Raw genomic sequence first — 288,358 nt, forward strand, 5'->3', positions numbered from 1 at the left:
TATGTGTATGTCCCACCCTGGCCATGTTACAACTTTCTGAAAATTTATTTCAGGGTCCAGATGGGATGGTGTTAGCTGGACATGTTCATATTTCCCAAAGTTTTGTAAATTTAAATTGATTTACTTATCTTTTTAAAAATAGTTTGTGTTCTTGATTCTCAACTTAGCATACTTTATACATTCTTTTTTCCCATTTTTGGTGCCCTGTAAGCAAACACATACATGCACACTCCAAAACTGAAAAACATTTGAATTCTACCAAATGCTTAAAAGAATTAATGCCAATTACTTAAAAATTCTTGTAAATAATCAAAAGAGGAAGAAACACTCCTAACTCATTTTGGAAGTACAGTAATACTTTGATAACAAAACCAGACTAATATATCATAAGAAAAAAACACTTCAGACTAATATTCTCTATGAATAGAGATGCAAAAATCTTGAACATTCTACTAATAAAGTGGTTCCAACAGCATATTAAAAGAATTATTCCAAATCACCAAGTAGGATTTATTTTAGGAATGCATGGATGGTTCAACACATGACCACAATCAATGGAACACACCACATGAATAGAGTGAAGAGAAAAATAACTTGTGATCATCTCAACCACTCAGAAAAAACATTTGACAAAGCATAACACTCTTTTATGATTTAAAAAAATTTAACAAAGTGTGATTAAAAAGGAACTTTCTAAATATCATGAAGATCAATTATTAAAAGCTCATAGCCAACATCATGCTTAATGGTGGAAGAATAAAAGCTTTCCCTGTAGAATCAGGAATAAGACAAGGATACCCACTCTCACTCTTTCTATTCTATAAGTACTAAAAATTCTAGACAGAGTGAATAGGCAAGAGGAAGAAATAGAACATAACAAGATTGGAAAAAAAAAAGTAATTTCTATAGAAAATGCTGAGAATCCAAGTGTAGGGCCACATGCCAGTAATCCCAACATTGGGTGGCCGAGGCAGGAGGATCACAACTTTAAGCCTAGTGTGGGTAACCTAGTGACTTAGGGAGACCCTATGTGAAAGTTAAAAAGTGAAAGGAGCTGGGGATGTAGCTCAGCTTAAAAGTCCTGAGTTCAATCCCCATTTCCACAAGAAAGAGATAAGGAAAGAGAATATGAGAGAGAGAGAGAGAGAGACCAAAGTGCAATGCAAATTTTATATTCATAATCATTGTGACTTGCATCTTGACTTTTTAAAGATAACTATGTATTATGATGCACTCCATCCTTCTGTATAGAGATGGCTGTTTTATATATAATATAATTTTGATTCAATAAATAAATCAATAATAAAAAGTATTTCTTTTTATTTTTTCTTTTATTTTTTTCCCCTTCCCCTGCCCTCCATTCACCCCCTCCACCCTTCCCTATTTGCAAAGACCTTGATTCCATTTTTTCCCCTCTTCTCATATTTTTTCTTTTCCCTCTTTTTCCCTTCCCCTACCCCTCCCAATTCCCCTGGTCTTTTGGACCTTTTCTTCCTATTACACAATATCAGTTACACATTTTTTAAATTACAATATTAAGATCTGGGAGACATTACCACAGATTTTACAGAATTTAAAAGGATATAGAGGCATATTACAAAAATCTGTTTTGAAATAAAATTGACAACTTCTAAGAAGTACCTTGGAAGACAAATTAATGAAACTAACTCTGGAGGAAATATAAAATTTGAATAGCACCTATTAAAGAAAGTATATTCCTAGCTTGAAAACCTACCTATATGACAACAGCAGGCTTATAAACATTTTAACTGATAAATTATATCCAACAATTAAAGCCAAAAAAAGAAGGAACACTTCTCCCCTCATTTTAGGAACTCAACATTGTGCTAATCCTAAAACTGGATAAAGATAATAGAAGAAAAAAGTATGAACATAGATAGAAATTTGTTTAACAAAACAAACTCTTGGAAGTCAGATCTGGCAGGATGTAGAAAGTGGTTTTGTTATAGGGATGGCAGTGTTGGTTCAAGTATTTCTTTTTAAATATCATCAAAAATAAAATATTTGAATATATTTAACTAAAGATGTGTAGAATTGCCACACTGAAATCTACAATAGTGCTGAAAGAAATTTAAGAAGACCCTAAATAAATGAAACTATATTCTGTTAATAGACTGGAAAACTTAATATTAGCTGGGCATGGTGGCACACATTTGTAATCCCAGCACTCAGGAGGCTGAGGCAGGAGGATCGCTGTGATTTCCATGCCAGCCTGAGCTACACAGTAGTTCAAGGACAGTCTGAATTACATAGTGAGATCCTGTCTCAAAAAACCAAAAAAAAAGATTAAAAAAGAGGAAACCTTAATATTGTTACAGTGGGAATACTTTCCAAATTGATATATAAATATTATTTTCACCGGAAATAGAAAAACTAATCCTAAAACTCATATGGAATTGGAAGAGATTACAAAAACCCCCCAAAACTTAAAAGATAAGAAAGATGGAGGATTCAGCTCCATTTCAAAATTCATAATGAAACAGTAGTAATTAAAAAGAGGAAGCACTTGGGTAAAGGTAAACATGTAGATAAATGGAAAGATTTGAGATTTCTGATATTTGCATACAAACTATACATACATAGCCATATCATATAGTGAAATAAACTATACATACATAGCCATTTGAATTTTGACATATGGGCCAAGAGTATTCAATAGAAAAATAAACAAACCCTCAAAAAATGATATGGGGAAAACGATGTCTACACATTAGAGAATGAATTTAGGTCCTTATTTTATATTATACACAAACATTAATTCACACTAGATTAATGAATTTAATTATAAGGGCTAAGGTTATAAAACTAAAGAAAACATCAGGGGATATCTTCATTGCCTTGAAATTGGGGATTTTTTTAAGATATGATGCTTAAAGCCGAAACAATACAATTAAAAGTAAATTAGTTGGACTTCATCAAGGTTAAAATTCGTTGTACGCCAGATGGTACTCACAAGGAAGTGAAGAGACAGCCAATAGAAAGGCAGAAAATACTTGCAAATACAAAGCTGGTAAAGGTCCCTCATTCACAAAACAGAAAGAGCTGTTACAATTCAACAAGAAAGAAGTGGTCGGGGATTTAGCTCAGTGGTTCCGGCGCCTGCCGCACAAGCACAAGGTCCCAAGTTTGGTTCCTGGTACCAAAAACAAACAAAGAAGTAAATGACCCAATTAAAAATGAGCAATGAGCTTGAATAGACTTTAATCAAGAGATATAAATTGCCGACAAGCATATGAAAACTTGTTAACCATTATTAGTCTTTACAGAAATTCAAATCAAAACCACAAATATCATATCACAGGCCCTAAAATGGCTAATATTAAAAATAAAACCTTGAGAACCATAAGTGTTGTCAGTTATGTGGAGAAATTTGGACCCTCACACATTGTTAGTGGGGATGTAAAATTATGCAGTTGCTGTGGGAAACAGTCTGATGGTTCCTCAAGAATTTCAACATGGAATGAACTTATTACTCAATAATTATCTCCCAGGTATAGATCCAGGAGAATGGAAAATTTATATTCAAATAAAAATATGCACACAAATGTTCATAGTAGCACTCTTCACAATAGTCAAAACATGGAAAAAATATTGAGCATCTATTGAATGGATAAATAAACTATGATATATTCCATGTTTTGGGTACACATTCAACCATAACAAGGAATGCAATACTGATCTATGATACAACATGAATCTGGAAAATGTCTCACTAAGTGAAACAAGATAAATATAAAAACACATATTACATGGTTCTATTTATATGACATATCCTCAGGATGCAAATCTGGAGCTACACAAAACATGCATTAGTGGTTGGCATAGAAGAGGGGAAAATGAAGCGACTAGTTAATGGTTATCAGTTTTCCTTTAGGTATGATGAAAATGTTAATAAACTAGAGTGATGATGGCTACGCAACATTGTGGATGTACAAAAGCCATGTGTTGTATATTTGAAATGATTTAAAAGGTGAAGTTTTTATGGTGTATATATTTATTTTTCTGAGACCAGGTCTCACCACTTTTCCTCGGCTGGCCTCAACCCCCCAGGTAGCAAGGATTATAGGTATGCACCACCACAGCCAGCTATTATGTGAATCTCACTGCAGTTTAAAAAAGTGTAAGTAAAAAATATCATTTATTCTCAAGTGGTTTACAACCTAGCTGGGAGAAAAATGGGACTAACATATGGGAAAGGTCAAATAGAGCCAGTTGGCACTTTGAAGGACAGTGTGGAGCCACGATATATGAGGTCATGGGTAACCAAGCAAAAGGAACCAAGAAAAAGATATTTCTTGGGAAAAATCATTATTGCCATAACTTTAAGAATATTTGTTAAAACACTGAAAATTCCTACATCATTCTTTAGAAATGTGAAAACATTTGTAACACATTACAGATAAGAGGAAAAAAATAGTAAAACAGGTATTTATTTAGTATAGCATAATTTAAAATATAAGAATATTAAGAATTAAAATGTTATGTTTTTATGAAAGAGTATCAAGAATAGTTTGGATAGTAACTGTTCTCTGTGTGATTTGTGCTGTGGAGAACTGATCTTTTCTATGCATTGGTATATTTTCAAGCTCAATTGGTATATTTTCAAGCTCAATTCTCAATTCAGATCAGCTTCTGACATTTTTGCCTTTGCATTTTCAGAGTTATGAGGAACACATGGAGTTCTGGGATGCTGTTTTGTTTGGTTTGCTTGCTTTTGCTAGCATATTCATCCTTTTCATTAAAAACCACTTTCATTTTCTTGGTCGAGTTCACTTCATGAGAGCTCTCTGGTTCTGCACTTAGAATCTCAAGACCGGTAACAGCCTTATCGCTCCCCATCAAGTTTCTTCTTTAGCTTCTTGTCCATCTGATTCTACTTTCTCTTCCAGTGCCACTACTTTTCATTTATTTGCTGCATTTTCGTCTTTGTAGATTAATAGCATTCTTCAATGATCTTGTTTTGTAAAGTGCTACCTGGATTTACTGCTAAAAGAAGCCAACACAGCTACAAGTTTTACCGTCTTTGTACGAACTTACAGAGGCGGAGTGACCAAGAGGCTTTGAAGGAAGTGATACAGTTGATACAGTTGCTCACTGATCACGGTGTGCGTCTTTACCTGAACTTGAATGGAGGAGTTAGCAGCAGAGTTTCACTTCGTGCAGTTACTCACAGTTAATAGACCATGGTAACTGAAATTGGAACCATATTGTCAGGGGAATTGATGTTATTTAACTAAATCATGATAATTGTAACTTGTGCAAATTGGGACCATGCAAAGCAAGGACTCTACTGACTAAAATTATGTGGTATTGAGTAACATTGGGATAGAATTTTAAAGGTTGAATTAACTGGCTTGCAAACAATGAGCTGGATTTATTTAAGAATTAAGGGACTTCTTGTACGGCGATGACGTGAATACAGGCATGCAAGAGGGAAGAAACCAGGGGAAAGTGAGTCTTGAGCAGGATTACCCAAACATAGCAGCAAAAGTATGGGGTTAGTAGTGGGCAGGCAGACAGGGGACAGACTACGGCAGGGCTTGAAATGTAGAATTGAAAATACTTTTTAAATTTTTTCCTGAACTGTAAACTGGGAACAAATTCTACCTAAATGAAAGCTCATGTTTAGTAGAGGCAGAAAAAGCTGGCCTAGACTTTGTTGCCAATTCCTGACCAGTTATGGTATCCTGGAAGATAGGTTTCAAGGAGAAATTATGGCATTTATTATCTGTAGCATGCTCATTAGTACTTCTCAAACTTTAATACAAAGTTTGGAGTCATATAAAAATGCAGATTCTGATTTAATAATTCTTGAAGGGGACCTGAGATTCTATATTTCTGTAACATCTCACAGAGAATGGCCAAGTTGCTAATTTATTGGCTTGGTTGCATTTGAATAGCAAGGTGTATTTTTCAGATGCTTTCAAGTTTAATAACTTCTCAGCTCCAACTGAACTGCTGGAAACAATGTTTGCACTCTTTGTGGGAATCATAATGGAGAGAAAATAATTAATTATATTAATTTTCACCCACTATTTTTCTAAGACTAAATCAGAGGTAAAAAACCTAGTTCCTTAAAATGTTTACACATATCCTGTTCTTCTGTTATTTATGTCTCTTTTTTACAAATGTGAAATAATAATTTCTTGCATCTAGTTGCATAATCAATTGTAAAAAATTGATAATTGCTTTCTACTAGACTATTGACATATTATTCTCTTTGCCTTATAAAACTTGACGAAACATTTGTGGTAGTAAACAAAAAAATAAATTTGAGAAAAAAATTGAGAAAATTTAACTTTACATAGATTAAATAAAAAACAGGACATTATACTTGAAAGTTTTGGTCTTTGATGGCACTGATTCTTACTAGAACTGTTGAGGGTAATAAATGAACTGTATGCCATTTAAAAGAAGCCTTTCATACAGTTCATGTGCAATGTGGATTTGTAAAAGTGATTTCGTGAATGACAGGGCCTTGATATTAACAGATGAATGTAGATTAAGAAAAATAGAATAGTAATAGTAAGAGTGTAATGTTATCAAATTCAAAGAAGAAAGGTAATCTGGTCATTTGAAGAAGTAAAAAAGTGATATATAAATCAGGTTAACATTGGAAATGGACTTTAAAGGATAAGGAACACTTTGCTATGGTATTTAAAAAGATCATTATAAATTCATGAGTTTCTAATGTATTTGATGTGGCAACCCCTAGTAGGAGTTGCCTCTTTGACAAGTTATTCCTGTGCCTATAAAATAAGACCCAATCAACTTCTCATGGCTTCCCTGCTTTCCTAACAAGATGTTTAGGCTCCTGTTAACTATTTCTTGCCCTAGACTTAGAATTATCGTGGCAACATTGTTTTAAATCTGAGGTTGTTGGGGAAAGCTTTGGAAGGTAGAGGAAAGGACTTGAGCAAAGGCGTTTTTAAATGTTGGGAGGTGGTTGAGATGAGGAAACACGTTTGCAGGATAGAGTTGTCGAGGCAGGCCAAGGATAGAGAGGAAGTAGACTGACAGCAGAGCACAGGGCTACGCAGTGAGTCCTAAAAGCTGTAAGCGATAATGAATTAGGGTTATCTCACACTGTTCAGACAATGGATGGTTTGCTTGCAATTGAATTTCAGTCAGACAGACTTAGAGTATAGCAGATGAAAAGACACAGTGGTGAAATCAATTATGGGCTGATGAAAATGAATAAATTAAAGTTGATGAAAGTTGTAGTAGAATTGGGAAGGATTGGATATGTGTAAGAGATATTTTAGAGATAAAATACATAATACTTGACCACTTGGCAACAATTAGGAGTAAAAAATGTTAATGAACTTTGATAAATTTGACTAAAGTAGGCTTTCAATAGACTCTTGGAAGATCAGGAAGACAAACTGGTCTTGTGGGGACACTAACTTCTGGACATAGCAAGGGAAGCAGGCACCCAAATAAAAATGTCTAGAAGCCAACTAGAAATCGAAGTCTGAAGCTGAGGAGTGATAATAAGAAAAACACTTGGAAGTCTTTGATATTGAACTTGCAATAAATCCATAGGAGAGGAAATTAATTTGAGAGATTAAACAGAAACAGAAAAATATATTTTTGATATGGTTTGACCCTCAAAGTTTCATATGCTGGAAGCTTGGTCTCCAGTGTAACAATATAAAAAATTGAGAGATATTTAACAAGTAGGACCTCATGGGGACACTACCCATTGCAAAATTAATGCTGAGTATGTCAGGTCTTACAGAAATGAATGAGTTACTTCCAGAGCAGGGTTTTATAAAAGAGTGAACTTGGCTTCTCCCAGATCACTTGACTATGTTCAATGCATGTTCCTGGCTGCTTTTACACATAATCCTGCCATGATGCCATCCTCCATACTGTGACACAGTAAGTCCTGTCAAACTGTGGCTGTGTGCTGTTTGAATTTTTCTGCTCCCCAATTCATGATATAAATAAATCTCTTGTTTTTATACCTCATCCAGCATCATGTGTTCTGTTAAAGCAACATAAAATGGATGAAAACAGATGGCGTCTTAGAGAATCTTTCATAGTCCTTATCGCTCAAGAGGAAGGAAGACTATGGAGAGCTATTTAAGGGAATTTACTAAGAGTTAAGAGGAATCAAGATAGTTTGGTAGCATGCAAGCTAGCAGAAGAGGCTCTCCAGGAAGAGGCAGTACTGATATGAAAGGCTAAGTGAAAGAGCAAATTGGGGAAAGAAATTTCAGTTTGCTGTTGTGTACTTCGCAACCCAAGGTTGGAGGTGGCACAGTGGAATATCTCCAACACGGAGTTGGTCATGAATGCCATGCCTTGGTTAATAGAGCTAAAAAATTGAAATAAGAAGCTTTTTGATGACAGATCAGAGAGGAGAGATATGGCCTACAAAGGTGTTAAATCTCATAGTCTTCTTCAGCTCCTTCTCCCTTCTCTAAGCCTCTTAGTAAAATGATTTGATCCCCACTTCCCAAAAATGTCCCTGGAGCCAAACAGGATCTGAGAGACAATGCACTTGGGAAGGCTTCTAATAGGAAAGTTAGTAACTCTTATGTATGAGCAGCATCCAAAAACTAGATTCAGGATGTCAACAGATGATTAAGTCCATATACAAGCAGATTCCAGGGCAAAGTGTAGATAGGTGAAATGATTTATTATTTCAAATGACTTAATTGGAAGTTCTTCAGTTGTCATTTAGTGACAATTAATTGAAGCTTTCAATTCTTAACCAAAAGTTTGGAGGTGGTAGAGAGGAATTCTACCAAGTGAGCAAATGAGAAACTAGAATTGACAGAACTGAATACCTCAGAAAGAAATTTTAGTGTTCAGGGAGGGGGAGAGAGTAGCTTCATGATGAAGTAGTGCTACAGTTTGAACTGGAATGTCCCTCCAAGGCTCATGTAGAAAGTCCTTGTCCTGAAGGTGATGCTTTAAGAGTTGAGGCTAGTGGAAAGCCTTAAACCACTGAGCTGTTCCCTTAAAGGGGATTGTGGAACTTTGTCTTTTCCTCTTTTTCTTTGCTTTCCCACCAGGAGGCAAATGTCTCACTCTGTCACACACTGCTGCCATGATGCACTGCCTCACCAAACACATGGCCAACCAACCAGGGGAGAAAACTCCAAAAGCATGAGCCAAAATGAATCTTTTCTCTTTATAAGTTGATTTTCTCAGGTACTTGCTACAGAAATGAAAAGCTGAGCAACACAAGGAGGTTCTAGAAAAGACATTTATTTACATTAGGTTGTAGTAGAATTGTACATGTTTATAGGCAGAGGGAAATAATCTTGGAAAACAGAGTGGGGATATGAGGAAAGAAGCAAGAGGAAACAAGTTCAGAAAGAAATAGAAAGAGAAGAAAAAAACCCCAGAAAAATATAGCCCAAACCAGTAAAATCTTTAAAACAACATTAGGCTCATTTTCTAATTTGGTTTCCAAGCTACTATGTCATTTATTACACTGAAGGACATGATTTGTGAGTATTCTTAAAGTTTACATCAGTACAGTAGACAAACAAGTGGCTCAGAATTCATTTGAAATACAGCAAGGTTTTCATTTGCAGGGATGTCACCAAATGCTCCTTATTTTTGGTGAAATTGCTTTGGGTACCTTTACAGCAGTGATGGTTGGTTTGCATTGAGTCAGCCATACTTTCTTATTCAATTTCTTTTTAAACCATGGGTATGAATTTTTCTTATTATTTCCAGAAAATTTGTGTTCACTCCATTGCCAGGGAAAAGAGAGAAATTTGTGCACAGATATCAGGAGCATGATGTCTCTCCCACCAGAATGTTTTTTATGGGGAAGTGGGAAGTTATGTTTTCAGAATCTCACCTTAACAACTCTTGTATATGTCAACCAGAATCATTATTTATCTGGGCCAAAATTTCCAGTAAAACTAATGCATTAAATGCTCTTCTCATTTTCCCTAATTCAAATATCTTGAAGAAAAGTTCTCAGATCAATCAATAGTCTTGACACTAGATTTTAACTCAACCACATGAGAAATAACTGTCTCTAATCAGGTTGGAATATTTACCTATGTAGTTTGAATGTACCGTTTATTTGATAAGAAAGCAAATGCTATTGGAAAATATTTTCATGAATAGGAAATATATTTTCTCTTAAATTTAACTTCATATACATGAGATGTGATTGAAAAGTACAGTAAATATTTGTTTTAGAAAATTACAATAAGACACACTGCCATTAGTCCCCCTTAAAATACTCTCTCGTGCTTCAAATTCATTTATCCCATCGTTCTTGTGACTGTCTGAAACTGTTGTGGAATTCCTCCTTTGTGTGCACCTTTAGTTGCTCTGTGGCAGCTGCCTCAGTGTTCAAATCAATTCAGAATATTTACCATTTGTGATCATACTGCCTTTGAGGAAGATTCAGTGCCAGATCCCGTGAATCAGGTGGATAAGGGCACACAGTCATGCCTTTCTTTTGGGTGACACTCAGAAGCAGCATTCACCATACTTTTGATCACACCTTACAGAGATACCTACTAAAAGAGGACTTTCAGAACAGTTTCAGAAGATGACAAGACCTGTGTGATAAATGTCCTTGAAGCAAGGGGAAGGGGAGAATTTTGAGGAGATTAATTACAATGTGTCATTTTAAAAATAATTTTTTATTTAAACATACTGAATATTTTGATCATACCTTCTCTATCTAACATTTCTGCTCTGTGCTTACTTGTTTTTACTGGATCAGTCTTTCATATTACAAGAGAATCCCAGTATCCAAAATTGCTTGCTGGAAAAACAGCACCCTACATACATTCTCTCCAGCAAGTACATAAAACACATTGAGAGAAGTGAGGACTGCAGACACCTTTTGAGCTATGTGATGATCTCCAAGAATCACAAAGGATATAAAAGTGAAAGCGTGCAGGAAGAGGTCTTCTTCCTCCACTTACTTTGCTCGTTTCTCTTCAGTCAGTTTGAGCTGAAGTTGCTGGTGGGGTTAATTCCTTGACTGTTCTGTCAAATGTGAGGCTCCAGTACACATACTTGTGTATATATGAACAACTGTTTTTTAATAACCTGCCAAGAAGCTATAATCCTCCCTTGCAGTCCCCTTGGGATTTAATTAGAATGGTTTTCCACAGCCTGACATGTTTATGGGGCATAGGTAAAGAGACAGTTCATAAAACTGTCAATTTTCTGAGAAATTAAAGAAAAATTGGGCTGCTTAGTGCTTTGGCAATTCTGTGCTGCTGATACGAGCATTGCAAGCAATGAAATCAAAGGAAACATAACAAGATACTGATGCATTAGGTATGGGCGGATTAAAAATAATGTACAAGGGCATTTGTCAATTTGAATGCATAAAGAGGCAAGTGGAGAAAGCAAAGTCAAAAGTGGAGTAGCCCGACTTTGTGGTGTTTTGGAACAAGGAGAGGGAACCCTGAACCATAGTTTATTTGCATCAGGAAGATCTATACTTTTGCTTTTTCATAGACAAGATTGAGAGATGGATTCTAAGGAGGATAACAAGTCTCCCCAGGGGAATGGTAATGTGATGAACAGTGCTCTCTTTTGAGGATTCCTCTTTTAGCCTAGTTTTGCTCCTTTTGTAAGGAGAAGTTATCTCACAAAGATTTTGTCTTCAAAGAAGAAGTCTTGTGGAACAAATGAGCCCAAACTGGCGAGTTTCTTTTTGTACCCAGTCTTTCATAATGTGTTCACTATTTCCTGGATCTTCTCTATGCGGCTATTCATGATCATGGCCCTGAACTTGCCCAGGCCTAGTGCTTGGCCCGCCATAAGAACCAGAACAATGGAGCTGCACCACATGATCAGAAGTGTTGGGCACAGAAAGGAGTATTCTTGGGGTAATTTGGGAAATTCTAGGAGGAAAGCTGAATTTATCTCACGGACTATTTTGGGCAATTTCCATGCCTTCCTCTGTAGGATTCTCCCAACTCCTTTCTGAAGTATGTATTATTAATCTCAATTTATGTGGGAGTACAAAGGATACATCTTAGTCTTACTTTCCTGTCACCGAGACACATACCCATCGTCTACAGTTTTAAGGAGAAAAAGTTTTCAGAGGAGTTTGTCTTTTGTGGCCAAGACAGGAAAGCTGCTCACATCATGGACACAGGAAGCAGAGAGTCAAGGGAGGAACCAGGAAGAGAGCTATACAGGGCTCAAGCAAGAGAATAATTATATTCTGTATTTTTTTGGGGGTACTGAGGATCGAACTCGGGTCCTTGCTCTTGCGCAGCAGGCGGTGAAACCACTGAGCTAAATCCCCGGCTCTATATTTTGATATTCATGATATTCATGATATTATACTCATAATATCATCTTGCCTTTTTCTAAAAAGTGTAACTATAAAATGCAAAACATACAAAATAGGTGGGTTTACAAGAAGAGCAAGTTGAAAATATTGAGTGTTGGCAATATAGCATTGGCTTGAGTAATGAAAATCACCCTTCCGTAACCATCAGCCACTGTGACAGATCACTGGAGCGGCCTCCTGGAAGTGAGTGACATCACTGTCCTGTCACACAGGCCAGGAGGGGGCTGGTAAAAAATAAGAGAACTCAGGTGCTAGAGGTCATCATGGTGTTCTCACCTTGCTCCCAAAGTTTTCCATCCATACCATATCTACGTAGTCCAATTCATGTCCTATGAATTTTATTCATCCATAAATATAATATATATTCCTTTCTCAATTTATTTTTTTCTAGATATTAGGCAAAGACTTGAGGTTCAAAATGGACTACAACACAGCCTTCCTTACAGAGTGGAAGGTAATAGGGTTTATGGTCAGCTGGGGCTGAGGTTCCACCTCTGCCACTTAGAACCGATATGACTTTCATTATTACTCAACTTCAGTTTGATCACAGGAGAGAAAGGGAAAATAATACTTCAAAGTTTGATTCTTTGTTTTTTTTTTTGGTACAAGGGATTGAACTTGGGTCCTTGCACTTGGAAGGCAGGTGGCAGAACCACTGAGATAAATCCCTGGACCTTCAAAGTTTGATAGACAGCTAAAATATTAGTTTATCTTCTTTTCTTGTCTTTCTAAGTCTCCTGAATTAATGATACATGTAGAAACAGTAAAAAGAAGAAAAATCAGATTTTAATGTCAATAGTTAACGGAGCTGAAATCTGGACCTTATAGGATGCTACTGTTTGGATCCCAAGTGTTCTCCAAAGACTGTGTGTTAAATCTTTCGTGCCCCGTTTGGTGCTTTCGGGAGGTGGTAGAAGCTGTAACAAGCAGTCACTGACGTTATGGCCTTGAAGCGGTACTCAGATTCCAGCCCTTTCCTATTCCTCTTTCTTTCATTTCCTGGCTGTGAGGTGAGTAGTTTTAGTCTGCCAGACACTCCACCATGATATGCTGCCTCCCCACAAGCTCAAAGCAACAGGGCCAACTGACCATGGACTAAAATCTTCAAATCTGTGAGCCACAATAAACCCTTTCTCTTTATAACATGATTATCTCACATACTTGTTACAGTAATAAAATGCTGACTCACACATAGGGAAGCATAAATAGATTCTTCCTGGGATATTAAGCAAGTCTTTATGACAGAGAACAGCATGGTTGGAGATGGAGACTGAGAAAGGAAGTTTATGGGTAATCAAGGGAACATGGGCCATTTGTATTCTAGAAACAGTGTGTGTGTGTGTGTGTGTGTGTGTGTGTGTGTGTATACACTTGTATGGGTGACATGGGGAAGTGGCAACATGGAAAAGCATCAGAAATTTAAGACAGCATTTGTCTTGAGGATGAAAGCTCTTCTACACTAACACTTTATTCTACTGAAATGAAAATTCATTAAGGGATTTTAATTCATAAATTTAAGAGAAAAGATCAGTAAAACTTAAACTAGTACTTCTTTTTTTTTTGGTACTGGGGATTGAACTCGGGTCCTTTAGCTTGCGAGGCAGGTGACGGAACCACTGGGCTAAATCCCCGGCCCACTAGTACTTCTTAATGACAATAATAATTTTGTTCTAAGCCACGTAACTTAGGTGTTGATGTCATTGACTCCACAGGTAAAGAAAACTGTAGTGGAAGAAACATAATCAGTGCTAGCAAACATGGTAAAAAATGTAATCCATGAATTACTTCTTATAGCAGAACCCCACTGAGTTATTTAGAGAAGAAATTTCAGGGAAAAAAAACGCTTGTTGAATAATGGACCATCTGGTAAAACATGGTCTTTTTTGTTTGTTTTTTTGAGACAGGGTCTTGCTATGCAGTTAAGGCTAGTCTTGAACTCACTATGTAGCCCAAGGTGCCCCTAGCACCATTCCTCCTGACTCATCCTCCCAAGTGTTGGGATTGCATGCCTGTATTGCCCTGCTGGGCATGAACACAGGGCCTTTGGACTAAGATACACACCTAGCCCTTTTATTTTATTTTTTTAAATTTTGAAACAAAGATATTGCTAAGTCATCCAAATGACTCAAACTTTTAGTACTCTTGTCTGTACCTTCCAGAGTTCTGGGGTTATATGTGTGGCCCCCATGCCTGGGCCAGAATATGGTCTTGATTTCCAACAATTTAGGGATGTTTTGCCAAATTAAGCTCACCACAGATTAATAAAAATTCATAACCTAGCATAGTCTAGGAACACAGTTTTGCATATCTTCACCAATCAAGAGGCTTACCAATCCTGGGAATTATCTCTAGAGCTAAATGCCTCATAATTATAGTCTATGTAAAGCCACGATCAACGTAATGTTATATTTATAATTTTGTAGTGATAATAATAATTTAGCACACTTTAACTTCTTTCATCTAAGGGTCTACAAGTGATTCATAGTCATTAACTAATTAAGAATCTTACAGCACACACAGGATAAACTAAATGGGATATTCAAATCTTAACACGATGTATACTGTAAATTTACTCTCCATTGAAAACTTTTGGAAAATAAAGAAATGATGAGAAAAGGAAAAATAAAATATGTTTAACTGAGATTGGTTGAGAGAATTGTTAACTTATTTTTCAAAATGTACTTATATCAAATGTATTGGCCCATATGTGCCATTTCCAGCCTTAGGACTTGTACTGATTCTGGAAGACGAGTGAGCTCATGAAATAGTGACTGGGCTACTAAGTGTTGTTAGGCAGTCACCTCTACATATGACAAACAAATAAGTCCTTGAAGGAAGTCTATTGGTAATGATCCTGAGGAAAGCAGAATTTTATTCTAGATATTTAATTGTATTATATCATGATGTATTATATCAAGTCATATGGAATTTTATTTTTGAACTGCAATATATCACCAAAAATGTACTAGGCTTGTAGAGTTTGTAACTTATTCCAGCACAGACATTGTAGATGAGTTATAAGAATGTTACTGTTTTGAGTTCATTTCAAACAGAAATGATTTTTCCCCTTTAGAAATCTTTTTTAGCTTGTTAGAGTCATTTAAAAATGAAAACCCATTGAAACCTTTAAACATATTTAATCTATTTTGAAGCAAATAGTTTCTAAGCACAGAATTCTCACTTTAATCCATATTTTTGAACTAAGGTGTTATAACCGGATAGTAATGTACTCATCATTGCTTTATATTATTTTTAAACAATTGTTTGCAGAAAATTGATATTAGATGTAACAATAAAATATTTTAAATCTTGAACCCATGGGATGTCAAGTTGTCTATAGAATACAACTGTTAAAGTTGATTTTAGTATATGCAGAATAAATTATATTATTATTCTGCAATCATGATACAGAAATTTGATAAGTACATTTACTATAAAGAACTTAGTAAAATAAACTTTTATGTAATAAAAATATTCCTTTTGAAGGTTTCATATCTTTGCTTAAAGATGAAATACTAGAATCCACCTTATTTGCTTAATTACATCTTTTCTCCTTTCTTTTTTTCTCCTATTTATAACCTTACTGTTTTTCTTTTCCACAGAGTAAGCATTTATTTTCATTATATACTTTCATTTTTTCCTATGTTTGGTCGATCTTTTTCTTCTAATTCTTCAAAATCATTATTTTTACTTCTGGAAAACAATATAAAAAGTCATTAGATACAAGTTTTGTGTATGTTTTGCCTTTTATAAGCCATAAATTCTCAAAGAGAGACTATGTTAGCAGTCCAGGACATTGTGTTTTTATTTCTTTCAAGATTATGTAGATTCTTGTATCTTTAGCATTTTTTAAATTAATAAAACCTTACTAGTTTCTATACAATTATACAATAAAACCAAGTAAACATCGGATCTCTCTCTCTCCTCTCTCTCTCTCTTTCTCTCTCTCTCTCTATATATATACATGATGAAGAAGTAATGTTTATAAGTAGAAATAGAATAAAAGAGGAAAGCATGGAAGTCAAGGAAAGATGTACTAAAGGTCACCAAAGTAATATACAGAATTCATTCAGATCAAAGAAAGTTGGGAATTATTTGACAGCGTTTAATATGAAGCAGCTGCATTGGAAAATCTTCTGTAATAACTTATTCTTCTTTTGACTTGCAGAGTACTGAGCTGTCTCCAGGGAGTTCCGATTATTGGATGGGGCCACCTTTCCCGATTTCCTTTGCAGATACACTTCAGGAGACATGATGCAATGTGAAGGGTCACCGTGCGCGTGATCCAAGTGTCAGTCCCTATAAATGCTCTGCTCGTGATCTCGGGGTGGCGTGGTAAGAAGCACATTTTTGGTGGAAGAGAAATAGCATTCCCTTTCCTGTACTTCCCTCGGCCTGTGAGGCTGGAAAGCAATGAATTGTGAATTCTCAAGTGAGCCAAGCCATCTTCTCCTCAGCCAGCTTTGCCTCAGGCACCCCGGGTGTTGCCACATGAGCTATATTTCATTTCTCCTCAAATCTTTACAGCGAATGGGCCACTCTGAAGACTGAACTCTCTGCCACACAGCCAACCTGACCAGCTTCCACTACCCCTAAAAAATTTATCCATCACAGGGTCCTAGAATTTATCACAAGAACAACCTCTTGTTTCATAAGCTAGCAGTGATATGAAGCCCGGTTTGATCAGCTACCCAAGGAAAGTAATAACTTCAAGTCCTAAGCTAATAGTACACAAACATCCATAATGGGTCAGCCAGAGTTCTCTCCATCACCAGAAAGTGACCCTTGGAGTACATGTGTGAGAGATTTTACTAGATTGTAAGAAATGGGAGGTGCTATAGTTAATGGTGAAAATAATCACTGGACTTTGAATTCGTTAAGGTAAAGTCTGAAATTCAAGAGCTATGGGATCTTTTTCTCTGTCACTGACATCAGAGAGAGAATATAGCAGAACTAGGAGAAAAGATGTGGAAATGATCTGGTTGGTCCCTCCCCTTCATTTATTTTATTTGTTTATTCATTCTTTTTTGTTTATTTATGTTTGGGGTGCTGGAGATCAAACTCAGGGTCTTGGACATTTAGGGAAGTGCTCTACCACTGAGCTACATCCTCAAACCCAAAATGTTTATGGTTTTATTGCATAATAGATTTGTCTCACACTGCTAGACAAGAGCTCAGTGAGCTATGCCCCCTGTACCTTACTTTTCCCCAGAAATAATGTAGTTAAGGGAATTGTTCAAGGCTTTCCTTATTCCTCCTCTTTCCCCAACAAATAGATGTGGCAATATCTTCACACATTCTTCCTTTTTTGTCTCCTATTTCAAGGAAGAAATGTCTTTTCTCAGGTGCAGAGTGTGATGCCAGTTTCCCCACTGGGCCCTGATTCCATCCTTTCCTTCTTTCTCGGGGGCCTTCCTCCAACAATGACCTTTTTTTCATTATTGAATTTATCTTCTGTTTCCCATAAGAGGAAATCAGGTTGGTGTTCAAATCTCCCATCAACTTTATGATCTTTGAAAAATGTTTTTAACATTTTCTTACAGAAATTTTCATGTATATGCAAAGTAGAGAGAATAAAATAAAGAGCCCCCAATTATTCAAAACTTAGCTCTCACAGTCACCAACCCATGGCCAAACGTGTTTCCATTTTATTCCCATATTGTTGCCTTCCCATCAGATTACTTTGAGTAAATCAGACATTATCTTATCCATAGTATTTAACACTAAAATAACAAAACATAACAAAAATCTCATCATCATACATAGACATTAACACTATGCTTTGATACAATTAAATATTCAGTTGAGATTCAGATTTTCTCAGTTTTGTCAGATAATTTTGTTGATTCAAATAAGATCATTGTTTGCAATTAATTGAAACATCTCTTAAGTGGACTCTTTCTGCATTGTATTTGTTGAAAGTTAATATCATCTGTTGTGTGGGCACTCACACAGCATGGAGTTTGCTGGTAGAGAGCACAGCAGGGGTGGCAGTATCAGTATCCTTCATCCTAAGTAGCTTCGGAATGCTGTATGTCCTTTAAAATTGGTGGGTGAATCCAGAGTTTCGAGCAGATTCAAGCTTGTTTCCCGCAAGATAAGTGTTTTAGGCAGTGTCATGTACAGACAGTTGCAACTCACAATGATTCCAATTTGAATTCTTCAAATGTATGATGGCCAAATATAATGGGGCAAGGTGTGCTGGGCCAATGCATGACATGCATTCAGTACAAATGGTGCTTTGTAATTTGACTTTGGATTTCTTCCCCTCGGCAGCAAAAGCAAGCTGCAGCTCCTAGACAGGCTTGAGGCTCGAGGGGAAACAATGGATGCTTTGGTGTGTTGTATTGCTAACCTAGGATGTTTATTAGGTAAGGTGCATGAATGCATTTCTGATTTAAGATATTTTCAGCTTAACGATAGGTTTATTGAGATGTCACCCCATCACAAACCAAAAGACACGTGTGCTTTAGTTGTAGGAGGTTGATCTCGTGTCTCTCTTGTGATGTTGAAGCCAAATGAACAGATCCAGGGACACAATTTTGGGACTGGAGCAATTGAAATGGGCTGTATTGAGGTGCAAGTAAGAAGGGATAATTTTGATTACAGTAATTTGAATCCTAATTAGAATTTAGAAACAATAACAAAACTAATTAAAAGTGAGTATACTTTTTATTATCACCAAGGAGGCCAATTGGAAACAATATCTTTAAAAACTCCCTTTCTTTTCAATTACATTCTAGACAATTGCTGTGGTTGCCATTGAATTTTAATGGTATAATTATCAGATTCAAATTCACACATTCTAATTGTTGTTCCTGTAATAAGCATCCTATTCTTTGGAGAAGTCCAGTTATACAGACACACAGAGGCACTGGGTAAATGTTTTAATTTTAAAAATAATTTCATAAGATTTTGGATTCATTAGAGCTTATATCAGGTACAGTCTGTGTTTCAGTCCTTCAACTGCAAAATGGTTCTCTGTTTAAATCTAAATTTATAATAACATAGTCATCATAAAGAGAACATACAGAAAAGAGGCAGTACTTCAATTCTGTCCTTTTGTAAGACTTCTTGAGATTGTTTTTGTTTTTAATTTATAAGTCTACAACTGTGAATTTCAAGGTAATATAGTTTTATTTGGTAAATACAAATTTCAATTCTTTTTATATTTTACTGTATTTGATTCCTATATTTAAAATGGAATTCCTTCTTTGTACAGTGGTAGTTTTAAAACTAAAGAATAGAATTTTATAGAAGATTGGATGGATACCTAATGATTACTGTATTTACTGATTTTTATAAAAATGCATTGGTTCCCTATCAATATCCTCCAAAGGTAACTAGTTATTAGGAACTCATTGATTTAAATACATCAGCTATATTTAATGTTTAATTTTGTAATATATAAATTACAATATTAAATCATTGCAATGAAATTGTAATTGTCTTTATTGATGCCTCAAATGTCCATTTTTGATTGCTGTAGAAGTCCTTTCAAATAACCTACTGAGTTTCTCCCTTTTTTCTTTTTGACTCTAAAAGTTTTTGATAACTTTCTGGCTTTTTGGGATAAGAGTCCCATTTTGTATGTTCCTTGTCACAAATGTGGTAGCAGTCACTCTCCAAAGAGCACTGCTTTCTGTTAGCATGGAATAGTGTTTAGATACAGTAATCCGGGTACCAGTGGTGCTTATTGTTATTGTGTAGATAATGGTTTCTGGGAATTTTCAGTGGATAATCCTAGGAAAGCAGTTCTAAGGTGAAATACATAGCACGTTCATCCCTATCTTTCCAAATCAAATTCAGGTCTCCAGATTTTTTATTTGCCCTCATTTGATATCATATCTCTTGTAATACAATGAAAATTTCATTTTGGAATAAGGCTAACATAGATACTAATTTGCTTTATTACATAATTCATGTACAACAGTATCAGGATAACAGTACCTGTGCTACTACAATTGCCACTTAATAAAAATATTTTCAATGGTTATTTTTGTCCATGGTGTATCCTCCACTAGAAATGAACAATTACACATTATGTTTTAAACTTCTTGAAAAGTTTTTTATTTTTCTAATTGTATCAACTCAATATTTGTTTAGATTCACTTGCTTTATTTCACTTTAGATGCTAAAGATAATTTTCTAACATTTAATTTTGGTTGACGACTGTGAAAACGATTTCCATGGTTCCAAAATAAATTCTACAGAACAAGGCACAGCCAAGGAAGTCTAGTTTCCACTCCTGTGCCTTTGTTCTTTTCCTTCTATCACCTTTGACCTTTAGGCGTTCTTTATTTAAAGAATTCTTATTTATGCTCCACTTTTGGTTTAAGAAAATACTGGTTTGTGCTTCCATTTTAATATATGCAAATATAAACAGAATAAGAAGCTGTTTTCTGCCCCTTGGGTATGTTTCTTACAGTGTCTCAATGGATCAGGTCATTGCTAATACAATAATAGCAACTTTGAGAATTTCAGTGTATATTAAATGAAACAATCTGCATGAAACACTCACCTCTGTCCCTGGCTCATTGTATGGACACATGGATTGTTGGTTTTCTTTTCTCTCTGAAATCTGTCAATCCAAACATTCCTCACATCTGAAGGACTTCCTCCACAAAGTTAGCCCTGCTTCAAATTTTGGAATGTTTGGAAACTGAATTTTTCAACTTCAATCTTTCTTGCTAATGAAGCCTTTTATAATTAATGAGATACAATCAAATTTTCCACCAAACTTATTCAATAACTTGGAAAAACAAGTATTAAATTCATCTTACTGTATCTGAAAAACTTATTTTAGTTTCCCTGAAAATATGTGTACAAATAAGGGTAAAATATCTCTGAATATCAGAGCCCTGTTTTAAAGTATTCAAAGGAACTGGGATTCCAATTTGGGCTTAATGAACTTCTTAAGGTTTGAAATTTCTTAAGTTAAAAGTTGAAATGGGACTATGAACTATTTTTACTATTGGTGGATTATGGCTCTTTAGGTAGCTTTTATTCTTTTATACAGTTTGGTCCATAAATTCTTCCAAAGCGTGGGGTAAGTGTAACAATAGACATATTCTTTAATGTCTTGGTGCATGTAACTGGGAACCACTGTCTCAGAGTCAGACTCCTTCTCTGAGGCAGGAACAGTGAGACCTTCTCAGCTCCTTTTCACAGCAAAGGGGAAAATGACACCATTCTACTCACAGTGGCTTCACAAAGCAACAGTAGAGTACGACTGGAGGTCGAGGACTGTGTGTCTTTGACAATGACACCTACTCACTCGGCTGGTGCCTCTGATGCTCACAGAATGCGTGGTGTTGTGACATGCACTTATATATATCCAAGCACTGCTTAGCAAGTCATAAATCCAAAACCCATTCGGTACTTAGGGAGGACAGGACGGATATGCGCCCCTCGGCAAGGCCCCGAGCTCTTCTGGGACAAGGCTCAGCTTACTTCCTCTCTTTGACATTTACTTTTCTTGTCTGTAAAATGCAGCTGTAGGACAGGTACATCAGATTTCTCCCAGCCCCTGCATTGTATGACTCCCGGCCTAGCATGAGCCTAACTAACATCAGCTGGTGATTATACTGATGCAAATTGTAACATAATATTTATCTCAGAAGATTACTTTTGTTTCAGATTAATAAGTATTTTTCTGTTTGGAAAGGAACTTTAAGGGTGTGGGCATACTCCTATCCCTATTGTTTTAGTCTAGTGTGTTGAGGAGAAAGAAATATAAAAATTAAGAAATAGGTAAATGTGAGGAAAATAAATTGGATATTTTGGGTTGAACTTTAAATTTGCAAACTCTGGTGCTTTTAAATATTCAGGAGTGTGAAGTTACCCTTTTATAAGAGGATACTGAAATATTCAGCAATCGCATGGAATTTTTTTTTTTTTTTTTTTTTTTTTTTTGGTACTGGGGATTGAACTCAGGATCTTGCGGTTGCAGTGCAGGCACCATGCCATTGAGCTTAATCCCCAGCCCTTGGAAAATATTGTTTTGAAAGTTGGAAATCATAAATATTTACTGATCACTTACATGCTGCTTACCTTCTTCACATTTTAAAATTTTTGATTTACACATATTAATTGCACATATTAATGTTTAGTGTGATATTTTCACACATGCGTACAGAATACCTTGGTCAAAACCAACCTCTATTTATCTGTACTCTTTTTCCCCATGCATTCTCAACCTCTATTAATTCTTTCAGGTCAACGTTTTTCAGCCTGTGCACTGAGAGAGAATATCCAACACTTGGCTTTCTGTGTTTGGGTTATTTCACTTAACGTCCTCCAGTGCCATCCATTTTGCTGCGAATGACAGGATTTCATTCTACTTTATGGCTTAGTAATACTTCACTGTGTATACACACCACATTTTCTTTATCCATTCGACGAACATCTAGGCTGATTGCCTATTTTAGCTATTGTGGACAAACACGTTTACTTTCAAATGAGTTCTCCAAGTTCACCCTTATGCTAACACTGTGCTTATGTGTTATCATCCTTGTTTCTAGTCTGAAGCTCAGATATTAATGTCTTGCCCAAGATCATGCAATTGTAAGAAAATTATACAACGATTGTATGTCCTAGGGTTGTTACAAATTAATGCATTCAAGGATCTTAGGTGAATACTGAATACTGAGAACGCACTATACCTGTGACCTATAATTCTTTCTCATCTTTGTGTTTTCACCTAGTGAAAGACACTATAGTGACCTCAAGTGTGAGACGAGGTTGCCTGTATTTCAAGTCAGACATGGTGTTCTCTAGATATGTGGATGAACCTGCTATCTCTCCACATGCTGTATCTCAATTTCACATCTATAAGATAAAAATAGATGTATATAATATTTTGTGAGTCCATCTATTTAAAAAATCTTAGAACAAAACTTGACATATGCTACATGTACAATAAATATAAACTTGCATTATTGACATATTCCTTCTTCCACACGTTGGATTTGCAATAACAATTCTTTAGAAGCTACCATTTATGGTGTTAATAGTAAGAGAGAGAGTAGAACAGATAATAATTATGAAAGTAGAAGATACTGTTAACAACCACTTTTTTCATGGTCTCCCTTGATATAAAGAACTGCAAAATGACTTCCTGTATTTATCCTTGAAAACATAAAATCAATTTTAGGCCATTCCTTTCTTATTACTTCTGAGAACTAGTTACAATGATGAAGAAAAGGTGTCATTTCTAAAACAAGGTCTACATATTTACTTATTTTAAATGAGAATACACATAGTTCAAATGTAATACCCTTAATTCATTAATCCCTAGATGCTTATCCATCTGATTATTAAATTGTTTTTTATTAGTATTGAGAATTGATGCACACAGAGAAAAAGATAAGCTTCAGAATCACATATTTATATCAAAGTGACATTCTGACTCTTGCTATCTACATGATGTTGGAAAATTTACCTCACTTCTCTGAGCCTCAATACTGAGGAGTGAATAGCCCAATTGATAATATCTTCCTTCAGGTTTTCCAACCAATTCACAAATGTATGAGGGCAGCAAGTTCATTTTCCTCCAGAAATGGTATGAGCACAGTCAAACAAAGTTTTTCTGGATCATATTTTAGCTGCCAATGACTTAGCTCATGATTTGGTCCTGTTGAGAACAGGAGCATCTGAGACTGGAGAACTGAAAATGACAGTAGATATCATCCTGTCCACGTTTCTCACTTAACAGATGAGAAAATTTTGGTCCAGACAGGGTAAAAGACACTTGCCTTAAAATCAAATCTGCTAAAGTATAATGCATTATATTGTTTGTGTCTTGATTTTTCACTTTCTCCTTTCTTTCCTATTTCACAATAAAAATGAGTACCTTCACTTATCTATCTTTAGAAAATTACCTTTCCTTGACATTCAATATTCAAGAAAGGTATATATTTTTCTAATCCACTTTTTTCATAAAACAGCATATCTTGGGATATTGAGAATATCCCATTTTTGCAGATAAATCTATAAATTTAAAGAAATGCCAATTTAAATCTCCAAAATATACTTTATAAGACTTTATAAATCAATTATAAAGATTAAGTGAAGGAAAGAAAGTATAATAATAAATAAGAAATATTTTAAAAGAGGAATGGCACAGAACTTTTTCTACAGATACCAAAATATAAAGCCACAGTAAGTAAAATTATGTGATTTGGTATGGAAATGGAATACTATATCAATAGCATAGACACTGGTTCCAGAAAAAGACTATGATGATAATAAAGATAATATTTTAAACAGTGAGAAATTATTTAACAAATGATATTTTGGTAATTGGATGCAAGCATGGTTAAAAATGTAGAACTCTGACTTAGAATACATATAGTATACATAAAATAATCAATATGCTGTAAAATATAAAACGTGAAAGAAAAATTTGTCCTATATATGTAATGAATCTTACAATTTCATGTGCTTTTAAAATGTGTGTGTGTGTGTGTGTGCACCTGTGTGGGTAAAATTCCAGGAAAGGAAGAGATTGGAGTGAAGAGAAGGGGTTAAGTTTTATTTATTCAGTTTTTAATTTTTATGTGTGCATTTTGAATATTTTTAATTTTTCTAGATTTTATGATTATAAAAAATTGTTCAAGTGAAAAAATTCCTTATTGAATTGCCCATTTTCAAAAACTTTTCAACAAATTGTTTGTACATGCATTTTAAAGCAAATCATATTTTAAATTAAGTAACTAGACTATGACTTATCAAAGTGAGAATGCTTTCTTTAAAAACCATGAGAATCATCCCCTAATCTCATCAGTTCTTAGGTTTAGGATTTGGCACATCTGGTTTTCTTTAATCCTGCTTATTTCTGTTTACTCTTGCAATCCGGGTGCCCTGACATAGATTAACCATGTCATTCTGACTTCTGAAAGATGAGGTTTTCATGGACTCTGTTACCTGCTTCTGCTTAAACTTTTGTCAAGGAAAGGTTTCTTCAAGAGAAATGAAGTTTGAAAATTTGAGGTCTACTGATTTCCCAGGTGACTTAGCACAGAATAAGAAAGTTTTGATGTTCAAAGATATTCCTTCACTGTCGTGAGAGATGAGTATACTGGTAATAACAGGTAGATGCTAAGTACAATTATTACAAATAATACTGAAGATTTCCATGTGGGAGACTTTCAGTAACACTTCAATTGTATGAACTCACTTAATCTTCCCAGGTATAAACACAGAGAAGCTGCCAACTTGCCCAAATCAACAGAGCTCATATTGTTGGTACCAATATTGAGTCTAAGAAACCTCCTTCCTGAATCTATTCTGTAATCAAGGCCAATAATACAATAAACATTTTATCAGGATATTCTCATATCCACAGGCACAAGATTTCTTTAGACAAGGAAATTGGGGCTCTTGGTTACACCAGTCTTCACCTTTACTAGGTGTTGCCCATTTCTTTTATTTCTCCACATCCTTTCTGAAACTTTAAAACAATCATTAATATTGATCAGTCTGATGAATATAAAAACATAGATCATTGTGTTTTAAAATTTGATTTCACTTATAATTGGAGAGTTTGAATGTTCCCATTGTGTTTTTCATACATATATATATATATACACATATTTTTTTCTAAGATTTCTTTCTATATTAAGAGTAGCAGACTATACATTCTATATAAATATTCCTGGGTTGTGTGTTCTGTTCCTCTATTCTGTCTTCTTAGCCCTGCACAAGTGCATGTATGTTGTCATAGTTACATAAATTTTTTTCTTTTTCTCTTTTTCTTGTCTTCCTCCTTCTCTTTGTCCTTCTCTTTCTTCTAACCCTCCTCCTCCTCCTCTTCCTCCTTCTCTTCCTCCTCCTCCTCCAACATTGTGTATGTGATAGGATAAATCCCTACCCACTTTTGCCTTTAAAGTTGGATTAACCATTTATGGGTCATCTTTTAACTTTTTCATAAAAACATTGACAAAGTTATCAAATTCTAGGAAGAAAAAGTCTGTTGCTCTGAGTACGTGGATTAATTTGGGAGAATAGATATGCTAGTTCTACCCACCCTGCATTTTGTGCAAATGTAGGACCCCTGGATTAAATTAGTTGCTAAGTGTTTGTGGTTAGTTCATTTTACAGGCTTTGCAGTAGCTGGTTGCCAAAGGAATTAACATCTAAAGTACCTGCCTAGAAGCATGACCTTTGCCAGGTGTCAAGGGCTATGGCTAATGTTGAGGTCTTCCTATATTGTGTTTTTAACTGGTTGTATTGTTACTATTCCTTGAGATTAATATATATGTTCCAGATGATGTGGCACACTATTTGGACATAGCTGACTATGATTTTATACCCGAGGACAGATGCTTAGCATCCTCTAGGAATTTTCCATTAGATCCTGATCTGTAAACCTGGGCCAAGGCTCTCTGAGTTGGGATCAGGTGTTGGAGTGTGTGTTCCAACCACTTGTTAATGTTGAAGATTCCAATGTAGGATTGAATTTTTGTGTGCACTTTTCCACTTTCTGCAGGTTTAATCTATAGTCCAAAAATTGTGGCAGTTCAGTCAGATATCATTTCAGATGAATAGGCTGAAAAATCAGACAAAAGTCTCTGCAGAAGTTTGTACAGCTTGGTTCTGGTGTCTTCAGAATTCTTGTAGAGAAGCTCAAATTATGGGTTTAATGCTTTTTATTTAGACTGATAAATATCCCTACTTTTGAAAAAACAAAGGTGACCATACATACTTCAATTGCTGATGTCATACATATCACTCCTCTTCTAGCTAACCTTGGGTCATAGCTTTTATAAACAGCTTCTGCCACATGCCATATATTAGGTTTGACCATTTCACATTAATTATCTAACTTGTTTTTCATAGCAGTTTTATGCATTACATATTTATTCCCAATTTATGGACAAGAAACTGAGACTTAGAGAAGTTCCTAAGGTGATATAGGTAGAAGGGTCAAAACTGGGTTTCAAGCACAGTTCTATCAAATTCAAGTGTTTTTTTCCACATTATCCTATTTGTTCTCTAGTATTTAGAATCTGACTGAGAAAAATTAAGTAGGAATAAAATGATAAAACTTACCTGTTGATTCTTGAATTCCCTACTGAGTTCTAAAATTTGAATGAGACTAGTGATTATCCATTTATTTATTATTCTGCTAATTTTATTACTGGAATTGTTGCAAAGCCTAAACATGCTTCTAAAAGCAAGGAGAGTACACAGTTGGTCATTACTGAAGTTAATTGCATTTGGAGGTGATCTTATTTCTAAACATTAATAGTGTGTTTTGAGAACTTTATGAAGTCCTAACTTTTAGCAACTTTACCCTATAGACACTGTTAATAAATTATAAATATATATAGTCAGATTAGCTATGGCCAGGGTTGATACTGGCAAACAGGAATCTTTCCATTTGATTTTTCTCTTTCCACCTTTTTCTGTGACTATTAATCCTGATATATCAACTTGATGAGACTAAGAGATGCCTAACAGATCTGCAAAGTATGCTTTTGGATGTTTCTGAGTGGGTCATGGAGGCCTGGGAAGGGGTACTGTATCTGGACATTAAGGTCACTTATACAGAATTATTACCTAACTTTGTGATTCAATTTGTACTTCACAAGTTTTAACTGACAGAAATCTCAAACTTCTCTAAAACATCTTCCTTAGAGTCAGAACAGAATTGTGCTAGAAACTGGTGTAAGAGTGCTCTCTGTGAGTATCTGGGACTTACCTGGGACACAGGTGTGGCTGTGCCTCGGTTCCCTGGCATTGTTTAAGGTGAAGTGTACCAATGAAATGTTCTTCCATCATAACATCGCAATCTGCATCTTTTCTAAAATTGGCCCTTTCCAAGCCTCTGTGATCCTGAGTCAGACTGAGCACTAACATAAGGGTAGATTTCGGAGGCTGTGTCTCCCAAAGGCTTATGTGGTAAAAATAAAGGTCTGGTCCCCAGCATGGCGCTACTCAGAGATGATGGAAATTTTAAGGCTCAGCGCCTAGGGTGAAGTCTTTAGAGCATTCGGTATCTAACCCCCCCCCCCCCGCCCCAGGAGGCTGTGGGGCCCACGCACCTTCAAGTCACCTCCCTTTTTGCTTCCTCCCTGTGACGTGAGTGACTCTACCTCACCACACATTCCTGCCATTACCATCTGGTGTCCACGTCCACCACGGGCCTGAAAGTAATGAGTCTTCCTGATCATGGACTAGAACCCCGGAAATTGTGAGCCACAATAGAGCCTAAGTTAATCATCTTGGTGTTTGTTATAGCCAGAGACTAACACAAGTAAAGTTAATAAAAATGAATGATACTATCTCCTACTTTCCAATTAGAACACCATAAAACATCTTTTTTAAGTTAATCTGACATGACAGTATGTATCTCACAAAAATGCTATAGTGAATCATTGCCTCTACTTTCCCAGAAATAAAGGGCAGATTTTAATGGGCTAGACAGATTTAGGTGCAAATACCAAATACTAAATATCTTAATTCTGCTTCTCTCACATGCATATTGTATGATGCTGAATGAATCATTTAATGCCTCTAAATTTGTTTTCCAACTGCAAGATGAAAAAATTGTATTGTGTGATTTATATTTTTCAGCATCTAAAAACTTAAAAAAAACTCAGCTATTTTGTATGAAATGATGATAAGTTTTGGGCAGACTATTAGTGGTAGCTGCTAAATAAGAAGGAAGATCTAATTATATTAGAGGATCTAATTATACTGGAGAAAATCAAAAAATACTTAAAGTTAAATGAAAGCAGGTTGTCAGACAATTTACCATATGCTTGGCATAACTTGCCAAGCCCTCCTTAACCTGAAAAAGTATATCTGAAGTTTGCAGGATTATAATAGATATCTATAAAATCAATTTGTTCAAGAGCCTCTCAATTTTATTGTTTAGATTTGCTGAGATTTTTTTGGAAATATACATAGTTCACATGGAAATTATTTAAACATAAGGTAGGCCCTTTTCAGGCTGACATGGTTTATCTATAGCTCTATTTGGAAGCTGGGATGTGAATTATATAACTTCTGTAGGCCCTTGCATGTCCTAGGAATAAATGGGTTATTGGTTTTAGCAGCATTTGAACAGCACCCGGTTTCGGTATAGGGGAGGCAGATTTTGACCTCAGGAAAACAGAAATAATGTTTTTTTTTTTTTTTAAATAAGAGCACTTGAAGAAAGCCAGAAATAAATCCAGAGTTACTATGAACAAGGCAGAGGGAGGCTTACTCATCATGGGGAAAAGAAGTCAGGCTCATTAAAGAAGGTAATTATTACCTCTGACATACAGAGCTGTGTGCTGCTTTAAATTAAGGTTCTTAACGAGGCATTTCATTGCATATCCTTAACCGAGGGATTTAAGGAGGCAGCCTTTCTTCCGCAGTGAATGTGAATGAGAGTTCTATGTTTAAGAGTTCTACTGGAGAATACGTCAGGAATGAATCCCTCAGGAACATGAAATACACAAATGCACATGCAATTTCAGAACAGATTTTTGGGGTGCCCAACACTCTCCATGCCACATGCTTATAAGTGGAAAATTTAAACTTTTCCATACACTAATGACATGCTAATGAATTTTCATGTTAGACAGATGACAAGAGCGTGGTCCTTGTCCTTTCTCTGCTAATATAATGAATGAGCTTGAATAAGGAGTTTCAAAACAACATTGCAAACAAGTTGTAAGTGTGTACTTTCCCCTTCACTTTTATTAGTTTTTATTTCTCTCCTCTTACTCAATTAATTTATTTTTTTCTTTCTGTGTTGTACTGCTTATAGGGCTTAATAATCTTCATTTTTCTTGGGACTTAAACACATTTTCTCACAATATGAGAGTTGTCTTCATCATCCAAAAGAAACTCTTTATACCTGTCTTTGAGCTGTCCCTTTACCATATAATTGATATTGGGCACCAACATCAACTCTTTATGATACTCATATCCAGAAATGGGTTATGAGTTGAGAAAAATAAATTGCTTTTTGGTGAATACATTTATTTAAAAAGATACATTTTGTGGCCTTGGTTTTTCACATTTAAAAATACCTCACCAAACCACAGTGCTATTATAAGAAATGGAACGGGGTGTTGCTCAAATCTAAAGTTTGTATTCCAACTCTTTTCCCAAGCATACAGCTAAACTCTACACAAGCTAGAGCTCATTAACATGATTTCCCCCGAGGATTTTTACCGGTTCCATCTAAGAATAAGTGATAATTTAGCAATTTTGTAGCCTAATTTTCTCTATCTGAAGAGTAGCAATGTCTACTAAGAACCCAAGAGACTCGCAAGTCCAAGAGACAATCTATGATCTCTATCTACCATACAGAAAAAAGGTTAAATCTTTCTAAACTTTAGCATATGTGAGCATTTGAGTGTGACCCATAATATTACTACCGGGTTAAAATCCATTTCCAGTTATATTACAAAGTGCTTTTGGTATTCACATGCACCTCACCAAGGGACTTTCAAGGTTGGTTCATGTCCTTGATAAATGCTCAACGTGTTCTCTAAGGTCAAATGTCCCTTGACATGAATTGTTATGTCAGTGCTTGATGCGGATCTAACCTCAGTCAGTTTTAATCATGATGTCATGCTTCAAATATATGTTTAGTCTGTTTTTAAAATAAATACATCATTTTCTGATTCTGTTACATGCTATCATCCTGATCTTGACAATTGTGCAGTCTTTACTCTTTTCTCTTTCTCTCTCTCTATTATTTATAGATCACAGGAGAGATGTCTTACCATTGGCTATTTCAATAAAAGGTCATCAAATTTTGTTGTTCCTTCAGCTAACTCCCCCAATTTTTCTCCATTTTCCTTCTTTGTTTATTTGATTATATTAGAGCCAAAGTCATAAATGCCTCACATGCAATATATGGGTAAATTAAAAAAAATTATCACCCCTAATCATGCCATCTTAATTACAACCATTTATTTTTTTAATCATCTTCCCAGGAGTCAGTCACATGTCCATACACTCTCATGTGGCAATTTTATTTTTAAATCATGGTAGCCTTATGTTTCTGCATGCTGACTTTTGCTTTATCCTTTCTAAAAATCCAAATAAGAGAGAAAAGAGTAAGGAATAGACGAAAGATGAAATTAAATCCCATCACCCTGAGGAGTCATCTCAACATTTTATTCACTAGGATTTTATATATCTCTTTTTTGCTCGTACACATATATAATTTCATATGGACTGAATTAGTGTTTCGGTATTTTAAAATTATGTTCATACAGCTGAAGCCATTGTAAATCTAAAAATTTGAGGAAATCAAACATATATTAAGTCAAATTTCCTCCCACTTGGTTTCCATCTGAGTCTGATGTGGCTTTTTCTAAGTCTTTTCCAACACGATTGTGTATAGGAGTAAATATCTACATAATTTAACAACATAACTGCGACAGCAGTAAATGAATTTTTTTGTTGTCCACTTTATACAACTTAATATGTTTTGCATACAATATCATGTTGATGTATAGATATTTATTTCATGCAATGTATTCATTTTCAGTTTTTAGCTAAGTATATAGATATACTTTCAAAAGCACTTACTAATATAAGACTTTTAAAAAAATAAGAGTTAATGGCCCCATTCCATTCTAACCTAATCCTCAGAAATTTTTTTGGACATTTCTTTTGGATCAGAAAATCTGTTTTGAAACTAATATATATATATATAATGCTACATGTAGGTTTCCTCATTTTAGACATGGTATACTGATTTCTTACAGCAAAAGAATGCAACGTTCAAAACATAATGGTTAGAATGAATGTAGAAATGTTACTTGGAATTTTGAATTAGGGTCTTCCACCATGCAGGGCAGGAGCAGCCAGCCATAGCTTTCAGTCAGCTCTGAGATCCCCAGGGGAAGAAACCAGTGCTTCACAGTGCTCTGTGTTGTTAAGCTAGGACATTTGATAGACTAGGTATATTAAAGGCAAAATCTTACAATTTTTTCAACTTGTGGATGGGTTTCCTGGGACATCCATCACCCAGTTGTAAGTCAAAAAGTATGTGTAATTTACCTTCAGATTCACAAGACAGGACTTTACCTTTCAATATGGTGAAACTCAATATGGAAACTTTTAAAGTTTCCTTTTGTCCCGGAAGTATAAAATTTTATAGTGATAGGGTTTGGCGAGGTTGTTTTTTATTCATGGAGCTGAGTTTGTTTCATGGACCGTTCAAGCTGACAAAGAACTATTTGGGATTCATTTTAGTTATAAAAAATCATTTGCATTATTTCTTTGAAGAATTTCTTCCTCTGATTTTACTGTTCTGTTGGTAACTTCTAAATGATTCTTCTCATACAAGTTTTCATTTTCATATGTTTTATACCTTTTGAGCATTTTTTTCAATTTTATCTTCTAGTTTTTAAATAAAATTTAAAATTTTTTGTTGTACTAATTATTAGTTTCCGAGAGCCTCTTGTTTTGAATGTGAATTTAGTAGTAATGCCTTTGTTTCATGAATCCTCTCTTCCTTTCTTACTATTTTTTAGGTTTTCAATTCCAGGGTTATTTTGGTATTTGAGTGTTTTTGTTTATAAGGCATTTTTTTGTTTAAATTTTTACTTCCCTTCTGAATGTTCTCATTTTCTCTGAGTTTCTTTTCTCTATCTTATTTGATCATTGTCTTTCATGCTGGAAGTTTTAAAAATGTTTCATGTCTGGCTTCCTGTGCATATTTTGAAACAAGGCATAATCCACTTCACAAAGTTCTGGGTAAAAAATGAGTGAGATGATCAACTGTGTGGAAACTTGCTGTTTTATTTGAGGGCTTCAAAATGCCAGGTGATATAAATATTTTCTCTTAGACAGGAAGATTTTTCCCAGAAGCAAACCCTCAAATTTTTGTCTGAGAGCAGAATGAGGGTGATGTGAATGGAAAGGTTTGTACTTCGCCTGGCTGCTAGGACTCTGAATGCCAGGCAACGGGTGGGTGGATGGTAGGTGTAGGTTTCAGGGAAGAAAATCAAAATGGAGTAATATTGATTTAGGGGAGTTAAAACTATTTTGAGTCTGAAGGCCTTTGTAAGCCAGCTTCAGGCACATCCACAACTGAACTTTCAATGGAGCTGATTGTACATACCCTCCCAGGTACATGCTAACCTTGTGAGCTGGGCCCAAATACAACTTCTGGAGTAAAATTCATCAGCCTCTGTAACAGTGTCAAACTATCTGCCTGGTTTCCTGAATTTGTACCCAATTCCTTTCTTGCAAGACAGTGTGATCTTTAGCACATGAGTATAATTCTTGACAAATAAGAGATGTACGTAACAATTTTGCTTGCAGTTTAAACTACAAAAGTAGCCACCATCTTGCAAAACCTTAGAGCACATTTTTAAGACTATGGGAATCCTGCCTTTCCTGGATTACAATTCTAGTAAGCCTCAAATACAGGTAATTTTCCTTCGTTCTCAACTAGGTTGATTTTATCTTAGTTGACAGGGATTTCTTGGTTTAGTCATTCCACTCACCCTCCTTTTTGTTTGGAGTATTCTTTCTGTTTTTTGGTATTTCACTCTTGTGCTCAACTTTGTCTGTTATCTATAAACCCAGTGTGTCCCTGGTTTACCATTTCTACAATAAAACTCCCATCTCCTTTGTGTTGGTAGTTACCCGGCTGAATCAGAAAGAAGAGGGTAGTGGGGTGTAATTATGACGCATAGAGATATCCAGCCAGTTTCCTCTTTTCCTCAGGTCTGTCTATACCCTTACTTTCATACGTTCCTATGGCCTCCAGTTTCTGAGATGTTTGGGAATTATTTGGTGAAAATTAACTTGCTTCTTGTTGGCTCTTAAGAATGGAGACTAATACTTAAATTTCGTATCGCACAGCTATCAGCTTTTCCTCTTCCTGACTATTCTTCAAATCTTTCATCTGCTATCATGTTTTCTCCAATACTTTTTATTCTGAGGTATTTTTCTTCTTAATCTATCTTTAATCTCTTCCTTTTTAGTAACATTTCATAAGCGAGCAAAGATGAATATCTGTGTTAAATTTGCCATGATTAATCAAATACTTCCATTCCATTTCTTTCTCAAAAGTCAGTGGGGGCTTTTGTCTCCTCAAATCCTTCCTGATTTACCAGCTTAATCCTTGACTATTTTTCCCATGGAACTTCATATTACTCACTACTTGCCTTTGAGTTGTATGGACCTGTATGTTTCCTACTGTCCTTTGTATCTGTTTGTTCTTATTATCTTTTGTCTATTTCTATTCAACTGTCTATTCTCTTAATATGAAAGTTTCCAAAGACTGTTTATATCATCCTCTCTGCCAATGACTAAATTTATGTTAGTCACTCACTGAGCCATGTAGCATAAAACAGGAGCTCAATAAACAACTCGGGGAAATTACTGCATGCAAACTTCTGCTTATCCTTGGGTTGCTTACCACATTGAATTGTGAGTTCTTTGAGGTCTGGATCTAGGTTTAATTTTGTTTTGTGTATAACACCTGAAATCATGTCCCATATATGTGCATGTAAAAACAGACAAAATGGAATGGATGGTTGTAGCAGGAAGAAAAGAAGACAGGAAGACACAAGGGAAGAAAGAAATTGATGTTACTTGAGGTAATTTATAAATTAACTATACAATAGTATTATGATTTCTTTGGTCTAATGAATGACAATGATGAGAGAAATATTACATCTTGAAATCTCTATTTCAGATATAGTAGAGTGTATCATTATATTTTAAAATAATAAATGACCTATAAAAAGAAAGTGAAAGTTTCCTTCAAATTCACAGTTTGCATATTTTGTTGACTTCACTGCCATAATGGGTTTTTCTCTGCTGGAATAACACACACATAACACACACACTCAATATAACTAAAACTTACTGGGAATCATATATTTTCTTCACTAGTGTTTTAGTAAGTAAAATCCACGAAAAATATGAATAATTACATAAGTATAGTTTGTCTTTTTAAAAAATGCTTTGAAATGGCTGGCAAAAAAGAATACCAAAAGATTCTTCCCATTTCCCACCCTCCCCAGAAGGAAGTCCTGGAATTAGTCCTACATAGGAGGCATGGCAAGGCTGGGCCCATCAGTGTGAAGAATGACAGAGAAATTGGCAAATTTATGAGGAAATTCTACTCTTTGATTTAAAAAATGTCAACCAACAAATATAGGGAAACTTTCACTTTCCACCTACATCCACCTAAAGCACTTAGAATTATCATTTAGAATGTTCTTTATATTTTTTCATTATTTATACTTCATACATCTTTTTCTAGGAAGTATCTCTAAACAGCAGATTGCTTTTTAAATGTTAAACTAATACATGAAAATCTAACAAATTAGCCAGCCATTCAGTATCCTTCCTGGTTGCCTGGTAGGGAATAGTTGGAATATCTCTCTCCAGTTTCTGGGATAAAACATCTTAGAAATGGAAGTTCATAGTATCTGTTAAAGCAAGTGAATTGTGTGAAAAGAGCGATTTATAAGAATATCAAAAACTCCTGCAATGGGATTTCTTGTTCTCAGAATCAAGTCAAACCACTGATCTCTCCCAGTAAGCAACTTGCCATGCCCTGATGTTGGTTTCAGGGAGATGACATGGTTGGGATCCTCTAATGGTTCTAGGGCGGATGTGTAGAAAACATTCAGCAGTCTCAAGGGGTTGTCTTGTTTTTCCTGACCTTTTTATTTTACAACTTCTCAATCAAAACCATCTCAACATCTATTGTATTCAGTGTTATTTTTCTTAGCAACATCAAAGTATGGAGGGATTAGGTTTAGGATAGGTCCTGAGCAGGCTTGCATTTTTCTGATTTAAGACTGAAAAGAAGTGCTAAATAGTCTCCTAAAAAATGGAAAGAAGGTCTATTTGCTTTTCTCTGCCCATGACATTTTACAACATCCACAGAATCTAAGTAGGAAGGCAGATGAAAGATGGATGTACCTATTAAAAGAGAGGTCTTACGCTGATTTTCATATCAATTTGCCAGATTTTGTAGGTTGACCAAGAAGCTGTGGATCATATGTAGGCAGCATATTTTGTACCTTGTTGGTCTACAAAGTTCTGCAATTTTGGAGTTGAGTTGATAACAACAGGTTGCAGCCATGTCCACTTTGCCCAAGGTACCATAGAGGACCACATATTTCTGGGGAAGGGGCTCAGCACACATGCTCCTAGGAATTCAACTTCATATCAGTGGAGGGAAAGTGGATAGAAGAAAAATGCTGTGTGTGGAGAGCATTAGGGAAGGTCATATATTTCAAAAAAGAATATTGTTTACAAGGAGTGTTAATAGGTTTCAGGGGAAATGTTAATTTTTTTTTTCCTGGATGAAATAGCTACTGTAAGTTTTTAATGGTTAATCATTCATTCCTGAATTTTTATATTAAGCATTTCATATTACTTTATTGACTTAACTTTTATGCTCTTCTTCATTTTGACAGTAAAGAATGACCAGGCAATACTCCTTGAAAATTGGAGACCATTTGCAGCTGCTCTCTGTTGAGGGGCGTGAATAATAGGGTGCCCTCAAGGAATTTCAAAGGTATCACTCAACAGAAACTTTTGTGTCTGAAGAAAACTAGATCATTTTATCATGGTAGGCATACTGATATGTTTGCTTTAATAAAACGCAGTATTTCTGCCTTTAATCTCTTGTCAACTTGCTATTAAAAAGCCCCACAGTGCATGCGTGCAGCACATGTAAACACTTGTGGTTTTGAGGTTAGCACAGAACACACTAATAAAGCATGTAATTTGTGTTTTGTGCACAGACTGTAATAATTTATTGAGTGGGAGAAAGAAGCTAAGAAAGAATTTTCTCTAACATTAGCCAGCAAGTCACTTTGATTTTAGTGCTCCATGCAGAGGTGCATGTATCCACATGTTCATAGAATGAAATCATGTTTTAAAAGCATCAGGAAGCCTCTATCACAAACACAAAGCAAAATGTAAATTCTTTTCACACACACACACACACAAACACGGAGGGCATTCTATCAAGTATGTTAATGTGGTGACTTTGAGTTAATCAGCTTGGAAATTCTTCCCCACAGGGACTTGAGTGTGTGTCAAACACCAAAAATGCATTAACAAAATGCAGATTAAGTTAATTCAAATAAATAAGACAAATCACTTTTATAAACTTTATGAACATTATCCCTATATCCCCTGGGGAAAGAGGGCAGAAAGCAACGCAGTTCCTCTTTTCATATGGAATAACAAAATTTGGAAATGTTAAATCACTGCGTGGAGTCCTAGGAGAGTGCATGGTCAGAGGACAGCCTGTATCCTGCCCCTCTGAGTAGCCAGTTGGTCTGTTCAGGTAGGAACCCAAGGGTAAGGAGGGTCTGCACTTACTTCATTGTCTTCCTTCTCCAATGAGCACCTTGCACACAACAGTCATCTACACTGGTCATTTTTGTGAAAAGACCTCAAGTCTAAGGAGGAAATGGTATCCTTTGGTATATATGAAAATTTCTGGAAAAAACTTTATGCAATTCTGTAATTTGGGAATGAAATCACATTTTATTTAATCAAACAAAAATATGTTCAGGTAAGAGGAAATGTCTGTGTCCACAGGAAATGGTTTTCACAAACTCTAGATGCAAGATGTCTCTCTCAGAAAACCATGCAATATTCTCAATGCTTCTTTTGTTAAAAAGCCTATGTGTGTCAATTTTCAATGTGCGATAGATCTTTGGTGGTATACAACTTTTACACCAGTGGCTAATGAAAACGAATCCTTGGTACCATCTTTAAGTGACAACTTATTTCTTCATTTTATACATTTCTCTCTCTCTAATCAGCCAGTTCCATATTACTACTAGGGATTCAAGAGTTTCCTGTGGCTAACACATTCTGACAACCTAGAAGTGAGCAACAAGCAAACAACAATGTGTTCCTGAATGTCTTCATATTTGGAGATAAAATCATAGTTATACCAGGCTGATCCAACTTAAAAGGGAATTATGTACAAGGAACTAAACCAGTTGTTCAAGACCTGAGAAGAAATCCATGCATCTTGTGATCCTGCTATCATTTCTGTGGTGGAAATGCTACAGCATTTAATAATTTGCTCCTATAAGGCAGTTACAGAGAGAGAGGAGAGGAGAGGAGAGAAGGTGAAGGAGAAAGACAAAGAAAACAGAAACATAAAGAAAGAAATTATCAGAACGATACATCAGCCAGATATTTATACTTTTATCCATTGGCTGGCAGTATTTTGTAGTATAACTGGAGTCAGTGTTAATAAAAAACCAAGAGAAAAGTATTCTCAGATCAGTAAAAGTTATAATTTTGAGGGCTTTTTGATTGGTACAAAAACTAACAGATATAAAAGTAGAGATTAGCTATTTAAGTAGTTAAGTTAAAACAAATTTACCTGGGGTTCCTTTGTTTATAGACTTTTTGGTATTCATCAGTGGGTTTACCAATCTTACATTGATGTCAAATTTGACAGAGCCAGTTTCTTTACACACACACACACACACATGCTCACACACATGCACGCACATGCACACACACAAGGGGGAGGGGTAAGAAGAAATAGATACAAAAGACTCAGTCAAAACAAAATTAGTTTCCAGGGTCATGTTTGAATTTGTAACTCTGTAAGGCTGCAGAAATTCATACATATCAAGCTTACTTTATTCTATGTTAATGTGGTAATCAAAACAGCTTTTGAAATGTTTGATATATAGACAGGTTTGGAGAATATTAACAAAGGTGAATCTATTTAGAACATCAGGTATAGAATATACTATAAGTTTAAACTATTTAAAAATTAAATAAGCACCCACTATTAGCTTCTCACTAGGCTTTTGTCTTTTCTGAACAAAATGTTATACCTGAAGGCTATAATTTATTTAGTAAAAAAATAATAATGATAGCAATAGAACAATAATTGATATTGAAACACACAGCATGGATATCACATGAAAGAATCCAGGTTGTTAGTCACTAAACTTCCTTGTATTGCCTAAATATAAAACTTCTCTGGTTTCCTTTCCCTTCACCTGGATCAAGCCATGGACACCTTACGGTTAGTATCTGCACAGACATGATCCTAAAGTGGACATGTGCTGCTTCTCCAGTCAGGGCCTTGCTCCTGTTTGCTGTTTTAGGGCTGTATGGACTACGATGTCAGAAAAAAAGAGATTTTTATGGAGCATTAACAGGTTGAAACCTAAGAAGAAAATATTCATCCATTGTTTTCTCCAAGTGTGACTGGAGGTGTCACCCATTTACCATGTGCCCATCTGTGTGTGAATATCGACAGGAGGCACTGAAGGGTCCCGTCTTTGATACCGTATTAGAAAGCTGGCCAATGAGAAATTAGAGACGTTTATAGCTAAATGGATGCACATTGAGGACATGCTCTTAAGTGAGATAAATAGGACACACATGTGTAAATATCAAATAGTTTCTCTAGCATGAGAAACTGAAAGTGTAAATAAGGATTAAAAGGTATAATAGATAATGTGAAATAGGAAGAAAAGGGGGAAAGGGGAAGGGAAGTGGAAGGGGTAAGGGAAAGGAAAGAAAGGAATGGAATTAACATGAGAAAATGTAAAACGCAAACAAAGTCTTTATAAATAAGAGAGGGGTGGAGGGGTTGAAGGGAGAGTAGGGGACTGGGGAAAAATAATAAGACATATATAAAGGTACAGATCTCCAATGATGAATGTCATTATGCTGTATATCTAAAATGCACCAATTTTTAAAAATTTTACATGCACCAATTTTTTAATTTTTCTAAAAGGCTGGCCTTACAGAAAGAGGAGAAACCAAATTTTGTCTGCAGCATCACATTGCTCTTTCTTACATTTTGTGAAATAGGAGAAGCAAGTACACTCTACAAGTACACTTCATGAAATCATATTTGATGTTTCTAATAAGAAAATTTGTTGCTCTAAACCCTGTCAGAGATTTCCCTGACCAGGAGCCTCGTGGAATCATAGCTGAATGGTAGGGAAGGATCTGTGAAAATATAAAAAATAACCAAGAAAGAAAGAAAGAAAGAGAGAAAGAAAGAAAAAAAAAGAAAGAAAGAAAGAAAGAAAGAAAGAAAGAAAGAAAGAAAGAAAGAAAGAGAAAAAAGAAAGAAAGAAAGGTTTCCATCTGGCAAAAAGGCTGGTGCATGGCAGGGAAGCCAGGTCTTAGGGGGTGGTATGGTGGCCTCAGATGTTCCCAGTGGCAGAAAGCTCACCTCACGAGTGGCTCATCTGTGCTTGACTTCTCTCCTCTGAAGCTGTGAACAGATAGTCTGTGGAGGGTTTAAGATTACAGAAAGTTGGCTCTAGAGAATTTTAACAGCTTCAACCCAGGTAAACCGGATTGTCTGCCCCGGGAAGCTGGAGTAGAATATTGACAATCGCAGCCAGTATTTGAGCACTAACTGTGCTTGGAAATGTTTCAACTGCTTTCCTTGATGAACACTTATAATCTCTGAAACAACTGTAGGTTAGATCTTTTTATTCTTCTTCTTTGGTAAACAAAGGAACAGAGGTCCTGAAAGGTTATTCATTTACCTAGTGTCACACAAAAAAAGTGATAGAGCCACAGTTTTAATCAGATAGGAAGAGAAAAATTGATGAGCCACTTTCCTGGCACCCAAGGAGTGTTTGAGGGGTGAGGGGAGAAGGACTTAGCTTTGATGTATGGGGAAGGAATTACTGAAATAGCAGGGAGAAATGTGAAAAGTTTGTTGTTGTTGTTGTTTGATCTTTGGTCAGTGTGGGCTGAAAATACCACTCTGGAAGCAGTGGAATAGCAATTGGCCTGACTCTACTGAAACCCTTTGGGATTGTAACTGAACACAGCTGCTTTGTCCCTCAGTGAATGCAAGGCAATTAACACAACCAAGATGTAAAAGAGCAGAGAAAGATTTATTACTTGTAGAAACAAGGACAGCATAGGGGCTATTTCCCAAAGCTGTGTCTCCAAAGTAAGGGTACACTGTTGGGAAAACAGTGCATACTCATATTCAAAGACTCCTCACTGCATATAGAGAAAGGCCCATCCTTGAGCATGCGCATTTGGAGATCATGCTTCTTTATACATCACTTGTTAAAAAAATCACTGATTGGAACGTCTTCTGGGTGGACAATTTAGCAATATAATGAGATTATAATGAGCAGAGTTCACGCTAGGCCACCAAGAAGAGAGACTCAAAGTGACTCAGCAGTGTTGGCTTGTGGTTTTCTATGGAGGGTCTTGTCTGAAACAGACAATTTGAAGGGCGTTGGGAGCCACTTCAAGGGGTACAACTACTCCCTCCCCACCTTAGCCATAGGAGTTTGCCTTAAAAGTTCCTGCCCAGCAGGTTATGGAACTCACACTCCATTAGTGCCCAGAGGAAAAGGCAAGACAAACCTGTTTGAAATGCCTAAGTCAGACATCGTGTGTGTCATGGGCCATTTTCATGTTTAGTTTATAATTTAGGAAACAGGCTCAGAGAAGCAAAGCCCATTTCTCAAGGTCCTACAGCTACAAAGTTGCAGAAATTGGATGCAAATGTCGGTCTGAGGCATCCTAGAGATCATACTTTTTGCAGAGTACCACGTTGCTTCTTCCCAGAGAAGAGATGCACCAGTGGGGAAAGTGGATTTAACTCGTGCTTTTAAAAATGAAATTACCTACTGCAGATATTAAATTTGTAGACTCACTTGAAATAAATATTGCCAAGGACACAATTGATTCAGATCCATTCATGTATTCACGAATACTAGGAAACAAAATCTTGAGCAGCACCTGAAAGTACTCAACCATTAACCTGGAGGTTTTAACTAAATATATCTGTTCTGCTTTTGATTAGGACAAGGACAGATGTTAAATGAGTTAACTTGCTCAAATTCAGAGGAACCAGTTTGAAAACAGCCCTGTAACTATTTTGTAGAAACTGGTAGAGTTAGTCAAAACTTCTAATGCACAAAGCACAATATGAGATTCACTCACACAGTGATTTTCCTAATTAAATGGCATGCTGCTTCTATAAAATGTTTTTCCTGTAGCCCAAACACCATGCTAAATATCAGGTACAGCAATGCAGAAAGCAACCCTTGATTCTTGTGAATTGTATTCAGAATGGCTCTTAGAAGTCAAATTCATTGTCTCAGAAGATAATTGTTATACATGTGACTAAATTCTAAGATAGTCACCTTGATTTACCTGGAAGATTAAGTGAGCATACCAGGGCACTTTGAGAGAGCAGAGAGAAGGTAAGTTTAGTGTCATGAGAACAAGGTTATGAGTCTTCGAGTGAAGGACTTTACCCTTTCTCCCTAAATCCTATATTCATTTGAGTGTAATGGAAGTACTGGCAACCTCCTCTGGCTCTTCCTACGTGCAAATATGATTCCAAGTAATTCTGTTTATAAATTCTTAAAACAATTCTCTGAGCTAAGCGCTGTTCTTTTACCAAAGAGAAGACACAGAGAGGTTAAATATTTTTCCCATGGTCACATCATCTGGTAAATGGAACCAGAATTTGTAACATGGGAAAAATTGTGTCCATCCTCACAATTTTGAAATTTATTGTCAAAGTTACATGTGCAAATGTTTAATGAATTCGTAAGGGTGATAGAAATTATTGTTTTTAAGTTCTGACTCAAAAGAGTGAGGAGAACAAGGAACATTTTTTTTTCCCTGTTTGGTGCACACAGGAGAAGCCCTACAGACAAAGTGGGCAGGAAGCTTGTCTTTAGAAATCTCACTTCGCCTTCTTGGCATTTATTTCATCTTCAAAACTCTGAGCTTCCCTGCTTCCTCTTTATGATCCTCTCCACCTGGGAGATTCAGTGGGATGCCAACTTGAACTTTCAGGGGGACATATGTAGGCTGGGGGAGGGCTTAGGTTTTCTTGATGCGTTGACATCAGTAAGGACAGGAAGTACTACTCAGTGGCTGATCAGCACAGTCCCTGGCATGGTGTCCACGTCACCCACCACCAGCCTTTATTCTGCAGCAAGGTTTGTGCTTTTCTGGAAACAGTGCCGAGGCGCAGGGGGGTCACTTAGGTCACTTGTAAGTTAAGAAATACAAGTCATATTTCCAGCTAATTTTCATGACTCTTTGTGACTACTTAGAAAGTCAACTATGAAGTGAAGATGATTTGGAGAACATTATTAATACAATTGATCTTGGAGCTTTCACCAGTCTTAGCTCTATGAAAATTTGACACTCATACAGTGAGTGACATTTATAACTCCAGAGACATGGTATTGAGGAAGAAGTAATCCTCTTTGTTCCAACTAAAGTTCAACACATATAAAATATAATAATGATATTTTTTGACCACTAGTAAATTTCGGCTTGCCACTTGTTGATATCAAGATGATCCTACTGGTCAACACAGTGAAAATGTTAGAGTTAGAAATGTTAGAGTTAATTATTGTTACACATGAATGGTGCTTTAAAAAAACGCTGGAATTTATTTTCTTGGGTAATAATTGCCAAAACCAGAAACTCCATTTTTCTTTCTAGATGATACCAATTACAACGTTTTTGGAAAAAAAGCACACTTCTTACAAACCATAATCTCTAATCTTTCCCTAGAGAGAGAAATGGAAAACTATTAAAGATATCTCTGGCCTTTCTTTGAACAAATGACTAAAGGTTAAATACATCAACTCAGTTTTTTCTGAATATCAGATTAGTGGAAAAAAATGTTACCACAGATAAGGTAGGAAATAGGGGCTTTCCCCCTTCCTTTTTATTTTTAATAGTATTGGTACAATTTAGATTTATATAATGATCACATTCATCATAGGGAATTTGTACCTTTACACATTGCATATTGATTCCTTTTTTTCCCCGTACCCCTCCCCTCCCTTTCAAAAACACCTGTTTCTATTTTTCTCTTTTCCCATTTTTTTCTTCTTCCTTCCTTCCTTTCCCCCTCCCTCCTCTCTAGTTCCCTCTTCCTTTTGAACAATTTTTTGCTTATTTCACATTGTCTATATACATTGCGGTCCCTATTTGCATTTTCAGTTTCTTACACCAGAGAGACAATATGATATTTACACATGTGTGTGGGATTTATTTCACTTCTGATTATAGCTTCAAGGTGCATCCATTTCACCATAAAAGCCTCAAGTTTATCCTTCCTTGTGGCTGAGTAGTACTCTATGGCATAGAAAAACCACATCTTCTCTCTCCATTCATCAGCTGATGGGCATTTGTGTTGTTTCCAAATTCAGCTATTACAAACTGTGTTGCTATAAACATGGGTGTGCACATATTGCTGTGGTATGACATTTTTAATCCTTTTGGGAAGGTACCCAGCAGGGGAATAGCTGGGTCAAATGGGACCTCTAAGCCTAGTTTCTTCTCACTTAGCTCAGCCATAAACAAAGAGGAAAAGACAAAAAATAAAATTGGAATAAGCAGAAAATTTTCTTCATTGCAGTAGTGAAAACCTGAGTACCTGCAAAAGGCTCTAAATCAGTTCAGATGTTTACATAAACTCTAATATAAAATGAGTAGCAACAACTGGTACTCGCAGGTGAGTCAGGCAGTTATGAAGGTCTGTAGATGTCTATATGATTTGGTACTGTGCTTCGAAAGAATGATTTATATGAAGGGTTAGTAAACATTTGAAAAAGAATATTTGTCTACTAAAATTTTTTCAGAGATCTGCCACTAGGTGTGGAAAAAGAAGGCTGACTTGAACACAATAACCCAGGGGATTTGGATGGGACTGGACAGAGGAAGGCATCTGAGCTCTTCGCTCACTGCTTGCCACACACAGTGACCACCCTCCATGAAGGGGACACAAGACTGAACTGAGCCCTGAAGGTGGGATGGGTGACTGCCCAATGCTAAGAGCTTCTGAGAGATGCCAGTCACCTAAGGGATGTACAACAAGGCCCAGCTCTACCTGGTGCACATCATTTTGCAAAGATTTCTCACACATTGCTGGGTACAGATTGAATATGGCATAAGGACTTTGTAGTAGCTTTCTCTAAACCTATTTTAAATGTTTCTTTTTTGCTTTTCCCTACTAGAACTTTAAGGCTACCTTTTTCCTATTGCATTTCTAAAAAAACTAAAAGGTAGATTCTTATCTTTCACCAGGGAGCCTTTTGGGCATACAAATAATGGTCACAGCCATGTGTATTTGATTTATTGCTCAGCCCTTCGAAGCATTCCACACAGCCATTGATCCTCAAGGTTTCAGTCTGTCCTGATTCCTAGTGGGACTATTTTATTTTAAGCATCATTCTTATAATTCTTTTTTTCTTCCCCATGTTTAATCTCAGATTATACCATAAAGGTAACCAGCTGCAGAAACGGAAGAAACCCCAAAGTTCTGTGGAGTGGATAACCTGGAAAGACTGATACCATCTTTCCAGTCTCAGCTGAGAAGGCCAGAGGGCAGTGTTTGGTATGGTTTATGCTAACCAAGGTTCTCACTTTTCATTTTGCAACAGTGTCAGTCCTGTGATGTTGAGGACACAGTCTACTAAAACAAGAAAAGCTGTCTTCTTTTAGTTTTTACGTATGAGCAGACCTAGCAGGCTTAATCACAAAAATATGATGATGTCAGAAATCTGATAAATCATTGAGATTGAAAACACAGTTTCAGGCATGTCTATTTCCTCTGATGCCTCCAATTCTGCAGGAGGAACATGGTATAGATAGGTTAATCTGGAGATGCCTCTAGGCAGATTCAATCCTTTTCTTAGTTTCTTCCAAACATCAGGATCATTTTGTACCCATGGATTATTTGTGCAATACTTTCCCTCCATAAGTTAGCTAATGAAAGTAAAACCTCTAGAGAAACTGCACTTACATCTTGTTTCTATATTGACCCATTTAATATCTATTCCCTCTCCTCTTTGGGAACTTAATCCAGTGTATGGTGTTTTTGTCTGTGACAGGATGGCTAAAATACATCTCAGTTTTGGGTGAAGGACAGAAGGTTTCTGGAGACATTAACCCTCACTCATCCTTTCTCTGCTAGTAAAGAACTGTTTAATTTAAAAGAGGTATCACACATTCTGCTCCCATTTGTCTATTCAAAATATAGATCATTCTTGTGGCTTAACTCCTATAAAACACTGTGATGCTTTACACATGGTTGGAGTGCACTTGTTGAATAACCATCTTGCTTGTACCCACACTGATCACTTATCCTTCCCATTTCTTTATTCAATGCATTAATTCATTCTTTCCTCAATTTTTTTTGTATTCCAATTAGGAGCCAAGTTCTGTTCACGCTGGTGGAGAAACACCATTCGTTTTGTCACAGAGCTTTCATAAATGAGGAAACAAAAGTGCCAGGGAGGTTGGGATGATACAGCTAGAAGAAAATGGCCTTTTCCACCACCTTTTTTTCCTACATTGGCTGAAGTTATTTGTGGTTTCTAGCATTCCTTTTGCCAGAGACAGAAGTGGAGAAACCATGGAACAAGGGAAGATACATTTTTTTATCAATGAAGATAATCAAATACATTGATCAAGTAATTGAGCACTAGATGCCTTTACACAAATCATATGGTATGTTAGAAGCACATAGCCAGTCTATATAGTCTAGCAGAGAGGAAGTCTTGGAGAAAGACATTTTAACGGGAGGTGAAAGGTGAGTGAGACACAGAGAGAGGAATACCTCAGGTTGAGGGGTACAGGCTGTGCACATGTGTAGGGTGAGAGCCCACAGTCAGGAAAGCACAACTCTAAAGGAAGCCAGAAAGCCTGGACAGCAGAGTGTAAAAGAGAAGGAGATAAGAGATGGGGTTGGAGATTATCTGAAACGCTATGGTAGTGAGAAGCCTTTGAAGAGTTGAACTAGAAAGTGGAACTGAATCATATGTACAGCTTAGAATGCTACTTCTGGTCACAGTGCAGAAAATGAATTGGACAAGCAGGGAATTTTGGGGGTGCTTAACAAGTATTTGTGGGTGGAAAATCATATTCTTCAAAGCCTAGAGACATCAAAATGCTACTATTCCTCGCAGAAGAGTCATTGAAGATGTATTCTTAGTCCAGTTAATGTTATATCAACTTCTTAGGAAAAGTGTTTTATATGAGTGTTTCTATCTTTTACATGACACCACAAAAAGATGCTCAAATGAGAAGTAAATTTCCCAGAGCACATGTAAGTTTATTAGTTAATTTGTTTACAATCGTCATCATCGTCATAATTACCTACATTGTGTGTTAGTCAATTTTCCATCAATGTACATAAGATAGAAAATGAGGGCTCATGGTTTCAGGAACTTGAGTTCATGGCTACTTGGCTGCATCTGAGGTGCAGCAGAACATCATGAGAGTTCATGAGAGTTGGGAGTTCATGGTGGAGAAGGCTGCTTTCCTCAAGATGGCCAGGAACTAGAGAGGAGAAGGGGCTGAGGTCCAGATATGGCCCTCGAGGGCATGCGCCCAATGTCTCACCTTCCTCCCATTAGCTCTCCCCCTGCCCCATGGATCTCCCACTTCCCAACAACACTGCAAAGGCGACCAAGCCTTTAACACACGGTCCTTCAGGGGACACTTATCCAAACCGTAGTATACGGGCAGCAGGCCTTCCCCTTGGGAAAGATAGGCTTTTGTGACAAACAATGCCTGTTAATTCTCATTATAGTTCCTTTCTTTTTTTCTCCTGCTTATTTAATATGTGGGTCAGGACATTGTACCTGAGAATGGGAGTTTTAGAAGTTCCATGGTAGAGAAATGTTGTGAGCGTTTGGCCAGCTGTCCTCCCTTCTTTTGTGGGATGGTGTTTTCCACCTGCCTTACATAGCCATGCATGTTCACCAGTTTGGGTAATAAGTACATTCCTGCTTTATCAGGTATCCACTGAAATCTGGGTTCCCCATTTGTTTTCCTTTAAGTTAAATCTGGGCCCAGTCATACTATCTATCCCATGTTGTGTGGAGAAGCTGGTTCCTAGAGGGGCAACTCAGGGAATTATTCTCATTCAACCTCTAGAAATAAAGAGACAAAAAGAACTGAAGAAAATGGTTTATTCACTCCATACTTTTGTGTTTTTCCATATCAGCCTGAATTGTTTGTGTCCCATGAAGTTTCTTTTTCCAAAGACGGAATTGTAGGAACCATGGAATATGTCAATGTTTTTAAAAATATAAGTAAAATAGATTTAAGTAGTAATGGAATGAATTGCTCACAGAAAATTAACTTTCTTACAATTCATCAAAAAATAATTTTTTTATTAAAAATATGTTTAGAAACTACAATGTTCAAATTTTATTTAAAAGTAAGTATAGACATATTTTATTTTAGGTCATGCATATACAAATAAGTTTGTAATTGAAAATTATGTGAAATAGAAAATATAATATTAACTGTTTTGATTGCTTCATTTATTTTATTAGCCTGAATAACTATGAATATAAACACACATGTACATATATGCATATTTGAATGTCTTTCCCTTTCTACTTTTCCTACTTCATCTAGTTGAAGATCTCTTAACAGATGACTTATAAAATCCCAGGTTAAAATAAGAAAATTAGAAGTTTCATATATACTGCCAAAAGTATCATCTATTTATAACACAAGGGACTGAAGACTTGTTAAAACAAAGTGAATCCTAAAGGCACTTAGAACATTCAGTTTGCTTGTTTTATATATCAGTTTTCCACATATAGGGTCTCAGATTCAGTATGAAACTTTAAGACTATTTAGTATTCAGCTGTTTTCAACCACTTGGTTTTCTTTCTGCTTTCTAAGAGTTTCAGAAAACAAATCTAACTTCCCTTCTTTCTGTTCTTTAAAATATTTGTAGATGGCGTTAATATCTCTAGTATTCCAATCTCCAAATAAACATCCTCAAAACTTTCTCCTGTAACTGAGATTTTTGATGTTAAAGACTTGTTGCACCCAGACATCCAGACCTGAGAATAGTGATACTTGTGTGGTCAGACAAGGACAGAATGGTGCTGCCATCCTTGTTATTTAAATAATGAAATCAATAACAAAAGCAGTTACCCTATCTTCTCTAACAACTTGCACAAGGTGGACATTGATTGACATGTGTCCCTAAATATTTTTTAGTTCCTTTTCAATCTATTCAGATTCACATTGCAAATGCATAGTACAAACTGGGCACTGTAATGCACACCTGTTAATTCCAGCATTCAGGAGACAGAGGCAGGAGGGTTGTGAGTATAAGGTCAACCTGGACTACAAAATGAGAAGGTGTGAGAGATGAAGAAGAAGAAGGAGAAGGAGGAGGAAGAGGAGGAGGAAAAGGAGGGGGAGGAGGAAGAGAGGGAGTGAGAGGAGAAGAGGAGAAGGAGGGGGAGAGAAGGAGGGGGAAGAGGAAGAGAAGGAGAAGGAGAAGGAGAAGCGGAAGGAGAAAGAGAAGGAGGAGAAGCAGGAGGAGGAGCAGGAGAAGAAGGAGAGGCCCAGGGATTTAGCTCAGTGGTGCTGCCACCTGCCTCACAAGCACAGAGTAGTGAGTTGGATCCCCAGTGCAAAAAAGAAGGAAGGAAGGAGGAAGAGGAGGAGAAGAGGGAGGAGGAGGAGGAGGAGGAGAGGAAGAAGAGAGAAGAGGAAAAGAAAGAAGTGTGGTAAACTGTACAGAAAAGGAAAAGGGAATCAGAAATAACACCATATTTCATATTGAAAAAAGTATAAATTATGACTCAGATTGAATAACATTATCTATTCTTTTAAATTATTAAGTGGGCAATAGGGCAATGTGAAATCATCTGATGTAAGTATTTCAAAACTTTTTCTTTATAACTTTGCTATTCATATTGCACCTCTTTAAACACATTTTGTTTCTGATTTAATTGATAACATGGTAGGCAAATGATTTTTATTCTCTTTTTTCCTCAACCACAATTGAATTATTTTCCAAAGACAAGATATATTCTTAAAATTCCAAGTTGAAGTATTTGTGCCATGCTAACTTGCCTTACTAACTTGAAATGCAGTGAAGTTCTCTTTGCCGTTCCAAAAATATACACGTAAATTCTTTTAAAATTGTCTTTATTTCTTTCTCAATCAACTTTTTGGACAGTCTTTTGCTTTCAGGACTTGTCAATTTCTTGTTTAATGTTTCAAATTACAGTCCAGTACATGCAACACAATTCTACTGTAGGGATGGCATGTAAGTTTTCTACCAGTTTTACCTTTGGAAATGTAATGTCTTGCTCTCCTTTGGTTTATACCTAAATTTCCATGGAAGAAGAAAGGGAAGAGGATCAAATGAGGGCACTATATAAAAAGTAGACTTTTTAAAGACAGAAGGATGTATGCATAGAATGTTGATACATAATAGGTAAATTAGTGAGGAAATGGCTTTAATAAATATTACAGTCATATTTTAAAGGACTTTCACATAGATTGTGTGAAAATAATTATACATAGTCTTGCAAGGAAGAAAGATAAATAGATAAAACCACCTACAATATCTTTAAATGAAAAAAATCATTAGGAGAGCATTGTTATACAAACATACTTAACGAAGACATTTCTATGTCTACTTTTGCCATCTGTTTTATAAGCTCACTACACTTTTGATAGACTGTGTTATTAATGGCCAATACACTCACTCCTATGGAAAGAATGAATTTGAAAGAGCTCTCCCATTCTTTTTTTTTTTTTTTTTTTTTGGTACTGGGTATCAAATTCAGGGCTCCCATTCTTTTTTAATTTCCAGCTTTCTTTTACATACTTGAGTGTTCTTCTTGGAGAGGGAATAAATAATTTTTCTATGCCTTACACTTCTTCATTAATTTTAATTTTTATTGTTAAATCAAAAAACTAACAAAAAATTATTCACATCTAAGCATGGAAAAATCATAGAGCATATAAATCATATTTTTATTAGTATATTGAAGGATAACATCAGAGATAACCAAATAAAGAATATATACTGACTCTACTACATTTGCAACATTTTATTACTCTAAAATTATTTTAAAATGCAATATTTAGAATATTAAGTAAATACATTTGATATAAAGCTAATAAAATAAAATATATACAAAGCTATTTAAATTTATTTTTTTCTGAGTTTTCTATGGAGGAATTCCAGTGCACATTTATTATTTATTTCTCTTATTTTATTTTTATCCTTATTTTACACCTTACTTGTGGTTTGTGCTTATTTCATATTAATAGATAGTTGCATAGAATCCTGACTTTGATGTGTGAGAGAATTTAAATTCATACAGTTTAATCCCTTCATTTTTCTATATGATAAAACTGCCATAGCTTGGCTGTAGAGGGTACCTCACAAGTATATATGGAAGGCTTGGCTGCCAGTGTGTGGTGTTGCTAGGAGGTGGTAGGACTTTTAGGAGAAGAGGCCTTGTAAAAGGAAGTTAGGTCACTAGAGGTGTGTCCTTGAGACGTCCACCCCTCTTGTCTCTTTCTGTTTCTTGGCCATCATGAGGTGAGCAGCTTTACACTACCACACGTTCCCTCCATGAGGCTTCTGCCTCACTACAGTCTAGAGAAAATGGAGTTAACCAACCATGCACTGAAACTTCTGAAATCAAGAGCCACAAAAATGTTTTCCTTCTTTAAGTTGATCTACTCAGGTGTTTTATCACAGTGACAGAAAACTAACTAATATGAAAACTCAGCTGGAAGTAGCTCATATAAATGAGGAAACATTTCACAGATGACTTGGGGAAATAAAGGAGTTTAGTTTGGCACTCGGGAGCCCTAACTCTTAGTGTACTGCTTTTTCATAGCTTTCCAACTCCAGGCTGGGGAGGGGTATTAGGAGAACTTGTGATTTAATTACGTCACAGTAATGAAAGTAATTAAAATCATTTAAGACCTACTTCATACCTATAATCTACTCAGAACCAGTCTGACTTCCTAGAAAACTGGCCCCTAGCCTTGTGTTACCAAATGAAATACATCAGTGACATAAAAACATATTTACCTAGGGCAAATGCCATTTCAATTATTAGTGATCACAGATGGCTCCTAATCAAAGTGTAATCTATTGAATCAGACAAATTGCTTTTTTCTGTTATTTCTTTTCTATTACTTCTTTAAATTATGAAAAAAAATTGTTAACAAAGCCTACTATTACTTCTAATGTATGTATTTACTCACTTATTTTTCTTTTGCTTAAAAATGGCAATGGAACAATTAAAGTAATTTCCAATATTTCTTCAATTTTTGCCTGGATCATTTGACAGATCTGTGGATTGGTTATTTCTTAGGTATATTAATGTGTATGTGTGTTTTAGTATCTCCATCTTGAAAGGAAAACATTTTATCTCTTTTATAAAAATAAAAGCAAAAAATTAAAAATTAAAGATGCTCCTAATGTACTATTGAGTCAGCTGCTAGGCTATTAATTTACAAGAGTACCTGGTTCATAGAAGTTTCACGTGGTATTTAAATAGTCATGTTTTAAAAAATGTAATGTTCTACTAATATTAATGTTATGTGTCTTCGTTCATGAATTGGAGTTGGCAGGGGGCATTGGTTATTTAATAGAAATAGTCATCAATACCATGCAGTGGCATACTTGCTCTCATTGGGCCTTGCTTATTAATTTTACTAAAATATTACTAAACATGGGAAAGAGCTTTTGTGCATTGAGTTTGGTAGGTTTTTCCAACTGGATGAAGCTTGTATGTTTAATGTTAATTGCAGATAATCATGTCTCCCATGGAGGCTGCCTGATATGTAATAAAAGAGAGGTACTCTTTTATAAAAAGCTGGAATGGGGGATGGCTCTTCACATAATGCAGTTATAAGAATACTTTGTTTAAAGATTATAGAAGTTTAAAAGGATCAGTAAAGTCACTATGCCTATATTCAGGTTAAGAAAAAAGTGGAGATGAAACAAATTACTAAAATCACAAATGAGAGATGAAACAACCCTATAGATCACACAAAAATTAAAAGAATAATAAAGGAATGCAATAAGCAAATTTGTGCTTATAAATTTAATAACACATAGAATGAATCAATTCATTATTAGACAAAATCTACCAAAACTGCATAAAAACAAATTAACAACCAAAATAAGATTCTCTATGTTAAAGAAATTGAATCAATAATTAATAACCTCTAAGAGCAGAAAACACCAGGCCCATTTGACTTTACTAGTAAATTGTACTAAACATTTATGGGAGATATTATACTAATTCTCTACAATTTCTTCCAGAAGACCAAATCACAGGGGTATTTCTTAACTCATTCTACAAGGACAGTGGTACCATAATATAAAAACCAGATAAAGACATTGCCAAACAATATCTCTCCTGAACATAAAACTTTTGAGCAAAATATTAGAAAATCAAATCCAACATTCTATAAAATTAATGATTATCATACTAAACTGAGAATTAGTCCAGGTATGCAAAGCTAGTTCAACATTCAATATCAATTCATGTAACCAATCAGAGCTACAATCACATCACAGACTAAAAAAGAAATAAAACTGTCTTTTTTCATGGAAAACATAAACATTTATGCAAAAAATGCAAAAGAATCAAACAAAAACATAAATATAAAGACCTTTCAGGAATAAATAAGTGATTGCAACAATGTTTCAGAAAATAAGGCATAAAAGTCAACCACTTTCCCATATAACAGCAGTGAACATATGGAAATTGAAATTAAAAGTGCAATATTTATATTTGAACTGCTAAAATGAGATACTTAGGCATAAATGGAGAGATATTCCATGTTCATGAATAAGAAGACTCAATATTGTCAAGATGTCAGGTTTTTGCAACTTGATCTATTCAGCCAACACAATTCCAATCAACATCTCATTGCATTTCCTTGTTGGTAGCAATAAAGTGTTTCTAAAGTTTAAAAAGGATTTAAAAACCCAAAAAGGCTAACATGGTAGTAAAAGTAAACCAATTTACAGACAGAAGCCAACTTCAAAACTTAGTACAAAGCTACACTAATCAGGACTGTGTGGTAATAATGAAGGAATAAAAAGATCAATGGAGCAGAATAGAGATCTCATAGAACCACAAAAATACAATCAATAAATCTTCAACAAAATAACTAAAGCAATGGAAAGTCAACAAATTCAATAAATGCAACAGGAACAACTGGACACCTATAAGCAAAAATCTGAATCTAGATGATGCCTTTGCATACTTCACAAAAATAAAGCCAAAAGGGATAATAGGTTGAAATGTAATGTAAAAAATATTTATCAAAAACATCTAATGCAATATACATGAGAAACTCTTATAACTCAGTAATAAAATAAACAACTTCATTTAAAAATAGGCAAAAGATCTGGATAAACACCTCATCAAAGAATAAATACAGATGGCAAATATGCTTATTATGAGGTGCTCTACATCATATGTCCTCAGGTGGACTCCAATTACAACCACAGTGAGATGTCACCACACATCTGTTAGAATGTCCAAAGTCCAAACTGGTGAGAACATGAAATACTAATGAGGATATGAAGCAACAGGAACTCTCACTGACAGTAAAAATGCCAAATGTTGCAGTCACTTTGGAAAACAGTTTGGCAGTTCCTTAAAAATAATAACCATGGGGCCAGGGATTTAGCTCAGTGGTTCTGCTGCTTGCCCCGCAAGCACAAGGACCTGTGTTCGATCCCCATTACCAAAAAAAAAATACTAAGCATAATTTTACCATATAGTCTAACAACCATATTTCTTGGTATTTATCCAAATGAGTTGAAAATTATGTTCCCACAAATGTCTGCATCTAAGTGCTTATAGCTGCTTTATTCACAATTACTGAAATTTGAAAGCAAGCAAGATGTTCTTCAATTGGTGAATGGATAAACTCTTGTAGATTCAGATAATGGACTATTTTTCTGCACTAAAAAATGAGCTATCAATCCATAAAAGACAAAGAGGAGTCTTAAGTGCATATTACTAAGTAAGATAAGCCAATTCAATATAGGCAGAGCATAGAAGATTTGGGGGGGCAATGAAACTACCCTGCATGATAGGATAATGATGATTAAATGTCATTTTACATTTCTTCTAACCCTTGGAATGTATGACAACAAGATCTAACTCTCATGTAAACTAGAGACTTGGATGATAATCGTATGTCAGTGTGAATTCTTTGATTGTGATAAATGCACCACTTGGGCGAGATGTTGGCAATGGGGGAGGCTGTGTATGTGGATGAGGCAGGAGGTACAGGGGAATCCTCTGTACCTTCCACTCAATTTAGCTGTGAACCTAACACTACTGTAAAACATGAAAGCTGTTGAAAAGGAGAAAGAACTGGGAATGAATGACTGATACATTCAACAACCTGGATGTATCTCAAGGGCATTATGCTGAGTGACAAAAAGCAATTTCAAAAGGTCACCTGCTGTAAGATTCCATTTATATGACATTGTACAGCATCTGGGAAATGACAAAATTATAGAGATAGACATTAGTGGTTGTCAGGGCTTAGAGATATTGGAGGGGGAGCAATAAGGACTCACTCAGCAAGGAAGACCTTTGTGGTGATGGAAGAGGACTGCTTCTCATTTTCACACTAAAGTGTGACGGAATGGCATGGAACACACACACACACTCACACACACACACAGAGTACCAATATCAAGGTCCAGTTTTGATACTGCATTATGCTTCAGGACATTACCATTTGCAAGAATAAGGGGCAGCACATATGGAAACTTTCTACATTATCTTGAAATTTCTTTCAATCTATCATCCTTTCAAAATCAAAAATTTATAAAACAGAACAAAGAGGAATACTTAAAGTCATGACTAGATGTGACTTGGTAGGGTTTGAGGCACCACTCAAGGCACTGGGAAAGCTATTCATGAAGCCACCAGTACCCTAATTTCTCTCTCCTGAGCAGTCTGTAAGAGAAGCCCAGCATGCTGCCTATGGGCCTCAGGACAACAGGTCTCTTCTGAGGAACAATGATACAGCAAAGCCCTGCCCAGGGCCCTCAAGGGCTCAGAATGACCTGGATTGTGGATAGACTGATACCTGTAGTGGAAAGTAGGCACAACTATCTGACATATGCTATTAATTTAATGGAATGCTTTTTTGTGTTCACACTTTTACCCTCTTCTTTCTTAATTAAAGAAGCTATGTTTTTCTCTCACTTTCAGAGGTAGTCAGTGATATGGTTTATGTCTAGATATCCCACTAGCCTCAAAGTGGAGATTTTATCATGGGTGTGTGGCACTGTTTCATGGGTGTGAGGTATTGGATTTGTCCAACAATGGATTTATAGCTGGATGTGATGTTGGGAGGTGAACCCTTTGGGAAGAGGTGAGTCACTGTGAGTATGGCCGGGAAGGAAATATATGTGTGTCATTTTATATATCCCTCCTGCTTGATGGCCTATTTCTGCCTCCTGCCTACCCTGCCATGGTCTGTTTCTCCTCTGCCATTCCCCTCTGCCATACTGTCCTGCTTTGGAGCCATCAAACTATGGACTGAAACCTCTACAAATTGTGAGTTAAAATAACTTTTTATCCTTTAACTTGTGGGTGGCAAGTATTTTGCCCCAGCAATGAAAAAGAGCTAAGCCAACCAACTTATGATATTCATCTTACCGGACAATCTGATGAATTTAAAAGTGTAAATTGTTTCTTGATGTGCATTTCCAAGATGGCACAAATACAACTGCCTATTAAAATTTCAAAAAGAAGAAAAAGTTAAATCCCAGCACCCATTACTCAGAAAGCAACGAACGTCTTCTTAAAAACATAATTATTAACTAAACAAAGAAAAGCCAGAGAAGTACTTGAAGATCTCATGTTTGAAGTAGCAAATAATCCTATAATTGCTACTTCTCAGAGAAGTTCTGTAGATATGTGGGAGAAAGCTGTTATTTAAATCATGGATCAGTGTACTTCAAAGCTGCTTCTGTCAAGGATGTTTATTTTCTTCATATGTATTAAAAAAATAAAAGGACATGACTTCGGACAGAGAGTTTAGCTGGAACTATTGAGGAAAGGAAACAGAGAAAATCTCTTCGTATTTGCAAGGTTATTTGTTTCTATCACAAAATAAATTCAGTTTGATGAACAGTGCTCCTTTGTGATGAATTCAGATGAAAAAGATTCATTTCCTTGCAGGAGGCAAGTGTATTTCTTCATCCTCTTCCTGTCTCCTGTGGAGGCTCCCTGACATAGAGCTGCCACTCAGCCAGAGATGTGCATGGGAAGTACACATGCACTAATGCTTTTCTTCTCCTTAAAATTCCCCCCAAAACTCCACATCATGCATTCTTTAATCTTCAAATTTCTTAATACAAAATATGCGCACATATAAGCCAAAATATCTCCTCTAATTTCTTTTTTCTTTCTAACCTGGTACTTGAGTAACTAAATTTTTAAGTTGATCTGAGATTCTCTGTTGTTTCCACACTACTGTGTTCGGGTAGGTTGATCCTTTTCTCTGAATTTCATGCCTTCCAACACAAGAATACACTTACTGTGCTTTGAATTTGCCTCCCTCCCCCAAGTTCAAGGTCCTCAATGTAATGGTATTGAGCTGATGGAACTTTTAAGAGGTGAGCAGAGTGGGAAATAATCAGATCACAGAGACATCATTTTTGGAAAAAGATTGATGTACATCAGCCTCTCCCATCTCTTGGAAATGGCTTATATCTTTTGTGATTAGCTTAGTTCTTCTAAGAATTTTTTTTTTTTTTTTTTTTTTTTTAAAAAGACCACCCCGTGTACTTAGCCATCTTTTCCTTCTCTGCCATGTAGTAATACATCTGGGGACTGAGAGGACAGCAACTTTTCCAGGGACACTTCATATGAACTTTTCATGAGTCAAACACCTTTTTTCTTAAAGTCCAAGTCTCAGGTATTTTGTTATAGCAACATAAAAGAATTAAGGCATCATTACTCTCCTCCCTTTTAACTTGATTAACTTTTACTGATACCTCAGACTTAGTGAGCTATCCTATAACTTCCTGGGTGGGGCAGTGTTCCTGGTGCATTTCTACTGAAGCCTTGATAACTAGGAAGAAGAATTACTTGTTGGTTTACTTTTACCTCTTTGGGCTGAGCCAACCCACATCCCAAGCAAGGACCTCTTGTTATCCTCATTTCTCAACAGCTCAGACACAGTTAACACTTAAATTATGAAATGGCTTCTTCCAATTATGTATCTTTACTTTATTGACTCAAACACCTATTATTGAGACCCAAGGAAATCTCAGAAATTAAAAAATTTATATTTTATTCCTGAATTTCCTATAAACCCTTAAGATATTAGTCATGTGATCTCGATGATGGTATTTGAAGCAGAAATGGGAGTTAGGATCTAATTTATTTGCGATTTATTATATTGTATTTATTTATTACAGCTGCCTTCTCTTACAGTATTAAAGCATCTCCCAAAGTTTTGAGAAATTTATAAAACTCACAAAGTTGCCTTTATGATTTTTGATTATGCACATTTTGGGGGAGAGAACCAATAATATTCTTGAGATCTTTTAACTTGCCTGGAAAGAAAAAAAGAAGTAGAGTTACTGAATGAGAGTGAAATATAAATATTTTGGAAATGCAGGGCAGAAAGAGAAAAGATGGTCAAACAAAGTGAAGTGATATTAAGAAGGCAAAAACTCACAGTGCCTTACACAAATTTCATTTAATCCAACTTTCTCCAGGGCTAACTTAGAGGGAGGATGATATTTAGCTCCTCTTTAGGGAAATATGTATAATATTTCATTGTGAATATATTTATCCCACTAGAGTGAAAAAGGCCAATATAGGGTTTTTAAGAAGTTTAAGGTCTTGGCCAATTAATATTTTTCCTGTATCATAATGTTGATTGGTTATTGCTAAAGTTTGGATCTTGAGTGTTCCCCAAAGACCCATGTCTTAAAGTCTTGATCTCCAGGGTGACTTCATTGTGAGGCGGGGGATGTTAAGACGTGGGCCTAATGGGGTTCACCATGGCACTGTGCGTGTGCCCTCAGTATGAAGAGTGGGACTCTCGCTCTGTTCCATTTCTCTTTTTTGCTCCCTGACCATGAGGTGAGCAACTTTGCTCTGCCGTAAGCTCCCTGCCCTTGCCCTCTGGCATCCCCACCAGAGGCCTAAAGGCAACAGATTTGTTCAGTCATGGATCAGAGCCTCTAAAACCATGAACCAAAATAAGCTTTTCCTTTTATAAGTTGGTTACCTCAGGGATTTATTACAGCAACAGAGGCTGAATAGCATAGTTATGGATGAAGAGACAGACATATTTTACAGTATTTGTCACAATGTCACTTTTCCTCCAAATGAACATAGGAGCATTATCTCAATCAGGAAGATATTTCATTAAGAATGAACTGAATTTGAAATACACAAATCTTTACTATCTTTCTCAGGAGAAATTTTTATGATCATAAAAAAATTTTCTCAGGAAGAATTTTTATGGGGACAAGAATCCCATAGTTTCCCAGTGAACTGATCATGGCTATTTGTGAGCCCATGCAAGTGTGACATTTCAGAATCTTATTTTAGAAAAATTCCTCAGACCTGAAACATTCCAGTGTGATGGAGGTACTGCTTATAGGATTTTTGAATTCTAGAGAAAAACAGAGAAATGAAAAAAATTCTCAGAAATCCATCTTAATTAAATACTATTAATTAGAAAACAAATTGAACTAAATGAACTATCAATTTTAATTCATCTTTGAAAATATCCACAGATTTCCAAGAGTCTGACTTTAAGAAAAAAGATAGTATCTATAAATGAAAGCTCATTCATTTATTCAGCCCCAAAACACATTGCTGAGTTGCTTTGTGCACATTCACTGTGCCTCCTGTTTGGTTGCATGTAGGTCAAAGATTTCTGACCACTAGATTTACTTTACTAGATTTGCATATGTGTCAGTCATCCAAGTCAGGAGGCCATAGAGAAGTATTTTTAGCAAGCATTCCTAGGGTGAGCACCTTAATTTGTTGTCTGTAAAGGATCAAGAATGGCAGCATATGTTCGCAAACATTCAAATTTTACATGCATTTTAATACTGTGTATTTCATCAAAATCAAACAGAGTGGTTACATCTTGTTAGTAATGGTCCTTCATCCCAAATCCCTGGAGGGTTCTTTATTCTGGGGAAAGAGTATCTAGGCACCCCCGGGTACTATTTAGGAGAAATGACTGCCTGATCATCTACTCTCGTGTCAGTTCAAGTTAAAATATTTTATGGCACTGTCAAAATTTGGTCAATAGCAAATAACTTATTGTCATAGTCTATTGCAATAACAAGTAAGTATTTGTCAATAACAATGCAAAGAATGGCTTATCCATCCTCAGTTTCTGTGTGAGTGAAGCTAAATCAAATGTCTACAAAGAGCAGAGAGAAGAGGGTATTCTACGATTAAATCTGGTTATGGGAGGCATTTGATATCTCTGTCAATGGGAAGATTCATGATCCTAAATAACAGAGGAAGGAAGCTTTGAAGAATGAAGAAAAATAAGGATCTGCATGAAGATTTTCTCAAATAGAGTAAAATAAAATTTTTTCAAAAGATCCTTGAGCAGAAATTATCTCTGAATATTTAACAGAACAAGTTAATATTTTTTTCTATATATAAGGTTTATGCTGAGGCTGTCTTTATAGTGATAATTTTAATGAAAATTGGTACATTTTGCATTTGCAGTGGCCAGGGATAGAGGAGCATTTTGTCCAAAGCTCTTACTATCTTCATGCATGCTGCTGCTGCTTTGGCCTTTTCACTTTGAGAGGGTCCAGGAAAAAACCTCTGCACCTGAGCCACAGCAGGGGCTGCAGAACATGAATAGGCTGAGTGCACTTTCCTTGCCTTTGGATGTCAAATCTATTTGGCAGTGCTGTTTTCTGAGATTCAGTGAAGGTCTCAAAGGGATGAATTCCCTAAAACATGATCAGATCATAAAGGCGAGAGTGAGAATGACATTTCGGGCCATTTAATTCCACACCTCTCCTTAAAATAAAACTCTCCACTCAAACCTCTACACTGGCACCATCCAGCCTCCCGGAAAGGGAGCTTTCTTCTCTCTGAGGCAGATGTTTTCACAATGCTGGTACAATAAGTGTTGGGAAGGTGTTCTTTTCCTTGGTGCTGGTTCTGACCATATTTACATTCTCTTTCCTACCCTTTTAAGAGAGCTCTCTCTCCTAGACATTTCCTCCTCATTCTCCTTGTAGTGGCTTTTTATGTCATGTAGCTTCTAGAGCCCTTCCCTCTTGGTGACCACCTTCCGTGCATGATTCACTTTTTCATGGTACCCATTTCATCTGGAGCCTTTTCCTCCAGATGAATTTTGACCATTGATTGTTAAAAGCATCCTCACCTTAATCTGCACACAATAATTGCCTTGATATAATATAAGTTGTACCTTATCTTATTATTACTTATGCATGGAGTGCTGGTAGCGTAGACTGTAGAAATGTAAGCTAGATACCCCCCCCCCACCCTGTTTTTGAAACAAAAATTGGAACACTGGGAATACCACCAATAACAGCAACTATAGAATATAGGTACAGAGCACAAACCCCATTAGAAGTAGCAAAACACATGATACACTGGAACCAAGGAATCATGCACCATCTGTTGTAGAAGAAATGGAATATTGCTTCAGGCTGACTGGTATAAACATTAGTATTATTCACAACACCAATCAATTGCATTTTTAATTCTATGTTAAGAATTTCATGTACTTGATTAATTTAATCCTTATAACTATTTTAAGAGGTAAATATTGTTATCATTATTTAGATAAATAAGAAAAGTAGAGCTCATAGTCACTGAGTACATGGCCAAGGTTAAACAGCTATTCTACAGCAAAACTGGAACTGAGGCTGTAGGTTGGCCTGACTCCAGAACATGTGCTGATATCCAAAGTCACAAAGCCTCTTGTCTACAGCTTCCCGGCTTTGGGATTAGTCCAAGAATGCAGATAGAGCTCAGAGGTCTAGACAGAGTTGCACAGAAGGGGTTGGAATTTACAACTAACCTGAAAAGTAATTTGCTATCATATTAGTCAAGGTGACACACCAGGAGGGAGAGTACAACATAAGTGCTCTGTGTGCGACAGTCTATTAGGCCACCTTTTGCTCCCTATCTGCCCAGTGACAAAGAATGTTAGCTTTAGTAAAATAGATGGACATAAAACATAAAAGTCTTCTTTATCTAACCAAAAATAATTAGAAATTGAAAGACTTTTTGAAAAGTGTCTGAAAACCGACAATTCACTGTTGAAGAATGGCAATGAGATTACTATTATTATTCAGCTGGCAGTTGTTATGTATCTTCAATGGCTCTTTGTGCTTCTCATATATCAATACTTTAACCCTGTGATCATTCTATTTGAAGTTTTGGTAAATGGGGCCACGTGTACTTGAATCTGTCAAAATCAGTTAGTAAGTTGCAGAGCCAACACTGGGATCCAGGTATCTTTCGAGTCCTTTGCCCATTTAAAGCCCTGTATTATAGATTCTTCTATTCTGTGTGATTATGCTTTTTGATCTTGTGCAGGAAATCTCCTTGGAAAACACTCTTGTGGGACACCAAGCTAGACTACTGCCCTGGTGTTTGAGTCTCCGAGTTAAAAGTGAAGGGTTTATCTGTCTTTTGGTGATTTGGGACAACCTACTAATGATTCCTACAGGGAGAGGGAGATCTGGCTTAGGGCTCATTATTTTAGGCCCTGAATGTCATCTAAATTTTCCTCTAATAATATTTTAACAGACATAATAAGTAATAAAACTTTCATCATTTCTTGTAATGGCTTTCACATGAAGAAACAATTAGTGTCTGAATTGTCTTGCTTTTGCCTCAGGAAATTTACTGCACAGTAGTTATGGATGCCCTGGACATTATAGAACTTGTTTCCCCCCTATAACTAATTTACAGCCAGTTTTTAAAATTTCACTAGCTTCAATATCCATTAAACAAAACACTTCCCCTGAAAAATAATTCATCTACTTATTTGGATTGTTATTATTCAAAGAGTATTTTGAGGAATTATTCTGGTAATATAATAATGATATTTTCATCAGAAACTAGTAGGTAAATAGTTTTAACTTTATTTCGTTTGCTATTTTCTTTCTTCCTTGCTTCTTTCTGGACCTATGTTTATTGAACTCCATAGAATGCCAAGACAGCATTTGTAAAGGGGAATTTATTTAACTCTGAGTGAATTGTACAAATGCAATAATGTGGCCGAACTCTTGTTTAATTTTGAAGGCTCTCTCCTAGACAACATTGCTCATAATGGACGGTTCAAGCCAAATTATCCATTATTGTTCCCAAAGTTTACAATTAAACTATCGATCAAATCTGGCAGTGATTTCTCCAGCAGGGTGAGTTTAGAAGCCACTGAATTACATCAGACCCTGAGCAGGCAGGGCCAAAAGAAGTTGGTGCAGACAGACAGATACCAGACAGACAGTCGCTTTCCACCTACTACCCTGGGGTCCAGCCTTTGATAATTTTCCTTGAGCCAAAAAACAGGCTGCCACTGTGGCTATGGAGAGTGGGCGTGTGGTTTTAATAGCCAGAGGTGCCCGCAATTTGTGACCCCTATCCCCGGCTGTAAAAATTGAAGTTTAACAGGTTTGGCTCCATGGGGAACCAACCTCAGCTTTTAGGCTCCTTCAGACACTGCAGAATGCATCTTTTCTGGGGAATTCCACAATAAAATGACTGTTATTTATCATTACAAACCTCTTTATCATTTAGTCAATAAAAGGCCTCTCTCTCTCTCACTTTTTTTCCTGTGGCATGCTCAGAGTCAGAAATCGGTATTAGTCTCTCCTGGCCCGAAGGCAGGAGATGTCAAAAGCTAAATCATGATCTACCCTGGCTTCCTGGCTAAATTGTGTATGAAGGCCTCAGGCAAAAAGGTACACATGCTCATTATTTGAAACCGAGATTTTTTTCACCCCACTTTTAGTTTTTCTTTCCTTTTCGCTTTCTTCTTTTTACATGTTGAGACATACACACCGTATGTGGCAAAAAGACATCAGACATGAAACAAGGTAACAGCAGCTTCCTGTGTCCCTTCATGTATTTTCTGATCAAGAAATAAAAAATGGGTATGTCATTATAAAATAAAACAGGACAGAGGATTTCACCTCTTGAACTTCTTGAGCAGGATGTGATACAAAAAAAAAAAAAAAAGAAGAACACGGTGCCTCAGTAATGAGACCTCAAGAAAGGCAGATTTTAAGTTCATGCAAAGCCAGCTCTCCTGAATAACAACTTCAGATTTCAACAGAAAACAAAATTTGGTGACCATAGGTCTCCTCTTAGTTAAATCGCTGTGGGTGTTTTCTCTCCTGATTTCTACCTGTACTCGGTAAATGCAGTCGTTTTCATTGCTTCAAGGCTTTATTTATCCACTGCATCTTCTGAGCTCAGCCTGTGTGCCAGGTACTCTGCCAGCCAAGGGATGAGAGCTGTGAATTAGTAAGGATGACTGAGCATGAAATGTGCCTGAGAAAAACTGTTATGACTGAAATTATGTATATCAATGTTTATTTTTTTCATTTCTAAGGGGTTAATCTACAAAAGATGAAATAAAATTTCATGGTGTCTCTGTTGCTAAAACCTTGATATTTTCCCTTGTATATGTAATTCCTGGAGGAAATAACATTTAGAAGCATAGAAATCTGTATTTTTGGAGCTGAAAATACTTCAGAGAGAATCTTGCACAAAACTCCTGGAAGGAAATTAAGGATTAAAGAGATAAACAAAACCAGAAATAACGATAATAATAAATTGATGGAACATGTAATAGCATGTGCCATTTCAGTAGGAACTGAAATGTGGATTCCTTTTCATATACTGATCCTCTCTCTATGTAGTATATTCAGTCTTGTCATTTGTGTGTGTGTGTGTGTGTGTGTTTCTGTATCATTTACCAAAGATATGTCTGTGGATTACATGGCAATTACAAGAAGAGAAAACACATTGTCCCAGTGGTATTAAATACTTCAATTTATTGTAATTAATTGCTCATCTGTGATCTTAAATACAGGGAAGACTGTCCTGCGGTCTAGAATGCATCAGCTGGGGAGTTTACTCTGGTTAGAGAACCAAGTGAAGTTGTCCTTTGGTGTTCATGGAGCATCAGTTCCAGGACCCCCGCAGATGTCAAAGATGCTCAAGTGCCTTACATGATACAGTTTTGTGTTTGCATGTAACTTAGTACATCCCATACACTTTAAATCATCTCTAGATTACTTATAGTATCTAATACACAGTACATACTACATAAAGTTGTTATATTGTGCTATTTAGGAAATAATGACATGAAAACGTCTGTCCATGTTCAGTAAAGACAGTATTCATTTTCTAAATAATTTTGATGCAAAGTTAGTGGAATCAATGAATGTGGATCCCATGGACATGGATGGCCGAATACACATAACTGTGTATACAGGTAGATCTAAATATATATAATATTCATTTCTTTGCTATCAGGCTGGCCCCTGAACATGTTGATGCTCACTTATTATCCCTGGCCTTCTAGCTTTCTTTCATGTGTCTCAGATCTGCTGTTCCGTGGAATCTCAAGATGAAGCAATTGTGTAGAGTTTGAATCTGCAAGGTGGAACACCTCAAACTCCTAAAGGAACTAGTCAACAGGGCCCTGTTAAGCAGGGCCCTGCTACACTGTATAAACCCATGTGTGTGTGAAGCAGAGCTTCCACACGGATGCCAGGTTAGCTGAAGAAATGTCTTCTGCTTCTTCCCCAAGCTGCAGAACTGTGCCTAGGAAATCAGCTGCACTTTACAGACTTCCGATCAATATTTATATCCAAAATGGTATGGCATATTTTCATGAGATTCACCAAAAAAAGATTGCTTTGAGACTGGAACCTTATTTCTCATCTCAGAGTAAAATCTTAAGACAGACTAGACTAGGAACCACAGAAAAGAGAAGAAAGTCGATGGTAAGGATACAAATGGAGGCCCTGGTGGCATCTTGTTGACACTTTATGCCACTATAATAAAGAGAACAATGTCACATTTTACATTCTTCAATCCTGAGCTGGATATTTAAAGTAAATCCTACCTGTAAAACACAGGTTTTAATAAAGAAAATTTAAAAGTGTGTATTCCCATTCTCAACATTATTTCATTTGCTTTTTGCTACTACATTAGAAAAGACTCCAATTTAAATCTGCTTTAACTTGCAAGCTATAATAATCTCCAAGCTCAAAATAGCTTAAAATTATTTCCAAGCCTTTTATAATTATGCCTTTTTTATCATTTAATGTTAAGTGCATACCTTCTAGTGATACCTGTAATGGAAGCTCTTCCATACAACTCATAAGAAGAAAAAAGCTATAAGAGCATCCATGTAGCTTATGTGTGTCTCACTTTATATCTCAAGAGTTCATTTCTCCCTATGGTCGAACACTGTTTTTCTTGGCCTCATGGGCTTGGTGTTTACATATAGGGGCCCTATTTCCTACTGAAGTGGGCAACCTCAGGTGTCAGACTGGACAGTGGCCTTCGTGAGCCCTTTATAAAATGGATGAGGTTTTATAGTGGACAAAGGGCAACAGCGCAGTGGTTTTGCATGGCGGGGAGAGACTGCCTGTCTGGCTCCAGAGACTGCAGACTTTGGTGCTCAGCTTTGCCTCACTCAGCACATCTCGATTCTCTTTTGAGAGTGTGAGTTCCTAGAGAGAAAAGTGTTCGACAAGTACATTTTGGAATAAGTCAAATTTGGCATCTTGTGGTGCAAGGGTGGACTATTTGTACTGGTGACATTCTGGCCCCCTGAACACAGATGCTATTCTGAGTATTTTATCTTGGACCATACTTTTGAAATTGATGAGCAAGTTTTTGTGTGTGTGCGAAATTTCCCAAGATGGAAATAAATCTTATATGTTTTTAAAATCCATAGCAAGATTTTAGGCTCTTATTCTGAGTGGGTAGATTTTTACATTACGTACAGATAGAATCTGCACATATATTTTATTTATTTATGTGTAAAAGATTTTACTCTTACTGGAAATTCTCTTAGAATGGAACACACACACTCTTTTATAGATGCTATGATTGCTCCTAATCATTTCTACCTCTTCCAGCAAAGCGGTATGCTCCCATGCAGGCACAGCCCAGGGGACGTTTCTGCCATGTAATTTTTTTCCATGTGACTTGCCATGTGACACGTGTGGGTCCTGAAATTGCACTGGATCATGAGATTGGTTTGCCCATGACAAATGAACAGAAGGTCATAAGACATTTATGGTAGAACACTGATAAGAACTGCATGTTTTCCAATTCCCTTGTACTCTGCAATGAGAATAGCAGATGCCAAATAAGGTCTTTCCTCTTTTAGCCCAGAATATTATGTCACATGGAGAAGAACCCCAAAAATGTTGGTCTCCAGCATTTGATACAACTGTAAGTGAACAGTTGTTAAAGGTCATTAGAATTTTTATGCCACTTTTCTTATAGCAGAAATGACTAATATTTTATCAGTATTTTTTTTTTTTGGTACTGGGGATTGAACTTGGGACCTTGCGTTTGTGTGGCAGGCACCAGAACCAGAGCTAAATCCCCAGCCCTATCAGTATTTATTTTTAAGGGGAGAATTAAATTTGTCAGTAGACAGAGATACAAATAAAAACAATAAATAAAAAGGATATCTTTTAACACAGATGACTTTTGTTAATATGTATATATACTTTAGATAACTCAAACTGAACAGAAGCACTGTATATTTTCCATTATACTGTAAATGTGCTGATATGTACCTTTCTTTTTAGTTTTTTAAAAAATAGATTACTTGATAGTTAGATATCATTTCAAGATTAGCCCTCATGTTTCTATGTATAGATTACCTGACGTTCTTATTGATGGTTAGTATTTCAAAGAGATAAATGACAAATGGATATTTTGCTACATTTCTGATGTTTTCTCATAACTTCTCAGAACTATCCATGCATATATAATCTACATTAGGGAAATATGTTTTTCTACAAAGAAATAGAGAAACTGAGATTATTTGGATATTGTTTTGATTATTTTCCTATAAGGTAAATAAATTTCCACTTTACTATTTTTTGGTTTTGTTTTGGCAAGTAATCATTTGATTGATCTAACAGCTATTCTAAAAGGTGGATATCTACAGAGAAGTCTCTCTACAGTTCCAATCTTAGCCCTACATGCAAATCTAGGTGAGAGGTTTGCAAAGTAAGACCAACAGAAAGTCTTTGCAATGCTTTATTCTTTAATTTCTTGTCATTCTTCATATCTTGTTTGTCAAGACAGATTTAATTATAATGCATTTCATTTGGTACTTGCATGTTCTTTCTGTGGTTCTCTTTCTGCACACTAAAAGGGCAAAATATCAACTTTGAATGTCAGGGAGCACAGCTGATATTATGCCCTTTTACTAATGAAGAAACTAAGAACCATCAGAAGAGAATGAAGCTAAGCCCAGGTGACGGAGATCATGGTAACCCTGTTACTTCACGCAAATCTGGTTCTGGTTCACTTCTGGCTTGCTAGGCTGTCATTTTTAGTTCACTACCACTTGACTCTGACATAATTTCAGAAACTTACTTCCCACAACTTTCTCTGACATATTTGGGTGTATTCAAATTATGTACTGCTCTTCAAAGTGCTTGAATGAGGAGCATTAGTATGGAAGACACGGGCAGCACTTGTCAACTCATGTGCCTCGATATTCAAAGTCCTGTTACTTAAAATCTACCCTTGGCTGGCAGGTGAAACTTAGTGGTAGGCAGTATGCTTTGCATGCAAGAGGCCATGGGTTCAACCACCAGCACGAAAGAAAGAAAAAAGAAGGAAGGAAGGAAAGGAGAGGGGGAGGGAGGGAGGAAGGAAGGAAGGAAGAAAGAAAGAAAGAAAGAAAGAGAGAAGGAAAGAAGGAAAGAAAGAAAGAAAAGAAGAAAAAGAAATCTTTCCTTTACATCTTGTTTGTTGCTAGGAACAGTCTGCTAAATCAAGTAGTACTGTATTGGAATTATGCCACACTTAGATACTACTTGCTTTTAGTAATGGTTGCTTTATTAATAATTGAAAATTATTATGCAAAAAATGTAAGAAAACTTCAGAGCCAAAGTCACAACATCATTTCTATGTTCATCATGAGTTATGCCTAAATCCCAAAAGAGCTGGAACCAAGGACCAGAGTCTAAAGCCAAACTGAATGGTGTGCCTTCATAGCTGAGCAGACTCAGCACGAGAGACTAGATCTTCTAAAGTATTGTAACAAAAGCCAAGAAACTCAAGTTTTGCATCTAGAAGATATTATAAAGTTTCAAAGTCTGAGGTCTAATATAGAAGAGAAAATCTTTCATGCTTGCAAATAATATCTGGGTGTTACTATGTGGAATTTTTATTCATTTTTTGTTGTTTTTGTTGTTGTTCTTAAACTGCATGTGTGGATTTTGATCTACCAGTACCCAATTACAGTATATCAGCCATCTAGGATCATAGTTACTATAATAAAAACTGAAAAAAAGAACAAAGAAAACCCCTTTGTTAAAGCTGTTTGAATGTCTGGTTAAAAATAAGAGTTTATTCTTTAATCCATTGGCTCTTTGTAGTAGGCTTCATGTTCCAATTTGACAGTGATCCAAATATTAATTTCTGTTCCACAGTCACTTGTTCCTCTCTCAAAAGAGCAGAAAACAAAAAAAATTATGTTGTTCAATATATTTCTTTATTTGAGCAAATTTTGAAAAGTTTATTATCATATTCAGATTATAGATTGAAGATAATTTGGAAAACAGAAACTATTAAGAACACATGAAAAATTAATCATCTCAAAAATCACAAATTTCTCCTTTATAAAAATAATCCCTTACTTGAATATAAACTTCTGGTACATCACTGTTAACCATAACATAGTATTTCATCAATATAAGATTTTCAATTTCTTGAACCAATCTATTATTAGTAACCATTTTAAGAATTTAACTCTCTTATAATAACCAGGTTTATAATTTATTTACTAGGATAGGTGACACTCCTGGTAAATAAATAGGTGACTGCCCTAGTAGGTAAATCTCCTTCTAGTAATGTGCTTAAACATTTTAGCATAAATTCTTCAAGTATTGAGATATTTTTATACCACAATGGTTGAGATGTGGGCTTTTAGAGTGAATAGATTTGACCTAAATATGGGAACTACAAAAAAAAATCTCAAAACATTAAGTGAAATCAACTCATCCTTAATATCTCCATGCTTCAACTTCATCATCTATAAAATAAATATAAAATAGATTATACTTTTCTAAGAGGATTATTGGGAGAATAAAATGAGGAACATGTATAGCTATGTGTGTGTGTGTGTGTGTGTGTGTGTGTGTGTGTATATATATATATTTATATATGTTTTTTGATACTACTCTTCCAGTATTGTTTTAATTATATTACAAGGAAAATCTCAATAATACTAATGATCACTTTTAGTGGTACTGCACCTAAGATTATTTCTTTTAATAATCTTTATTTAAAAATAGGAACTTTAAATGTTATGATAGGTATATCATCAAAAAATCCATTACTTCACAAGTCACAAAACTCTTTCTTAAGGTTGTCAAATCCTTTCCTTGCTTCACTCCTGTTTGTAAGTCTGTTCTCTGGTCATGGCTCTCTCGGGTAGCACTGCCAGACTTAGTGAAAGTGAATACAGGTGCTCACTTTAATTTGAATTTCAGGTATCCAGCAACTAGCTACTTTAGCAAAATTATGGCCCGTGAAATATTTCGTAATTATTTTGTACAGGAATATTTTGTTCTGTGTATGAAATTTAAATTTAACTGCTTTATTTTAGCAGATAGCCTAGCTGGGTGCAGATTCCAACTGGAAGTCCTTAGTGTAGGTCTAGGGGCATGCATGGCCCAGATGAGCCATGGGAGTGACAGCTCTGGAGACTTGCAAGGACAGGGCACTTCAGTACAAGATGTGGTTACAAATACAATGAATGCTTCTGTTTTAAAAATTACAGTGAAAGACACATTGCCATTAATCTTCATAATACTTCTCTGCTCTTTGAACAATTTATCCCATTATTTTTGCCACTTCCTGAAGCATTCTGGAAGTCCTCTTTCATAAGTGTCTTCAGTTGCATTGTCCTGGCTGCCTCCATATACAGAATCTATAAATAATATTTACTTTTCAAGGTCATTTTTACTTTAGGGAAGATCCAGAAGTCACATGGTGCCAGATCTGGTGTGAATAAGATGGATCAGGTCACAGTCATGTTTTTACAAGCTTGCCTTTTGTTGAATGGCAAGTGCCAGCAGGAGTCACTGAATTTTTGATCATGTTTCCTAGAGTTACTCATACAAGAGGACTTCCAGAACTGCTTCGGAAATTGTCAAGAATGATAGGATAAATTTAAAGCAAGGAGTATTTTGAAGGAGATTAATGACAATATATCTTTTAGTGTAATTACTTTTTAAAAAATTTAAACATGGACCCGTTCACCATACATTGTGATCTCACCATTTAAAATAGAGTGTGGATAAGATGCATTTCATGCACTTCACCCCTTGAACATTCTAGCTTAGCTTTGACTACTTCTACATGCTCAGAAAACACACTATCTTACAGTTGGGGGAAATCATTGAATGCTTATTTTTTAAATAAAATGTGGGCTATCTCTGGTGATTCATTGAATACCTGTGTCTAGAACTTGCCAGCAACACAGAACATTGTAGAGTGAGATTTGTTTCTTTTCATGTTCCCCCGGCTGAGTGGCCCCTGTGGCTCATTGCTACTTTGTAGAATTGCAAGAGGGGAAAGATGAGAATACAAAATTCAAGGTATGATTTCTATTTAGTGTGCATCATTTTTGCACTGGCATAAAATTTTTATGAAAAAAATCATAAGTCAAACCATGGTCAGTTGGAGACTATATAGAGAAATACACATTGACTTGCTTGGGCACAAAGAGGCAAAAAAGTAGAAAAATATAAAAATATGCATGAAGAAAAATAGAGAATATCTCTGATTCCATCTTGTTAAAAAGTATTAATATTTTCATATTTCTTATAATTTTAATGTATAAATATATGCATGTGATAACATATATAATTTTTGACCCTCTTGTTCCTCTTATTATGGCAGTCTTAATGAAACATAAGATATTTCACATAAGGATACACTGTACAAAAAATTCATTCTGGTTTCATAGTTGAACAGTGTATCTTATTATTAATGTAAATAATAATATACACTAGCTATTTGTAGTTATTATTTGTGAATTACCTCTATGTGTCTGGCTCATTTCCCTTTGGAAATGTTAGTAATTTTCTTCTTAATTTCTCTAAGTTAATTTTATATTAGGGACAGCAACACTTTGTCAAGTTCGTTGCAAGTAAATTTCTTCTTTTGAAATTCTCTCTGCCTTTAGTTCTCCTGCTATGTGTGTGGCCATTTGGTCTGTTCAATTTAGAGTCATATTTCTTGCTAAAAAGATTTGCAAATATACAAATAGTGACTCCTTACTTTGGGAGAAACAAGTTCTCTAAGTCTCCTGGTCTCTTCAGGTATCTGAAAGCCAATGTTCAAGATTAGTTATTTTCATCTTAGAATCTGTAATTCCTAAGTCAAAAGAACAACCACAAAAATAACAAAATTATTATAAACAACAGCCAACCAATCAGACAAACACACAATACTGAGTAAACTTCACCATTACAACTTTGAGTTCTTCTGGGTTTCCGTGTGTGGTGTGTGTGTATATGTGCGTGTTTCCCTTATATCTTTGTTTAATCTAGGTAGGTCTTTTTCATGTTGTTGAGTAGACTAGTAGGTTTCTAAAATTGCTGAGGACCGTACAGAGATAGAGATGAATGTAAACTCTGGGAAGACCGAAATCCTTTCTTGCTTATTTGTGGGTTCCCAGCACCTAGTGCCTCACACATTTTCAGTCTTCAGTGCTACATAAGTTAATGAATTATTAAATGGCACATTGGCCTCAGATTCATAAGGGAAGGCATCTGAGAGAAATGAGAATTTGAAAAGAAGAAAGAAGGACTTAAGAGAGAGGCAGAAAGGTGACAAAGAGAATCTTGACAATTTTGCCTAAAGCCAAGTCTACTCAAGTTTTAACATGATTTTCTTTTACTGCCCAAATTCCTAGGATTCTATTTCTAATATTTTTGTTTTGTGTAAATAGTTTCCACTTGGGAGAGGGATGAAATTCACTTGAATAACAATGAAGAGACTTTAATGGAAGATAGTTTGGCTCCTGCTTTACTCTGTAATTTATTTACTATCCTGTGGGATTGTCCTTATAAATTATTCCATACCTCTTCTCTGTCCTTTTTATAATGTAACTTTTGTCAAAAATACACAGTTTTATAAAGTTTCCTGATTTCCATCTCCATCAATTTATTTTTATAACACCATTGCTGATGCATAGATTCTACACAGAGCTACATGATGGACGTGTGCCATGGGGCGCTGTGCTTGGTAGTGAGGGAAGGAGACAATCCATTTCCCTAAGCATCAGGCAGCTCAGAATCCTTCTTGAAAGAGAATGTCCCCTTTACCCAGGGAAAATGCCTTTTTGGGATTGAGGGTAGTGCCATGGGAGGCAGACTCCGTTTTTCACAGTTCCATCCAAGCTCATCCTGGAAGAGAGAAGTTAAATTGCTGTGGGTTGTAATAGTTTTGGATTGCAGCTAGAAGGAAACTGCTTTTGAAGGACTAGTGGAGGAGATGGGAACTATAGTGAGACCTATGACCTAGTGTTCCGAGAAGACAGAAAACAGAAATGGCATGAGATGATCAGGGTACTCATTTGGCTCATACTGTGTTCCAGACACTTTTTTGAACACTTGGGATGGGCTGTTAATTGAACATAGTATTAATACTATTAGGACATAATATTATCTTTGCCCTACAGATAAGAAAGTGGAGGTACACAGAGCTTAAGAAGTTTATTCAGAAATGCACAGCTCCAAGTAGCATATTATAGATTCACACCCAGTCTGTCTCTGAAACTTGCTTTTCAACCACTATGCTAGACTGCTCTGAGCCATCCACAGTCATCTTGGGTAGAATGTAAATAACCTCATTGTGTGTGGAATGGCAACTCCAGTTATTTTATCATGATTGTAAAAGGATATGTAACTCCAAATGTCTGGAGAGCTTGGGACTAGCCAGAGAGTAAGTAAGAGAATCATTAAATTGTGATGATCATAAATGAGTTCCTTCCCCACTCAGGTTTAAAAAACAAAACACATATCAAATGCAAGCAATTCCATTGAAAAACATTATTAGAAACACTGCTACACTCAAAATGGTTACTAATAATATAACGAGCTCCTGGACTTTGGTTAAAATACATGATCTGGTACGTCCCAGCTAGCTCACTTACACAAATCACAGAGATACCTGATCCTTGTTTTTAGTGAATAGTAATAGAACTTCCCTCTTCTGGAGTGACAGTCTGGTGGCTCCTCACTCTATGCTCCTTGAGAACGAGGCTGGTGATGGTGGTGCTGATAGATTGGGTGATGATGGCCATGGTAAGAAGGAAAAGCGTAGTTTAAGTCACAATTTCAGAAGTTTCAGGCAACATTTGGCTGGCCCTGCGGCATTCAGCCTGCGGTGTCACTGTACATCATGGCAGAGGACACATGCTGGATGAAGCCTGTTCACCTCCTACAGGCTGGGAAGCAGAGAGAGGGTGAAATAAAGGAGTCAGGGTCCCTCTCTCCCCTCAAAGGCACCACCACAATACCTTCCTTCCTCTAGGACTCGCATCACCAAAGATTCCGCAACCTCCCCACAGCCTCAGTGGCTGCTGACTGATCCTTTGGTGCGGCTCTCTGGAGGGATTTAGGGTCCAAACCACAGCAGGGTCAATGGCATTTCATACCTCTGTGTCTGAACACACGGGCCACCGCTATTGAGAGAGCACCCACCTCACCCTCCATCGCCTGCCTGAGTCCTCCTCTGTACTCTCTAGGTCTGTGTTTGCTGCCACTTCTGATGCAGCTTTCTATTTCTTAAACTGAATGAAGTGCTCCTCTTACCATTTCTCTTGGTAAGCTCTGTGTGCCTGTCCTTCATAGCACTTTGTACAAATTTAAAGATCTGTTATTTACAAATGTCACTGTGAACTATCCCTCAACCTGACTGTGATCCAGTGCACACACCTCTTCTTCTTCATCTCCACCATCTAGGGCTGCACCTCACCTAATCCCAAACCCTCAATAAGTATTAATTAATTAAATGAGTAAAATGACAAATATTCCAATTCCTCTCCACCTGACAATAAGGAAATCAACATCTTGCCTGTCGTTGAAAGGGCACCCCCAATAGGAGAGAAATGTTCAATAAGAGTTAGCCAGTTTGGTACAGTAGAGTCCCAGATGAATTCAGGCCATGTATCTAAAAAAGGAAGAAGAATAAAAGGAAACATACTGATAGAGGAGTGCAGAAAATTTAAAAACCAGCTCTCTTAACTGTTCGTTCCCTCTGGCTCCCTGCGGTAGAGGAAGGGACGCTAGAATGAGACCGGTGAGTGGCGGTGGGCGGTGATGGGCACCCGGATGAGGGGCTCGATGCTCTCTTGTCTTAGGCCACGGTTCCTGTGCAGGACAAGAAAGGGCCATAAAGATGACATGTTTGCTTGGCGGCTCCCTCTTGGCGCTCCAATGTATTACCTGGATCTAATTATCTCGTCTCCAGCTGACAGAGGAGTTTCCATGGAACCTGTCCATCATCGCTGCCTCAGCCCTGCTTCCAGGGCTCTGTCTAATAGCTTGATATATTTTTGGATCCCCTGCTCATTGGATGAACAAGCTGAAGCAAATCATGTATTGACCTCAAAGCATTTATAAACTGTAGAACATTATATTCTCATCAGAGCCATAGGGGCAGTAAACTATAGTTTCTCTGCTGTGAAACATGGTTTTGGTTATGCACTGTGTTACCGAGGTTGTACCTAAACAATAATACATCATTTGTGGCACATGTCGCCTTCTTTATTGAAAGGCAAAACAAAGAGTTGAGGACAAAAATCATTACTTCTTTAGCAATTTTTCACAAAATGCTTTTCTTTTGTACTTGACACACAGATGGGACATTGCACTGCGAGGGAAATGATGTATGGCAGCTTGACAAATTTCATTTCCTTTCTAAAACCAGAATCAGAGGGATGCACAAATTTGGGACAGTTTGGTTTCTTTTTAAAAAAGAATAAAATATGCTTTTTAAAAGGAGGAGAGGGGACTCCAGTGAGTCTCCCTGAGAAAGCATTTGTATGCTTTAATTGACTCATCGGGTATTGATCAGAGTGCTTACATGAAAATATGGGTAACAATAAACCAGCTCATGCAGAGCTTTTGTGTCCTCTCGGAAATGGTCAGTCATGACTGAGGCTAGAATTGGCAAGTCGGGCGTGGCCAGGAGGAACTGGACAGAGAGTGCTGACTGGGTCAGCACTTCCGGGCCCAGCACAGTTTCATGCATGAACTGGGTGCAGGTGAGGAGAAACCGCGCAGCTGCACGTGGTTCTTGCCCCTTCCTGTCCTAGTCTTTTTCCTCCACTCCATTCCCAAATGCAGTAACCCTCAAAGCTTATCCAACAACCACTGGCACCTGAGTCACTTGGGTGATTCCTAAAAGCAGGAGAGCTCTGGCTCCATGCAAATGCAGTCTGGACATGAAAATCTGCATACATCACATGGCCACGAGGTCGTTTCTCTGAAATCACCGACTATGCCTCTCATCCAGAATGGGGTGAGGATAAATCCTCATTAGTATCTGCAAAGGACTCAGTTTCTTTTTCTAAGTTTCTCTCTCGGCTCCCTTTCTATTGGGTGACTGTGTAAAGCATTTGCAGCTATGATAATTTAGAATGAATCTCTTTGAGATAACGTATTTGCATGTTTGCATAAGGGGATGAGCATTTCTTTAAAGAAAATAAATAATAGGTTTGGATATTTGAGAAATGATGGGTTAAACTTATTTTTAAGTTTAGTGAAAATCTCTTAAATTTAGTGAAATCTCCTGACTAGAGGACTTATGGGATCTTTAACATATGAATGTATACTGAAATTCTCCAAATAGGAGTTTCTTTGCTGTGCTTGATGGGAAACTCGTGAGATTTATGTTTCAAAGAACAAATCTGGATAATATTGCCTCACTCAGAAGAAATATTACAGACTAAGTGGCAATTCTAGAGGTGCCAGTAGAGGTGGGTCCTAGCAGAAGATGTCTGATGCCTTTTAAACATTACCACACACGTGATTGTTTCCTGTGCTCATAGAAAGTTCTGCTTTTATGGGGGAAAGATTGTTGGATACTGAGAAATGACAGTTAAACATCAGAGAATTTAATATTTATTCACAACACTAGAGAATATTTGCTAGGCCATGTTACATTTATTAAAAAATCAAGTTGGCATCATTTATCTAAATTGAGATCTATAATAATTGAGCCTACTATGATTTTCCATGTATTCTTTAGTTTCTTAGATTATGAAAAAAATCAAGAAACTTTTTCAATGTCAATGTAAAGAGAGGGTGAGTGGGTGTGTTTCTCCTCATCTCTGAGGTGTTTCAGCAGATTACAGGGCTCCCTATAACTTCAGTAGCGCCTAGCTATTTGGGGTCATCACATACTCTTTTGAAACATTCTATATGAGCTAAAAATTTACTTCTCCCTAAACATCTCATGTATAGATGCAAAATAAATTTTTTTCTAAAGTTTCATGAGTCATCTGAAGCCTGTCTCATTACTGTTAGGACCATAGGTGGATGCCTAGGCTAGAATCTCTCTCAGAGTCCTTTCTACCGTGACATCCTGTGAGTCTAAAATCAATTTCCTCCCTTGCCAGAGTCTATAACTCCCTGTACATGTGTCTTCCTTTTGGCAATTTCTGGCCACAGTGGACTTGAATCTATAAATGTCCAGTTGCAATAACTGGTTAAAACTTTAATTCTGATAATCCTTTGCTTTAGAAAATATGTCAGTGTGCTCCCACTTATACAAACTTACTTGCCATTTCTTCTAGGGTAGTTAGTATTCAAAGTTAGAGACTGGCCCACAGAAGTCATAAACCATGAAAATGTTTCACAATAGTTCCTATGGCCAAACTACTTTCCTGACCTGTCAAAAGTGCATGAAATCAGCTATTCACCTTGTAAAATATAAGTCACAGTTCTACTTGTGATATAAAAAATAAAATTGTAAATGTTCCATGAAAATTAATATGACAAGCTGTTATAACCGCCTACAATCATTGCTGCCTCGATCTCTACATTTTTTCATATATTTTATTTTTTAGAGTTTGAACTTCACAGCAAATTGAAAGGAAAGTACAGAGACTCCCCAGACAATACCACTTATCCATACAGGGCACACTCGAAAATGCTGCAACAAAAAAGGTGCATTTGTCAAAATTAATAGTTATTGTACATTCTTTGGGTTTAGACAAATGGACAATGATATGTATCTGCAGTTATAATATCATACAGAGCAGTTTCACTGCCTTTTGTGGGCTTTGTATTTATTTCTTCCACACCCTAACTCTCAGCAACCACTGATTTTTATACTGTCTCCACAGCTTTCAACTCTATGACCTTCCAGAAAAGGCAACACAGTGGAAACAGTATATGGAGAAATATACAAGGCAATGTAAAGATCAGAGTGTATCCTTTTGAGTGTGGCTTACATCACTTAGAGTGCATTTATCTTTCCTGCACAACTTTTCATGGGTTGATAATTTATTTCTTTTAGCACCAACTAACATTGGCTAATTCATTCCTTTGTGTTTTCTGCGGCATATTTACCCATTCACCTATGGAGGCACCTAGGTAATTATGAATAAAGCTGCTGTGAATCTACCTGTGCATTTTTGTGTGGATATGTTTTGAAGTTATTTGGAGTATGATTGCAGTATTATTGAGGTATTATTTAGTGAGAGCATGTTTAGTTTTTAAACTAAAAAAACCCCGGCCTTATCACTTTGCATTCCTAACATTGAATGACAAATCCCATTGCTCCATATCCTTGCTAGTATTTTGTATTGTCAGTGTTTTTCATTTTGGTCTTTTATTTGGTATGTGGTAATCTCTCATTATTGTTCTAATTTGTAATTTCCTAGAATTAATTGTGTTAATTATATGAGAACAAGAGGACATATGGTATTGAGCATCTTTGTATATGCTCACTTGACATCTGTGTATCTTCTTTTGTAAGATGTCTGTTCAGGTCTTTAGCCCAATTTTTTAATTGGGTTGTTCATTTCCTTATTGTTGAATTTAAGAGTTCTTTGTGTATAATGTCTTTTATCAGATGTATTGCTTGCAGATATTTTCTTCCAATCTGTGGCTAGTCCTCTCATTTTCTTGACACCCCTACACAGTTTAATCATGGCATACTTGTGACATTAGACTACTTTAGAGATGTTTTTGCAGTTCCTTTTTTTCCATTACTGGGAATTGAACCAAGGGCCTCACAAATGATAAGCAAGTACTCTACCAATGAACCATGCCGCTCCTCTTTATTTTTATTTTTATTTTGAGATAGGATCTTGATATGTTGCCCAGGCCAGCACTGAATTTTGGATCCTTCCAACTCGACCTCTGGTAGCTGACATCACAGGTCTGTCCCACTACATCTGGCTTTGTTTTGCATTTCTTGACAGAGTTTGTGATACAGAGCAAGTTGTTTTATTTTGGTCCTTTGGTATTATTTTGAAAAGAAAGACACGTATTTTCATAAAGAAGAATAAAAAATATAGTGGTCCTAATTATCTCTAGTGCTTCAGGAAAAAAAGAAATTAAGAAATTGAATAATCTAAAGATTTTACTACAAATAAGGGACTGCCTGTCTTCCCTGGTGAGAAATATGAATGTGCAAAACATATTTACATAATCGTCCCTGTCGTTTGAAATATAGCTTTGTGTTATAGTTATAGAACCCCACAATCCTCCTTAAAGGAGCTAGAATCTTTAGTGTCTTCCTTGAAATCTGAAATCATCTGAATATCAAGGTTTACTGCATTTGGACTGTTGTTACATGCCACCTTTTCTTCTCTTTATTTGTAAACAAAGTAAATACAGTACAGTTGAGGCAGATGAAAAAGATCATGTCAAATTTTGTGAATTATATATTTTTTTCATCTTCAAGATAGACAACTGATAGTATGGAATTCTTAAAGTTAACTTTATGATTTACCCTGATTAGTTGTCTTGACATTGATTTTGCTTTTACTATTTGCCATAAATGTTTTCCATGCAACAAATCTAAACCTGATGTCATTTCATCACACAGAAATGATGAGAATTAACATTATCAGATAGTGAATATTAGCACTTACCTTCTGATGACTGGTGCATGGCCACATAGAGACCTGGCCAAAGCTCACCTAGGGAAATGCTAAACTTCCTATCAGGAAGTTTCTGTAACTTAACAACAGCAACACAGAATAATTCATAGGTTCCTCTCTGATCTGTGTTCCAAAGGACAGTTTCAGAGGAGTGGTAGATAGTTCAGTTTTGGGTAAAGCAATTAAATTTTCACATAAGTAGTTTGCTATGGCTCTAGTGGGGATTCTGATTCTAGGTATCCAACTTTACCTTCCATATCCATTTATTGTGGTGTCATGGACCATTGAGGGGGGCTATCCTACTTCATCTACTCATCATTGCTCTCAAGCTTATATCAGCAAAAGTAGGAATGCATTATTTTTTTTGGCTCAATCAGTTGAAAATGCCTCTAGCATCTGAGTGGTCAGCTGTGCCCCAAACAGCCTCTTTCTAATTCCTGCATGAAGGTGTCCATAGAAAAACTAGAGTGCATGCATGCATGTTCATTTCTTTTTTAAGGTCCCATATCTACTTTCATCTTTGTCACATTTATTCCGGATTTATTAGTCCTGACATTTCTTTTGGTATGCCATCATTGATTAAAATCGAAGGAATATCCTGATTAACAGTACATTTAGAGATGAATCTTTAAAAAATGCATTCAGTGTTATTTTTACCTCAATTAAGCCATTTATATTTGTTACAAAATAAATGGAAATGCTAAAGGGTTGGCCCAGAAACACATGCTGTTTGCACAAAGTAAAAATGTTTCTTCTTCTTAAAAATATTAAAATATGAGCTTTTCTTGCCATATTCATGGTCCAACTAGTGAGCTATTTATGGTTCAGTTAAGATAAACTGTATGCTTATTATTCCTTTATCTATCGGTTAATAAAAATTAAATCCATTAAAATATAGCATTTAGACAAGAGAGAGTGATATTTTTTTAATGTCACACTCAAAACCACATTTCTTTTAATCAACATCTGCTTTGTATTAAGCTGCCTATAAAATCTAGTGCCCTGTTGACAATGGAAAATGAAAACAAACAAACAGGAAAGCTACAAAAGACATGGTATTAACATCAAAGTAGAACAACCCAGTTCTCTGTCTCTGGCATTTGAAAAACATCTTTATTTTGACCCTAAACAACTGGATTTTCTTCCCACCAATCTTGCTTTGGGAGCTTGGATTCAGAAGTCTTGCATGTGAACTGAAACGTGAGAGTACAGGAAACCAAGAATGAGCAAGGAAATGTTTGAACAAATCAAACATTTGCAATTAAAAAACCCTTTTCTTGTTTGGGACGACCTGAAGACAGCACCATATATGTTTTTAGATTAAATTCATGATCTTCAGCTATAATTGCAGGTACCCAACAGAGGACAGCCGACGAACTGACCCGACCATAGTTATGCAACTGCAAATCAAATAATTCAAAAGTTTAAAATCATAGAGACTGAGAGGTCTCTTGATTTTTTTGATGGATACTTGAGTTTGAGAGTATCATTCCTTTTACCTTATTTTTTTTAAGAAATGATCTAGATGTGTCCTAATACTTGTTTTTTAAAAATTTTTCTTTTGGTACTGGAGATCGGACTCGGGCCCTTGCACTTTCGAGGCAGGTGGCGGAACCACTGGGCTAAATCCCCGGCCATGTGTCCTAATACTTTATAATGAGTTCAGTGTCTGCATTTTAAACAAATTTAGTAGGTAAGATATCTCACTTGAGAGCATCACTGATTTCCAATAGGTCTATTCTCCAGAGATTGTGTCTATTACAAAAACTCTAAGTACAGTATTAATGTCTCCCACGGATACATTCGCTACTATGTCTTTATATTAGCTTAACTGAGTCTACTACTTGCCAGGTAATACAATATGCACTGGGGACAAGGGGGATATAGAGATAAACAATCAGTGTCTGAACTTCTACAGCCAGTGGGAGAGAACAACAAAAGAGGAAGAAAGTTAAAAAGGTTTTGCCATCTGGCTTAAGAGGAGGTAGGGACAATGTCCTGCTACCAAGCATGAGATTTCTCAGGAGGTGACACACACGTAAGGATTCATATTAAGAGAGGATAAATTACTCACTGAAGAGAGTGAAATCCAATGACCATTCTACTTTGAAAGATAAATATTTAGAAAATTTTTCATTTTCTTTATTGATAACAGCATTTCAATGTCCACTGGTAGGCTCTCACCACTATACATGAGTAGTATTTATTATTTACAGTTTTGTTCCAAATTTACTATGCTTAGGGTCACTAAATTCTAAGATGATTCTGTTCCTCTTCTTTTTAATTTCTTCAAAAATCTCTTTTGTAAAGACTTCTACAGATTGTCAATTGGAAGGCTATAGAGAACTCAGATGTTTGGAATCTTTTGTGGTTTGAGGAAAAATCTTCCTGGAGGAGGGTTGTGGAACCATGAAAAAATCCAGGCCTAAATGTAGATTTTGAAGGCCCTCGTCTAAGATTTCTCTCCTATCATTCACTCTTTTCCTTCTGGTGCCAAAATCTTACCTATCCATGCATCTCCAGATTTTCTATTACACACATGGGTTTAAGAGAGGGCAGTGGGAGAAAACTTTTGAAGCTTCAAGCTGCGATCAGGAAGAATGGAGAGGATGCAGAAACTGTCCTGATATGTAGAAGAGACAGAGTGAAGAGTTGTGGGTGATCAGAAGGGCAGAGGCTCTCTGTGTTGCTTGCTTCTTGCCTTTGTTGAATTTCACTCTTGAACAACTCTCTAGTGAGCTAGTCATGTGATTATGTTAATTCATGCTTACCACTGTTTGCATTCTCCAGTTTGGAATCATCCTGCTTCAAGTCTGAGTGTTATGGGAAGGAATAGTAGGTAACTGAGCAGGAGGAAGGAGGAGAAGGTTCGCAGACCTGTAACAGTCCTTGGTGTGGGACCTATAAAAGTCACCAGCAGAGCAAGGGCTGTAACTGAACTAACTGTGCCAATCCTTTTGGATTTTCCTACTACTTTTTACAATCACTGACCTCTAAGTTTATTGACTTTGGGTGCATTGGAGTCACACTTCAGCGGCTGCATTTATGTTGCTGAAGGAGGCCGATTCTGAGGAGCTGCCCTGTGACACAAAAGGATGTGTCTTTGTGAGGTGTTTATTTTCTTTGATTGCAGATTTTTCTTGTGGGTGGAAAGCTCCAAGTTTGAAAACAGGCAAAATTATTTGACTCTCATATCTTTTCACTTGTGAAAGGAGAGGAATTTAGCTTTGGTAAGAATGGCTTACAGCTGTGAATAGATAAATCTATAGAGTGAAATAAATATATAAATAGTATCATGTGAACTGTGAAAGATAGCAAATCTGTCTGTTAATCCTTTTCATATAAACACATAGGAAACATATTCGTAGGTCTGTTCAGGGTATGCAATTCCTTATTAGTGAAGGTTCGGAAGTAGTTAAAATCAGGACTAATAACAAAATTCCCTTGGTGAGATAGAAGCCATATAACCTCTAATTTCTCACTCATAAAACCAATGTAACCTTTAAAACAATCTATTTAACTTCCTTTATTTCTTCTCTCGTTTACCTGCCTGGATTCATATTTTTGCTTTTCTTCTCTATATTCTTTCTTCTTTTTTTCTTTGTTCTCATTAATTAGACAACAGCTATGTGGCAGATAAAGAAATCATGAAGTCCAATTCTAGTTTTGCAGCCTGTATTAAGAAGATATAAATGATAGTAATATTTTACAGGTGAATGTTGTAAAGTAAAAGGTTAAATTGCTTCACTATATGTATAGTGAGACAGACTGTAAATTATGTTCTAAGATCTCTTTCTGTCTCTATATAAATATAAATAAATATATATTTGATAAGTCTGTGTGAGCATTCAATGGGTAAAAATACTCAAGAGGTTTTCCCACTTAATGGCACAAGTATAAGCCCCTTTCTAAGATAATCCATTTTCTTCATGCTATTTAGAAATAAAACAGGGTGCATTTTTAAATTGTGCAGGCGAAGGCAATATTCGGCAGCTGCTTAACATTCAGTGGGGATTTCTGTGATCCACCCTGTCATTGCCTTCCCTGCCCTCACTCGGCAAAACGAGGAACCACTGTTATTTACCCTGGGACACAGGTGACTGAACTTATAAAAATCACTACAAGACAAGATGTATTGAGGCCTGGCATGGAATGACAAATTCTGGTGAGGTTCACCAAGAAGAGACATATTGATTCTTAAATGATTAATAAGGAGAATATAATTGTATTTCATTAAGATGGATGGGATTTCATTTAGTCTGTCTTCTCTCTTTCCAGTTCAGATGTGAGAGGAAATCGAGTCATCATCAATGGCACCTCATGTTAGCCTGCCATGGCAACAAGCCCATTGATTGAGTAATAGAACTTTCAGATGCACTTCCTGGTCATTAATGTGCTGCTGAAACACACGGAAGATGGTCAAGGGAGCCGACTGAGTTTCTGTACATGCAGAAAACAAATGATAGTCTCCATCTGACTCTATCGGTTTCTAATAGGACTTGGTCCTTTTATAATTCTATAATGGTGCCTGCATCATTCACTTTTTCAGAGCTGTGCAGGGGGATCGAGTCTGTGTTTTGGTAGAGCACTTTGCAGTAGGAGTTTGCTCTAATCCATCACACTTGTATGACAATATAGCTAACAGTGAAGATTTATAATTTTTTAATCACCTCAAATATTTTTCCAAACAGCTTTTAGTGCTAGGTTCTGTTAATATCACCATTTTACTGCTGAGGAAGCTGAGGTTCAGAGTGACATTTGCCCACAGAGGGCTGATTTCGGCCTTGAACTTCTTACGAAACAGTCCTGCCTCCTCTTCCCAGTGGGTGCAAGAAACCTCAGAGCCCCAAACCAATATATGTTGTATTTTTCTCATATGTACCTATAGCAAAGTTTAACTTAAATTAGGTGCAAAAGATCAACAACACCAACAATAAAATGGAATGATCATAGCAACACAATGTAGTAAAAGTCACTTAAAAGTTATAAATAACTTGGAATTTTCCATTTAAATTTTTGGAACATGGTTCGCTGTGGACAACCTCGGAAAGTACAACTGGAGGGAAAGGGGACAAGAGTACTCTGTTCTCATTTGAAAAGGAGCTTAGGGTTGTCTCTGAAGACCTTTTAGTGATTGGAGAAAACAGTGTAAGTGCAGCAGTGAAGTAGGTAAGTGTTTGGACCTTGGAGCAGATTCTCTGACCAGCCCCATGTGATAGCTACAAAGGAGAGCTAACACCCATGCCTCCCTCTCTGCATCTGTAGCAGGAGCTGGAGTGAATGTTTGTGGGCAGAGTGCTGAGAAGGCACTGTCTTCGTATGTGGGACAACATGGCACATATGAAATAGGGAGAGCTAGGTGTGATATGGTAGTGTGGACCTGTAATTCCAGGGCTCAGGAAAGCTGGGGCAGGACAATCACAAGTTCAAGCCCTGTTTGGGCAACTGTGCAAGGCCCTGGGCTGGGAATGTAGTTCAGCACAAGGGCCCTGGGTTCAATCGCTCGTATTGAAAAAAGAAAGAGAAGAAGAAAGATAGGAAGAAAGAAAAGAAGGAGGGACAGAAGGAGGGAAGGAAGGAAAGAAGGAAGGAAGGAAGGAAGGAAGGAAGGAAGGAAGGAAGGAAGGAAGGGCTGGCACACGGCTGGCTGACACCCAAAGGGACAAGCTCTCACTGCCAGGACTTTCCAAATCCAGCTTCCTCCACCCCATTCCTAGCAAGCTCTAAGGCCCAACCAATTGCCAACAAGCTGGGAAAGCACATGCTGCCCTTTGTAGGTGGAGTAGTGAGAATGTTTGTTGAACAATGATTCAAACCATCCTTTTGCTTCAGTGCGAAGACCCTGAGTTCAAGCTCCACTATTGACAAAAAGAAAACGACAACAACAACAATAACAAAAGCAAAATCCAAACCATCATGTTGCTTAACTGTTATAAGATTAGTTTTGTCATCTGAGAAATTCAAAGAAAGTAAATAACCAATTCACAGCATATTATGAGGCTCACATCAGACGAATCATATAGTACTCAGCTCTGCACTTTGGACATAAAGAGCATCCCACAAACATTAGCTCTTAACATTACTATTGTTATTATTAAGGTAACCCAGTAAATAGTACTAGTAGCAAAGCAGAAACACCTACCTAATCTAAAATTCTACTTGATAAAGCAGAATTTTACATCTAGCCTCTATAGTTTCAAAGTTTCAAAGAATTAGCATATAATAAAATACATTCAGCATTACAACTGTACATAATAATTAGATGATGCCAAAGATACTTGAGATTCCTCAATTATCATTGTACTTTAAGTATTCAAAGGTACAACTGTAAAAATATTCAGTAGATAAAATACTGACTGGGCCAACTTATAGTAGAAATACTATTTTTCAGATTCTCTCAAAGTCCAAATTAATAATAAAAATGGAAGTATTTTAAAAATCATTGAGCAGCATAGAAATAGTACTACTATTATGTTTAATATGTTATAAAATCATTTAAAATGGAATGCAAAGAATAAAGTGGCAGTAATGGTCTTTTACTGAAAGGGAAACTGAAGCAGGGAGGAAAATGATTCCAGTCTGCTTTGAAGCCAAGGAATCCCTATTTTCAGTGTTGGTCTGAACTCCCAATGGCTGTGTCCAATACAATGGACTCTTGACTTACGAACTCCATTGGTTCCTGAGGGCTGGTTGTAATTCAAGTTGGTTGTAGCTCAATACATCTGAGATCTGGAAGTTTATCTGGGTACACACTGTAGATAACAAGAGGCACGTGAATCTTCCATTAACCTAATTAACCAAATTGTATGTCAGGCTGGTTGTAATTTGAGGGTCCATGCATATGCCCTGAATGTCACCATCTTCAGAGGCAGGAAGTGTTGACCACTAGAGTGATAAGATTCTGATTTTTGATTTATTAACCATGAGTTTGGATGGACCAGTGGCTCTTATTAACCCCTTGGGTGGTAGAGGAGGAGCGGAGTTAGAGTTGGCCATGGTGAGGTTCACACCCTGACAAATGGAGGAAAGGGCATCTTGGTGGAGAGCAGAGTGCTTTGGTATCCATGATGGCAATACAGCCCTGCAGGCGTCTTACTGATGTCCTGAGCAGTGTGGTGGCCCCACAAAGGGAGTGAGGAGCATACAGGGTTGATTAGAGAATGGAGGATGCATCTGTGTCCAAACATCTGCCCAAGTGAAAACAAAAGGAGCTCACAGTTGCCTCCTAGTTCCCATGTTTGGAAGAAGCATTTCTTTGTCAGGTGAGAAGAAACCATCCAGGAAGGGAAGTTTGTACTAGCATAAAAAGCAAACCTATTTGGATGGCAGAAGGGGGCTTGTCCTGAACTTCAGGGCATATTTATATTAAGCAACAGAGAAAGCATTTTCTAATAAAAATAAAATGAAGCTTAAATGGCACAGGAGTCTCCTTAGATTTAAAATGGTTCCTGTAAAGTAACATTTTGATGATTTAAATGGAAATGAATCAGAACATATAGATTAAATTTCATTGAAAAACACATTGGCTTGTGTATATTTTTTATTAAATTTTCGTTTCCAATATCCTGAAGTAGGCTCCAGAAAAAATTAAAAAGGAAGGAACAGTAATGAAAACACGTATTCAGCTCTGAGCATGATGTTGTTTTATAATATTTTAAGTAAATAAGAGAAATTTAAAAAAATTAGAATAGCGTGAGTGCTTACTGTGCAACAGATACCGAGGATTTTCTCTTTGAAAACAAGATGGGTTTGGGTTCTAAAAGGAAAAGAATAGCTAAAATATAAATTTTCATATATAGTATTCCAGAAACATATAAATGACCCTACTAATTCAAGATATATGTTTTCAAGATATTCCTGTATAATGGAGAATTTTTATATACTATCTGCATGACAGTTGGAGATACAATTTCAATTTGAAATCAAGTTTTAAGGAGTGAAGTGAAATAGATATAGTGATGATTGTTAGTTTTGTTTTGTTTTGTTTTGTTTTTGGTACCAGGATGGAACTCGGGTCCTTGTGCTTGCGCAGCAGGTGGCGAAACCACTGAGCTAAATCCTCGGCCCAATTATTAGAAAAGAATTTCTAATAAAATAGTCTGACAGCCTTAAAGGAAGGGCTTACTAAAAGAAATAAGACTATAGTAGAATCATCAGTATTCACAGCATATTAACTTTCTGAAAGAGAACTCTGTGCTATCTCATTTCCCAACAGTCACGGGGAACATTGGAAAGGAATGTTACCTATCTCACTTTTGTAGAACAGGAAACCTAGGTTTATGGAGGTATTACAATTGGCCTGTGTTTGTATACAGAGCCAGGGGTACACTGTATAATCCTACTTAATGCCTCTCCTATTCTACCACTCTAACCCCTGTCTCCATGCAGTTCTTTAATTTGGGTAGAGAGGAAGCATGTTAGATTTATCAGAAAGGAAATATAGGAGACAAATTACTGAGTCTTCCAAGTATGAACATAACTTTTACTGTACTGCTTGACAATTTGTGGATAGTTTATCAGGGTATAGAATTCCAGCTTGGAAATTGCTGTCCTTCAGAATTTTGAAAGTACTGTGTTTTCTTGTTTTCTATCTTTCAATACCATTAGAAAATTCCAAGTCCATCCCCTGGTTTCTGAGTATTTTTGTGTGATATTTTAATTGTTTCATCTCTGAAAGTGTTTTAGTATTTTATTTTACCTCAATGCTCCCACAATTCCATGGCAATTCACAAAAATGTTGGCTCTTTTGTATTCTTTGTGCTGAGACCTTTGTAAGCTTTTATAACCTAAAAATTGATGTCACTCACTTCTGAAAAATATTATTTAATTCTTTTGATCATTTTTTGTTCCATTTTTTTCTGTTATATGTATTTTTGAAAGCTTAATTTTGGGGAGTAGTAGATTTCCTATAGTAGATTTAAAAAGACTAGAGCCTTGTCTTTTTAAAATTTTAATTTTTATTAGATCATGTTTGTGATACATAATGATTACATTCATCAGAGGGGGTTGATTCCTATACATAACACATCTTAATTCTTTTTTTGCTTAGCCTCATTTCTAGGCTCCTGTTTTTTACCTCTCTTTTCCCTCCCTCCTTTCCTTTCATCCTTCCTTTCTTCCTTTTTATTTCCTTCCTTCTTCTCTTTTTTTCTACTTTGTTGAAATTATCTTAAAACTTCTTGAGTTTTTTCTTTTCACCAATTTCATATTAACATGTAAAATTTTTGAGAACTCTTTGCATTTCCTCATTTTTCTTTTTGGCTAGTATTCCATTCTTGTTTCCTGGTTGAGAAGATTCTTTTAGAATCTTGCTGAAGATATGAATGATATCTGTTTAGGGAAGATTTCTTCTGTTTGTACCATCTCAATTTCCCTCAGATGCTGTTCAACTTGTTTTCCTGTTTGTATTCATCTCTGTCTTGTCATTGCCTTTTCCTTTATATTTGTTGAAGTTTATTGTTATTGTCTCCAAGCATCATTCTCTGTTGGTTCATATTAGCAGTTGAGACTCTAACCAGGATGAGAAAGGTGTGACTGCTCATTTTTAAGGCTAAGACCTAAAAATCCAGTGCACTAATCATTGAAGTTTTTAGATCACCAAACACATCCTGCTTAAACTTGTATTCCTATCACTACATATACTCCCATTTGGTAAGTGAACAAATTGATGAAATGCATAATTTATCCTCCTAACTCAGTCTTGTCCAATGAAAGCTGGGTGATCTTTTGAAAGGAATTTTGGCTTAGCTCTGTTATAGCAATCCCACTAGAAATCCTCTAGTATAGTGTATTTGAAAAAGGTGAATAAATTAAAAATCCATATTCAAAAACATTATAAAGTGAGTTTAATAATCTTTTCCATAATGACTTTTCCTTGTTTTCTAGGCTTAGGAAAGCCCATAACAATCATATTTGAGGATGTCCTTTATTGAACATAAGTAGGACAAATAACACAGAAATTATAGTAACTCCCCCCATAATGGTGGCTTCTTTTTCTATGATTTCAGTTACCCATATTTACTAAGGTTGAAAATATTAAATAAAAAACTTACAGAAATAAATAATTCCTGAGTTCTAAATAACTTTACTATGGTATAGTCTAATAATTGTTCTATATAATTATTAAGTATTGTTGTTCATCTCTTACTGCATCAAATTTGAGTTAAATTGTATTGTAGGTAGGTAGGTATGTATAGAAAAAGACACTATTGGGGTAGAAATAGTATATAAAATAGTACATGGACGTTTTAGGCATCTACTGAGGGTCTTAGACTATATCCCCTGTGGATAAAGGTTACTACTGCATTGATGCTGTCCATTTTCATTTTCCTTGAAATTTTAGCAATTTTTCTAGTGTATGTATACAATAGAACAGTTGAACTATCTTTATATGTCAATATTTAAAATATACAATATTGTACTTAAAATAACAAACACCTTATATATCCTGGGACATGTTTTCATCACCAAATCTATAGGTGAAAGAAACAGGAAAAACATACAGTGCACCCTGCAAAGGAGAGATTTCACATAGTTTCTTTTTCTGTTTTTCATTATCTTTCACTATAGTTTCACGATGAAATTCAGTTACTTTTCTATGTGTTCCAAAGATGCTTTAAGAGTCATTAAGATGAGGATGCTTTACTGTGAGGAGGGACCTTATTTTTACTAAGAACAGTTAGAATCTTTAAAAATACATTTGCTCTTAAAAGATAGGATTTCATCCTCTTATATTTCTTAACAATGGCAAAAAGGATATCATATGGAGCTCACCCAGGGCAAATCTTCAGTCTTAGAACCCTAAGACAAGTGAGGGGGAGAGACAAAGTCCCCTCCAACCTTGTGTGTCAGTTGCAGAAGGTTTTATTCCAAGTGTGGTGCTGGATAAACCCTACATGACGTCCTACAGGAGTTCTACCACGGCCTCTCTTTGTCTTATATTGGGACTCTGTAATTAATCTGTTTAATTAACCACATCCCAGAGTATCAAGTGTTTATTGAGCTGCAACTCTTATATTGAAGCAACAAAAACAGAAGAGAATTATAGAGTAGAACTTCTTCAGTGGAGGCCATTGGCTTGTTCATGTTCTCATTACTAGAATAAACAAGACACAGAGTAGGTACTCAAAATTAATATATGTTAAGTCAGTGAATGAGTTTTTAGCTTCAAAAATCTTAGAACCTAACTAGGAAGACCAGCAAGAAGTCCTTCAGATGTAAGTGAAGTCAGACTTTCAGGTGGTTTAGGGGAGACTGGGAAAACTGCAGAAGTGACAAGATCTCTGACAATCATTTAAGGAATTCCTGACTTCTTTGGACTTCAAAGGCACTTAAAAATATAGTAGGAAAGATATTTATCAAGCATACAGAGTCTACTCTTTACAAGACAGAAATCACCAAAAAGTCTGATCCTTTAATTTAACTGTCTAAAGGGCATATTCTTAGAATGTGCTGTATCTATGTGGGGAGAAACACAAAATAAAACAAATTAATCAGATAAGTCTTGGTCATCATCATCATCTCAAACAATGATGAAGACCAAACTGACCGAAATATACTCCCCGGAGGTAGGGCTGGTATCTACAATTTTCATGGTGTTATCCACACTTTGAATTTCTAATGTGAATAAAGAAAACCTTTTTGTGCATTCTGAATGAGTGGTATTTTTGGAGATGCAAAACTGTTTTAATGTTTTCTGAGGGTCCAATATGAGGAGGACTCATGGAGAAAGCAGAAAGCTTAACAAGACAAATGCAGTCATGAAGAGTCTTACAAATACAATGAAAATTGCCTCACATAAAGTATATATTTACTAAAGTCTCTTACCCTTGCCATTTTAACAAAACAGAGGTAAACAACCATGATGATAGAAAACAAGGAGATAGCTCTTTTGCAAAAGGGAAAGGGACCAATAGATAGAGAGTGGGGACAGGAAGAAGATGCAAAAAATTAAGATACGTTCTGTACATGCACCAACTCCCCATGATGAGTGTAATCATTATGTACTACAAATATGTACTAATAAAAATGAAGCATGCAGAAGTGCAAAAGAATAGCATGGGCCTTTTGTGGTGTTATCACTTGGACCAGTACTTGCGTTGTTTTGTTGTATATTCCCCAGTGCCAAAGGCTTTTGGTTGGTCATATCTTGTTATCCTTTGGTATATTTATCTTTATGGACTGGACGATCACACAGACATTGGATAACAAATGATCAAATACCATTCAAATGAGCACAAGGATCCTTATCTCTAGAAGTGAAAGTGGAAGAAGTATTGAGCACTCACAAAGGGTCCTGAACAGTGAGTGAATCACAGGATGTCTGCAGGGCAAGAGTGAACTCTTGAAGCTGCAGATTATCCTCTGGGCTGTGACCTGACTTCTCATGCCTTCAAGTAATTTCTAATTGATGGCCATATTTTAATCACCTATGCAGTTATGCAGATACTCTGTACTCTGTCTATGCCTGGGAGATGGGCAATCAGGAGTAATTAGATGCAAACAAAGTTTCTGAATGGGCAGTGGAAATGGGAGTTTCAATTATATTTTAACAACTTGTTTACAAATTCTCTGGTGTTCAGTATTTTTCAGGGTTATGAGGATCCTCACTTACAGCTTCAGGCAAGAAAAGTTGATGGAGGGGATCAAAGATGCTCTGGTCCATAGGCAGTATTCTCTCACTCCTGAGTGTGGTTACAGCCTTCAAGTTTTACAGAGGCTTTAAACACAGGTGCGGGGCTTTCTGCTTGTTCGAGCACAGAAAGTACTCCATTTGATTAAACAAAAATGTGGTTCTCATTTGAATGAAAGTTCTTGGCTTGACATAATCATATGTTTTACCAAAAGTGCAGAAAATGACTATTAAGTCAAAACATAGCCCACTCAATGATGGAAAAACGGTGTTAGTTATGCAAAAGCTTTGCCTATCAGGTTAGACAGGAATGAATTTTATATTTAAATAATACAAACTATTTTGAGTGCTCTAAACAGAAAAAAATGGTACTATTTTTTTTTAAAAAAGAATAATAGTTATTTAATGTAAAAAAGTGGCGTACACATAATCATTCCAAGCAATAATACATATGCTGTTTGAAACATATATCTCATTCCCTTTGAAGAAATTTAAAATATTTTACATACCTCCTTATATTTGTGTTTGCTGCCTTAGTAAATTTGCCTGGTTATTTAGAGGTATTATTATTTCTATTTTATAGATGGCCAAATGGAGGAATTGAGTGAGCATTTTTTTATTATACTACACGTCAAAAGTCATGGCACACATAGGAAATATAATCTGAGTTACTTGATTCCCAAATGAATGTTCATATGAATAAATAAAGCACAGAGAACTAATGTTTTCTTTTGTCAGCATCAATAAGAGTATTTTTCTCTTTGTTAGCACTGAAATGAATATGGTAGTAGGCAAATTTGAGTTCTTAGGTTACCCAGTTCTTAGATCATATGGGCCCTTTCTTTTATTATGGATTTTCTTTACCAGTCACATGGAACACCAGGGTATTTTGTGATGACCAAGCAGGTCCCTAGGGTGGCAGAACCCACTGAAGCTGCATAGTGTGCTAGCAAATCCTCACCCTGCCTATTTCTGATATCTGGCAGGGGAGGTGATCTGTACTGAAAGTGAGCTTGGAGTTGGAAATTAACTCCATAACCCTGGTCGCAGACCTTTTCTACCATTCTGGCTTTTCTAGGCTTCTACTGTCAATCAAGAAGAAAAAACATGACGCGGTTTGTTTCCTAGTACTCTATTCCCTGAGATTAAATGCATCTCTTAATCCTTCGGTGGAACTCCCCTCTCTGCACACACAAGCTTTCTCCTTTAGTCAGTCATTCGTTTTATTGGTTACAGTGCTAGTACACTACTTCAGCCTTTTCCACAGCTGAGCACAGCTGCTCGCGTTGCCTATTGATTCCATATGTTAGCTCAAAATTGTATAATAGTCTCTTCTAATAGTTGCCTTTGGCTTTTCCTCTCCCCACTCGGAAAAACACTCTTTGCCCCTGGCCTGGCATGCCAATAACTAGAAATGGATCCTAATTATATCAACCATTCATCACCAAAAAGCCCAAAGAGCTGTCGTGTGTTTGAACAGCTAAGCATGGTTATGGTTTATGTAGCTTCCTGTGCTCTATGGAAAACACTTTAAGAAGCCAATGTTATATTTGTTGGTAGGAAGAAAATGTTGCCCTTATGGAAGGTTTAGTGACCTCTAACTCCAAGAAAATCCCTTTATTAAATTATTGCAGGAGAACTTAAGTTTCTCTTTTCTTTATGTTGTTTGCATATTCTTCAATTTTCTTCTCTTTTTAAATCATGTTCCTTTATTTATTATGGTGTGCTACATATTTAAGTTGTACATTAAGCATAAAATTTTTCCCAGGGAAGATAACTTGATAAACTTCATCTCTGAAAGCTTTTCAGAAGCTACAAGTGGTTGCACACAGCTGACAAACTAAAAAGTGCCCAGGGTTGCTGCTTTGAAGCTCTGAGCTTCTGAATGATCCAAAGTTGAGAATCTGACAAACAGCCTTAAGGACATCTCCTTATGACACTCCAGGAGCTCATTGTATCATGTCTAGAAATAAAACCAAGCAGCTCTGCCCTTGATCTTGCAACCAAGGTACTGAAAGAACACGGTGTGACCTCTCTCTAGGTAGGGACAGGAGGATGTGCTCATCAGACACATGAGAATTCTGAGTTCCCATAACAGCCTTTCAAAACTTCTGTCAATGCCAAAGAATTCTCACTTTCCTGCTCCCGAGTCAAGCAACTGAAAAAGATGATGCTTCAGTTGAAGAGTTTTGCAAGCGAACATAAATGAAGGAAGAAGTTACCAAGGTTTAAGCAATAAAGCTCCACCTTTCTGAACTGCTTTTAGCTCTCTTGTACCTCTCCCTCCCTCTGGCCTCTGAATCCAAGTCTTGTGGATTCTGCTATGCTTCACACCAGCTTTCTAGTATGTATATACATATCTTGAGACAGTCTAATAACTAAAAACTTTCCAGCACATTCTCTCATTCTAGTCTCATTCTCCTTGTGTTAATCTCAGGGTGGGGGTGGCCTGATTAATATTCCCACAATGTCCCACTGATTTCACCACTACTCTGCCAAAAAAAGAAAAATAAGCAACAACAAAACCAAACATACAAATAAAACATCTTCAAAAGTGTCCACTGATACTTGTACACGTGTAAGATTAAGCAAGTTGCTCTGAGGAACCCGAATCAAGTGTAAAATGTTTTTTAATTCTCCAAATTGATGCCAGTCAGATGTCACTTACATTCTCTTGTTTAAGAAACAGCTCCATGTTTATTCTGGGGCCACACAGACTGTCTTCTCTCCTTTCCTCTCCTTCCCTGCCCACAATGTGTAAACTTCAGTCTTAAAAACCAGATTCTCTCATTTGACCCTCAAGTATCTATATAAATTGGTCCAGCAAATCTCTTGTCCACCCAATAATTTACTTTAAAATCCCTGACTGTTCTATGCAAACCTCTTTATCTTTGCCCAAGTTCAATTCTGCTGCTTAAGTTTTATTTTTACTTCTGCTAACCATTTTAAAATAAAAACTGCCTTAATTATCAAAGGGGATATGCTCTAACCTTTGACATTTATTTTCATAAGAATATTGACCACACCTAAAGTGCTGACCAACTTACACAGGTTCTGGCACATCACAAAAATTTTAAACCATGTTCATGCTCCTACAGTCTCGAAGATTAAGGGGGATTCTGTAATAAAAATACATTGTTCCATGTTTTCATTCCCGTAATCAAGTCCTTATATTGCTCTCCCTTGTGCTGCCACAGCTCCTTTCTAAATTCCTAGCACTCTTTATTTTTCTTTGTCTTCATCATTGAGCATGAGTTGACCAGCTTCGTGTTTAGCAATGATAGGTACTTAATAAATATACCCCAAATACATTAAAGAATAACTATGACCATAGTTGCACGGATGTATTGTAAAAGTTATGGAATGTTTCAAAATTGGAGTATAACTGATAACCATCTACCTGCTTTTAGAATCATGAAATTAGAAATTTTATCCACAAGGAAGATTGGGAGTTCAGTGAGAAGGAAGGCTGTTGTTCATAGGACCAATGCACAGGTTAGATATCTAGCTGACAAAGGTGGTAGGCTTCTAGAAGCAGAAAATAACCAAAAGCCTCTTATAAGATTTTTAGGAGAACCAAACATTGGGGGATCTATCTTCCCAAGTAAATCTTCACTTAAACAGTACGAAGCCTGACTTTCCTAATCCATTGCCCTCACTTCCAAAATACAATTTGATTTGGTTTTATACAGGATTTTCCATAAGCAAGGTAATTAAGGATCCTGCTTTTTCAATTTCGGAGAAATTTGAAATAAGCATTTTATGAGACCATGTGGGTACAGTTTGAATGTACTAAAGAAGGAAATTGAACATTAAGCATCAACACCCTGCTCCTACTCCACTGTACCTTCCACAGGCCCATGTACGGAGAATACTTGTGATCAGGTGCCAACTCTGCACCCCTCTGCATAGCCAACTTACATTTAGGGCTCCTATAACCTGAAAGAGAGTTCCAGGTGCATTCAAGTTCCGCTGAAGAAATGGAAATTTGGAAGCTTTATTATTAGCTTAGACCATTTCAACTCATGTAAATAAGAGATGAAGAAAATTTGTTAGAATTGATTTTTTTTTCTTTTTTTGCTCTAACTGCATTTTTAGGACTGATATAAAACTGAACGTAAATATAGATGCTTAGAAAGAAGTGTAGGGGCTGTTTCTCTTTGTGTGACCAAACAAGGAGGCTTCCCATTTCTTTGTCAGCACAGACCTCAACAAAATTTTTAAAATAAATGTTAACGTAAGTGTGAAGCTTCAGCTATTTTGCTCCAATGTGGCAGGGATCCTTTGGCATTAGGAAATAAAAAACCATTCTAATAAGCAAAATGGAGAATTTTTTGGAAGTATATAGGAATGGCTCACAGAACTTGAGGATAGAAGATGGAACCAAAAAGCACAGGAGTAAAAGGAAGCACACAACCACCGACATTTCTACTTCCTAAATGAACATTCAGCACCTTAATCTGGCTACACTGGTGTCATGGTTTGGGTCTAGATGTTCCCCCAAAGCCTCATGCGGTCATAATTAGGTCGTTTTTTAGAAGTGGCTGAATATAGGGTATGTGATGCTGGGATTAAGGGTGGGCAATTACTAAATCAGTCCACTGATTGGTTTGGCACCACCCTAAGCCTGGTAGCCTAGAAAGAGTATAAAAGTGGCAGAAAGAAGCTGCTAAGCTTCCTTGCTTGCTTGCTTTGCTACCTTCTGCCTGCCATGAACTGTTTCTCTTCTACCAGCCTGTCTCTCATGCTACCCTACCTTGGCCCAGCCGATTATGGACTGAAACCTCTACAAACTGTGTGCTAAATAAACCTTTCCTCTTTTAACCCAACTTGGATGTCAGGTATTTTGTCTCAGTAATGAACAAAGTAACTAAGACAACTGGGAGCTTTTTTCCACAGTGTGTTCACATACATCACTAATAGGGTTGCCATGGCATCAAGTTTACTAGGCCACTTAATTTAAGGAAGTGGAAACACCATCTTCTCTTTCTTTGCCTCTAATTCCATTTTCTTTCTTCCTTCCTTCCCTTCCCCCTCCCTTCCTTCCTTCTTTCCTCTCTTCATCTCACCCTCCCTCTCTTTATTTAGTTGCAAGTGCTTATTCTACCAGGCAACCAGTGCATAATAAATCTGCTCTTTGCAGGATCAGGAATGCTGCAGGCAAGCACTGAGGCCCACTGATGTTTTCAGAAGGTGGTGCTCTGCATTCCCCGAGGACATTTATTTTCTCTTTTGCAGCTTCCAGTATCCCTGTGTGCTGATGACATTATTCTTATTCCTTTTCTCTACTCCTCTCACTGTTGTCTCTCCCTTCTCCCTGTCAAGGGAAATAGTACTGTTACATGCACTAGACCACTGATTCTTAGACCCAATCCCAGATCAGAGGCATAAGGAGGACCAGTGAGAACAGAGTCTCCAATTAGGTAGTTCTGAAGTAGGACCTGATAATTTCATTTCTAACAAATTCTTAGGTATTATATTTTTGCCCTCATTTATATCCTGAAGCCCTACCCTTAATGTGATTATATTTGGAAATGGAGCTTTTAAAGAGGTAATTACAGTGAAATAAGTTCATATGGAAGAGACCCCAACAAATGTGACTGGTGTCTTTATAATTAGAGGGGACTAGGTCACAGACACACACAGACAGAAGACTGTGTAGGACACAGGGAGATGATGGCCGTCTATAAGCCAAGGAGAGAGGCCTGAGAAGGAGCCACCCCTGCCCACACATTCATCTTGGAATTCCAGCCTCCAGAAGTGTGAGAAGTAAGTTTCTGTTGACTAACTCCCGCGCTCTGTGGTATTGTGATACGACAGCCACAGCTGACTAACATCAAGTACTGCTGGTGCTGCTGGTCTGAGTGTTGTACTTGGAGAACCATGAATTAGTGCAATTTAATCTCATTGTCAAACCACTAAGGTTTATCCAGATTTGTTTCCTGCTTTTCAGGTTTATCATCAATAACAACTGTGGTTATCATCAATAACAACTACTGCATTAAAGTCAGCAAATCTGCCTGCAGGAATAAGATAGGAAGTACATAAATGCTTGAGCTGGAGAAGGAGGGCAATAGCTGCCTTAGATGATGGTGGAGTGTAGGTCAGCTATTCCTTTCACTGTCTTGGGCATTGTAAATGAATTATTTTGGCTATAGGCAAGAATGCTAACATCATATGACTTTACTGAGCTACCTTCAGGATTCAGGGAGATGGTCTAATAAGCAAAATGTAATATGTGAAGTTTAAAGTGCCATAAAATATTAGATATCAGAGCTTGCTTTAATGGGCTTGGAGCATTGGTTTTTAGAGTATGGACCACTTATGTCTTCTCTCCAGTCAAGAGTCCATCTTCCTGTTTCCCTGGATGTTGTACACTAGGGGACTTTCTGATACCCCAGAAACATTTTCCAGAGTTGCTGTAGCCCTGGATTTTTACCATATCCATTTCTCTGCCCATTATTGTAGAACTCTGAAGCCTTGGTCTTCTTTGAATTGCTAAATTTCATTCATATTTGCTTATATTCTCTCTTGCTTAAATTATTGTTCTTTTTTCTTTGAACTGCATCCATACAACTTCCAGAACAATCATTTTAGAATACAAGTGAGATCTTATTACTCCCTGATATATCCCTTTCAGTGGCTTCCCCTTCAGGGCCTGCCTGGCCTCCCTAATTTGTCATTTCTCTGAACTCATTCTGTATCCTCTTCTGCTCGCTCCTTGTGAGCCTTCTGTCACTAGACCATGAGCAACCATTTCCAACTCAGCTGTCCTCCTGCCCGGAAAATTCTTTTCCCAGCTGTTACCATAGCTGACTCATTCTCTACCTTCGGGACTCAGTTCAACCGTCACCTCCTCAGATGCTTCCTCTATCATATAGCAGTGTTCATTTCCTTTATGGGCTCATATCATCTGTTTTTATTTGTTTTCTCTGTTTACTTATTTACTTTCCAGCTCCCCTGCTAGACTATGAGCTCCCATGAAAGCTGCTATCAAGTCAGCGGGTTAGGTCACAGGCACATGGCCGGCACTCTGTGTTTGTGTGCACATGAAGGAAGGAAGAATTTCCTCTCAAGATGGGACATCCCATTAGCTGTCTAGACGATCTCCTTTTTTCTGTTTTGTTTCTTCTCTTCTCTAGGAAAACCAGCCTACTATGATCAAATTCACCTCCCCACTTTAAAAAAATGTATGGCTTTTAACAGGTATTACTTTTGTACAAAGGCCTTCTGAAATCTCTCTCTTTTAACTCCCATGTCAAGTCCAACCTCTCACAAATTCTTTTTTTTTTTGGCAGTATGTAGAAAGTGGTTTTATTATAGGGATGGCAGTGTTGGTTCAGCATTGGAAGATCCACCCCCAAAAGTAATCATTTTTTTGGGTTTTTTGGGGGGTACTGGGGATCGAACTTGGGTCCTTGTGCTTGCGCAGCAGGTGATGAAACCACTGAGCTGAATCTCCAGCCCCAAAAGTAATCATTTTAACAGAAGAAAGGAGAGAGCCATATGATCCTGTCACTAGTTGGAGAAAGAGTATTGGACTAAATTCTACAGCTGTTCATGGTAAAAGCTACCAGGAGACTAGAAGTAGAACAGAACCTTCTCAACAGATCAAAGACATGTACTCCATACTTCCAACAAAAACTCCTTCTATGAATGGAGAAGATACAATGCTTTCTCCCTAAAGTGGGGAACAAGGGCATATATCCTTACTCTTCATCTGTCCATTAAACTTTGAAACATAGGTCTAAACCAAAATAGTCTGGCAATAAAATGACACAACTAGGATAGGATTGGCATGGCAGAAGCAAAATCTTTATATGTAGATGAAATGATCACCTACAGAGAAAATTCTAAGAAATCTTTAGGAGCCCCTAGAACTTGTACTTGAATTTAGCAGGATTAGAAAACACAAGGTATATATAAAAATTCAGGTCTATGTATACTTGCTATAAATGAAGAACTGGATATTGAAATTTAAAAGTTATGTAGGAGTACAAAGGACCTAGAAAAGCCAAAAACAAAAACAGTGTTGGAAGATGTTTAGCACCCAATTTTAAGACATCTTCTAAAGCTACAGTAATTAAGGCAGTGTTGGTGTAAGAAAAGACATATAGATCATTTGAGTAAAACAGAGAATCTAGAAATAGAACCACACATATATGGTCCACTGAGTTTTGAAAGATTATTTAACATTAGCATTTTATAGAATATAAACTCGATTCAAGAGCTGAGGAAGAGACAGTGTCTTCAGCAAACGGCACTAGAACACCTGGTATCCATATATAAAAAATTAACCTCAACCTTTTTTTTCCATACATGAAAATAACTTGAAGGGATCTATGAACCTAAATAAGAAAGCCTAAAAGTATAAAACTTTAAGAAGAAATTATAAGGGAAAATATTTATGAATTCAGGGTAGGCAAGAACTACCTAGGATACAAAAACCATGATGTATAAAAGAAAACAAAAGATAAGATTCCATCAAAATTTAGAACTTTAAATGACATCATTAAAATGAAAAGTAGTCCTTAAACAGACCATATTTACAATGCATATAAACTGTCACCAGAATATATACAGAATTCTTAGAGCTCATTAATAGACAACTCAATTAAAATGTAGACATAAGAAGATGATAAATAGCCAGTATAGCACAAGGAAAGGTGTGCAATTCTAGAATCAGAAAAATACTAATCAGTACAATAATAAGATTGAATTATTGACTCATTAGGGAGATGAAGTCAAAAGTTTTAAAAGCCTTGTCATGACTTTTTCTTTTTGTTGGATTCTCTCCCTTTGCGTTTAATTTGTCACACTCAATGGATTCATTCTGCTGGGTTTCTTGGGGTTGTAATCCTCATTGTCTTTTCCTACGGTATTTTCTAAAATTTTTGGAGTGCCAGTTTGGTATTCATGAAGTTCCTGAGGTGCTCTTTATCATGAAAGTATCTCATTTCTCCATCAATTTTGAAAGATAGTTTTGCAGGGTACATCAGTCTGGCTTGGAGGCTGTTTTCCTTTAGGGCTTGAAATACATCCCTCCAAGCTCTTCTTCCCTTGAGGGTTTGCATTGAGAAGTCTGCTGTGGTTCTGATGGGCTTTCCTTTGTATATGATTTGTTTCTTTTCTCTCACTGCTTGTAGAATTTTGTTCTTCTGGTGGATTTCTGGAATCCTAACTATTATATGCCTATGTGTAGATTTTTTTTTATTAAGGTTAGCTGGAGTCCTATATGCCTCACTTATCTGTATGTCAAATTCTTTTCCCTTCCTTGGGAAGATTTCTGCCATCACTTCTGTGAACAGTTTTTTTTATGTCATCTGCACTCTCTCCTCTTTCTTCATTGACTCCAATCAGTCTTATGTTATTCTTCTTTGGATCATCTAGCAGCTGCTGGATTGATTTCTCATGTTCCCTTACAATTTCAAAGCAATTTTTCTTTTCCTCCTCACTAATTGCAATCTTATCTTCTATATGTGAAATTCTATCCTCACATTGGTTCATTCTGCTGTGCAGACTTTTGATGGAGTTTTTAATCTCTTGGAAATCTGTTTGTATCTGTTTTATGGATTCCATTTGTTTCCTATGTTGGGATTCCATCATGTTCCTCAGATCCTCTATTTTTTTATCTGTGTCCTCTCTAGATTTATTAATCATGTCTTGCACCAGTAGCAAAATCTTTGCTGTTATCTGAGTAATTATTTTCTGATTTCATTTTTCCCAGATCCTCTTTTGTTGCCAGTTCAGAGAGTCCAGGCGGTTGAGTATCAGAGTGTTCCTTCTCATTTCCCTTTAGGGTTGGCGTAGGTGATCCAGAAGTCTGTTTTTGAGGCTTGTTTATGCGTCTTCTCATTTCCATGAGGCGGGGGGGGGGGTGCTTCTGGTACCCACATGGCTCACCTTCGGAGCCCTAGGAGCTTGGGATGGCAGCAGGGGAGCTTCCTTCCGGGTGCTGGGACCCAATGAGCTTCACTGCCCTAGGAGCTTGGGATGGCGACGGGGGAGCCTCCTTCCGGGTGCCAGTTTTTTGTTTTGTTTTTTTTGTTTTTTTTTTGGTACTGGGGATTGAACTTGGGTCCTTAGCTTGTGAGGCAGGTGGTGGAACCACTGCTAAATCCCGGCCCCTTAGTCACTTTCTTGTTACTGGGACCATACACCCACAACTTAGAGGAGAGGTTTACTTTTGTTCATGGTTTTTTGGAGGATTCAGTCCATAGTGAGCTTGTTCCAAGACAGGAAGGGCATGGTGGAACGGTCTGGCAGAGAGCTGCTGCTTATGTCATGGTGACCAGGAAGCAGAGGTTTTTTTGTTTTCTTGGTTTTTTTTTTGGTACCGGGGAACAAACTCGGGGGGTCCTTGCGCTTGCGAGGCAGGCAACGGAACCACTGGGCTAAATCCCTGGCTCTCACAAATTCTTGATGGGTGAGAATGAGGGGGAAGTACTGACAGTGAGGTTACTAATTCTTCGACCTCTTGCCAATCATATAACTTCAGTTAATTTCAGTTCCTTTCTTCATAAAGGGTAAATACAGGATATAATGAGGATTGAATGAAGGAGACATTTGTAAAATACTTAGCTTGGTGCTGCCAAGCATAAAGTCAGGGCACAACAGATATGAGCTGTGTACCTAGCACACATATGTACTCAAGTCTTCCCACTGTGCAGGTGTCTCATTGCACTGTCCCTGTAAAACAGACCATGCACTAGATTTCTGCTGCCATGGACCATATTCTTCACCTCCTGCCTGCTTTTCTAACTTCTACCCATCCTTAATCATGCATTCTGAAGCCAACCTAAGGCTATAATGAACATTCACCACAAAGACAAGCAACAAGTCTGGTCAACAGGAAGAGCAGAAAGAGCTTTAAATATGAGCAAGTAGTTTTTCATTTACCTTATCTTGTATATTTCAAGGAAGCTTCCCAGTAATCATATCTAATCATATCTTTTGGGTGCTATTTTCTCTCTTTCCAAATGTGAAAATTATCCCTCAAGAGATAAATTAATGAGTTCCAGCAGATTTTTTAGACCAGATTTCTCTAATAAATATAATAAATGTATCATGTAAAGGTATTGTGATTTAAAACAAATAAACAAAAACCCAGTCTAGCCGAGAGCCAAAAATTCCATGTATTCACTGACTCTTGATCCAGGGGTCTTTTCTCAACCTTCCCACACTGGGCCCTGGGCAGGGGAAGTAAGGGTGGAGAAGGGGTCAGGTAAGGAGATAAAGTAAGGAAACCAGTAGGAAGAACCTTGTGGAGAAGACCAGAAGTCAAAACACTGGGAAGGAGAGAAGCATGTTGAGCCCAAGATGAGGGGAAGTAGGGCTGAGCTCAGAACAACTTTGTAAGAAAGAAAGAGAACAGTATGGAATCATATTTGTGGGTCTCATCTATGGGAGAATTACATAAAATGTGAATTTCTGAACCCGGCAGCAGACAGACACTGGTTGACTTACTTTGGCTTAGAGTCCAGATGTGATATTTTTTTAAAGTTCTCCAGGTGATTCTAATGAAAAGTTGGTGGGAATCTTTGGGTTAGATAGAATCCAGTCCAATGGTTCAAAGACTGATCCTGAGACTAATAGCATTAGTATCATATGAGAATATTTCAGAAATGGAAATTCCTGGCCTCATTCTAAGTCTACCAGTTCCAGAACCTCTAGAGCTCCAGGAGCTGGGTTAAGAAGGTCTATAGGTGATTTGGATCACTTGGAAGCTGGAGCACCATTGCTTTAGTTGATGCCCATGGTGTTTGAACGCCATATTTCTTTTACATTTAATAAAAGTTGCAGTGTTCTTCTCTTCACTCTAAAATTTCATGAAATTCTTCATTAAAATGTTTCAGGTAAGCACAATCTGAACAGATAAGACATATACTACTTCCTTAAACTGCATTCAACTTTCCTGATAACATCTTTAGAGTAGAATGGCACCTGATAATCAGAAGAGAAGCTGATGGTATATGTAGTTAAAAGTAAATTATCTCTACAGTGCCTCCCTGAAAATCTTTAACTTCCTGGTTTTGGCTATCAATATGTGTGACTCTTCTCTCCTATTTAGCAAGGAATTTGTGAGGTGACCATAGATGCCCTGTATTTGAAATCTGCATATTGTTTGTTACACCCTATAGCTGAGAGCTGAACTTCTTTTGACAAAGGTTTTTCTCTGTGTCCTCCTGTCTCTTTACTGACTATAATACTTGATTTTATTTTCACTTAGTGTGTATATAAATATTTCCTCTTTAATTTGACTTTCCTCTTCATTAAAATGGCAATCCTACTAAATTTTTAATGAAGAACATTTCAATCTTATAATTGGAAAGATAACTTTTTAGTATCAAAGCCTACTAAATAATGTATTAATAAATTTTAAAAAAATAAACAGATGATAAAGCTTCAGAGAAATTTAATATCCTGTATTTGAGATCTGCATATTGTCAAATTATCATGATATAATTTATCATGAAAAGTAATAAAATGTGATCACAAAATTAGCCTGAAAATTGAGCCAAATTTTGTGTTGCAAAGGAGTTGGTGGCAACTCTGAATCTAAGACTTGGAGACTGAAGAAGTTGTAGTATATTCATAGGCAGGGAAATATCTTCTTAGACTTTTCTTTCTCTTTTGTACTTCCATTAAACTTCACTACATTACAGGATTAGGCAGATTGCCCTTTTAGATAATAACAAGATTATGTACACAAAAATTCAGAAAATGCTTTTGGCTGCACATTACTTAGGCAATATATGTTTGTTGAATCCGATTTTAACAAACATCATTCTTGACTTTGCAAAACTGAACTATCAAGAAAAGAAAGGGCCATGGTAATCCCATATTTTCCTTACTTGTACTTTCAGTATATTTTAATACTCAAAATATATTAATAGCTACTGTGTTGCAAGATCTATGCTGAGTGCTTGACTTCTGCCCTTAACTAAAGGCTGACATGCATGTGAGGTTGTAATTGAACTGTGATTTTTTTTTTTTTAAGCTGCGCTAGGGCTCTCCTTCCAGTGGAAGACTTTCAAATTGCCAGTGTCTAAAAGTACAAGGAAGCCACATGATAACAAAATATATGGTCATGTTTTTCTTCTACTTCTTTGTTGGTGAAGAAAAGGAAATGGTCAGGTGGTTCATCTTCATAGATACAACATGACTTCCTCTATTTCTGTGGATTAAAAAATACAGCCAAAGATTTCTTCTACTCCAGAATGGAATGTGTATACATAATGTGCCTTTGCTGTTCTTTCATCCAATAGTGAATTTTTGTGCTCCACCTCTTCAATTTCTGGCCTCGTGACAGCTTCGACAGAATGCAGCAGAGGTGTCACAATACAACTTCCAAGTCTCGACTTAGTGCAATGGTTTGAAGGTGTCTCTCAAATTTTGTATGTTGGAAATGTAATCCCCAAAATCTTACATTAATCTATTTGAATAGTGGGAATCTGGGCAGTGATTGATTCATGAAGGTTCTGCCCACAGGGTTGGGTTAATCCATTCATGGATTAATGAATTAACAGATTAATGGGCTCTTGTGGGAATAGATTTGTGATAAAAGGAAGCCTAGTCGGACAAGTTTGTTCACTGTTGCCATAAATGCTCTCTGCCATACAATGGTGCAGCCTGAGGACTTTCACCAGATTCCAAACAGATGGCAGCACCATGATCTTAGATTTTCCAGCCTCCAGAACTGTAAGAAATAGATTTCCTTTGTTTATAAAGTATCTATTCCCACATGCTTTGATTTCCAAGACAGAAAACAGACTAAAACACTGAGAAAGAATTTAGACAATCTGAGAGCTTTTGCCTCTTTAATTCGTAGAATGCTAGTTCAAGTCCACCTAGTCTTCCTCTCCCCGCCCCTCCCCTCCTCTTCCCTCCCCTCTCCGCTTCCTTGTGGAAGGAGCCAAGTTCAGCCTACTGAGAGAAGAGAAGCCATATGGTTGGAAACCAAAACACCACAACCAAAGGCTGGCACCAATCACCATGCATGAGAGTAAGGCAACTGGAACCTCCCATTGCAATTGACCCTCAAGTTACTACGTCTAGCCACACAAGGAAGGCCAAGCAAAGGCAGCAGAGGGATTGACCAGCAAATCCACAGAGTGGTGAGAAAAAAATAATATAAGCTACTACATTTCAGGGTGGATTGTTATAAAACAATAGTTAACTGTTACTGACATTCTCACACTTAAGGCTAGCTGTCATTTTGAAATCAATCTAGCCTGGCACAAAACCCTACATCTCTAGACTATAGCTGGCAATTCCCACTGCTTCTGTAGCACCACCTTGAGTAAGACAGCTGGCAAAACGAATCAAAGCTGACTGGTTGTGTACATACACATCACACCATGGCATGCACTCATGGCCATGTACATGTGCATGAATGTGGCAATGAGTGACCAGCTGCAATTTAGAGAAGCGAGACTTCATAGGTTTAAAAAGCCCAGATAGGTTTTTTGTGGGATGTCAGTGGTTGTGATCTACTTTTCCTCCTCATTTTTGCTTCAGGATTGAAAATAAAAAATGATGTCCATATCACGTGAAATGGACTCTTTGATGAAGACATTGAGAATTCTGACCTATGTCTACATTGCAAGAGTCTAGGCCACATTTATTAAATGCAACAATAGTGGGATATATGAAGACTTGTAAAACACATACCAGGGCATCGTTCACTTTCTGTAAAAGGTTGAAGTCCATTTACACTCGTCATTTAGCTGAATGAGAATGAGTCATTTGCTTAATGGATAATTTTAACTTGATTTCCAATAAGTGGATTAAGTAATTGAATAACTTTAAGACATTGCAGATTATTTGTTGAAGCCTTTGAAAAGAAACAAGAGCCAGGTCTGTCAGCATCTTAAGATGGAAAATTCCTGTTAGTCAACCTATCAGTAAGGCTCCGTTATTAAGCAACATTCTAATGGCTTGGCTTTGGTGCTGACATGTTCTCAAGCTTTGCAGTGTTGCACCAAGGTTGCAGCTACCCTGATAGGCCTCCTGCTGTTAGTCCACTTTGTTAAATAGAAGTTGATTTTATATTTAGCTGTGCATGGAGTGTACAGATGAAACAAATCACTTCTATAAGCTCAACAAGATGAATAGTTGCTGCTGAAAGCTAGCAAAGAGCTGGATGCAAGATTAATATTCAGTCCCAAGTTCCACTTCCCACAATTTTTATTGATTGTGTGAAAAAGTACTAAAATTCATGATTTCTTAGGTGAGTTAGATTGAAACTCTTGCATAGCTATAGTAGATGTAATTTTTCTGAAATGTACCATTTGTCTACCGATATAGCTTTTGGTATGAGATCATGTGCAATGAATTCTATAATGAGAACAAAGCCTTTCTGATGTGACTCTTGCCACAAGTAGTTTCCAGTTAGTTCCCAAACTAGTCTTTGCTCTTTGACCATTGTCGAATTGCCTCCTTTGGAGAATTTTCTAAATGTCCCCTCCTGCTGTGGTCTAAATACCAGGACTTATTTGGTGTTTGTTTTTCCATTCCCACAAACCACAAAAGATTGAATGTTGATGTATCTTAGCAATAAGATCTTTCTAGTAACATCTGAATGGCATTCCAGCTAATTGGACACAGCATTCCATTGTCTTTCAGTAGGTTTCAGGAAGAAAGGAAAGCTATTAAAACATACCCTTCATTTGTTTTCCTTTAATAGTTTGTAACCTAGATTTTGGTAGAATGAGAGGGAGGGTAGGATCAGATTTGGTTCAGAGTATACATTCCATGTCTTTGTTCTTCCCCATGTCATATGGAAAAACATAATCAAAGAGAATTTGGGAGGGACTGTTTTTCCTCACTTATTGAAAAATAATTAGTGTTTGATTCATATTTATCAAAGCATGGCTGCATTACCAAAGGCTCAACCTACTAATATACATTAAGCTTCTTGACTCTTCAGGCCAATCAAGTGTTGCAACCAACTTGGAATACGATCCTTTAAAATGATTGTTCACTTTTACTGTGAAACCTGATGCTCAAGTTACCCTTTCAGCTCGAAGTCCAGCTAACATGTTTACTTTTCCTAAAGTTTCAGCTTTGACAAGGTAACCGTTTTATTGTAAGGTTTTACTTCCAAAAATATTGAGATGTAGGGACTATAGTTACTATATATCATGAACTCTAAGTTCAGTGGTGTCTTCCTTTATGCGGGATGGCCTTTTAAAACCTTTTAATTATACATTTGTGTTTTCTCAAAGGCCTAAAGACCAAAGCAAACTCCAAAGCAAGTGATCACAAAATCTGATAATGGAATAATGTGCTTTGAAATATGAAGAAAAGAAACTACAGTTGTCTCCAGTATTCTTGAGGGGTTGCTTCCAAGATCCCGAAAGATAGTAAAAACTGTGACTCTTCAAGTCCTTTCTATAAAATGGTGCAATGTTAGTATGTAACCCACATATATCATCCCATGAACTTTAAATCATCTATAGCTTAATTTATAATACCTGATACAATGGAAATGCCATGTCAATAGTTGTTATGCTATTGACTATAATGGGGAATAATGACAAGAGAAGAAAGTCTGCACATGTTCAGTAAGGAGGTAAATTTTTTTCAGAATATTTCTGAGTCCCTAAAATTTGAATCCGTGCATGGGGAACCTACAGATATGGAGGGGTTGGATGCATTTAAAGAATCACTGGATGCTCTTTTAGCATCTCTTCTGCACCAGGGTGTTTAGTGTTACCTTGAATGTGATTCAGAAGCCATCCTCCCTCCACTGGAGCAGTGGCAGCTGAAAGGGTTGGCTACCTAGAGCACCATGGCAGGGCTTCGCCGCAGGGCTCTGGCATTCAGCATCAGAGCTGGGCTCTGAGCTCTGAACAAGAAGCAGGCTGAGTTGTGCTGGAAGCTTGATCCACCTCCAGAACAAACAGGGAGCTGGAGCGGGGGTCCACACTGAATCTCCTCTGAAGACTGACCCTCTTCCTCAGGCCTGCAACCATGTATTTGGGGACAGACATTTCTGGTAACTTCTCCCATTCAAAATATCTGTGCTCCTGTGGCTTTTTAGTATTCACATTAACAATTTTAAACATGTCCTATGCATTGTAGCACTCTGATTTCTGAAATTATTAAAGCCTAGTTTCTGACTCCTCTAAATATTTACTTCATTTGATTGGGTTAATGGCCCCATAGTATCCTGTTAGTGATTCTTGTTATTTAACACATACAATAACACAGTATTTCTTGTTATAATTTTTGATGCTGAATGTACAGACATTTCTTTCTTTCTTTTTTTTTTTTGGTACCGGGGATTGAACTTGGGTCCCTGCGCTTTCGAGGCAGGCGATGGAACCACTGGGCTAAGTTCCTGGCCCTTGTACAGGCATTTTATAATAGGATCTTACATGAGGATATAATTCTGATGAAAAACATTGCCTCTTCTCCTTTCTACCCTCCACTTTGAATTCTGTATTAAAATTAAATTCTATTTTGTGAGCATTTCCATTTGGCCATCTAGTTGAAAATCAATGGACAGCATAGAAATCATTTCAAAAGTTGTCTTATTTCACATATTATCCCTACTATGTATTTCTGCTTGGTTCTAAATGATTGTTTAAATAGGGCCCTATTTATATGGCTGTAAGATGAAGCAGATTAGTTTGAGCACACATTTATAGAAACGAACAGGCACTTAAATGCACATCATAGGTGGATTTTTGTTACAGATATACAACACAAACATAAAACACACAAGTTGAATAGGCCCCTGAAGAATTCTAATTGTCTCAAAATACATTTAGGCACAAGTATCACTTTGAATGTTCTCTGTTGACAGTACCATGTTCATGTTCTTCTTAGCAACAAGTTCCTTTGTTATCCCACTAAACTAAGATCAAGCATTTAGTTTTTTATATATTCATATGCTTCTATTAATTGTATGACATAATAGATAAAAACATATTGCAGTCACTTGTTAGGTGTGGAGAACATGCCTATTTAATTGTGGACCTATCATGACAGTGAGAACATAGACAAACATGATTCAGCGGAAAACCTCTTGGGATGTAAGTTCCGTGTATAGCCCGTGAAAGCCGAGCATCCTACAAATGAGACTGCTTTACATCCCTCTCCTTGCCATATTGCTTTTTCCTGAAATGTTGATATTACTACAACTGTCACAAAAATGAAAAATAAATATGGTGGCTTGTAAACACAATTATGTTACCATAAAATTATCATGATCACAAGTGGGTGTCAGAAAAATCTGTCCTACTCTGTGTTCTTTTGGGTTCAAGGACTGTGGTACCAAGAAGGGTGCTATGACTCTCATTTATTTGCTTGATAAGTAAACATTTATACACATACACACATACACAAATGCACAGACACACACGGATCAAGCCTGAGCCCTTCTGCTACATGAAATTTAGCAGCCATTAAACAAATAATTGCTGTATTTTAGAAGCTTGTTCTAATTAAACATTAGTCACACACTCCCCCTTGACCCCTACTTTCCGTGTTGAAAACAATCACCATCCTAAAAAGCTGATTTTATGCATTCCATAATTACTAAAAGTCCCCAGAAGAAAGCAATATTTCACTGTATGTTTGCTTTTTGCAAAATAAAAAAATAAAGATGTATATGTATTTATAGATGCACAAATTTATATGTGTGAAGATCCATGGTTGTATTTCACGAAATTTTTGTAGCTGTAATCCATAAGCATAGGGGAGATGAGAGAATATGGGTGACGGTGGGGAAGCAAAGCTGGGAAAGGGAAAACAATAGGTACAAATTTCTAGCAGTTTCCTCAGGCATCCATAGCAGCTGCTTAATGATACATGTATCATTATATCCTGGAGTAGTTGGAGGGCAGAAACAGACTTGATTACACTACAGACAATTGTTTCACAATAATTCTGGGCCATTTTTCATTAGCTGTCTCCCCTCACAGCAAAACAAGGGGTAATTTTTTTTAAGGAACATAACAAAACAAAACAAAACACCCTTCTACCACAGTAAGGTTGTCCAGCAGTTAAAGATTTTTAATAATTCATCATGTGAAACATTTTAGACTAAACGCTAAATTTCTCAACTATGACAACAAAAGATGAGGAGTGGAAAAAGAAAACAGCTTAACTTGATTTGATAAAAACAATAGGGTAAATAAAAGAAATTACATGCTCACTTTTCATGATTGCACAATACATTTTTTTTTATTACCTTGCTTTGTCTGGCAGGCTTTGTCACTAGGAAGGTGAGTGAAGAGAGGTTGTTCTGAGCAAATTGATTAAGAAGCTGATTTTGTTTTAAAAGATGCACAAAAACTATCTTTTGCTTATCATGTTTGTATTTTCACAAACTGGCTGAGTGATAACACACCCAAGCCCCTTGTAGGTTTTCTCTCCGAGGAAGAGGGAGATGATAAGCATTGGTTTCTGAAGAGCAGCAAGAGGCACATTAGCACTCTGTCCTGCCCTGAAACTGCTAAGAATAGTAAATAATGATTATAAGAAGCTATATCTCTCAAGTCACTGTCCTAAGTACTCTAATAGCTTATTTAATCATCACAATATCTTAAAAAGAAGGTACCACTCTTCGTCCCATACAATAGACTCCAAGTCAGGAGCTTTCAGTCCTTCTTGTGCATACTTCCTGTGGACGGTCACTTGAGGACCCAGGAGCCTGTCTCAAAACTGTTGTTAAATGCATAAAAGAAAAAAGGCCACAAAGAAAATAGCTAAACTATTTAAACATTATTATATAATTAGATGTATATTTCCTCATTCATGCATGCAACAAGCATGTCTATGGCAGAAGTCTAGTGACAAATGTAACTTCAGCATCGTGATGAACATAAGCAATGGCTGACTTTAACTTCAACAACTCTTAACAGTAGAGACTGTGTTTATACTGGTGGCAGAATCACAGTATTGCTAATCTTACTGTGATCTGTTGCCTACCTTTACAATCGATGGGAACCTAAACTTTTAACAGTCAGTGAAAATAAAGACATGCTCTTTTGGTTGCCATGTGAGTTCACAGACACCATAGACCATCATCATCTCATTCCATGGCCTACACTGTAACTGCAGGCTCAGTCCTTCGCATCCTTAATGAAGAACAAGAGAACTGGACATCATATTCATTAGAAAGACATGGCATCCAGAGCACACTTAGAGAATTCAGAGCCCAGTCTCACACCAATGTGGCAACAGCAGAAGCAGTTCTTACTCCTCCAGGAGGTTTCAGATTCTAATCTAAAACATATGATTTTGTTTCCTTCTCTTCTTATATATGCATGAAATCTACATGATTTGGCATTGTAAAAATATGGCAGTGAAGAAAAGAAAAGACAGGTTTGAATGTTGAAGGTCAAAGGGTCAATGTTGATCGAAAGAGTTTCCATCTGCAGCAATGTGGCCCCCGCACATTTCTCTCGGGCTGCTGACTTCCTGGTCAGAGCCCCTCTACTCATTCTCACCCCTGCAGGGGCCATTCCCCTCCGCAAAGGCCTCCCTGACCATCTCTCCTGCCTTCCTGCTCTCCTTTTCTCACATTCTTCCTGTGTGGATGGCATGCTCTGTTTGGTAATATGGTCGTCTGCTTTTTGCCTAATGACTTCAAAACTTTTTGAAGGGATCCATCAGAGGACGTATTTCTTCTACACAGTCAAGGCACAGGGTGTTGCATAACAGGGAGTGCTTGTCAAAAATTGAGTTTATTTGCAAAGAGCAGAGCATTGCAATGGGAACAGATGTGTCATAGTGAACCATGAGCATATTCAAAGAGGCTGAGACAAAGGAAAGCTTTTAAAGATGAAGTGAGGAAGTTTGCATGAGATATATTGAAACATTCATCCCCGGCTATACAGATCCACAGCAAGGGTCCTGTGAGTCCAGGATGAAACAGGCAGTTGTGGGTCAGAAGTCCTTGTGGAAGGACTTGTGCAATGCTGTGGTGGCCTTGGTGCAGTCTTTTGTGAACAGTTCTTATGAGGGATACACACATGTGTAAGATCTACTCCTTCATAATCTTTGAGCTTTATTTATCATCTTTATCATGATTATAATTAGTTAAGGCTTGACAAAAGTGACTCCATTCTGACTCTAACAACTCTCACCCAGGCATATGGAGATTTCTCACTGAACTCTCTCTAGGTCCCTGATATTCACAATGAACAAAATCTTACCCAATTTTTGATTCAGTTGAAGAAAGATACAATCTAGGAGGACAATTTTGTAAATTTTGTGCAACTTGAATGTGTATAAAGATTTCCTCAAATTTCCCATAAAATTTTTAATTTTTGCCATTATTAGATGTGAATATTGTTTCTCCCTATAGCAATATTTTTTAAATACTAAAAAAAAATCCAGGGCTGGGGATTTAGCTCAGTGGTTTTGCCGCCTGCTGTGCAAGCATAAGGACCTGAGTTCTATCCCCAGTGCAAAAAAAAAAAAAAAAAATCCATCTAGGTTATAAAATATCCCACAAGAGTTTTATAAGAGTGTCACATATCTGTTGTTATAGTAATTGAACTTTTATGAAATTTCCTTTTTGAAAATTTAAACTTTAAGATTCAAATTGTACTGCTCTCACTCTTAAAATTAACTATGAAGATGACTCAGTTGCTAAATGGACGTGAGCCTTTCTAAGAGTTTCTAGAGGATAGATAGAGGAGAAACAATGACTGAAAAATAGAGTAGGCTGTACTGAGGCAAACATTCCCAGGAGCCTCCTTGAAGGCTCCTGCAAGATCTCAGATTCATGAAACATTAAGATTCACAATTGATGTTCTAGGTATGAAAGTTTTGCCTGTCTGCTTTTAGATGTACTGCTGGGAATAGGCATGCCGCTAGTTAGAAGGATAAGGGACACTTACCCTCTGCCCTTAAGAGTAATGACTACAAGGGCAACAGATAGAAAAACAGACTATCAGACTATTACGGTCACACTAATGTCAACACAGAAAGCACAAAGATGCATTTGACAATGACAGGGCTTTGAAATCATACACCTCCATGTATTTCTTAATGATAGAGTATGTTCTGAGAAATGAATCATTAGGCTATTTTGTGGTTTTGCAAACCTCATACCATGTGTTATGGCTAATATCTAGATGTCCCTCCAAAGTCTCATGCTATCCTAGGTGGGGCTTTTCGGAGGTGGCTGGATCAAGGCTGTGTGATGCTGGGATTAAGGGTGTGATGCTGGGATTAAGGATGTGATGCTGGGATTGAGTGTGTGTCACTGGAATTAAGGAAGGCCCACCCTGGGTGTGGTTCCCACCACCCAAAAAGTGTCCTGGAAGGGACAAAAGGGAGAGGCAGGCTTCTGCTGCTGTCACTCTATGCTCCTTTCTGCCTTCTGTCTGCCCTGCTTTGCCATGGACATCCTCTGTGGTAACCCTCTGCCATGCCAACCTTTTTTGGATCCAGTAGAATATGAATTGAAACCTCTATAAACTATGAGCCAAAATAAACCTTCCCACCTTTAACTTTGGGTGTTGGGTATTATGTCTCAAAAATGAGAAAAGTAAGACACCATGTGCTTACACAAACTAAGATTGCTGGTGATACATTCTTATGGGACCACTGTCCTATATATGATTTTTTGTTGTTGACAAAAATGCTGTTATTCAGTGCATGTGTATATACAATTTATGTTTCTGAATTACATATATAATTTTCTTAAATGAAATAGCATCTTCAAGTTTAAAAAATGTGGGCCAACCAAAGCTTAACTGGGAAGTGGTTAATTTTGTGGCTATAAAAATGGCACCTGAGGTCATATGGAGTAAGTGGGAACACCCTTCTAGAGAGGGCCCCAGGCCAAACTGTGGAGAACCTTACAGGTCCTGCCAAAGATTTTGGCCTTTCTTCTACAAAAACAAAGTCTGATTACAGATCTTCAAATGGGAGAGTAAAAATCAGATTTGCTTCGTGGGAAGATGCCAGCAACTCTATATTCAAACATTTAGAAAAGGATTTCTCAGGCACATTGTCCCAAAGTTTTCAAAACTAATTTGTTCTGAGGATTTCTGTTTTTATTTTGTTTTTAATTGACACATAATGTTTTCACCTATTTGTGAAGTATCCTGTGATGTTTTGTTACATACATACATACACACACACACACACACACACACACACACACACACATATATATAAAATGTAAGAATTAAAGCAGCTTATTTAGCAAACCCATCCCTTCATATGTTTATTCTTTCTTTGTGGTGAGAACATTGAAAATTCTCTCTCTTGGCTATTTTGAAATGTTCCATACAATATTGTTAACCTTAGTCACTCTAATATGTGATCAGACACCAGCACTTCTTTACCTAACACTCTCTTTTTCCTCTTCCTCTATTCCTGAGGCCAGCAGCAAACTGCATATCACAACAGAGGGGAAGTCATTATCTTCCACAGAAAGGCAATTTTCCATTGTCCCTGCTGTTGAACCCATCACTGTCTTAACCTATGAATTATAGTCCATGATTGGGTCAGCAGCTGTCAGCTGAGCAACCACCTCTATCTATTTTGTGTGGCCTGATACAGTCTGGAAAGGCTTCCAGGCTTGGCTAATGGAATTTGGGCCAAAGGAAGCTTCTTTGTAAATGGAATATGGAGAAACTCAAGGGACAAGCATCCTGAGTTATTTTCAATGTTTCCAGATAAAGTTCTGGGACTAATTCTTCATGAAAGATAACTAAGTGGTAAATCTTTGTTTCAAGGAACTGAACCATAAATACCCTGAAAAAGGCAATTCTTAAAAGCTTTAATGTGAAAAGGCAATTTGTACAGACATGGAAGACTAGCTAGAAGATTTGGAATGTCAGAGATGGTATGATAAGAGAAACATCCTTTCTAACTTTATTCATTAATTTAGGACATCTTTTTTCACATGCTCCAGATGCTAAAAGTCTTATTTCTTTCAAAACAAATTTTAAAAAAATTTAAACTTTTCTAGCTAAACCCAATGACTGTCCAGAATACTTAACTAGATATATTAGATACAGCAGAATAAGAACAAATTAGCTCCAGTTTGTCCTTAATTGACCTCAACATATTGGTACATACCAGCCAACCCATCCATGCAGACTCTTAAAATACACAACAGATAAGAGAGAAGAAAAACGCCTGGGTGGCAAACCTGTGTTCAGCCCACAGAAAGCTTCTGATGCCCATCCTCCTCTGTGAGTGTCTCTTTTCTAGTGGAAGCAGAGTCTTAGCTTTAGTAATATAGGTCACATGGCCAAAGGACCAAAGGAGCCTGGTTCTTTGCAGTGCTACCCCTGTGGAGTAAATGTTAGGGGCTCTGTGTTCATCTGCTTTCTATTACTGTTACAAATACTTAAGACATTCAGATTATAAAGAGGAAAGGTTCATTTGGGCTCATGGTTTCAGGGATCCAGTCCATGATCAATTGGCATTGTTGCTTTAGGTTTGTGGCAAGGCAGGACATCATGGCTGGAGTCTGTGAGAGAGTAAAAGTGCTCACCTTATATCCATGATGCAAAGAGGGGAGAATGGATAGTGTTGGCGTCTCAATGTCCTCTTCAAGGGCATGGCCCCAGTAACTAGAAGACCTCCCTATAAGTCTCCCATCTGAAAGAGTCCACCACCTGACAACAGTGCCTTAAACCAGTGATTAAGCCCTCCACACCCTGGGGATTGGTTAGCAAAACCACAGCAGCCCTAATAGAGTAATTAGGACTCCCTAGGACACCAACACATACTGAATGATCAACAACAGAAGCAATAAAAATACCAATGCCTGAAAGTACCATTGCAATGCTCAGAATGAGGAACAGAGTCTTTGGAAACAAGGTGTGGGACATGAGGGAGAATTCTGAAGAAAACACCATGTTTGGTATTTGCAACCCTACTTCCGCTGTTTATGCTACTCTCTGACCTACATACCACATGTTACCACCCAAAGACCACAAGCATCTGGATTTCTGAAATCCAGCAGTGGGTTGTCTGGATACCCACCCACCATACTCAACATTCTTGATGAGGCTTCTGCAGAAAGGGCAGAGTGTGTTCTGCATGGGGGCTCAGAAAATTCTGAATTCCCTGGAAGAAATATAAATGAATCTTTCATCAGAATGTTCATGTGCCAATGGGGAGATTACTGCAGGCAGACATCATATTGAACTTGACTCAAATCCTGACCTGGGGAAAAATGTTTTAATGGGCAGCTCTAAAGTTTGCCATATTCTTTGCAGCTTTGCATATTAAGTCTCTAAAATTAGAAAAGCAGGAGGAAGTACATGTTACAGAAAGATGCACCAACAGGAAATTTCTTGAAGCCACATGATACAGAGTGAGCTGAAGTTATTCCTGAGCCATCCCAAGAAATCAGCTTCCTCTTTTCTTATTTAATGGATTTACTAATTATGAAGGTTAAACTTTATTATCAACTTGACTGGTGTTACTGTTTATATCCAGATGTCCCTCATGTGCTCATAGGTGGAAATTTTAGGAAGTCCTTGGGTCATGGGGGTGGATTAGTCCATCCCATCAGTGTGGATCAGTCCATGGAGAGTCTATAGCCAAATGTGATGTTGAGGATGGAGACAGGTGAAGGAGGCAGGTCACTGGGAACTTGGCCTGGAAGGATATATCTTCCTCCTCCTTTCCTCTCTTCACTCACTCTGATTCCTGACCTCTGCGCCCTGAGCAACTCTACTGCCCTGTGCCCCTTTGCCATGCTGTCCTGCCTTGGAGCCAACCAGCTATGGACTGGAACCTCTGCATTCTGAGCCAAAGTACACCTCTCCTCCCTTAATTTGTTGGTGTGAGATATGGTGCACCAGTGATGAAGAAAGTAGCTAATACAGCTCAGTTATGAGATTCTTGAACAGTGACTGGATCATAGGCACGCTCTACTCATCAGTGGATGAATCCATTGACGTTCATAGCTGACTGTACTCTTAGGAGCTGAGTCCTAGTTGGAGGGGGTCATTGGGGACAGGCCATTAGAGGGCATAGCTCGTGTTGTCTGAGAAAGAAGATGGACTGGGGACACAGAGGATTTGAATACTGTGTAGTGATGAATGCTAGAAAGTGTAGCTTTGTGTCTCCATTCTGCAGCCTCATAACTCTGGATAAGTGATTTAACTGGAAGCTTATTTTCCTCATCTGCCAAATGGGGACAATTAAATAGGTAACACTTTTTTTGAGCATTTACGAAATAGTAGACACTGTTCTAAAAATCTTTACACGAACTGAATTATTTGTCCTTACAACAGAGCTATGAAGTGGGTGTCTTTTTTGTATTAAATTCATTTTATGTCAGAGAATCTGGGAAAGCAGGCAATTCAGGCAAAAATGGACTACTCAGGGGTGGAGCTGGGATAGAGTCCAATTCAGGACAGAAAATTAATCCTCTGGTGTCATGAAGCAAGGTGTGCACAGCCTAAGGCCTGTGAGATTGTAGTCGGTGCCTACTCTAAGCTGTTCCCAACTGTAGCACAAGAGTAGCTACGCTTGATCCCTGGAAAAGTGAACCAGGGATTGGGGAACCTGGCAGGGTGAGTGGTTAAAATCCCAAAGGGGATCCCTGCGATTGTCACTCCCCATGCTATACCCCTTTCTAGCTGGGACAGAGCAAACCCAAAGAGCTGACACATTCACTCTGCTCTGCTGACTTGAGAAGGATCCAGGGTGCTCTGAGGCAGCTTTAATTGGGATCCCTTTCTTTCCTGTAGACTAATGGGCACACTCCATCAGCATGATGCTTCTAGCTTTTTGCTGTTGCTGCTGTTTACTTGTTCATTCCTTTATTCAAGTGTATCTATTGAGCTTCTTCTATGTTATGTTTGTTGGTCTGTTGGTCTGAGAATACCAGCACCTTAAACACACAGGGGTGGGGAGACAGATTCCTTCCATATATGATCCCATTTCAGGATGATGCAGCAGCAGCAGTGAGAGTGGGTCGGAGTTCTGAGGGATCAAGCCTAGAGGGTCAGGGTAGGTGATGAGATCAGAGGAGACCTCAAGGGTGAGAGGACAATAAGGCTTGAAGGGGGTTATGTAGTAGAGGACATTTATATGCTTTACTATGGAGTAGGGGCAAATCTAAGGATTTTTGTATGTTAAGTCATTTAATGAGGAAGGCACTACTGTAATCCTCACAATGATGGAAAACCAAGTGCAAGTAACTTGCTTAAAGTTACATGGCTATTATGCAGCTGAGATAGGATTTGAATCTAGACACCCAGCATCACAGTCTGTGATTTACAACGCTATGTTTTTCTATTCAAGTAAAGGATTTTCTGACCAGAAAATGAGGAGAAGCATTACAGCCAAGGACTAAACAACACAAATGGTGAAGTGTGGGGAGACAGTTTAAAGGGCAGAGCAAGAAATTGAAGAGGGATGCCGTGTAGATCTCTACTAGCAGGGAGCACTTGGATTTTAATTTGTAAACTGTGAGAAATTCTGGAAGGGCTTGAAGCAAGGCATGAAAGGATCACTTCTACATTTAGAAAGGGAATAGCTAAAACTTGGAAACAGCACAAGTGCCCATCACCTAGAGACTGGATAAAGAAAATGTGTTTTTAAAAAATAAAATGGAGTACTACTCAGCCATAAAGAACGAAAAATTAGAGACATTTATAGCTAAATGGATGCCCATTGAGGGCATATGCTTAAGTGAAATAAATAGGACACATGTGTATAAATACTGAATAGTTTCTCCGGTGTGAAAAACTGAAAGTGTAAATAAGGATCAAAAGGTATAATAGAAAATGTGACATATGAAGAAAAGGTTCAAAGGGGAAGAGGAAGTGGGAGGGGTAGGGGAAAGGAAAGAAGGGAATGGAATTAATATGAGAAAAAGAAAAAATGGAAATAAGTCTTTGTAAATACAGAGGGGTGGAGGGGTTGAAGGGAAGGGAGGGGAATGGGGAAAAATAAGCAAGATAAATTACGTAAAGGTACAAATTTCCAATGATGAATGTCATTATATTGTATATCTAAAATGTATCAATAAAATTAATTTTTAAAAAAGAAAGGGAGCTCTTCAAAATAAGAAGGGTGCAGTGGTGGAGGGTGAACCTGGAATCAGAGAAACCAATTAGGAGATTCTTGCCATGGTCCAATTCAAAAGGGATGGACTCAAATATGCCTGGATAGTTTTCTCGGAGTAGATTGAATAGGGAGAAGTCTTGGTAGGGGTGGATTTTGTTTGAAAGAGATATTAAAATGAATGGAAATCTATGTGAATTTCTTGGCACTTCATTTAAGAATTCTCCCTCCAGGTGTTAATGCAATTAATTTTAAGGCAAGATGATCCAATCGTTGAAAATGAATGCTATGGGATTTTGTCCCAGTAAACTAAAAACCCAATAATCCTTCTTAAGTGTAACTACAAACTTTTGCTTTTCAATAAATATTTAATAATACAGAGCTGCTGAGGGAAGCTTTGCTTCAAAAGTCTTAATTGCACTAATGAAAGTGTCTGCAGACAATTATTGCTACAATATGTTTATCAACTGAGAAGATCAACTGAGATTCAAGCAACGAGGTTTTTAATTTCTGGGTGGGTAGGGACAGAATATAGACTGCTTCATTTTTCTAACTCAGCCTTTTCATATCTTGTCTCACACTTTTTAGATCCTTGTTATCTTTCATCTCTAAGCTGTGTACTCTGAAAACCCGGTTCTTTGCTCCATTAGTAGGTTTTAGAATTTTCCATTTCTGCCTTATATTTCATTTTTATAATTCACTCTCATTTAAAAAACTGTGACTCTTGATGTTTTGTCTCTGCCCATCAATTGTTCTAGGCATTAATTAGTTAATTAACTCAACAAATATATAGTCAGCACCTATTTCAGCCCAAATATTATTCTTTTCCCTCAGAAAACTAAAGAATCAAAGAGATAAGTCCCAACCTTCCATAGATGTAGAAGCTATTCTGGAAGACAAGGGAAACAAATTCAACCCACCAAACCATCAGAGCCAGACTGCTCAAACCATATGAAAGGTTTTTAGTTATTCTAAGCAAAATGTGCACAAAATGAAAGAAACAGTTACCAAAACTAAGATAATCTTCCCTGGACATTCCTCTTGATTTTACTCCATTAGTGAAATGGTGCAAATGGCCTGAGGCAAGAGAAACAAGTTCCAGCCCAGCGTGGGCAACTTAGCAAGACCCTGTCTCACAAAGGCTGGGGACATAGATTAGTATAAAGGCCTGATTTAGGTTAAATCCCAGGAAACAAACAAAAGAAAACAAAACAAAAAGTCTGCAATTGGTAATAGAGAATTGGGAGGAGTATAAAAATGGACAAAAATCAAAAGACTCAGCTTTTTTAAACCAATGATTTCTGGTATTTGAAAATAAATAGTATTTTATTTAAAAGTAAATATTGTTCTAACCTTCTCAGATCCCATCTAAATGACAAATCACACATAAAAAGGATCAAGATGTATGTAATATGTGGATGTACCAATTCCCCACAATGAAGGTATTATTATGTATTGCAAACATATACAAATAAAAAGGGAAAGTGCTTACATTTCTTTCCCATTACTTTCTCTATAAGTAAGCATCTACTACATTAAATTTGTAAAGCTTTGCTTATAAAAAAAAACTTTAAACCTCTGTTAAGACATGAAATGGCAACTAATACGTTCACAGAAACAATCAATTTTTTTTTCAGAGAAACTATCATGATTAAAAGTTAATCTATTCCAAGAAAAGGAACTGGAATTGGTTACTGACAAGCAATCATTCATTTCTTATTTTACCAACAGTAATTAAATTGCCCGGAACTGTTGTCATTTAACAGCCTATTAATTGACTAATGTGCATTACTTGCATTCCGAGTATAGGTAAAATCCAGGGATTAAGCAAGAAGAAAAAGAGATTTGCAAACTCTGTTTGTCATCATGGAAGGGGTAAATTTACCTGATATTGCAAGGCATTTATAAATGCACAAGTGGCTTATGTTTCAGAAGGGGGCAACTTGTCCCCCTGAATTTAGGGGAGGGACAGGGGCCTGCAGCCTCTTAGTGACTGTGGAAGTTGAAATCTTGACCCCTTCCTCATGAGTCCTTCCATATGCAGCATGGCTTCTCCTGTCTTGATGTCTTTCCTCCTGAAAGTTCTTGTTTGCCATTGCAATTCTTTAGAGTGCCTATAAGACAAGGTATTTACACTTCTAGTTGGTGTCATTGCTATTTTCTCTAACAGTCATGTCAAACTTTGTCTTGCACCCATGTTTTGTCTTCTTATCCAACTTTAGCAGTTTAAACATAATGGCTTCTAGGAAGGCTACAGCATGTTTTGAGGGTCTGGACTGCTTTCTCATCAAAGCCAGAGGTTTTCCCGACGCCTTTACATCTTTGAATCTTCAGCATATTGAATAGGTCTGCAACATGAGAGATGTCAAATAATGCTTGGGGCATTGAATTGGAATAGGAAAGAGTTACCATAAATGGGATTAAAAGGACATTTGCTAACATTATTAAGTTGCAGTTCTAGATTCTCATAATCTTAAATTGCCAGCAACCCAAAGACAAGCACGTCCTTTATTCATGGAATTCTCTTCAAAGGATCTTATCCCCAAACTACATGTCCATTAGATCACCTTAGGTGCAATGAGGATTCATGTCTCCTTTCAGAAACCAGAAAACTTTTCCTCTTTTTGCACTTTGGGCGGGAAATCAGTGCCTTTTGTTTTCCATCACTCTGGCCAGGGCATCTTTTTATTTCTAGATCCATTAAAGCACCAATATGCTATGCTCTACATCAGAGTTGCAGGGTTTTCTCTCCTTGCCTAATTTCTCCCTAGAGCCCAGTATTTTTGCTTCCCTTTGCCTCCATTTACTCTCAGTGAACTGGAGATAATAACACCTTTTTAGGTTACTGACACATAATTCAGTCGGAGAATTACCTCGGCAAGGCACTGAGCGTATAAATGAGGTAGAGAAACAAGATGTCATTGTCCTTCTTTTCACATGGACACCTAGATAGCCCATTCTCATTTGCTTTTCTTCCTTTGCGGATGACATTAAACAGTCTCACTTTTTCTCTAGTAGAATTAACTCATAAAACATTCTAGTCTCTCATTTCTAAATATTGGCTCTTGGGTGATAAAATTACTAAAATACCAGTTAAGTTGTATGCCCCCAATCATAAACCAAGAAATAGCTTATTTCCCTTTAGTTAATTATCAACTTTTAGTAAAAAGAGATTGTCCTTATAAGTGAATAATTTGAGTAGAACTAGCTGTATGAATGAATGGAAAGTGAGATTATAAATGTATTTGCATGCACAAAGGCTTTTGGGTGAACTTGGGTAAGTCTGGCCTCAGTTTATTCATCCATGAAGTGGTAGGGTCAGTTGACCTCTAAGGAATTCTACTATGAGTTTAGGTAAATTAAGTAGAGCCAATTATGTAGATGGAAACTGGCTTCAATTAGATGGATACATTTCTCTGAAATCAAGACCAATTGTAACTAAACTTTTCTAAAGGCAAAATACATTTCTAAATTCTATACAAAACATTTTAGTATTTCTTACTTTCACCAAACCAAACTACCCATAAGATTAACTTTAATTAATTCTGCATCTAGGTATGCAATCTGTTAGCATTTCTTTTTAAGGTGAGATCTGCATGGCAAGGTAAAATTCCTAGCAGCCATTTACAAAACAGTTTTTAAAAAGACTCGTAGAAGAGAGAATAATGGCTACTTAGTCCCTATGGATCCTTTCATGTCATATTTTAAGAGAAGTCCTAGCCACATGCCCTAATATGAATAGATTTCCTATGACATTGTCACTGAGTCTGCTTCAGTGACATCTTTCCATTAAACAATATCTTGCAAGCATATACCTCTAACTAGCATAGAGACACCTACTTACAGTCTATCTTCAGTTAATGTAAGAGAACTTTATTCAATGCCTTCCACTGTATGCGTGCAACACTGTATCAAAGTGCATCACAGATATTGTCTCTGCTCAGCATCCAGAGGATGTAGAATTATTGGTTAATATAACATCAAAAATACTATGAAAGCCTCAATTCAATATGTTTTTTCTCTCAGAGGCATTTGATTCTAAGCTTTACTTATATTATAGAGTGCAAAGCCTCATTTCATGGTAAAGAGATAGCTGTCACCCGGAGAGAATCAGGAGTTTGGGACGGGCTAATGTGCTGGGTATTAAGGAGCATAGATTCTTTCCTTTGCCAAAGGCCAAACAGAACCCAACAGAGGGAAGTGCTGCCTGGCACCACGCAATCCCATTAAAAGCAACAAACACATCCAACTAATATCTGGATGATATTCTCCAATCTGAATACAAAGGATAGCACAGTGCATTTTAATAACAATTTGCTGATCTGAGAATTTTTCAGGAGAATCCATTGTGTATCATACGTTGATAGCTCAACTAATGCCTCTATAGACATCTGTAGACAGAACAGCCAGACTAGCTGGCTTACAAATTGCAGCATTATTTTTCCTAAATCCCCAACATTCATGATTTCATTTCAGGAAAGCAATAATTTAAACAATGACTAAATGTGTAAGAAAAAATATATTGAAGGCTACAGAACAATTTATTAATAATGGTAGGACATTTTCTGCAGTACTTTTAATGGATCACTTAGGACTGTATTGATTCAGCATCAAAGTTCTTGGAAACAAGCCTCTTACCAATATCTAAGATCCTGATGTTGTAATTGAACTAGAAAATGTAAGATTTCCACTGTTCCTGCTGAGAGTTCTTCCCAATAAATGTATGTTTTCCACTGGGGCTAAAACCACTGCTACTTGTGTTTTTAATTTTTCCTCCTGTTTCTTTTTCATATTATTCAGTTTTCTTTTTTCTCTCCTTTACCAGAAAAAGAATCAGACATATTAGACACTATTTATTCCTCTAAGACAACTTGTACTTTGGGGGATCATTTGAATGATAAACTTCGTTATAACTTATAGCCAGAAAATCACCAGTGTGCAGTATGAAAGAACTGGAAAATGCATTCATGTTTAACCCTGCGAGGTGGTGGAGTGCAACTCTTAGCAGAGATGAGCTTTCATGATTTCCCCCATTGTTTTACATGTTCCTCGGCAAAACGTTTAAGAAATGCCTCAGTTTAGAGCCTAACTGAGGAAGCAGGACAGAAACCTGGAAACAGAAGCAGTGGTATACTCTAGCCTGGACATAACAACATCATTTGCTGGGAGTACAAAGAACACTCAGATAGGTATAGTACTGATTTCAGGGCTCAGCAGCAGTACAGCTTTGGAGAAGACATTTCTTTTCTTAGGACATCTTAAAGGAAGGGACTGGGCCAGTCCATCTCTGAGGACCTTGTGCTGTGTGTGGAGCACCTTGCTTGCATGTTTTCAGAATCTTAAAGACTAAAGAGCTAGTTAAAGACAGCAGACTAGAATATCTATATGGTATAGATATGGTCTGTCCTCACCAAAACTTGCATTGACGTCTGATTCCCAGTGTCATGAGGCTGAGAGGTGGTAGGGCCTTTAAGGGATAACTAGGTCATGAAGTTCCACCCAGGCTTAGGGCTCAAGGGGGTCTGATCTAATTCAATGATGCAGGACCAAATTAACCCAGGATTAAGGGGCTGGATTAGGGGCAAAGGACTGAACTAATCAAATATTGAGGGACTGGATTAGTTATCATCAAAGTGGGTGCTTATAAAGGAAAATTGGGTAACCCTGGTGTTTGGGTCTCTTCTGCACATGCCTATTTGCCACCTTTGCACAAGTTCCTGCCATATGATGGCATCTGTCATGTGGCCTACACCAGAGGACAGACAGATGCTGTCACTGTGATCTTGGCTCTCCAGAACTGTGAGATAAATATACCTTTGCTCTTTATATATCTCCTAGTAACACAAAATGAATCAAGATGATGCCAACATTAGGAGAAGTAAGTATTTCCCAACTGAATGGAATCGTTCTTATAAAGAGTGCTTAGGAAAGGAAGCATTTTGAGTTTCCCTGGAACTGGCACTGTACATCCCCAAGGTGGATGGATGCCGTGGTGTGTTACTCAGATGCCTCATCCAGGAAAAGGACATTCATTCTCCTAGAAGCTGAGACTGTTGGCTTTTGCTGTCCCACAGCCAAATCCCTTTCCTGGAGTTACTTTTTGCTGAAGGGACCAACTTTGCACTCTCTCCCTGGTGACAGTCTGCTCTTAATGACCAGGTAGCAGAGGGACGGTACAGCCTCACCCCTGGCCTCAGTTCGAGACAATTCCAAGGTCATCTCAGTTCAGACTCGGCCATGGGGTTGTGGGGTCCTCTGAGATCTCCGTTGCAAATGCACCTTAGTTGGTTCATGTTCTCTCTCTGCTCGGTTTTGTTTCCTTTATTCCCTTTTGATGACGATCATGAAAGTTTCCCCAATAAACTTCCTGCACTCAACCTTGGAATCTGTCTTTGGATAACCCACTCAAGGTGCCAGAGGGGGAAATAAAAACTTCTGTATTAAAGACCCTTTGAGAGATGTGTGAGCCTGGCTACAAAGCGGTGGTAGGACAGAGAAGGATAGGGCAAAGGAAAACTGAATAATGATCAGATTCTACCAGGGTTGGGGTACTGCAGATGATATTTTGGAGTAAATTACTTTCTCTGTCAAAGACAGAAATAACCTACTTAGGTAAGTCCATTTTAGGGGGAAGGGAACAGGCTTAGCAGAAGGAAGTAGGTATTTCAATTGAGGAAGTGAGGTAGTAGGTTCTGATGATTGCACATTTTTTTTCACTAATGGTGAAGTAGTCAAGTCACTGGATGAGCCCAGGGTTTCTTCTGGAGAATGAAGCCAATGGAAGCACATGCCATTCTTAAGAGAGAAGATAATCTAAACCAGGGTGAAGACAAGAGATTCTAGAAACCCAACTGCAAACAGTACATCTGGAAAGACCTTGGTTCTGATGGGGAGCTGTCTGTGAATATTGGGTCAAAAGGATGTGTTTCTTAATGCAATACCTCAGGAGACATAATTGGACATTTCCTTCTGCACTTTCCTTTCTGGACAGCTCCTCAGAGAAGTTGGTTGAGAAATCATATTTGAGCAGTAAGCAGCTCAGGGAGAGGAGAGATATTGTGTTGATACACTCAAGGATTATTATTCCAGTCCAATCCCCAATATTTCTGAAAAAATACTACAATTGTCAATAAATCCTGCTCCCTCTCTTCCCACACCTTATCTCCATGCAGCTGCTTTTTGATCATGTGGTGCTTCATATTTACACTTACTGTGTTTCACTTGTACTTGTACTTTGATTGCATCCAATTGTGAATCTTCCATTCCGAGTCAGTCATTTATTGTTGCTCATAATCTACTCTACTCCTGCTTTCTCCTGTATCTGCTTTCTGTTGTTCATTATTGTGTGAAGGATAAACAACTGGTAACCTCTTTCTTTTTTTGGTACCAGGGATCGAACTCGGGGACCTTGAGCTTGAGAGACAGGTGGCAGAACCACTGAGCTAAATCCCTGGCCTGGCAACCTCTTTCTTAGTCTGTTTAGGATGCTCTAGCCAAATGCCATAGAATGGGTGGTTTACACACAACAAAAGATATTTTCCACAGTCCTGAAGCTTGGAGATGCTCAAGATGTCAGATTGGTCAGATTCTGATTAGGGCCATCCTGCAGGTTACAAAGGGCAATTACTCTATCTTAGTATCACTTGTTCAAGCCTTGAATTCTTAATGTGGTATCTAATTGTTCTATACAAGGCAACGTTCCTGTATGTTTGTGCCTAGGGGTGGAGAGCTGTAGACTCTCGTGTCCTTTGCCATCTAGGTGGGAAGGTATGGCTCCTCTTAAACAGACTCTCACAATGGAGATTCCCCTAAATGGAAACAAATTTATGTTCTGGGCAGCCAGATCTGATCATACTCACTCTATGGTCAAATACTCCTATTGAGGAGGGGGTGATAAGCTGTATTACTTTCAAACTGACAATAATAACTACTACATTTTAGTAATGAACCATCAAGTAAGTGCTGTTGAGGTGATTTATCATGTTTACTACAAGTGTGTCCACCTAAGACTAGAGACCAGGTAATATAGGATCCTGAGTCTTCTTTGTGTTTGTTCACCTTGTATCTACGTTAATTGGGCAAGTATTTTTTCAGTTTCACAGGCCCCATGAAGAGGGCTGGAGTCTTAGAGTGCTAATATCTTACTTTCTCTGGGATAATCTTATTTTTCTGGCCAAGTTTGGGCCTGGGTGGCAAGGGACTGTGGAAGGTCTGGCCTCTTGGCCTTGCATATGGCCTCACTGAGTTGAATAGAATAGTATTTTGTAGGGGGACCCAATACACACTGACTCATAAACTGAAGATCTATATCTCAGACAAATGATTTCAACTTGACTTTCCCATCATTCTCCCATGATGCAAGACTGCAGTGGAGCCATGCTTGTGATGAGAGACTAGGGATAATTTATTTAGTTGCAAGCCCTGTCAAGATGGAGGGTAAGGGAAGCTTTGATAGCAAATTCTTAGGGTGGGAAAGAGTAGGTGCCATAAAAATTCAATTTTACCAAAGGCTAAATGAGTGCTTTTTTTTTCTTATTCTGAATTAAGTTTGTTCTGAAATAGAAATCCTTTTCTTTTTCCTTTTACTTCACTTCCATTCTCAGCTCTTGTCTAGGGACCCTATTTAGGATTAAAATAAATGGACCATTTCAGCATAAATGTAGCAGTGCAGGAAAGAGTGTGGAAAGTGCTTACTGCATAAAACACATCCTTTTCTGATTCATTACATCCCTTTTCTGCTGTGTATAAGTGGACACCTTTCACTAACTCACTACAGGGTAGCTGAGCACGTGTATTTTGAAGTAAGGTGGAACCATCTTCCAAGATATGTAGGACTACACTTCTCATCTAATGGACTAATCGAAATAATTTAACAAAATAGGCCTTAAGAACTTGTCCTAACTAGTTATTTTCTGAGAACACATAAGTTTTTATAGAAGACTATCAACTCAAAAGATGCTCTGAAAATAGGAACTAGTTTATGCAGGAAAACCCACTCATTGACAGTAGTTAGGCTATTGAAAGAGAATCAAGTTTTTAAAGCCTGGAAATTGAAGCATGAGGTGAGGCTGAATTAAGTGAGCAGAGGCCTTTTAAAATTTATTATCTGTTATTATCATTTTCAAGCCTATAGATTTTTAAAAAGTCTTTGGGTATAATTAAAAGGACAGATCTTAGTAGATGCATTCATGACCAATTAACACCAAGCTATTTTACTGAAGAATTTGTAATGCACAGTGAAAATGGTATAAATTGATTTTTATTTAAGATGAGAGAGTATTCAAATGTAAAGGCAGGGGCCAAAAATAAACTAACAAGAATGTGTCATGTGCTTCGTAGTTTCCAAGCATAAGCTATCACATTTTATAGTTATTGCTAGTTCTTAGAAATCACGAGTATTATAACAAACCAAAAATTTGCACTTATCCAGGCAGGTAGAAGCAAGAAACCTGAAATGGATGTTTTTAAACTTCCAGCTAGTCAGTGGGCTACATTTAGAAATGTGCTCAGGAATTACTGAAGATTTTCAGTATTGCGAAGTTTACATAAGCCATGGAGGTTTCAGGAAACTGTCATTGATAGTTACTTTCAAAAGCAGATTTCCTCTTTTATCTTTTTAATTTTATTTGACACATAATAATTGTACGTATTTATGGGATACAGTGTAATATTTATGCATAGATACAATATGCATGGATCAAATTAAGGTAATTAACATTTTCATCATCTCACACATCTATCATTTATTTTCACTGAAAACATTGTAGATTCTCTCTTCTAGTTATTTTGAAATACAGAATAACTATAATGCCAACTTACTGAGTTATTGAACACCAGAACTTACAAGAACTCTATTTCTCCTTTCTAACTGTACTTTGGTTCCTATTATCCAACCTCCAGCTATTGCTGCTGTGGTTCCTAGCTCATAATGACCATTATCCTAACTCTCCTATAAGATTAACTTTTAAAACTTCCACATGTGAGTGAGAACATGCAGAATTTGTCCCTGACAGGCTTATTTTACACCATGGCCTCTAGGTGCATCCAAGTTGCCAAAACTGTAAGGATTTAGTTCTTTTTTAGGACTTGAGAATATTCCATTGCTTGTAGGTCCCACATTTTCTTTATCCTTTCAATGCATTATGGACACCCAGGTGAATTCTGTCTTGGCCATTGTGAACAGTGCTGTAACAAACATGAGAGTGCAGATATCTCTTCAGCACACTGACTTTAATTCTTTTGACTAGAAAACCAGTAGTGGGATTGCTGGATCATTTGATAGTTCTATCTTATACTTTTTGAAGAATCTCCATACTGTTTTCTATAATGCTTGTACTAATTTCCATTCCCACCAACTATGCTCAAGAGTTCCCTTTATGCCAAATCCTCAAAAAGATTACTAATTTCCCTTTGGATGAGAGTTTGTTCTACTGCTAGTCCCAAAGTTGAGAAAAATAATTTTAATTTATATGGCTCTTCATCTTTCTAATGGCTCCCACTTCTATACAAATTGGATGTAGTGAGTTACATATCTCTTTTTAATCATAAGCTTCCACGTGGGGAGCATAAAACTCATTCACATGTGCAAATATCCCTCACATCATCTTTCTTTAGAAATTTGAAAGCTTCCTTTATAGGTTAAATATTGTCACCCTCATTAGTTAGAAATTGCAGTTCCTTAATCAATACTATGCTTCACTCCTGATTGTCTACAAATATTATTAGCACTTAAAGAATGGACAGCTATAGAAACATCAAAATATGTTAAATTCAGCTTTTTAAAGTTGATATTGTTTCTTTGTTAACATTTTGTTCCACAAAACTGCATACCATGTATTTATGCCACATTGTGCATCTTTACTTCATCTGTGGTTAAGCATTTCTCAGTGACATCAAAATTGCTAGTTCTGTTTTACTTTAAAAGTCACTGAATACTTGAGCCTAAACAACCTGGAATAATCAACTAATCTCTCATTCTGAACCCACATATTCCAGGCATCTGCCATCCTAAATGTTGGATCACTCTCACTCATATGAGTACTGTGTATGGAACAATGCATCGGCAGCTCTGCTACTTGTCATTTTTATTATCATTTCACACTATGCTTTTCTTTCCTTGCCCTTCTTAAAGTTGATGTTCATTAGCTCCACGTAACTATGTCAAAATACTGTATCTTTTTGTGTTTGTGCACCTGTATGTGAAGTAAGGAATCATGGTGAACACATTAGTCTTATATACAAATTAATTTATACCCATGTGCTTTGGTTGAGTTTTATCCTTAGGAAGATATACTGAAGTGTATTCCATGGTATCTTAAATGTGACTTTGGTTGAAAGTAAGATTTTTGTGGATATAATCAGGTTCAGATGAGGTCATCCTTGACTAGGGTGGCTTTAATCCAAAACGATCAGTGTCTAGAGGAAGAGGACAATGCCCCATGGAGTCAGAGACATATAGCAAGAATGCTGTGTGACAACTAAGACAGATATTGGCTTGGCATATAAATAAACACTAAGGAGTGCTGGCCACTGCCAAGAGCTAGGAAAAGGCAGCGAAGGATAATGTCCAAAGTCTCAGAGGTTGGATGGCCCTCTTCGTACATCAGTGTTGGATTTCTAGACTTCAGCACTATGAGAGAATGTAATTCTGTTGCTAGAAGCCACCAAGTTTGTAGCACTTTGTCACAAGAGACCTAGGAAATCAACATATCATGAAGTCACCATTTGCAATAAAAGGTCAATTAACACTTATTAAATGAATACGTGAGTGAATGGATGCATGAATAAAATGATACAGGGCCTCTATAGGAAAGTTTACAAATATGTACACACCCAAATGAGTTTGCTTATGAGGTGATGTTAAGTTGCTAAATGAGTTTTAAATTCCAGGGCAATTTCCCTGTTGCCTCAAATCAGTTTCTACATTTGTCTTACACGTTTTATATATTCTTTGGCCTCTTAGTCTGATTTTTCAATCTGGATATGTGATAATTAACTTTATAAGCTCTTATAAATAAATGAATCTGATGCTGGAAAAATTAAGGGGAGTAGAGAGAATGGGAAAAAAATAGTTGAAATGTACTATGTAGATGTACCAATTCCCTACAGTGAATGTAATCATTATGTGCTGCAAACATGTACTAGTGAAAGTAAAAAAGAAAAAAAAGGCAGTTCCTGACGTGCTTTCTCTATATCTAAGTAAGAAAAGTAGATTTTAACTTTTGGCTAAGCGAAGTGTAATTATAAAATGAAATAATTGTCAGAACATCGCATAATGTTCTCACTCAAATAGAAATGGAAATATATATGAACTATTTTCCATGGAGAATATGAAAGATATCAGAGACATCTAATTGGTATCAAGGTAGTGAATGGTTTGTCATTATTATTTTACATTTGTCTGTGATGATTTATAAATGTTTCATTATACAAATCATTAAGGAATTCTTTGGAATCCTTATTTCCATCTTACAGGTAGTGTATCTAAGGCACTTTAATTTCTAAATGAGGAACTGAAAATGTTGAAACTAGGTCACATATACCTTCTGACTCTGACTCCTATACCACAGCAAGATGTTTGCTAGGAGGGATACATTAGAATCATTGAATCTCCTTTAAACTACAATTTTAATTGTTGGACAAACAATAAATTTCAGTAAAAAAAAGCTCTGATGACGAGGGGGGGAGAGAGAATTAGAGCAGATAAAGGTAGATATGATGTATATCCTATATTTTATGTTTTATATTTTATGCACATATAAATAAATGAAAATGAGGATATAAAGGTGGAAAAACTGTGTACATACATTTGCTTAAGAAAACAGATTTCTAGAAAGCACAGCCTATGTTGGAATTTGTAGCTCCTAAATTACAATGTGTCAGGGATGTTAAACAGTGAGGTCCACTTAGCAATGGTAACCTGCATATCAGTGTTCATATTTTATTTTATCTCTGCTTTTTCTCTTTGAGTAATACCTGACTTACTGGGGATAGGTCAAAGTCTCTATTCTTGGTGTTATCATATGTCTAGTTTTTCCATTATTGTAATAACCATAAGATGCCCATTTCTTACAAACTGGACCAATTTCCCAATAGGGCCACAGAAATTCTACAACCTGTTTCTTTGCATGATAGCTTTTGAAAGTAAGTTCTCCTAAGAGGCTGCATTGTATTGGCAATGGGTGCCATGTTCTGGAGTAGCGCTGTTAGATCTGAAATTTCCTGAGCAGAAGAGACATTGTTGGTCTTTGGTTACTTTATAGCTGTTAAGAAAAGCTCATTCTTATTAATGTGCAAGTATTTGCAAGTCTATTTTCACTTGGAAATTTACTCTGTGAATTTTAGATATGATAACTAAGTAATCATAGGTATTTAATTAATGATTTTTAAACAGATACCAGTTGAACTTTTCGGAGTACTTAAAAATGTATCACCTGATTGGAATGGTTTCCCCAAAGGTGTCTCCCAAGTATAGAGCCCAGGACTGAGAGAAATTTTGCCTTTGTTAGGCCACAGATGAAAGCCTTTTTTCACGTCTCTTTCTTTCTCCTCGCAAATACTCTATGACATTGTCAGTTCACAGTAATCTCCCTCTTCTTATACTTACATTTTATGAAATATCCACAATTTGTGCACTGTTGTTACTAGTCACTTTTCTCATGTTCTGGTGGTTAGCTTAACTTCACTATGCCTCTGACTAATTTCTAAGTACAAATATTCATGCTTGTTGTGAATCCCTTCAGTTTTTCAGCTGTGTTGTGATGACTGAATATCATCATATAACAAGGTAGTTTGAAAAATGCGAAATAAGTAAGAAGTGTAATGCAGTGGATTACTTCTCACTTTCTCAAATTACATGTTTTATAAGATCTAGCAACAAAGCTATCTATTTATATCTCTCAACATCCATGGGTCCCTTATCTATGGGTTCAACTAATCTCAGAAAATACTCAGGAAAAATTATGTCTCTTCCAAACAGGCTCAGCCCTGTTTCTTATCATCATTCCTAAACAATATAGTGTAACAACTGTTTGCATAACATTTCCGTTGTATTTGGTCCTATAAGAAATAATGCTGATTTGAAGTATATGGGAAGATGTGCATAGGTATATACAAATGCTACATTATTTCCTGTAAAAGACTCAAGGATTCATGGATTTTGGTTTCTGTAAGGAGAAGGGATCCTGAAAACAATCTCCAAAGATATCAAAGAACAACTGTGTACATCACATGCACAAGCACATACACACACAATCCACACATGCACATACACACAGTCATTAACAATTACCATTGTGTTTGTTGTACCTGCCCATACCTACCTACATCTTATCATTCCAACCAGGTTATCAACTCTGTGGCCAATGACTTATAGGTCTCTTATGTCTCTCTACATGTGTAGCACAGTTCTGGCTGGAGTAGATGCTCCATAAATCCTCATTTAACGACCAACAGTAGTAACTATTTCTGATGATATCCACTTTTGTGTCACTGAGGTTTCTGTCTAGAAAGTCACTGTTGTTTTGTGGTAGCTTCAAGCAATTTGTTGTAGCCATTACCGGGGACATTGGTTGGTGCAAAGTGACAGGTCATCATCACTGCAAAACCCTCAGAATTTGAGGACCTTGTGGATTCCAATTGGTTTAAAATTTACCAGCTGGTTTGTCCTCGTTTATGTTTCCATGTGTGGCAGACTAATATTTCTGGGAAGTACGCTTGGAGGCAAGGCAGATTTAGGGACAACATTCCCTATGGTGCTCCATCTGCTGCTCTCCATGACAACAGCAAAAGCAACTGATTCATTATTGAAGGGCATGAATGGGTGACGTGCCTGCTTGCCTGAGTAGAAGCTTGGAACATACAGTACTCTTCAGTCCCTCCAGAGCCCACTCAGCCATGGATCTAAGCTCAGAGCACAAGGGGTTAAAAGCTGTGGCTTCCCCATTCTGAAATGGTTTATCCATTTCAAAGTACACAATGCAAGTCAACCATCATTTAATTTATTTTGCTTTGTTAGATGGTGGTGTTAATTAATTTTGCTGTGCTGCCTCGCTTTCCTCTTGATAACATCATTCTTTTTAATAGCAATGGAACCTTGCAAATGTCAAGCAGCTTGCCCCAATCACAACAGGCTGCAACATAAAAACACATTAGGGTTTGGAGGCACCACAAATAACCACTTTAGGAAAAAAATGTAACAGCTGTAATTATGTTTGTGCCTGCCAGTGAGCTGCCCTCCTCCTTTTTCTCTCTCTTTTCCAGTGTCCTTAATGGACTTTTGTTGTACCAAAAAATCAGTGTCTTTTGTCAAATGATTGGTGGCCTCTGCCTTTCAAACAGTTAGCTGTTTCTATCTGAGCTGACCCACCTGCCATGTGGTTATGCTGTCTGATGCCCTGGATGCTCTGACTTTCCATACTGGATGTGTTTTATTGACCTGCATCTTGGAATAGTATCTGTGGTCTCCATAATTTTTGAATTATGTGTTTTCTTAATGAGGTTAAAGTCTGATCATATCTCCAAACTACGCCTCATAGCCTGAGCTCGGCGTCAGGACTAAGCTGACCTTTCCTCTCAGCCTAAGGGATTCTAATGGGGTCCTGTGTGCCTAGCATGTTCTGAGTGCTCAGGTTGTCCCCTGGAAGTGAAAGAGAAGTATTGTTTGCTTCACACCCCATCTCCAGTGATTTCAAGTCCTTCCCTAGATTTACGCAACCCATTCTAGCCTTGTATACCAGGAGTGCCTAAAAGGTGATAAGAAAATTAAATTAGTAAATGGTATTATGGGTTCCTGAGATGTCCATATGGCACCCCTATGCCAGTGTCCTTCTGTGGACTTTCTGGTCAGTGTTGTGCATTAAAACAGTGCCTGTGATCATAAAGACCTTCAAAGAAGCCTTGTTTTCCATTTTCAGGCATGAAACTTAATGGAGATGCAGAGAAAAAAGAACTCGTGTGTGTCTGTGTGCGTTCAGTGCCAGTGACCTTGTGTGAAGTCTGAGGCTGTCTCCAGATTTCACGTAAAGACAGAGAAGATCATTGCGTGTTAAAATGAAGTGTGCTCGTGCTTCCACAGCTGTTTCCGAAGGGGAACCTGAGAGAGAGAGAAGCAGAGTCCTTCAGTCTGCGGGCAGAGTCGCTTTGGAGCAGCCTAGCTCTCTATTGCCAGTCTGTGTGACTCAGGTACTATGTGCCTCTCGGGTTCTCACCCATACAATGTGGGTAAAAGTCATGCAATTTCCAAGGGTCACTTTGAAGCTTGAAAGATACAATTCATGAACGACTCAAGAAGCATTCCAGAAATATTTAGGAAGGTAGTAGATGACTGTTTCTCTTAGTATTGTTGGTCTTCTTTCAAAATCCAGGCCTAAAATCTTTATCTAAAAGGTTATCTTTGACCAGGACAACTCACAGAATCATCTACACCTTCAAATTCATTGACTTTCACATGAATCATTTGGTATTTATAATACATCTGATGTTACATAGTCAGTCATTCATTGTGTGTGTGTTTCCTCTGTACATGTGTGATTTCTTGATTAGATTCTAAACTATTTCAAGGTGGAAGGCTTTCATAGAATTTTCTACAACTTTTAGGGTATCCAATATATTCATTTCCAAGTACCGTAGTAGGCTCTCGATGGATTATTTGTTGATAAGACATTAAGAAGTGTTCTGAAAAATAGTTTCAGTAGTGTCACAAACTATTTAATTAGGTGTAAGCAAAAATAAAAAAAGTAACTAAACAGGAGACTCTGAGGAGGTTATTCATCAGTCCTTTAAGAGAGATTGTCAATTTACCACATCTGCTTAAGATTTTGGTATTTGAATGAAAGCCTTGGGCAATAGAAATAACATGCTAGAAGGGACAGAGACATGTACTGCTGTTACTTGACAATTGCAGTATCCTCGATCAACTTTTGAGGTCAGCTAGGCCATATCTTTCTCTACTCATCTACTTTTTAATGCCCTAAAGAAATCTATTCTTAATAATCAATTGGAATTAAAGATGAGCACAGACCTTTCAAGCTAAATATCTTAATTAAATATACATCCGAGTACCTTAATTTAACATATTACCTAGAGCTCCATGCTCTCACTTTACATCTTACTTTACAGTGAGTGAAATTGTACCTCTTTCTTCACGCAGAAAATGGAGCAAGTGGCTCTTGTGTTCTTTTTGGAAAATTTTTCTATTATACAACAACACTGAAAATGTAAACAGTTTCCATTTATGTTCAACTCTAAACTCTTTATACAAGGCAAGTCATTAAGACTTTTAAAAAAAGTTTTGAGATGCTCAAACCAAGTCATCATAAACACAAAAAAGCTGAAGAAAAGCATAGATTATGATTTTAGATGCAGGAATAATTGATAATTATTTAGCTTTCTTGGGGCTAAAGTGACCTGAAAAATCCAATAACACTAAAAAATAATCATATTACTCTCTGAGAAATAAAAAGAAAGTCTTTTTCTATTGACTGGGAATGTAGTGAAAGGATATCCCTAGGAAAATAAAGTAAAGCCTGTACTTTCTGTTTTTCTGCAGTTTCTCTGAAGTTAATTTTGCATTATTATGCTGATTTAAAAATCACAAAAATCTTTATATTTAGTATTTTTAAAAGTAGAAAATTTTAATTCTTTTGGTAAAACTTCATTTTCTTCCTCACCTCTCTCCCTTCTTTCCTTCTTTCCTTTCTTTTTAAAAAATTTACTTACATTTCTTTCAATTTTGCACCTAATTCAGTAAGTCATTTGGAATAATTTCTGCTTGGGCAATAGGAAATGTTATTTTATATTACAAGTAGTTGAAAAAATAGAATTGGAAAGCAAGGAAATTAAAGATTATACTCAAGTATGATACAAGAACTTGGGTAATTTGGAAGAACATCCTGAAAACTTGTCACACTGCCTTTATTGGACCAATAATTCTTCAGTGTCTTCTATCAGAACATTAGGAAACAAACAACAAATGATTTTAAACACCCCTCAGGTATTGGCTGCCACAGAGAAATGTGTTAAAATAACAAAAATGTAAAAAAAATTTGGATGTATTTATTCTCACATAATGAATGCCACTTCTAACATCCATGTGGCCGTATTCCATACTTAGTATAAAATGATGACACACACATACAATTTGAGAACTGGACTGTATAAGGTGAAAGCCATAGGGAATAATGATGCTTAAACAAAACAGAGAAAATCATTTTTACCAGTTTAAAATCTCTTCTTCTTTCTCCTCCAATGCCAGGCCATGCAATTCATTTAGATAGACTGACTTACCTCATTTATATGCAGCTGCTGTGTTTATGGGTGATGGGGAATTTTTTTCCTCAGTGTTCCAATGAGCTTTAAAAAAGAAAGCTAAGGATGATGTTTAAACATGGCTTTCTCAACATTTATCTCTCAGTGATTAAATTTGAGTATCTCCTAGGAGTGAAATATTTGATTACAAAACTTCCAGACTGCATTTTAAATGTCACCATATAAACATTTCTCCCAGCCCTTGTGACAGCTAAACTGCTCAAACAGGTACCTGGTGACTTTAGGGGGAATATTTAGCAGCAGTAGCTACAATAACCCCTAATGCAAAAACCTAGAAATGTTACCAGTGAATGGAGGGACATCCTGGACCTCAGATTGACTAATCAAGACTCATTTTGATGCCTGTCTTTGAAGTCCTTCATTTGGTTTCGGCTCCTGAAATATGTGCCACCTTTGTACTCAGTATTTCCCTCAGGAAGGGAGCAGCCCCATGCTTATAGGAAATGGACAGCTAATACTTCTTGAAAATGACCGATGAATGTACGTCTTAATAGGCTGAAAGTAATCAATGGGGCATGAAACGTGTTGGACTGGAACTGCCTGACAATGCCAATACTAAAACAATCCTACGGCAGCGGCCTCAAAGAAGAATATGGCCAAATTGACCATGTCCTCTTTGGTAATCAGTTAAGCGATATTAGTACACATTTCTCAAATAAAAATCATTACCCATCATTTAACAAGTCCCATCGTGAATTGGGTTGTTATTTCTCTAGCACAAACATCACACGGAATAACTGCCCTTTGTCACAAGTGATGAACACTTCCACACAAAAGAACATACAGTCAGTTGTCTCTGGAAATCCTCAAACATTTTCCATTTAAGAGGATACCCCAGACTCATTTGTGGAATGATGAGGTCATTGGTCTTGGGCTTTTACTCACTTTTTATTTCTCTTCTTTAATCTCATTTTCTTCATTTTCTTTATTACTAAGAGGGAGGCGAACTCACAAAAACCTGTTATCTATTATCCTTGTTCCAAATTTTGCTGGTTCTCAGTCCCCAGGGTTTGAAGTCAATATGTTTGGTAATGACTTTTTACAAAGAAAAAGGAAAAGAAACAGAGATTGGATTTCAAGTGTTATGATAAATGTATATCTGAACTTTCAGCTGGATTTGGTTTAAAGAACTCGGCATCAATTGCCTAGAAAGGCTCTCTCTCTCTCTCTCCACTCCCAAACCCATTCTTAACCTGGTAAAAATTGAGAAACCTTTTTACCCATATTGTAAACACAAAGAAATTGATCAAAGTGTTTGTGATCATTTGGAAAAGCCAGAGTTTATATTGCTCATGCCTTTTTTTTTCCTTCAATTGATTTACTAATTGGCTTCAAATTAGCTTTATTCCTCACATTTTGTTGGCTTATCAGGGTGAAATAGATGAAGAACAGTCTTCTGTATTAAAAAATATGCTGAAATGTGTTAAAAATCCCATTGGCAAATGAATTCTAAAATATAATCTGTTTTGGAAACACACATATAATAAAAATACTAAAACACTATGTAGTATGAGGTAGGTGAATAAAGTGGCGGTATTTCCTAAAAAAGAAAAATAAAATTTTAGAAATATCAGTTTCATCAATTCCTATCTGTAAATAAGGCAGCATTTTGCCAAACATAGGAAACTTTGGAAATTAATTTGAAATTTAAATTTGAAATGAACATGTTGTATAGATTGCCTTATACTCCAAAATTTCCTATTTTAATGTTTCCATTCCAGATGATTGTGTGAAAAATATATAGGATGAATGTGAATGTGTGTGTATGTGTGTGTGCATAGTTACAAGCGTCTAAGCCACATGCTGCAGAATTATATTTTCTTCAGCTGTGGACCATGCACATAGAACAGTGGTCCTGTGACATTGTGTCACCTAGTGACGTGATATGCATCTCATTTTATGTGAGTAGACGCTGTGATTCACATGATGACAAAATAGCCTTATCACACATTTCTAAGAGCTTGCCCCATCATTAAGCAGCGTACAACTTGTATGTGTACGTGTATACAATTATGTGCCTTTTTTCCTAGTTGGAAAACAAATTTTGCAATCATTCGAACCAGGCCAGTTCTCAGCATCTTTAAATATCTTTAAATAGGGCTGAAAAGTTTAAGACCATTGTGGAAAATTTCTACACTGATTGTATGGCATGTTTTTCCACTCCAAATCCAAAACCCAGAAGGTTTTCCAAGATGCACGGAGTGGCTGCCTTTGCTTTCAGAGGCGTTATCCTCAGCAACCTGGTTGCTTGGGGCTGCCAGACGCTTTGGGAGAGTTTCGCATGTCCAGAGCTGTTGAGATCACTGGGGCTGTGAAGTGGGGAGTGAGAGGAAAGAGGGTGAGGGGCGGCTATTTTCCCATCCTGGTGCTGATAGTTGTCTTGCTCCTATAGCTGGGAGCTCTGTTCTGCAGCAGAGGTTCTTTCCGCCGAGAGAGCCCGCCCCTGGCAAAGCGCTTCTGGTGCCTGCAAGTTCTCAGCTGTGCAAGTCGGGGGCACCTGTCCTGTCTTCACCAGCTTGTCCCACAGACCGGATGGCTTCTGCTGTAGGTGGGGTGTGTGGAGGCTATCTAAGCACCGCTGGTTGCAGACACTAACAAAGTAGTTCAGATAAGAAAAAAAGTCACCTGAAACTGCTAAACATACTTGAAAAGAGTAAAACCAAACAGCGTTTCAGCCAGGCACTCGCCAGATGTCTCTACTCCGATCCGAAGGCGAAGTGGAACACGGTGGTGACGCTGAAGGCCCTTAAGCTCTTGCCATAGATTTGTTATTAATTAAAAATTCAGCAAGGGAAATCTCAGGTTCTTTAAAGGAATGCTTTATCTATTTCCCCATATGAGAAGGAGCTCTTATAAATTCTATTTTGTGATACTCATAGCAGTGGTTTGGGAGAATGAATTAATTGTTGGGGGAACGAAGTGGGGGAAGTGAACACAGAAGGAAGTCTTATCCAAAGAACAATTAAATGAGATAGGTCATATGATCAGGGTTGAATATATTCCTGCTGATTCTCCAGGTTCCTTTCTTTCTGTAGGAGAGAATTTGAGGAAAGTCTTACTTTCCAAAGGATTATTATTTAAGTTTGTAAGTGTATTGAAGTTTTGAAGGTCTGGAAATCAAAATTTGACTGATATTAGGGAATTCCAGGCTCCTTCAGCTAGCTCTTGTAATTCAAATTGCCTCATGGTTCTACTCCCTGAAATTCTAGCAGTACTCATTTTTCTCCCTATAAATCACATTTTTCAACACTAGAATCTTGGGTGATATAATGAAGGAAATTAAAAGATCCAATATGCCAGGTGTGGTGATGCATGTCTATAATTCCAGCACTTGGGAGGCTGAGGCAGAAGGTTCTCAGAGGGATCTTAGGCCAGCATGGGCTACACAGTGAGTTGGAGGTCAGCCTGAACTACATAGCAAGACTCTGTCTTGGAAAAAAAAGTTATAGCAAAAATAAATAAATCCATAATATTTATAATACAGGTTGCTACTAAAGTAAAATGATGTTTCCTGATATCCATAAAGTGTGAAAAGGTTGTGGTATTTTTTTCTTTGTCCAAATTCGGCACTCTAAGTTTGAATACAATCTCTTACAGACCTACGCATGTGGTTTAAAACCTCGGGATGTCAAATTGTAACGTTTGGATACAAACACACTTTCTTTGGTGACAGCTTAGGTCAGGAATCCTGGCCTGCCAGTGTCCTATATCCAGCGATACCCTAATATTTGCTTGTCTTAAGCTTACAGAGTTGTATCAAAAATAGAATCTTACACACTGATGTATTTATGAGGTATATGTGGAATAGCAATATTTCTCCATGCAGGAATAGAGATGCTCCAAGTCATTAATGTCTAACCTACATCACGGAGAAGACAATTCTTTCCACACTGCACGTAGTGATGGAGAGGAAAATGAAGAAGGCCCACCATATGGAATAATGACACATACCGTTGTGGGGGGCGAGAGATTTCTAAAAGGTCTACACCAGAGTTTAGATATTATAAAACCTTATCCTAGCAAAGAACTAGCAGTGTGCTACAAAGTAGATGAAACTTACACAGAAATACACACACAGTGTAGATATGAAGAAAGCTGGCTGCAAAACAGTGGTTGTTGCATACTATAATTAGTATGAAAAATGGGACAATATATACATAATTGCTTCTTTTAGAATTCCCAGCATGAGGATAGAAAGATATATATTAACTAGCATTCACCTCAAGTCCACTCTAATCACTCTATCTTGAATGATGACCCATAGATGCAAGCAGAGAACACAGGACCATGGCCTAGAATATAAGCTCTTGATGTGGCCAGCCCTGGGTGACCTTGGAAATGAGCTTCTTGGGCTTTCTCCATGGGAACTTGCAGTGATGTGTGCAGCTAGCTGACAGGCTCAGGCTCTGCTGCTTTGGGGATGTGCAGCTCATTTAAGTAGAGGTCATTGTTTCCTGGGCATCACAGTCGAAGTATGAGCATGCCTCCATGATGGAGCCTGGCCATTTTCACCTGAATCTTTGTGCTGCTCCTCACTGAGTGACCTGAGAGCTTCTCCAAACTACACTGAGTCAGAGTCTTCCTACCCAATCCTTTTCACACCTGCTTATCTTTCACAGTTGTCAGGGTGGCTGGTGAGGTTACCTCCTCCTCATATACCCCTTCCTCCTCCTTTCCACTTTGTCTTTTCAGGACATAGCCCAAGTCTCCTTCACTTCTCCTTCATCTGGATACCTGCTTTCTACAAGATCCAGTCCTATACTTGGGGCCGGTATGTGTCCTACTTCTGACCCGGCATGATGATGCAGTCCTGTAATTCCAGTGCTCTGGGAGGCTGAGGCAGAAAGATCATCAGTTTGAGCCCACCCACCATAGGAAGCCTAGTGATTTAGTGAGACCCTATCTCAAATTAAAAATTAAAACAAAAAATGGGCTGGAGTTGTAGCTCGGTGTGAAGACTCTGGGTTCAATCCCCAGTACTGATAACAAACAAATAAACAAGCAAACAAACATATCTGAGTAATGTATATGAGACATTTACTTAATTTCCCTCCCACCATCTATATTTTTAGTTTTTTTTATTTTTCATTGACACATAATAATTAAAAATATTTAAGAGGTACAATGTGATATTGCATATTTTGAGAAATGGTCAAATCAGGTTATTATAGAAGAAATGTATGCCTAAAAAATTTCAAATAATAGGAAAATGTATGCATTTCTCTGGAGAACCTCTTCAATTTCTCTTAAAACAAATGTAGATAAAAATTCTGAGTTCTTACACATTGGAAAAAAATTATTTTGATGTTGCCTTTCATTATTAGTTCTCCTAGCTTCAGAATTATTAAGTACAGATTTATTTTTCCAGTAATTCAGAAACATTGATATCTAGTTTTCGTGTTCTCCAAATCCCTAATGACAATTTGAAACTTAGTCCATTGTAGTAAATTGTATTTACTCCTTAGATGTCTACATTTTTTAATATAATCTTAATTTAAATATGTCCAGACATGGGTTTATATTTGTCTTGCTGAGCACACAGTGAACATATTGACTTTTAAGACTGATACATAGCTATCAGCAGCTCTGGAAAACTTTCTTTTATTATTTCTTTGGTTATTTCCACCACCGCATTGGCTTCTACTCTTTTGAATCTCTATTATAAAACATGTTGGGTTTTATTATTGTTAATTTGTGTGTATTTGCCTCATATTTTTGAACAATTGTTTTGTGATGATTTTACATTTTGTATATTTCCTCAAATTCTTCTGTTGGCTTTTTTAGCAAGTGTAATCCTAAGAATTCTGTCGTTTTCCCCCTTTTGATAGTTTTGTGTTTATAGAAGCTTGTGGTGTTCCATAGATAATTGTCTCTCCAAATGAGTTGTAATTAATTAATTAAGATAATAAGTATGAGGCAAAGAAATATAAATGATTATCAATTGAGTTCTTTCCTATCATTTTTGTTAAACATCTTCTTAACATTTTCCTTCAAATTCATACTTTCCCAGTATCCACTTAGGATAAAATTCTCTGCTCTTATCCAAGGTTTAATAGCTGTAATCATTTAACTTGGGTTTCATTGGCTGCTTAAGTTTATACTTTTCTCCCTCGGGACTATAGCTCCTGTGCATACAAATCTACTTACATTTTAATAACCTAAGATAATATTTCCTCAAAAACTTCACCCACTCTCTGCTCATTTTTCCATGAATGATTAATGATGATAATTTATACAGAATCTTCTACCGAAAAGCACATTAAATAACAACATTGCCAGCACAGCCTCCTCATATCTCATCACACTGAGCAGCAACACTTAGAATAAATGTTGCTACTTTACCCAGTTGCAAATCATCAAAGTTGCATCTGTAAAGAAATGGAATAGGTAAAAAAAAAAGTATTTTAATAAATATGAGTGCTGACTATACTATCCTTTTTCACAAAGATGGCACCATTAAAAGTTCCAATTCTAGGAACAGCAGACTGGGTTCTGATGCCAGCTCAACTGCACCCTATTGGGCAGATCATCCAACTTCTTGGAGTAAGTTTGTTCCCAGGATGGATAAGAGGGCTAATAAATACAACACATAGGAAGTTTTAGTATAGTACCCCGGACACTGTAAACATTCAAAAATAATAGCCATTATAATAGATAATAGATGAAGACATTTCTCAGAGGAAAATTAGTCTGTTTTCTCCTAAAAAGAATTTCATTTTTGCCTTCTTTATGATCTCATTGCCTTTGGTTTAACTAGAATAATCCTGTGACTTGCAGCAAAATGGATGGAACTGAAGAACATCTTGTTAAGTGAAATAAACCAGACACAGCAAAAGAAGCACCGCACGTTCAAGCTAAAACCTTGACTTGAGGGTAGAAGAGTGATTATTAGAGATTGGGCAAGGGGTTTGTGAGGGGGCAGTTTGGAAATAGGTTGAATTTGATGAATGATGCTATACAATGTATGGAGAGAGCACACATGAAGCCCATGTACAGTTGGTACAGTGCTTAGCTAGCATGTACTAGGCCCTGGGTTTGATTCCCCGATCTCTGCTTCCAAAATGGTTATTTTATTTTTTTGGTGCCAGGGATTGAACTTGTGACCTTGAGCTTGCAAGGCAGGTACAGTGCCACTGAGCTAAATCCCCAGCCCACCAAAACGTTTATTTTTTATGTTCTTCCAACTGTAGTGTTAGAATCAAGCCACCTTAGCTTGTCACCACCATCACTCAGCATTACCAACAGGGACTTTGCATGTTGTACACTATCCAATGAGGAAATAGTGGAGGCACACAGGGAAGGGTTTGACTCCTACAGTGTCTAAAAAGTAAATTGTCTTCAAACTGCAAAGTTATTCAAACATTTAAGAGGTAGAATTCGAGATATTTTTCTGTGAATGAAAGGAGAATTGATGTAAGTAGAAGGTGAAACATGACAAGAAGAAGAGGCAAGCATGGAACCATGAGTGGCAGAGTCAAGAGGAAAAGTTCCCATGATATAGATCCAGTGAACGAAGCTATAACGACAAGAGGGAAGCCCTATAACCAGTGTGGTGTATGAATGTGCGGTATGACATTCATTTCTCTGGTTAGTAGAAAAAGAATACAGTGAATGAAGGAGGTTAGAGAATGTGAGAATGAAGATCATGTCCTTGATGGTGTGTACTCCTGGCCACTACGGGATCAGATGGTGGAAACCCTGAAGGAACAATATCCACTTCACCACTGGGAGTATGGATCCATCCAGCTGCTGTGGTCTGAGATGGAGCAGGGATGTGGTGGCCACCAATAATCTTCTTTCATCTCTATGGATAAAATTCTGAGCTTTCACATAAAATAGTGTATAAGAGATAGTGAAACAAATTTAGTCACCAGAGTAATGGAGAAAATCTTAGATTCACCTGGCAGTAACAGGAATGAAAATTCTGCAAATTACTCTGAATTATACCAGATCCACAACTTCTTTCCTGTGAGTTCAGTCCAATTCTAGACTTCTGAGACAGCTAGAATTATTCCTGGTCTTTAATGTGTACAGGATGCAACCCTTTTCAGATTTCCTTATTACCTTCCTCCTGAATTTTCATCAGAGAAACAAACTGGAAAATGAAAACAAACACAGCCCAAGCCAGGCCTGGTGGTGCACATTTGCAATCCCAGTACTCTGGGAGGCTGAGTCAGGAGGATCACCAGCTTGATCTCAGTCGGATCAACTTAGTAATGGAGTGAGATCCTATCTCTAAAAACTAAGAAGGGTGAGGTATGTAGCTCAGTGAGAAGACCCTGGATTTATTCCAGTGCCAGAAAAAACAAACGAACAAACAAACAAAAAACGAGCAAACAAACAGCCTTTACACAACAGTGTTAGTGCACATTTATGGATTTGGCAGAGGGGAAAAGACAAACATGGACTAAAAAGTTTAGCAAGTTTTGAGTGTATGTAAAGATACCTGGTCGGGCTCTCAACCATTAGAAAAGACTACAATTTCCTTTGTAATTTTATTCTAGGGTCAAAGTCTTTGTTATTCTAAACTCTCTGCGATGCCTGCCTTATTTACTAACCTGGATGACAGCTAGGCTGCCTTGAGATTTAGAAATCGCTGCTTCCCAGCGCGATTCCTGCCTGCTGCCTCCAGTGGCGAATTGGCAGAGTGGGTCCCTGTGGCTCTGCGGGGGAGTCTCGGATCTGTCCGTGGGAGGCGGGGAAGGTTGAAGCCGCAGACTCTGAGACCCCAAGTCCAACTCCGCCTGGATGGGAGGGAAGGAGCCCATTCGTGTCTCGCAAAGCTCCATCCTTCTTGGCAGTAGTTGTGGCTGGGAGTCAGCAGGTGCTTAATGCTGTTAAATTTATGAGTAGTGAAAGCCGTTGGATTTCTTCACACCTGGGTAACATAAATTAATCAGAATTTTTTTTTTTTGCCCGACATAGTTGGAAAGTGAGTTTGAAATCCATGGAAAGCCATTAAGTAACCTTTCCTGGAATGTGTTTATTTCTGAACATTTACCTCCGTGGCTGTAGGTTGTAGCTGACAGACGTGGACCCTCAGCAAGAGTCAGGGTTGGAAAAAGCTAGGCCAGAGGAAGGTCCCTCAGAGATCCCCAGAAAGACACAGAGAACCCTTAATTTAAACAGTTGTAGTTTTCAATTTTATAATTTTTTGCTCAGAATTCCCAATAAGTAAGTGTAAAGCTAAAGCATCAGTTTGTAAATGACTTTCATTGGTAATTTTTCCTTTTAAACTAAATGTGATATTGAGATCCGCCCTTTTATTCCCCTTCTTTCCTTTCTCTCCGTTCTTCCATCCCAATAGGTAACTGAGTGTATGACGGCTCAGGAAGAATTTTAAATGTGAATAAAATGGGGAGAAGGGAATTTCTCCTTTCCTGTTCAGTAATTGACTCTCCACGTAAAATTATCCATCCATGTTGCTCTTGTCTGTTTGTCCCTTTCCTGCGAAGTCTGCTATATGTATTTCTAAGACTCTTAGTCACTGGATTTTAAAAGGTGCTATGCATAAAAGTTGTTTTGCTAGTGTTTCCGTTTGCAAAGGGGGGCTGTTCTATCTTGAAATATACTGAGAGATTATTTTACTATCTCTTTTCTTTCTAAAAGGAATGGAAGCAGTTTATAATACTGGCTTGAAATATTGCTCTTTTTCATGCAACTTATATCAATTACATAACAATGATTGGATTTAAAGATTAAAGTGAGAAATAGCACAGTATAAAATATACTGACATGTTTCATAGTATAGCATAGGAAGGGTAATAGACCCTTGAAGATTGTTGGGTGAAATCTCAGCCTTCACTCTGCTTGCGCTGACTCTTAGTAAACTGTATAAAAGTCAGAGTCACTTTACCTTGCTCAGAGTAGAATTTGTTGTGAATATTGTAGATGATAGTCTGGCATCCACTGAGGCCCTAGCCCTACTGGGTAATAATGATGTAGTTTGAGGATTTGATTTTTAAAAAAAAGGGGTGGTGGTGGAATTTGATTCCCCCATACATTACCTTAAAGCCTTTTGCTGGTAATTTTTTATATGCCATATACATCTGTAAAATATAGTCTTAAGACATTAATTATTTTATATCTGTACATTATATGTATTTATACAGATATATCTTAAGGCATTACAAATCACAAACAGATTCATAAAATAGACACACCTGGGCCTTTTATGTAATATTTTGTTGTTCCCAAGAAATAATGCGATTACTCCAAAAATATGTTCAAGCAATGTTTTTACCTTACTGCGAAACTTCGGCTCTTCCAGATGTTCCATATTGACTACTTGGGGGAAATATGCACTTTAAAGGAGGTGTGTTTTTATCACAACACTTGCTCATGTGTGTATGGATGGCTTCTCCAAATGCAAGAATATTTTAGAATGTTTTCACAAGAGGAAAGCAAAACCTAAGGCTTTCAGATAGGATCTGTAATAATGCTTCATAACTGAAGACAGTTTTCTTAGGGTTTTTGCTCCTCGAAAAAAAGAACGATAATGCACCGGAGACCCCAAAGGGAAATATATTGTTAATGGAAAAAATTGCCTTCATTCACTCTTTCTATTTAAGGGAGCTCTTGCTGCCAGGTTATAATGAAAACATAAAGGTCTAATACAAAACTGATTGAGGAAGGAGGCAAGGGAAAGGGACCCAGAAAATGCAACATCTAATTCAGATGTTTGCATTTGTGGAGTGGCTTTTGTGAAAATGGCCAACAAACCTTACCTTCTTCATCATCCCCACATCCCTATTCCATGAGCTAAAGACAAACAATTAAAATCTTATTCAAAGCGCAACATTTTTTACATAATTTTGTTAAATTGTGTTTACGTATAACAGAATCTCAAGTATGAGACAATTTCTTTATAATGATTGATCTCATTGGTAGAAAGTTCTAGAAAAATACAGAAACATGCAACGTCCCAAAACAGTTTTGTTCCCACCAAGAAAAATGACCTAATCATTTTGTTATTTCTTCATCATTAAAATAAACATTTTCTTGATTTGATGAAACTAAGTTAAGGATAAATCATTAGATTTAGATAAAAGGCTTTGGTCCTGCTTAGGAAAAGTTATTTTCCTGGCTCCTGTGAAATAGAGGAAGAAGGATTTCATTTTTGTTTTTTGTAAGGAAAAAATTAGTCTCAGGGAAAAACCCAGACAAACTTAATAATTAAATAAAATAATGCTTAGTGACAAATGTTAAAAGAACACACATATCAGAGAAAGAAGTAAATAATCTTTCAAACCATCTGTCCTAGCCTTTTTCATAACCTTTGGGAACCCATTTTGGGGAAAGCCATCATAGTACTTCAGAGAAGTATAAATTATTCACATGGTAACTGCTTTGTGTATTCTATAACTTGACGTCTTTCTGGGAGATTATGCAGAACTGTGCGATGTGTGTTCTTCCCCTCGGGGCTAGTGAGGCGTTGATCCTATGGGAATTTGTATTTATCCTCTGCTTTTGCTGCCTGGAATGCCTTCCTCTTCCCTGGCTCTGTTTACAATGGCATTTTACCTCATAATTTGTGAGATGGCTTTGAGAAATCTAAGTACTGGACCGAAATCCCACATAAAGTAACATAATCCAGTAGTCCTACATTTGCAACATTCACAAATAGATGAGTACAAATTTATTAACTCTAAAGCTTATTTGGAGTTTAATACAGAAATGCATTATTTTTTGTTTCAGAAATTTTACCTTAGCTTGAATTCCCCCTAAAATGACTCTTAAGTCAAGGATTAGAGTGCAAATCCTTGATTTGAGAATTGCAGGAGTCATCAGTGGGGGTCAAGGGAGTGATACAAGAAATGGACCCATCCAGAGAAGGGTCCACGGCAGACCAGGGCTCATTTGTAGGGGGATCTGGAAATTAATGTGAGACACAAGACATGTACTTTGGAGTCATGCCTCTAGAGCGGTGGAGAGTTTTACATCAACTGATGCTAGCTATCAGCTGAGAGCTGCATTCCGTTGTCTAACTCAGCAGCATCTCAAGTCTATGCACAATGGCAAAACAGCAGCAGAAGGTCTGCATCAGTGACAAGATTATCACATAATTATCAAACAAATATTAATAGTGTTTGAAAACACAGTGTAAATTTAAATACATGAGAGCCAGGGATTTAGCTCAGTGGCACCGTGCCTGCCTTGCAAGCACAAGGTCCTGAGTTTGATCCCCCATACTGCAAAAAAAAAAAAAAAAAATCAAATACATAAGCAGTGCACACAAAGTTAAGAACTACTAATATAAAAACAGCACCAATAGCCATAATATAGGCAAAGGGATTGAACTTTTTGTTATCTTTATGGTTTTGTATATATCATAATACTACACTGTACTTACTACAGAATACTTTATTCTTGTCTGTACATTGTGTTACATTGGCTTCTTAGAGGAATATCTGTAAAGTTGGCTCAACTCAGGCCATGAACAGTTGGAAAGCTTACCTAATTCTCTTGCTTTTCAAAAACTAGACAAAATAAAACAACCTACAGTATATGTTTACCAAATAGTTGAATGAATAGAAATCTCTTACGAGCTTAAATGTGAGTTCCTTCTATTTGAGTCATTTCAATGTTTCATATATTTTGCTTTTGAAATTATAAAATGATCACATCTACTGTAAATGTTTGTGATTTGTATTTTGAATCTCTTATGCAATGACCATAAAGAAGAGAAACTATTTTATCTACAGATAGAAAATATAAAGAATCCAATTGTTGAGAGAAATTTTATCTACTATCATTGTATTTCAGTAGTCTATGATATATTAAATCTCAAAAGAAACATAAGAGAAATATTTTAAAGGTCCACATTGAAGTATGAGAAGATATAATTTAATACATATGCAAAATATATGTAAATATTTGTAATGTTTATATAAATGACTATATATTATTGCTATTTATTATTTATAAAAATATACTATAAAATATATCTATGTAACATCACACATACATGCAAGTGCAAAATATTGTAGTATATGATATATAGTATGGTTTAGAAAGTTAAAATTTTGATATTTGTAGTGAGAAATTTAAATAATTTATTAATATTTAATTTATAATTACAAAATATTATCAGTCTAGGACCAATTTATAGACAAATTTGGAAATTTATTAGGATAAGATGTTTGCCCACTTAACTTTCTTAATCTGGAGTGCAAATCTCACACAATTAAAAATGAATATCAGTTTGTATTACTGTCACAGTCTACAGGGTTCAGAAGCCTTCACAAATATGCAAATAATAAACTTTAAAGCTAACTTAAATGCTTTCCTTTATTTATTCTCTGTTACTGCCACCAAGGCAAAGATAAATGTTTTTATTTTACATTTATAAAATAAATGATTAAGAATAATTCATTTTTTATATCAAGTCCCACTGAATGCATTATTTCTGGAACTACTAAGGGGTTCTATCAAGAATTTGGAAAGAAATAAAAATTATACTAATGGAACACAGTTGTTGCCTACACAAGAGTTTAAAAATGATATTGGCTCTTTCAAATGTTTTAGATAAGATGATAAACTATTAATACTCATTGGTAAAACAGCCAATTAAAATGTTAAATACTAATCTGTACCCCAGGAATTTGTTTATATACTTTTAAAAATTCCATTTTTCAATCACCAGAAGATGAAAATTGACCAAGTCAATTAATGCCAGGGGGAGCTAACCCTTATAATGTTAGAACATAATGTAAAAGTATTGATTTAAAAAAAAAGTATGGATTTAAATTTCAAATTTTGCTTTAACAGGTAGACTAGTATTGTTGATAACCTAGATAATAGATTCTAGTATGGAGAGATACATCTCTGAAATATAATTAATGGAACTTCTGAAATAAATTTAAAATTAAAGTCTACCTTTCAGTTACATTTTGACTATGGCTGCTAATTGCTAGACCAATCTCTATTCTCTAGATTTGTCTAGTAGGAGAATCTCCAACTTTGGTATAAAAATGACCACCCAGAAAATTGATGACATTATTTTGTCTCACAGCTAGTGTGTTTATGTCCGCTTTGGCCGATACCATGTAAAATGATGAAAAGAATCTTTAAAGGCAGAAAGGCACATACTTCCAACTCTTTTCTATCTTCCAGGGTACAAACTCCATGCTTGGGATGGCAGAGATACAAGATAAAAGTAAATGTAGTTTTGCAAGTTTTGAGGTCACCCATTACTCCTCTATCTTCTACTAGTAGACTCCTTTTCCATGAAAGAAGAATAAACGTCCATCTTGTATAAACCACTGGTTTTATTTGTCTGATTTCTGTTTCATGTAGCCAACTTGACCTTAAATGGCCCACAGGTCCATTATTGCCATGTTACTCTTTCTTAGAAATTTTAATGAAAAAGTGTTTTGACCACTATAGCAGATGATATCACAGGGGCAAGGTTTGAAGACATTACAAACTTATCTTTCATAAAGTAAACCTTTTTAATGGCATGGAAGACAGCATTCTTTAAAAACTGTTGGCCAGAGATCATTTTCACTGTTCATCTATATGAATACCATGCATCTTATGCTTTTTGCTTTGATTTTTAATCTGCCAATTAGGAATTCTCTCTTCCAAATTTCTTGACCACGTAATAAGAAAGAAAATTTTGCGGTGACATGACCATCAATGTCAGAAGCTTTGAACTTATAAATACTCCATCAAATACATTTTGAAAAAATCCAATATTTGGAGACTTTTTTATTTTGAAATAATTACATAGTCAAATAAGTATTTATTCATGCCAAAAAGCTCATGTATTACCATTCTTGTCACAGAATATGTTGTTTTCCATTGGTCTTTAGTGTTTCATCTCTTGCAAATAAGAATTCTTTTTCCATATATGTATTATTTCATATTTTTGGTAAGGAACTCTTGGCCCAATAGGAATGTTCACTCAAAAGAGCAGAATAGTCCAGGTGTCCGTTTTTCTCTAATTCACTCTCAGAGTAAAATGCCAGCAAATTTCTGATGACAATATTATATCTGCTAGATAATAAATCTTAGCTTCAGTATGAGTTAAATTAAACTGCCAAAGTCATCATTAGATTTAAGCACCAGGTAGTTATTCCAACATGGGCTTCACAGGACTCAAAGTCTTCTGGTTTGGAACAATGAAGAATTATCTTACAGCCAGCACCATTATGGTGGTAGAGCTGGTCAAGAACATGTTTGCTTTCCACTCTCTGCTCCAGCACTGGAAAGTTGTGTATTCACAATTGCACAGCAACACTGGGGGCAGAGGTGGGAGGAACCTCTCCACTATCCAGTTTTCCCCTTCCCTGTAAGTCCTCTGACCTCGATCTTGGTGGGCTTTTCACACCACAAGCACAGAGGAGGGCAATCTCTTGGATCTGCTTATCGCTACCTTTCCTCTCTGTTTCCTAATCCGTCCTCTTTCCCACTAGGAAATGCTGGGTATTCTCAGGTCCCATTCTAGGCTGTGCCAGCCAATCAATCACACTGCATGGGTGATTTCATGGAATCTCAGTAGAGAACCAGCCCAGACCACAGTGGACCGGCAGAGGAGTCACTCCCAGCAGTTCCTTCTGATCTTCTCCAATAACAAAGCTGCTTCCTTCCATATTCTTTAGAGTTACTATTTTTCTCCACTTCTGTAAACACTCACACTTGCAGTTTTACAACTGTAATATAAATAAATGTGCAAAAACCCCTTGATGAGAGTATGATATGCTTGCATTTATGCTGTACATCAATTCAGGAAGGAATGACATCTATATCTTTACATCACTTTAAGAATAAATGACACATATTCCATATTAAGATTTCAAATCCATGAACATTACTTATTACTCCAACTTGGGATCTTCTTTTATTTCTTTAATTAGTATTTTGCAATTTTCAATATTTTTGAATTATACCTACTTCATTTTAATTGGAACAATAAGTGGTTTCCCTCTTTTATTTGGTTTCTGCTTGATCTTTGTTAATATTTACAAATGCATTGGCTAATGCACCTTGATCTTTCAACCTTATTAAACTCATTTACTTGTTCTAAGAAGTTTTTGTATAATTCTTTGAAATTTGTTTCTTTAAAATCTAGTTGTTTGTAAATGAAAATGGATTTACTTCTTTCTTCCCAATCTGCACTCTTTTTATTTCTTTTTCTTGTCTTATTGTGGTGAGTAGAATTTCCAATCCTCCTTTAAATAAGAATAGCCACAGCAGACATCCTTACTTGTTGCTGGTCTTAGAAGGAAAGCTGTCAAGTCTTAAACCATTAAGTTAACTGGAGGGTGTTTTTTTAGATACTCTTGTGAAGATGTAAAACCTTTCTCTAAGTTCCTAGCTTTTGAGAATTATTATCACAAATGGGTGTTACATTTTGTCAAATTCAGTACTAATAATTGTATGATTATTCTTTAACCTTTTGATGTAGTGCCTTATGCTGATTCATTTTCAAATACTAAGCCAGCTTTGCACACCAAGAATAGATCTTATTTGGTGGAAGAATATTATTCCTTTGGTGTATTACTAGATTCAATATGCAGATTTTTTTGAGAACTTTTGCCTCTCAGTTCACAAGAGATACTCAATTATAGTTATGCTTTTCTTCCTCTCTCCCTCTTATTCTACATTTTTTCCTTTCCTTCCTTCCTTCTTTCTTTCCTTCACTTTCCTTCCTCCCTCCCTTCTCTCTTCCATCTCTTCCTCCTTGTCCCTTCCTCTTTCTCTCTCTTCTCTGATTTCTGGTATAAAGGTAGTGTCAGCCTTATAATCTAAATTCAGAAGCATTCTATCTCATTTTCTGAAAGTGACTGTGTAAAATTGGCATTAATGTTTTAATAAATTTCAAAATTTCTCGTGAAATCATCTGGATGTGTAGATATCTCTTTTGGGAAATTTGAAATTATAAATTGTACTTCTGCAGTAGTTATAAGACTACTCTGGTAATCGCTTTCTTCCTGACTGAATTTAGTAGGTGGAATTTCCCATTGCTTCAAGGTATGGGATTTATGAGCATAAACTTGATGGCAATGTTTTTTATTGTCCTCTTAACAGGTTTCCTATATTATGTCTTGGTTTGCTACTAATAGTAAGGGTTTGAGGCTTCCTCTTTTTTTCAGTATTTCAAGACATTAATTAATTAATCGATTAATTATTAATTATTTGGAGAAGAAAATTTTGTTCTGTTATTTTCATGTGCTAATTTATTTCTGCTCTTATCTGTATACACTTTATTCTATTTAGTCTTCCCTTCCTTTGCTTGTTTCTTAAAGTAGGGATTTGTAGTATTTATTTGAGATATTTCTTTTTTTCTAATAAAAAGTACTTAATGCTATACATTTCTCTCTCGGCACTGCCTTAGCTGTACTCCATGCATATTTAATTTTCTTGTAGTCACATGCATTTTAAATTTTTCTTTGAAGTTTTCTCTTTGAGCCATGTGTTACTTACTCATGTTTTTTTTTACAGTTCTATATTAGAAGACTTTATCTTTCTGTTATTTATTTTAACACTTTTTTCATTATGTTTTGAAAGATACTCATTTTATGAATCATTTCATGGGTTATTTTATGACCCAGAATATGGTATATCTTGGTGAATATTCTATGGACTCATGAGAAAAACATTTTGTTGAGAGATCATATGTTCTATAAATGTCAGTTTGATTCTGTTGGTTGATAGTGATGTGTCTAGTAATTGTGTATCCCAACTAATTTGTCACGCAGGTCTAATGGTTTTGGAATGTTGGAATTCCCAACCAAATGTTTGGGTTTATCTATTTTTCTTTTTAGCTTTATTAATTCAGGTCATGTAATTTCAGGTTCTATGGTTTGGTAATACACATTTAGAATAACCATATCTCTGTATTGGATTGTCCTTTTATGACTATGTAATACTTTAATTTTTCTCTAGTAATTTTCCTTGCTCTGAAGTCTATCTTATATGATGTTAATATAGCCACTCCTGTTATACCTATTTTTAAAATTAATATTTGTATAGTATATCTTTCTCCTCTTTAGTTTCAATCTACTTATGCTTTGAAGTTCAAAGTTTGTTTCTTTTACACAACATATACTTTGTTCTTTTTCTAAAAGTCACTTTGTAAACATCTGTGTTTTAATTGGTGTATTTACATCATGTGTATGTAAAGTAATTATTGGTTCATTATAGTTTAAATTTACCATTCATTTTCTATCTATTTTTTCTGCTGCTCCTTCCTCCATTTATTTGTCCTTACATCTGTGTGGGTTATTTAAACATTTATTTAGAATTTCTCTTCTACTTATAATCTTTTTGAGTATATCTCCTTGACTTCTTATGTTAGAATTTGCTATAATTATCACAATATACACATATAAATTATCACAGGCTATAATGTCATATCTTGCTACTTATCACAACCCACTAGCATCAAACTTTTACCACTTGAAGCAAAGTATAGAAAATTTATTTCCACTTGCATCTGTTTTCCATTTCCACTTTACAAATATAATCTTAAATATTTCCTCTATGGACATAAGATCAAATGAGATTATGATATTTTTGTTTGAAATATAAAATGTATTTGAAAAATGTAGAGTGAAGTATATACTCTATTACATTCGCCTGTCTATTCATCTGTCCCTTTGAAAGCCTCAATTGCCTTCTGTTCTCGTTTTCTGTCTGGAAAGCTTCCTTTAGCAATTTTTGAAGAGCTGGTCTGATGCTGACAAATCCTCTTCATTTTCCTTCATCTGAGAATGTCTTCAGTTTCCCTTCAGATTTGAAGGATACTTTCACTGACTAGAGGGCTCTGAGTTGAATTTTTTCTCTTTTCCCATTTGAAAAATGCACTGGCCTTGCTTCTGGCTTCCATAGCTCCAAATGAGAAACTCAAAGCTATAGGAATTAATGTTCCCCTGTAAGTAATGTGTCACTCCTCTCGGGTGTTTAAAAAATTTGTCATTGTCTTTGGATCTCAGGCTAGTTGGTTCATTTTAATTTCATTGTGACCTGGTGCTTTTAGAAAGTTATTCTTATTTGGTGTTCATTCAGATTCTTGAACCTGCAGGATTCTATCATCCAATGTGAAAATATTCCATCTTAATTTCCTTAAATATATTTTCACCACTCAATCTTCCAATTCTTCTGAGACTCAGGTGTGTATAAACGTGAATACATTTGTTAAATTTTCACAATTGCTTGTGTGTTATTTCTTAGTGTATTTTCTTCTTTGTGTGTATATTGAATAAAGTATTGATGTGTCCTCAAGTTCACCAATTCTGTCCTCTCTCATCTCTATTACTTAGCCCATCTAAGGAGTATTTTATTCCAATTACTCTATTCCAATCCTGTAATTTCTACTTGGTTAACTTTTATAGCTTTTATTTTTTTGCTAAGATTTCCATGGAATTTTTTATTTGCTTAAAAAGAATTGATACTTTTAAATAGAATTGGATAATTCAAAGAAATTAATCATCTCTATTTTGGCTAATTATGTTCTCTTTTCTCCTTTAAATTGTGTTTTTCATGGTCCTTGGCATATTGAATGATTCTGTTTGCATATGAGTTGGACATTTTTAATATAAACGTAAGAGACTTTAAATTTTATTTAAATTTGTTTCAGATGGCAGGACTCAATTTAGAATATAATTCTTGAGTTACTTTTATGAACTGTAGTGGCAATGATAATTTAATTTTTTGAGCCATTGAAACTGTGTTCTTGTCAGGTTTGTTCTTCTGGCTCCACTGGAGTTCCTCTTCTTCTTCTTCCTTCCTCCTCCTCCTCCTCCTCCTCCTCCTTCTGCTTCTTCTGCTTCTTCTGCTTCTGCTTTTTTTTATTAAGTTTATTGATACATTTCAAGTATACAATACAGTTACATTCAACACTGGGATCTTGTACCTGTACATGATTTATCTTGGTTCTTATTTTTTCCCCTTCGCCTGCCCTCCCTTCACTCCCTCCATCCCTCCCTATTTACAAAGACTCTGTTTCCATTTTTTCCTTTTCTCATGTTTTTCCCCCTTCTTTCCTTTCCCCTACCCCGCCCACTTCCCCTATTCCTTTAGACCTTTTCTTCCTAATTCAATTATCAATTATACATTTGGATCCTTATTTACACTTTTAGTTTTTCTCACCAGAGGAACTATTCGGTATTTACATGTTTGTCCTATTTATTTCACTTAAGAGTATTGCCTCAATGTGCATCCACTTCACTATAAATGCCTCCAGTTTCTCTTTCTTTATGGCTGAGTAGTACTCCATTTTATTAAAAAACTACATCTTCTTTATCCAGTCTCCAGTTGATGGCCAATAGGGCTGTTTCCAAGTTTTAGCTATGACAAACTGTTTTGCTACAAACATGGGTGAGCATATATCACTGTGGTACGATTCTTTTCATTCTTTTTGGAAGATACTCAGCAGAGGAATAGCTGGGTCAAATGAGACCTCTAATCCTAGTTGTTTGAGGTATCTCCATATTAACTTCCATAGTGGTTGCACCAGTCTGAACTCCCACCAACAATGGAGAAGAGTTCCTTTCTCCTCAAAACCCTGCCAGCATTTGTTATTGGTTGATTTCTTCATAGCAACCATTCTTTCTGGGGTGAGTGGAATCTCAGTGTTGTTTTCATCAGCATCTCTCGAATGACCAGTGATATTGAACACTTTTTCATATCTTTATTTGCTGCTTTTACTTCTTTGAGAAATGTCTGTACATTTCAGATGTCCATTTCTGAATTGGGTCTTTATATTTGGGGGGTCTGATTTTTTGAGTTCTTTATATATTCTAGATAGTAGACCTTTGTCTGAGGAACAGCTGGTAAAAATTTTTTCCCACATAGTAGGTTGTCTCTTAGCTCTGTTGTTGGTTTCTCTTGCAGTGCAGAAGCTTTTTAATAAGATTAGATGTTGCTGATTCTTTATGCTAGCTAGTTCCCAAGCTACTGAGATTTTGTTCATAAAGTCTTTTCCTATGCCAAAGTCTTCAAGAGTTCTATCTAACTTATCTTCCAGCAAGTTTAGTGTTTCTGTTTTAATATTTAGATCTTTAATCCACTTCAATCTTAGTTTAGTGCATGGTGAAAGATAGGGGTCTAGTTTTAATCTTTGGCAAATTGAAATCCAGTTTTTCCAGCACCATTTATTAAAGAGGCTATCTTTCCTCTAGTGAGGGTATTTGGCTCCTCTGTGGAAGATGAGGTGGCTGAGTGTGTCTGGGGTTGTTTGGGCATCTTCTAATCTATTCCACTGATCCTCGGGTCTGTTTCTTTGCCAGTACCATGCTGTTTTTTTATCACATCCACTGTAGTTCTAGATGGATCCTTGCAAATGACACCCATGTCACTGAATGAGGGGTCCAGGAAATGTTGGTCATCATCACTGATGCTGTTCTGGAGGATGGTGACATTGCTACCCTGGAACAGGTCAGGAACCTTACTGACATTGACACTATGAGGGCTCCCCTATTCAGGGTATGGAACCAAGCACGCTTCTGCTTCTGCTTTGGGTCCTCACAAGAAGGGCCTTCTAACACTGAGTGTCAGGACTTCATGACTCCAACGGGTTCTGCAGGGATGCAGCTCCCTGTTAGGGTATCTGCTGGGCTGTCACTGTCCTAGTCCTTCAGATTCATGGAGCAAACTTTGCTGTCACTGCCTCTGGGAGGTCCAGGTTGCCATACGTGGGAGAAGCACAGAAATTCCAGAAACTCATTGAGATGCCTTTTCTCAAGTCCTGGAAGCTCTGAGTTCTTCTTTCCACCTTTCAGAATTCTTTTATGATCCACTATTGAATCAATTCCAGGGTATGTGTTTATATTTCAGGAAAGGCACAGGGAAAAGTGAGTCTAGAATATCTTCTTCCTTCATGTATTTTCAAAATAGTCATCTATCATTTTTTCTTGTTTTTTCAGCAAAAGTATTGGATGAAGAACTTAGTCTTAATCCTGGAACTGGATTTCTATGTAAGAAATATAAACATTTATTTTGCTATGCATAGATGATTACCATTAAATACTATTTATTAATGATTTTTAAGTCTTCCTCCCACTTCATTCGTACTATTTTCCTCAAACTCTTTACTCTTATGCTTTTAGTATCTACCTAGAAAACACACTAATTTCTACCTTTGAGCTTTTTTCACCATTTCATACCAAGTACAACTGCCCTTTACACCCGATCTCCATCCTTTGTACAAATCCATAACCTGGCTATTGCAAAGGCAAAGATACTGCCCATTATCTCAGGAGATTAATGCAAGTTAGGTACTTTCCTCCAAAATAATCACTATGGTATTTCAGGGAGCTGAAAAGCAATTGGAAAATTTCAAAAGATAAACCAAGGGTCAAATAAAAGCAGAGCTATAAAAGCACTACATAAATGTTAATTGTTATTAAGGCAATATGAGAAGATTTAAATTTACCTGTTTTTTAATTCAATTTTTGAGTGAGCAGATCCAAAAGAACTACTATAGACTATTATGCCAAATATTAAAAATAATCTTTCAAAATCCCCCTGCCATTGTCAAGCTTTTCCGTACAGTATCAGAGGGGTTTCTATATTAAATAATAGCAAATGATTTCAGATAAAATGTTTCTGCAATAGTTAATCATAAAAAATAATTTTTCATGATATGATACATTGGTCATTTAGATAAAGAAAATTTTGGGCTAATATGTCATTATGAAACTTTTATCTGCTTACTATCGACAACAAATATTACTAATATCCTAAACCTTTTTGTTTTAATTTTAAGAAACTCAATTTCCAATAATGGTAGCTTGTTGCATTCATATATCAACCACTATAACCTTTACATCAAGCTGGATTATATTTTATTATATTAACTTATCTATGCCACATCATCTGTTGCCTGAATGGATCATAATTGGTAAATATCCTCAGCTTCATTTTATTACTGATTTTATTCTTGAAATACTCAAGGAAAAAACTATCCTGGCCTGTCAGTAATTCTTTGAGTTTATGTACATATCCAGGTTTGTCTTCCTTGATGTGTGTAAGAAGGCTACTTTATTTTAGCTTTGCCATGTTCTAGCTAATGACAATTTATGGATTTTTAAAACTTCATTAGGTAAACTGAAGGCAGAGAAAATGACTAGACCAACTTCTCAAAATAAAGGGGAAGAAGACAGGGTTTGCATTGTTTGAGTCTTACACTGAGAGAGGTGTACTTTCTCTTACATGTTGTTTATTTCTTCAATTAATTCATCAGCAGATATTATTGAGTGTCACCCTATGTCTAGTAAGATGAATGGAAAAGCACACTTTTGGTAAATAAAGCAAATATGATCCCTAAAACTTGGTGTAAGAAAGTAATAACAAAGTAGGAAATGAACAAATAAATGTATAATGGTATTTTAGAAAACTGCAAATGGTGGGGAGCAGTAAAGCAGAGTGACAGAGACACCTGCAGGGGTGTTGGGGAGTGGAGAAAAAGAGGCATATTTTGTGGCTGTTCCCTGGGATGTCCCACTTTAGTAAAGACCAAAACAACAAGAGAAAGGCCTATTCACTAGAAGGACTCATTGCTTTGACAAAGTCCTCTGGGTCTCCCCTAAATATAGTCCTACAGATAAATATCTAGTGATATCTTTGCCCATGAACTGGGATGTTTTACTATAAATTCAACTCCATCATTTATTCTCACTGTAGGACAGTGCTTAAGATATTAAAGGAATTGCTATTTCCCATGACCCATTTCTACCTAGTCTAATTATAGGTTGCTGAATCACTCAGTGATCAATATGTATTTCAAAAAATGAATTTGAAATTTTTAATCTGCCATAAAACAATCCTTCTATGTCTCAACACATGCATAACCATGTAAACAGCAATGTGGAGCTCGAGGACATTGGGTTGGGATAGAAATGAGGACTTTGCTGCACCTCCACTGGTTTGAGTAAAACTGAGAAGCAGCAGTTGGGAATCTCCCCTTGGTCTGCAAGTGCAAAAAACTCTCATCACAGTATTTTCAAGAGCCCTTTTACTCAGTCATTTCTTCTCAACCTTCCCTTCCCAAATTGTTCCAGTGGTCCAAGAGACGAGAGGAATTATGGAAAGAACAGTAAATGATGGGGAAAAGTCTTTTATTAATTGGTTTTTGCATCAAGCCTTTTTAAAGCCAGTCTTCATTTGGGGCAGAAGAAGTGGGCTTTTTCCCCTTGAGTATTGCAAATTCCTTATGATTGCGGTCCATGATAGACCATCAGATGCTCTACGAGTGATGTTTTCCATGGTTTACACTAATAATTTCAGCATTTGAATTTAATTTTCCATCTTTAAAGTCACTAAAGCCCTTTTGGATCTAAACAGTAGCTACTGTTTATTATTTACTTATTACATGCCAGTGACTAATGTGCACAAAGATGGTGTTACATTCCTTCTGCAGATGAAAAGAGAAAAGTCCGCAGGTGTTCTGCATGTATAATTTTTTAAAGTCATTCCATTTCCTGGCTGTTTGAGCCTGTGGACTTGTGGGTACAGAGGGGCACCTGTACTTTTTGGAGATCAGGGAAAAAGCAGTGCACGGAATTTTGTTGAAAAGTCTCCATCTGGATAAAAATTTCAAACAAATATTCAATTGTCTTTAAAATCAATAGACTATTTCAGAAGATTTTGTTGTTTTGTTTTGTTTGTTGTTGTTGTTATTCAAAACAGAGTCTCTCTATGTAGTTCTGGCTGGCCTAGAACTCGTGGTGATCCTCCTGCCTCAGCCTCTCGAGTGCTGGGATGACAGGTGTGTATAACCACATCCAGCTCAGAGGGGTTTTAGCTTTCTGGAGATCTGAGCAAATAGTACAGAAATTCCTGTACAACCCATCTCTTCTGTACCTTTTCTCCACCAACATCTATTCATGTGGCATAGTTGTTAATACTTACAAACTTACACTGATACATTATGATCACATGTACCTATAGTGTGTAGCTCACACTAGAGCTCATTCTTTGTGTTTTCCAGTATTGCAGATTTTATGAATGCATGATATCATGTATTCACCAGTACAGTGTTACACAGAATAGTTTTTCTGCTCTCAAAGCCCTCTGTGAACCACTTAGTTTGTTGATGTGATGGACACCTTTCCCCTTAGTGTATTTTTCAGAAGGTTAGCTTTCCCCTTCCTGATGGGATTTTTCTCTAATCAGTATTCTCAGAATCTGGTCCTGGATAAAATTCATGATATAGATGGAAGTGTGAGCACCTCTATAAAAATGGATCCCTGCACTTATTTAGCTGTCAACTTGTCTGCATTCTAGCCATTTCTCAATTTCCAGTGTGGTGGTGCTGAGGGTGCACTAAGCATCAAACCCAAGGCCTCTTGCATTCCCGGCAGGCACAGTGCCACCGTGTTACAGTCTGGGGACACAGCTCAGTGAAGGAGTTCTCATCTCAGTAGCCATCTCAGCAATTCTACCAGGTCCTGGATCCACCAGCTTCTAACCCCTATAAACTGTAAGTCTCTGTATTTACTCTTGCTCTAGTTTTCCAGATAGGCGTTTACCCTGATCTCAATTCTGTAATGGGATCAGTAAGAGTTGTTGAATTTAAGTTTGTTCAACATTGTTTTTGTTAGGAGGGTAGAAGAGACAGATACCATGTCAGAGTGGAAATGAAGGTTCAGTGATTTTTTTTTGGAGAAAATTTATCAGGACATAGCACTTACATGTCTATGTGGGCACAACTTAAAGGAATTGAGTCAAGTAGGACTGCCAAGCTTTGCCTACCAGACTACTTCTTCCTGAGATACTTATGGGCTATTGTTGGAGTCCTGCTGTGAGTATGTAAACAGAAGAAAAGTAACCCAGTGTACAAAGTCCATAAATCACAAAAGCTCTGTTCTTTCGCATTACTCTGTATAAACGATGTCTGTGATTCCTTAGCTCTTCTGTATCAGAGAGCAGCTGTCTTCCTCATGTATCAGATCCCACCAGGAAAGAATAAGAGGAGAGACTTAGTTATACTTCCCCTCAGCAATTGTTAGAGTTTGGATCTAGAGCAGCTCCCAGAGCCCCATATGTTAAAGCACTGGTCCTCAGACCACAATGCTAGAGGAAGGTAGTAGCATCTTTGAAAGGTAAGGCCTAATGGGAGGAAGTTAGGTCATTTGGGGATGTGTCTTAAGAGGGGATATTGGCACTCCAGCTCCTTCTAGTCTCCCTTTGCTTTCTTGAAATAACAGGTTTCTCCTGCCACCTGTTCTTACCAAGATGTACCATGTTGCCATAGACCCAAAACAAGGAAAAATGACCCTCAGCTGAAACTTCTAAAATTATGAGCCAAGATAAACATCTCTTCCTTTTAAATTGATTATCTCAGCCACTTTGTCATAGTAATGGAAAGCTAACCCAGCACTGATATGCACTGTTTCCTTCTATCACTTCCCTGATGCATAAGTCCAAGATTGAAGACACATTGACCCCTCAATATCTTTTTTTTAAATTAAATTCTTTTATTGGTACATTGTAGATACACAACACAATTACATTTCTCATTGGGAATTGTACCTTTACATAATGCATCTTGGTTCTTATTTTTTCCCCATTCCTAGCCCTCCCTTCACCCCCTCCACTCTTCCCTATTTACAAAGACTTTATTTCCATTTTTTCCATTTCTCATCATTTTTCCTTTCCCTTCTTTCCTTTCCCCTCCCCCTCCCACTACCCCTACCCCTTTGGACCTTTTCTTCCTATTTTACATTATCGATTATTCATTCTAACCATTGGTACATTTTAGGTATACAATATAATGACATTCATCATTGGAAATTTGCACCTTTACATAGTCTCTCTTGGTTCTTATTTTTCACCCTTGCCCAGCCCTCCCTTCAACCCCTCCAGTCCTCCCTATTTACAAAGATTTTGTTCCTATTTTTCCATTTTCTCATATTAATTCTATTCCCTTCTATCCCTTCCCCTAGCCCTCCCACTTCCTTCCCCTTTGCCCCTTTTCTTCCTATTTCACATGACCTATTAAACATTAGGTCCTTATTTACACTTTCAGTTTCTCACACCAGAGAAACTATTGGGTATTCACACATCTGTGTCCTATTTATTTCACTTAAGAGTATCACCTCAATGTGTATCCACTTAGCTATATATGTCTCTAATTTCTCATTTTTTATGGCTGAGTAGTACTCTATTTTATAAAAAAAACCCCACATTTTCTTTATCCAGTCTCCAGTTTATGGGCATTTGGGCTGTTTCCAAGTTTTAACTATTACAAACTGCACTGCTATGAACACGGGTGCACATATATCACTGTGGTATGATTCTTTTAATTCTTTGGGGAAGATCCCCAGCAGTGGAATATTGGGGTCAAATGGGACTTCCAGTCCTAGTTCTTTGAGGTATCTCCATACTGATTTCCACAGTGGTTGCACCAGTCTACACTCCCACCAGCAGTGGAGCAGGGTTCCTCTTTCCCCACAGCCCCACCAGCATTTGTTATTGGTTGATTTCATGACAGCAGCCATTCTTTCTGGAGTGAAGTGGAATCGCAGCGTTGTTTTCATTTGCATCTCTCCAATGACCAGTGATGTTGAACATTTTTTCATGTATTTATTTGCTATTTCTACTTCTTTTTCTGAGAAATGTCTATTCATTTCAGATGTCCATTTTTCAATTGGGTCTTTAAATTTGGGAGGTCTGATCTTTTTAAGTTCTTTATAGATTCAAGATAGCAGACCTTTGTCTGAGGAAGAGCAGGTGAAGATTTTTTCCCACATTGTGGGTTGTCTTTTCACACTACTGGTGGTTTCTCTTGCTGTGCAGAAGCCTTTTAATAAGAAGAGATCCCATTTGTTGATTGTGCTAGTTCACAGGCAACTGAGGTTTTGTTCATAAAATCTTTTCCTATACCAGTGTCTTCAAGGGTTCTACCTAACCTCTGTTCCAACTGGTACAGAGTTTCTATTTTAATATTGAGATCTTTAATCCATTTTGATTTTAGCTTAGTGCATGGTGAGAGATACAGGTCTAGTTTTAATCTTTGGCAAGTTGAAGCCCAATTTTTCCAGCACCATTTATTAAAGAGGCTATCTTTCCTCCACTGAGGGTGTTTGGCTCCTTTGTCGAAGATGAGATGGCTGAGTGTGTCTGGCGTTGTTTCTGCATCTTCTAATCTGTTCCACTGGTCCTCAAGTCTGTTTCTTTGCCAGTACCATGCTATTTTTATCACAGTAGCTTTGTAGTAGAGTTGCAGGTTGGGGATTGTGATACCCCCAGCTATGTCTCTGTTACCTAGAATTGTTTTTGCTATTCTGGGTCTCTTCTTCTTCCAAATGAATTTTTGGATTGTTTTCTCAAGGTCTATGAAGTATGCTGCTGGGATCTCAATTGGAATTGCCTTAAATCTATATAGCAGTTTTGGAAGTATGGCCATTTTCACTATATTAATCCTTCCTACCCAGGGGCAGGGGATGTCTGTCCATTTTCTGATATCATCTTCAATCTCTCTTTTCAGAGTGCCATAGTTTTCAGAGAAGAGGTCTTTGATTTCTTTCCTTAGGATGATTCCTAGGTATTCCAGTTTTTTGGATGCTCTTGTGAAAGGAATTATTTGCCCTATTTCTCTCTCAGTGAGTCTGTCATTGGTGTAGAGGAAAGCTATTGATTTTTGTGTGTTGACCTTGTAACCAGCTACTTGACTGAATTTGGTTATTAAGTCTAGGAGACTTTTGGTGGAGTTCTTGGGGTCTTCTATATAGAGAATCTGCAAATAATGACAATTTGACTTCTTCATTATCTATCTTTATTCCTTTTATTTCTTTCTCTTGTCTAATTGCCATGGCTAATGTTTCCAGAACTATATTGAACAAGAGTGGTGATAGTGGACATCCTTGTCTTGTTCCTGATTTTAGTGTGAAGGATTTCAGCTTTTGACCATTTAGTATGATATTGGCTGTTGGTTTCTCATAGATGGCTTCTATCAGTTTGAGGTAGAGACCATCTATTCCAATTTTTTGTAGGGTTTTTATCATAAATGCATGTTGGATTTTGTCAAATGCTTTTTCTGCATCTATGGAGATAATCATATGGTTTTTGTCCGTGGCTCTATTGGTATAGTGTATTACATTAATTGATTTGCATATATTGAACCATCCCTGCATCCCTGGGATGAATCCCACTTGATCAGGGTGTATGATCTTCTTGATGATCTTCTGCATTCTGTTTGCCATTATCTTATTAAGGATTTTTGCATCTATGTTCATTAGTGAGATTGGCCTATAGTTCACTTTTTCAGTTGGGTCTTTCCCTGCTTTGGGGATCAAGGTGATGCTTGCTTCCAGGAATGAATTTGGGAGTATTGCTTCCCTTTCAATTTCATTAAAGAGTTTAAACAGTAGTGGCAGCAGTTCCTCTCTAAATGTCTTGTAGAATTCAGCAGTGAAGCCATCAGGGCCCCGGCTTTTCTTAGTTGATAAGTTTTAATTACATTTTTAATTTCATTAGTTGATATTGGGTTGTTCAGAATTTTTAGGTCTTCTTCATTCAACCTTGGTAATTCATATGTATCTAGGAATCTGTCCATTTCTTCTATGTTGTCCATCTTATTGGTGTATAGGTTCTGGAAGTAGGTATTGATGATCCTCTGGATTTCTGCTGGGTCTGTTGTAATTTCACCCTTTTCATTCCTAATTGCATGGATTTGGGCCTTTTCTTTCCTTTTTTTGACAAGGTTGGCCAAAGGTTTGTCAATTTTGTTGATTCTTTCAAAGAACCAACTCTTGGCTTCATTGATTTTTTTGTACCGTTCTCTTAGTCTCCATTGCATTGATTTCTCCTCTTATCTTTATAATTTCCTCCCTTGTATGAGCTTTGGGGCTGTCCTGCTGTTCTTTTTCTAGAAGCTTGAGGTTCAGCATCAGGTTGTTTAATTGGGCTTGTTCTGTTTTCCTAATATGTGTATTCACTGCTATGAATTTCCCTCGTAAGAGTGCTTTCATTGTGCCCCATAGATTCTGATATGTTCTATTGTCATTGTTATTATTTGAAGGAACTATCTGATTTCTTCTTTAATTTCCTCTGTGACCCATTGGTTATTCAGAAGTGTGTTGTTCGATTTCCATGTGTTTATGAAATTTTTTGAGTTTCTTTTGCTATGGATCTCCAATTTCATCACACTATGGTCTGATAATATACAGCGGATAACTTCAATTCCTTTGCACTTACTTAAACATATTCTATGTGTGAGTATGTGGTCTATTTTTGAGAATGACCCATGTGCAGCTGAGGAGAATGTGTATTCTGATTTTGTGGGGTGGAAGACTCTGTAAACATCTGTTAAGTTCATTTGTTCAAGAGTTCGATTGAGTTCTAGTATTTCATTACTTATTTTTAGTCTAGTTGATCTATCTCTTTGTGACAGTGGGGTGTTGAGGTCCCCCACTACAATTGTATTAGTGCATATATGACTTTTCATGTCCATTAGTATTTGTTTTATATAGTTGGGTGCACTAGTGTTTGGTGCATAGATATTTATGACTGTCATCTTTTCCTCTTGGATTCTTCCCTTTACAAGGATGTAATGTCCTTCTTCATCTCTCTTAATCAGTGTTGGTTTGAAATCTACTTGATCTGCCAAGAGGATAGCTACTCCTGCTTTTTTTTTGGGTTCCTGTCACATGGAGTATTGTTTTCCACCCTTTAACTTTCAGTCTATGAGTTTCCTTTTGAATTAAGTGTGATTCTTGTATGCAGCATATTGTTGGATTTTGCTTCTTGACCCATTCTGCCAGTCTATTTCTTTTGATTGGTGAATTGAGACCATTAACATTGATGGTTATAACTGAAATGTATTGACTTGTCATTGCCATGACTTTTTCTTTTTGTTGAGTTCTCCCCCTCTACATTTAATTTCTTGTCATGCCAGATGGGTTCATTCTGCTTTTCTTCCTGGGGTTGTGATCCTCCATGTCTGTTCCTAGGATATTGTGTAAAATTTTTTGGAGTACTAGTTTGGTATTCATGAAGTTCCTAAGGTGCTCTTTGTCATGAAAGTGTCTTATTTCTCCATCAATTTTGAAAGATAGTTTTGCAGGGTACATCAGTCTGGGTTGGAGGCTGTTTTCTTTTAGGGCTTGGAATATGTCACTCCAATCTCTTCTTGCCTTGATGGTTTGTGTTGAGAAGTGTGCTGTGATTCTGATGGGCTTTCCTTTGTATATGATTTGTTTCTTTTCTCTGACTGCTTGTAGAACTTTGTTCTTCTGTTGAGTTTCTGGAATCTTAACAATCATATGCCTATGTGTAGATTTTTTTTGATCAAGGCTATTTGGAGTCCTATGTGCCTCACTTATCTGTATGTCAAGTTCTTTTCCCCTGCTTGGGAAGTTTTCTGCCATTATTTCTGGGAAGAGATTTTTTTATGTTATCTCCATTCTCTCCTGTTTCTTCATTGAGCCCAATCAGTCTTATGTTATTCTTCTTTGCATCATCTAGCAGCTGCTGGATTGATTTCTCATGTTCCCTTATTATTTTGAAGCAATTTTTCTTTTCCTGGTCACTAATTGCAATCTTATCTCCTATATCTGAAATTCTGTCCTCACATTGGCTCATTCTGCTGTGTAGACTTTCAATGGAGTTTTTCATCTCCTGGAAATCTATTTGCATCTGTTTTATGGATTCCATTTGTTTCTTATGTTGGGATTCCATCATATTCCTGAGCTCCTCTCTAGATTTATTAATCATGTCTTGCACTAGGGGCACAATTTCTCCTGTTATCTGAGAAATTATTTCTGATTTCATTTTTTCCAGATCCCCTTTTGTTACCAGTTCAGTGGGTCCAGGTGGTTGAGTATCAGGGCGTTCCATCTCATTTCCCTTTGGGGTTGCTGTAGGTGATCTGAAAGTCTGGTTTTGAGACTTATTTATGTGTTTTCTCATTTCGACTGAGGCAGGGGGCTGTTAGCGCCTGCACGGATTACCTCCTCTGAGCTGGGAGAGGTCGGACAGGGTCCAGGAGCAGCGGTAGGGATGGTGACCCAAAAGCCCTTTCCTATGGGCTGGGAGCAGCAGGAGGGATGGTGACTGGGAAGTCCCTTCCTCTGGACCAGGAGCAGTGGGACAGTGGCTCAGAAGCCCCTGGCTCTGGGCCGGGAGCAGTGGGACTCAGTACCTTGGTCTGGTGGTCTGGTGTCCTCTGTGTCTTTGTAGTGTGGAACCAGGTGGCTGCCTGTCTCCAGCGGTGTGATTTGGCATCTTCCGTGGGACTCAGGACCTCAGTAGGGCGTGCACAGACCTTCCTATGTCCACCGGGCTGATTCTGTGTGTTCTGTGGGACTCAGGACCTCGGTAGGGTGTGGACAGACCTGCCTTTCTGCAGGGGGCTGATTTGGCATCTTCTGCACATCTCAGGACCTCGCTAGGGCGTGGGCAGACCTGCCTGTCTGCAGCTGGGTGATTCGGCGTCTTCCATGCCACTCAAAACCTCAGTAGGGTGTGCATCCTCAATATTTTTTAATTTCAAATTTTCACTACATTGATGGATTTTTGTCAGCCTTACCTTGATACATAAGCAAGTTTCCTGAAGTATCTGGTGTTATTCTGTTTCTGATTGACAACCATTGTTCACCTCTAGCATTTGCACCTGACTTTATTACTGGTCTGTTGCCCAGGACCATGATCCAAATCTGACAATGACCTGAATATGCTGAACCTTTTTAAAAAGAGTATGCAGTCAAAGGGCTGCAACTGTATCTTTACAATTAACTGCATCAAATTATGAATATTTAAATCATGTGGCAAAACAATGTATATGAGAAATGCTGGAATCCAAAGTCAAAATTATAAAATGAAATATCATGAAGATGTATATATATCTTCATTATATATAGTTATATTATATATACTCATTATAATATATATATATATTTATATATTTATATCTGTGATTTGATTGTTTTGGAATTTTTAATTTCATAAAATATATGGTAAGTAGGCAGTATAAAATTTAAAATGCATTTGTTAATTGCTAAACCTAATCAGACTACTGAACAACTACTGAAAAGCTTCGAAAATATTAAATGATGATAATGATGATGATGATGATGATGATGATGATGGTAGTAATGATGATCATGATGATGGCTGTGGTGGAAGTACAATGGACTGCCCAAAGAAAATGATATCTCTTTTCCTCTCAGTTTCTCTTCTTTTCTTTTCTTTTCTTTTCTTTCTTTCTTTCTTTCTTTCTTTCTTTCTTTCTTTCTTTCTTTCTTTCTTTCTTTCCTTTTCTTTCTTTTTCTTTCTCTTCCTTTCTTTCTTTCTTCCTTTTTCCTTCCTTTTATTTTTTTCTTTCATAAAGATTGAGTTGCACTATCAAGGCAAGCCTATATAAATATACAGCTATAAAACTTCTGACCTAGTATTCTTACTAATGTTAAATTTATTTGTTTGCTCATGTGTGTGTCTGTGTGTGTGTGCACATGCACTCACATCTCCCAACATTACAAGAGAAATAGAGAATGTTTTTCTATTTACCATATGTTGAAGACTGAGTCTTACCTCAATAGAACTGATAGGTGCTAGTCTCAATTGTTATGCCACAGCAACATTAATCTATTAAAAAGGCAACTGTATTGGGATCAGGAGAGCCCCAAGATAAAACATGATCTTCAGATCAGCATCTGTTTTCTAATTAGGATTGCTTAGTGACAACTTTTATCCAATAATTTAGTTAAGTTTCATTCCTAAAGTATAAATATCCTCTGAAGGCACATGGGTGAAGTTAAATCAATAACTGCATTGTTGTAAATTACTTCATAATTATATATTGATAAACAGAATAAGGTTACATGACACTCACTTTCTGCATCACTTCATACCTTAGACAACTTAGTGTCAAATTGCATGTTTATATTTTTTAAAGAAAGCTGTTTTATATAAAATATTTCATTATTTTAAAGAAATGTCATTTTTTGCATAACATTTCTTCCATTTTAAGCATATTTACAACATATATATTCAGACTATCTGACTCATCTTTTCTGTTTAAATTTTCTCAGATAATTTTATATGAAATAATTTTTAAGCAGAGCATGGTGGTACACACCTGTGATCCTGGCACTCTGGGAGGCTGAAGAAGGGATCACAAGATCTAGCCCTGCCTGGGCAATGTACTGACTTGGCTAGGATGCTGTCCCTAAATAAAAATAAAAACAAAGTTGGAGATGTAGCTCAGTGAGAAGATCTTGGTGCTATTTCCAGTAAAACACACACACACACACACACACACACACACGCGCGCGCGATTTATAAGAAAAAATGCGCTCTGTTCTGTTTTTAGCTCTGGCTAAAAAACACAGGAATACAAGATGTTAAGATATTTCTAGGAAGTTTGCTTCCCACATCTGCCCTAACACTGGTTGACTATCAGCTAGAATGTTCTCTTTACTGAGCTCCCTTTCATCTGTGGTCCCTCCCTCCCACGTGCTTTTCATCATGTACTTACTTATGGTAGCCGTGTGTCCTAGGATGTTCAGAAGCATCTAATTTAACATGTTTTGTCCCATTTTCAGTAAAAGTAGCCTAATTTGGGAGAGAAAACATTATCACTGATCAGATATCTGCCTACCCATTAATGCACTGTTCCTCTCTCAACCATGGCATATGTTTATGTCTCAGCTATCTCCTTAGCATGAATGTATTCTATGCTGATTGTGTTCTTCTCTAGGAAAAGACATAGCCTTAGCAGTACTCATTCTATGGTAAGAATTATGAATAACAACAATTATTGTAATTGCAGTATATAAATGAAATTGCCCTTTTGTTCATTATCACACTGTTGATCTCACCAGGTGTCTGTCATCTTCAAATATTGCTCATCATTTATGTGACATGAATCTATGTTTAATGATAGTAGTGTCAGCAAAAAACAGAATGTTACAAATACCCATGACCATCCATTAGTTATCTCTTCAAATTCACTGAGCAGAATTCTCAGTGTGACTGTGTTTATAAGCATTCTCTACAGGGATTTGGAATAGAAGCCTGGTTAAGAACTATCAAGCCAAACATCTGAATGGGGGTTGAAAGACTTACATCTAAAGACATTTCCTCCTCAATCATGGTAACTAACAGGGATCTACAAGGAAAGTTGTATTGTCAATTACAGGAAACCTGAATATCAAATGTTTCCCAAGGATCATTTCCAAGCAGCAGACACTATCCATGAATTTGATTTTTGAAATCCAAGCTGATTTTCAAATAATCCTTGTACAAAGGGCCTAAAACCAAATTAAAGAAACACAAAATATGTCTTACAAGCAACTATCAACTTAGAGATAGCCAAGAGGCAGGTTCAAGGGAGAAGCAATCAAACTATCAACAAATAAACTTAGCCCACCTCTCAGATAAGTAGCAAAATTTATCTTTTTGAATTTGTTTTATTTGTTCAGTTAGTTTAATGTTTCTGTTTCACAGATAATGTTATTAAAAATAATCAAGCTTTTAACTATTTTGCATTTATTTAGATGGAGTTCTAGGAAATGTGTAAACATTTTTGAAATGCACAGGAAAATCCAAAGCAAATCTCTATTTTGACCATCACAAGGGGCTAGCTTATGATGATAACTTTGTGCAAGTTATTACCTGTACTATACCATGAAGGATGTCACATTGAACAGATTCAATATATAGCAGCAAAGAAATCTCATGTCAGTGCATGAGTGTGTGCTGTGGCATCAGATGCAGAATAAATTAAAAGAACAATGAATTCATGCTTCAGTATTAAGGATTAATTATTTTTTTCATTGATTTAGTCACTCACACTCTTTGCAAACTTTACTGAAATCCCTTCTATAAGTGAGATTTGTCCTATCTGGAATTCCATGAAGGAAGAAGGCAGAAAACATCTTTTTTTCTCACAAAGCATGCATTTTAGGGATGGAAAGGTGGTTGAAAAGTGCACAAGTAAGAAAGGCATCAGGATCAATTAATCCCACCTAAAGCAGTTATCTTTAAACTGAAATCTTATTATGTTCAAGTGTAACAAGGAGTCACAAAATTATGATTTTTAAAGATAGGTTTTAACAGATTGTCAACATGGTAAAGTTATTCACTTTTTTCTATGTTTATAGAGAAGTCACTTAAACTCATATTATTAAAAAAGAAAAAAAAGTTATTCAATGTCAGAAATGTTGAGAAGATGGGTATTAAATACACTCTGGCAGAAGCAGCTCTTTTGGTGCCTTGCTGATTCAGGCTCCTCCTTGTTGGAAGGCAACTCCTTTCCTCTTTCTCTCTGAGCATCTGTTACCCTTTCATTGCATGCACTTACTGGGGTCACCCAGCTGGTTACCATTCTTTGTTCTGCTTTTGCAAGTGGGCACTTTCTTGTCCCCAGTCACACAAGAGAAGGAAGTGAAGGCAATTAGTCTTAACAACTACTGCAGAGAGAAAAGCACAGATGATGGGAATGCTCAACACTTGGAAATCCTTAGATTCGAAGTTGTGGGTTTTCTGCTTCTACAGACTTCTGGGAATATTGGCCAGTTCATTCATTTAAAATAAATTAGAAACACTGGTCGCATAAATGAATGCCAAAATATTTCTTAGGAAATGGCTTTGGTATGGGCTGGCCAAAATCAGTGAAACTAATATTTGAATTATATATATTCACTTATCATATCAGTGAGTTTTGAAGATCATTTAAATTATGGCCCAAATTTCTTTTCTGTTAATCTGAGCCAAATGTCCAGAACACAATCAGGCCGGATTTCATATCTCTGCAAGTGGTTTACCAACTATCTGCAAATGCAGGAGGGATAATCTGTTTTTGGAACTTGTGGGAACAATTTATATAAAGTGAACAGATTTTTTAAAACATGAACTACTTAATTTTTAGACAGATGATTCTTTCAAAGTATAAGTGATGGTATTAGTACAAGAGAAACTCCCAAAAGTGTATATCTACCATTTAAAGACCATTCTGATAATTGTGGATATTATCTGTGGTTAATAAGCAGTGATGAAAGCTAAGAACTGCCCAACTTGTACTACTTGTGTCCTATAATTAATCTGACACTATCCTGAATCAATTTGGTTCTTTTCTTGGTAGTGAAAGTTGTCTTGATTAAAACATCAACAGACTCCTTGACAGAGGGCAGGCACAATGATGTGCTATCTGACCACAGAATAGTAACAGGGCCCAACTAACTAAGGTGAAAGAAATGAAGACATGGATTATGAAAAGCATGAACTCTTTGGGGAGGTAAAGCATTCTTTAATGTTCCTTCTCTAAGATGTTGCAAAGTGATGCTTCCTGGACTCAGAACTTAATCACTAATGTGTAGTACAGGGTTTGGGCAAAAAAAAAAAAAAAAAAAGAATAAGAAAAGGGAGAAGAAAAGAAAGGAAGAAAGGGTGGGAGGGAGGAAGAACAGATGGAGGGAGAGAGAAAAGCAAATCTTGTCAAACTAAAATGTGACATGAGTTAATTATAACAAATACAGAAACGATCATGTACAATGAGACCTACTTTTTGAGGATAGACAGTGGTATATAGGGACCAATTTTATTATTTACTGTTAAATTAACACAAGCTTATTGGAATATGACAGCATCCTTCATACCTGGATGGGCTCTATTTTCTGGAAAATCAAACACTTGCCTGTGTCAGCTCACCTACCCAAAACTCTACACCAAGCAGGTTTGGTGCAACCACCCTGTTTTGAATCTTAAATTTTTTTTTGATTTTTCCGTGTGTAACTGGCATTCATGAAATTCTGTAAATTTACAAGCAGTAGCTATAGAAAAGTTAAAAACAGAGAGGAGTACTACAAGAAAACACTGACACTTATTAATGTATGAATATTGCTGTTTCACTTTCTATGAAATGAAAAGTATACTCTAATATGATACTTGATAATAGTTTTATCTTCTCTAGGAAGCCTTCCCGGATACTCTACACCAGTGATGGCAAACCTTCTAGAAACCAAGCGTCAAACTGCAAACCAAAACCCACTTATTTATCGCAGAGTTCCAACACTGCAATTAAACCTAAATACTGAGGTTTTAGTTCAGAAAAAAACAACTCTCCATTATCTTAGGAGAAAAACACAATAACACGCACTCCATACCACACATGCTCCTGACTGAACCAGGATGCCCTTGTTTTTTGACATGTTGTGTGTGTCTTTGTCACCTAGAGCAAATTGTACAGGATTGTGTTTGTCTATATTTCTCCCAATTGACCCTAAAAATCTCAAGGGAAAAGGACTATAGCTTATTTATACTTAGATCCTTAGTATTTATGACCATGTGCGGATCAAAATAAGCTCTCAAGAGATTAATGCATTGAACTAAAATGATCCCTACTCCTATTTCTGTAGTAGAATACTCATTACTTATCAAACTTACTCAGGGGATAATGATATGGTTTTATTTTTATTTGTGTCCTAGCTTTGATTTTGGGTACTGTCGATCACCAAGGAGTACAGAAATGTAAACTGTGCTTTGATAAGCCAGATTAGCTGGACCACAGATAGTCTCATCAGCAAAGACCTTAAGCAAGCAAGTCAGTCAGCTGTATGTCACAGTTGTCAAGAGCAATGACTGATGTCAATTTACCTTGCCAAGTACTTCCTTCGATTTGTAAGATATAACAATTACAAAAATGTTGATAATTAAATTTTTAATATTTCAAATGCCTAGATAAGTATAGTTTATGTTTTAATGATCTGAATAATATAAGCACACACTGCTCAATAATATTTCTATTCACTTGTCAAATTTTAAGGAATTTTGACTTACATTTGGCAGAAATCAGGCAATTAGTTGGATTATTCAATCCAAAATTATTTTTTCACCCTAGTTTTCTCTGTCATAAGATTTTGTTGTTTTTAATCCATTTTTACATCCTAAGAAGTAGTCAGGATTTATTGAAAACTTGGTATCATGCTAATTTATACTATAATGTACTACCATGGCTCACAACATTAACTCGCAGAATCTTCACGGTTGTCATTTAAAGTGGGACTATTATTTGATTCTGAAGAAAGCTAAGTAACACATCCAGAGTCACATTAACAACGTGGAATATCTTTTTTAATCATCTGTCTATAAAAACTGTTGACTCAATGACCAAATGCATTTTGATCAAGCATATGCTTATTTTAAATGTATCATTTTAAATTTTATGAGTATTTATTGATCATTTGGGAACATGTAAGAAGAAAATGACATGGAAAAGGTAAGACATTTGCAATCTTATGAATTTAACATGTGATTTATACATTCCAGGATTTATTCTATTTTGTGAATATGCAGGTTTGGCTGTAAAATTGACATCATACTGTACACATTAAGTATCAAATTTTACTTCAGTAATATTTCATTAATAATTAACCTATGTCATTAATAATCTTCTAATATATTATTTTAAAAGATAACATTTTTTCACTTCAAGAAGATTTTATAATTCACATAGTAGTATTCTGACTTTTGGACATTTTAAGCATTTATAACTCTTTTGGTGCTATGATAATGTAGCCATGAACATCACTGCACATAAAATTTTAAGCTCATCTATAATTTGCTTCTTCAGAAAAATTACAGCAAGTTGAATTATTTATTATGTCAAGGGGAAAGATACTGTTTTTATATAAATTCTGTGCTTCTTCCAACAAGTTTTACCCTGTTTATATTTTAGGTCTTAATTCATTCAAGTTTATGCTCAAATTTTTAAAATCTTTTAGAGATACTCTGCTCTTATTGAAGTACATTTTAACACATGTTGTAAGTATATGACACCATAAACATGAGTAATGCTTTGACAGCATCTATTAAATATTTTCTTTTTTATGTCACTACGTAGTTTTTCAGTTTGGTTTTGAAAAACAGACAGAAAGACAGATAAGGACATGGATGGACAGATGGATAGACAGATACAGAGAAAGGGGCAGAGATTATTACTGTTGTCTAACAAGCATAAGATTTTCTTTCAAGTACCTGAATTTAGAAAATTAATGGTATACATTATTGATGATTTGGAGTCAAACTAATGTGGCAATGTTATTTTTTCAGATATTTATGTGTTGCAAAAATATGATCTGAGCATTCTTCAGTGATTCTTTTCCTTTAGAGGTCTTGGTCATGAGAACTTGTCTTAAATCTCTCTGAATATGTAAAAAACAATAAGGGTGAAAAATAGTGGAAATGTGCATTACACTTTGCTTATAATGAATAATTATTGTATAATTTTACTTGTTTACATCTGGGAAATTTGCCTGTACAACATCAAGGAGAGCTAAAATATTCCCATGGTCTTTTCCTCAGCAGTCTAGAAGGTCCAAATGAAATGGAGTCAACTGTAGCAGAGGTAGGAGATACACATTCCCAACAATAATGGAGATTCAATAAATGTGTGCTGAATGCAGTAATGCACAAATGAGTTCCAGTTGCCTCTCATTGAGAAGCTGTCCCTCTGGTTGCACTGGACATAGCAAAGTGCACAGAGAGGGGTTCTGGAATCTTCTTGAGCCAACTTGATGAATTTGTACACCCCTAATGCTCTCAGCTTTTGCTTCCATGGTAAAGTAAGGTCAATAATGTCTGCCATGTTTATCTCATTGGATTTTCTAATGCATATGAATAAAATCTATGAAAGTCATTATGTACTATATGAATGTAGTATATACCTAATTAGTATGGAAATAAAATTAAGATACCATCAAAAACTCTGTGCTTATGAATTGCTAATAAATGAGGTCTCTATTAGGGCAGGGTTATATCTCTTCTAAGAGTACAGATTCAGTGAATAGAAATATCTTCAGGGTTAGCATTTCTTTAATGGATAGCAAGAATTCAGAATGTTAACTAGCTAAGTTTGTCTTGAGTGGCTTTCCCTTTCCTCACAATATTGCCTTGTTTATCCCCTTGATTTATTCTCATGTCCCACTTAAGTGGGCTATGCACTTTAATGCCATCTTGTTTATGGGGACTAATAAAAGAAAATTCTCTGCAATGGGAGATTTGCTTTATTTAAATGCAAATTAAAACTATATTCTTTCAGTTACAGGCCAAAGATTATAAATGCATGCTGCTTAACAATTTCAGGCAAAAGTAAGACTGCTTTCCCTTCCCATAATAATGAAACTGATTTTGTTTTTGTCAACATGGTGCAACTAATTGAGCCATGACATTTATATCATCTTATGTATGTATTGTACTGCTTTATACAAAGAGAAGGTACTATTTATATAAGAGGGAAAAAACGAAATTGCTGTACTAGTAAAGAAAATGACTAACTTGAAATTTCAAGAAAAGAGGAATGCCTTTTTTCTCATTCAACTGCTATAACTGAATAAATATAATCATTCTCTCTTCTTTATTGTATGCAGAAAAGAACAATATTTACCTCGACAAGATACCCTATGAAACCATGCAACAATTTTCCAAATGGATTTAAATTTAGGAAAGAGAGAAGGCCTGGTCATGCTCTGGAACCAGATATAGCCATAATCATCAAGTATCAAGAAAATAATTCAGAAATGGAGGAGGCAAAAGAACAGAACAATTAAATATCTATAGCTTGTCCAGAAGAAAATTGAGGTCTTTGAAAAAGATTAGGATCCTATGTGCCTAAGCCATGCAATTAGAGACATTGAAATGGATCAAAAAATTAGTGAAAAATATCTAAAGTATAATATTTTCCCATACCCTTCTTATGATTCAAAATGAAATATGGTTTCTGGAGGAAGAGAATTGACCTACTCTTACAGCTCCCACTGGTTTTCTGATTATTCCTTCTTTGAGTAGAGACCTATTTACTCCAGGACACGATGACTCACTTTCTTGCACATATTGCAGTGTTCCCAGCTGCCCTACCCTTCACTCTTATCTTTACATGATTGCTCATGACTGACCTAGGGGCCTACAGGCAAACTTCTCCAGACCAGGGCCTCCAGTCTTTTTTTGACTTATATCTTATACTCTATGGAAAACATTTTGCTATTATTTACACAGGGATAGTGATTGAATAGAATGAATTCTCTCCACCCATTTAATGTGAATAAGATCATTTAATGTGAATAAATATACAGATGAGGGGTAAAACTTAGAAGAATACACTCTCAAAATCAAATTTCACAATGTCCTAATGTATTGTAGGTTCCCTACATTTTATTTAAGCTCAATATTTGCTAAGTATTTGCTAAGCTCAATCATATATAGAGCTGATATGATTTTAGAGAAAATGAGGTACTGATTTCAAAAAATAATTCATCAGAATGCTAAAAATAGGAATCAAATTCAGTAATATACTAGTTTTTCAATTTACGTAATCTCTCCAGCCAAAATATTTGCCAAAAAATCTGCTATAATATAGACATGATGTTTAATCTATAGGCTTTTGTGACATTTCCCACAAAAAAATTCCAATTGAGAAATTTTACTTTTTAAAACTTCCATATTATTTATCTCTTTGTCTGAAAGGAAAAAAAAGTGGCCTTCATGATAATAGTACTATATTATATAAGTAGCTAATAAAAAATTCACTTCCAATTATGCTGGGAATAAACAGCTTCATTGAGAAAAAATATTTTCCAAGTGTCACTTTAACACTTAAAGGGACTTAGGGTGGTTTGGGAAAGGTAATTATTATTGATTGAGAGAAATTTCCATTTTAAACTGAAAAAAGAGACAACAAAAAGAATGAAAAGAATGAAATGTGAGTTTATTCTTCGGACAACAGAAAGGAAAAATAAAGAACTAAAGTGTTTATATATGCACAATGTGCTAGACATTTTACTTGGACATTTTCACCTCACTCCCACTGTAACACTGTGAGTTAAGTATTACTTGTCCTGTTTTCCTGAGTCAGAGAAATTAAACATTTTGGCAAATGTTGGCAAGTGACAGAGGCAGGACTGACCACCAACCCTGACTTCAGAGCTGAAGATCTCCGAGGAGAAACCTGTTGGACATCTAGGATGATGTGTAGTTGAGTGTTACATTCCAGAAGCAGTGCTAGCTTTAATTTCCATTTTGATGTGGTAGGTCTGCAATCTTTTCTAAGAGAGTACATAGAACTCAAAATATTACCCTGAATCAAATTGTTAGTTTGGATTTTTCAATATAGGACTGATAATTTTATCTTTGGAAAGCTGTAATTAAGGAAATACCTTGAAATAGACTTTTCCACTTCTTTATGTTGTACAGTATATCAGTTCATAGTATAAACATAGGTTTAGGACACTGTTGCATGGCACATATGCATGGCATGCCCATTTCTTGCCTTGATTATCTTATTATTCTACATGACTGAAGTTTTTCATAGGGAGAATCAAAAACTATTTCCCTCACTGAGGTGAACCTGTAAACTTTGGCAGCTCAAACTGAGCCAGAAACTTCCCTAGAGATGAAGAGAGACCTGGGGCCCCAGGACTTTGCTCCAAATGATGAAGTCAGAAAATTACCAGTAACTAGATTAACAGCCAAAGAGAAAGATGTGGGCACCTGAGTAAGAAGTCACTTTCTACTGACTAAAATTTAGGCCAGTATATCAAAGTTGTACTTATTTAGAATGACCTATGCTTCAAAACAAGCAATAACTAGGGCTGGGGATTTAACTCAGTGATTTCACCACCTGCTGCACAAGCGCAAGGACCTGAGTTCGATCCCCAGTAACAAAAACAAACAAACAAAAGTAATAACTATCTGTAAATATCAGATGAGCTATAATGTAGGCATCTGATTTAAGAAAATTTTGATAAGACAGTAATTGTGAATCTCCATACTATACTACTGGTTTCAAAAGAACTGAATTTACAGAGGTAACTGATAGATGCCTATTCTTTCTGCAAAAAGAAAAGTGAAAATTGCAAAAAATGCCAATTCGAGAATTGTATCAGAAAAATGTAAATGTAATTAACTCACTCAATAAATTAGAATCCATTGAACTAAAAATTCTGCTTGTAAAGCAAGGGAGCATAAAGGTATGAGCAGCAAAGAACACAAATGTGTTATCATTTTAGTTTGAAGATTAGAATTTCTTACATGTTTAAATCTTGCTAAAGAATACATACATATTTCTAAATAAATATTGTAAATGATATATATTATATGTATGTATATGTTATTGTGCATAATATATGTGTTTATATTTTAAATGTAAACATAGTCACAATACTGTTCTATATGTTTGAATCACTTGCTAATATTTGATTTTGGGATAAAGGCATAAGCAGTTATTGATGACATATACAGATATCCTGGAATATCATATACATTTAGTACTAAAACATTAAAAACACATAAAAATAATAAATACATATGTCATATTTATGATGTAGAAATTCCCAATAAGATTATTCTTAATGAATACTGAATTAATCAATCTGATATTTATGGTGAATAAATTTTCAAAATTTGCATTTAATTTACAATAGAACCTATAGATCTTTAACAGATGCTCTATGTGATAGTATGCACCTTATGGAAATATCTATACATTGGTTTAATAGATGTATACATTCCTAATCCAACTGCAAGCATATTTTCCAATTACCCATTTATGAAAAATAATTTGGGATGTTATTTATGAAAAATCAAAATATGAAATTAGAAATGTCTTGATTCCTTTTTAATTGTTTCAAAGGAAAGGAGGAAAAGAATGCAGAGATAATGTGGCTCTTTGATGGTTTCGTTAAGCATTCTAGTATTGCAAATCCTTTTTCCATGATTTTGTCAAATTTTTGCAGTTACAGAATTGTTTTTGATACTCACACAGAAATGATTAAGAGTGGAAAAGAGGATCAATAGGGAAAGATTAAAGGGACTGTCATTTTTCAGCCTAAGGAAGTGAGAGAAGGGTGTACGACTTCAAATATATGAGGCTTAAACATCAGACAATGATTAGTTGCTATTAACTTATGTCAGCAAAGGAGAAGAGTCAATGTGTAAAACTGCATCATGAAGAATTTAGATTAGACACCAAGAAAATATCTATGAAAATGAAGAACCAAGTGACACAATTTGAAGAATTAAAAAAAAATTCCCATTTGAGTGTATAATTTCCTGACGAAAATGCATGATCATTCCATACATAGTGTTTCTCAAAGAAAATTTGCAAGATATATGTTTATTAGGAACAAAGGAAAATGAAAACACAGAAAACACAATGTAAAAATCACATTTATATCCCTCTAAGGGAATTCATGACATTCTTTCAAATACTTTGTGTTTATCTGTGTGTTTAATAGAATAAAATTAAATAAATTAAATTAAAACTGAATAAAATTAAATGTTGAATTGCTGAAATAACAAAAACAAAATAAAAAATAAATGTAAATAATTTCCTTGCAGGGCCAAGGATTTAGCTCAGTGGTGCTGCTGCCTGACTTGCAAGTGCAAGGTCCTGAGTTTGATCCCCAGTACCAAATAATAATAATAATAATAATAATAAAAATAATAATAATTTCTTTGCAGCATATATAATCTTTTTCAATTAATGTTATATCACAGGAATTTTCATCTAATTCTTTCAAAACATCGTAATATTCCATTATATGGAATGGCTGAGATTAGGTCACTTTATTTTTAAACCTTTAGATTATTCTGTTTTGTAATTGTTAAGATAAATGTTATTGGATGTCTTTTGGTATATATTGTAAACACATTTCTAATGATTTCCTTAACCTATACTTTGATAGAATTACTTGAGCAGAAGGTATGAAAAATTTAAAGGCTTTTCAGAAATCCTGACAAATGATTCTACAGGAAAGATGTATCTTATTAACATTGGCATTTTAAAGTAACTAGTGACTAAATATGAAGATATTTGTTTTCTTGTATTTAGTCTGCCTATTATCAGAACCATGATAGACTAAATTTTTTCCTTTGGAATTTTTTTTTCTACTTCTAAAAAGGAACACTTATTAGAAAGGACCTTAAAACCTGGCATCAGCTGAGGCTGACTAAGCCATGTCAAGAAGATCATATCATTCTCAAGAAAAGCGTGTTTCAAATAAAAAGGAAATGTCAGCCCTGAGCGTTTTTATTAAGCAACTCCCCATCTGACTTCAGAGTCAGTCTTAGCTGCCTACTTCCTCTCTCTGGTTTATTTGTATTAGAAATAAGTGGATTCATTAACAGAGCCACTTGCTGGTCCGGCCAGAATTGCCAGTGTCCAGTAACAGGTAATCATTGTATTTTTCATGGGGCTGATGTTTACTTTCCTGATGGCCCCAGGAGCCAATGTAATCTGAGATAGGTCTTTGTTTATCCCTTGTTTTACTGATATGCTGACCCATTGAAGCCAGAGGGAAAGAATAATAAACACTGGAATATGGTACCTGTATTCACTCTTCCTTCAGTGGCTTTTTTGGAATCTCTTCAAAAGCTTTCATTAGGGGACTCTTTTCCCAGTGAAAATCCCTTGTCTTGTCCCCTTCTATAATTAAAACCAAAGCAATCAATCTCATACCAAATATTTTTAAAAAATTAAAAAGTAGAAAGTATTGAAATTACGACTTAAGAGTTTTTATCTGCCATCGAATTGTATGTGTACTCAGATTTTTAAAGACTATTTATTAATGATGTATACAAATAAAAATAATTCGATAAAATTGATACCAAGCCTCTTCATAACAATTCAATGTTTTTAGAGCATGAAGCTAGATTTTCCTCTGCTGCTTCATTTATTTCATTCTTATACATGTGTTAAGATGGTCTTATTGTTGAAGGCTTGAAAGTGAATAAGATATTTTTATCACTTATTCCATAGTTAATGGAACTTTATTATTGTGTCAGAATCCTTATTAAGCTATTTGTTATCTTACTTATAACACGGTAAATATTCATATTTTGTAGGTGAGGGAAATGGGACATAGAAAGTTAAATAACGCCCAGAAGGCAGAAGGCAGGGGACTAGTAGATGTCAGACATGGTTCTATCCTTGAGTCCTCATCCTTAATTGATAAACAACACTGTGCCTGTATTTAGATGCCAAATATGCAGACAGTTGACATAAACCAAATATTTTGGAGTCCGTATTTTAGTGAATGATGTCCACTCCTTATGCCAGTTATGTTCATATATCCAGCATCTAGCTAAAAACTGACTAATATTTCTTTCCATTAAGTTTATTGGTACATTTTAGGGATGAAATACAGTTACATTCATCACTGGGATCTTGTACCATTACATGAGTCTCTTGGTTCTTATTTTTTTTCCCACTCCCCTGCCCTCCCTTCACCCCCTCCACCCTTCCCTATTTGCAAAGATTTTGTTTTATTTTTTTCCTTTTCTCATATTTTTTCTTTTCCCTTTTTTCCTTTCCCCTGCCCCTCCCACTTCCCCTGCTCCTATACACTTTTTCTTCTGATTACACAGTATCAATTATACATTTTTAAATTACAATATCAAGATCTAGGAGACATTACCACAGATTTTACAGAATTTAAAAAGATATAGAAAGCATATTACAAAAATCTTTTTTGAAATAAATTTGACAACTTCTAAGAAGTACCTTGGAAGACAAATTAATGAAACTAACTCTGGAGAAAATATAAAATTTGAATAGCACCTATTAAAGAAAGTATATTCCTAGCTTGAAAAACTACCTATATGACAACAGCAGGCTCATAAACATTTTAACTGATAAATTATATCAAACAATTAAAGCAGAAAAAAGAAGGAACACTTCTCCCCTCATTTTAGGAAATCAAAATTGTGCTAATCCTTAAACTGGATAAAGATAATAGAAGAAAAAAGTATGAATATAGATAGAAATTGGTTCAACAAACCAAAGTATTAGAAGTCAGATCTGGCAGTATGTAGAAAGTGGTTTTGTTATAGAGATGGCAGTGTTGGTTCAGCATTGGAAGATCCACCCCCAAAAGTCATCATTTTAACAGAGGAAAGGAAAATGCCATATGATCCTGTCACTAGTTGGAGAAAAAGTATCAAACTAAATTCTACAGCTGTTCATGGTAAAAGCTATCAGGAGACTAGAAGTAGAACAGAACCTTCTCAACAAATTAAAGACATGTACTCCATACTTCAGTGAGAATGCCTTATATGAATGGAGAAGATACAATGCTTTCTCCTTAAGGTGGGGAACAAGGGCAGATATGCTTACTCTTTATCTATCCACTAAACTTTGAAACCTAGGCCCAAACAAAATAGTCTGGCAATAAAATGACACAATTAGGATAGGATTGGCAAGGTAGGAGCAAAATCTTTATATGTAGATGAAATGATCATCTACAGAGAAAATACTAAGAAATCTCTAGGAGTCCCTAGAACTTGTGTTTGAATTTAGCAGGATTAGAAAACACAAGGTATATATAAAAATTCAGGTCTGTGTATACGTGCTATAAATGAAGAATTGGATATTTAAACATATAATAGGATTCCAGAAGTCCAACAGAAGAACAAAATTCTACAAGCAGTGAGAGAAAAGATACAAATCACATACAAAGGAAAGCCCATCAGAATCACAGCAGACTTCTCAATGCAAACCCTCAAGGCAAGAAGAGCTTGGAGTGATGTATTTCAAGCCCTAAAGGAAAACAACCTCCAACCCAGATTGATGTACCCTGCAAAACTATCTTTCAAAATTGATGGAGAAATAAGATACTTTCATGATAAAGAGCACCTCAGGAACTTCATGAATACCAAAATGGCCCTCCAAAAATTTTTAGACAATACCCTAGGAAAAGACAATGAGGATCACAACCCCAAGAAACCCAGCAGAATGAATCCATTGGGTGTGACAAATTAAACGCATAGAGGGAGAAGCCAACAAAAAGAAAAAGTCATGACAAGGCTTAAAACTTTTGACTTCATCTCCCTAATGAGTGTATAATTCAATCTTATTAGTGTACTGATTAGTATTTTTCTGATTCTAGAGTTGCACACCTTTCCTTGTGTTGTACTGGCTATTTATCATCTTCTTATGTGTACTTTTTAATTGGGTTGTCTATTAACGAGCTGTAAGGATTCTTTATATATTCTGGTCATAGGTTATATGCATTGTAAATATGGTCTGTTTAAGGACTACTTTTCATTTTAATGATGTCATTTAAAGTTGTAAATTTTGATGGAATCTCATTTATCAATTTTTTTCTTTTATACATCATGGTTTTTGTATCCTAGGTAGTTCTTGCCTACCCCGAATTCATAAACATTTTCCCTTATAATTTCTTCTTAATGTTTTATACTTTTAGGCTTTCATATTTAGGTTCATAGATCCCCTCAAGTTATTTTCATGTATGGAAATAAAGGGTTGAGGTTAATTTTTTATATACGGATACCAGGTGTTCTAGTGCCATTTGCTGAAAACACTGTCTCTTCCTCAGCTCTTGAATTGAGTTTATATTCTATAAAATGCTAATGTTAAATAATCTTTCAAAACTCAGTGGACCATATATGTGTGGTTCTATTTCTAGATTCTCTGTTTTATTCCAATGATCTATATGTCTTTCCTTATACCAACACTGCCTTGATTACTGTAGCTTTAGAAGAAGTCTTAAAATTAGGTACTAAACGTCTTCCAACACTGTTTTTTCCTTTTTTTTTCTTTTTTTTAACTTTTCTAGGTCCTTTGTACTCTAATATTTCTTTAAATGTACTAAACAGCTCCCTTGCAAGTCCTGTTTTATTTCTGATCAAACCATTTTTGATATTCCAATTTTGAAACTAGAGTTGTTTTTATTCACATTTGAGTCACAAGAGTTGTTGAAAGTAATTATTTCATCAGTCATGGATTTACTATAAATGAAATTTTTACAGTTATAAACATACACATATTTAAACATTTATACTTCACACTAAAATCTAGTTACTATATTTGTTTCATATATATGAATATATATATTCAAAACATATTTTTAATGTTAAGGAATTACCATTGCTTCCCAGAGAATATTTCAATAGAATTTGAGGAATTGCAAAATTATTAGAAAAATGTAGTCTCTAAGCAACCACCCTGAAGGAATATTCATCCTATTAGGTATGAGCATTAATAAATTTGTGAAAAAGTAGATATCCATGAAAGATAGCTTCCAGGGTTCCCTTACCGATACTGAGTCCCAAGGATGCTCAAGCCCTTTATATGAGATACCATAGTATTCACAGAAAAACTACACACATCCTTTTGTATACTTTAATTTATCTATAGTTTACTCATAAAACTTAATAAAATGTAAATGTTACATAAATAAATAGTATATATCTGTTATATTATTTTGTTTTATTTATTTATATTTTTAAACAGCTTAGTTGAATCTGAGGATGTGGAAAATATGGATCTGAAGGGCTGATTGTACAACTTCAAATAGTTTACATACACTCACATGCATGATGTGGTCTGAAGACTGATAATTATGTCCCAGAAGAAAATTTATTTAAAACATGTAGTCCAAGGAGATAAAATAATAGGTACTTTGTTGGCATCTCAATGGTCTGTACCCTCTTCAGTGGGTACAGATAAGATCCTCTCCTGGTTTATTTGCTTTCAGTGAGTTTGGCAGGTAACCAAACAATATCCCAAGAACCAATTCCATACTTCATAGAAAGAAACTGGGAATAGAAGAGGGTTTTGGAGGGCATTTTGGAAAATAAATGAAATAAGGATGTTGCTGAAAGCTATCTGCTTGAGTCATAAGGCTGACAGACAAGTCAAATTGCAACTCACAAGAAGTCTGACCTAGCCGAATGGTCTGTTCTGTGGTAGAAAGCGAAGACGTTGGCGTGTGATTCAGCTGTGTTCTCAGGACTGGCATTGTTAAAACTCTGGCTAGATCTTCAGATAAGAAACCAGCTTCATGGGAGAAAATCCATTCTAATTATTGCATTCATTTCCAGAAATCCAATCCAAATTAACAGGGAGCATTTGGAAATAGTTCTCATGGGTTGTACATTGTTGTAGAAACTCTGAATACAAGAGCATGAAGGTTGAACATAACCCAAAGAGAAATATGGGGTTATCTACACTGGGCAACAAATATAGTATTCACTCAGTGTAGTTCAATGAAGAGCTTTAATGAGAAAGATCTTTAGGATGGATGAGGTCAGAACCATGTGTCAGATATCAATTCTGCCTCACTGATAAAACAGAAAATGTTCACATAGGTGTGACAAAGTACATTATCACTAATTCCCCTTCAGTGTTAATTTCACTTCTTGAATCTAATTTTACTCTTCCTTTTCTCTAGATTCAAAATTGTTATGTCAGCATGTGTTAGGAGCAGGACTGGTTTATAAGTGGGTACTATGGACGTAATTCTTAAGGCCTATGCACTTTTAATGGGTGTGTGGCTTGGTAAATGAGGATGAAGATATCGTGTATATTGAGTGCTTGCTTTCAAACAAGCATGCTATGAGGGCTTTCCATTAATGACTTCTCCTGATCTCACATCACTCTTGGAGTAGATACTTTAATTATCACAATTTATATGCATAAAATAGAGAAGATAAGTAACTAGCTCTAGGTTAGACAGGCAATAAGTGGCAGAGTTCAGAACTGGTTTGGGAGAGAATGCTTCCTCCCTGCACTGCCTTCTCACACGTGTGTGTGTGTGTGTGTGAGTGTGTGCACGAGTGCTCTGGGAAGTGACCCTCAGTCATTGGCTGTTCTGACTTTGCCTCTCTCTACCCAAACTCCCAGGCAGAGGAGAGAGCTAACATCTCACAGTCCAGGGCAGCCTGGCCCAGGGGAGGGAGCTGACCATGGAATTTATGAATGTAAAACAGAGAGGTGAAGGTAACAGGGGAAGAAGATCAGTCACATAGGGTTTTCCAGGCTAATCCATAGTTTGCTTTTATTTTTGCATAGATGAGAAGCCATTAAAGCATTTAACCAATTTACATTTTGTAAAGTTCACTCTGGGAGCAATTAGAAACTCAATCAGAAAGAGGCTGAGTGGATGCCAGGAGAAGATTAAAGTTGATTCAGTAGCCAAGGGAGAGACAAAGGGTGTCTTAGATGAAGGGGCTGGGAGGGGTGAGTGTACAATGCAGTTCCAATAGCCCAGCTCCTCTGCTGGCCCAAGCAGGAAAGCCAGAGGACAGGTTGTTGGTGAGTGGGATGTGGACAGTGATATGATACTTTACTTTAGGGCAGATATTTTTCTATTCTTATTTTTAATGTAAAATCCTATTCATTTTTTTTTTTTTTGTACCAGGGATTGAACTCTGGTCCTTGTGTTTGCGAGGTGGATGGCAGAACCACTGAGCTAAATCCCTGGCAGAAAATCCTATTAATTTTAAATGAAGTTCCCTATTATTCTTGAATGTGATTTGGGATATTGAGATTGATAAGAAAGCAACTTAGGGAAGAATGCCCATGTTAAATTTGGCATGATAGATAATGAGATTAACAGAATTAGTAGTTTGTTCTCTTGGATCTCTCTGAGGTTAAAAAAAAAAATCTGGTCTGGAACAATCATGAAAAAGTTAAACCAACACAAAATCATTAAGCTGTTTGTTTTTCTTGAGTTCAGCCTGACATATGACTTCAATATTTTTGCAAGGATTAGAATAATTTTCTATATAAGTCTGTATTGCATCATTGGCTTTCAGGTAGTTGAAAATCTCCAGTATAATATAAAATGATTTTGCTTTGATACAGTTCCTAGTTGTATCTAATTTGCTAGTTTAATTATATCTGTACAACAACTCCAAATTGGATATCCAATTTTTCTTAATAGCAAAAATACAACTTGTCAAAACTTCATGTATTCAAAATGTGCAACTTGATTGTAAATTATTTTTATTTATGTCAATTTTTATGGAAATTAAACTATGGGTTTCCCTTGCTACTTAATACTTAATAGCTGTAGCCCATGTTCTGACCTAACAGCCCACCAGATTTCACTTTAAATATACTTAAACACTTGTTGAAAGAAAGTTTATTGAGGTTTCCATTAGGAATGACTGCCACTGGGAAGTATAATTTATTAAACTGTCTGTCACTGGAATAAAGCAACTCAGATTGATCCTGGATTCCCAAGAACATTGTTTTTGTCCTCAATAAGCCAGTCAAATATTTCTAAATTGTCTTATACCTACATTTCCAATGAGCAGTTTTGGAAAGTTCCAAGAGATGTAATTTTTCCGTGCCACCATTGAAATTCAGGTATAACACTGGCACTACTTTTTAAAGGCATTTTTTCTTTCTGAATGATGTAAAAATAGTGCCCAAAATACTTACTAACTGAAATTACTGTATTTGTGGTCCAAGCAAGAGCGCTGGACAAATGAAACAAAAGTAGAAGATTATGATCTCAAATCCTACACATAACTTTGGAAGGAAGAACTGCTGTCTTTTTTTTTTTTTTTTTTTTTTTTTTAGCCTGTAGACTTCTCTAAAAGGCATATATTTATTTTTGGCCTACAGGGAATTTAGTGCCATTCAGTGTTTTTGAAAAGTTACTTCAGTGACTGATTATTATTAATTACCCTCCTGGAAGAATTTTAAGCCAGACAGGACTTGAGTTTCAAAATTAGCTTATGTATTAGCTCTTTCCTTGTGAATAGGATGGTGCTGATGGTGGCTTGTTTGTATCCACAGGCAAGACCAAAAGGACCACACCAGGGCCTGGCTTCTGGGGGCTGTCCACAGAGTTAAGAGAAAGGATTTTGCTTATCTGAAGGGTATTTATTTACTCAGAAACTTGGTTTAAGTGTTGTGAGTTTCTGGATTATTGTATGATCATCAACAAATGTGTGAATTGAAGATGGTGATGTCTAGAATCACAGAAAGTCAATATGCATAAACTTGGATTGTGCTGGGTAAATTAGAAAACATACCAAAGACCAAAAGCCAACTTACAAAGTCTCATGGACGCCTCAGAACAGCAGAAAGAAAGGAACAAATCCCAAGGTCTAGCTTATGATGAGATACTTTTGAATCTGTTCACAATGTGATTTCCCTTATTTTAGATAAAATTTGAAGAAATATTCTTCAACTTTATCTCAAATCCAGGGCCTGCTGATTGTGAAGTTGCAAAATTGAAGAGCAACATGGATTCTTTAAGGAGTAGCTATTGATAACCACTGGGGAAGTTTGAACAGAAAGCATCAAAACAAAAACAAACAAAGAAAGTACAACAAGTATTAATAGAAAACCAAAGTTTCAAAGTTTAGGGTATGTGGTTTATTTCATAAGTGACAATTTAGTGTCAAAATCTTTACCCTCTAGTGTCGGGTCACACTACCCAAAGTAGCAACTCTATTTCTAAGGTTTACACCAGAATATTCCAATCTGAATGGCATTTTATTTATTGTTAGAACAATTTAAATCAGTCCATACATATTTATCTTATTGTAAACTGATCTAGAGGTTGTGTACCTTTCCAAGTATCCTTAACATTTTTCTCTTAAAAATCATCAGGGAGAATTTGATTTATACTTTCAGTATAGACCTGTGATTTTTCTATACTTGGAAAAATCCATTTAAATAGTGTCATATATTCTCTTTTTCTTGAGACTTTCTTTATTTTCCATATATTTTTAAAAAATGCTGCAGGTTATTTGACACTTGATAAAATTTGCAAATAAAATAAATGAGGTATTGGAGTTTTTGTTGCTGTTTCCTTCTGAATCAACTGGATAATTATGAGTATTTTGATTTTATAATTCCCTTTGAGAGAAGAGGATCATGAATTAGTTTTTGGTGTGGTTATATCATGAAAAGGAAATAACCTTGAAAATAAGTGTCCCACAGATGGGAAATGGAATTGTTTTAAAGAGGCTGCTTAGCAAAGCTGACTCTACCTGCAAGAAGGAATGAAAAGGTCCTATTTTGTTATTAAGAATGGGGGGGAGAGGGAGAGAGGGAGAGAGAGAGAGACAGAGAGAGGGAGGGAGAGAGAGAGAGAGAGAGAGAGAGCCCAAGAGACCAGATAATCACTCATTATTACTAATATCCACATAGGTCATCTTAGCAGAAACCCAACATATGAGAATTCATGTTGTGCACCAAACTCCTCCTCTGTACAAACTGTAGTGCTGGTTTCCCAACATGCCATATCTTCTGGTGATGGGAAAAAAGTAGAAGCTAGATATTGGTCAGAGAAAAGAAGGTAATGAGGAGGCATGACAGCAGTAGTGCATTTTTGTGTTTGGGATGCTCTTTGAGGAAGGAACTGGGAGAAAGCTCAACCATCTCTCTGTGAAAGAGGTGGGCTGAGGCTCGTGCCAGAAATACTGCCCAGTGAGCACCACCATGAGGTTACCCAGGGCCTGCGGAATGAATTAATAATGTGCACTCACCTCTGGCCAGTAAACTAAACACAAGATTCTTATAGCACCTTAAAATCAAAGCTATTGTTTGTTTTAGGATCAGAGAGCTAAGATCTGAAAATTAAAACCCCAAATCAAAACATTCAGTAGACATTTTGATACATTTCCAGACACGGAAAAACATCCCCTAGAAATCATCTTCTCCAGATAAAGCAACACATTCAACAAGCATCATTTTGATATTATAAAAAAGGGTAGTTTGCTGAAGCAGACTATAGTCCACTAATTTAATTATGGGGTTTTATTTATTTTCATGCACTTACATATTCAATAATAAATATGGTTTCTCAGAGATCCATGCTTAACCCTTCCAACTGTCCCTCTAGCTTTTAATTCATTCTTTCCTCCTTTAATTTCCAAAAATGTGTTATTCTTACATGATTGGAAGCTGAACTGACTACAGTTTGCAGAAATTCTTTGAATGAGCAAGGCAGCATTGTTAACGCACTATGGATCACAGAAGTATTCCTTCTGAGTTCAGCGGTCCTTTGGAGAACACTTTGGCTTAGGTGAGTAGCTATCAGATGTTGGATGCAAGTCTTTTGTCTTCTGTGGCGCTCTCCTGTGATGCTCTAGACCTGAGATGTCAATGAGAAAACATGGAAATCATAGGTGTTGTTGCTGAAACATAATTACTCAAGTTCATTTGCTAGATATTGTTCTCTGTGGCTGCCACAACAAAGCCAGCACCACAGACTGAGTGGTTTAACTAACAGAAATCAATTTCATCACAGTTACAGAGCCTGGAAGTACAAGATCCAGACGTGGGGAAGGACTGTTTTATTTTGTTTTCTAAGCTCATTTAACCTTGAATACATCTTTCAAAACCATGTCTCCAAGTACAGTCACACTCTGAGATACGTCCTGGGCTTTCAACCTCAACGTGAATTTTGAGGAGACCCAATTCAGGCTGTACAGTCGACATATAACACTTCTAACATTAACCATTGATCTCAATTTAGGCTTACTTGGTAGACTATAAATTAGGCTTCCAAAATTATACATCTTGTACTATTTTACCAACTGTCCCTATCTTAAATCAACTTTGGTGAAACAACACAAAGGAACACCTCTCCTTCACATCCTACCAGGAGCAGACTCTCCGATGATGACAAATCCTGGAGGTCCCCGAGGTTAAAACACTGGTGCCCAGACTACAGAGCACATTAGCGTCCTGACAGCCATTTAACAAGTAATCTATTCCTTCCTTTGTAGGGCGCTGAGCTGTGCACACCAGGCGAACACAGTCCCAGGGTCCCTGTTGCGTTATTTACCTCTACTTTGAGCTGCTAAGTCCACCACAGCCATTTAGTAAATTATCAGTTTTCTTATTGGCCCTAAATCGTGCCTAATTAAAAATCTGACCTCCACAAGCTAGTCCTCTTCCTAAAGAGACAGAACATAAACAGGAAAAATCAACTAATTGCTACAAAAACTGCTTTTGTGGCACTGTAATTGGACCTCAGTGAAACAAATGGAGCCACTGGGGATTTCTTAATGAACGTTTAACTGCGAACGGTAGTCGGGCACTTAAGCAGCTAGGCTGATGGTCCCTAATGAAATCAAATAAAATCAAATCAAAGAATCTGGCATTTTTACTAACCAGATTTCTTGGCACTATGACATGAAGAATAATATATTTCCAAGTAAATAAATATAGGAAAAGTTATAAATGGAGCGGCGAAAACTTAGTTGAAGCCTCTCGGATTGCACTTTAGAAAAACACAACCCACCCCCCCACACAGAAGCCACCTCCAGAAAGTGACGCCTGCTGTTTAATTCCACACATGGATGTCGCAGACTTGAAAGCCACTTGGGGGAAATGCAGCGCTGAGTCGGACTGGTTCCTGTTGACGCTTACAGAGAGTGCAATGGCTTTGCCTGACCTCTCTTTTAAAAATATTTTGCTCCCAAAAGGACATGTTTGAATTGGCAAACGTCAAAGTCACAACTAATGATTTTATCAATGCACTTCCTCAGGGAGTTGATGACTTTCTAATTTATGATTCCCTTGCCTAGAAGATGATAAATGAATTCTAATGGCAGTGAGATAGCCCTACAATTTCATTTCTTGTGATTGTATCAATATGAAAGGAAGCCTTAATAAAGTGTTCTTAACATAAACAATTTAAGCATGTGTACGCACCATTTGTGACGGCCAGTGCACACTCTTTCCCCTTCACTGGCACCTCCTTAGCGGCCATCTTTGCATCTGAACGGGGTCATGTGTTCACTGCTGGTCATTGGGAAAGTGATTACTTCTAAGACTTACTCATGAGCACCCCAAGATCCTGCATGTAGTCTTTGTCTGTTGCTGTTGTTTGATGAAGGGATTTAGGAAAGTACAGGACTGTGGGGGATGGATAACAAGAATGACAACAGAGGATCTGCTATTGTGACCCTCAAATCTCCATCAGCATTGTGGGGCAACTTGACAGAAGTGAAAATTCTCAGGTCTTACCTCAGATCTGTTGAATCAAAGACCCACACTTGCTCTGGGAGAAAGTCGCTCCACAAGCTTTCCAGGTGATTCTGATGTGTGTTGAAGTTTGTGCACCAATGCCCCAATAGTCTCAGTGTGAAGGAACCCAGGTCCTTGAATGAATGTGCAGTGGAGAAACCGATCCATCTCCTCTCCTAAGACCCTTCACAGGAGCCCCAGAAAGAAATTCTCTCAATTATGTGAAAATTTAGGATCAATGTTTAAGGAGTTGGCATCTCTTCCTGCACTAATAGATGAGAAACCCTTCACCTAAATATCTCATTTTAATCCTTACAGGCATCTACATTTAGCATCCGCATTCTGAAAATAAGAAAACTGATGCCATCCAAGTTAAGCAATTTAGCAGAAATTACACCAATACTTGAACAGACAGTAAACCCACAAGTATGTAGAACACAAAGTTGGTTGTCATCATGCAACACTTTGACATTGAATTTTCCACAAGATTCGTCATATCATCTCTTCCTCATGAAAGTCAGTTTTTCTCTCTATGTATTTATTTCATTATGTATTTATATACCAGCTTGGATGCTGTTGCATCATTTGTTATTTCTAATGTTTCATTAAACAATAAAAATTTATTGGGCACCTGTTTTTTTCATGGGTTCTATCCAGCACAAGGTACTATTCCTTGCAAAAGTGTTCAGAATATGCCACCCCAAAATAAGCCTTTTTGGCAGAAGATTATGAACTGAAAACAACTGTATGAGAATAGATGTAGGAAGAATAGTTTTCCCTCCCCTTACCTGTCCCAAATGCAGGGTGCACATTTCTCTTTGTAAAAGTGCCCTACTTGTACTGGGGAGAGAAGAGCACACTTATCCCTGGAGACAGAGAATTGACCCCAGGAGGAGTCTGCAGGAACAAACTTTATAAAAGTAACCCTTTACTCCCATTATATTCTCAGTATATTCCCTAATCACTTCCCATGTAGTGTCATCCCTTAAACTCCAAGATCCTCTCTTGTTAAAATACTATGCAAGCCCCTAAGTCTAACCACATCTCTTAGCTTCACTTCTTATCTGTAAGTTGCAATGCATATACAGTTTGATAAAACTTATATTTCTTTCCTTTGTTCATCTGTCTTTGATTAAGTCAATTCATAGGCTCCCAGGGGCTGAACCTGAGAAGGTGGAGTAAAAGCACTTCTTTTCTGACACTTATATAAGCTTCACTTCTTTACTGCAGTTAAATACTCTGAAGAGAGTGTTATCTCAATCATTATTTGGATACTATTTAACAGATACTTATTATGATTCAGTAAATGATAGTTATGGCAGAGTGTTGCAGAAAAAGTCTGTAATAACTCAACTGGATCTATATTTTTGTGAATCTGGTTCTGCCACAAACCACTTGCATAAATTTTAGTAAGCTGTCTTAGACTTTGGCTCTCAACATCCTTAGATGCAAAATTAAGGTTTGAGTCACTTCCACTTCTGTGATTCTCATCCAAAACCGGGAAATTTAGAAACCAGGTAAGATTAGAGAAGCTGTTTAGTGGTTCCATTTTCCCCTCTCTTTGTAAAAGTGAACAAAACAACTCTTACCTCTGCACACTGCCAGTATGGAGAAGACCTTGGCCACGCCAAGAATCTCAGCAATTCTGAGATCTTCGCTATTGCAAATGGCACTGCACAGGGATCCTAAAAGCTCTAATTATTTGAAGCATAACCAGGCAGTCAGGATCACTAACTGGCTTCCTTCTTCGAATGAGGACCACCTGGAACTGTGCAGTGTGGCAACACTGGAAACAAGGTTGCTGAGAGAATTAGGGTTGTACCTGGAGTCCCAGGCTCAGCCAGCAGCTAGCTCTTCCAACTTAGCCTCTCAGGGCTCATCAACTTCCTTTTCTCAAGAAGCGTAATAATAACATATATTTCGCTGGCCTGAAATCAGGCTCACATTGGGTAGCATACGTTTTCTTTGTTAACTGTAATATCCTATTTGCATATTGGTGTCCAAGATATCTTCATTTTCCTCTCAAAATATTAAATTTGAATAAAAAAGGTAACAAGTCTGCAGTGGCAATCGACTCTCGGACGCGGATTAATTAGATAGATCTGTTGGAAGAGGTAACCTAAGTCACTGAATTAATTTAAACATACAGTTGATTATTTTGTGAGTGTACCTCGTACTTGAAATAACTGCTAGCAAATTGTGTTCAAGTAGAGCTCCTTAGGGACTCCTTAAATAAACAGTTAAGACTCATTTGAAATTAGCAGTCCTCATTTGCATACAAACAAAATAATGTGGTAAAGCCTTTAAAAACTGTTCAGTGGTATGAATTTAAATTCCAGGCCCCGAGGAACAGTATGTACACCTGTAATTCCTGAAGTCTCACTGTTTACCTGTAGCTCGGAGCCACAAACTCATTTCTTTCGCAGTGAACTGGTCCAGGATAATGTGTCTTCCGAGCTGTCACAGCTCAGTGCACTTTTGCTCAGCTTTGTAGTGTCTGGGTGCTCATTTCATCCCCATGCCCTGGTTTTATCTCTGTGTAATGATAAGGTGGAGTCTGGGGTCTGGAACCGAAGAAGAGCGACAGGATTCTCCATGCAGATAAGACACCAGCGGAACCAGTACGTCTTTCCACTAGGCACTGTCATACCTGCCAGCCTCATTCTCTTGTTTTTCTCTTTCATTCATATTTGTAATTTTTTAAAAAAATTGTATGTTTGCAATACATAATAAAAACATTCATTGTGGGGAATTGGTACATAGACATAGGGCTTCTTGGTGCTTTTTACTTCCTCTTCTTCTCCCCTCTCTTTCCCCATCCCTAGAGCCCTTTCCAATCTCCACATAGTCTATCTCCCTGTTTCCTATCGTATTTCTTTTATTTTGCTCTTTAAATTATTTATATTTTCTGTTTCTCTTATTAACTAAAAATTTCTGAATCCCTCCCTATCCTGCACCTTTGGAGACTGAAAAGTAGTTGTTAAAATTGGAGTTTATGATGAAATCTGACAATGGGCTAGGTCTTTTGCTATTCAGTTAATTCCTGTTTACTGAACACCGATTATCAAGACTGCTTGTAGTGCAATGCCATGTAAGTTGCTTTTATTTACCTCAAGCATGACAAGTACCAAGGAATTTTTGGTGAAACACACTAAGGACTACAGTGGGTTATCATGGTAACAAGTAAGGAGCTCTTAATTTGATAAGAAGGAATTCAAAAATATTGCCTGCAAGAGGTTAAGATCAGAAAGATGAGCCTTCTTAGAGACAGAGGTTGGTGTGGCTATAGCCGCTAGCCAAAGACTACTGGCAACACTCAGAAGTAGAAATGGCAGGGCGACAGATTTTCTTCTAGCGCTTCTGGAGGGACTGTGGCCCTGCTGCACCTTGATTTCCATGCAGTGACGCTGATTTTGGATTCTGGCTTTTAGACCTGTGAGAAAATCAGTTGTAAAAAGTTACCAAGTCTTGGGAAGTATTTTATAGTAGCTACAGGACACTGATACAAACCCAAACAAGATGTGATTTTTGTCATAGGAAAACCCATCCTTAAACTACATCAATACTAGAATTAACTTGAATCAAACGTAGCCTAAAATATATATATATATATATATATATATATATATATATGTAAAATTTGACAAAAATACTAGAGGAAATTTATAGAACTACAAATGAAATTCTAATTTCAATTCTATTGAGAAATTCTAATACTACTCCTTCAGAAATTTAAGTAAAATTAGCTATAATTTCAGATCTGAATTTCTATAATAAAAAAGTCCTTAATACAGACTGATTGAAAACACAGACCAAATAAGTTGAAGGAAATTCTAGAAATGATTTCAAATAATAAAATATGACTTCGTAGAAATTATACCAGGAAGTCTAAGATGGTTCAATTTACAAGTCCATTAATGGTTAAAATGTAACAAAAAAAGAGTAATAGTTTCAGTAAACACAGAAACCAAGTAGTCCATAATATACAATATGTTTTCATAAAACACCTTGGCAAAATTATATGAAGAGAGACTTTTCATAATCTGATTATAATTTATTTATTAATCATAAATAAATATGATTTTACTTGATGGCCAAATTTGAGAGTATTTTTACTAAAGGCAGTCATAATTTAAATCCTTCCTACCATTCATCATTATACTGCAAACTCCAGGCAGTGGAGAAAAAGAAGAAAAAGAAATGATGATTGGAAAGGAAAATGAAAAATACACTTTCTTTCTTTCTTTCTTTCTTTCCTTCCTTCCTTCCTTCCTTCCTTCCTTCCTTCCTTCCTTCCTTCCTTCCTTCCTTTCTTTCTTTCTTTCTTTCTTTCTTTCTTTCTTTCTTTCTTTCTTTCTTTCTTTCTTTCTTTCTTTCTTTCTTTCTTTCTTTCTTTCTTTCTTTCTTTTTTGTACCGGAGATCAAACTTGGGTTTTTGTGCTTGTGGGCTGGGCAGCAGAAACACTGAGCTAAATCCCTGGCCCAAAAAATATACTTTAAAGGCTGATAATGATTGTTACATAGGGAATTCATGAGAACTAATGATAAGCCTAGAATTAATGAGCACTCATCAAGATTTCTACATATACAGAAACCCAAAATTCAGTAGCATTAGTAAAATAAACAAATTGTTTTTTCACCTCATTGGTTTTTAATGCTAATGCACTGGGTCAAATAATATTGAATTAGAACTTCCCCTGATTGCAGTGGTAAGTTTTTCATTGTTGTTGATTTATATTTTATTTTTAATTTTTTTACTCTTTGGGATTTGAAAAAGGGTCAAAAATGCACTCTTAAAGAACAAAGCCAAGGACACAGATTATCTTTAAAAAGTTATGGACTTATAAAATTCTAACACTGATTTTTAAGAACTATTTTTGAAAAGGTAACAATAAATACCATTTAAAAAAAACTTCATTGCCTAACTGTTCCTAGTGCTCAATAATTTTTTGAAAGTATAATGCTCATTTCACACAACTGTAGAAAAGTTTACATTGTGGTCAGCTGAGTATCGTGATTGCCTTCAGAAGAGTAAATAGCAATTTGTTTTTGGATACCTCTTTGATCTATTTTAGGAGGTGAATTAATGACTCAAGCATATCTGGCCTTTTTTCTTTAGCAGTGGACCTTTAAACATCTCTGACTTTCTGTGATTAAAATCATCAAAGACTATTATTTACAATATTTTAAAATACAGAGATGGAGATAATCAATTCATGGGAGATCAAGTGTGTTTAATGTGGTGTGTTCTCAAGATGGCCCAGGAATGGCTTTGGAGATACTTTCCTGATGAATTACCTTTTTTTTTAATCAGAAAAAAAATATGGTGAAACAGTGAAAAATATTGAAATGACTGTATATTCTCCATATAAGCAGACATTTTCTGTAATTATTAAGTATTCTTTTCTTGGCTATATAATTGTTAGAGAAAATTTTAATTTTCTCTCCTTCCTTAAAGGAATGGATTGTTTGCCAGAATATATCTGCTTCTGTCTATACTCTAATATCTTAAGATAGTGTTTTTAGTCCAGAATGTGTAGTTATTACCTGCAAGAACTTTGCCCAGTAGAATCTAAGTCTAGCATGTGGAAAAAAGTTCAGGGATTTTTTTTTAAAAATGTAATTTTCTTGCTGTACATGTGAACTTTTTTCTTCTATCATTTCAGTAATTTCCTTCTCTCCCCATTCGTTTATTCCTTATTTCTGGATTTATTATATCCTAGTCTTTCTTTGCTTAATTTTCTATAACTTTTGTCTCAAAATTTCTTTTCTTACTCTTACCATGCATTCCATGTTTTTCCTTGACTTTCCTTTTAGCTGTCATTCCTTTAAATCAGTTTTAAATTTTTATTATTATGCTATTTTTTAAATTCCTTATTCCCTCATTGTTTTTTCTTTTACAACTTGCTGTTTTTTATGAATGAAACATGTTGACTCTTGTTGATCATGCTAGTTAGCATACTTACATCATTTCTCTTTTCTTTATTTTTTAAAATTATCTTTTTAGATTTTTTATGACCTTTTCTATTTATGTTGGCCACTACTTTCTCTTGGTACAAAACATCTTCCTTGATTTTCCATTTTTATTTAAATTGCAGCAGTAAAAGGGCTGATTAGATATATGTAAACATGGACAACCCTTAGCCAGTGCTTATCTGTTACTTGGACAGCAGAGAAGCCAGGGTTAAATATGTTACCACCCTCCATAACTATTACAGTTACATGTAGTTTCCTCAACAATTTCAGAGGAGAGAGAGAGTTTTCTAATTTTGTGCATGAGAGTAAATTTTGATCTTATTTGGATTTAGGACATTGGGATAAAGGGGTTGGTGAGAACTGTTGTGAGACACCACCCCATCTTCTGAAAACCATTAATCCTTCTACTATTTTCATAGATTTGGCCTTTCCAGACTTTCATATAGTTAAAATCATCAAGATGTAGACTTTTCATACAATGGACCCTTGACTTATGAACTCAATCTGTTCACCGAGGGCTGGCTACAACTCAAGTTGGTTTTAAGTCAATACAGCTGAGATCTGGATATTTGTTTACCTGGGTACATGCTATAGATAACAAGAGGCAAATGAATAGTCCATTAATCTAATTAACCCAAGTTGTTCATATATCAGGCTGGTCATAACTTGAGGGTCCACTGTATTTGCATCTTTCTCTTAGTAATATATATTTGTTTCCTCTATAGCCTTTCATGGCTAAATAGCTTATTTCTTTTTGTGCTGAATAGATTTCCACAATCCCACCACTTATTATTTGTCAAATCATCTACTGAAGGGAATTTTTATTGCTTCCAAGTTTGAATAATTATGAATAAGGTGCTATAAATGTCTGTGTACAGGATTTGGTGTGGACATAAAACTTTGCACTTAAGTAAATACCAGTGTATACAATTGCTAGATCATATGGTCAGGATAAATTGGCTTTATAAGAAACTGCTATCTATCTTCTAAAGTGTCTGTTGTACTTTTCATTCCTACCAGCAGGAAATGACAATTCTGTTGCTCTGGGTCCCAACTGCTTTTGGTGTCCTGATTTAGTTATTAAAATAGTCCTCAGTGACTTTCTTTGTTTCTTAATTTGTGAGGGCAAAGGCAAGGAAATGTAGGGCTGGGGATTTAGCTCAGTGGTTCCAGAGCCTGCCTCGCAAGCTCAACTTCCAGAGTTCTATCCCCAGTACCAAAGAAAAAAAAAAGGCAAGGAAATGTCATTCATGTGACTGTTTCAAATCTTACTGTCTTTGGATATTTAGCAATGTATTTATTTCTTCCACATTTTCTTCTTTCTATGAACTAATGAACACAACTTCAAATAAATAATTCTCCTTGAAAAGTTTTAAATCTGTTTTAATAAAAAGCTTGTTGATTGTAATAAGTATTCACATTTTAAGTGTTTACTTAGAAAAGTACTTTATGATGTTTAAAAATAGCAAAAATTACCATTAAGAATTAAATCACTCAACATTTTATCTTCTAAAGACCAATATTATAAAAATAAAACAACATTACAGCCCCCATGTATTTTTAGGATTTACTTTAACATAGAAATATATGTAGGAAAGTCTTCTTTAAGTTTACTAATGTGCAATATGACTAACATAAGGAAAATAAGATCTAACATGATGGGTTTATTCACACATTCAGCAGAATAAATAGGATTGCCCTACAAAGAGGTATATCGGTGACAGGGCAGAAGGAGCACTTTGGCAAATGCTCAAGGAAACTGTGGAAGAATGCCAATTGATACGGGCTTCCTTTGGAAGGTACAGAAATGTAGCTTCCGTACATCCTGTGATATTCCTGTGAGTGTTCTGAAAGCTCACAATCCTGTGAGCATCCTGAAAATCAGTCTTGTGTACCTTAAATAGATGAAGTGAGTGGGGTATGAATTATATCACAATAAAGCTGTTAATATAATGGGCAAAGATCACTGGAAAATATTTAATATCACCATTAGAGAGCTTTGTATATAAATCACAATCACGGTGAAGTAATGTGTCCACAAGATCGGCTAAAGGTAAAGCTATTGAGGAGAATGTGGGGTCACTGGATGTTTTGTATGTTTTGTTGGAAGATAAAATGATATTGCTACAGTGGGAGAAAGTATAACAGTACTTGTGAAGTTAAGTATATATTTCCCATATGACCTAGATGTTCCTTTGCTGGGTTTTCATCCTTGAAAAAGTAAAGCATATTTATACTGAGACTATCTCTATGAATGGTCAAATCATCATTCTTCATAACAGATAGAAACTGGAAACAGCTCAAATAATCACTGAGTGGTGAATGAATGCACAAATTGTGTTTTTTCAAAGCAGGGAATACTATTCAGCAAAAAAGGGAGCACAATAATATTTCACGTAATACTAGGGCTGTTTCACAAACTAGATGCTACAGGAAGGAGGTCAAACACAAAACACTATGTCCTACATGATGACAAATTCATGATTATGAAATTCTAGAAAATAGGAACCATTATTGGAGAAGCAGACCAGTCACTACACTGAGCACAACATGGAAAAAGGAGATGAAGTCCAAAGAGACAGGAGGAAATGTTGGAGATTGAAGGCAGTGTACTATGTCTTGCTTATGGAGGTATAGTTAAGTGATTGTAAAAATTACCAAAATTCATCAAAATGTACACCTAATGTTAAAGAATTTAAATATATAAATAGTACACCAATAAAAATGAATGAATCAAATATACAAAACATATATTTTGCATATATGATATATGATAACAAACTAAAATGATTTTGAATTTTAAAAATGTTATCACAGAAAACATGATGGATCTTACAGGCAGAACTGAAAAAGCAAGAACCCAAGAAATGTAAGTGGTCAGAGGAAGCCCTGATTATAAATACTGTTACTCAAACAAGAGCAAGTTTTCATGGAAGAATTGTTTATAATATGGTACAAAAAGTGAAGATGACTGGCAAAAAGATAATTTCCTAATTAAGACATCTTTGTTCTGGTTAAAGACATAAAGTACACATATGCCAAATAAAATAACCAGGTCATAGATGTATTTTTAAATTACAACTCAACATCCTGTAGAGATGCAACTCCTATCTTTATTCTCATTTCTGACCCTATCAAGTTAGTATTATAGTAACAATCCAGGTGTGGTAGAGATGCCTGGAATCCCAGGGCCCTGGGAGCCTGAGGCAGGAGGGTCGAAAGTTAAATCCAGATGTAGCTCAAAGTTTAAATCCAGATGTAGAACAAATGCTCTGGATCAACCCCCAGTACCATAAAATAAAACAGTGCCCATTTCCTAAAGGCCAGAAATTTTAGACATTCTTTTGTTTCAGCAACACCACCAAGATCAACAATATGATTAGCTTAAACAAAATGAGGAAATTAAAGAAGAAATCAGATAGTTCCTTCAAATAATAACAATGACAATAGAACATATCAGAATCTATGGGGCACAATGAAAGCACTCTTACGAGGGAAATTCATAGCAGTGAATACACATATTAGGAAAACAGAACGAGCCCAATTAAACAACCTGATGCTGAACCTCAAGCTTCTAGAAAAAGAAGAGCAGGACAACTCCAAAGCTCATACAAGGGAGGAAATTATAAAGATAAGAGGAGAAATCAATGCAATGGAGACTAAGAGAACGATACAAAAAAATCAATGAAGCCAAGAGTTGGTTCTTTGAAAGAATCAACAAAATTGACAAACCTTTGGCCAACCTTGTCAAAAAAAGGAAAGAAAAGGCCCAAATCCATGCAATTAGGAATGAAAAGGGTGAAATTACAACAGACCCAGCAGAAATCCAGAGGATCATCAATACCTACTTCCAGAACCTATACACCAATAAGATGGACAACATAGAAGAAATGGACAGATTCCTAGATACATATGAATTACCAAGGTTGAATGAAGAAGACCTAAAAATTCTGAACAACCCTATATCAACCAATGAAATTAAAAATGTAATTAAAAACTTATCAACTAAGAAAAGCCGGGGCCCTGATGGTTTCACTGCTGAATTCTACAAGACATTTAGAGAGGAACTGCTGCCACTACTGTTTAAACTCTTTAATGAAATTGAAGGGGAAGCAATACTCCCAAATTCATTCCTGGAAGCAAGCATCACCTTGATCCCCAAAGCAGAGAAAGACCCAACTGAAAAAGAGAACTATAGGCCAATCTCACTAATGAACATAGATGCAAAAATCCTTAATAAGATAATGGCAAACAGAATGCAAAAGATCATCAAGAAGATCATACACCCTCATCAAGTGGGATTCATCCCAGGGATGCAGGGATGGTTCAATATATGCAAATCAATTAATGTAATACACTATACCAATAGAGCCACGGACAAAAACCATATGATTATCTCCATAGATGCAGAAAAAGCATTTGACAAAATCCAACATGCATTTATGATAAAAACCCTACAAAAAATTGGAATAGATGGTCTCTACCTCAAACTGATAGAAGCCATCTATGAGAAACCAACAGCCAATATCATACTAAATGGTCAAAAGCTGAAATCCTTCACACTAAAATCAGGAACAAGACAAGGATGTCCACTATCACCGCTCTTGTTCAATATAGTTCTGGAAACATTAGCCATGGCAATTAGACAAGAGAAAGAAATAAAAGGAATAAAGATAGATAATGAAGAAGTCAAATTGTCATTATTTGCAGATTCTCTATATAGAAGACCCCAAGAACTCCACCAAAAGTCTCCTAGACTTAATAACCAAATTCAGTCAAGTAGCTGGTTACAAGGTCAACACACAAAAATCAATAGCTTTCCTCTACACCAATGACAGACTCACTGAGAGAGAAATAGGGCAAATAATTCCTTTCACAAGAGCATCCAAAAAACTGGAATACCTAGGAATCATCCTAAGGAAAGAAATCAAAGACCTCTTCTCTGAAAACTATGGCACTCTGAAAAGAGAGATTGAAGATGATATCAGAAAATGGACAGACATCCCCTGCCCCTGGGTAGGAAGGATTAATATAGTGAAAATGGCCATACTTCCAAAACTGCTATATAGATTTAAGGCAATTCCAATTGAGATCCCAGCAGCATACTTCATAGACCTTGAGAAAACAATCCAAAAATTCATTTGGAGCAAGAAGAGACCCAGAATAGCAAAAGCAATTCTAGGTAACAGAGACATGGCAGGGAGTATCACAATCCCCAACCTGCAACTCTACTACAAAGCTACTGTGATAAAAATAGCATGGTACTGGCAAAGAAACAGACTTGAGGACCAGTGGAACAGATTAGAAGATGCAGAAACAATGCCAGACACACTCAGCCATCTCATCTTCGACAAAGGAGCCAAACACCCTCAGTGGAGGAAAGATAGCCTCTTTAATAAATGGTGCTGGAAAAATTGGGCTTCAACTTGCCAAAGATTAAAACTAGACCTGTATCTCTCACCATGCACTAAACTAAAATCAAAATGGATTAAAGATCTAAATATTAAAATAGAAACCCTGAACCAGTTGGAACAGAGGTTAGGTAGAAGACATCGGTGTAGGAAAAGATTTTATGAACAAAACCTCAGTTGCCTATGAACTAGCACAAACAATCAACAAATGGGATCTCTTCTTATTAAAAGGCTTCTGCACAGCAAGAGACACCACCAGCAGTGTGAAGAGACAACCCACAATGTGGGAAAAAATCTTCACCTGCTTTTCCTCAGAGAAAAGTCTATTATCTCGAATCTATAAAGAACTTAAAAAGATCAGATCTCCCAAATTTAAAGACCTAATCCAAAAATGGGCATCTGAAATGAACAGACATTTCTCAGACAAAGAAGTAGAAGTAGCAAATAAATACATGAAAAAATGTTCAACATCACTGTTCATTGGAGAGATGCAAATGAAAACAACGCTGCGATTCCACTTCACTCCAGAAAGAATGGCTGCTATCATGAAATCAACCAATAAGAAATGCTGGTGGGGCTGTGGGGAAAGAGGAACCCTGCTCCACTGCTGGTGGGAGTGTAGACTGGTGCAAGCTCTGTGGAAATCAGTATGGAGATACCTCAAAGAACTAGGACTGGAAGTCCCATTTGACCCCGCTATTCCACTGCTGGGGATCTTCCCCAAAGAACTGAAAGAATCATACCACAGTGATATATGTGTGCCCATGTTCATAGCAGCCCAGTTTGTAACAGCTAAAACTTGGAAACAGCCCAAATGCCCATCAACTGGAGACTGGATAAAGAAAATGTGTTTTTTTTTTTTTTATAAAATGGAGTACTACTCAGCCATAAAATATAAGAAATTAGAGACATTTATAGCTAAGTGGATGCACATTGAGGTAATACTCTTAAGTGAAATAAATAAGACACACATGTGTAAATGTCGAATAGTTTCTCTGGTGTGAGAAACTGAAAGTGTAAATAAGGACTAAATGTATAATAGGTCATGTGAAATAGGAAGAAAAGGGGCAAAGGGGAAGGAAGTGGGAGGGCTAGGGGAAAGGATAGAAAGGAATGGGATTAATATGAGAAAATGGAAAAATAGGAACAAAATCTTTGTAAATAGGGAGGACTGGAGGGGTTGAAGGGAGGGCTGGGCAAGGGTGAAAAATAAGAACCAAGAGAGACTATGTAAAGGTGCAAATTTCCAATGATGAATGTCATTATATTGTATACCTAAAATGTACCAATGAGTAGAATGAATAATCAATAATGTAAAATAGGAAGAAAAGGTACAAAGGGGTAGGGGTAGTGGGAGGGGGAGGGGAAAGGAAAGAAGGGAAAGGAAAAATGCTGAGAAATGGAAAAAATGGAAATAAAGTCTTTGTAAATAGGGAAGGGTGGAGGAGGTGAAGGGAGGGCTAGGAATGGGGAAAAAATAAGAACCAAGATGCATTATGTAAAGGTACAATTCCCAGTGAGAAATGTAATTGTGTTGTACACCTACAATGTACCAATAGAAGAATTTAATACAAAAAAAAAAAAGTTCTATTGACAACATAAAAGTCAACAAAAAGAGGGGGAGAATACCAGAAAAACAAAACAAAAACAATAATGAAAAGCAAATACAATCAAGTTACAAACATGGTAGATATTAATTTATATCAATGAAACTTTATATATTATTTGTTTAAATACATAATTAAAAGAGATTGAAGTGTATTGAAATCTTTATATATTGTTGTTGGAAATGTAAGAGTGCACAGGTGCTTCAGATACTGTGTGTCAGTTTCTCAAAATGATAAGCATAGAGTTACTATATAGCACAGAAATTTTACTTCTAGGTATGTAAACAAGAGATAAAGACATGCCTCCACACAAAACAACATTTATGGTCAATCACAGAACATTATAGGTAATATTCACAGCAATATTATTGTCCAGAGATAAAAACAACTCCTCAAGTATACATCAACTGCTATATGAATAAAAACAAGATGGCAAATCTATATAAAGGAATATTACTCTGCAGTAAAAAGAATGAGGAATTATATATGATCCAACATGGATGAACCTCTGAAGCATTTTAACTAAGGGAAGGAATCATATCACAAATGATCACATAGTAATGCACCTTCACTTACATAACGTGTCCACTAATATTCGGCTCCAGCCTTTTCTCTTCCAGGAAGACATACCTTAGCCAGAAGGCTCTTGCTTTACCTGACTCTCTTGGTTTAGGGGTTTTCCCTTGGGACCTTCATTCTTTGATGGATCCAAGACAAGTTGCTCATTTTCAGTTATTACAGTGCTGTCTTGTAAGGACGTGTGTCATGACTTCCCCACACTTTACCTGGCACAGACTAAACCATAGGTCCTAGTCATGCCTTTTCTCCTTCAACCCTGGAAAGTCCAGTTAATTCCTTGTTAGATGGGTATTATCCCACAGCACTTGGGAATGATGTGCTTTCATTTTATTTTGATGTTTGTATTTTAGCTCATCTTCTTTTTTAAAATCTTATTTTATATTTTTTTTCGATATCAAATTGGATATTCTTTATTGAATTAGTTTTTAAGATCATTGATTCTTTTACTCTCTTTAGTCTACTAGTAACCCTGTAAGTAAAAGAAATTCATTGTCACTAAGTTTTATTTTTCATTTCTTGCATTTCTATTTGACTTTTATTATATAGCTGTCAATGCTCTATGAATAAATTTATATTGTGATATAAAAATTGCTCATTATTTAAGGCTCATGTGAAAGTTAGCTGAAACTAAGGACATTTTCAAACAGGATCTTTATTTTAGGAATGCCTAGTATTTATTAATAATATTTCCTTTTTAAAATAGTATAACCCAGCCACTCGTGGTGACACACACCTGTAAGGCCAGTACCACGGTAGGCTGAGGCAACAAGGACAAAAGTGTAAGCCCAGCCTGAGTAAGTTAGCAATTCAGTGAGACCATGTCTCAAAATAAAGTAATAAGAAATGGTATGGGCTATAGCTCAGTGCAATTCCTGCTACTGGATTCAATTCCCATTATTTGAAAAAGGGAACAAGGAACAAGGAAAGACATAACAGAAGAATTGGTATGTTAATGGTAAATTTACAAGTTATGGTTTTTGAAAGAAGTAAAGAACATTTATTAAAGAGGTCTACATTAGACTAGACTTGCAGAACTAGATTTTTTTTATATGTAAAAGGCTCACTGGATGGACAAAAACTATTAATGTGTTTGCTCTGACATTTTCTAGAGAAAACTTGGTCATTTCTGTTCAGCAGAGAAAGAATTTTAGAGCAAAAGAAATGGTGAAAATACTCTGCCTTTGGGGCAATTGTAAAAATGTTTTAATGTGCCTCAGCTGGAAATTTCTATGTTTTGCCAAATGAAATGATCATTTTCTCCCTGCAAAAAGTATCTTTTACTTTGGAAAGGATCTGAGAATAGAGTATATTTGAAAACTATATAAAACATCTTCCAATTTTCAGTCCTTGATATGAAAATGATTTTTCATCTCTACTTTATCTGCCAGTGTGAGAGTTCCTATGAATGAAAAATAATGCGCCCCAGTTTGTCAGAATGACCTTTCTTCAGATCATACTTTAACTTGTAGTAGAGCACACATGGTTGATTATGTGTCTTACCTGTAAAATATTAAAACAAGTTTCATTTCCTCACCTCTTCCAGTTGAATGAAAACCAGTATTTCTAAAATACAATGTATTAAAAATGTAACATAACTAGATTTTAATAATATCATATATTCTATTAAACTAAATAATAGCAAATTCATTAAGTCCCCAATTCATTTGCATGTAGTGGCATTCTTTGTAGATATTGTTCAGGTGTATCTAAAATTCATAACCCAATATTTTCATACTACAAAACTTATAATAACTTTTTCCAGTACTACTAAAGCTTAAGAGATTTTTACAAATCTTTAAAGATTGGGTCTCATATAAGTAGCTTTCAGTAGCATATCCAGTGTAATCAAAGACGGTCTGTTCCATTCAGTAGAGACAGATTTTAATGATTAAAAGAAAGTTTTAAAGAAGTTGATGTCAGTAAAGAAAACCATTGCATTATCAGGGTCTTAATACCACCTAAAAAGGTATGACAAACATAGAAATTTCATTAATTTTGCACATTTGATATAAGGTGAGCTTTTCAGTATACACAGTTAATTGTGATTAGGTATGGTTTATGCTAAAAAAATTTATGGTAGTGGAAAGAGATATATTAGGGTACTGAGGTGAAGGATTGATTCAAAGCTACACTTGGAAAGTGGTTTTGTCTCCCCTCTGCTTCTCTCCTCTCTTCTCCTCTCCTCTCCTCTTCTCATTTCTTTTGTTTTCTTTTCTTTCTGATGGGGATTGAACCCAGGGCCTGATACATGCTAAAAATGTTCTCTACCATGGAGTTGCATCCTTGACCTTAATAATAGATTATTTCCTCTATACCAGAAAAGGGAATTCAATGATTGCAGAATCTCATTACAAATTAAATTAGGATTTATCATATATTATAACATAAATCATTTTTATATAAATGCAATCTATTGATTATCACAAAGATATTTTTTCAAACCTATGGGTAAGCTAAAAATGTAATTTACAGTTTCATTGTATTTTGACATATTACTCATATTTATATATAATGCACATTTATTTATCATATGGGGGGACATCAAACGAATCAAAATTCACAATTTTTACAAAATATTCACGAAAGTAATGAGATACCTACTTGTGGTTCACAATTAATGAGACCAAATAGCTCTTCCTATGTCTCCACACTCTACTTTGATTTACTAACAACATATCCATTATCTTGAAAACTTTGCTAGTCATTTTTATTTGCTTTACTTATTTGATTTTTCTAGATACAGAAGGAGAGCAAAGAACTGAAAAGAGGCAAAAAGAAGGCAGCTTCTTAGACTTCACTGGAAAATTTTTTCTTAGGACACAACTGCCACAAACAGGGAGTCCGTATCTGACAAGTCCATCCTCAGCTTTACTCAAACCATTCCTATTACTAGCATAGAGGGAAACCTCCAGTCCTCATTTTAGAGGTTTTATTTTAGCTGCTTATATTAATAAGGAATGAGGACCTAGATAGATCAAATTTTTCATGTTAAAAGTTCCATTTCCAAAACCACAAAATAAATATAAAAAATAATTTGTGCAGGAATTTTTAATCAGCTCTTTTGCTTGTGAGTGTCACTGGATTCATCTAGAGTGCATCCTGGGTGTCAGTGTGTGTTACACCATCAACACAAACAACAGTTACTCAATGTGAAAGAGACTATGCAGAGCAGCGAATGCCAAGATTATACGCTTCCAACCAAAGGCAAAATGTTAATTCATTTGACATAACCCTAGCATAATTACTTTTTAGTCATGTGTGTTATAGAGCTAATACAACAGCTTGATTTTATCTAGTCGACATTTCTATCCTTCACATGTATTTGGTAATCAGAGGCAAGAAAGGAAACTATAGTTCCAAAAAATGGCTTTGAGAGTGGTCATACACCTTTTCCGCCTGACTTTCTTTTTTTATTGGTGTATATTATTAATACAGAAAAATGAGATTTATTTTGGTATATTGGTTTATGTATATAATATATTTTGATTATTTTCACTCCATTATCCCTCTCTCCCTTTTTCCCCCTTCCCCAACCCTCTTTCCCATCTTCTGGTTTCTGTCATCTCCTATCATCCATCTATCTATCTATCTATCATCTGTCTTCTATTATTTTTATATGGTCTATATAAGAGAAAACATGCAATACTTTTCTAAAACTAGCTTAGTTTTTTAATGAGATGATCTCCAGCTCTATCCTTTTCCTACAAATTATATGATTTTGTTCTTCTTTATAGCTGAATAATATTCATTTGGGTATATGTACCACATTTTCTTTATCTATTAATGGACACCTACACTCATAGCTTAGCTATTAGGAATTGTGCTTCTATAAAAATGGGTGTGCATGTGTCAGGATAGTGTTCTGTCTTTAATTTTTTGAGGATATACCAAGGAGCAATACAGCTGGATCAAATGATATGTCTATTTTAATTTTTGAGGAATCTTCATATTAATTTCAGAGAGGCTGCACTAATTTGCCTTCCCATCAGCAGTGTAATAGGGTTCCTTTTTCTCCACATCCTCACCAGCATTTGTTGGTTTCTGCATTCAGGGTACAGCAATAATCATTCTGACTGGGGTGAGATGGAATCTCAATGTAGTTTTGATTTACATTTCCTTAATGGGTAAAGATGTTGAATCTTTCTTCATATACTTATTGGCTTTTGCACCTCTTTTGAGAAATCTCTGTCTCTAGTCAATTACTTTGTTCATTTATTGATTGAGTTTTTTTGGTATGAAGTTTTGTGAGCTTTTTATTTTTTCTAGATATCAATCCTCTATCCAGAGAGTAGCTGGGAAAGGTTTTTCCCATTTGTAGGCTGTCTCTTCGCTGCACTGATTGTATCTTTTGCTGTGCAGAAGACATTTATTTGAAGTAGTCCCATGTGTTGATTTTCCTCCTCCTCCTCTTCCTCCCACTTCTTATTCTTCCTCCTCCTCTTCTTTTCTATGGACACTGAGCTACATCCCCAGCCTTTTAAATTATTATTTTTTTTTAGTTTTTCTGGGTCACTAAATTGCCAGGATTGGCTCAAATGTAATTTTGTTGCCTCAACCTGTCAGACGGCTGGAAATACAGATGTGACTCACCACGTCCATCTTGTTAATTCTGATGCTATTAGGGTCTTATTCAGGAAGTCTTTGCCTGTGCTTATGGCACTGGATCATATTGGATCATTGGATCATATTAACCATAAAGGAAGGCGTGGGGCATCAGATTTCCAAAGGCAGTCAGGCATGATCATTACCAGATCTCTGTAAATTATTTGTAGAAAAATGAATTTATCTTCTAAAAATAAGCTAGATAAGCCATGTTTGGGAAGTAATTTGCTTATGATTTAACTTCTGTGTATTTTATTCCATTTATCATAAAAGGTTAATCTTAGATGTTTTCAAGTGAATATAAGAAATATTTATTGAAAAAAATGGGAAATCAGAAAGAGAGTTTCTGAACCTAAAGAAAATAATTTAATAGAAATGTTGATAAGTACAATTTTGTTCCTTGGCAAGCATGTGAGCTTGGTTCCAAGACCCAAATCCTTGGGGTGCTGCAGATACCAAAATCCTTGTTGCTCATGTTTCTTATGTAAAATTATGTAGCATCTGATGTAAGGCAGCATATCTTCCCATATGCTTTGAGTCATCTCTAGGTTACATATAATAAGTAAGATAAAGTAAATGTGAGGTAAATAGTTGTTATACTGTATTCTTTAGGTTATAATGACAAGAGAAAAATGTCAGTACATATTCAGCAAAGATAACAGTATTTTTCAACTACTAACTGATGAGATTCATGGCAGTGGACTCGTGGTAGAACTGTATATGTATCATATATATTCACCCCATATATATGTCAACCAGAAATCTAAATATATATTATATACTTACAGATGTCCATATCACAGAAAATCACATGCTTTCCATATTTTTGCTGCATAATTGATCCTTTTACATTCTTTTATAAATTTATTATCCTGCTTGAAAATTTAATTCTCATCATTTATACCAGTAGTCTTCATTTCCTTTGTTTCATTTTTCTTTTTTTCTATTGTAGTTATCATCTAATGAGCTAATGTCTATGCTTATTTCTGATTATGTCTACTTTTCCCTGCTCTAGCATAAGCTTTACAAGAGATAAGATCTTCATGGTTTTAGAGATACACCCCAATTGTCTACAAGAGAACACAGTATAAATATTGTAGGTGCTTATAAATGAAGGAATATGTTACATATATTATATGTGTGAACAAATTTATGTGTAGTTATATATGTGGGGATGCATGTAGAGATATGAGTATGTCCATGTGTTCACACTTTCAAATTATACTTTTCATGTCATTTTTCTTAATTTTTCTTCTTTGTTAAGTCACCTTTCTCTTTTGTATCATTTAAGTAGGGTACAGATATGTAATGCTTAGAAGTTTCATTCAAAAGGTCCAACTTAGTTGCCTGATATTCTTCTGACTTCAGAAGCCTAAGATTTGTATTTTCTCAAACAAAATTTTTCAACATGATGTTTTGTCTTCATTTTTTCAACTTCACATTGCTTTCACAGCACTCTGAACTTGTTTGACCAGTATTTCCTCCAAATCAAATGAAAGAAAAAGCTACCCCTTACTAAATGAAACAATCTGAATTGATCCACATCTTCCAATGATGTGGTCACCATAGCTCAGCAGGCATTTGGCTGAGTTTGGGTTAAATGCAAACATTACCATCCCATATCAAAACAGGAAATTACTCTACACAATCAAATCATAAGTTGGAAAATATAAGGTCCTGGAAATATTTGAATATGTCACTACTGAGGGCAAACGAATTGGACATAAAACTTACGAGTTATGCAGGTGAATTTAACAGTATTGTGAGTTGTCATGTAAAAAAGTGTAAATTTCTGCTCAAATAATCTACTGAAAATATCCCTCCTCTGTGATATATAAGTAGTCTCCTCTTCAAATTATTTTCTCTGCCTATTATAACTTGCATTCATTTTGCTTATTTGCTTTTTGTGTCTCTTCCTCACTAAAATATAAGCTCTATGAAGGCATGGACTTTGTATTTTTTATTTTTAGAAAAAGTCCTAATGAAGTCTAAGTGTTCATGTCACGGTTGTTAAGCCAATGACCGAATAAAAGTGGGTAAGAGGAAGTGGGGTGTTGTTCTTTTAAGTGGGTATTAATGGAGTCTCCAATCCTCTTCTTTAAACCCATTCTAGGAAAGAATCTAAACGGCACCAGTAAAAAATACCTCTTCCAAAAAGTATTTTATCTTTCCTGGAAACATTTCTAAAGAGAGAGTTCAGAATCTGTTACGTTTTTCACAAGATAAATACTAGAGGATGCAGCACCTGTGATTTTATAACTATATGCTTATTCCTTAGAAAGGAAATTTATTTTTAAGTTATCTTGTGGTTGATACACTATGTTGAGTCTTAATAGTAAAACCAAAAGAGAATTTGAAGAATGAATATGTTTCCCAAAAAATGCACAGGTCAGGAAAACTGCAAAGGACATAGATCTGGATGGTGTAGTGCGAAAAGACGGAAGTGTTAATTTTAGGCATATCAAGTTCAAGGTGTCCCTTGGGTATTCAAGTAGATACAGACTGAGAATGCGGTTAAATCCCTGAGCCTGGAGTTAGGGAATTGTCATCATCTAGATACTTTACGGCATAAGAAAGGACGTGCACGCAAAGATGGAGCAGACATCTGAACAACTAGTCTCTGAGGCACATGAACATTAGACAGCTGGAGTCCTTCAATTTATCAAGTAGGTGTCTGGGAAGGAGTGGTCAAAGAGGTAAGAGAAAAAATAGACAGATGTCCTTGGAATCACAGCCACCAAATAAAGAAGGGGATTTGAAATGTCAGGATGGAAATGATGGAATTCTGCTACATTGTTGGAAATGATCTGGGAAATTATTTTAGATATATCTTATCATAAAAATAAGCACATGACAGAAGTATTGAAAAAGAGAAGGAAAATTAATATACAAGCTTGATGAGACAAGAGATTTATCAGGAGATCTAAAGTTTACTTAAATATTTAGGTTTGAATCCTTCTATCCTTTTCCTTTACAAGCATATTCTTAAATGCTGAATTTATATTGTGTAGAAATTTTTATCAGGCTTATTGATTCTTCACCAATCATGATTATTTTAAACACTGTCTACTGAATATTTTATTAAAGAAATAATATACCATAAGGGGATAAATTTTCTTAACTTCTTCCTGGTCGATATTCAGATTTTCATCTTTCAATCAAAAAAATATTTTTGAGAGTAAATTGTGCTAGGTGCAGTATAGAATAGTGCTCTAGAGGAAAAAGTATAGTACATGCAAACAATTTTTAAAAATACAAAACTTGGAACATATCACAGGCCATTCTGGATGGTTTTCATGTATTATCACATTTCCTTTTTATAGGTCCGTATGTAACAGGTGCTCTGTAGGACTGGAACATGCACAGAGGTATTGAAATACTTAAATAGGTCATGGGTAGAAAGCAGGGGCCACTTTATGAAGAGGTTGCTGTCAGGAGCCTGCCAGAGAGGTGGGCAAGCTTACATGGACAGAAAGACTAAGGCAGATCCACAGTGTCCATGTTATGAGAAACAGATCCTGAAGACAATGCGAGGTCTCCTACAGCCCTTAGAAATTGGAATGATATGAAAGGATTTATGATGTAGAAAAACTACTCTGTACACAAGACTGAAGCCACCCAGGCTAGGAAAGAAGTGTTCCAGGGACAATCATGATGTATAACACAATGCCGAGAGGAGCACTCTTCTTCTGCACTTGAGCATTTCTTAGGGGTGGAAAACTGGGTTAAAAAATGAATACTTGAATAGAATGTGGCTTTTGGAAATTTTTGTCCCAGAAGATCTGGTAAGCTTAGAGTCCATATGAGTGACATTATTTTTATTATTGTTACTTGTGTTTCTACCATTATTGCTGGCCAAATTTCTGTTTCTATTTTTTCTTATGCTTGATTGTAGTAGTTTTTAGTGTATGTGCTGCCAAAGCAAATACTTGATTGTAGTACTTTAATTATGATGTATCTAAGTTTGAGATTTACTTTTAAATTTTCAATTCTAAATAACTTCATGTTTTTAAAAATAATTATTATTTTTAGTATTTTTGTTATCATTATTAATTGTGAAGTCTTTGATTTTTTTCATCTCATGTATAGGGGCATTTATTTGTGTACATATTAATAAAAGCAGGTTTTCTTTTTAAAAAATATATCAGTGTTCATTGCCAATTATCTCAAGTGTTTTTGGTCTTTATTTTTTTAAACATTTTCAGAGTTATTTCTTTGTGAGTTTCAAGTTTCTGTCTGGTGACAGTCTCCTGTCTGAAGAATTTCCAATTAATATTACTTGACTTTCAGGTCTGCTGACCTGAATTCTCAAAGCTTCTGTTTGTCTGAAAAGCCTTTATTCACCTTTATTTTTGAGAGATATTTCACTGGATATGGAATTCCGTTGCCAGTTTCTCTTTTGTTTACTATTCTTAAAACTATCAGTCCATTGATTTCATGGCTTACATTGTTCCTGCTGTAATACACATCTTTATTCCCTTGTATGGGATATTTCTTTTTCTCTGTTTGCCTTCAACATTTTCTCTTCTTTCCCCTCTCCCTGGAACTTCCTGGACCCTGTGCATGCAGATGGCGTCACCTGGAGCTTGAGCAGCAGCCCAGGGATATCAAAGATAATGGCCAAGAACAAATTAAGAGGGCAGAAGTCCAGGAATGTATTTCACATAGCCAGCCAAAAAAACCTTTAAGTTCAAAAACAAAGCAAAACCAGTCAACACTACTCTTAAAAAGATAACAATTGTAAATGATGAAAAAGTTCTTAGAGTGAATAATGCTTTTGTAAACATTCTGAAGAAACTTGCAAATTTCTCAAAAAGACTTACTCTTGAACCACTGGAAAAAGAGCTGAATAATCAGCAGCAGCATGAAAATGAACCAGTTAATGTTGATGAAGCTGCAAGATTAATGGCTCAATTGTAATACTATGGAGATGTATCAAATTCCCCCCAAAACTCAATAAAATAAGTATTTTATAAAAAAGATTTTCTCTTATTTGGTTTCCATAGTTTGACTATTAATGTGATTTAATGCATCCTGGTTTTGTTTATTTTCTTTTGAGGCCTTCTGAGCATTCTGTATGTATGCTTTGATATTTTCAAATGTCAAGAGATGGAAGGAGTAGAACAGGAGAGAAGGAGAAGAGGAAGTGAAAAGAATTAATATGTGTTATGTTCCAACTCCCCACAGTGAATGTCATCACTATGTATTCAAAACATATACTAATAAAAGTTTTTCAATTGAATATAATATATATGTGTGTGTGTGTGTGTATAAAGAAGTCTCCTGGGTTCAGACATGGCACTTTTGGAAGGGTTCTACCTAGTCTCCTGGGTTCAGACATGGCACTTTTGGAAGGGTTCTACCTAGTCTCCTGGGTTCAGACATGGCACTTTTGGAAGGGTTCTACCTTCATCCTCCGAGGCTTGAAGAGCAGTTCATGGTGAACTGAAACCTTTGCACAACAAGTACTATCATGCTCAGTGTAAGATCCTGGGTCTAAGACTGTTTTGTGTCTTTCTTCCACAGGGGGACACTGTTTTACACTTTCCTAGTGGGACAGGACTTTTGTCTGTGCCCTAAAAGTAATCTTGTACTCCCTCAGATTCAGACTTATTTTTCTTCTAGTTTTGAGTCAGGACTTTAGGCATTTGGTTTGGAAGATGGGGTGTGACCGACTGAGCAGGTCTTATGCTATTGACCTGTGACACCTGTGCTCCTGAGAGGGAAATTCTCTAGTCGGCTGCTCAGTTGAGAGTCTTTCTGTCAAGTATATAGTAGAGACAGACAGGTAAAATCTTGGGAGTACAAACTTTCCTTGCATCTCGGGGACTTAGCTATTACAAATTAACACTAAGTTATTCATTAAAAATTTCCAGCCAGGTGTGGTGGCTCATACCTGTAATCTGAGCACTCTTGCAGGCCAAGGCAGGGAGATCACAAGTTTGAGATAGCCAAAGCAATTTAGGGACTTAGTGAGATCCTGTCTCAAAACATATCATAAGTAAAAACTTAAAAAGAGCTGGAAATGGAGGTTGATGTGAAGGCCCTGAGTTCCATTCCCAGTGCTGAAAAAATAATTGCTTCTTTCTTTTGCACCCACTTTTGTGGTGGTCAGTCGTTTTATGTCCCAAGGACATGGTCTGTGTGGCCTCTTTACCCTTAGACATGTTTATTAGTCTTTGGAACTAGGTTTACTTTGTTCTCTTGAAGCAGGTCTTTAATGAGTCTTAGAAACAGTGATCTTGTAGATAAGGACAATCCTCTAAATGTTTGTGTCTTTGAATTAGTGTGTTGGGATCTACTCCTCAGCATAAGATTGGGCTCTTGGCAGGTGATGAGGGCATGAAGATTCTATACTCATTAATGCAGTTAGGGTCTTTATAAACTGCAAAGGGCTGGCAATCCCCTTCTACCATGTAAGTGCAAAAGGAGAAGCAGGCAGTCTTTAACTGGCAGGAGTGTCAGTTCCTCCCCAGAACTGGACCATGTGGGCAGGCCTTGGTCTTTCAGCCTCTAACACCGTGTGACATGAATTTCTGTTCTTCATAAACTACCCAGTTTTGTCTATTTTGTTGCAGCAACCCAGCTGCACTAAGACAATAATCCATCTTTTTCTCCTTATTACATTTGGAAAAATGTTCTCTGCAGCCTTCTACTCATCTAGGAGGCAGGTGTAGAAAAATGGAGTATTGCCTAATGCAATATTCAGATGGAAGATCACCTAGAGAAAAGAACTTGTGTCTAATTTATTCACTTGACAAAGACTTCTTAAGCCCTATCAGGACAGAGCTAAGCCATGTAGTGAGTGCCCAAAAATGTGCAAACCACGTGGAAGAGTCATATTTATCTCATTGTGTAGGTATTGGCTAACAAAGTGTCTGCTTGTTTATGCCATTGGTAGGTGTATTATCCCATGTGAAGTGCAGTTTCCTGGGCTCCAGACTTGATCACTAATAACTCTGTGTTGGTCTTGAGATTCGAGTTCCTTGTTCTGTATCAGGTGAGCAATTTCTACCACCTTATTGTTGTGTCTATTGAAGCCACTCAGTGCTTCCTCTTTGTCCTGTGTTTTCTTACCAGCCAACTATAGGCCTAGATCCAGCTGCAACTGGGTCTCTTAAAATTATGTATCCCTTGGAAGTAAGCAGTAACTATTCTTGGGGCAGTTCAGCTGCTCAAAAGGTTTTTCATAAGCTTAGATCCTTCATATTTATGAGTGTGAATTTAGGAAGCTCAGGATTCTATCCTGATGACAATTTGTGACTTTCTTTTTTTTTGTATCTTCAGCAAGGAATGTGAGTTATCTAATTGAGAGTTGGAAAGGAGTACCATAATATACACTCCTGCCTTTTGTTGTCAATATGAGAAAATTGAGACTAAAGAAATTTAAATGATTTGTCTAAGGCCACACAGAGGTAAATAAAAAACAAAGGACAAGATTTAAGACAATACTGCTTGGACACAGGGAAAGCCCAGGAGATTGCTTAACGGGATGCATTAGATGGATTGTGTTCAAATCCTGTGACTTGCGGACTGATCTGTAAAACTTGGGCCAAGTGACTCTCTTTCTAACCTCCGACTTTCCTTGTGAACTAAGCGTGGTGATGATGGGATTTGTGTCCTGGGTTTACTCCGGTGAGCATGAAATGACAGTAATTATTGTTAAGAGGGTGCTCTCAATACATATATGAAGTCCTTTCAAACAGCGAAGAGAATTTATGGTGCGAATGCATAGACTTTAAGAAGGAGTGGAAGAAAGTGTCAAGTCACTACCTCGGGTCTCAGTTAGGTACAGGAAATTCACTCTTGAGCTCCAAGTTTGGTTTATGTTATTATGTTCAGAACGGGCAATTAAAATATTTAACTAACCAAGCGAACCTATCTGTTTGCAAGTATCGGGAAGATGCTACGTTCTGCCAGCACGGCCACCTTTGGGGCCCAAGTGCTGGTGTAAACGTGGCCCTGCGCGGTTGGGGGAGGGGATCAGATTGGGCTCCCAAGCGGGACAAGGGGTGTTTCCCTGAAGAAACAGCTGTGGGAGCGATCAGTGCCAGACTGGACTTTCTCGCGTTTCACTTCTACCCGATCCTATGATTTTTATTCCTGCTTAGTGATCAAGACCGCTTCGTTTACTGAAACAACCACGTCGTGAACAGCCAGGCAGGCGACCCTGTGGTTTCACAGCACGGGGCGCTGCCGGCAGTGCTCTCTACTTTCCGATAGATGGCGGCATTTCACAAACAACCCGCCACCCTCCTGCAAGGGAAAACCACTCCACAATATGTTGACAGGATTAGGGACCCCCGTTGTTTTACAGGAAGTAAATAAATCCTTATGGCCTTCTAGAAACCTCAGAAGTGTATGAGAGTGGTAAGAAATTGTTTATTCTACGGTAAAGGTATCAAATGAATATTTACCGCACTTAAAACAATTAGATCGGGTTGAAATAGACTAGTGTTAAAATTCAGCCTGTTTGCATTATCCAGTTTTAAATGTTTGTTAAACTCTTGCACAGTAGGTTTACTTTCCAAGTACTGGATTTCTTGCTAGCGTGGGTTGGTAGTGTAAGCGAAGTCTGAGAAGCTGATATTTTCTCTAAATTCAGATGAGGTATGTATAAATTAAAACATTACTGTGTGAAAATCATCGGGTAAAATATAAGCTACATACTGCTTGAACTACAAGGACACAGTAATAAACAGAATAAAGAACACGAATAGAGAATGAACAGTAAGATGCTGTGTATGTTTAAGCAAAGGTTATCTGAACTTCTCAACCTTAAGTAACATTTTAAAAGGTAAACATAGATATACATTCTTCTCAAAAATCTAGAAAATGGATATTTCATTAATAGTTTTCATTAGTATTCTTAAAAATGTTTCTGACATATTGCAATAATGACACAGACAAAAATGCATTCAGTGAGCTTTACCCAGGGGTCAATTAAATGAGTCTATTTCTTAGATTTTCTATTGCCTTAGGGAACACTATATTTTTTTTCTCCCTAATATTTCTGAAACTTCCCTTTCTCTCTATGATTTTTTAAGTACATCTGATTTGTGATCATGAATCATTACTAACTAGATTAATGATTATCACTTTGAGCTACATTTTCATATATTAACATCAAGATCTCCAATTTAAAACATAGTCACATAAGTGAAAATCTCTAATAAAATATCTGGTCCTTAAAAGTGTAACTAATCTGTAAAGACTAAACCAGACATAAAATTCAATATTTCTTTTTAAATTCTTTTAAAATTCTTTTAAAATTTTTAAATATTTAAGTTGTGTCTGCTATTTTAAATGATACTGCGATGAAATGAGATGCAGGCATCTCTTCAAGATTCTAATTTCAATTTTTTGAACAATGCCCAGAAGTGCAGCACTGGATCATATAATATTTCTATTGTAATCTTTTAAGGAATCTCCACTCTGTTTTCCACAATGACTATACCATTTTTCTTTTCTACCAACAGCACACAGATATCTAGAGTCTCCAGAGTCTCATCAACATTTTTTTTATGATGATGGCCATGCCAACATGTGTGAGGTGATATCTCATTCTCATTTCTGTTTTCCTAATGATCACTGATAGGGATGTCTATTCATGCACCTGTTAGAGATTGTCTTTTCTGGAGAAATTATTCAGGTTCTTTGCCATTTTTTAATCTGGTTATTTGCTTTTGCTCTTTTTTTCTTTCTTTTTTTGCTATTTAGTTACAGGAATTCCTTATGCATTTTGGATATTAACCCCTATAAGATACATGGTTTGCCAATATTTCCCCATCTTTTACTCCAAAGTTCTTCTGTTTGATGCAGTTTCACATGTTTACGATCTGTTGCCTATGTTTTCAGTATCATATCCAAGCAATCATTGTGAAGCTCAGTGCCATACAGTGTTTCTCTCATTTTTTCTTCTATAGGTTTTACAATTTCAGGTCTTTCATTTAAGTCTCTAATTCATTTTGAGTTAGTTACTGTGTATGTGGAGCATTGTTTAAAGTTGTCATTTTGTTTTAAATTTTATAAACAATCTTATTTGCAACAAATCTAAATATAGCCTGTTTTAAAGTTATCTTTCTTGACTTACAATAAAAAGTTATTTAAAGAACTCTAATTTCAACTCATTTAAAAGCAGTTTCATCAGCATTTAGAATTGTCTCTTGGAAATCATATGTTTACAAATAAATATGTCATAGGTCAATATTTTTGAATGACTAGTATACTCTCACAAAACAGGAAAAATATATTTACCTAACATGTAGTAAGAATTCTAAAAATACAGTTTTAGTGTATCTTGTAATCTCTGGATGAGGCCAAATAAAACCATTCTAATAAAATGGAATAACAGTACAAACCAGTAACAAACACTTATCTAAATGTGATTTAATTTCTCATCTTTGTATGACTGTTCACACAAGTATTTTAAAAATCAGAAGAAAACAATGTCCCCTTTTGAATTCTGGAAATAAGGTCACCATGGCTGACGGTCTACATTCCTGTGACTCGTGTCTAAATTGGTTAAATTCTGTAACCAGTGTTGCCAAAGCCAGCATCCATGCCTGACATGGGCTTGCTACTCCATTCTCTAACAAGCTTATGTGTCTGCATGTTGGCTTGGAAACAGTTCTGATCTTGTCCTCATTTCTGGAATAAATTAGGCGCTTATTATTTTAGGTACCTAGGTAGATTTCCTCCTAAGTAGCAAACACAATTTGACATCTTATTGTTTTCTTATTTAACATCTCTGGCATCTAGCCCTTCCTTTTACTTCCAACTGTCCCAAAATCATCACCTCACATTAGGATATACTTCATAACTAATGGGGTTCTGTTCCTGGTGTCACTGTGCTTTAATATCACCAGGAAATTCTTCTAAAATCTCACTGTAAGAGCCATCAGTTGTTCATCTTATCAGACCCCTGCCTGACTTCCAAGGCTGTACTGAAACAGCTCCTTGGCTGTGCGATCTGATTGGCCCAGCCTTCCCTGGAAGAACTCTGTAGTCCAGACCAATTCCTCGTACCTTAGACCACAGCATATGATTTGTGATTCAATGTCCCTTTACCTCATATCTGGAATTCTCTCACCTTTGCTGCCAGTGTCCAAATCCCATCCCCCATTTAACTGCACAATCCAGTTAATTTGCTGTTGCATCCCTGGGTGGAGCATAGGAGCGACTCAACGATTTCATCCTTCAGAGATTGAACAAACCCAAAGCCCTCTTCCTCTGTGATGTTTCTTGGATTTGTTTTCAGATCACAGTGGCTCCTTTCTTTCCTGAGATCATTTCATGTACATGGCCTGAATTACACTTTTTATATTTTTATATTCATCAGTAAATGAACACCCAATGTCATTTTGACAGGATTTTATATGCAGTTGGTTAAGCTACATATTGCTTGATAAATACTATGATTAATAATAACTTGCTGGTTCATGCCTGCAACCCTTATATTGAAGCTGTTGTCATGTGGCTTATCATCTGTACTATAAAGTGCACCCCCACAAGAAGGAGGCCTAGCATGGGAGCTAAACAAACCCATATTAAATTCAATCCAATGCAAGTGTGATGGTTAATTTCATATGTGAACTTAACTGGACTAAGGGATGCCCAGAGTGGGGACATGTCTGAGAAAGATTAGCAATTTAATCAGTAGAATCTATAAAGAAGGTCACTCTCTCTGATGTGGATTAATACACAGCACCCACTCCATTTAGAACATAACTAGGACAAAACGCCTGAGGTGAACTTGCTGTCTCTGTGTGAGCAGGCCAGCCATCTTGTCTTCTCATGTCGTCAGACTTGGGCGCTCCACATTCTCAGGCATGAGGACTGAGACATGCGTATCCATTCTGTTTGGCTGGAGAACTTTGACTAAATACAGTGAATTTGTATTCTATTTCTCCCCAGTCTTTTGTATTCTTAAGATTATTATGTTAGATCTTCATTTATGACATGGGGGAAAACAACTCTATATATGGTTAGTATAAATATTAAATGAAATGATGTGTGCAAAAAAGTAGAATGTTATTTACCATGTTGGGGGCAACAGAACATGGTAGACGCTACTGTTTTTGTTATTGTTGGCATTTCATTGATATACAGCTGGGATCAGTGACTTTATTACCAACTAGTGACAATGTGAGTTTCAAAAACGTTTGTGTATTTCAAGACACATCTCAGCCATGTGAGAACAGATTTAGGGAATAAAAAATTCAAAATAATTTAGCTCTATTCTCTTTGAGGGACGTATTACCTCTTTTCTTTTCTTTTCGGTACCGGGGATCGAACTTGGGTCCTTGCGCTTGAGAAGCAGGCGGCAGAACCACTGAGCTAAATCCCTGGCCCCATATTTCCTCTTCTCTGTGTTAGTTTTAGCTTCACTGTTCATGAAATAATTATCCTAATACTTTCATCTAAGGGATAATGTAGAAACCCAATTAGTTTTGATTGAAATTTAAAGTGCTTTGACAGTGCAAAGTACTGTACCCAAGTACTGAATATTTTAATAAAGGCTTAACTTGTATAAAGAGATGGAAATGGTCACTAAGGCAGCATTATTTGAAACTTGAGAGTTATGCATTCCCAACTGAGGCTGTTCTGAGCTCTGGAGTCAGACTGACTTGCATTTAAACTGAGGCTCTGTGTGGTTAACTTGGCTAACTTAGCTATTATGGTCTGCATTGGTTTTTTCCTCTGTGAAATTAGAGTAATCAAACTATTTTGTGCCTTCTTTCCGGGACTGTATGAGAGCAGGCCTGTACATATTAATGTTCAATAAATAATAATGGTGTACCATTCTTTATGTTGCAATTGAGTCAATACATTGAATCCACAATGACTTATAAATCAGTTGGACATTTCCATGAGTTAGGCCTTTATTTAGACACAGTGTTGGAATTTGAAAGCCATTCAACAAACATTTACTGAACGTTATGTATGTCAGTCAGTCTTCTGTTAGTATAACAAATATTTGCGATAGTCAACTTCCAAAGAGAAATACTTGCTTCACTTAGTTTTCAAGGTCTCATCAGTTACATTTGTGCCTGTGGCCAGGCAGCACCTCATCACAAGGAGTGCATGGTGAAATACAACTGCTCAACTCATGCCGTGTTGGAAAAGAGAGAAAGGAAGAGACTGGGCACTCAGCATCTCCTTCAAGGGTGTTCCTCTAGTGATCTGGAGACCTCCCCATAGGCCTCAACTCTTAAAATGTTCACCACTTCTTAGTAGCACCAAGCTGGGTACCAAGCCTTTAACATAAGAGGTTTTGGATGCCAGCCTAGACCCAAACTACAGCATTGTACATCTACCTATCAAGTGAGCTATTCTTTTCCATACCCCAATAGAGTGCTCAAAACACCACTCCTCCCTCTTAGAACTTACATTCCACTGGACGCAAAGTTCCACATGACATGCATAAAACATAGTGTAATTTACTTCAAGAGTCAAGTCACAAAAGCTTAAAGGATCAAGAAAGGATTGAGAATAATAGAAAATTTAAATAAAATTTCAAGGGAGCAATTAGAAAAATGTCCTAAGGGAGTGGATGATTAGTTACCAAGTGAATGGTATAAACATGTGTCCAAGAATTTTAAGGCATAAGCATCACTTTATATATGCTATGTAAATAATAAACATATTTATGGAAGTTTTCCCCAAACTAACTTCACTCTGAATTCAATTTGTGTGCTGAGTAAGCATGGGCTGGATTGTGTCCTTTGTGCACAGAAATGGTGGCTGTCTAGAGTCCAGTGTCAACAATAAGTCTCTTTTGGATCCCTAATAAATATCAGTCATTTCCATTGCTTTATTCTGCTAGCTAACTACAAAAATCATTCAAAACAGACTTTAAAATCAAACTGAAGTTCTATAAAATAAAACAAGATTGATAGGTTTTTCGCCTTTCTTTTGTAGGGAGGACTTCGATCAGATGTCTCACAGGACAGAATGCACAGAGCCAAGAGGGCTTTGTCAACATCAGGAGAAAGAGTCTCTTCTTGTCACTAAGTGAAAACTTATGATCAGGAAGGGGTTTTTTTGTGTGTCTCTGTGGAGGTTCCCATCTCTGCCTTTCATCTGTAATGAAAAGTAGGTGGCGTGTGAGATGAGATCAGAATAGATTCTTTATTGCACCTGCGTGTAGAGCTGCTGCTCCGGTTCACGTTTGCCTTTTATTTTGTTTGACACAATTGTCAAAATGTTTAACTCTTCTTTTTTCCCAGAATGTGTCATTTTTGTAAAGAGAATCATGATCTGAAAAGGAATTCCACCGATATTATTGAACACAGACCTGATTATGCAAGCTCGGAATTATTTTGAGATAAGTAAATTGAGGAGAAATAAACAACCTGACATTTTCCTTCCGTTTCAGAGTGTAGCTCAGACGTAAACCACATGAGTCAGGTCTCTTGAGTTAGAAATATGAAACATGACAAATCGCTGTTTTTTTAAAACTTGAAACCAAAGAAATTGTGTACTTCCTGAAGAATTACACACTTGGGCACTTCTAGGTAACCTCTGCATCTTCAGAACTCATTTTACGGCTTCAAAGGCTGTTAAAACAGAACTCAGTAAGTATTTATTGGGCTAAGGCATACAGCTTGAAGAAAACAACCAAGCAGGCTTGCTTGTGTGATTGTGTGGAATAACATTCAGGCAAAAGTGTGCTAGGGAAACCATTGGAAAGCCAGAGTATCGGTGATGATTGCAAGAGGTAGAAGAGCAAGTACCTTGCAGGTAGAGTGGTGGGGGACAACGGGGTCATTATCCTGTCGTCTTTTTTAAAAATTAATTTTATTGTTGCATGTAAGCTATACAATATGACGTTCATCATTGGAAATTTGCACCTTTACATAATCCATCTTGGTTCTTATTTTTTCCCCTTCCCCTGCCCTCCCTTCAACCCCTCCATCCCTCCCTATCTGCAAAGACTTTGTTTCCATTTTTTCTTTTTCTCATATTAATTCCTTTCCCTTCTTTCCTTTCCCCTACCCCTCCCACTTCCCCTTCCCCTTTGCCCCTTTTCTCCCTATTTCACATTATCTATTATACCTTTTAGTCCTTATTTACACTTTCAGTTTCTCACACCAGAGAAACTATTCGGTATTTACACATGTGTGTCCTATTTATTTCACTTAAGGGTATCACCTCAATGTGCATCCATTTAGCTATAAATGTGTCTAGTCTCTCATTTTTATGGCTGAGTAGTACTCCATTTTATTAACAAAAAACACATTTTCTTTATCCAGTCTCCAGTTGATGGACAATTGTCCTGTTGTCTTTTAAATACAGGAGTGTGGGAAACAAGAATGCTTGTGAATGGTTGGGGAGAATAAATCACGAAGGGTGACTACAAATGCCTTGTCTCTGTGCTTAGGTTCAGCAGAGACAAAGGTGATTCCTTCAGTGACAGAGGAAAATGCTCTCAGAAAAGGGACAAAAGAAGCAAGTAGAGAATGTCTCAGCCATGACCTACTTCTCCAAACGTCATTGAGTATGGAAGCATCCCAATGTTTGGGACCTTTGTGGCAGATAGCATGTGAGGCTGGTTATGAGGATGGATCAAATCTACAATGAGAGTTGAAAATTTTTATATTCATTCTTTTTTTTTTTTTTTTTTTTTTTTGGTACCAGGGATCGAACTCACGACCTTGCGCTTGTGAGGCAGGCAGCGGAACTACTGAGCTAAATCCCCTGCCTGGAAATTTTTAAACATGTAAAAGACAGGCTGTCATTAATTCCCTTCAAAATAGTCCCCCTTGCTTTCAGCACACTTATCCCATCTTCTCGCTACTTCCTGAAGCAGTTCTGGAAGTCCTTTCATGAGGGTCTTCATGAGATGTGACCAAAAAATGGGATGAATGCCACTGCCTAGTGCCACCCAGTGGAAAGACCAGCTTGTCCTCATCTGTTTATTCCCCAGATCTGGCCCCACCATGTGACTTCTGGTTCTATCCTAAAGTCAAAATGACCTTGAAAGGTAGATGTTTTGAATCTGTTGAGGACTAAGGCAGCCAGGAAGACTCTCACAAAAGGAGACTTACAGAACTGTTTCAGAAAAAGGCAAGAATGATGGGATTAATGTGTCTAAAGTGAGGGGGAATATTCTGAGGAGAATTAATGGCACTGTCTACACTTTTTTGTACCAGGGATCGAACTCAGGAGGCATTGTATTTTTTACTGTAACAATTTTAAAAATTTAAACTTTCACCATATTTTTCCACCACAGCTCACATATTATGTGCTTTTTAGCTTCTGCTTGTGAGAAGTGTGACCTGAATAAAGGACAGAGCAGGCTATTTTGGAGAAAGAGTAGCCAAGCCAGATGGTGGCCAGGTCCAGTGAAGGGAAACTTTGAGGACGAGCGCGACTAGAAACCGGACATCGGGCGGCTGTGCCACGGGCCGCTTTGGGTCACACCCTTGGCCTTTCCGTTCTGCCGCCCCTCGTTCTCACTCCCGCCTTCACAGGTCCGCTGTTCTCTCCTTCCTGCCCTTTCCTGCGCATGAGTCTGACATTCCCGGATGCTTTATCTACTGAGTGATTTCTCAGCCTCAGTACTGGTGGCATTTTGGGCCAGAACATTCTTTATTGTGTGAGATTTTCTTGTGAATTGTACGGTGTTCAGCAGCATCCCTGTCCTCTACTGACCGAACTCCCATAACATTTCCCACCCAGGATAAAACGGATATGCCAAACGCATTCAACAGAGGTAAAACTGTAAAACAGGAGTTAATGGTGTTCTAGCTTATCCTGTCCCACTGACCATATATTTCTGCCAGGAAAATTGGTTGTACCTGATTTTATGTCTTTTGATGGTGATACTTTGATGCCTAATTTTTCAGTACTCTCTTTAATTCATTTTCAATAATGATCCAGGCATTTTCCAAAGGGCATTTTCCCTCTTTTTTCAAGCAAATCCTATGTTTCCTGTTTAGTCTTCAAGCAATGCATAAAAATTCACAGATTTTCAATTAAGAATCGTGAAATATCCTAAAAATCCTAATATAGATTTACATTCTTCCTTGCAGAAATAATTAATATTGATTCATTTGAGGCACTTACCTTGATAATAACTGAACCCAATTCACAACAAAAGTAAGTCAATTGTTGTACTTAAAATTTTAATAGTGATCATCTTTTTCTTTTAATGCTATGCCTCACTGACAGTTAACTTTAGATGAAATTCATCTAAAATTTTCAAATTAGACAAAGCTAAAATATTGATGTCAATAAGCTTGAAAGAAATTGAAACTCTAAAATAAATGTAATAAAAATTAGCATAATAGGGGGGAATTATTGAGTATGACTCATTCTTCATAACTTTGAAAATGGCATATCAATTTATAATTTAAGTAATATAGTAAATAATGTTAAATGAAGAAATAGTATGATTTGTACAAAATTAATATGTGAATATCTGAATTAATCAAGAAAACACAAGGTTTCTCTTCATTTAGAGAAAAAATTCATTATATAGCTTCTTAAATTACTTACACTAATTCAGACAATGAACCAAAATTGTCACATAGTCCAATTAAGAAGCACATTTTCATCAATGTCAAATATTCTTTAAAATGTCAACAAAAATTGAGATGTTTAAAATATTCTACAAAATTGATCATTTTGTAGAATGGGGAAAAATAAATACAGTTCTAACTTTACTTATAATATATAGAATTTAGAATCAACTGTTCAGTAATACATATTATTAATAGACTCTAATGTGATTAAGATATGAAATTCTATTTCAAGGTCAACAGGGTTGGAAGGTGACTCATTTTGAAAAGAGTAGAAGTCGAATTGAAATTTCATTATTTTTAGTTGTATAGAATGGGAGAGACAGCACCTTCCCATTCAGAGGTCTCAAAACAGATACTCTGTAGGTTTGGGAACTGGCCAAGGTATTTCAGATTCACCCCAGACATTTCCAAACTCTATGGTCCTTAGCTAGCCACTCAATCATTGTGTGGCCTAGTTCAGATAATATGATGGGGTAATTATTTTTACATCTTTCCCCTTCCACTGCCCAGGATAATAAGAAAGCATGGTTTATACCGAGGAAAGTGGTTGCAGTAGAAGCTCAGGATAAAAATGTCCTATTTTTGACTTCTAAGTTCTAAAGTTACCCTGATAGTCAACTACCCAATACTATTATGAAAAGCCTGCGATAATTGACATAAAAAGAATTTATTTTGGGTCACAATTTTGGAGGTTCTGGTTCATAATAGCCACATTGCTTTAAGCTGTCAGGCAGTAGATTTTGAAAAAAGAAAATAACTGCTCACCTCATGGCTGGGATTCAAAAGAGAAAGACAAAGCAACTAGTGTCTCCCTATCCAAAGGTTCTACCACTCCTAATGGCACCAGGCTAGGGACTAAGACTTTAACATCTGAACCCTTTGGGAGAAATTCAACATCCCAACAATGACAGCTACTATCTTATGTAAGACAGAAAATATTTTTTAAGGGAATTTGCCACTATCTTCTCATTTCCTTAGATTAGAAAAAAAAAGTCTTCTATGGAAGGGGAGTTGAGGGAGTCAAGTCTTTTTGAAGAGGAAATTCAACATGGGACTTCATATAAGACAGTTGCATTATAGACTGAGTTCTAGGTGATACCTTACAATTGGTAAACAGTTTTGTTGTTGTTTTAACTAAACACTTACTGCCATGCTAGTCACTTCAAAAGTCCAGGAGAACGAAAGAAATCAGAACCTCTGCCCTTAAAGGGCTTACAATGGAGGGCTGACAAGAATTGCGTGTCATTTTCTAGGGTGAGAGCATCTCCGTAGATGTCACAGAGAGCAGGTAGGGCCGAGTTGCCTCCATTTTTCATCCAAAGAGCCTTTGCAAGTGCACTGTGAAGAATACAGGGTGTGACGTGTCTGGGCTGAGGTCCAGTCACTGAGGACCACACCAGCAGAGGGGCTAGTATAGACCGTACAGAGTCTACAGCAATACATCGATGGATCTTGAGTAAATGTCTGAATGTTACAGACGGGAATAACTCCTCAGCCCTCACTATCAAACAACCTATGCAAATAAATTCATTATATTGCTGAGATTTCCTGTTACCAGATGAAATGCCCGACACCTGTAACCTAAAGGAAGAGAGTCTAATTTGGCTCACTGTTTCAGAGGTTTCGGTTCATGGTAGTCTGGCTCCAAGGCAGGTATATTATGGTGGAAGGGTGTTGAGGAGCAAAGACATTCCATTCATGGTGGCCAGGAAGCAGAGCACAGAGGAGTAACGCCAGCAAGAGATAGATGCCCTGAGGCACTATCAGTGACCCACTTCCACCTGGGGCCTAACCCATAGCACATTCAGCTATGAATGTCAGTGGATTAATCCACTGATAAATAAAACATCCCCATTATCCAGTCACCTCACCTGAAGTCTCACATTGAAGTTGATAATTAATATTAACTCATCCATTCATCAACCCCCTTGGGAAGGGGAGAAATAGCTCTCAATACTAGACATAAAGGTTAAGTTTTGTACCTCATAAACCTGCCAGAGGAGATGTTATAAGAAATAAAGATAGGGCTGGGGATTTAGCTCAGTGGTTCCACCACCTGCCCTGCAAGTGCAAGGACCCAAGTTCGATCCCTGGTACCAAAAAAAAAAAAAAAAAGAAAAGAAATAAAGATAATGTACATCCACCTTTCACCCAATGGCTTTTATGTGTGCCTGAAAATCTTGTCAGTAAATAAAAATAAAAAAAGGACTTTTCTAAATTTAGTATTTTAACAAGATAAATTATGATGCAGTCCAGTCTAACCTTGGGCTACAAATACTTTGCATAAATTGAAAAATATATGAGTTGAACAAGCAAACAACATGGGGTGAGCAATAAAAACAATTTGAAATTAAATCAAATTTTGCTATAACCTAATAGAATGAAGAATTGTGATATTTGATTTCTTTTTTTTTCAGCTCTTTTTAAAAATCATTTTTTTTCAATTGTTTCAAGGCTTGTGATTACTTTACACTAAAACCGCACTTAAAAACAAAGAGCATAAAAATCACCTTTAGGGCAAAATAAAAGATAAACAAGGGAGCACTTTGAAAGAGATGGAAACAGAGCATGCACACAACACACTAGTGTCACAGAATAGGTGTGCTCCCTTCCTCCCAGGCCAGGAATTTGCCAGTAAAGCTTCCTAGTTTGTCCAAACCTAGTGGACTATTGAAATTTGTTTCATATAAGTTTTCATCCTATGATTAGGAGACACTGTGTAGGGTGAGTTAGAAATGTGTTTTTACCTGAAAGGGAATGTCAAAAATATTTCTTCTTACCGTTTATTTAATGGGAAACACTGTCATTATTCCAGAACGTAGAAAAAGGAAGTCTTAAAATGATAAAACTTTTCCATTAAGGTGGAAATGCTAATTGAAAAGTAAGTCAATATATAATACGCCTGATACATAGTTAGTGTTTGCTAAATGCTCTCTGTTGTCTTCTTTCTTCTGTCATTGAGCATCCCTGACCTCTTTCATTTCGAATCTAATCTCTTTTCCATTTCTGATTGATTCCCTTTACCAATGAGATCACTATCATCTTCAAAACCTAAGATTATCAGCTCTGTTAATGACCAGTTTTCTAGTATTGTAGTATACGGTGCTTCAAATTAAGCAATACCTCAATAATTTCATTATTTTTCATTTCATTGACATTTTCTTTCTTGCTATCAACTGTACTACGATTAAAGGGATCAGAAACATTTCATTGAGAACACAAATCTAGTTATGTTGAAGACATCTTCTACCCCTTTCCTTCCAACTGCCCTGGCCAATGGGATTATTTCACTTCTCCTTGCCTCACTTTCATTTTCTGAAAATCAAGAATGACAACAGTACTTATCTCAGAGGTCTTAAAGATGAATTAATTTATCCATTAAAAATAATAAAAAGGTTAGAGCCAGGGACTTAGCTCAGAGGTGCCACTGCCTGCCTCTCAGAGCAAGGTCCCAAGTTCTATCCCCGGTATCAAAAAAAAATAATAATAATTTTTTTTTTTAAAAAGAGGTTAGATTACAGCTTAGTGGTATAGCTCAGTGACAGAGTGCTTGCCTAGCTTGTGTAAGGTCCTGGATTTGATTCCCAGCACCACAAGACAAAATCAAACAAAACAACAACAACAACAACAAAATGAGCACAAAATCTAGCACAGTATGTAAACAGATAGGCATGAATAACTAATACTGACCCACTATTGATATCTCATAACTTCCTCTCCTTTTCATCTTTATTAAACAGAATTTTATAAAGCAAAATTTTTAGAGGATCTTTTCCAAATCAAGCTTTCAAATCCCAAACTTCTACAAAACCTTCCTACTTATGTCTTTGTCAAAATGGACACATTTTTAACCCCTTCCATTATAATCCACTAATTTTATATACTCTTTTGAAATGCCCTTACTCTGTCAAAATCTTAGTCTTCAGTGACAGAATAAATGCCACCTTTTCCAGAAAATTCCTTTGATATTCTAATCAAGATTAATAATGCTGTCATCAAAAATAAAAGTAAGCTTTGATTACGTTCTTTGTGTTTAATTTTTGTCATTTTACTTTTTACACTTAGTCAAGTAAGTTCTTTATCTATTAAATTGAAGTTGCTTACAGCACCATTAAATATTAGACATAGTATTTCTCCATAACACCCATAAAACTATATCTTGCTTTTCAAGTGGTATTGAGTAGTATTGTATTTTTAATGACTCTAGACAGAGCACAATTTATTTGAACTTCTTGTTTCCATTATAAAAGGAATGTAGTAGAATATCTGCATATTAGAAAAAATAAGAAAATCCAAAAATAATAAAGTATTATATTTATATCGATAGAATATCTCAAGAAGCTTAGTGAAATTTTCAGTTTTAATATTTTCATATATATAAATGCTGCCAATTAACAAACTTTTTTTAAAGTATGATTTTAAAAATTTCTTTTACACTCATTAATTTGGTGAATATAAAATGATAAATTTAAAATGTATTGCTTTAAATCCTTCTAATTGAAGAAGGTAAATGTTAATTGAAGTAAAAAATTTACAATTACAAAATATATTACTTATCCCAATAGCAATGAGTATACCCAGTATTTAGACCTTGGTTGCTAGTAGCATTCTTCAGTTTAAAGAATCAGTGTAGAAGTAGCTGAATCTAAGGCAGGGATAGATAAGGAATAATCAAAACAAGCTTGAAGCATCTCACAATACCAGAAGGCAAAGGAAAGGTGCAAAGAACCCCAAATGGTGAGGGCCAGGTGATTGTCCAATACAAAATAACCAAGTAAAAGCTTGTCCAGTTGGCAAAGTTGAAAAATGTTGAGCAATAATATTAGTAACTTTCTATTGTATTATAACATAAAGTATGAAATAGATATATATGAGTCCATATTAATATAAATAATGGAATAAATGAATAAGTGGAAGAGATACATCTACCTTGCAAAAGAATCCCAAGTGATCTATGTAGACACTCACTGCTTGAGAAGGTGGAGCTACTTCCCATCGCTTAAGTGTGAGCTGTCCATGGTGCCCTCTTCTAAAGAGGGAGATGGGAAGGCAGGTGCAGGGCCTAGTTGGTAACCCAGAGGAAAACCTGACCAGCACCACTATGGTCAGTGACCAAGGTCAACATCAACAGTAATAATTCTTGTTGATGACACGTGTCCTTAGTATGATTGGATCATGGCACTTTAGCTTTCTGGTTTCCTTCCAAATACTCATTGCTGGGTTTAATCATGAGAAAAACATCAAAGATCAAGAATATCCTAATTATCCAACACTCTGAAAATATTTGATCAGTAAAATTCCCTGAAAACAAGCAAAATCTGAGCAACCAACACAGTCAATGGGAGCCAAAGGAGATGTCATGACGAAGTGTAAGGCAGAGTCCAGGATGGGACTCAGAACAGAAGAAGAACTCAGGGGAAAAGCTAAGGAAAGCTCAGTAAGTTAAGGGCTCTAGTTAATAGTAATGTACCAGTATGGCTTCATCAGTTGTGACAAATATGCCACACTACTCTCAGATATTTATAATAAGGGGCACAAGGATTAGGATACATCGAAACTCTCTTATCATATTTATAATTTTTCTGTAAATATGAAACTATTTTACATTTATTTATTTATTTATTTTTGTAGTGGGAGATCAAACTCAGAACCTTGCTCTTGCAAGGCAGGCAGCAGTACCACTGAGTTAAATCTCTGGCTTGACAATTAGTTTTTACAAATAAAGACTGTTACATGGTTTTAATATAAAAGTTAAAATTTAGGTAAAACTAACAATTCCTGGAAAAATGCAAAGATAGCTTACCTCACAAAACCCAAAAAATGTATTATCCAATGTATTTACAAAAGTGAAAATGTGAAATTTTAAGTAATCATTCAAAAATTTTATAAATTGGTAGTAATTAGACTGATTTGGATCTCTAGCCTCGAAAATTGTCAGAGAAAAATTTATGCTGTTTTAAACCACTAGATTTGTGATAATTTGTTACAGAGGTAGCAGAAGGCTGAGATCCCATATCACCGTAGCCAGTTTAGACACCTAGATACAGTAAATATTTTCACAACATGAAGGCAAACATATTTTATAAATTGTTTTATATTTATTTGGTTGCTTGGTTGCAACAAGAATTGAATTTTATTGTATTTTTATTACAAGTTTTCTCTTCCAAGTTCTTTCCCATTTTTACTCAATTGGATTAGGAGAATCTTATTTATATTAATTTATAGTATAACAAGACTACTACCTTTAGTAAGTTTGTTTGCAAATTCCTGCATATAAATTTATCTAGATGTCCATTACATGAAGTTTTAATAGTTCCTTTTTGTCTGCTCATTCTTTTCATGGTGAATTTTTTACTTCTCTTTTGCTTAGAAAAATTCTACTTATCACTTGTTTACGATCCTTTAATTTTGTGTTTTAAATTTTGCTTCTTTGATTTTTTATGGTTTATATTTTTGTAATTATCTTTTTATTCCAGAAATAATGAGGTATAAATTGAAGTTCAAAATTTATTTTTCTGAAGATATTACCAATTAACTCAGACTACTTATATCTTATCATTGTGACTGTCTTTATAAATACTAATTATGTGTAGTAGAATTTCACTTGCTATGTTCTTGTGTTGCACTGTTGCTCTTGCCTCAGTAGTATTTTGAATTTTTAACTCTCTTTGATATAGTAATACCTACGAAAATAAATTTCTTCTCGTCACTCCTTTTTCCTAAAGGTCTAGAGTTTTGTTACCCCTTTATATTTCCAGATCAACTTAGATACTCAAGTTTCTAAAGAAAAATCATCTTAATTACAAATTATCTGGAATAATATTAAATTTATACACAAATAGAAGATTTGACATACAATTCGAGAACATGGAATACTTCAATTTACTCAAATTGGCTTCATTCTGTGCCTATTTATAATTCAGTTATCATGATGCATGAGGGCAAGAAAAGTTAACTAATAAAAAAATAAGCAGGTTTGAAACTTTATGTTTTGGAATGGATACCAAGGGACAAATGACTGTACAATGTCATATTGAGGCTCAATCAACACTCATAATTAGGTACTTAGGGACATTTCTCTTTACCAATTTTTGTCTCATTCCATCTGTCCCTCCGTGTCCTACAGGACTTGGTTCCACAGCCCCCACCAGACACCTAAATCCACATATTTTTGGGTCTCATATAAAATAGTACAGTGTTTGCATATAACCTGTGCATATCCTAACACACACTTTAAATAATCTCTGGATAAGTTATAATATCTAATGAGAGGTAACTACTGTGTAAATACAGCTGTTATACTCCATTGGTTAGGTAATCGTGCAAGAAGAAGTTCTGTGTATGTACAGTACAGATGGAAGTTTTGTCAAAACATTCTCGATTCACAGGTGTTAGAATCTGTGGATGCAGAACCAGAAAACATGAGGGCCGACTATACTAAGAAATGCCGAGTTGGAGGACACTTAGGGTCAATGGTCTCAGGAGCATTTATTAAGGTAAATAAGTAAATAAATGCATCTAATTCAAGTAGAAATGTTGAGACAAAAGGGGAAAAGCAGAAATGGTGGAATGGCATCCCACATCAAGGGTTATTGGCACCTTGGTGTATTGGGAATGAGAGAGTTAGAGGAAGGCCTCTTATTCTAGTTTCCAGGTCCTAAATTAAAGAGAATTTTGCTTTTATAGCCAGTGCACTGTTGAAGGAAAATCACAGTTATGACGATGAACTAAATATATGGTGTATCTGGGCATTTGTTTTGGCTTTTGAAGCTAGAGGAGGACGACTGGTCAGCAGACAAAGAAATGAATGTCAGTGGGATGTAATAAATCTGTGAACATTTTAAAAGTTAGATAGGTGGGAATAGAAAAAAATGACAGCAATAATGGTTAAAAAATTACTTAAGAAAAAATAGAACAGCTAAAACACCATGTTCCTTTCCTAGGAGAGGAAGTAAGGACATAAAGGTCTGAAAGTAGATAATTATAGTAAATCTATCTTAATGATGCAGGATTAAACTTTAGTTTATTTTCTTACACTCCAAGGGGAGTCAAGGTGACTGCTACTCATTTGAAACTGATAGAGTCTTGGCACTTTGTTGACCATTAACTGTCTGTCCTCTCCCTGCTTACAATGCCCTCTGCTCAGGTAGTACTACTGAAGCCGTGCCCACAAGTGCAACATTCATGTTTCTTTTATCCTAATTATGGAGGTGCTTGGCCCATGCCGTGAGGTAATATAATGGATAATAAGGCTCCACAAGAATTCTAATACAGTAAAGTGCAACAAGTCACATGGGCTAATGGAAACGTGGGAGGCTTCATGAGCAAAGTCCTCAAAAGCCAGTATCTAAGGCAATAACGAGGGAGGCAGTGTGATGCTTGGACTTCAAGTAGTAATTTTCAAGGATGAAGTAACTCTGGACTGACTTTCTATGAGAGAAAAGTGTACTGAATTCTTTATGCTGCATGAAAATACCAAAAATGATTTAATATATTAAGGAATATGTTTTTATGACCACTTTATAGGCCCAGATGGAAATATTTAGATGTCCAGGCCCACAGAATAAGCTTCCAGAGACAAGAGAAGGCAGATGAACCTCTCTGATTTATAACTAGGGAATGGTTCAGACCTGGAGATCAAAAAGTACAGTAAGGTAGGAAATTGTATTTATGAGGTCTCCAGCATGAGGCTTCCTGTTGTCACTCGGAGACTAGATGGAAACCTCAGAATACAAATTTTCCACTTAAAATTCACAACTTTGTGTGTTATAAATACCCACTTAATTGTCTCTGTTTGTCATTCACTATCCCAAATACAGGGGAAATGGGTCAAGACATAATCCCTCTTTCCAATGATTTTAGAGTATGTTGTGAAAAAATAGAAGAAATGATTACAATCCAATGAAGATGTTTTACAAGATATAGGAAGATCCTAGAGAAAATAGAGTTCACTCAGCTAGTTGTAGAAGGTCTTGCACATGAGGAGACATCCAAAATGACATGTGTGGTGGTAGTGGGTTTTTAGGTGGCTCAGAGGGAGGAAAACTTTCCTCAGAGAAGGAAGAGAGAAACAATGGCAAAGAACACATGCAAAGAATGGAGAGAAAATATATAGTAATGGACAGGTTTTGATGTGGAGTATGAGCCAGCTAGAAGACAAAAGGGAAGTTTGAATTGTGTCTTGCAGGACCTGGCAGAATATTGGAAAATATTGAGCCTAAAAGTCAGACCTGCATCATACAGACAGGGCTCTGATGGTCCATAGAGGGAAGATAATAAGGTTGCCTGGAAAGAGAGCAATGAGTCTAGAGGGGTGAAGTCACACTAAACTAATTGCTCCAAATTTTCAAACCAAAAATAGAAGGGACCAGAACTAAACACAGGGCATGGAGGTGAGACAAGAGGATGTATAAAATACTTGCAGGAGGCCGTTTTTATGCTATTATTCATTAAAGAAAAAGGCAAGGAAGGCCCTTAGATTCCTAACTTGAGTCATAGGATTGAATGAAAGTGGCTCTTGCCAGTCATCTGGCAAATTTAAGAGTAGGATTTAGATCTGAGGTACTGGGAGGGAAATAATTGTGGTTTTGTAAATTTGAGGTTGAGATGACTGTACAGATGACCAGAAAGACATTTGTTACTTTCTAAGATTGGGGATTTAATTCACTAAAAGATATGTAATTGAATTGTGAGAGTCAAACCCTGCTCAACTTCCTCCTTAAGTTTGTGACTGGTGCACCATTGTTGAGTCAGGTAAGCATGACTTCTAGCTTACTGTCCTATATGGGTATGATAACGTGGAGCGCACAATCATATTTGTTGCATCAAATTTCCCTTTAGTTTTTGTGAAGTGACTAGCTAGACCGGGTATTCAGACAGGAAGCAAGATGAGCTAACTGGTGCTGGTGGAAATAAACATATGACCTTGGTTTCAAAATATCCATTTTCTAATGTAAACACCACTGATAGTGTCACATAAAATGTGGAAAGAGTGATTCACTTGAATGAGAACATGAGACCGGGGTTATGCATTTAAGCTATTTTTAAGGGATGAAGACAGAGCAGACAGGCAACATTTGAGAATTCCTTTGTCTTCAAGCTGAAGAGCACAGAATATCTCAAAGAAGATTAAAACATTATCTCCAATCAAAGAACGTTTTTCCATGAAAACCTTTAGTATTCTGTTTATAAGTGCACATAGTACATTCTTTTGGAGGATATAGTCCTGTCTCACCATGGAGGCTAGTAAAACACTGGATATTCCTGAATGTTACCAGAGGTTTTTCAATTTATTGCAAAAGCTGGATTTGAAATGCTCAGACTTGGATCTCAAAGCATATGTGAAAACGACTGAGTTGAGATGGCTACTGATGCCAATTTGGAACTGCGTTCTCTTCTGGTCTTCTCCCATTCTCTCCACTTTTGACTTGTTTCTTGACCTGCTCCATGAAGGAAAACCCAGAAAGGGACTTCAGGATTTCAGTACAGTCACTTCTGTGTCTCTCATGGGTATCTCACTGAAGAAGTCATTCTTCTTCCCCAGTCTCTTCCTGACATTAAATTTTGTATTGGACAAAAGAAATTTTCTTTTGTAATTAAACAAAACAACATGACCTACATGTAAAGGCTGACTTCAATGACAATGTCTTTTCGTAAGTCTTTCAAACATGAGATTTTTGCTCAACTCCAAAATTCTGTTAGCTTTCTCAATAACACTTTCTGTAATTCATTTCATCTTGGTTTATCTTTCAGAATATAAATTCTGTGAAACCAAAGAAATGAATTTCATTCATTCTTACACACTCTGCAGTCTTTTGCATATTGCGTTTTTGTTACAGGTTTTTGTTTTTGCAGTACGGAGGATGGAACTCAGGATGCTAGCCATGCATGCTAGCAAAATACCGTACCACTGAACTACATTCCCAGGCTCTGCTTACCCTCCCACGGATACTAAACACTAGTCTTTGCTCATTTAAAGCACACCAAATCCCCCTATGATGTAAAGAGAAGAGAAATACGGTAATTATTCATTTAATTTCAGTTTCTTTACCTCCAAAATAGAAACAATCCCCATTTATGCAAGAGTGTTTGAGAAACAGTGAATACATGTGAAAGCCTTTGGTGCAATACAGATTCATGTGTTTCTGAGAAGTTGTTTACTTGTAGCTTTGCTAGTGATATCATCATATGAAAAATAAATGCTGTAGTTTGAATGTTCAGTGTCCTCCATAGGTTCTCATGTCAAAGGTTTAGTCTCCAATTTGGTGTTATTGCAAGGTGGTAGAATTTTAAGAAGTGGAAGCTAGTGGGAGGTTTTCCAGCCACTGGGGACATGATCTCCGAGGAGAAGTGGGAACACCAGCCTTTTCTTGATCTTTTCGCATCCTGGCCTTGAAATGGGTAGCTTTGCTATGTCACATGCTCCCATGATGCTTTCAGGCTTAAAAGCAATAAGTATGCCTGATCATGAACTGAAACTTCCAAAACTGTGAGCCAAAATAATCCTTTTCTCTTTATAAATTGATTTATATCAGGTACTTCTTATAGTGAGAGAAAGCTGAATGGAACAATGAAGTCCAAAGGAAACTTTACTTTTTTTCCTTGATTCTTAATGAGTTCATTTTTATAAGTTTTAAAACCTCAAGTGATTTGTACAATATGCATTTAACAATCACACAAATTTGATCAACAAAATAATAGAGTCAGAAGACTTTGTGTTCAATTATTTATAAGAACATTTCAGTGACCTATAATTTGGAAAACATCAATAAAACCAGGCTTCCATTATTCCTTTAAAGCCAACTTTAATACTTTTATTTATAATTACCTTTTTAAAAAATTAAATACTACTCTTCTTCATATAATTATAATGAATCACTGTTTCAAGGGCTAATCTTTGTTGGGATTAACATCTTTTCTACCTGGTTCTTCCCACTTGGAAATTTGTGCAGTTACTTTAGCACAAGATAATAAAAGATTGTCCTAGAATTCAGAATCCCCACTACCTCTTTGATCATTGTGAATAGGAAATGTCTTAGTAAATTATTTTTTAAATTTTATAATATTTTAAAATGTATCTTGCTATATTACATATATAAAATACATAATCTTGGGAAAATATTTTATTACCTCAGTCATTTTTATTATGTTATTCTCATCTTCAAAATAATAAAATTATATTCTGTAAATAAACATTTTGCATTAAATTAGAAGGTGAAGGAAGCACTACACTGGATGTCAATACATGTTGTTTTGGTTAATCACGTACTTTGAATAATGAGGAAATATTTATATATCATCCTCAAGTAATGAAGTAAACTGCATGGCTGAGATATTGCCCATCAGATATCAACATTTGATTTATGTTAACTGTTTTGATCACAATATTTCCAAAATAGATTACACATACATTTCGTGGGACTCTTTTGGGACAGATGGTAGGCTGGGTCATAGGACACAATGATGACTAAAGTGGAAATTCACCCTCTAGGAACACAGCTTTAGTGTGTTTGTATCTTCTTAGAAGATTATTTTTTATAGTTTTATTTTTCTGAGGCCTAGGTCCACTTTTAAGAATATTGGTTGAACCAAATAGCAGCATGACAGGTCGCTACAGTGAGCCCCACCTGTGAGGAGTTCTGGGCCCTTAGTTCAGCCCTAAGTGACTCAGTTGCAGCCCCCTCAATTGGTGCATACTTTCCTGGCTTTCTGCAGGAACCATTTTAAGCAGTAAGGATTTCCTTTTTCAACTGCAAGCGACTGTGATTTCAACTAACTCAAATGTGGGTATTATTGGCTCAATATCTGAGAAGGCTAGTGCAAACCCTTTGAGAGTTGGCTCCATGGCTTCAGCACAGACCTCAGCCCACTGTACCCTTCTGTGGCTTTGTTTGGCTCCATTCCCCATGTATTTTCTCCCTGTGTGGCAGACAGAACCACCATGCACATACATCTTCCTAGACTGATAACTCCAACAGGAAATGGAAGTCTCACTCTGAAGCCCAGAAATGTATCCCTGCATGAATCACTTGCCTATCCATGGAGCAATCCTTGCAATTGGGCCTACCCTGTGGTAGGGAAATGGAAAGCAGTGTGAACACCTCTACAAAAGTGACATGGAGTTGGACGGGAAGCTTTGAATGAAGCAAGAAAAAAGTGATTCAGGAATCTGGCTGAATAATACAGCATCCAAACTTGTCTTATACTCTGGTTACAAACAAATTAGGTACAGCAGAATTTAACCTTTTTCTTTATTAGACCAAGAGGTTTAGAAATTGGACTTGTGCTTCTTTGTATATTTTCCATTAAGTAGAGCAAAACTCTTTGGAAAATTTGCAACAGAACCCCAGGTCATTTGGAGCAGACTATTGGCCCATTACCCCTCCCTTTTGTGTCTCTGGGAATGCCTACCCTTGTACCTTGTACTGTCGGTCCAACCTTCCATACCCACTGGTTTCTAACAACATTTTCTTCATTAATTCTTATTTTCACTGTTCAGTGGTGTATTGATATTGGGCCATCATTTGATCTAAGATGGACAACTCTGAGGACAAAGATTTGGTTGACTTTTTGAAATAAAACTTGAGAGTCACTTCCTGTCCTTGAATTCAGCTGAAATGGATTGAGGACCATCTCCTATGCTGGGGACACTTTCAAGTTTGGCCTTCAGATGTCCAGCCCTATTTTTCCATTTACTTTCTCCTTCAAACTCAGTTCTTTTGATCCCAGGATCCTTTATAGGCAGTGTGTTATGTGAGTAGATGGGATGATGGGCTTCTCCCCATCTTAGCATAGTGGCAATCCTGGCTGAGGGTTTCCAATGCACTTGCAGACAAACAGCAGTGGTATATTGCTAATGAGAGCAGCAGGATGAAGTCATTTGTAACTAAGAAGTGGAAGGGGTGTGGAAAGATGGGCTAAGTTTTGCTCATGTGGAGTTTGGTTTTCCATTGAGACATCCTAGCCACATATGCTTCCAAATATAAATAATAACGAGTGGGACTTCTACTTTCTTTATATATCACTCTTGGCAGTTTCAGACTTTTCTGACACCTACACAATCTCGGCCAAGCAGATACCACCAAGTTTCTTGTCACTAATACACTCACAGATTCCTCACAGGATGTTTAAATACATCATGTAGTTAACTGTACCCAGTAGCCCTAAAGGAAGACACAAACAGTAGGAAAATATGAACAGATACAGATATAGATAAAGTACTCTGATAGCTGTAGTTACTGCTTTTCTCTAGGCTAGTCAAGTTATAGCAGGGTCTCATAGTATAAACATTTTCCATTTATGTGCATCTCAATTTAGGGCCAGTTTATCCATTTTGTATTTCTAAGTCTTCAGGATTTTGAACTTTTATTTTTGATTTGCAAAAGTGTGTGAAGTAAACTTTGTATGGTTCCTCTTACTTACAATTGATACAAGATGTCTGACAAATCTTATTTGAATTTTTATAACTATAACTTATTACAATATTATTTTATTTCATGCATTTATTTAGTTACTTCAAGAGATTTAGAGAAGATTGAAAAGTATTTATAATAGAACAATTTCACTTTAATTTTACCAGTAGATTATTGATAGATGAGAAGTCTGAGCTAACTCTTAGGAGATGTTATTTTAATATTTAAAATTTTTTTTATCATACCACTGAATTCAAGACAGCTTGATTGGCTATTGCTTTTATACAATCTGACAATTTCTGCCTTTAATGGCAATATCTAAGTAATGCATACTTAACATAGTATACATATAGTTGGATTTAATTTACCATCTTGCCGTTTATTTCCTGTTTGATCTGTTTTGCACCATTTTCTTCATTTTTTTTTCTTTTGGAGCACTGAAGTATTTTTATGACTCTATTTTTATCTCCACTACAGAGTATTTTCTTTATTTAGTTCTTTATTTTCTTTGTGTATGTGTTACAATGCATCTTTGCTGCCATCAAATAGCAGTAAATTCTACATAGTATGAAAATTTGCAACAGTATATTGGCATTTCTCCCCAACCATCATTTTGCTAATGATTTTACAGATTTTTATTCTGCATATGTTTTACACATCACAATGCATGGCTACTATTTTTTTGTTCATTAGACAATAATCTTTCAAACAGATTAAAAATAAGAAAAAATGGTTTCAATTTTTACACTATAGATTCTGGAGCTTATCATCTCCATGTGCAGATGCAACTTTATGTTTTGCATCATTTTCCTTCAATCCAAATAACATCTTTTAAGATTTTTTGTAGTACTGATTATTCAGCTTATATTTGGTAAAAGTTTATTTAACCTTTAAGCTTGCAAAACAACTTTAAAATATATTGACTTTTAGGCAACAATTTTCTTTGACTACATTAAAGATATCTCTCTACAGTCTTCTGGCTTGCATAGTTTCTGATAAGAAATCTCCTTTCACTTTTATCTCTGTTTCTCTGCCTGTCATACACCTTTAGCTCTGGTTGAGGACAAGATTTCTTGTTTATCCTGCATAGATAGCAGTTTACCAGGAAGTGCATCTACCTGTGTTTTTCTTTGTATTCTTCTTGCCTGTGTTTCTGTAAGCTTCTGGCCTCTGTGATACGTTCTTTCATTACAATTGGTTAAATCTTTTATAAAGTTTCAGATGCTTCCCTCAGGTCTACAATATGCATTTTAAATAAGCTAAGTCCACTTTTAAATAACATCATACTCTTGAGGATGATTCAGGCACCTTATAACATTATTTCCAGTTCCTCTCTCTCATTCTTTGTATATTGCTGCCATTCTTTTCATGTCTAGTGTATTATAGTTACATAATATATTGTTAGCTCCTTTTATGGTTTAGATCTTGAATGTACCTCCACAAAGGCACTTGGGAGAAAGGCTTGGTTCCCAGCCTGTGGCACACTTTGAGATTGTAAACTTTAGGTGGGGCCAGGTGGGAGGAAGTGAGGTCATTCAGGGTGTGTCCATGAATGGAATATTCAGACCTCAGCCCCCTTCCTCTCTCCTTTCGCTTCCTATCCTCCATGAGGTGAGCATTTCTTCACTGCCATTCTTTGCACTGTGATGTGCTGCATTGCCACAGGCCCCAAGTCAACAGAGCTAAGCAACCATGGACTAAAACTGAGGCAAAATAAACCTTTTCTCCTTCAAGTTGATTACCTTAGGTGTTTTTTCACAGTGACAGAAAACTGACTACCACACTTCTATTCATTTAAATAGGTTTTATGTAAAGAATATGAAAAATTAAAACTTGTATTTTATTTTCACTTAGTCTTTCTTTGACATTTTTCCATCCAAATTCATGATCTATAACATTTTCCATATTTTTGGATGTACTTTTCTTGACATTTCTTACAGTGCAGGTCTGCTGAGATGTTTCACTTTCTTACTAGTTAACACTTTTGCATTAGAAATTCATCACAACTACTGGTTGTGATGGTTAATTTTATACACGAGCTTGACCATGATATCCAATTGTGTAATCACAGCCTAAATTTCACCGAGAAGGGATTTTTTTAGGTATAGATTTTAGGTATACAATACAGTTAGATTAATTATTGGGATCTTGTACCTTTACATGATGTATCTTGGTTCTTAGTTTTTCCCCATTCTCCTGCCCTCCCTTCACCCCCTCCACCCTTCCCTATATACAAAGACTTTGTATCCATTTTTTTCCTTTTCTCATATTATTTCTTTTCCCTTCTTTCCTTTCCCCTTCCCTACCCACTTCCCCTACTCCTTTAGACCTTTTCTTCCTATTTCACATTATCAATTATACATTCTGATCCTTATTTACACTTTTAGTTTTTCTTTTTTTTTTTGGTACTGGGGATCAAACTCAGGTCCTTCTGCTTGTGAAGCAGGAAGCAAAACCACTAAGCTAAATTCCAGGCCACTTTTAGTTTTTCACACCGGAGAAATTATTCAGTATTTACACATGTGTGTCCTATTTATTTCACTTAAGAGTATGACCTCAATGTGGATACACTTAGCTATAAATGTCTCTAGCTTCTCCTACTATATGGCTGAGTAGTACTCCATTTTATAAAAAAAAAAAACACATCTTCTTTATCCAGTTTCCAGTTGATGGACAATTGGGCTGTTTCTAAGTTTTAGCTATTACAAACTGTGCCGCTATAAACATGGGTGCACATATATCGCTGTGGTATGATTCTTTTAATTCTTTTGGGAAGATGCCCAGCAGGGGAATAGCTGGGTCAAATGGAACCTCTAATCCTAATTGTTTGAGGCATCTCCATACTGATTTCCATTTCCACAGTGGTTGCACCAGTCTACACTCCCACCACCAATGAAGAAGGGTTCCTTTCTCCCCAAAACTCTGCCAGCATTTGTTATTGATTTCTTGATAGCATCTTCCTTTCTTTCTTTCTTTCTTTCTTTCTTTCTTTCTTTCTTTCTTTCTTTCTTTCTTTCTTTCTTTCTCTCTCTCTCTCTCTCTCTCTCTCTCTCTCTCTCTCTCTCTCTCTCTCTCCTTAAATTCTTTTATTGGTACATTTTAGGTATACAATACATTTACATTTATCATTGGGTGCTTGTACCTGTACATGATGGATCTTGGTTCTCATTTTTTCCCCCATTACCTGTGCACCCTTCACCCCCTCCACACTTCCCTATTTACATAGATTTTGTTTCCAATTTTTCTTTTCTCATAATTTTTCCTTTCCCTTCTTTCCTTTCCCCTTCCCCTCACACCACCCCTACACCTTTGGACCTTTTCCTATTTCAAATTATGAATTATTTGTTTTAATCATTTTAATCCTTATTTACACTTTCAGTTTCTCACACTAGAGAAACTATTTGTGTCTTATTTATTTCACTTAAGAGTATGGCCTCAATATGCATCCATTTAGCTATGTCTCTCATTTTTCTTTCTTTATGGCTGAGTAGCACTCCATTTTATAGAAAAACAAACAAACACATCTTCTTTATCCAGTTTCCATTTATGGGCATTTGGGCTGTTTCCAAGCTTTAGCTATTACAAACTGTGCTACTACAAACATAGGTGCACATATATCGCTATGGTATGATTCTTTTAATTCTTTGGGGAAGATACCCAGCAGAGGTATAGCTGGGTCAAATGGAACCTCTAGCCCTAGTTCTTTGAGGTATCTCCATACTGACTTCCACAGTGGTTGCACCAGTCTGCACTCCCACCAGCAATGGAGAAGGGTTCCTTTCTCCCCACACCCCTGTCAGCATTTGTTATTCCTTGATTTCTTGATAGCAGCCACTCTTTCTGGGGTGATGTGGAATCTCAGAGTTGTTTTCATTAGCATCTCTTGAATGACCAGTGATGTTGAACAATAGCTGTCATTATTTCTGGGATGGGGTGGAATGTCAGTGTTGTTTTCATCTGCATCTCTCGAATGACCAGTGATGTTGAACATTTTTTCATATGTTTATTTGCTGATTTTACTTCTTTGTCTGAGAAATGTCTTTTTATTTCAGATGCCCGTTTTTTTGTTTTTTTTGTTTTTTTTTTCAGATGCCCATTTTTGAATTGGGTCTTTATATTTGGGGGGTCTGATTCTTTTGAGTTCCTTATATATTCTAGATAAGAGACCTTTGTCTGAGGAACAGCTGGTTAAAATTTTTTCCCACATTGTAGGTTGTCTCTTAGCTCTGTTGTTAGTTTCTCTTGCAGTGCAGAAGCTTTTTAATAAGATGAGATCCCAGTTGTTGATTCTTTGTGCTAGTTTCCGTGCTACTGAGGATTTGTTTATAAAGCCTTTTCCCATGTCAAGGTCTTCGAGAGTTCTACCTAACTTATCTTCCAGCAAGTTTAGTGTTTCGGTTTTAATATTTAGATCTTTAATCCACTTCAATTTTAGTTTGGTGCATGGTGAAAGATAGGGGACTAGTTTTAATCTTTGGTTGAAATCCAGTTTTTTCATCACCATTTTTTTTTGGATACCAGGGATTGAACTTGGGTTCTTGCTTTTGTGAGGCAGGTGCTGGAACCACTGAGCTAAGTCCCCAGCCCTCCAACACCATTTATTAAAGAGGCTGTCTTTCTTCCAGTGAGGGTGGTTGGCTCCTCTGTCAAAGATGAGGTAACTGAGTATGTATGACATTGTTTCTGCATCTTCTAATCTATTCCACTGATCCTCAGGTCTGTTTCTTTGCCAGTACCATGCTGTTTTTATCACAGGGGCTTTGTAGTATAGTTTCAAGTTGGGGATTGCGATACCCTCAGCTATGTCTCTGTTGTCTAGAATTGCTTTTGCTATTTTGGGTCTCTTCTTGTTCCAAATGAATTTTTGGATAGTTTTCTCTAGTTCTGTGAAATATACTTTTGTGATTTCAATCGGGATTGTATTGAATCTGTATAGCAGTTTTGGAACTATGGCCATTTTCACTATATTTGTTCTTCCTACCCAGGAACAGGGGATGTCTTTCCATTTTCTTAAATCCTCTTTGATCTCTTTTTTCAGAGTACTGTCATTCTTTGTTTTTTTTTTTTTTTGGTACCAGGAATCGAACTCGGGTCCTTCTGCTTTCAAGGCAGGCGGCAGAACCACTGAGCTAAATCCCCAGCCCTGTCTTTCTTAACATAGAGGTCTTTTGCTTCCTTTGTTAGGTTGTTTCCTAAATATTTCATTTTTTGGATGCTATTGTGAAGGGGATTGTTTCCCTAATTTCTTTCTCAGTGAGTCTGTTATTTGTGTACAAGAAGGCTATTGATTTTTGAGTGTTGATCTTGTATCCAGCTACTCTACTGAATCTGTCAATTAAGTCTAGCAGTCCTTTGATGGAGTTTTTTGAGTCTTCTATGTAAAGTATCATATCATCAGCAAATAATGACATTTTAACTTCTTCCTTTCCTATCTTTATTCCTTTTATTTATTTCTCTGGTCTAATTGCTGTGGCTAATGTTTCCAGAACTATATTGAACAGGAGCACTGATGGTGAATATCCTTGTCTTGTTCCTGATTTTAGCATGAAGGTTTTCTGGTTTTGACCATTTAGTATGATGTTGTCTGTTGGGTTTTCATAGATAGCCTTATCAAGTTGAGATAAAGACCATCTATTCCAATTTTCTGCAGGTTTTTTTTTTTCATGAATGGTGTTGAATTTTGTTGCATGCTTGTTCTGCATCTATCGAGATGATCACATGTTTTTTTTTCTTGACTCTGTTAATATAGTGTATTACATTTATTGATTTATGTATGTTGAACCATCCTTGCATCCCTAGGATAAATCCAACTTGGTCAGGGTGTATGATCTTCTTGATGACCCTCTGTATTCTGTTCACCAGTATCTTACTGAGGATTTTTACGTCTATGTTCATTAGTGAGATTGGCCTATAGTTCTCTTTTTTGGTTGGGTCTGGTTTTGGAATCAAAGTAACACTTGCTTCCAGGAATGAATTTGGAAGTATTGCTTTCCTTTCAATTTTATTGAAAATTTTAAGGAGTAGTGAGTGATAATAGTTTTTCTCTAAATGTCTTGTAGAATTCATCAGTGTAGCCATCAAGCTCTGGGCTTTTCTTTGTTGGTAAATTTTTGATTATGTTTTCAATTTCACTGATTGTAATTGGGGTGTTTAGAATTTTTATATCTTCTTCGTCCAACTTTGGTAATTCATATGTATTTAGAAATCTGTCCATTTCCTCTGTGTTTTCCATTTTATTAGAGTACAGGTTCTTGAAGTAGGTATTGATTATCCTCTGGATTTCTGCTGGATCTGTTGTGATGGGATTTTTAAGGTGAGATTAATATTTAAATCAGTGGACTTTCAGTGAAGCCGATTACTATCCTTAATGTGACTGGGCCTCACTCAATCAGTTAAAGTCTTTAAGAGGAAAAAGTCTGGGGTCTCTCAAGAAGGAAAGAATTCTGTTTCCAGATTGTCTTTTGTCTCAGGATTGGTTGACTTGTGCTGGAATTTTGAGCCTCCCAACCTGCTTTGCAGATTTCACATTCACAAACCTCAGTAGTTGTGTGAGCCAACTCCTTACAACCTTTCTATGTATTCATGTATCCATGTAGGTATTACTGTATTTAAAAAGAGCAGCTCACACAGTTGTAGGTATTGGCAAGTGTGGAATCTGTGGAGTGGGACAGCAGGCTTAAAATTCAAGGAAAAGTGGATTTTGCACTCATGAGTCTGAATTCCATAGGACAGGCAGTAAACACAAACCATTTTGCAGTGTTAAGATAGTATTCTTTCTGTACCAGGGGAAAAACATACCTTTGCCCACCCACACTGTGATGGGTGACTCGCCTTAGTTAAAGTCAATTGATTATAAGTATAAATTAAACCCACAAATGTCTTCCCAGAAACATCTGCATTTAGCAAAAAACAATTGCATTTAGCAAATATTTGTCAAACTGAAAGGGAAAGATTTTTTTCTCACAGAAGGGAGGTCATGTAATAAATGAACTACTACATGGAGATGAGAAGAGACGGGCAGATCCAAAGAGCTGCAGCCCCTGATATTTGTTCATCTGGAGTAGAAGCAGCTGAATGCCATAAGTGGCAGGTCACCCACTCCCTGAGCAGGACCACTTTGTTCATCTGTGTATTAGTCAGGGTTATCCAGAGAAATCTGACCACCTATGTATCTTATTGATTCAGTTCCTTTAAATAACTCTAACACAGCACTGTCTACTCTTTCTGCCAGATGCTTTAATATATTACTAGATTGATAGAGTTATTTTAAAGTCTCTATGTGATAATTTTCAGGTGAGTGCCATGTCACGATATGATTTAGTTGACAATTTTGTCTCTTCTTAATGGGTCGTTTTGTTTATTCTCACCTTTTTTGGTGCCTCACAATTTCTGACTGCAGGTCTCCTCATTTCTACGTTGTGGTAGAAGAACAGGAGAGTCCTTATAAGGACAGGTGGAGTATTCATGCCCAGAAATAGGTACAGCTCTTCTGTGTAAGGTAGTTGTTGCACAGGGTCAAGTCAATGTGGTTGGTAGTTGGCTGAGTTTGGGTTTTGCCATTGTTCTGTTCCATGTACCTATGTTTCCAAAATCTCACTGCCACTTACCAAGCTTCTGGTAAGGGCAGGATTGCCCCCAAAGTCCTGTCCTAGATTTCACTTTCTTCAGTCCCCACACAACTGTGCCACAGAAGCAGTCGTGGCACAAATGGTTAACTGCTACTCTGTGTTAGGCAATGAGAGCCCCCCGGTGGGTAGAGGTGTTTCTCAGTCTCCCTGCTCCACTCACAAGCACAGGTAAGCCCTTGTGCTCCAGGCTTCTGCAGCACTCCCACCCTCTTTGTATCTTTGTTCCAGTGGTCCCTAGTTCCCTGCTCATGACCAGTGATGCAGCTGATGGCTTTTTTCAAGTGTCACTGTAGGGTTCTTAGGGTGGACAGGATATTCTCCTTTGGCTTATACTACACTGGAGTGGAACTATCATAAAGCTAAATAAAAGACTTTCAATTTACTGCCAAATGTGACATTCTAGAAATTCTTCAATTTAAGGAAGAAAGACACGGGATATGAAGGAAATAGACAAAATCCTCTCAAATGGCAATGAATTAACTAGTTAGTTAAAATGTCAGTTCACTCACTTTGATTATATAGTGTGAGTCCAGACCTGTAAGGCATTGTGATATGACTTCAGTTTTGCAGTATTACTGAAAAAGCTCTTAAATAAAAATAATGGGAATTATTTTTTGAAGAGTTTGCTTGAATAGTACCTTATAAGTTATAGACATTCTTAGTACATTTTCAATTCTTCCTGTTCAAGTTTGATTTCTAATCTGTGCTGTGCACACTTCTGAACTTTCACTGCTGTGTTGATGTTGGTTCTGTTGCTTCTCTCTTTTGGACATTAAGTTATATTTTAATACCAGAGAAGAACTGGAGAAAAAGAAAAATGAGTAAATCTGGATCACTATTACTTTCCAAACATTTCTTAGTACATTGTCCTGGGAAGACCTTTGAAATTAAACTTGTATTTATTTTATGGAAAATGACAAAACAAATGTCAAGTATTTTTGCATTTATCTATGGATTCTTTTCAGTGAGTACAGTCTTGTGTTTTGTCATTAAAGTAGATACTTTACAGCAGTATAAAACTTACAGTAGAAGATAATAGCTTTCTTTAGAAGGCTCAATAAGCAGGATTATGTCTTAACAGTAGCATAATTTAATGGGAATTATGCTGAACGTGAAGTGTGAACATCTTGGTCCTCTCCTAGGCCTGACATTTTCTGTAAGTGTCATCAAGAAATTTCTTTTCATGGGGTTCCCTAAATTCTTTTTTGTATAATTTTACCAATGCTCTGTGTATACACTACAGAGCACCTGAGATAAACAAATGGACAAGTGTGTTTGTACACAATGCAATTAAACTTCAAGGTGCTTTATTACGTTAGCTTAAATATGTCAGACACAGACAAACACTGCATGTTCTCACTCATATGTAAAAGTTAAATAAATTGATCGCATGAAGTAGAAAGTAGAAAAGTGGTTACCAGGGGCAGAAGAAGGAAAGGAGAGGGGGAGCTCAAGAAAATTTCATTACTGGATACAAAAATACAGTTAGATAAGTACTAGTATTCTATAAGACATTGAGGTGGCTATAGTTAATGATAAGCTACTGTATTTTTTAAATAGCTAGAAGAAAAGATTGTGAGTTGTTCTCAATCAAGAGATGCTAATGTCTGAGGTGGTGGATATGCTAATTACCCTGATTTGCTCATTATATGTTGTATACTTGTAGTGAAATAATACATGGTACTCCCTAAAAACGTAAAATTATTTTGTGTTATTTAAAAATGGAAAATAAAATTAATGTCCTTATTATGGCTGGCACAGGTTTACAGTACACACTTGAAGACACTGACATGCAAAACCCAGAGGACTTGAAGAGAAGTGCATTATGAATTTAATACAACTTCATAGTAGGATTCACTTTAGTGACTGGCCTTTATTCATTACTAACTTATGTTTCTCTATTTAAAAGTTTCAATATTTCAAGTATCCATTGTTTTCCCACTTGCAGTTAGAAAAAGAAGCCATTTTTTCATTATATCTTGCAGGCAATAAATATCTTCATTCTACTTGTGTTGGCTCATGGATGTGGAAATGAAGAAGCTTTTCTAAGAAACCGAGACATTAAATTTTGATTTACCAATCTTCTGCCTTTTAAATTTTTCAATCCACACAATTTCCATGTGAATATAATCTTCCAATTATAATACTATCCTCTGAAAGCTTTTTATATATCAACGCATTCCTCTAATAGACAACACAACAACTGCATTCTTTTAAAAATCTACACGGAGGGCCGGGGGGATTTAGCTCAGTGGCACAGGTGACTGTCTCGCAAGTGCAAGGTGCTGAGTTTGATCTCTTATACAAAAAAGAAAAAAAAGTCTACACAGAGGGTCATATCATTAGGTGTAGAAAAATGTATTTTGTTAAAAATTTAAAAAATCCCTAAAGAGTCTGCTCATAAGCCAAAATAACTTTGAAGATACTTGATGATCCCCAATGCTTGTACTTACTTTGAACAATAATGCAATTAAAAGGAAATATTGTGGCAATTATATATATACACTCAGAGTAGGATGTTAATCGGTCTGTTAAAATATCCTTCCAAAATTTGATGAAAAATATTTCCTTGATGCTTTGGTGAACATGTCACTTGGGATTAGCATTTCTGCACAGTTTGAAGTCATTTGCTTTGAAACCTTTCTGATATTCCAAAGAAATAATGAACCACCGATTCTGATCTTCAGTGTTCCTTCTTCATCTGGTGGTCATTTAAAATCTGATAGATACAGATTTTCCTGAGAGGCATAGTCTGGAATGAATAAAGACAAATACTTAATGTGATTAAGAGGATATGGCTGTTTCTTGTGCTTGCATGAATCCTGTAACTGGCTGTATAACACTTGGTATTTAGAACAAAGGAGAAAATGGTAAGTTTAGCATGTACATCCATCATTACAGCCTTCAAATACTTACCCTGTGGGGAATTGTACCAGCATTTCCATGGTTATAGCTGGTTTCCAACTCAAACAACGCTCCTTGAGGGCTGCTGCTAAATAAAATGTATTCTGCTTAGTATGTTCTTGAAAGGGGGTAAAATGTGATTTTAGAGTCAGAAAGGTGTAGAGTATCTACAGTTCTCAACACTTCCCTTTCACTAAGGAGGACGGTCCATTCTTCCTACTCTGCTATTGTGTGTCTACTGGGAAGTAACATTATGTACTTCCATTATGTTTCATATTTTGGAGATACTAGAAAATAATCTGCCTAAAATACTTAGATATTTTCTGCCTTTTAAAAATAACTTCCTTACTGTCCCATCCAGAAGCTCTCAAATGATCTTTGTGCTGTACATTTTTGGAACCTAAAAGAAAACTTAAAACCCTCATGAATAATTTCTATTTAGCTTTAATTTTTATCAGTGGATCATTGGGAGGCCCGATTTTATCATGTTTTGGGGTGCAGGATCTCAAATGTTTGCAAAAGATATACAATGGTTAGGTTCAATGGTAACCTTATGGGGAAATTTGATTTGGGTCTCATCCAAATCGGTTTGTGACCAGAATCGTGGAGAGAATTGACTTCTTGAACCGAGGCACCACTATAATAATGGCTAATCTCACCTCCTTCAGTGTTGTAAAGTTTCTTAATTAATTGTAATAATATTAAATATAATTTAAATTCAGCTTCTGTGCTCTCATCTCTCTGTAGACATGAAATATTTTTTTTGTCAAGGAATATTCTCTTTAATCTAAATATTTACTTAATTTTCAGCATATTGTCCATGTTCAGCTACAATTTAGTTCAGCCTAGTCATGAGAGACATAAGCATGGAATGATTTAAGTTCAGAATCAAACATTTTCAGGTAGTTACTTAGCTATTATGTGCTTCCATTTTCTTATATGGTGTGTAATAATTAAGGAAATATAACATAGGACAGACAGCCCTTATCCTGTATTATACAGGAAAAGTATTACAGATATTTATGTGTAACCTAAAAATGGTGTTATGTCGGTGGCTAGGACTGTAGAAGTGATAATTTGTGTACTGAAAGGATTAATGTTTGTGTAATTGTCAATAGACCGAAGATTTGTTGGAAAAATGAAGTTACCTATTTGAAGATCTTCATAATATAGCCATAATTCTTTATTTAACATTTGGTTTGGCAAATATAAATATAAATATATGTATCTCTTCATGATAAATTAATTTAAATGTCACTGAAAAAGAAAAATCAATAATTTCATTTGAACCATGTCAGCTAACTAGTTTTTAAACTATTATAGCACAGGTAATGGAAAGAAATGAACTGTAGATGAATAGATTCAATTGTTTATGCAGAGATGAAAAAATTAAATGACATTTGAGAGTGCATTTTTTCTTTTAAAAAGCTATTGTTTACCCTATCTCTTTGAATGATGAAAAAACAAAACCACATTATTTCCTGAGCAGACTTCACATTTCTTTTTTAATTTTTCATGATCAGGGACACAGAAAATTTGGTTGAAAAGATAATAATAAGCAATTTTGGAATGATGGAAATGATAGATGTGATAAATATAGTAAATAATATGTTAAATTTTGTTGTTATATATTAGGCATTGTAGATAATGGTAATTTTATGTTTACTCATTGAAGATGCATTTTTAAAGGACAAACAAAAATTTATTGCAAGTAAAATTTTAAGGAGCAGAATCTATGCAAATTCTTGTAGCCCTCTCAAGCTATACCATTGCACACATTTACTAATTCATCCCCTCAGTGAATCCTATGGAATGTTCTACACATGTTCTAGGCAAACTCTGAGTTGAGAAACTAGGAAGGAATCCAGATTTCACAGATATTATAGATCATAACTGTCAAAATGAATCAGGAAGGGATGCGACCATACCTGTATGTTTAAAATAACTTCGATGGGAATTAATTATAATTAGTTTGTCAAAAAGTAAGACATTAAGTCAAGTTTTAAGTCATTGTCCCAATATTTATTTAACATATGTAGTAGACATGATGATTACATAGAAAGCTAGGAATCTATTCTGTCCATCTCTTCTCTCCCGATGCCTTGCACCCCGAGAGGGGCCTTCTTAGTCTTCAGCATTATTTTGACCTAATAATTTACAAACAGTCACTGAGACAACTGTCCATCTCTCAGAAAAGTTTTCTCTTTGAAGTTTAAAATTTTTCTTCATTTCCACAGAATTTATACTATCACAAACAATACTGTCAAGCAGGCCATAATTCAGCATCTTAACTCCGTGTCAGAAATGATATCATCTAACAGATAATAACTAGTTTAAGGCCATGTTGACTGTTCCCTGATTTGTACTCTCTCCAGGGATCTAGAGCCAAAGAGGACACTTGCTCCAAGCCCTAGATCATTAGCAATGAATCTCATTTTCCCAGAAGGAACATTTTCCAGTCACCAGACTTGAAGCTGGCCATCTTCCCTAGAAATTAGCCAGAATTAACATAGAAAAAGCAATTTTCATCCATTCCCTTCACCAAATTCTCCCTCTAGTGCATTGTTTGAACCCACTGTTTTCCTAGCCAGGGCTACTTACACACAGGCATCAAGACAGTGGCTCACACAAGTGCCTTACTGTGTAAAGCCATGGCCTTAGAGTCATCCTCCCTCAATGCCCAAGGCCATGGCTTTACTTCTGCACTTGGTCATTAAAATTTCCACTGTCTTACAAATCCTGTCATCCAAACATGCAATACCACTTCTTCCTCTTGCTGCCATCTAGAATATTCTATACTCCTTGCTCTGTGGCCATTGTTCTGTCTAAATTCTTGTATCTTCCTGCATCAATTCTGTGTCTAGGTAGATGACCCATCACAAGCCTAACTCCTTGGCATCTAACAGTCTCCTCCTGACCAGTTCTCTGCAGCTGCTTCAGCATCAACCACCACTGCCATTGTCACTTTCTATTTGTTAACTTCAGTGGGTACACTGCTCAGATCTCTACAGCAAACATCCCACTCTCTCACCACACCCATCTACACTTCAGACTCCTAATTTCATTATTTTTACTCATTTCTTCAACTAATTTCTTAATTTCTTCTCTGTGAAGCATATACCAGGCTTCTGTGTGTGTGTGTGTGTGTGTGTGTGTGTGTCTCCAAGTTAGATATCACTGTTCATATTTTTACCACTTGCCTAGCAGTGTTCTTGATTAGCTGCTTATTTTGTCTTCCTACTGAGCACCAGGGGCGTGGGTTGACAAGATCATCTACTTTATTTCCGCTAACACCCACATGGAAAGAGAGACTAAGGAAGAATTCACACCAAAAATCAAGCATAAAGCTTATGAGCTGTGAAGTTCATGAGACTTACACATTTACTTACATTCATACCCAAAAGATAATCTTTGCCTTGAAGCAGTGGAATGTCTCCTCTTATCTAAAAATAATATATTTTTATAAAACTTGCATCCCTTTCTCTTTTGCTCTACTTTTCTATTGCATTAATTACTTACTGTTACAAATTAGCACGATGCTGCATAAATGAAAATACTAAAAACATATTATCTCAGTGTCGAAGGGCCCAAAATCCAGAGGTATCTTAGCTGGTTGGTCTGGGTCTGGGTCTCTTGTGAAGTTACAAGACTGCGATCTGCAGAGATCTAGCTGAGGATCTACTTCCACGTTCACTCACTCAGATCCTTGCAGGCTAAGGACAGAGACCTCAGTTCCTTGCCATAGGGACTCTGCACAGAATCACTGTGCTTCTCGGGAGTGGCAGCCTCCGTATTCAGAGAGAGTGCAAGAAAGAGCAGTGAAACAGTGTTTTGGTCGCCTAATTGCAGTTGTGACATAACCTAACTTTTGTTACATTCCATTTATTATGCAGATCGTCCCGTGTGAAACCGACCACTACATCCAGGTACAAATACCAGGAGGTAGAGATCGCTGGAAATCATGTTGAAGATGGACTACTAAACTGAGGGACTTCAATTTCCTGATCTTCCCCTGCCTCCTTTATATTGTAAATCCCTGTCTTCTATTGGTTCCTAATATATAAACCTGTTTAATTTTTCCCACTGGAAAAAAAACTGTATGTCTTTCCATTGTGGCCTGATGTTGTTGATCATGTGGCTCGGATGAGATTGAGGTTGACAAGGTCACTAGGGGCAACTTTGTGGTTGGTCTTAGGGACGATGCTCAATCACTAGATCTTACTTCATGGCTTAGAAGCCTTGCATATGGGGAACTACCTTCTCCTTTTTGAAAACATTCTCTTATGCACCATCACTCTGGTTTGCAACAACTCTTTTACGGACGGTCTCCTGGTGATTTTATAGTTCTACTCTGGCCCTCCCTTTGTCTCATATTTCACTCTTTTCTTTGGAGATTTCACTTATTTTCATAGCATCTACATACTGGTAATGTTACAAGGAACATCAAACCCATGGTAATAATTGAGTCTAACCCTTAGATCTGCTTTTCTAGGAACAAAACTGTTGAAAACTGGTTAAATACTACTGGATAGATACCCCAGCTATTCCTTCGTGGTTAAATAAAACTGGAATAAAATTTGATCCAGGAAAGATGGAACTGACTGTAATGTGTAAATCTACTTCTATTGCTCATTTTAACTTCAAGGTGTGCATTTATTCTTTTTTTGGTATTCTTTCTTTTGAACTCAGGCCCTTGTGCTTGCAAGGCAGGTGGCAGCACCGCTGAGCTAAATCCCCGGCCCAGTGTACATTTATTCCTTATAGGTTTGGCTACTGCTTTTTGAGGACAGAGGCTATTCAGAGGAGCACAGTCACAGATGGGCCATAACATAAATGGAGCATGATCAGCATCTTCTGTAGATTCACGGGGGATGAGTACATTGTCACCAATATTTTGCATCAAGAGAAAACCTGTATCTCAGCTGTATGATTACATGAGAGCATGCTGGAGTGGTACAGAACTTTAGGGCCTTTATAGGCAGTTAAAATATCTGATGGTAACTGGACCTAATATTGGTATAATAAGCCACGATAGGATGAATTTCTACACAAGCAAAGAAAGTGGCAGGCACTTACATCTGTCATTGAATTCCTACATGATACCATTACTCTGCAGCTGGGAGCACAGCCTACAATAAATTGCCAAAATTTAGCTATTAAGGACCTGTAGGATTAGTCAGTTTTCCGTTTTTGTGGTTTGTTTTTTGTTTTGTTTTGGCAATTAGCCATTTTGTTTTCTTACAAAAAGGATGTGTCACATCAGGAAACTGGCTTATGCCAGGTTGTCCTTCAGGAAACTAATTAACTCTTTCAAGACTTTGGGGTGTCATTTGGTGTAACTTAGTATTGTTCAGCTGTTTCAATTACTTATGTAGGGTTCTAAATACATAATCCTGTTTGGGCCCAGCAGAATTTACATACTTCCTAATTTATCTCCTTGACAGTCAAAGAACATCTTACACAATGAGAGAATATAGACCAGTGCTGGTGACTTATGGCACGTGTGCCTCAGCGGGATGTTTGTATTATTGAAAGTTCTAAAATGTTCACCATCACTAAATAGACCAATGCTGTTCATTGTTGACAGGAAATGCAGTTACTGATGATTAATGTCTGCATCAATTTTACAAATGTTCAGACAGATATTTAAATAATGTTTCCACAAGACAATGGTCAAGGACTGAGAAAAGGAAATGATACCAAAGCCACATTTACTACTTAAATCATATTTTGTGTTCATATATAGCTAGCATATTAAACCAAAGATCAGGTTAGATTTAGACATTCACTGTGTCAAAATGTTCAGTCTTAAAATGAGTTTTTTTTTTTTTTGGTACCAGGGATCGAACTTGGGTCTTCACGCTTGTGAAGAAGGAGGCGAAACCACTGAGCTAAATCCCCGGCCCCAAAATGGGTTTTAAATAATGTAATATGCCAATTAAAATAATAGTGCATTGGGGCCGGGGATTTAGCTCAGTGGTTCCACTGCCTGCCTCGCAAGCACAAGGTCCTGAGTTCAAGCCTCAGTACCAAAAATAAATAAATAAATAAATAGGGCAATAGAGAGGCTTAATCAACAACTTACTTCATTAGAATTAGAATTTGGTTAGTTAAGCAAAATGTCACTCAAGATATGAAATGATGGAAAATAAATATAAACACTCATTAATTTTTATAATTGGCGTGAGGACACTTTTTGATAAGACCTTCTCTGAACATCAGTGAGTATATTGGTGTTTCTTGTATCTCTCTGGGGCCTTTCCATCACAAGTCATGTTGGATCCTCCATAATTTTCATTTTTGTTTTAATTGGAGCAATGAAGAGCATAAATACACTTACACAGCATTTAGATGCCAAATGTTTCTTGGATTCTATATTGTTTCTTCTAAATTTTTAGCTGTGCTTTACCTAAAACTTTTATCTCATGTTTTTAGCAACTCTCAGTTACTGAACTGTGAAGAGTATTTAACTTAGTCTCTATAAAACTTCTTTTGATGCCCATGTTTTATTGTTTTAGTGGTATGTAAATAACCTAATTACAACACAAAGTCCAAATGACAAGCAGCTCAGCAGGAAATCCAGAAGACATTTGATAAATAAAAACTGCACCAGTGAGAGCAGAAGAATTCCAAGCTATACTCCATGTGGTCCAGCTCAAAATAGCCATCAACATAAGACTCAGATAGTGCACAGAACCTGGAGGAATGCACCATGCAAACCTGTGAAGAGATTCTGTAGAGTTGACCTACTAATCGGAATCAACATTTTGAGCTCTAATTATTTTTTTATTTTAATGAATACAAGTAGATATTAATAAAGAAAATATAAAAACAGTTCTATGAAAAAATAATTCTTCATAACAAAATTAATTAGAAAATAATAATGGTAAATACACTGTGTATTATGATCTTAAAAGAATAGCTTTTCAATTGCTAATCTGTCTCTCAACTCATTTCCTACTAACATTACACTCTTTTGGGTAAAACATTTTACTTATTAACAAAATATCTTACACTCAGTTTAATTTTGAACAGTCTCTTCCTATTTCACAGTAACAGTTGTACATTTTGGTCCTTACTTACTCTTTCAGTTTCTCACACCAGAGAAACAATGTGATATTTACACATGGGTGTCCGATGTATTTCACATAAGAGTGTGATTTCAAGGTGCATCCATTTGCCTAGAAATCTCTCAAGCTTATCCTTCTTTATGGCTGAGTAGTACTCCTTTTTCTCAGAAAAATTATTAAATTTCTATCATTGGAAGATAAGTCCTTTGATCCAGACCTGCCTCACTTGTCATGTGGCTTTGCTTTTCATGACCATGAAATGGCTGTCATACTTCCAAATATTGTATCTCCATTTTAGGAAGGAAGAAAAAGTAAGTAACAAAGAGAAAAGTATAGTGATTGTATCGGACAAATTACCTTTTCTGAGAAATCACTCGGTGGGTCTGGGTTCCTTCTCATATCCCCAGTGTGTCATATAGGCTGTTCTAGTTGGTACAAAAACTGACAATTAGTTATCTCACTGAGCAGGCTGATCCTCAAACAAAGCAAAGGATCAGGATTCTGTTGATAAGAAAGAAAGAGACCTCATACAGATACAGGACAATAGCAGTATCTTTGTGCTTCTTTCAAATCTCTGCACAAATCACTCAACAACCGCTTCTTCTGAAGCCTTCCCTACATCTACCCTGGGTTTCCTGTTGCTTCTTCCCACAGATTCTAGTATGTTTGCTTCAAGTGATTTTGCTTTCATTTTTGTGTGAATTTGATTACTCCTTTCTGTATAAGTATTGTGGCAGGGGTCTTCTACTTTTGGTCACTAATTTATTTCTAGCTACCAATAGTTGGCTTACTACATAATATATGTTTGGTATGTTTAGTAAAAGAACAAAGAATAAATGATCACCATTCCAAAGTCTCCACAGAAGAAAAATGGTTACTGGTGCTTTGTATTCTACTCCATTGTAAACACCTTCAAAACAAGGAGATTTTCCCCTAAAAAGATTATTTATCTTGCTCATTAAAATCCATTTCACTCTTCTATTTTTTAATTAAAGGAGAGAACAAATAGTCAATATCTTTGTCATAATGGTTTCATTTTTCCTAGGAATTCCTGAGTTAGATGCTTATATGTTATTATTTTAGGCAAAATATTTATGTTTCTTTTCTTCAGAAACCCTATTTTCACTGTTGCTCCTTCATTTAATTTTACTTAATAACGCTAATTGGAGGGAAGGCAGGACTCATGTCGTCCAATTCCCTTACTTCAGATGTGGAGAAACTGAGGTCCAAAGGGGTTTTACTGTATTTTTAAAAATGATATATAACAAATCCTGGCAGAGACATAATAGAGCCCTGATTTTGCTATTTATTTCCTATTTTCTGTTCCATTATTCTATGTCACATTTCTTTAGAAAAACAAGTAATATACAGCAGTGAAAAAAGTCCTAATCACCACATGCATTTAAAGCAATCGCCTGTGGTCCTTAGTTGTTCCATCTGTATTAGAACTGGCAAAAGAGAAATTTGTTCTCATATGTATAAGTGGGAAATAGATATTCCAAGGTTGACTAATTAGAACCATTTTTATATTTAAAGTTCTTCATAATAATCTTTTTGTTTCATTTATCATCTCTAGGTTTTATTATATCCTTGCCAGTTTGTTAGTAAGAATTTACATATTTTTGAATTTCATAAAAATGTGCATAAAATCCTATGTTAGTTTGCTAGGGTGATCATAACAAAATGTCACACTGGCTGGCTGAATCAGCAGAAATGTGTTTTTACACATAAGGCTGTAGGCTAGAAGCCAAGATTAAGTGTATGCAGGGTTGGTTCCCCTCAAGCCTCCCTCCTGGGATCACAGATGGCCAGGCATCTTCACTCCGTGTTCCCCCAAGGTTTTCCCTCTGTGAGTGTGTTCCTGCCATCCTTCTCTAATCTCCTATTCTTAAAAGGACAACAGTCAGATTGAATCCAGGTCTACTCTCCTGGCCTCACTTTTAACTCAATCACCACTTCAAATATACTATCTCCAAATACTGTCACATTCTTAGGTACAGAGTATTAACTTGGGGTGGAGACATTTCAGCTCATCACCAAAACCCAATTTCTATAAGAGGTCTGCAGAAAGAGTCACCCTCTTAAAATAATTAGACTGTATTCTTTAGTGGAGAAATATTTCTAGGGCCTTAAAACTTTCAGGATGATTTTAAGATTCCCAGTTCAGGACTCAAATTTGAGGCTTTACTATTAAGGAAAACCTGAAAAGTCAATTACAGATTGAAATCCAACTATTGATTCATTGTGACTTTCCAACTTTGTCTGAAGACACATGCTACCCAAATGATATGGACTTTAGCTGTCCATGTGAACAATCTATTCACTGAGGTCTTCAAATTCCATTCTCCTAGCTTTGGGATCTCAGGAAATTTTCTTAATCCCCCTAAGCTTCCCTATCTATAAAATAGATCTAGTAGCTGCCTCATGCATTTCTAGGTGATTTTGATTAAGTGACAGGTGCATTATGACAGGCAAGAAATAAATGGGTATAATCATTATTTTAATAGTAACCTTTATTTCTATTTTTGTCATTGTATTAGTATATCACACTTTTATTGACAAAGCCCATATTCTGGGAAGTTTTGGAATTTAAATATGTAATTTAGTTTTTTAGAATCCTAATGTAAGCATTAATTTAATCCATTTTATATTGTAGCCATTCTTATGCCAAACGATAGCTAGCTAGATAAGATATGCTAAGTGAATTTTACATTCAGCCAAAAGAACAAAGTGAAATTGTTGTTGTTTCCTATGAGCTGGACAGTGGATGGGAAGTCCTGGTTCGTTCTTGACCCTATCTAGAAAGGTTTCTCTGTTGAGAATGGCTTTATCCCAGCTCCCTTGGAAATGGCTAAGGGACTGAAAAATTGTCAGTGTGTTGCTTAATTACCTGCACCTGTCTACATAAGAACAACTTCTGCTGTAATTATGGATCTGGTGCAAACCATCTACATGGGGTTTTATTGTGCTTCAATTTCCCTTCATTTCTCAATCCGGTCCCAGGGCTACCTTTTGGCTTATGAGCACCCCTATTCAACACAAAATAAATTGGTTCCACTCAAGAAGATTAGAAATGGTAGGAAATATAATTTCCTCTTATTTTTGGCAACAATATGCATTATTCCTAACCAGCAGAAAACACACAGGAGAAAAAGGGAAATAGATTATTTTTTCATTCCACAAAGCTGAGGCTCTCATAGTGAACTGTCTTTACATGGACTTCAAAAACCACATCGACGCTTCTCCCAGAATCTGTTCTTCTAGGGCTTAAGAGACCAGATCGGAAGGGCATCTGCAGGAAGCCTTGCAGCTCCTCTCTTGGCAATGAACTCTGTGCTTCCAATTGCAGCAAAGAACAAGCAAGCTCAGAATCTCTTGGGCTGTGTGACAAAGGAGGACAGGGGCTGGTTCCAAGTGGGGCCGAAGCTTCTGCTTCCTAGCTTCCTCACGTAGCTCCATCTGCCTCTTCGGGGACCACCCATCTCCCACTGTGTGCAGCTGAGTTTCAAGCACTCCTGGAGGCATAATGATGGAGACAGAGCTATCTCCTCCACTTGTCAGTAGCACTCCTCTCCTGAAACTCTCCCAGGAACCGCATCCAAGCATTCCGGCTTCCTATCCCTGCTCTTTGTGCACAGAAAGACTTTGCCATGCTTCTCACTGATGCTCATCTTAGTTCGAGGCCGTGTATATCTAAATAGGAAATGATATTTTTGTTATTTGGAAATGTCATGTCCTTGGAAGGTCTGTCTATTGGCGCATAGAACTATTCTTGTAGCCAGAAGAGGAGATCACTACCCAGAGGAAGAGCCAGACTGCTGGGTCTAGATACTTAAAAAGACATTTGGAGGAGGACAGCATCTGCAAACGTTGATGAAAATGGGATTGGAACTTCTCCTTTGATCAGGAAATAGGTGGACTATAACATGTCTGATGCATGATGCTGCCTGCAGCAAAGCCATGTTCTGAAACCCAGACATCCTATTACTCCAGAAAACACTGCTCGAGAAAGGATAAAGGGTGCAAAGACACAGCACTGTCTAATCACTGTTGTTGGCTCAACCAAAAGTTATCTTGTGTTCACTGCTGCAAAATGACTGGTGGTTTGGGTTTTATATGTTAAACCAGCAACTTTTTGCCCAAAGTTTAAAAGTGCACATTACTCTTAAGATATATGACTTTGGCTGGGGGTGTGGCTTTAGTGCTTAGCACGCATGAGGCCCTGGGTTCAATCCCAGAACCCTTCCAAAATACAAGCTTGCTTATTATTCTAGTATAATAGAATGACAATGACAGTAGTGACAAGAGAAGAGACTTTGTCAGAGAGCGCCAAAACTCAGAGGAGCACATTTGTGGATACAGTGTCCACACGGCTCAGAGTCAGGGCCTCGTGTTGTGCTCCTGTCTCAGCCGTGTGTAGACCTGAGGGGTAAAGTGGCTTCAGGCAGAGTCAGCTGGTGATGGGTGGTGACCACATATACGATAAAATGAGTCCTTAGATGCACTCGTTCCCACTAAGCTCATTTCCTGAGGAAATCTAGGATTCTAGTCAACTCATAACTGATTAAAATGAGTTTAATTTCATTTGTATCTCCAGGGAAGATGGTAACTATATAACTATGCCCATCCTAACACATCCAGTGAACATACAACTAATTATATGATGCTTCTGGGTTGGGGAGAAGAGAACGGGGGAGTCATTCTGAAGACTTGTCTTGATGGGAAATAATCCAAAATTCCTACTATATATAGGCTGATTTATAAAATGTTTAAATATCATGAACTTTAGTCTAAGAAACTACAGTGGAAAATTCAGAATGCTTGACTGTTTAGTAAACTGAGAAATATGATTATATGGAGATATCTGTTGCGTATGTACTTATTACTCTCCAAGTTACCTGTACCTTGTTTCCAATGTTTGGTAGCAAGTTTTTCCTACATCAAGAAGTTTGTTAGCTATATCCACCTTCGTTGTATATTTCTTTCTGAACAGACTAAAGTTTTTGAAACAAAATATACCTAATTTGTTCAAAGGATCTACAGTGGTATGTGAAGGCAGCCTTGGTATATCCTGGATTCTGTAGTTGATAATCATGTGAGCCAGGCTGCAGGAGATATAACTGCCACAGATAAAAAGCTTCCAATGGGCCTTGAAAAGAAAATGCATAGTATTTATAGGTGTTCCTTCTTCATCACTTTCCTGTTTAAAAGTGTGCTTAAAATAATAAATGTTACATATAAACATGTATATATATGCACATAAAACATGCATGTAACATATATGCAACTAGGTAATAGAACAGTAAAAAGAGAATGAGAAAATGTATTAAAAACATCTTGAATGAAAGCACAGTTAAGTAATATAAAATAATACAATTTAAATACAATTCATACATGTCTTCATTGGAGACTATAACAAACCACACATCAGGTGTCCCAGCTGGCTGCATCCTTCAGACTAAAGATCATTCCAAGAAGTGTCTCAGGGGACCTTGTGAGTCCTCACTGCAACCATCTAAGTCTTTAAAATGAACAGTGTTCTGCTAATCCACCTAAGCTCTTCTTTCCCCTGGATTTTCCACAATCTTTTAGCAGCCACACCCAAGAGTTTCCTTGGAAGCACTGCATCACACACACCTCTCTGAATAGTGTTACCTAACCATCACTTCTCAAAGTTTTCTCACGTGTAAATTCAGAACATTTGAAGGTAGAGATCCTTTAGTCTTATCCAGATGTAACTGTCAACCATGATACACCCAAGTAAAAATGAAAGAAGTAGAAATAATGGACTCTAATTCTCTTCTTGCAACATTCACACTAGAAATGTATTGTGTCAAAATATATTAGTGATTTATTTTTCTTTTGTTTTTGATTAGTAGGAAAATGTTTTCAAATTTTTATGATAGTGATCACTTGATCTGTTTTCAAATGTTAATCTTCATGTAATTTTGATCACTCATAGAAATATAATAATACAGAAGCTAGTTTGTTACATGGCATAGTCTTTTGAAGAGATAAAAGAAATAAATACATTACTGAGGTCAGGGATATTAGGAGAGACCCATAAAACATTTTATTATCTTTAAGAAAATATAGTCACACATCACTGCATGGTGATGCAGATAAGTTTGACTCTTTAAAAGAATAATTCTGAAGAAATATTACATTACAAATGAAAACAGATTGCAAAAGCTGAGGTTGCTCACTATGTATTGATGATATTAGATTATAGGCCTGCATTCAGAGTAATAAGATTCAAGTTTCTAAGAAGGGAATGAAAAATTATATACCATTTTATTTATTATTCAAACAAGTTAATGATTTATATCACTTTCAGTGAAGTAGGAGTAATAAAAAAAGTCTTCCTAAGGACAGGAAACATGGGATATGGACTTTGAGCATGAAAACACTGAAATGAAATGCTTGCCCAAAAGATGAAGATGTACAAGAGCTGCTCTCACTTATGGAGGAAAAGGCAAGAAATTATGCCTCAAGTGTATATGTCAGAGACAGTTTCTGGAAAGAATAGAGAAGCAGAGTAAGGAAAGAGAAAAGGGAAATTGTGTGCTTTGGAAAGACAAGTCGAGAAAAGAGTAGAAATGCATACTACCCAAGTACAGTTCTCATCACAGGTGAAAGCTGTCCACCCGATAGGTAAGTAGGTTTGCTGTTGCAGGTGGAGACAAACCTGGGAGGCCCCACAGCTGGGGCACCGTCCTCCCTCGTACAAGATTCAGGCATCACATCTCTCTGTCCACCAGGTAACACCTCTGCATCCCTTCCTTTCTTTTTTTCCTCCTTCCTTTCCTTCTCCTCAACATCGTATCAAAAGAACCTTCTGGTTTCAATATTCTCCAATAAGATGCCTGTGCTGAGAAATTGGATCTCAGTGAACATATCAGAACCAGAATGAGGTTCCAAAATTGATCTTTTCTACCCTACAGAGAGGAAAAACATAAGAATTATTCATTCTGAGCTGAGTATAATCCCAACACTTAGGAGGCTGAGGCAGGAGGATTTTCCAGAGTTCAAGGCCAGCCTGAAGTACATTTCAAAATTATAAAAAAAGAATTATTCATTCTGAAGAGTGACCTTGTCTTGACTTTAGTATATGCAGTTATAATCAATAGCATTAGTTATTAATCTTGTACAACCACTTAATTTGAATCTTAATTAAATTGTTAATTAAATTAATAATTAATTTTTAACCATTTATAAAATTAAAATTATTTAACATATTTGTTCTCATTTACATGAAGGGATGGGGGAGAGAGAGCAACTAAAAATGTTCAAGAAGCAATTTGCATTTGCACCACAAGCATTTGATGATAATTTGAAAAACTAAAAACCATCTAAGTCTTATGAATTTCTGAAGTTATTAAAGTACAGAAGTGTTAGGAATATAGAAAATTAAAGCATTTTTAGTCCTCTGTGCTTTCCCAGTCAGTCTTTCACACACCTCTAACACCTCCCTTAGTCCATGGTAACAATGTTTACCTTCAAATTAACTTAACTTTAGTTTCCATATATGAGAGAACATGTGATACTTGTCTTTCTGTGTGTGGTTTATTTCACTTGGGATATTGTCCTGGTTCTATCCATTTTGCTTTAAGTAACAGGAATGCATGTTTGGTTACAGCTGGATAATATTCTAGCGCATATAGATACTACGTTTTCTTCATTCTTCATTCTTGACTGGGACCTAGGCTGATTGCATATCTTAGCTATTGTGAATAGTCTTGCAATAAACATAGGCATGATGTGCTGTTTTACAAGAGAAAATTCTTTGTGTATATAGAGTGTTTTCTGGACAATAATTATTTAAAATTGCTTAATTAGTCCTTCTACTATCTCTTTTCACATGATTCAGTCTTGACATGGTCCCCTTTAAATTGATCTTTTTATTTTCTGTATTGGGAATTAAACTGAGGGCCCTTTCAATATGCTACATCCTCAGCAGGTTTTTTACCTTTAATTTTGAGACAAGATCTTAGGAAGTTGCAAAGGCAGGACTTGAACTTGGACTCTTCCTGGCTCCTACTTCCAGAATGCTGAGGTTACAACTATGTGAAGTCACACCTGGCTTGAATGCATCCTTTATGTGAACAGAAAGAATGAAGATGTGCAGAGAGAAAAATTTTAAAAAGGAAAAACTTATTAAATAAAAGCTATTTAATATTTTTTTTATCTACTCAAAGTAGACTCCCTGAATTAATTCTCCACAGAAATGAACAAGGAATCAATTCCTTGTGCAGTTGCTAGCAAAACCATCCTCTTTGCTTTGGGAAAGCTCTTGGGTAGGAACTGCTTCATTTGAGTTACTTGGAAAAATGATTACATCACAGATATAGCAACCAATTAAAAGAATATATGTTTGCACCCTAATGTCATTTGTATCCAAATGAACTTGCTTGTGTGGATATGTGTGCATGCCCCAGATTCTTGGCTATTTAACAAGACTCTCATTTGAGAGCTATGATTAAGCACAAATATATGTCTGATGATATCATGCATACCTTGGTCACAATATCATACTTTATGAAGTAGTAGAGAGATTGTGGCTTTTGTTCACTTGTGCAACTCTTCGAGAATGCTGTGTTCTTTTTTAATGTTTTTATATTTCACAATAAGTAAACTAGGCACAGTGTGACTTCTGCAATGAATTCTACCCTTTTCAAAGTACTACAGACTTTCCTGAGAAACATATTTGAATATGACAGTCACACAAATATGTAAAATAAAAGATCATATAAGTCATTGCATCTCACCATTAAATCTCAGTACTTAGGAATGACCAGACTGCTGAAATGAGTTTAATTGAACCACAGCCTTGCTGGCTCATCTGCCCAGAAACAGCCATGGTATGCAGCAGCATGCCAAGGGAATTAATAACTGATGGATGATCCGACCCACTCAAAGTGGTGGTACTCATTTGCTACTTAAGCCACCACATCTTGGCTTATAAAAAGCCTCTGCTGGTGCCAAATCTGTAATTACTTTACTTAACAGTGATGACATGTGTATCTGTTCCGCAAGATCCCATACTGATGCTTCTGTTGTTGGCTAAAAACCACCCGGCACTTGAGATAATAACCCCATTTCTGCATCTGTTTCTCTGCAGGATGGGCCTTTTAATTCCCCTTTTCTTTCCTTCTGTTTTTTGCTTTTGTTTTTGAAAGTTAAAATAAATTTAAATATTACACTATTATGGGTGCATTATGGAAAGGGACTTTATTTGAGTAACTTCACTGGATGCATATTGAGGCAATACAACTTTTAAAAAATTTTTAACTCAGGCTGAAGATGGCGTTTAGTGGTAGAGCATGTGCTTAGCATGTGGAAGGCCATGGTTTTAATCTCAACATTGAAAAAAAAAAGGAATAAAAGAAAAAAAGTTTATATCTCCATATAATAATCTTAGTTCTTAGCCTTGAATGATAATCTTCCTACATGGAATTAATGTATGTATGTGTATATTGCTGTGAGCAGGTATTAATGCTGACAAAAACTAGGGCCAGATATTTCCCAGTAACTATACCATTTGGATGAATAACAAGACCCAATTTCAGGCCACGAGTCTAGGACAACCAACAAATAGTGAACTGGTGTGCTGAGTGAAAAATATCCCTATTAGAATTCAAATACCTCAATTACAAATAGAAAATGATGTAGGTTATTGAGAGAATGAATCCAAATGCATGGATCTCAAATGGAAGGATCCATTGTAAAAAAGAGAGACATCCAGGTAAATTTACCTAAAAAGTATGACAAAATGCTCTCCCAAGTAATGAAATGGTTTCATTCTAAAGTTTTCCTTTTTTAATCTAAGTCATTTCCTTGGAACATAATGGAAATTATAATATAACCACTCCAATTGTTATTGGCTTTTTTGTATGATATATATATATATATCATATATATTGTATATATATATCATATATATTGTATATACATCATATATGTATATATTCATTTAAAAACCAATATTTATATTTTACTTGAAGGTGAGTTGCCTTCTTAAAATTGGGTTGTACATTTTTATGTCAGATAAAGACTATCTTTGCCTTTTAATAGAGATGCTTTGACCATTTGTATTTAATTTAAAAATCAATAGAATAAGGTTTAATATAATATTTACTATTTTTAAAAATTGTTCTTATCTGTTGTTTCTTGCTTTATATTCATGGCCTTGTTTGAAAATAATTGAATATTTCCTTATGATTCATTTTATCCTCATTATTAGATAAATACCAATACATGACGGATCTGAGTGTTTACTCTAGGGTTTCAATATGCACCTTTAATGTATCAAAATCTACTTTGAAATGATATTACAGCACATCACATGTGGTACAAGAATAAAAATAGCATACTTTTTTCTCCCCTTTCATATTCCTTGTGGTACTGTTTTCATGTATTTTAAATCTACATACATAACATGTCTCTGCTTTTAAGTAATCACAATTCAAAGTAGTAAATATAAGACATATATTCCTTTTTTTGTTTTTGTTTTTGTTTTTGTTTTGGTATCTGGGATCAAACTTGGGTCTTTGCGTTTGCAAGGCAGGTGGTGGAACCACTGAGCTAAATCCCCGGCCCAAGACATATATTGTTAACCAAATATTTATCATTTATGTATTTTCATTCCTTGTATTGGATACATCTCTATCTGTACCATTTTTTTCTCATGGTAAAAATCTTTTTAACATTTATTTCAATACAGATCCCCTAATGATTTTCTTAGCTATTTGTGTGTGTAAGTAATTATTTCACATCTACTTTTAAAGGATATTTTCAGTGGATATAGACTTCTGGGCAAACAATTGTTTTCAATTTTGATTTTCCCCCATCAGAAGTTAAAAGTGGTCATTTTCTTATTTTATTGTTTCATCACTTCCATAGTGCCTGATAAGAAGTCTGGTGTTCTTCTGATCTTTGTTTCTTTATGGTAATTGGTACTTTTCTCTATCATTGGCCTTCAACATTTAATTATGATATCTCTTGGTGAAATTTTCTTTAAGCACTTTTTAAGAGTTCTTTCAGGTGTTTTAATATATTGATTTATAGTTTCCATAAAATTGGGAAACTTGTATTTATTCCATTTTTTGTCTCTGTTCCAATCCTTCCTACTATAACAATACCATGAAAATTACACTCTTATCTCCCAAGCCATTGTTGATGTGTTAATTAACTAACCTCCTTCTTCCCCTCTTCCTCCTTTTCTTTCATCTCACAATTGAACTCAGTACCTCACATATTATACACAAGCACACCACCAGAAGTTATATCCCCAGGCTTTTTCTGTTTTGAGACTGGGTCACACTAAGTTGTCCAGGGTAGCTTTACACTTGTGCCTTTCCTGCCTAGAATTACAGGCATGCAATACCTTAGCTCTTCCTTTTTGAAGTTTCTATGAATTCATTGCTTTTATTCTTAACTTGGTAACTGTTTTTGGCCTGAGTGTATTTTTCATTACAGATGTCATATTTTTAATGTACTATATGAATTAAAAATATCTTCTACTTATGTACCTATAATGATTGTGTTGTTCTCTAAATTCCGAGTCTATGGTGCATGTTAATAATTGCTACCTTTGTCTTCTCATTCCTACATCTCCATTATTTCTAGTTCTTCTTCTAGAGATTGATCTTTCTCCTGGTATGGAATCACCTATTCCTATTTCATTGAATGCCACTTAACTTTCATTTAGATGCCACAGGTTATGAATTTTACAAGGCTTAAGGCTTGATTTTACCATGACCCTTGCATAAAGGTAGATTACTTGGGATCTGTGGTACTTTTCTAAGATATTTCTATTAAAAATTGTTAGTGTAGGGGCCAGGGATTTAGCTCAGTGGTTTTGTAGCCTGCTGTGAAAGCGCAAGGACCCAAGTTTCATCCCCGGTACCAAAAAAAAAAAAAAAAATTGTGTGCTCCAGGGTAGCTTTATTCAAGGTCTGATTTAGTTTTAATACTAAAGTATAGATAGATGAGAAATGATGTCTCCTGTATTTGTTTCTTCAGACTGGCTGGTAAAAACACCAAATATTCCCAGTTCTCTATGAGTTCTGGAAAATTTTCACCCTACTGATTTCCAGTGGTTCTTTCCCTATTCTTGGAAATAAGAAATAGGAATTATTATTATTTTTATTTATGCTATATTTTCTAGGCAGCAATAGTTGAAGGAATTCCTCTGGGAAGCATCTTTGGAAATCTCTGTGTGCAAAATTTTCCTTTCCGGGACTTTTTCATACAAATTGGATTCACCTTGATTTCCCCAAATTCTCATATCTCTCTATTCTCAATTTGGCAAGGGGGCTGCGATCTTGTTTTGCAATCTGTCACCTGTAACAAAGCAGTTCATGTTGGAAATTATCAGTCTCTCCTGTATTTTATTCTCAAGGACAAAAATCCTACAAATCTGCTGTCTAACATTTGAAAATAGTTGTTTAATGTATTTCTTGATCTTCTATGCATTTAAGACTGGAATAAGATAGAACTGTTATTTCTTTGTTCTGGTTAAGATCATAATTCCCAAAAACTATTTTAAGATTCTTTTTCTCATTGAGTAAAAATCAATAATAATCATTATTATTACACTTACAAATGTTCTAGGAGGAATTTTATAAAAGTCCAAAAGAGCCGGGATTTGGCTCAGTGGTTTCACTGCCTGTTGTGCAAGCACAAGGACCCGAGTTCTATGCCCGGTACCAAAAAAAAAAAAAAAAAAAAAAAAAGAAAAAAGTCCAAAAGAATGGAAGATACATATAATTTTCAAATAATTATCTTTTGGGCTACTGATTGTTTTTAATGTGTAGTTTTCCTAAGTGAAAACATGGTCACTGAAATCAGTGACATTTACAAAATGTAATCAGTGTAGATTCTGTGATAATTTCTTGCTATGTTCTTCTTTTTCCCATATACAAACTTTCTTAACAGTTTTTTTGGATCATAATTCTTGCAATGCCTTTTATATGTCTATAAATATGATTTTACTGTTGTTATTTTAAATTTATAAGTTCTAGAGGTGTTCTTTAAATTTTTATTCAAATTCTTTAGGGATATTTTGAAGTCCAAGCATAGATATTATAGTTGTTCTGTGGTGCTACATATTATTTTATGCTATAGATAAACTGTAATGTATTAAAAATCATGTTTTATTATTTAAGTAGTTTCCAGTTTTTATTAACATGGAATAATGGATGTACTTGCAAATGTTTTTATGTCATATGCTATCATTTTTTAAGGCAAGCAATAAAAACAGAATATTTCATTTAAGAAAAACACATATTTTAATTTTAATGGGCAATGCAATACTGCCCTCCAGAAGTATACAAGTATATTCATTTCTTCACAGTCTGATCAATGCTAGGTACTCTTATTCATTAACATGTTTTTACTACAGACTGAATGTGCCTTATCCAAAATGCTTGAGAGTAGAAATATTTTATATTTCTGATATTTTTCATATTTTAGAATATTTGTGTAAGGTGATGAAATGTCTTGGGGTGAGACTCAAGTCTACATATGAAATTTATGTTTTTACACAAAGGCTAATTTTGTGGTAATTTATTTATATTGCATGAAAATAATCATATATAACATTTTAAATTGTTTTATACATAAGAAATTTTATGATATGGAATTGTCTAAATTGTATAGTATGAAATTTCATAAACCCAAAGATTTTAGATTTTTCAGCATGACAGATTTTTTATTAAGTATGTTCAATCTGTATAATGAAAGGATAGTGAATAATAGTTAGAAATTGACAATTAATTATGATTATAGTTTAAGTTGAAATAAACTTGGGTTTAATTATATGATGATAGCCTAATCAATTGTTCCTTTTTCTTTGAACCTCATGGCTCTTCACAATTCAATTTTAACAGTATTTAATCATCTACTCTTAATTAACTAATTTATAATTTAGTTCAAAGTAACTTTTAACAAGATATAAAAACCCAGTTACCATTTAAGGATCTGCAACTGACTGAATTTGTTGTTCTTCACAAATGAGTCTACCATATATATTGCCATGAGGTGGGCTACTTAAAGTGCTTTCAGATTTGGTCTCCTGTATCAGGTAAAGAGTAGCTCAAAATAGATGCAGAAAAATGAGTTTCAGATCTGCAAAAGGCTGTAGATAGTACAAAGCTGTAACATGATTGCATTCAATTGGGACAAGTTGAATAGATTTTAATAGAATTGTACTTTTTGAGATAGACATTGAAGACAGATGGATAAACATTCAATAAAGGGCATGAACAATGATGAAACATATTCTAATTTTACACAATGGGAGACAAATAATATAGAAATTTGAATAAATAACATGCATGTTAAAAAATATTTAACATGCATTTTTAAAACAAAAAATTTAGAATTTTTTAGAGTAGTTGAATTTATGAGAGATCAGTAGTGGCAGTCTCTTCATACTTTATTCTACAATCTGTTTCAAAATATAAAACTCAATATTATGTAAAATTATTTTAATTTTGCCCTGGTTGTTTATGAATAAAAGTAAACCATCAATTCCAACAACATTGAAATGGCAGCATCTCTACGATGTGTGAGCTGTTTCCCTTTCATTCTATAGGGAATTTGGCAGAAAGATAGGTTCCTAATTCGTGTAAATGGAGACTTTTTTCAATTTTTATTAGGACATGTTTGTAGTACACAATGGTTACATTCATTGTGGGAAGTTGGTGCATGTATGTAACATGTTGTGATTCTTTTTACCTCCTCTTCCAACCTCACTCTCTCCCTCCACTTCTAGATCCCCTTGCCAGCTGTAAAAGATTTATCTCTGTGTCTCCTATTATCTGTCATTGATTTTGCTCTTTAATTAATTTATACTTTGGGTTTTTCATATAAGACAAACCTTGCTATATTTAAGCTTGTGTGCTGATATATTTCACTTGACATTATGGTCTCAGGGTGCATCCATTTTCTTACAAATGACTCATATTTATCCTTCTTTGTAGCAGACTAGTGCTCTGTTGTGTGTAAACACCACATTTTCTTTATCCTTCAATCTGTTGAGAGACATATGAGGCACTTCTAATATTTACCATTATGAGTTGTGCTGCTATAAACAGGGGCTTGCTTATATCATTGTAATATGATGTCTTTAACTTTTTTAAAAAAAATTAATTTTATTGATACATTTTAGGTAAACAATATGAGATTCATCATTGGAAATTTGCGCCTTTACATAATTTATCTTGGTTCTTATTTTTCTCCCTTCCCCTGCCCTCCCTTCAACCCCTCCATCCCTCTCTATTTACAAAGACTTTGTTTCCATTTTTTCATTTTCTCACATTAATTCCATTCCCTTCTTTCCTTTTCCCTACCACTCCTGCTTCCCCTTCCCGTTTGCCCCTTTTCTTCTTATTTCACATTATCTACTATACCTTTTGGTCCTTATTTACACTTTCAGTTTCTCACACTAGAGAAACTATTTGGTATTTACACATGTGTGTCCTATTTATTTCTCTTAAGAGTAGCGCCTCAGGGTCCTGGGATTTAGCTCAGTGGTTTCCATGACTGCCTCATAAGTGCAAGGTCCAGAGTTCCATTCCCGGTACCAAAAAAAAAAAAAAAAAAAAAAAAAAAAGAGCATCGCCTCAATGTGCATCCATTTAGCTATAAATGTCTCTAATTTTTCATTTTTTGTGGTTGAGTAGTACTTCATTTTATTTTTAAACACCCCAGGTTTTCTTTATCCAGTCTCCAGTTGATGGACAATTGAGCTGCTTCTAAGTTTTAGCTATTACAAATTGTGTTGTGATGAATATGGGTGCACATGTATCACTGTGGTATAATACCCAGCAGGGAAATAGCTGGGTCAAATGGGACTTCCAGTCCTAGTTCTTTGAGGTATTTCCATACTGATTTCCACAGTGCTTGTACCAGTCTACACTCCCACTAGCAGTGGAGCAGGGTTCCTCTTTCCCCACAGCCCACCAGCATTTGTTATTGGTTGATTTCATGATAGCAGCCATTCTTTCTGCAGTGAGGTGGAATCTCAGCATTGTTTTCATTTGCATTTCCTGAATGACCAGTGATATTGAACATTTTTTTATATGTTTATTTTCTGTTTCTACTTCTTTGTCTGAGACATGTCTGTTCATTCCAGATGCCTATTTTTGGATTGGGTTTTTAAATTTGGGAAGTCTGATTTTTTAAGTTCTTTATAGACTCTAGATAGTAGACCTTTGTCTGAAGAACAGCAGGTGAAAATTTTTTCCTACATTGTGGTTTATCACTTCACTCTGTTGGTGGTTTCTCTTGCTGTGCAGAAGCTTTTTAGTAAGAAGAGATCCCACTTGTTGATTGTTTGTACTAGTTCTCGGGAAACTGTGGTTTTGTTCATAAAATCTTTTCCTATACCAATATTTTCAAGAGTTCTTCCTAAGCTCTCCTCCACCCAGGTTAGTGTTTCTGTTTTAATATGCAGATGTTTAATCCATTTTGGTTTTAGTCTAGTGAATGGAGAGAAATATAGGTCCAGTTTTAATCTTTGGCAAGTTGAAACCCAATTTTTCCAGCACCATTTATTAAAGAGGCTAACTTTCCTCCGGTGAGGATGTTTGGCTCCTTTGTCGAAGAGGAGGTTGCTGAATATGTCTGGAGTTATTTTGGCATCTGCCAATCTGTTCCACTGGTCTTCAGGTCTGTTTCTTTGGCAGTACCATGCTGTTTTTATCATAGTAGCTTTGTAATATAGTTTCAAGTAGGGGGTTGCGATACCCCCTTCCATGTCTCTGTTGCCCAGAAGTGCTTTTATTATTCTAGGTCTCTTCTTTTTCCAAATGAATTTTGGGATTGTGTTCTCAAGGGCTGTGAAGTATGCTGCTGGAATTTCAATTGGGATTGCATTGAATCGATATAGTTTTGGAAGTATGGCCATTTTAACTATGTTGATTCATCCTACCCAGGAGCAAGGGATGTCTTCCCTTTTTCTGATATCGTTTTCAATCTTTTTTCAGAGTGCTATAGTTTTCAGAGAAGAGGTCTTTGATTACTTTTGTTAGGTTGATTCCTAGGTATTTCAGTTTTTTAGATGCTATTGTGAAAGGAATTGTTTGCCCTATTTCTCTCTCAGTGAGTGTGTTGCTCATGTAGAGGAAAACTATTGATTTTTGTGTGTTGACCTTGTATCCAGCTACTCTACTGAATTTGGTTATTAAGTTTAGAAGACTTTTAGTGGAGTTCTTGGGGTCTTCTATATAGAGTATCATGTTATCTGCAAATAATGACAATTTGTCTTCTTCATTTCCTATCTCTATTCCTTTTATTTCTTTCTCTTGTCTAATTGCCATGGCTAATGTTTCCAAGACTATATTGAACAAGAGTGGTGATAGTGGACGTTCTTGTCTTCTTGATTTTAGTGTGAAGGATTTCAGTTTTTGACTATTTAGTATGATATTGGGTGTTGGGTTTTCATAGATAGCTTTTATCAGATTGAGGTAGAGACCATCTATTGCAATTTTTTGTAGGGCTTTTAAAATAAATCCATGTTGGATTTTGTCAAATGCTTTTTCTGCATCTATTGAGATGATGATATGGTTTTAGTCCTTGGCTCTGTGGATATAGTGTATTACATTTATTGATTTGCATAGGTCAAACCATCCCTGCATCCCTTGGGTGAATCCCACTTGGTCAGGGTGTATGATCTTCTTGATGATCTTCTGCATTCTATTTGCCAGTATTTTATTAAGGATTTTTGCCTCTATGTTCGTTAGTGAGATTGGCCTATAGTTCTCTTTTTTGGTTGAGTCTTTCTCTGCTTTGGGGATCAAGGTGATGCTTGCTTCCAGGAATGAATTCAGGAGCATTGCTTCCTTTTCAATTTCATTGAAGAGTTTAAAGTGTAGTGACAGTAGTTCCTCTCTAAATGTCCTGTAGAAATCAGCCGTGAAGTCATCAGGACCCAGGCTTTTCTTAGTTGGCAAGTTTTTAATTATGTTTTCAATTTCATTGATTGATATTGCATTGTTTAGAATGTTTAGGTCATCTTCATTCAACTTTGTTAATTCATATGTATCTAGGAATCTGTCCATTTCTTCTGTGTTTTCCATCTTATTGGTGTCTAGGCTCTTGAGGTAGGTGTTAATGATTCTGTGGATTTCTGCTGGGTCCATTGTAATTTCACTCTTTTCATTCCTAATTACATGGGTTTGGGCCTTTTCTTTCCTTTTTCTGATAAGATTGGCTAAGGGTTTTTAATTTTGTTTATTCTTTCAAAGTACCAACTGTTGGCTTCATTGAGCTTTTGTATCATACTTTTAGTCTCCATTGCATTGATTTCTCCTCTGATCTTTATAATTTCCTCCCTTTTATGGGCTATGTGTTTGTCCTGCTTTTCTTTTTGTAGAAGCTTGAGGTTCAGCATCAAGTTGTTTAATTGGGCTCACTCTGTTTTCCTAATATTAGTATTCACTGTTATGAATTTCCTTCATAGGACTGCTTTTATTATGTCCCATAGATTCCAATATGTTTTACTGTCATTGTTATTTAATTGTATGAAGTATATGATTTCTTCTTTAATTTCCTCTGTGACCCATTGGTTATTCAGAAGTGCGTTGTTCAATTTCCATGTGTTTATGAAGTTCTTGCAGTTTCTTTTGCTATTGATCTCCAATTTCATCGCAGTATGGTCTGATAATGTACAGGGGATAACTTCAATTCCTTTGTACTCACTTGAAGATGTTCTATGAGCGAGTATATGGCCTATTTTGGAGAACAAACTGTGTGCAGCTGAATAGAATCTGTATTCTGATTTGTGGGGTGAAGCACTCTATAAACATCTGTTAAGTTCATTTGTTCAAGAGTTTGATTGAGTTCTAGTATTTTGTTGTTTATTTTTTGTCTAGTTGATCTATCTATTTGTGACAGTTGATCTATCTATCTATTGAGTTCCCCCACTACTACTGTATTAGTGCTTGTTTGATTTTTCATGTCTGTTCGGATTTGTTTTATATTCTTGGGCGCACTAGCGTTTGGTGCATATATGTTTATGATTGTCATCTCTTCCTCTTGGATTGTTCCCTTTACAAGGATGCAGTGTCCTTCTTTGTCTCTCTTAATCAGTGTTGGTTCGAAATCCTCTCGATCTGCACAGAGGACAGCTACTCCTGCTTTTTTTTGGGTTCCTGTCACATGGAGTATTGTTTACCACCCTTTAACTTTCAGTCTATGAGTTTCTTTTTGAATGAAGTGTGTTTCTTATATGCAGCATATTGTTGGATTTTGCTTCTTGACCCATTCTGCCAGTCTATATTTTTTGTTTTGTGAATTGAGATCATTAACATTGATGGTTATAACAGATACATTTTGACTTATCATTGTCATGACTTTCTTTTTGTTGGATTTTATCCCTTTGCATTTAATTTCTTATCGTGCCCAGTGGATTCATTCTGCTGGGCTTCCTGGGGTTGTGATCCTCATTGTCTTTTCCTAGGATATTGTCTAAAATATTTTGGATTGCTGGTTTGGTATTCATGAAGTTCCTAAGGTGCTCTTTGTCATGAAAGTATGTTATTTCCTCATCAATTTTGAAAGATAGTTTTGCATGGTACATCAATCTGGGTTGGAGGCTGTTTTCCTTTACGGCTTGAAATATGTCACTCCAAGCTCTTCCTGCCTTGAGGCTTTGCATTGAGAAGTCTGCTGTGATTCTGATGGGCTTTCATTTTTATGTGATTTGTTTCTTTTCTCTAACTGCTTGTAGAATATTTTTCTTCTGTTGGGTTTCTGGAATCTTTATTATATGCCTATGTGTGGAGGTTCTTTTTTTTTGATCAAGGCTAGTTGGAGTCCTATATGCCTCATTTATCTGTATGTCAAGTTCTTTCCCCCTGCTTGGGAAGTTTTCTGCCATCACTTCTATGGACAGTTTTGGGGTTTTTTTTATGTCATTTGTACTCTCTCCTGTGTCTTTATTAACTCTGATCATTCTTATGTTATTTTTCTTTGCATTGTCTAGCAACTGCTGGATTGATTTCTCATGATCCCTTCCTATTTTAAAGCAATTTTTCTTTTCCTGGTCACTAATTGCAATCTTATATTCTATATCTGAAATTCTGTCCTCACATTGGCTCATTCTGCTGTGTCAACATTCAGTGGAGTTTTTAATCTCCTGGAAATCTGTTTGCATCTGCATTATAGATTCCATTTGTTTCTTATGTTGGGATTCCATCATTTTCCTCAGCTCCTGTATTTTTTATCTGTATCCTCTCTAGATTTATTAATCATGTCTTGCACTATGGACACAATCTTTGCTGTTATCTGAGAAATTATTTTTAACTTCCTATTTTCCCAAACCTGTTTTGTTCCCCATTTAGGGAGTCTGGGTGGTTGAGTATCGGACTGTTACATCTCATTTCCCTTTGAGGTTGCTTTAGGTGATCTGGAAGTGTGGTTTTGAGGCTTGTTTACATGTCTTCTCATTTCGGGGTGGTGGTGGTGGTGGTGGTGCAGGATGTGTGCTATTGGTGCCTGCTAGGCTCACCTCCTTAGCGCTAGGGGGGTGGTTTTATGAAGGCCCCAAAGGTTTACCTCCTCTGCACTGGGGTTGGCTCTGCTCCTTGGTGCTTGTGGCGGTGGTACCGTGGCTCAGAAAGTTCTGATGTCTTTAACTCTTTTGGAAAGATGCCTAGCAGGGGAATAGCTGGGCAAAATGGAATTTCTATGTGTATTTTTTTTGAGGAATAGCCTTACTGATTCCTATAGTTGTTGTACTCCTTTACATTCCCACCAACAATGTAGAAAGATTCCTCTTTTCCTGCAACATCACCAGCAGTTAGTGTTATTTGATTTCTTAGTAATAGCCATTCTTTCTGGAGTAAGATGGATTGTTGAATATACTCTGCCATATTATTTTTAATTATATTTTTATTATTTCTTCACAGATGTCATTGGGTTGAAATTTGGCTGTACTTTGAAAATGATATTTTTCTGGGAATTTCAGAATTTAAAGAGGAGAAATATAATACACTGTGGCTTCCTCCACTCAAAAATTGTAGGGCAGTTTTCTTTTGACTTTTTAAGACCAATAGTAACATAGTTTCTGAGATACAGAGGAGACTCTAATGAGCTTTTTTTGATATCCTTGTATTTGATAATCTTCTTAAGATGAAATATCCCAGATGTGGATGCTCATACACAAGAAATATCTGAAAAATCTCTTCAGGTACTTTAATGACATATAGTAAATTCCTTTAACCTTTCCTCCAGTTTTTTCTTTCTTACTTTTATATAGTTCTCTAACTTTATTTTGCCTGATTTATGGGCACAGCATCATCCAAACCCTGGTTATATTATGAGGCAAAGTAGTGGTTTCTGTATTTGAATTATTTGCGGGGGAGTTGCTATGATTTGTGTATGTGTTTGTCTTGATTTATTTTATTTTGTCTTATACTCTCAGGGCTTAAGCTATAGGACTTTCCCTGTAATTATGTGTCTTTGTTTATATTGTAAAGTGTGGTTGCTTTAGGAGGATTGACATTGCTTTTACTCATGAAATTCAGTAGAGAACTGAGATGTAGAATGATATTTCTGAACTATCCCTGTAGACTTTTGGCAATGATTAATTTCACTAGCAAATAGCAGTCTAATTGTATCTCTTCTCTCATCTGTGTGGACTCCCAGCCAAGTCATGTCATCTGTTTTTTACTTCCAGTTTTATGAAGTACTTTGAAGGGAGTCACAAAAAAACCCCCACCCTCTTCTTAGCAAAGACCTCCGAGCTACTTAGAACAGAGGAACAAAGGAACCACACTTGATGTTTTTATTGACATGCACATGCAAGCCCAACCCCAGCTTACAGTCATTTACACTCACTAGTGGAAAAGGTGAGTCACCTGTGCCTGTGATTGTCACACGTAAGTTATTATTTCCCTAGCCACGTTCCCCCACCTGGTTTATTCTACAATGAAAAATATATGTTTCCATTGACTCAGCAGGACATTTTATTGAGTACAAAGTCTTTATGTGCTTCCTTAGGTGTAGGTATCTACTACTGCATTGATACCATTTACATTGCCTAGGATCTGTTCAGCTTTTATAAGACAGAAGCTTCCGTGAGATAGGCTGAATTTTAGATTCCGGTACACCACCATACTAGAGGTAGATGATTTCACTGGCAAAGGTGTCTTTTAAGGAAGACAGTGTTTCATTACAGATTTGTAGATTTACAAGAAAAGATGACTTGTTAAAGTATTTAAGGGACAGTACTTGTATAACAAAGTTTTTAAAGAGTATTCACAAAACTCTTAACAAAACAAGAATAAATAATAAAGCAAACTTGGCAGCTCTTTTTGCAACTTTGATTGCCTGTTTTTGCTTTTATGTTTGCTCTTCAGATCTTTTTGCAAAAAGATGCTTTTGAATTAAATGGTGTTCAGGGAAAAAATGGGATACTTTGGTTCTGGGCCTATAAAATGGAGTCCAGAAGCCACTGCTAATCAGATCTCAGACTACCTGCTCACCTGAACCTTTGAACTGGTCTGCAGAAAAACCTCCTGCAATATGTGCAGTTCTCTGAAATATTGCTTACCTCTTCTGACCTTTGATACCATAGACTCCTTCACCCAAACTACCAAGAGGCTGGGACTCTACCCAGTTTCTCTCTCACAAAACAACACCAGTCATCATTTCTGACTAACAAGTGATGTCATATCTACACCTGCCCCCTGCCCCTGGGGTTTAAAGTGATACATTGCACACACCATTTTGTAAAGCCTGGGAGTACATTTTCAATACTCCTTGAATCTATGTCTTCCCAGACTGCAATCTTCATTAGCCCCAAGTAAATGTAATTTTATTTTGTATCAGTAAGATTGATTTTATTCTAGGTCAACAGAATAGCATAGTATTGTTTAATTTGGATTTCACTAGATTTGATAACCATCTGTATGTGAAGACTTTTGATTTTCAAATGGAATTTTGTACTTGAAAGTTTCTGATTTGTTGCTATGGACCTCTGTAGTAACTGCTCCATCTATTTACAGAGTTCCTGTAAATATTCTCCATAAATCATATACAATATGCAAAACTAAGATAGCCTTTCACCATAAAGGATAATCTCAATATTTATTCCAAGTGACCGAAAGATGAATGAAACATTTTTAAAATAAAGTAAATGCATGTACTTAGAAGAAAGAACTCAGAGATCCTCCCAGATTTTTTATGGACTCAGATCACTTACTGTCCATGTGTCTTGAAGCCTAGAGATGACATTTAACTTGTCGAGCTTTTTTTTCCCTTTCCTAGTATGAGAAATTTGGTTTCTTAGGCTGTATCCTTTCCTCCATAGTTCCAATAAAACCATTCACTTCTTTGATTTTTAAATCATAGAGTTCAAAAACTGGATAAAGGCATAGGTGTCAATCAGTGTGGGAGAGATAAAGGCTTTCTGGAAATCATCTAAATTGTA

The 288,358-nt window shown here is 36.3% G+C and overlaps 1 pseudogene; it reads left to right on the forward strand.

Annotated features, from left to right (window-relative positions):
- Positions 1-219,987: 219,987 nt before the first annotated feature.
- On the forward strand, positions 219,988-220,291 carry LOC101703960 (ribosomal biogenesis factor pseudogene; annotated as a pseudogene).
- The last annotated feature ends 68,067 nt before the right edge of the window (positions 220,292-288,358 follow it).

The sequence above is a fragment of the Heterocephalus glaber genome, unplaced genomic scaffold (assembly GCF_053883595.1).
Source record: "Heterocephalus glaber isolate CG9 unplaced genomic scaffold, H.glaber_assembly_v1.0 deba00001472, whole genome shotgun sequence".
NCBI lineage: Eukaryota > Metazoa > Chordata > Mammalia > Rodentia > Bathyergidae > Heterocephalus > Heterocephalus glaber.